Genomic DNA, 288,358 nt, shown 5'->3' with positions numbered 1-288,358 from the left:
TGGGAACATAACATATGATAAACTGCCATTCCCAATTAGTGAAGAAAATACAGATACTCTGTAAATGTTGGATACATGGCTAGCCATTAGAAAGAAATAATGCTGATTTTTAATTCCTCTTGAAACAAACACTAACTGCAAATGAATCAAAGATTTAAATATTTAAAATGGAATCTATAACAGTACTAGAATAAAACAATATATTTTAAAAATATTCTTAGTTGAGGAAGTCCTTTATAAGCAAAAAGTTTAAAATTTAGATGAAAAGATGCCAGGTATGAAGTAAAAAAGAGAAACAATATTCATCCATGTAATTGTAGATTGTGGTAGAGTACTTTTTTTACTGGTGTGTATTCACTGCATAAATGTAACACTTATTCTATGGTTAGTTGCTTCTAATTTTTGACTACTCTGAGTAAAGCTGTTATGATATTCTTTTATGTGTCTTTGGTGGACATGTGCGCTCATTTCCCTTGATAATCTGCCTAAGAGAGGAATTGCTGATAGGAAGTATGTTTGGCAGTACTTACTAAACAATATGGTTTTACCCGTTTACAGTCACTAACTATGAAAGAAAATTTCACTTGCTACAGAAATCCTTGTCAACATTTGGTATTGTCAAACTTTCTATTTTAGCCACTGATGGATGTATACTGATATATCCTTGCAGTTTAATGTGTATTTCTCAGATTACTAATGATGAGCACCTTTTATATAATTATTATAATTTCAATATATTCTTTTGTGAAGTGTCTCAAGTCTTTTGCCCATTTACTGTTTAGATTTTTTTCTCTTATTGATTCATAGAGTTTCTTTATACAATCTGAATATAATTCCTTTTTCAGTTGTATGTATTGTAAATATCTTCCAATCCATGACTTCCTTTTCATTCTGTTAACGATATCTTTTGATGAACAGAAAGTCTTAAATTTAACAAAGCCTCTTTCCATTTGCTATTGCTGTGTGAGTACCTACCATCAAAATTAGCAACTTAAAACATTGTATTATTTCCTCACAATTGTGAAATTGGGGAGGGTATGACAGTCCCTTGAAGTTGCATTTCTCACTTCGTAACCTGCTTCCGGTAACACAAAAGCAGCACAAATGCCTTGTCCTCCACATTCTTTTAGTTACAGTACATTACAGTCTACAAGTGTGCAAACACACCCGAAAAAAGTTTCTCCTAGTAGCATAGTTTGTATTAACAAAATGCTAGAAACGAATCAAATGCCAGTTAATATAGGGCTCATTAAATGTATCAAAATGCAATTGTCTAATGAAATACTGACTCTGCTGCAGCTAAGATAATGGAGTAGATCTAATTTGATGATGTAGAATGAGCCAAAATATATATTGGCTTATTTACTGAAAATTGAAAACTGCATGAGAGGGAACACTTATATGTGTGTGTGTGTGTGTGTGTGTGTGTGTGTGTGTGTGTGTGTGTCTAACATGATCTCATTTTTGTTAAAAAATATAAATGTATTTGGGCATATTCATAGGCAAATTATGGTAAGATACACAAAATAATACTAACAATGTTTGCATAGCAAAAAGAGCCTTGTGGAGTCTTCTCTAGAAAAGAATCTTTCCTTTTAACCCCTCTTTGTTTATCATATGCATATATTAATTTTCCATTAGAATGTTAATAAAAGTATGTAAATGTGCCATTTCAACATATCAACATTAGCAAGATAAATAGTGCTTAATGTGTGTGTATATGCACACACAAATTACATGCCTGTCATGAATATGTTGTCATTTGTTGTTTTTGATTTTAAAGTTTAAAGTACTACCTATATGTTTCTGAGTACACAAAAAAAGGAGAAAACTTGATGGTGATAATAAAAACAAGATGAGAAGCCCAGTAGAATTTCAGCCTAATCAGGAACACCCTCAGGCAAAAATGAATTCTCTGGGAGGATTTTTTTTAATGGTTTCAGAAACTTACACAGATATTTGAAAATAGTATATATAAAAACATCCACAGGAAGTTGCATAAATTTCATGATGCCACAGAATATGTGATGGAAGTGATAGGTGGCATCACTGTATCTCCTAAGACAGCATCTGTCAGGAGTGCAGTTTGCCTGTTCTTTTTTACTGTGGACATTTAACCTTGACTTTCATAGCCCTGATAGGAACCACCCAGTCTTGCATTCCATATGCCACATTGTGTCACCTGGGAATTAACGAAGATGTGAAAGGAATTTTTGAGACATTTATGATGTCTAGTTACTTATTATGTTAAAAAATCATTAAAATGCAGTATTTTGGGGGGTTCTGATGTCAACTACCAGTTTCCCTATTGGAATCTGGTATAAATATTGGCCAGTCTTAAGGATTTTCTGGTTGTCTTCCACCTTTCTATCCCTTGTATACAATTGTGTTTTCTAATTTATCATTTAACTCATCTTTACTAAAATGTCAGATTATTTCTTACTACAGAGTACACAGGAGAGCATTATGCTCCATCACAGAGACTTTAATTATTACCACACCCTTGATTTGAGTCAGTCTCAAATGTCAGCTCTGTAAATACTTTAAAACATTTGTTTTTCTCATTGTTTTTGAGAATTTTTGAATAAGTAGACATTAATATTGATGAGATCTGTGAGGGTCTAGTCCTACTTTAGTACTCTAAAAGATTTTTTTTAAGATGTTGGGGGTAGGAGTTTATTTATTTATTTTTGCTGTGTTGGGTCTTCGTTTCTGTGCGAGGGCTTTCTCTAGTTGCGGCAAGCGGGGACCACTCTTCATCGCGGTGCACAGGCCTCTCACTATTGCAGCTCTCTTGTTGCGGAGCACAGGCTCCAGACGCGCAGGCTCAGTAGTTGTGGCTCACGGGCCTAGTTGCTCCGCGGCATGTGGGATCCTCCCAGACCAGGGCTCGAACCCGTGTCCCCTGCATTAGCAGGCAGATTCTCAACCACTGCGCCACCAGGGAAGCCCCAAAAGATTTTTTGAAGTCATTTGAATATTTGGGCTGTGGGGCTGGGGAACAGGAGTGTGTTAATGAAAATTTTTTAAAATATAAGAAACCTACAATGTGACTTGGTATTCAGATAAAATCGTTGGAAATGCAGAGTTTTAATGCCCTAAGTTTAGCCTGGAGCAGAGCTTCTAAGCAAGTTAGGGAAAAAATGGTTTCTATGGACATGTGTCTGTAGGCAAAGTCTTTTGTTACAGCTGCTGTACCGGCAGCTGAGTCACCAATTAGGCTCTAGGAGCAATTTGCAAAGTACTAAGGTTTGACTACATACCCCTCTGTAACCTCTTTCTAGAGCTAGGTGGGAAAAATAAAGTTATAGCCTCTTGAGAAAGAAAAATGTTCACATTCTACAGCTTTCAACTTTAGAGACTCTGAGCCAGTACTTACGTGTTGCAGAAGTTTTGATTAGAAGAAAAAAAAAATCAATAATTTCTGATTCCTGTGATCCTGTTATTGCAATCACTTGCTTTATGATGAATAAAGCTATTATTGCTGCTGAGTGAACCAGAAAAATCTAGACTCAGAGCCAGACATAACTTATGACATAAAGTCAAATGTCAAAATGAATTTTCACTTTTTTATTGCTTCATGTATTTTATTTACTGTAGTAAACATATAGACTATGAAAAGATAAATGTCACATCTTCTCTTCCTAAAAGCAACACACTCTAGCCCCTTACCGTTGAAAAGAAGTTACTAGTTAAAATGGCAACATTGCTGCTTTAATTTAAACAAAGAAACAGGTTGTTTGGATGCTGCCTTTGTTATTTAGTGTGGACAACAACCTATTTTATGCTTCAGTTACTCTACATTGCAAATGTGGAAAATAATGGTATTAAGAACTGATGGAAATAATAAATTACAGATAAAATAATTATGATGTAATCTGCAAACACAAAGTACAAAGGCAAATGTGGTAACAGCAGCTTCATGAAATATGTAGAGGGTCATGAAGGCACTTATGGAATTAATTGCCTAGTTCTGAATTGAATAATTCTGTGTAAGCACATTACTCACACAGGTAAGACAGATGTTCCTCAAGGCGTCAGTGTAAATATTTAAATCACATACCCAATCCTTAGAATAAAGCAAGAGTAATAAGCAGTACAGAAATGTGTTTCACCCTCGGTTCCTAAGAATGCATGTCCTTTTAGCTTATTATTTATTTTAGGCAATTCATGTCATCAATGGGGGTAAAAGATTAAAAAAAAAAAGGAATAATTGAAGCCATTAATATAATACCCTGTTCTTACTTTCTATTAATATTTTTCTATATTTAATTCTTAATATTATCACACATGATTATTTTTGCTTCACTTATATTTATGTTAAAATGAAAGAATATCCAAGACTATACTCACTGTAAAAACAAAAGGAATTTACAAAATATCTTGAGGAAGAAAAAAAAAGAGCATTGATTACAAAAACCAATACCCAATGCAGCTTTATAAATCAAACAACAAACCTTTGAAAATCTCTGATTTTCTGAGTCTATAGATAAGTTAATATGAACATAGACAAGAAAGAATAAAAGAGAATAGCACAAAGAATAGGGAAATGTAAGAATTAGAAACTGAGCACTGAATGATCATAAAAGCTGAAATGGATTGAAAATTTTGTTAGTGCTATGCACCATTGCTTTGAATGCAAAATTTCTAAATCCCTGCGTCCCAGAAGTGTGGATTTCATTATGTAATTATGTAGCCAGGACAAACTATGTTCAGTAAAACTAAAAACCTGGCCTTCAGTTTATTCAGCCAATAGGAGTCAGCACCAGCATCTGAAGGCAAGTTGGCCTCAAGCACAGTGCATGCCTTGCTGCTGGGCTGTTCCTCAAGTTTAAGGAAGGCTCATGGGTTTATTAGAGAAGAAGAGATAAGTCTCCCAGACAGGAAGAACCTGATCTAGGAATCATTTGACAACAAAATTCTGATGAATTATATACCAGGATACTTAAAGTTTCAGATAAAGTTACTGAGTGGTTGCATTACTATTGGAAGAATTATGAAGAAGAGAAAGAAGGAAAGATGTAGCTTGTGTTTTCCAAGAGACAAAGAAATTAAATTCTGATAATTATTAGCAGATGTGATTATACAGGTCCTGGTTAAGTTTCTAGAATTAGGTACTTAAAATTTGTGTGCTTAGAAAATGAAACCATTAATCACTAGGAGTATTAATGGCTTCATTTAGTACATGCCATTATGACTAATCTAATTTTCTCTTTTTTTTCTTATGTGAAATTAGCAAGACATTTGTCAAGGTTTGTCATGTAACCTAGTGGATAGGAACAGAAATATGGGTGACACAGAAGTTTAGAGAGGCATTTTTTCATAACATTTTAGCCAATAATATGAATAAAGACATTGAATATATTTTGCAAAATTTGCAAATAACAGGGAATGGTCATTAGTGAAAGTAATTAAAATCTAAAGGAGGTGCAATGCAATAGAGCAATCTGCCTAGTAGAATGAACTTAAAAGTGGGTAAATAAAAATTCTTGCATTTGGTTCCAAAAAGGTTGGAAGAAAATAAAATTTGATTGGGAAACAGTACCTGGGAATTGAGAAGGCATGACATCTGAATGTTAGTTACTAAACTCAATATCAATCTCAATTAATACCCAATATATTGGTATAAAGCACCAACCTGTATAACTAATACAATGCTAGCCTAGTTGAATAGAATTGTAGTTGTGTTAGATTGCAAGATTCCAGAATATTGATTTGGGGTTCGAAATGACCAAAACTTTCCTCATTGCAGAGCTATCCAAAGATGAAAGAAATTTCCTCTGTAGGTCATGTATTCTCAACTATGGCAGTTATCAAAAGTGCACTGGTATATTCTCCTGGTATATTCTCTGGTGAGAATATATCCAAATAAACAATCCACATATAGTGGGAGATGGTATTGGATTGGCCAAAACATCTGTTTGGGTTTTTCTGTAACAGCTTACTGAAAAAAAACGAACAAACTTTTTGGCTAACCCTTTTTTTATGTGTGTGTATATATATGTGTGTATATATAAAGCTAAGCACTTTATTTTTCTATTTAAAGTGTATAATTCAGTGATTTTTGGTACAATCAAAATTGTACAGCAAAGTCTTTGCAACCGTCACCACAATCAATTTAGAACACTCTTATTACCTCCCCCCAAGCCTTGTATCTGTTAGCAGTCACTTCCCTCTTCCCCTTCATACACTCCCCGCCTCCTCAAGTCCTAGGCAACCACTAGTCTACTTTTTTTGTCTCTGTAGATCTGTCTGTTCTGAATATTGTGTATAAATGGAATCATATAATATGTGGTCTTTTATGGCTGGATTCTTTTACTTAATATGCATTTTCAAGGTTTATCCATGTTGTAGAATGTGTCAATACTTCATTTCGTTTTTAAAAATAATTTATTTATTTGGCTGCATTGGGTCTTCGTTGCTGCGTGCGGGATTTCCCTAGTTGTGGTGAGTGGGGGTTACTCCTTGTTGTGGAGCACAGGCTCTAGGCACGCGGGCTTCAGTAGTTGCGAGTCATGGGCTCAGTAGTAGTGGCTTGCAGGCTCTAGAGCACAGGCTCAGTAGTCCTGGCACACGGGCTTAGTTGCTCTGCAGCATGTGGGATCTTCCCAGACCAGGGCTCGAACCCGTGTCCCCTGCATTGGCAGGCGGATTCTAAACCACTGCACCACCAGGGAAGCCCCCATTTCCTTTTATTGCCTAATAATATTCTGTTAACCCACTCATCGGTTGATAGACATTTGGATTGTTTCCACTTTCTGGGAGTTCCACCATTGTTATGAATAATGCTGCTATGAACGTTTGTGTATGAGTTTTTGTGTGGACGTATGTTTTCAAATCTCCAAGTATATACCTAGAAGTGGAATTGCTGGGTCTTATTGTAATTCTATGTTTAACCTCTGCGAGGAACTGCCGAAGTGTTTTGCAAAGGAACGGCACCATTTTAAATTCCCACCAGCAGTATGTAAGGGTGCCAGTTTCTCCACATTGTCATCAACACTTGTTATTATATCTTTTTTATTATAGCCATCCTCACAGGTGTGATGTGGTATCTCATTGTGGTTTTGATTTGTATTTCCTTGATGGCTAATGTTAACCATCTTTTCATGTCCTTATTGGCCACTTGTATATCATTTTTGGGGAAGTGGCTACTCAGATCTTTGCTCATTTTTAATTGGATTGCTTGTCATTTTCTTGTGGAGTTGTAATTCTTTATATATTCTAGATGTTAACTCCTTATCATATAAATGATTTGCAGTTATTTTCTCCAGTTCTGTGGGGTATCTTTTCACTTTCTTGATGGTGATTTTTGCAACACAAAAGCTGTTAATTTTAATTAGATTTTTAAAATTAATTTTTATTGGAGTATAGTTGATTTACCATGTTGTGTTAGTTTCTGCTGTACAGCAAAGTGAATCAGTTACACAAATATATATATATATATATATATATATATATATATATCTCCACTCTTTTTTAGATTCTATTCCCATATAGGTCATTACAGAGTATTGAGAGTAGAGTTCCCTGTGCTATACAGTAGACTTTTTTTTTTTTTTTTTTTTTGCGGTACGCGGACCTCTCACTGTTGTGGCCTCTCCCATTGCGGAGCAACAGGTTCCAGACGCGCAGGCTCAGCGGCCATGGCCCACGGGCACAGCCGCTCCAAGGCACGCGGGATCCTCCCGGACCGGGGCACGAACCCGTGTCCCCTGCATCAGCAGGTGGACTCCCAACCACTGCGCCACCAGGGAAGCCCTACAGTAGATTCTTAGTTGTATATGTCAATCCCAATCTCCCAAGTTATCCCTCCCCCCACTTTTCCCTTTGGTAACCATAAGTTTGTTTTCTACATCTGTGACTCTATTTCTGTTCTGTAAATACATTCATTTGTACCATTTTTTTAGATTCCACGTATAAGCGATATCATATAATACATGTCTTTCTCTGTGTGACTTACTTCACTTAGTATGACAGTCTCTAGGTCCATCCATGTCGCTGCATATGGCATTATTTCATTCTTTTTTATGGCTGAATAATATTCCATTGTGTGTGTATGTATGAATACATATATATATATATATGCCACATCTTCTTTATCCATTCCTCTGTCAATGGACATTTCGGTTGCTCCCACATCCTTGCTATTGTAAATAGTGTTGCAATGAACATTAGGGTATGTGTATCTTTTTGAATTTTGGTTTTCTCCAGATATATGCCTAGGAGTGGGATTGCTGGATCATATGGTAGCTCTTTTAGTTTTTTAAGGAACCTCCATACTGTTCTCCATAGTGGCTGCACCAATTTACATTGCCACCAGTGGTGCAGGAGGGCTCCTTTTTCTTCACACCCTTTCCAGCATTTATTGTCTGTAGATTTTTTGATGATGGCCATTCTGAGTGGTGTGAGGTAATATCTCATTGTAGTTTTGATTTGCATTGCTCTAATAATTAGTGATGTTGAGCATCTTTTCATGTGCCTCTTGGCCATCTGTATGTCTTCTTTGGAGAAATGTCTATTTAGATCTTCTGCCCATTTTGTTGTTGTTGTTGTTGTTGTTGTTGTTGTTTTGTGGTACACGGGCCTCTCACTGCTGTGACCTCTCCTGCTGCAGAGCAACAGGCTCCAGACGCGCAGGCTCAGTGGCCATGACTCACGGACCTAGCCACTCCACAGCATGTGGGATCTTCCCGGACCAGGGCATGAACCCGTATCCCCTGCATTGGCAGGTGGACTCCCAACCACTGCGCCACCAGGGAAGCCCCTGCAGAAGCTTTTAAGTTTATTTAGGTTCCATTTGTTTGTTTTTGTTTTTATTTTCGTTACTCTAGGAGGTAGATCCAAAAAGATCTTATTATGACTTATGTTGGAGAGTGTTCTGCCTATTTTTTCCTCTAAGAGTTGTATAGTGTCCAGTCTTAATTTAGGTTTTTAGTCCATATTGATTTTATTTTTGTGTGTGGTGTTAGAAAATGTTCTAATTTGCTTACATGTAGCTGTCCAGTTTTCCCAGCACCACTTATTGAAGAGAGTGTCTTTCCTCCATTGTATATTTTTGCTTCCTTTGTGGTAGATTAGGTGACCATAGGAGCGTGGGTTTATCTCTAGACTTTCTATCCTGTTCCATTGATTTATCTTTCTGTTTTTGTGCCAGTACCATACTGTTTTGATGACTGTAGCTTTGTAGCATAGTCTGAAGTCAGGGAGCCTGATTCCTCCATCTCTGTTTTTCTTTCTCAAGATTGCTTTCACTATTCAGGGTCTCCTGTGTTTCCATACAAACTGTAAATTTTTTTTGTTCCAATTCTATGAAAAATACTCTTTGTAATTTGATAGGGATTGTGTTGAATCTGTAGATTACTTTGGGTAGTGTAGTCATTTTGACAATATTGATTCTTCCAATCCAAGAAACCAGTATATCTCTCCATCTGTTTGTGTTATCTTTGATTTTTTTCATCAGTATCTTATAGTTTTCTGAGTACAGTTCTTTTGCCTCCTTAGGCAGGTTTATTCCTAGGTATTTTATTCTTTATAATGCAGTGGTAAATGGGATTGTTTCCTTTATTTCTCTTTCTGATCTCTCGCTGTTAGTGTACAAGAATGTGAGAGATTTCTGTGCATTAATTTTGTATCCTGCAACTTTACCAAAGTCATTGATGATCTCTAGTAGTTTTCTGGTAGCATCTTTAGGATTTTCTATGTAAAGCATCATGTCATCTGCAAACAGTGACAGTTTTACTTCTTCTTTTCCAATTTGGATTCCTTTTATTTCTTTTTCTTCTCTCCTTGCCATGACTAGGACTTCCAAAACTATGTTGGATAAGTGGTGAGAGTGGACATCCTTGTCTTGTTCCTGATCTTAGAGAAAATGCTTTCAATTTTTCACCATTCAGACTGATGTTTGCTGTGGGTTTGTCATATATGGCCTTTATTATGTTGAGGTATGTTCCCTCTATGCCCGCTTCCTGAAGAGTTTCTTAAATCATAAATGGGTGTTGAATTTTGTCAAAAGGATTTTCTGCACTGATTGAGATGATCGTATGTTTTTTATTCCTCAGTTTGTTAATGTGGTGTATCATATTGATTGATTTACATATGTTGAAGAATCCTTGCATCCCTGGGTTAAATCCCACTTTATCATGGTGGATGATCCTTTTAATGTTCCGTTGGATTTGGTTTGATAGTATTTTGTTGAAGATTTTTGTGTCTTTCCTCATCAGTGATATTGGCCTGTAATTTTCTTTTCTTTTTTAAATATCTTTGTCTGGTTTTGGTATCAGGGTGATGTTGGCCTCATAGAATGAGCTTGGCAGTGTTCCTTCCTCTGCAAATTTTTGGAATATTTTCAGAAATATAGGTGTTAAGTCTTCTCTAAATGCTTGATAGAATTCACGTGTGAAGCCATCTCGTCCTGAACTTTTTTCGGTTGGGAGTTTTTAAATCACAGTTTCAATTTCAGTACTTGTGATTGGTCTGCTCATGTTTTGTATTTCTTCCTGGTTCAGTCTTTGAAGGTTGTACCTTTCTAAGAATTTGTACATTTCTTCTAGGTTGTGCATTTTACTGGTGTATAGTTGCTTGAAGTAGTCTCTTATGATCTATTTCTGCGGTGTCAGTTGTAATCTCTCCTTTTTCATCTCTAATTTTATTGATTTGAGTCCCTTCCTTTTTTCTTGATGAGTCTGGTTAAAGGTTTATCAATTTTATCTTCTCAAAGAACCAACTTTTAGTTTCATTGATCTTTGCTATTGTTTTCTTCATCTCTATTTCATTTATTTCTGCTCTGATCTTTATGATTTCTTTCCATCTACTAACTTTAGATTTTGTTTGTTCTTCTTTCTCTAGTTGCTTTAGGTGTAAAGTTAAGTTGTTTGAGATTTTTCTTGTTTCCTGACGTAAGATTGTATTGCTATAAACTTCCTTCTTAGTACTGCTTTTGCTGCATCTCATAGATTTTCGTTTTCATTTGTCTCTAGGTATTTTGGTTTCTTCTTTGATTTTTTTCAGTGATCCATTGGCTGTTTAGTAACATATTGTTTAGCCTCCACTTGTTTGTGTTTTTAACATTTCTTTCCTGTAATGAATTTCTAATCTCATAACTTTGTGGTCAGAAAAGATGCTTGATATGATTTCAGTTTTCTTAAATTTACTGAGGCTTGATTTGTGGCCCAATATGGGATCTATCCTGGAGAAAGTTCCATGTGCATTTGAGAAGAAAGTGTATTCTGTTGCTTTTGGATGGAATGTCCTATAGACATCAGTTAAGTCTTTCTGGCCTAATGTGTCATTTAAAGGCTTGTGTTCCCTTATAAATTTTCTGTCTGAATGATCTGTCTATTGGTGTAAGTGGGGGGCTAACATCCCCCACTATTATTGTGTTACTGTTTATTTCCTGCTTTATGGCTGTTAGCATTTGCCTTATCTATTGAGGTGGTCCTATGTTGGGTGCATATATAGTTACAATTGTTATATCATCTTCTTGGATTGATCCCTTGATCATTATGTAGTGTCCTTTCTTTTCTCTTGTAACAGTCTTTATTTTAAAGTCTATTTTGTCTGATATGAGTATTGCTACTCCAGCTTTCCTTGATTTCCATTTGCATGGAATATATTTTTCCATCTCCTCACTTTTGGTCACTATGTGTCCCTAGGTCTGAAGTGGGTCTCTTGTAGACAGTATATATACGGATCTTGTGTTCATATCCATTCAGCCAGTCTGTGTCTTTTGGTTGGAGCATTTAATCCATTTACACTTAAGGTAATTTTCAATATGTATGTTCCTACTGCCATTTTCTTAATTGTTTTGGGGGGTTTTTTGGTAGGTATTTTTTCTTCCCTTCCTCTTTTCTTCTCTTCTCTTGTGGTTTGATGACCATCTTTAGTGTTGTTTTGGGGTTGCTTTTTTTTTGTGTGTGTGTATCTATTGTAGTTTTTGCATTTGCTGTTCCCATGAGGTTTTGATATAGCAGTCTATGTATGTACACAGTTGTTTTAGGTTGCTGGTCTCTGTCCCACCTAGAGAAGTTCCATTAGCATTTGTTTTAAAGCTGGTTTGGTGGTGAATTTTCTTTGCATTAGCTTGTCTATAAAGCTTTTTATTTCTCCATCAAATGTGAATGAGAGCCTTGCTGGGAAGAGTATTCGTGGTTGTTGGTTTTCCCTTTCAGCACTTGAAGTATATCATGACTCTCCCTTCTGACCTGCAGAGTTTCTGCTGAAAAATCAGCTGATAACGTTTGGGGGTTCCCTTATATGTTAATTGTTGCTTTTCCCTTGTTGATTTTTAATATTTTTCTTTGTCTTTAATTTTTGTTAATTTGATTCATCTGTGTCTCGGTGTGATCCTCCTTGGATTCATCCTGTATGGGATTCTCTGCACTTCCTGGTCTTGAGTGAGTGTTTCCTTTCTCATGTTGGTGTAGTTTTTGGCTATAATATCTTCAAATATTTTCTCAGGCCCTTTCTCTTTCTCTTCTCCTTCTGTGACCCATATAATGTGAATGTTGTTGCATTTAATATTGTCGCAGAAATTTCTGAGACTGTCCTCCTTTCTTTTCATTCTTTTTTCTTTATTCTGTTCTGTGGCAGTGATTTCCACCACTCTGTCTTCCAGCTTACTTATTCCTTCTTCTGCCTCAGTTATTCTGCTATTGATTACTTCTAGTTTATTTCTATTTCGGTTATTGTATTGTTCATCTCTGTGTGTTTGTTTTTTAAATCTTCTAGCTCCTTGTTAAACATTCCTTGTATCTTCTTGATCGTGCCACCATTCTTTTTCTGAGATTTTGGATTATCTTTACTATAATCACTCTGAATGCTTTTTCAGGTAGATTGCCTGTTTCCTCTTCATTTAATTGTTCTTGTGGGTTTTTATCTTGTTCTTCATTTGCAACATATTGGGTTGGCCAAAAACTTCCTTCAGTTTTTAAGTAAAAATGAAAGACAGATTTTTCATTTTCACCAAGAACTTTATTGAACAATGTATTCACCCTTTTGTTCCACTACCTTCTGCCATTTTTCAGGCAACTTCATAATTCCATCTTCCCAAAACTTTTTATCTTTATGAACAAAGAACTGTTCCAGGTGCCTTTTACAGTCCTCCAGGGAATTGAAATTTTTTCCATTAAGAGAATTTTGTAAAGACTGAAATAATTGGAAATATGAAGCTGCAATGTCTGGTGAATACAGGCAGAGTAATCAGAACTTCCCAGCCAAGGTGTAACAGTTTTTGCCTGGCCATCAAAGAAACATGCAGTCTTGCATTATCCTGAAGGAAGATTATGAATGTTCTCTTGACTAATTCTGGACGCTTTTCATTGAGTGCCGCTTTCAATTGGTCTAATTGGGAGCAATACTTGTTGGAATTAATCGTTTGGTTTTCCAGAAGGAGCTCATAATAGAGGACTCCCTTCCAATCCCACCATACACAAAACATGACCTTCTTTGGATGAAGACAGGGGTTTGGTGTGATTGATGGTGGTTCATTTTACTTGCTCCATGATCTCTTCCATTCCACATTATCGTACAGTACCCACTTTTCATCGCCCATCACAATTTGTTTTAAAAACAGAAAGTTTTCATTATGTTTAAGTAGAGAATCACATGAAGAAATACCATCAAGAAGGGTTTTTTTGCTTAACTTATGTGGAACCCAAGCATCAAAATGATGAACATAACCAAGCTGGTGCAAATGATTTTCAGTGTTTGATTTAGATATTTTGAGTATGTCGGCTATCTCCTGTGTGGTATAACATTGATTGTTCTCAATTAATGTCTGGATTTGATCACTGTCAACTTCAACTGGTCTACCTGACCATAGAGCATCGTTCAGCAAGAAATCTCCAGCAGGAAACTTTGCAGACCACTTTTGACACGTTCAATCAGTCACAGCACCTTTTCCATACACTGCACAAATCTTTTCTTGTGTTTCATTTGGGTTTTTACCTTTCTTGAAATAATAAAGCATAATATGCCAAAAATGTTGATTTTTTTCCTTCCATCTTCAATATTAAAATGGCTACACAAAAATTCACCAATTTTGATAATGTTTTTGAAAATGTACAATGATATGACAGCTGTCACAATATAATCTAACAAAATTGTTTTGAATTAAGTTAAAGACAACTAAGCGCTACTAGAAACATCTGACAGGGAAAAAAAACGAACCTTTTGGCCAACCCAATATTTCTATGTTGTCTCATTTTGTCTGACTTTCTGTGTTTGTGGTCTCCTTTCTACAGGCTACAGGATTGTAGTTCCTCTTGCTTCTGGTGTCTGCCCCTTGGTGGGTGAGATTGTTCCAGAGGCTTGTTCAGGCTGCCTGTTTGGAGGGACTGGTGCCTGCCGTCTGGTGGGTGGAGCTGGGTCTTGTTGATCTGATGGCTTGGGCCATGTCAAGGGCTGTGTTTTGAGGTGGCTGTGAGCTCGTACGACTTTAGGCAGCCTTTCTTCTGATGGGTGGGGCTGTGTTCCTATCTTGGTGGTTGTTTGGCCTGAGGCCTTCCAGCACTGGAGTCTGCAGTTTTTTGGATGAAGCTGGGTCTTGGTGCTGAAATGTGGACCTCCGGGAGAGCTCACTCTGGTCAATATTCCCTGGGTCTTCAGCTGCCAGTGTCCTTGCCCTCACAGTGAGCTCTAGTTGACTTTCACCTTCCCAGGATGCACTCCAAGACTCCTAGGTAGGTGGAACCCAGGTTCCTATGGAGGTACTGCTTCATGCTGGGTCCCAGTGTACATGAGACCTTGTGTGTGCCCTCCAAGAGTGCAGTCTCTGTTCTCCCAACGCTGTGGATCTTCTGCATTCCATCCCTGCTGGCCTTCACGGCTAAATGCTCTGGAGGTTCTCCCACCAATGCCAGACCCTCAGAGGGTCTTCAAGGGCCATTTTATGTGGGAATGTCCTTGTGTAGCCTACGTGAGTTTAATATTTTTTGGTGCAAGGGTTGTTTTTAGTATACATGTCTGCTCTTTCCTTAGTGTATCGTGGCCTTTATCCTCTTTATAGGAGGTGTGATGACCAGAGCCTGCACTGGCTATTGAGCAGGGCCTCTCCTTTTCTCTGTGGTTGTTACTGCCCTGTCAGAGGTGGGGTATCCTCCCTAGTTGTTGGAGTGGAGGCCCCCAGATCTGTTTCTAGCTGTGTTTCTGATCTGCGGTGCAAGGTAGGTGGGATTGGAGCACTCCCACTGAGAGAGAAGACACTGAGTATTCCTCCTCTGTAGCCGTTCACCTGTGGGTGTGCTCTGTTATGTCACCTTTCACCCATTGTGTGCGCTCTCAGATTACATTGTTGTTGACACTGCTCTCGGGCCCACCTTAACTGTGGGTATGCTGGCAATTGGCCCTGGTGTCTCTCAGACATTATTTTCACGAGGGCACCAGCATAGATCCACTGAATTCAGGTCCCAGGAGTGCAATAATTATGGATCTGGACCTGCCGTTGACGCTATGGGGCAGCTCAGGCTCTGGCCTGGCCCAACCCCCATGTGTATGTGCCCATAAAGTCTACAGCTGCTAAAGTTAGACCAGTCTTGGCTGTGGGAGCACTTGTCCATTCAGATGTTCTGTATGCACTGAGTTTACAAAGCCGGTTGTGGGGGTGTCAGTGCATGGTCTGCACAGCTGCAAGGAGAGATTTCAGCTTTTCTTCCTTAGTTGCATGGCCCCTGGGGCTCAGTTGTGGTTTCAGCCCCACCACTGCGTGTGGGCCACCCACAGGTGTCTGTTCCCGAGGCTGTCCAGGATCACATGAGACCACCCTGGTGAGGAAGGGGTACAGAGGTGGCAGCGGCCTTGGCCGTGGGAGCCCCAGTGGGGATGGGGCATGCAAGGTAGCTGGCAGCCATGGGCATGAGAGAGGCAGCCCTGGTGGGGACACTTCCTAGTGCCCAGTTGCAGGCACGAGAGAGCTGGCCCCAGAAGGGGCCCTTCCTAGTGCCTGGGGAGGCAGGGGCCGGTGCATGGGGAGAGAAGCTGCAGTGGTGGCCCCACCCCTTGCATGACACTCAGCAACGGTGCTTCACTTCTGTGGTGGTCCGAGTTTCCTCCACAGGCATTCCCAGTAGCTGATTTCCTCACTCCAGTCCCCTCAGGCTGTCTCCTCACAGCCAACAGCAGTCCTCTCCCTTAGGTCTGCCCTCCAAACCCCACATTCCAGCACCCAGGATGAATACTACTTGTTGAGTTTTGTTTGAATTAATTGTACTGCTCTATTTTCTTTGAAATATTTAATGATTTAAATTTTCTACTTCTGTGAACCAGTGTTCTTGATGAGCCAAAAAAAGTGACAGTTTATCTTTTTTTATCAATTTATTTATTTTTGGCTGCATTGGGTCTTTGTTGCTGCATGCGGGCTTTCTCTAGTTATGGTGTGCAGCTTCTCATTGTAGTGGCTTCTCTTTTTGCGGATCATGGGTCTCTCTCTAGTTGTGGCATGTGGGTTTTCTCTCTCTAGGTTGTGGCACGCAGGCTCCAGGGCACGTGGGCTCTGTAGTTTGTGGCATGCAGGCACTCTAGTTGAGGCGCACAAGCTCAGTAGTTGTGGCGCAGGTTTAGTTGTGGGATCTTAGTTCCCTGACCCGGGATCGAACCCACATCCCCTGCATTGTAAGGTGGACTCTTTACCACTGGACCACCAGAGAAGTCCCTAATTATTTCTTTTTATTGGATGGAATAATTAAAATTTACTCTCTTACCAAGCTTGATGATTATAATACATCACTACACTGTGCTGATTTATTGGGTTGGCCAAAAAATTCATTTGGGTTTTTCTGTAAGATGCTATGGAAAAACTGAATGAACTCTTTGTCCAACCCAGTAGATCTCTAGGATTTATTTACTACTCATTGCAAGTTTGTACCTTTAAACAGTGTTTGTCCTATCCTTCCACTCCCACCCTCCTACCTCCTGGTAACCACTATTTTACTCTCTCTTTTTACAAGTTTTGCTGTTTTAGATTCCACGTATAAGTGATACCATACAGTATTTGTCTATCTCTGTCTGACTTATCTCACTTAGCATAGTGTCCTCAAGGTCCATCCATGTTGGTGCAAATGGCAGGATGTCCTTCTTTATCATGGCTCAATAATATTTCTCTGTGTGCCTGTGTGTGTGTATACATACCACGTCTTTTTTTATCCACTCATCCATTGATGGTCACTTAAGTTGTTTCCATATTTTGGCTAATTTGAATTATGCTGCAGTAAATGGGAGTGCATATATTCCATCTATATTCCATTTCCATTTCCTTTGCTGGACCATATGGTAAATCTATTTTTAATTTTTTGAGGACTATCCATATTGTTTTCTATAGTGGCTGTACCAGTTTACATTCCCACCAACAGTGTTCAAGTTTTCTCTTTTCTCCATGTCCTTGCAACACTTGTTATTTCTTGTCTTTTTGATGATAGCTATTCTAACAGTTGTGAGGTGGTATCTCAATGTGGCTTTGATTTGCATTTCCCTGATGATTAGTTCTGTTGAGCATCTTTTCATGTACCTCTTGACCATTTGGATATCTTCTTTGGAGAAATGTCTCTTTACTTTCTCTACTCATTTTTAAATTGGATTCTTTTATTTTTTGTCTGTTTGTTTTTAAGTTGTATGAGTTCTTGATATATTTTGGATGTTAACTCCTTATCCAATATATGGTTTGCAACTTTTTTTCCCATTCCATAGGTTACCTTTTCATTTTGTTGTTTCTTCTGCTGTGTAGAGCCTTTAAGTCGATGCAGTCCCTTTTGTTAATTTTTACTTTTTGTGTTTGTGCTTCTGGTGACATATACAAAAAGTCATTGATGAGAACAATGTTGAGTAATTCTTCTCTATGTTCTAGGAGTATTATGGCCTCAGGTCTTATGTTTAAGTCTTTGATGCACTTTGAGTTAATTTTTGTGAGTGATATAAGATAGGGATCAAATTTCATTGTTCTGCATGTATTTACCCAGTTTTCCCAGCACCATTTGTTGAAGAGACTGTCCTTTCACCATTGGATGTTCTTGACCCTCTTGTAAAATATTAATTTTTTGTGTATTTGGGGGTTTAATTGTTGCTTCTCTATTCATATTCCATTGGTTTATGTGTCAATTTTTATGCCAGTACCATACTGTTTTAATTACTATAGCTTTGTATTATTGTTTGAAATCAGGATGTATAATACCTTTGTCTTTATTCTTCTTGCTCAGAATTGTTTTGGCTATTTGGGGTCTTTTGTGGTTCCATACAAATTTTAGACTTTTTTAAAATTTCTGTGAAGAAGGCCATTGGAATTTTGGTAAAGATTGTGTGAATCTATAGAGGGCTTTGGGTAGCATGGACATTTTAATAATATGAATTCTTTCAATCCATGGACATGGGATGTCTTTTCATTTTTTTGTGTGTCATCTTTGATTTCTTTCAATAAAGTCTTGTGGTTTTCATTTTACAGATCTTTCACTTCCTTGGTTAAATTTATTCCTAGGTAATTTTATTGTAAATAGGATAGTTTCTTTAAATTTTTCAAAAGATTCATTATTAGTGTATAGAAATACAGTAATTTCTGTATGTTGATATTACATCCTCCAACTTTAATGAATTCACTGATCAATTCCAATAATTTTTTGGTTGTGTCTTTGGAATTTTTTATATACAAAATAATATTATCTGATAAAAATGTCAGTTTTACTTCTTCCTTTCCAATCTGGATGCATTTTATTTCTTTATCTTGCCTAATTGCTCTAGCTAGGACTTCCAGTACTATATTGAATAAGAGGCGTGAGAGTGTGCATTCTTGTTTTGTTCCTGATCTTAGAGGAAAAGCTTTCAGTATTTCTCCACTGAGGATGTGATCGGTGGGTTTGTTGTATATGACCTTTGTTATGTTTAGGTATGTTTCTTCTATACCTTATACGTTTTTCTGCACCTACTGAGGTGATCATGCAATTTTTATCTTTTATTCTATTAATGTAATGTATTATATGTATTGAATTGTGCATGTTGAAACATACTTGCATCCCAAGGATAAATCCCATTTGGTCATGATGTATAATACTTTTAATGTGTTCTTGAATTTAGTTTGCTAATATTTTGTTGAAAAATTCTACATCTATTTTTATCAGGGACATTGGTCTATAGTTTTTATTTCTATTGTTTGATTTTGGTAGTGTTCTTATCTTGTTTTGGTATGAGTAATGCTGAATTATAGAATGCGTTGGGAAATGTTCTCTTTTCTTCAATTTTTTGGAAGAGTTTGAGAAGCATTGGCATTAATTCTTCTTTAAATGTTTGATAGAATTCACCCGTGAAGTCATCTGGTCCTGGGGTTTTCTGTGTTGGCAGATTTTTGATTACTCATTTAACATCTTAGTACTTATTATTGGTCTGTTCAGATTTTCTATTTCTCCCTGATCTAGTCTTGGTGGGTTGTGTGCTTCTAGGAATAAATAACATTTTTCCCCTAGGTTATCTAATTTATTGGTATATAATTGTTAATAGTACAGGCATACCTCATTTTATTGCCCTTTGCTTTATTGCACTTTCCAGATATTACATTTTTTTTACAAATTGAATGTTTGTGGCAACCCTGAGTCAAGCAAGTTATGTCAGTGCCATTTTTTGCAACAGCATGTGCTCACTTCATGTTTCTTTGTCACATTTTGATAATTCTCACAATATTTCCAACTTTTAATTATTATTTTCTTTGTTATGGTGATCTGTAATCAGTGATCTTTTGATGTTACTATCTTAAAAAGATTAAGATTTATTACTAAAGTATTTTTTAGCAATAAAGTTTTTTAGCAATAAAGTATTTTTAATTAAGGTATATACATTTTTCAGACACAATGCTATTGCACATTTAATAAACTACAGTATAGTGTAAACATAACTTTTATATACACTGGAAAACCAAAAAAATTATGTGACTCACTTTATTGTAATAATTGCTTTATTGGAATGTTCTGAAACTGAAATATCTCTGAGGTATGCCTATAGTCCCTTATGTCCCTATGTATTTATGTAGTATCAGGTGTACTTTTCTCCTTAATTTCTATTTTTATTTATTTGAGCATTCTTTTTTTCTTGGTGAGTCTAGCTAAAGGTTTCTCAATTTTGTTTACCTTTTTGAAAAACAAGCTCTTTGTTTCATTGATCCTTTTTATTGTTTTTCTCATCTCTAGTTCATTTATTTCCATTCTGATCTTTATTATTTCCTTCCTTCTGCTAAATTTGGGCTTACATTTTTCCTCTTTTTTTTACTTCCTTGAGGTATAAAGTTAAGTTGTTTACTTGAGATCTTTCTTGTTTCTTGATGTTGGCATTTATTGCCATGAACTCCCCTCTTAGAACTGCTTTTGCAGCATCTCATAGGATTTGGTAAGTTGTGCTTCCATTCTTATTTGTTTCAAGAGATTTTTTTTAATTTCCATTTTTATTTTTTGTTTAACCATTGGTAGTTCAGAAATGTGTTGTTTAGTTTCCACGTGTTTATAGACTGTCCAGCTTTCATTTTGTTTTTGATTTTTTGTTTCATACCATTGTGGTCAGAAAAGATAGTTGGTATTATTTCAATCTTTTAAAATTTGCTAAGACTTGATCTGTTCCCTATCAGATGGTTAAGCCACTTGAGAATGTTCTATATATGTCTGCTAAGTCTCTTTGGTCTAAAGCATGGTTCAATTCCAATATTTCCTTTTTGATTTTCTTTCCAGGTGATCTATCCATTGCTGGCAGTGGGGTATTGAAATCTCCTACTATTACTGTATTGCTCTCTAATTCTTCCTTCAGATCTGTGAGTATTTGCTTAATACATTTAGGTGCTCCAATGTTGTGTGTGTATATGTTTATGATTGTTATAGCTTCTAGATGTATTGAATCCTTTATCATTATATAATGACCGCTGTCTTTAGTTACCATTTTTGGCTTCAAGTCTATTTTGTCTGACATAGGTATGGTTATAACCACTTTATTTTGGTTTCCACTTGCATGAAATACCTTCTTCTATCCTGTACTTTGAGCCTATATGTGTCTTTAGAGCTGAAATGTGTTTCTTCTAAGTAGCAGACATCTCTGTAACTAAGCTTTTATGACTTTTTTGCTTCTTACAACTCAACAGGCTGGCCATTAGAAACCTTTCTTTTGTATTCCAGAAGGTGGTGCTATACCTCAGTTTTGTACTTTCTCCCTTGCCTACTATCTGATCACCCTATGCGTCTACTCCAGTCCCTCTTAAGGATGCACTTGAGAGCTTGCAGAAGGAGCCGGCAACAGAGTGCAGTGGCGGGGAGATGTGGGTTTAACACTTGGTGATTTGGGGCTACCCAGAGGCTGGTAGGGAGATCCTTGAGTGCGATACTCCCAGAGGTTGGTGGGTAGACTTCCTGCTGAAGTCCTGAAGCAGACCGCAGGAAATATATTCCTTTAATGCCCTTCGATATTCTTATCGGCTTCCTTCTCTTTCTCCTCCTTCCCCCCAGTCATGGAATTTCCTCGGAAATCAAGAACTGCTGGAAACAAGCAGGTTTCTCCAGATGTAACCCACACACCTGGGGTGGCTGGGCAGTCACTCACAACTTTTGCTTCCCACCTCCTCTGCAGGAGGGGTCACCACTACAGCAGCCAAAAGTTTAGCCCCTTGCAGTGTTGCCCTGGTAGCAGGGTGGTGTGTTACTCCCTCTCCTCTGTGTCCAAACTGACCTCTCTCTTGATTCATTGGGGTGATAGAATCTCACCTCTGGCAGGCTATACTTTTATAAATTCTCTCTTGCCCATAGGTATCTGCCCAGTTTTATGCTCTCCAATTTTTTTTTTCCCTAATCAAGCCCAGTTTGGGGTGGGGGGTGGAGCAGGTTCACTGAATCCCTTGGATCCACAGCCCTTACAAAGTCCTTGTTTAGCTTTGGATGCTTTTGTGGGCTAGGAACCTCCTAGGTCCCTTGGTGTAAAATGCAGAGGCACTTTGGTTATGGATATCTAATTAGTTGTTTAAAAAAGGGAGAGCAAAGAAGAGAAATGACTTAGACCACCATGAAGCTGACATCATTCCTAATAAATCCTCCAATTTTATAATTCATGGTTTAGAAAAAAAGATCTCTGGTAGATGTCATCTTCTGGAGAAGTCAAGATCACATAGACAATGTACATTATCTTTTTTAGTAAATCTGTAAAATATGATTTTGACTTACTTAATTTATAATTAACAGATTTTTGAAATGAGATTTCTATACTTCATTTAATACAGTAAGAAAACTCTTGGTTCCTGTTTTATAAATGAGGGAAGTCAAAGAATATTATGAATCATAAATGAATGTCTACTGTATGTTGACAGATAGGGTATATTTATTGTCAGAAAGCTTTGGCAAGTGCTCAGAATTCTGAAAAAAAAAAAATTATACTCCTGACCTAAGGTAAGTAGGATGAGCAGTAAATAAGAAAATGTACAGTATATATGTGTTTATGGTAAACTCCCCTCTGTCATACACATACAATTAAAATTAAAAGTCACACCTTCTGGCCTATAAATTCCTGCTGAAAGCTAAGCTTATAATCTTATGGGGGTTCCCTTGTATATAACAAGTTGTTTTATCTCTTGCTGATTTTAAGATTCTCCCCTTAAATTTGACATTTTAATTATAATGTGTCTTGGTGTGGGTTTCTTTGGATTCATCCTTTTTGGAACTCTCTGTCCTTCCTGGATCTGAATGCCTATTTCCTTCTCCCTGTTAGGGAAGTTGTCAGCTGTTTTATCTTGAAATAAGTTTTCTGCTACTTTCGTTCTCTCTTTTCCTCTGGGACACCTGTAATGTGGATGTTAATCCATCTGATATTTTCATGTTATTTCCTTAATCTATCTGTGCTTTTGCAATTTTTTTTTTCTTTTCTTTTAGCTGCTCTGGGTGAGTTCCAATGCCCTGTCTTCAAGTTCATTGATCCTCACTTCTGCTTTGTCTGGTCTGCTATTGAACCCCTCTATTGTATTTTTCAGTTCATTAACTGTATTCTTTAGCTCTGTGACTTCTATTTGCTATTTTCTTATATTTTCTATCTCTTTGCTTAAGTTCTCATTGTGGTCATCTGTTCTTTTCCATAGGTAGTGAACATCTTGTTAACCATTACTTTGAACTTTTTATCGGGTAAATTACTTATCCCTGCTTCATTCATCCCGCCTCCCCCACACCTGGGTTTCATCTCTTTCTTTCTCTTGGGACACATTCCTCTGTTTCTTTGTTTCCTTTGAATCTCTATGTTGGTTTTTATGCATTAGATAAAACAGCTGCCTCTCCCAGTCTTGAAAGAGTGGCTTTGTGTAGGAGATGAATCTTATTGTTCTATCCTGCCCTTGCTCTTATTTTTCTCTCAGACTTGTGTGATTGCCAATGCAGTCTATTTTATTTTTAATGGCTCTCACTAGTTGTGGTTGTGCAAGACTTGTCATTGTCCCAGAGGGGAGGATCTCATTCAGCACCTAGCTGTTGCCTAGGCTGATAGGAAGCCCGGCAACAGCTATTAAGGTATGCAAATATATACAAACCTGAGGGGCAGCAAGTATAAGTATCACTACCAGAGTCATGCAACCAAGGGTGTTGCCTGGTTACCAGTGACAAAAGTTGGGCCTCCTTTCCAGGAGATACACATGAGTTGTAGCAAAGCAGAAGTAGAGTGCAAGGATGGCTTCCACTACTCTATGTTACCTGAAAGTAGCTCCAAAGACCTCTAGATGTGTGCCACACCTGAAGCCTGTGCCTCAGGCTGAAACTCCAGAACAAGCACAGAAAGACTTTGGGTGTGTAGAACTGTCTCTCTGATCGTTACAGTCCCATGGGACCCAGGAACACAGGCTCCCCTGGCCACCAGAGCCAGGTATTCATGTGGCATCGCTTGGGTGGCAGCCACAGAAACCAGGGCATCAGACACTGTACAAGTTCTCCTCTGGGAGGTACAGTTGCTCTGGAGCATGACAGAGAGTGCAAAGACAGTGCCCACTCTACAAGGTCCCTGGAAAGGACTGTATGAGCTCTTATCTGTATGTTCAACTAGAACATGTCCCTCAGGCTACAGCTGTGATGTTAAGCTAACAAAGACTGAACTCCTGGGTCCATTGCCTCTTGCTGTGCCCTGTGGGTAGTAGCCATTTTTTTAAAGTGTTTTAAGTTTTTACTTTATTACAGGCTTTTCTATTTTTAATCATTACATATGTTTTCAACATTTCATGTTTCTGCTCCATTGTATTCCATTATGATTCTCATCTGTCCACCATAACTTCAAGTCATGTCTAGTATTTTCTATTTTTAAAATTTTTTTATTTTATATTGCAGCAGAGTTGATTAGCAATGTTGTGTTAGTTTCAGGTGTACAGCACAGTGATTCACTTATACATGTATATATTGTTTTTCAAATTCTTTTCCCATTTAGGTTATTACAGAATATTGAGGAGAATTCCCTGTGCTATACAGTAGGTCCTTGTTGGTTATCTATTTTAAATATAGCAGTGTGTACATGTCAATTCCAAATTCCTAATCTATCCCTCCTTCTCACCCTTCCCCTGGTAACCCTACGTTCCTCTTCTAAGTCTGTGAGTCTGTTTCTGTTTTGTAAATAAGTTCATTAGTATCATTTTTAAAATTTTAATTTAATTTAATTTTTAAATTTTATCATGTGTAAGTCTGTCTGACTTACTTCACTTAGTATGATAGTCTCCAGGTCCATCCATGTTGCTGCAAATGATATTATTTCATTCTTTTTAATGGCTGAGTAGTATTCCATTGTATATATGTACCACATCGTTATCCATTCTTCTGTTGATGGACATTTAGGTTGCTTCCATGTCCCGGCTATTCTAAATAGTGCTGCAATGAACATTGGGATGCATGTATCCATTCAAACCATGATTTTCTCCGGATATATGCCCAGGAGTGGGGTTGCTGGATCATATGGTAGCTTTATCTTTAGCTTTTTAAGAAACATCCATATTGTTCTCCATAGTGGCTGTACCAATTTTCATTCCCACCAACAGTGTAAGAGGGTTCCCTTTTCTCCACACCCTCTCCAGCATTTATTATTTGTAGATTTTTTGATGATGAACATTCTGACTGTTGTGAGGTGATATCTCATTGTAGTTATGATTGCATTTCTCTAATAATTAGTGATGTTGAGCATCTTTTCATGTGCCTCTTGGCCATCTGTATGTCTTCTTTGGAGAAATGTCTATTTAGGTCTTCTGCCCATTTTTTGGTTGGGTTGTTTGTTTTTTTGATATTAACCCACATGAGCTGTTTATAAATTTTGGAGATTAATCCCTTGTAGGTTGCATTGTCTGCAAATATTTTCTCCCATTCTGTGGGTTGTGTTTTCATTTTGTCTATGGTTTCCTTTGCTTTTCAGAAGCTTTTGAGTTTAATTAGGTCCCATTTGTTTATTTTTGTTTTTATCTCCATTATCCTGGAAGATGGCTTGAAAAGATCTTGCGATTTATATCATGGAGTGTTCTCCTATGTTTTCCTCTAAGACTTTTATAGTAGCCAGTCTTAAATTTAGGTCTTTAATCCATTTTGCATTTATTTTTGTGTATGGCATTAGGAAGTATTCTAATTTCATTCTTTTACATGTAGCTTTCCAGTTTTCCCAGCGCCACTTATTGAAGAGGCTGTCTTTTCCCCACTGAATATCCTTGCCTCCTTTGTCATGGATTAGGTGACCATAGGTGCATGGGTTTATCTCTGGACTTTCTATCCTGTTCCATTGATCTATATTTCTGTTTTTGTGCCAGTACTATACTGTTTTGGTTACTGTGGCTTTGTAGTATAATCTGAAATGAGGGAGCCTGATTCCTCCAGCTCCACTTTTTTTTTTTCCTCAAGATTGCTTTGGTTATTTGGAGTCTTTTGTATCTCCATACAAATTTTAAGATTTTTTTGCTCTAGTTCTGTGAAAAATGCCATTGGTAATTTGATAGGGATTGCATTGAATCTGTAGGTTGCCTTGGGTAGTATAGTCACTTTGACAGTATTGATTCTTGCAATCCAAGTACATGGTATATCTTTTCATCTATTTGTATCATCTTTGATTTCTTTGATCAGCGCCTCATAGTTTTCAGAGTACAGGTCTTTTGTCTCCTTAGGTAGGTTTATTCCTAGGTATTTTATTCTTTTTAGTGCGATGGTAAATGGAATTCTTTCTTTCATCTCTCTTTCTGATCTTTTGCTGTTAGTGTATAGAAGTGCAACAGATTTCTGTGTATTAATTCTGTATCCTGCAACTTTACCAAATTCATTGATGAGCTCTAGTTGTTTTCTGGTAGCATCTTTAGGATTTTTCATGTGTAGTATCATGCCATCTACAAACAGTGACAGTTTTACTTCTTCTTTTCCAATTTGGATTTCTTTTATTTCTTTTTCTTCTCTGATTGTCATGGCTGGGACTTCCAAAACTATGTTGGATAAAAGAGGTGACAGTGGACATCCTTGTCTTGTTCCTGATCTTAGAGGAAATGCTTTCAGCTTTTCACTGTTGAGAATGATAACAGCTATAGGTTTGTCATATATGGCCTTTATTATGTTGAGGTAGGTTCCCTCTATGCCCACTTTCTGGAGAGTTTTTATCATAAATGGGTGTTGAATTTTGTCAAAAGCTCTTTCTGCATCTATTGAGATGATCATATGGTTTTTATTCTTCAGTTGTTGATGTGGTGTATCACACTGATTGATTTGCGGATATTGAAAATTCCTTGCATCCCTGGGATTAAATCCCACTTGATCATGGTGTATGATCCTTTTAATGTATTGTTGGATTTGGATTGCTAGTATTTTGTTGAGGATTTTTGCATCTTTGCTCATCAGTGATATTGGTCTGTAATTTTTTGTGTGTGTGTGGTGTTTTTGTCTAGTTTTGGTATCAGCGTGATGGTGGCCTCATAGAATGAGTTTGGGAGTTTTCCTTCCTCTGCAATTTTTTGGAAGAGTTTCAGAAGGATAGGTGTTAACTCTTCTCTAAGTGTTTGATAGAATTTGCTTGTGAATCCATTTGGTCCTGGGCTTTTGTTTTCTGGGATTTTTTTAATTCACAGTTTCAATTTCAGTACTTGTGATTGGTCTGTCCATATTTTTCTATTTCTTCCTGGTTCAGTCTCGGGAGATTGTTCCATTCTAAGAATTTGTCCATTTCTTCCAGGTTGTCCATTTTATTGGCATACAGTTGCTTGTAGTAGTCTCAAATGATCCTTTGTGTTTCTGTGGTGTCCATTGTAATTTCTCCTTTTTCATTTCTAATTTTATTGATTTGAGCCCTCTCCCTTTTTTTCTTGATGAGTGTGGCTAAAGGTTTATGAATTTTGTTTATCCTTTCAAAAAACACGCTTTTGGTTTCATTAATCTTTGCTATTATTTTCTTCATTTCTATTTCATTTATTTCTGCTCTGATCTTTTCAATTTCTTTCTTTCTGCTAACTTTGGGTTTTGTTTGTGCTTCTTTCTCTAGTTGTTTTAGGGGGTAGTAGCCATCTGAGATTTTTTTCTATTGGTTACAGCCCAGTGGGAACCAGAAACATAAGCCCCACTGGCCACCAGAGCCAGGTGATATACAGATGTCCTCTAGCCACAGGCAATAATCGGGGTGCCAGACAAAGGTATAACTTTTTTTTCCTGGATGATACCAGTGTGCTGGAGTGAGGCAGAGGCAGAGTGCAAAGATTGCGTCCACCAGCCTCCTTTCCCTGAGAGCACCACCATAGCGCTCTTAGTCGTGTGCCAAAGTAGAAGGCTGCCCCTCAGACCAAAGTCCCTGGGCAAGCAAATAGGCTTCTTTCACAGAAAGTTTGAGGGTATGTTTCTCTTCTGTCTGTGCAGGGCTCTGGGCTGGTCGTCTGCCAAGGACTGTCTCTCTGATTGTTCCAGTACCATGGGACCCAGGATCACGAGCTTCCCTGGCCTCCAGGGCCAGATATCGAAGCATATGCCCTTAGTGGCAGCCGTAAAAACTGGGGCACCTGATATAAAAACCAGAGAACCAGATGCATGTGAAAGCTCCCATCTGGGAGATACTTGTGCTATGGAGTGTGGCAGCGAGTGCGCCTGAACATGGTGCCCACAGGCTGAAGCAGGGCAGAGGGAGAGTGTGAAGGTTGTGTCTGCTCGGGGGGGAAAAAAAAGATGGAGGAAGGCAGAGGGAAAGCGTATAAATGGCACCCACTGGGGTGGGTGGTTAGGTGGTGCCCACTGGCTGGACTGAGACAGAGGGAGAGTGCAAAGACGGTACCTGCCAGCCATCAAGTACCCAGATGTGTCCTAAATTAGATTCCTGCTCCTCAAGCTGAAACTTTAGGGTTAGCAAATGAGCCTCTTCCACCTGAAGTCTGGGCATCTCCTGATCGACTGCCTCTGCATTGATCCCTGCGTTGGGTGAGTTCGTGCATGAGCCCCTTATTAACCATTTCTCACTTCACTGTGGTCTTGTTGCTCTCATGGATATGAGCCTCATTTGTTTCAAAGCTACATGTTCTGGAATCTCATCTCTTAGATGCAGGTCTTAAAAGATGGGCCACCCTAAAAGATGTAGTTCAAACCCTTTACTCCTCAGGGGAACCTGCAGGTTTTGAGTTCCCTCTTGATTGTGGGTCATAGCACTGGGGGTGGGATTCATGGTGAGATTGTGTTCCAGCCTCTCCTACCCACTTCAATGTGGGCTTTTTCTCATTTGCCTGATGTGTAGGAGTTGCTCAGCCAGTTTTTAAGATTTTTCAGAGGAAGTTCTTCCATGTATAGTCACAGATTTGGTGTGTCCAAGGCAGGAGGTGAGTTCAGAATTCTGCTATGTTGCCATCTTGAACCAGAACCCAGCACTTTGATTATTAAAATACAGACAGTTGGGCTTCCCTGGTGGCACAGTGGTGGAGAGTCCGCCTGCCGATGCAGGGGACACGGGTTCGTGCCCCGGTCTGGGAAGATCCCACATGCCGCGGAGCAGCTGGGCCCGTGAGCCATGGCCCCTGAGCCTGCGCGTCCGGAGCCTGTGCTCCGCAACGGTAGAGGCCACAACAGTGAGAGGCCTGCGTACCGCAAAAAATTTAAAAAAAAAAATACAGTTATCATGAATGGAGGGACTAGGAACAGAGATAGCTCCTAGTTGTCTGCACACCTAAGTTCTACATGCCATCCAAAAATAGCAGTAAAGTCATTGGAATCGCCACTTTTCATCATAAATTAAGGTATTCTTCATAATCATCTCTTGGTACACTAGGTCTAACCATACAAATATCTAGCCAACCAATTCTTATCTTCAATAAATTCTCCTTTCAAAACATCTCAAAAACCTAGTTAGACAGTCAGGTTCAATGCCCTTCCACAATACAAGTCATGGTATTATCCTTTAACGATTTAGCTTTTTTATTTAGGACATTTTTTTAAAGATCGAATGAGTATTTCAGTTACAGAAATATGTTCTGCTCTTCCAAAATAAAATTAATTTACATAATAGAAAACTCTCTTTCCATGGTTTGAAAATACTTTAAAAGTGAAGTTCTGTTAAATATATGGAGTTCCAAGGATACCTGGAACATTAAAATTTTGGGAAAAATAGGTTAATAAATTAAATTTTCCCTGTTTTTCTGGATAATATAAACATTTTATATAAATGTAAAAATGTCAGTTTTTAAAAAAAAATCCATGTTTGCAATTGGAACAGATAAATACTTGCATATTTCGACAAGGAACTGTCAACGTTAAGCCCTATTTATTGGTGGAATTTTATTAATTAACTTGCCTTATTTCAAAAATGAAAATTATCTTGCCTTTTACCTTATGGTTTTATTTGTTTTAATATTTAAATAAGCTAATTACAAAAATTTTATAACCTGTCTATGCCTGTTATCTTGAAATTTAATACTGCTGAGTAACAATTTAGTCAAATTAAAATCCTCCACATTCAGTATAAACTGAAGAAATATAACTGTGAAAAACCAGAGGCTCTGAATGTCTAAGCAAGAAATAATTATGTTGTATACAAAGAAAATACATAATATAATTAATTACTAACTTTATAAAAAATCTTTAAAAGTGAGAGAAACTTCTCCCTATGATAGAAAAAAAAATAGGAAAATGGGATAGTGAGACAGGAGTTGGAAGAGAGGGGCAGAAAGAAAAGAAGTGCAAAAACTGTAACTACTTCTAGATCTCCCTCGACCAAAGTTGATCTTACCTTCTGTTCTGGTAAAAATAGGTTCCTCATTTTAGAAAGTGGAATTTGAGAGCAAATAATCCATAAGGATCAACAGCATCCTCTTTCATAATCCCCAGAAATTAGGGGGAATAGGAATCTTCTATATATTTATGAAGATTTAGTTGTGAAGGCTTCAGGAAATGTTAAATATTAGGAAATATGAGTTATATATGTTGTATATGTTAAATATTAGGAATAAGAGTTATGAAAAGAAAAGTCATGGAAGGAATTTTGAAGTGTGGGACAGTAGAAAGGTGGGAAAATCTGGATAGGATGTCATGGTAGGGTTGTGGTCAATTAGAGAACAGTAAAGTGAAAGTTACTGAAGGTCTTGGAGACAAACAGACCTAGAATATATAAGTGAGAGTGAAATAACTCTCATAACTATTTTGTCTAGAGCCATCTACTTTGGCCACTGTGCCACTTTTGAAATATTATCATAGGTTTTCATTTCTATTTATAAATACCTAGATTTTAATTCTGAAATACTTCCAACATACAGCAAGCTATGCCACACCTTTCAGGGCCAACTAGATTACAAAGTTTACCAGAAGGGGAACTTCAGGCTGGTTCAAGGTTGTTGTTATTATCGAACTAGCAGAAGCCATGCAAAGGATTTATGAGGGAAGAATCAACATGACTGGAGGCAGGTGCCCAGTTTCTTCCTAGAGCCTCACAGAGGCGCGCACAAAGTTTGGTCAGGACTGCATATGTGGTGGGAAGAATCTGATAGACCTGAAGAGTGCAGAGTCAGGGGCTTGCTGTATTTTACTCCAATCCACTAATCTTACTTCATCAAAGTTCCTCACCATTCAACCACTATTTGTCATTCATAAATAAGTATAATCAATATAGACAAAGTGGACAGCCAGGTGCACTGGTCCAAATTCTACCCTCTGCAAAGATTTCTCTTCCCACGACCTTTAAAGAAGGTTTTAATGCTACAGACTTCCATTTTCGTTTGGTGATAGCGTATCACGTAGCGCCATCTAGAGGACAGGTACATTTTTTTATCCCTTAGTCAGCCAGTCACAGGAACTTTCCATGAGGCCATTGATAAGGGTTGAAAAAGACAAGGCAATAAAACAGGGATGAATACATGCACTGGGAGTGCAAGCTACCTGCTCATGCAACCTAGTCATGTTTTCAGGACCTTGTTCAGGACCTCCTCTTCTTCTGGGCATTGGGGACTCAGCAGTGACTCTGGAGTTTACCTTCTGTGAGATGCAGACTGAAAAAAAATTAAAAGGACATATTTTGTGTACAGTAGTGAGTGCTAAGGAGAAATTTGTTAAATAACTAAATAAAATTAAAGCAGGTAGAGGAAATGGTAAGTTGTTTAGGGTTGTAATTTCATATAGATGATGAGGGAAGGTGATAGTTGTATAAAGAGAATGAAAAAGGAGGTGTAGGAAAATGCTATGTGGACATCCCTGGGAAGAAGAATGTTCCAAGCAGAGAGAGAACCTGTGCAAATATGCTGAGGTAGGAGCATGCCTAGATTACTAGAGGAGGCCCGTGTGCCTGGAACACAGGAAAAAAGGAGAAGAGTGGAAAATTATGAGAACACTGCTGATGGCACATGATTATTTACCACCTTATACACTTTTATTTCTCTGGGTGAACTAGGAAGCCATTAGATAACTTTGAGCAAAGATGTGACATCATCTGACTTACATTGAAGTAGGATCATACAGGCTTCAGTATTCAGAATAGACTGAAAGGGATCAAGTTAGGAGACTATTGCAGTTATCCAGAAGAATGATAATGGTAGCTTGGACCAGAGTGGTTAATGGTGTAGGTGGGAAGCAGGGTTAGACCCTTAGGCCATCAGAATTTTTTGATGACTTAGATGTGATTTGTAAGAGAAAGAGAAGAAATATGGCTTAAAGAACTAGAAGGAACTAAGATGAGGAACACTTTTAGAGCCAGACTGGGGGGATGGGAAATCATATCAATTCTGAACATATTAATTTGGGGTATTACTAAGTCAGTTGTATATATGATATAGGTATACATAGAATAGAAACTGGGAATTAACAGCCTGGAGATGTTTAAAACTATGAGACTGTGTGAGATCATCTAGTGAGTGAGCAATCCAGGGAGGAAAAAGGTCTGCAGACTGAGCCCTGGGTGTTCCACTGTTGAGGTCAGAGACATGAGCAGGAACCAGTGTAAGTCACTGAGATGCAGTAGCCAGTGAAGAAGCCAGAAATCCAGGAGTGTGTACGTCTCACAAGAGTGTCAGGGAAGACTGAGTAGAGTCACAGGTTAGGTTTTTAAATTTCATTCTCCACATCTCCTAATCCCTTTCATATTACCCATCTAGTTATAACTCTATGCTGAATTCTAGATAATTTCCTCAGGGTCAGTAGAGCAGAGTGGTTGATAGCACAGGTCACAGAGCCAGTTTGCTTGTCACTAACAAATTCCATCCAGCAAGACTATACTAATGAACATACTTTATAATAATAAAATTAGTAACAAACGACAATAAAAAATCATAGTATAGCAATGACCTTTTTAGCATTTGTAGGCTTGGTAAGCACTCTATAGGCATTAGTTATTATGTAGCTTCCAGGTCACTAATTTCCTATTCACCTGTTTCTAATCAATTGTTTAACTTCATAAATGTTTAAATGATAATTTTTGAAACTTATATTTTGTTCTTTTCAAATACTCCTCTTATTTAAATTTGCTTTTTAGTTTTATAACTTCATTTTTACATATTTTTAAATCATTTGAAACATACATTTTCATAATGTCTACCAGTTTGCTTTATTACCTGAATTTCGGAGGTTCTATTCAGCTGGCTCGTCATGGCTGTGACTCTCTTGTATGGGATTGTTTTGTTTGAGTGTGTTATAACTTTGGACTGTGAGCTTGCCTTCTGGGCCTTATTTATGGGCATCCTGTAGGGGTCAAAGAGATTTTGCACTTGCTTTTCCCTAGTACCCCAAGCCCACCACTGTCTTCTGGGCCAACACTTATGTCATAGTGTAGGTTTCTTACCGTAGGGTTTCCAGAACCATTTAGTTAGTATATACCAGGGGTCCCCAGCCCCCTGGCCATGCACCGGTACCAGTCTGTGGCCTGTTAGGAACTGGGTTGCACGGCAGGAGGTGAGCGGCGGGCAAGCGCGCAAAGCTTCATCTGCCGCTCCCCATTGCTCGCATTACCACCTGACACTCCCCCTGCTCCCCCCCACCCACCGTCTGTGGAAAAATTATCTTCCAGGAAACCAGTCCCTGGTGCTAAAAAGGTTGGGGACCACTGCTATACACTGAACCAAAAGCCCAGTAGATAAAGGTCCATGGTTTTGCATCATTATTCAGGTATCTGCCTCATCATCTGCATGTGCAATTAGGCAAACTTTCTCTGCGTACCCTCTTCACATGAATGGAGGCTCTGAGGGTCTCAGCTTTACATGGGAGTCTAAGTACTACATCCCTGCTCAGGTTACAAAGAGCAATAACTAAGATCTCCCTGCAGCCCACTGCCAGCTCATTTTCTTATAATCCACGTTGAAGTTCTATTTTGTTTCTTTTGCTTGGGGATTTCCCTTTCTTCCCTGTGAGAATGCCTCTTAAATTTTATCCCACATTTGTAGCAGGGTTAGTTTTTGTCGGTCGGGGTCAGAGATTGAAGCCACGTTATCTATTTCACCATATTACCAAAGCCAGAATTCCTCTACCTAGGTTGTCGAGCCTGGGATTTTATGTTCGGATTATGTATGAAGATTGGTCAGAGCTATACTGAAGGCATACACAAAAACATGTTACTCAAATCTACATAGTTGGAAAGCAGCTTGTAGTTTGTATATACTTTCAGGTCAAGGTGAAAATCTCCACGAATGCCAAAGACACGAAGACATGATGGTATTATTATTTGACTATTGAATCCTTATTTTTCTACCCTCGTAAGCAGGCATTTCTTTACCCTTGCACATGGCTTTCCATTATGCCTATAGGACATAAGCTATATGAAACAAAAATGAATATATTCTCAGTAAAATAGCTAAATTAGTCCTGCTATTTTGTAAAGTGAAACTACCAGAAGCAGTTTTAGTTTCTATGTCATAATCCGGATTCTGTCCTGGTATTCTTATTTTAAAGTAGTTTGTGACATTATGCCTCTGCAAAAGTTACAGGTTTCACAAGTTACCCAGTTATAAAGATTAAGCTTCAAGGAAGAAGGAGCTGAGATAAATCCGACCAATTGAATGTTGCTTTATCAGTCATCTTTAGAATGCTATGTTCGCTTATATTGCATTTTCAATTCAAATATCAAAGATAATTTGGTACTGAAAAGCAGTTGTCTTTGACTTGGCATTAAGAAGATCCATGTAATTCACTATGATATTTGCCTGTTTAGGAAAGCAAAAATGTGCTAGCAGAACAACAACAAAAACTGTTACAGCCCTGTCGCTTTCGTTTTAACATGGTTAATGTTTAAGTGCAACAGAAACAGGAATCAGGGCAAGAACGTGATTTTGTTTGCAATAAATGGACTCTTTGTTTTTGAGCACCCATATTGCATTTGATAAGACAATATGTATTTAGTTCTACTGAGTAACTACAATTTCCAGTTTTATAAATGTGTTCATTGTAATTCAAATGATCAGGTAGGCAAATATATTTGAAAAACTAACATTGTGAAATATTGACATTTATTGATCATATAACCATGAGTTACAAAATTATTCCATAAATAAAGTGTGAAGGAACTTATTTAAAGATATGAATGTTGAAAATTTTACACAGCACCACCACATTACTTTGAGAAGGGAAATATAAAGAAATATAACCTGTGGCAATCCAAGGATACTTGAATCCTGTTTCTATTTATACGTACTAAATTTGATTTTTCAGCTCTAATTAGGAAAAATATTGTTTTCATGACTCACTTTTCTGCCAAATGTGTTATTACTTTAAGATTAGTCTAAACAGTCCTACATAATTCCCAAGTCATTTATACTTATTATTCTTGTGCTACTTACAATAGACCTATTAGTTCAGTGAATTTAACTGTCAGGATTGTTATTAGTCAATGCCTTACGTCAAGTGACTAGCCAAGTGGCAAACCAGGGATAGCTGGGAATTAGACGAACCTCGTTTCTAGGCTTCAGATCATCACCCCATGTCACATGGTTTTATAAAGGGAACTATAAAATAGTGTATATAACATCCTTTCATGTCATATGTTTTGCATGTATATATTTTTGTAGTACTTACTTTCAGTGTTTTGCCCAGTACTTTTATATGCATATTCATATTGTTCGATAAATCAGAGGAAACTCTGACTTAAAACGAATTTAAAAAATTAATGCTCAAAAATTGTTAAATAATACATTTTCAAGGACTAGGGCTTATGTGTATGTATGAGGTATCTATTTTATAATACATACAGATATTAACTATGTTCATTTTCCTGCTTATTTTTTGTCCTCACTATTCTATATAACGTACATTTCTTTTTGCTTAAAAAAACAAATTTAAAAATGAGATGGGAGCTGTATTTTATTAAATGCTGGGATTTCTTGGTAAGGAAATAATTGTTTGGATTTGCAGCTCAGTAGAACTTCTCTATTTATCCATTACTTTTTCAAACAGTTCTTTAAAGCTAAACAGGGTTTGTTTTTTCCTTCGCATTGCTTTTCAATATTGTCAGAAATGTTTCCATAATGAAGAGAAAATTACTTCAGTAAAAATTTCATCTTTATTACATCTCATGTACCGTTCAAGTTAATGAAAAACTATTTAACCGTTACTTCAGCTCAACAGTAATTCTGCTTTCCTCATTATTGCTGGTATATAACTGCATCATTGTAGCCAATATTTTTCGCTTCACAATGATGCATCTTGAAAAAAAATACAGTTTTCCTTTCAGAGAAGCTGTACCGTTGCTGCAATAAATTCCAACCCAAGAAAGCAGTCATTCACAGGCTTGGTATTTCATCCACGTTGTAAATGTCACATGCCGTAGCATCTGAGGTCAGGCATTCTGTGAACACTGAAATTATAGTTATATAACACTTCAACATACCAAACTCAACAAAATAAAGTAAGCCAGTCTTTTCTTATACAATAGAAAATTTGAATGAAGAATTGAACTTTAATTTTAATGACGAAAAATAGGAAAGACGGTTTCCGCCGTGCTATCTGTGAAGGCGACAGGTCTTCAGAAGTATGGGATGTATTTGTTGAATCTGACAGCGTTGGTTCGAGGCGTCTGGTTCCAGGCCAGAGATCCCTGTGTGACCTTTCAGGCCCGACTGTAGGCAATTACACAGGCTCTGCCTTACAGGTCTCATGGGGAAAGTTGCTCCCTCCTCACCAGACTTGGTCTGCATCCCGCATGTTAGAGTTGTCTGGAGGGAGTCAAGTTCAGGACTCGAGGTCCCACAGGCCAGCCATGCTCAGACACATACCTGCTTCCTAGCCTCCGTGCCCATTCAGAAGCCTCTTTACTGGGGCAACTGGCCGAGGCACTTTTCAGGTGTCTCTGCCAGGACCTTCTTAGTGGGGAACCTTGACTAAGACACTTTTATCCAGTGGCTCAGTACTTCTCCACTCTTAGCCCTTCCCTTCTCCCAAGGCCCTCAGTTCCATAAAGAGATAGGGGCTGTCTGTTTGGGGATCCTTGGCAGTTAGACGAAGCCTCCTGTCTGCACTGTGCGTCACTGAACCCTTGCCTTGCTGTTCTATGTGAGACATGGAACACTGGGGAACTGGCATCTACTTTTGTCTCTTGTTATGCTGTTACAGTGAGTCAATAGGCATGCTTGTTACCTCCGTTTTGACTCGGTATCCTAACTGACCACTTTGACATCTGAGAGCTCTACATGGCTGATAAGTCTTCTCTGTTCATTGGGTGGTTTTCCTTAAATTTCTTTTTATGAAACTAATGACCAACCAACACAGAGATTTTTATACACTGAATTTTCTAATGGAGAAAATGTCCTCTCCTAAGAATACAGATAAAACTACTGGCTATCTAGACTCATATTTATAGACAAAGCAAAGAAGAATGATATGTCAGTTAGTCTATTTGAATATAATAGCCTACAAAATGAACAGTCATGGAAACCATATTCATTGATATCTCATTGATGTGGCAGTATTTCCTGTGTTCAAAATTGTTGGGTTTTGGTTTCCATGACTGAATTTTAAAATATGTGGCTTTCTGTAATAACAATGTCATATTCACACCCTAACAATTAATATAAAGTAAATGTTGAATCTTTCCTCCTGACACTTTAGGCATCAAATCAATCTCTTGAGAAAGAAGTTGTTATTCAAGCTATACTAGTGAAGAGACCAATATTATGTGCGGGAAAACAAAGTTTCATTGTCTAACATATGTCTAATTAGGGAGTTGAGCACTTGAATCAAGCGAGGCATGGAAATGGATTATACAGCATTGACACGTGGAGCACATTATTTATCAGTCAGAGTAATAAATGCTGCTTTAAAGGCAAACTCACCGAAGCTTAGTTGAACTTTGAGCTGTTAATTTTTCTTCTTTTTTCATAATTCAAATGACAGAACATAACTTTACCATTCTAGCTTGTGTTAAGTTAAACAGTTGATTAGTTATCCCAGTGAAAAAACACATTGACCATAAAACTTGACTCTTACAAAGCTTTATTTTCAGAAACACACCATAGATATAGTTAAATTTAATCAAGAATCTGTGAAATGCTGATGAAATAAAGCACGTATTCAGACACTGCTAAATTCCATAGATGAGCTGAATTCGGAAGATAGCTTTGGTAGAAATGAAATGTTCTGTAAAACTAAAACAGCTGCTTTGTATAATGCATATGTCTAACGAATAATGGATTGCTGTATTCTTCTTCAAGTAATTTTTTCAAAAAAGGAAAAGTTTTAGCTTCTTTAGACTTTTACCATGTGCACGGCTGGGCTGAATATTTTAACACTACTTCTGACTTTTGAACAGATAGAATCTTACGCTACAATTACTTGATCGTAAGTATTATATATAAAATGTGCCTCTGTGATCGAGCACAAAATGCTCTGGGAGCAGAAACAAATGCTCTGCCATTTAGGAGATGTAAGTGGAATTTAATCTGACTTTAGCAGGACGTTAAGGACTCACACTCACAACAGAAGTAGTGGCATAAAGAAACTTTCGTAGTTTTAGACACAGCCATTACTATATATTATCCAACCTGTCCATTTTCTTAATCAGAATTTTAGCCTGGCAAACTAAAATAAATAGATAAATACAGACATTTGGAAAACTCAGATTCCTTCACTTATAATCTACATATCCATCAACTTAAGCTCTAGTTATCTTTTCATTTTCCCCTTTCCTTCTTTTCACATTTGTCTTTTCCTCAATTTCTTTCTTTCTAACTCAGACTAGTAACCTATTGTTGGGTTGTGTTTATATGTGACTTCACAAAAATAATCCTTCTGTAAATGCCTGTAGGGCTAGTTAAGGAGAAGTGTATTGCCTATAACTGTGTAACTATATTCTAGGAATATGTTTAAGTCTTGATAAAGCAGCTCAAAGTACAGTGTTTGTTTTGACATCTCAATTCCAGTAAACCATGTGAACCATTGAACTTATCTGTATCAAGGAATGCTAAATAGTACATAATTAAATGCTAATGCTCTGTATTTTGAATAGAGTCCATTGTTTATGAAGTGCTTTATAATATTGTGGTTCTTAAGAGTCTGATCAGTTTAAAATGATGTCCATCATCCCCATCCCTACCCTGCTACCTCTGGCAGGTGCCACGCAGGCTGGTGAAAGCCAACCTGCTCTGCTCTTTACTCTTTTTCCCACTCTACCTCCTTAAAGCAGGAGAGTCTGATGCCTGGACTGGCCCTACAATCTCTCTTCTCCTGCTACATTGGTAAAGTGAAATAGGAGGGACATGGGGCAGAAGTGGCAACTATCTCAATTCAACTGCCCATTGAAGGCAGCTTCTGTTCATTGCCACTGTCTTTAGCTACTGTCTGGGCATCGATGACCTCCATGTGACAAGTATAAAATGCTGGCTCTATCTTGGAGAGTTCCTGTTACGCTTTTGAAAGATCCTAAGGTAGTTCCTAGACATAGGAGTGCCACTCTTAAGGCAGTCATGGTAGTGCTTGACTGTGGTTGGACTAGTTCAGCTTCTTTGTAAAGACTTGTCTGGTCCCAAATTTTAAGGCTCATTTTAGAACTGAGGCACATAAGTTCTCTTTGTCCTCAGGAGACAGTGCCAATTGAGGAAACCCTGAAAATCCCACTAAATGTCTCATTTGACAACTATAGTTCTTCAAAAGCACTCTGACATGATGAAACCCACGGACTGCTGTGATTTTGTTGAGGATGTTACAAGATGTCTGTGTGGTGGTCAATACAGGGGCACAAGCACCACTGGGGAGCTTCAATGACCCAGTTAATTTTCAAGGAATGCTTTAAAGGAACTATAGAGGATTGAAAGGATTAATGAGTTAAAGAATTATATCACTTAACAAGTGTGTGGAGAGAAACCTAGAGTTAGGAAGCCAAAAAACTGACAGAGAGAGAACAATTAAAGTAACAGTGTTTCACTATAGACTTGCCACTTAGCTTCAGAATTGGTGTTTGGGGAACATAACAGTCTAGTTCAAAGTCAAGTGGTACGGAGTTCTCACTGAATTATAGTATAACTGAAGATGTAGCAATTTCTGAGATACTAGTAAATGTTCAAAGAGACTAAAATAGGCAGGAACTGATTTTGAGATAGATAGATTTTTTAATATACCTAGGGTAGGAAATAGAAGTTTAACTGTCATCATAATAGATCTTTTATCTTAGTGGAAGACCTTGTGGAGAAATAAATGAAATGTTTTAAGTTTTGATCAAATAAAGTATGCACATGATTTTAAAAAAATGGAACATACTTACTTGACATAAAAGCAACTGTCCCTTCTCTATTTTTTTCACATTCTGTCCTGTTCCTTGCAGGAAAAAAATACTTTGTATTCTCTTGGATCTTTCTTCTGAAACCTAATTTTATCTAAAGTGTATTCTCATATAGATATTTTAAAATCAATTTTAACCATTATCTATAGACTTTTTACTCTAAAAAAAAAAAAAAGAGAATATAGCTCAACTACAAATTTCCTTATCCTCCCTTCCCTTCTCCATTCTTCCTTTTTTAAAATTTGTTTATCTATGATAAATTTTTCCGCTGCAGTTACCATGAGCTTCTGATACAGCAGTCTACGTGTATACGTGATTGTTTTAAGTTGCTGATCGCTTAATTTCAAATGCATTTCAAATATCCTGCACTTGTACTCTCCTCCAGCCTTGATTACCGGTTTTGATATCACATTTGTGTGTGGATGATTTCCTACCTTTATTGTATGTTTGCCTTTACCAGTGAGTTTTCCCACTTTGTAATTTTCTTGTTTCTAGTTGTGGCCTTTTCTTTTCTGCCTAAAGAAGTTCCTTTAGCATTTTTTGGAATGCTGGTTTGGTGGCGCTGAATTCTTTTAGCTTTTGTCTGTCTGTAAAGCTTATGTTTTCTCCGTCAGATCTGAATGAGAGCCTTGCTGGGTAGAGTATTCTTGGTTGTAGGTTTTTCCCTTTTATCACTTTAAATATATAATGTGACTCCCTTCTGGCCTGTAGAGTTTCTGCTGAAAAATCAGCTGATAACTTCACGGGGATTCCCTTGTATGTTATTTGTTGCTTTTCCCTTGTTGCCTTTAATACTTTTCCTTTGTCTTTATTTTTTGTCAATTTGATTACTATGTCTCAGCGTCTTCCTCCTTTCGTTAATTCTGTTTGGGACTCTGCACTTCCTGGACTTGCGTGACTGTTTCCTTTCCCATTATAGAGAAGTTTTCAGCCATTATCGCTTAAAGTATTTTTTCACAGCCTTTCTCTCCCTCTTCTCTTCTGGAACCCCTATAATGCAAAGGTTGGTGCATTTGACGTTATCCCAGAGGTCTCTTAAACTGTCCTCATTTCTTTTCATTCTTTTTTCTTTATTCTGTTCTGTGGCAGTGATTTCAACACTCTGTCTTCCAGCTCCCTGATTCGTTCTCCTGCCTCATTTATTCTCCTGTTAGATTCCTTCTAGTGTGTTTTTCTCTTCAGTTACTGTATTCTTCAACTCTCTTTGGTTGTTCTCTATATATTCTACCTCTTTGCCAAGAACTTCTTGTAACTTCTCGATTTGTGCATCCATTCCTTTTCTTGCTTTTTTTAAACATCTTTATTGGAGTATAATTGCTTTACAATGGTGTGTTAGTTTCTGCTTTATAACAAAGTGAATCAGTTATACATATACATATGTTCCCATATCTCTTCCCTCTTGTGTCTCCCTCCCTCCCACCCTCCCTATCCCACCCCTCTAGGTGGTCACAAAGCACCGAGCTGATCTCCCTGGGCTACACGGCTGCTTCCCACAAGCTATCTATTTTACGTTTGGTAGTGTATATATGTCCATGCCACTCTCTCACTTTGTCACAACTTACCCTTCCCCCTCCCCATATCCTCAAGTCCATTCTCTAGTAGGTCTGTGTCTTTATTCCCGTCTTGCCCCTAGGTTCTTCATTACCTTTTTTTTTTTCTTTTCTTAGATTCCATATATATGCATTAGCATACAGTATTTATTTTTCTCTTTCTGACTTACTTCACTCTGTATGACAGACTCTAGGTCCATCCTCCTCACTACAAATAACTCAATTTCGTTTCTTTTTATGGCTGAGTAATATTCCATTGTATATATGTGCCACATCTTCTTTATCCATTCATCTGTCGATGGACACTTAGGTTGCTTCCATGTCCTGGCTATTGTAAATAGTGCTGCAATGAACATTTTGGTATATGGCTCTTTGAATTATGGTTTTCTCAGGGTATACGCCCAGTAATAGGATTACTGGGTCCTGTGGTAGTTCTATTTTTAGTTCTTTAAGGAACCTCCGTACTGTTCTCCATAGTGGCTGTATCAATTTACATTCCCACCAACAGTGCAAGAGTGTTCCCTTTTCTCCACACCCTCTCCAGCATTTATTGTTTGTAGATTTTTTGATGATGGCCATTCTGACTGGTGTGAGGTGATATCTCATTGTAGTTTTGATTTGCATTTCAAATCAAATGCATTTGCATTTTGATTAATGATGTTGAGCGTTCTTTCATGTGTTTGTTGGCAGTCTGTATATCTTCTTTAGAGAAATGTCTATTTAGGTCTTCTGCCCATTTTTGGATTGGGTTGTTTGTTTTTTTGATATTGAGCTGCATGAGCGCTTGTAAATTTTGGAGATTAATCCTTTGTCAGTTGCTTCATTTGCAAATATTTTCTCCCATTCTGAGGATTGTCTTTTGGACTTGTTTATGGTTTCCTTTGCTGTGCAAAAGCTTTTAAGTTTCATTAGGTCCCATTTGTATATTTTTGTTTTTATTTCCATTTCTCTAGGAGGTGGGTCAAAAAGGATCTTGCTGTGATTTGTGTCATAGAATGTTCTGCCTATGTTTTCCTCTAAGAGTTTTATAGTATCTGGCCTTATATTTAGGTCTTTAATCCATTCTGACTTTATTTTTGTGTATGGTGTTAGGGCGTGTTCTAATTTCATTCTTCTACATGTAGCTGTTCAGTTTGCCCAGCACCACTTATTGAAGAGGCGGTTTTTCTCCACTGTATATTTTTGCCTCCTTTATCAAAGATAATGTGGCCATATGTGTATGGGTTTATCACTGGGCTTTGTCTCCTGTACCATTGATCTATATTTCTGTTTTTCTGCCAGTACCATACTTCTTAATTACTGTAGCTTTGTAGTGTAGTCTGCAGTCAGGGAGCTTGATTCTTCGAGCTCCATTTTTCTTTCTCAAGATTGCTTTGGCTATTTGAGGTCTTTTGTGTTTCCATACAAAGTGTGAAATTTTTTGTTCTGTGAAAAATGCCATTGGTAGTTTGATAGGGATTGCATTGAATCTGTAGATTGCTTTGGGTAATATAGTCATTTTCACAATGTTGTTTTTTCCAATCCAAGAACATGGTATATCTATCTGTTTGTATCATCTTTAATTTCTCTTATCACTATCTTATAGTTTTCTGCATACAGGTCTTCTGTCTCCTAGGTAGGTTTATTCTAGGTATTTTATTCTTTATGTTGCGGTGGTAAATGGGAGTGTTTCCGTAATTTCTCTTTAAGATTTTTCATCATTAGTATATAGGAATGCAAGATATTTCTGTGCATTAATTTTGTATCCTGCTACTTTACCAAATTCATTGATTAGCTCGAGTACTTTTCTGGTAGCATCTTTAGGATTCTCTATATATAGTATCATGTTATATGCAAACAGTGACATTTTTACTTTTTCTTTTCCGATTCGGATTCCTTTTATTTCTTCTTCTTCGCTGATTGCTGTGGCTGAAACTTCCAAAACTATGTTGAATAACAGTGGTGAGAGTGGGCAATCCTGTCTTGTTCCTTATCTTACTGGAAATGTCTTCAGTTTTTCACCATTGAGAACGATGTTGGCTGTGGGTTTGTCATATATGGTCTTTATTATGGTGAGGAAAGTTCCCTCTGTGCCTACTTTCTGGAGGGTTTTTATCATAAATGGTGTTGAATTTTGTCAAAAGCTTTTTCTGCATCTATTGAGATGATCATATGGTTTTTCTCCTTCAGTTTGTTAATATGGTTTATCACACTGATTTATTTGCATATATTGAAGAATCCTTGCATTCCTGGAATAAACCCCACTTGATCATGGTGTATGATCCTATTAATGTGCTGTTGGATTCTGTTTGCTAGTATTTTGCTGAGCATATTTGCATCTATGTTCATCAGTGATATTGGCCTGTAGTTTTCTTTCTTTGTGACATCTTTGTCTGATTTTGGTATCAGGGTGATGGTGACCTCATAGAATGAGTTTTGGAGTGTTCCCCCCTCTGCTATATTTTGGAAGAGTTTGAGAAGGATAGGTGTAAGCTCTTCTCTGAATGTTTGATAGAATTTGCCTGTGAAGCCATCTGGTCCTGGGCTTTTGTTTGTTGGAATTTTTTTTTTTTTTTTTTTTTTTTTTTTTTGCAGTACGCGGGCCTCTCACTGTTGTGGCCTCTCCCATTACGGAGCACAGGCTCAGTGGCCATGGCTCACGGGCCCAGCCGCTCCACGGCATGTGGGATCTTCCCGGACCAGGGCATGAACCCATGTCCCCTGCATCGGCAGGCGGCCTCTCAACCACTGCGCCACCAGGGAAGCCCCTGTTGGAAGATTTTTAATCACAGTTTCAATTTCAGTGCTTCAGATTGATCTGTTCATATTTTCTATTTCTTCCTGGTTCAGTCTTGGAAGGTTGTGCTTTTATAAGAATTTGTCCATTTCTTCCAGGTCGTCCATTTTATTGGCATATAGTTGCTTGTAGTAATCTCTCATGATCCTTTGTATTTCTGTAGTGTCAGTTGGTACTTCTCCGTTTTCATTTCTAATTCTATTGATTTGGGTCTTCTCCCTTTTTTTCTTGATGAGTCTGGCTAATGGGTTATCAATTTTGTTTATCTTCACAAAGAACCAGCTTTTATTTTATTGATCTTTGCTATCATTTCCTTCATTTCTTTTTCATTTATTTCTGATCTGATCTTTATGATTTCTTTCCTTCTGCTAACTTTGGGGTTTTTTTGTTCTTCTTTCTCTAATTGCTTTAGGTGCAAGGTTAGATTATTTGAGATGTTTCCTGTTTCTTAAGGTAGGATTGTATTGCTATAAACTTCCCTCTTAGAACTGCTTTTGCTGCATCCCATAGGTTTTGGGTCTTCGTGTCTCCATTGTCATTTGTTTCTAGGTATTTTTTGATTTCTTCGATTTCTTCAGTAATCACTTGGTTATTACGTAGTGTATTGTTTAGCCTCCGTGTGTTTGTATTTTTTACAGATCTTTTCCTGTAATTGATATATAGTCTCATAGTGTTGTGGTTCGAAAAGATACTTGACATGATTTCAATTTTCTTAAATTTACCAAGGCTTGATTTGTGACCCAAGATATGATCTATCCTGGAGAATGTTCCATGAGCACTTGAGAAGAATGTGTATTTTGTTGTTTTTGGATGTAATGTCCTATAAATATTGAGTAAGTCAGTCTTGTTTAATGTATCATTTAAAGGTTGTGTTTCCTTATTTATTTTCATTTTGGATGATCTGTCCATTGGTGAAAGTGGGGTGTTAAAGTCCCCTACTATGATTGTGTCACTGTCAGTTTCCCCTTTTATGGCTGTTAGTATTTTCCTTATGTATTGAGGGGCTCCTATGTTGGGTGCATAAATATTTACAATTATTATATCTTCTTCTTGGATTGATCCCTTGATCATTATGTAGTGGCCTTTGTCTCTTGTAATAGTCTTTATTTTAAAGTCTATTTTGTCTGAGAATTGCTACTCCACCTTTCTTTTGATGTCCATTTGCATGGAATATCTTTCTCCATCCCCTCAGTTTCACTCTGTATGTGTCCCTAGGTCAAAAGTGGGTCTCTTGTAGACAGCATATATATGGGACTTGTTTTTGTATCCATTCAGGGAGTCTGTGTCTTTTGGTGGGAACGTTTAATCCACATATATCTAAGGTAATTATTGATATGTACGTTCCTATGAACATTTTCTTAATTGTTTTGGGTTTGTTATTGTAGGTCTTTTCCTTCTCCTGTGTTTCCTGCCTAGAGAAGTTCCTTTAGCATTTGTTGTAAAGCTGGTTTGGTGGTGAATTCTCTCAGCTTTTGCTTGTCTGTAAAGGTTTTAATTTCTCCATCAAATCTGAATGAGATCCTTGCTGGGTAATCTTGGTTGTAGGTTTTTCTCTTTCATCACTTTAAATATGTCCTGCCATTCCCTTCTGGCTTGCAGAGTTTCTGCTGAAAGATCAGCTGTTAACCTTATGGGGATTCCCTTGTGTGTTATTTGTTGTTTTTCCCTTGCTGCTTTTAATATGTTTTCTTTGTATTTAATTTTTGACAGTTTGATTAATATGTGTCTTGGCATGTTTCTCCTTGAATTTATCCTATATGGGACCCTCTGTGCTTCCTGCAGTTGATTAACTATTTCCTTTCCCATGTTAGGGAAGTTTCAACTATAATTTCTTCAAATATTTTCTCAGTCCCTTTTTTTTTCTCTTCTTCTTCTGGGACCCCTACAATTTGAATGTTGGTGTGTTTCATGTTGTTGCAGAGGTCTCTGAAACTGTCCTCAGTTCTTTTCATTCTTTTTTCTTTATTCTGCTCTGCAGTAGTTATTTCCACTATTTTATCTTCCAGGTCACTTATCTGTTCTTCTGCCTCAGTTATTCTGCTATTGATCCCTTCTAGAGAATTTTTAATTTCATTTATTGTGTTGTTCATCCTTGTTTGTTCTTTAGTTCTTCTAGGTCCTTGTTAAATGTTTCTTGTATTTTCTCTATTCTATTTCCAGATTTTGGATCATCTTTACTATCATTATTCTGAAGTCTTTTTCAGGTAGACTGCCTATTTCCTCTTCATTTATTAGGTTTGGTTGGTTTTTACCTTGCTACTTCATCTGCTGTGTGTTTTTCTGTCTTCTCATTTTGCTTAACTTACTGTGTTGGGGGGGGGGGTCTCCTTTTTGCAGGCTGCAGGTTCGTAGTTCCCATTGTTTTTGGTGTCTGTCCCTAGTGGCTAAGGTTGGTTCAGTGGGTTGTGTAGGCTTCCTGGTGGAGGGGACTGGTGCTTGTGTTGTGGTGGAAGAGGCTGGATTTTGTGTTTCTGGTTGGCAGGACGACGTCTGGTGGTGTGTTTTGGGGTGTCTGTGGCCTTATTATGATTTTAAGCAGCCTCTCTGCTAATGGATGGGGCTGTGTTCCTGTCTTGCTAGTTGTTTGGCATAGGGTGTCCAGCGCTGTAGCTTGCTGGTTATTGAGTGAAGCTGGGTCTTGGTGTTGAGATGGAGATCTCTGGGAGATTTTCGCTGTTTGATATTACATGGAGCTGGGAGGTCTCTTGTGGACCAGTGTCCTGAAGTTGGCTCTGCCACCTCAGAGGCACAGCACTGACTCCTGGCTGGAGCACCCAGAGCCTTTCATCCACACAGCTCAGAATAAAAGGGAGAAGAAATCGAAAGAAAGAAAGAAAAAGAAAGAAAGGGAAAGAAAGAAGATAAACTAAAGTTATTAACATAAAAAATAATTATTAAGAAAAAAATTTTTAAACAGCAAAAAAAGACGGATAGAACCCTAGGACAAATGGTAAAAGCAAAGCTATACAGATAAAATCACACACAGAAGCATAAACATACACACTCAGAAAAAGACAAAAAGGGGAGAAAATAATATATCTTTGTTCCCAAAGTCCACCTCCTCAATTTGGGATGATTCATTGTCTCTTCAGATATTCCACAGATGCAGGTACATCAATTTGATTATGGAGCTTTAATCCTGTGCTCCTGAGGCTTCTGGAAGAGATTTCCCTTGCTCTTCTTTGTTCGCACAGCTCTGGGTTTCAGCTTTCGATTTGGCCCCGCCTCTGCTTGTAGGTCACTGGAAGGTGTCTGGTCTTCACTCAGACAGGACGGGGTTAAAGGAGCAGCTGACTGGGGGCTCTGGCTCACTCAGGCCGGGGGAGAGGGAAGGGCACGGAGTGCGGGGCGAGCCTGCGGCGGCAGAGGCCAACATGACGTTGCACCAGCCTGAGGCGCGCCGTGCGTTCACCCGGGGAAGTTGTCCCTGGATCCCGGGACCCTGGCAGTGGCGGACTGCAAAGGCTCCCCGGAAGGGGGGTGTGGATAGTGACCTGTGCTCGCACACAGGCTTCTTGGTGGTGGCAGCAGCAGCCTTAGCGTCTCATGCCCGTCTCTGGGGACCGCGCTGTTAGCCGCGGCTCGCGCCCGTCTCTGGAGCTCCTTTAAGCAGCGTTCTTAATCCCCTCTCCTCACGCACCAGGAAACAAAGAGGGAAGAAAAAGTCTCTTGCCTCTTCAGCAGCTCCAGACTTTTCCCCGGATTCCCTCTCGGCTAGCCGTGGCGCACTAACCCCCTGCAGGCTATGTTCACGCAGCCAACCCCAGTCCTCTCCCTGCGCTCCGACCGAAGCCCGAGCCTCAGCTCCCAGCCCCGCCTGCCCCGGCGGGTGAGCAGACAAGCCTCTTGGGCTGGTGAGTGCTGGTCGGCACCGATCCTCTGTGCGGGAATCTCTCCACTTTGCCCTCCTCACCCCTGTTGCTGCGCTCTCCTCTGTGGCTCCGAAGCACCTGCCCTCCGCTACCCGCAGTCTCTGCCCGTGAAGGTGCTTCTAGTGTGTGGAAACTTTTCCTCCTTCACAGCTCCCTCCCACTGGTGCAGGTCCCGTCCCTATCCTTTTGTCTCTGTTTATTCTTTTTTCTTTTGCCCTACCCAGGTACGTGGGGGGTTTCTTGCCTTTTGGGAGGTCTGAGGTCTTCTGCCAGCGTTCAGTAGGTGTTCTGTAGGAGTTGTTCCACATGTAGGTGTATTTCTGATGTATCTTTGGGGAGGAAGGTGATCTCTGCGTCTTACTCTTTCGCCATCTTGAAGCTCTCCTGTGCATCCATTCTTTTCTCGAGTTCTTGGATCGTCTTTACCATCATTACTCAGAACCCTTCCTCGGGTAGACTGAGTATCTCCACTTCACTTAGCTGTTGTTCTTCTGGGGTTTTATCTTGTTCCTTCGTCTGGAACATACATATTCCTTTGCCATCTCATTTTGTTTAAATTTCTATTTGTATTTTTATGTATGTAGTAGCTTAGCTACATTTCTTGACCTTGGAGAAGCGGCCTTCTGTAGGGGATGTCCTGTGTGTCCCAGCAGTGCACCCCCCTCTTGTCACCCAAGGGCCAGGGATTGGCTGGTCCCAGGGTAGGTTCTGACCTGTGTTCGTTGACTCAGTTCTGCAGGCTGCAGGATTATAGTTTCCTTCCTTCTGGTGTCTGGTGGGTGAGGCTGGTTTAGAGGCTTGTGCAGGCTTCCTGGTGGGAAGGACTGGACCTGCTCACTGGTAGGTGGAGCTGGGTCTTGGCCCTCTGGTGGGCAGGGCCATGTCAAGGGTATGTCTAGAGGCAGCTCTGGGCTCAGGAAGTCTTTAGGTGGCCTGTTTGCTGATGGGTGGGGCTGTGTTCCCACCCTGTTGTTTGTTTGGCCTGAGGCATCCCAGCACTGGAACTTACAGGCTGTTGGGTGAGGCCAGGTCTCTGGGCCAAGGACCCAAGATATCTGCCTCCAGCCGGTGGTCATGTAGGTCCCTGCTATGTCTGCCACCAGTTTTTAAGTCCCCAGAGGGAGCCACGGCCACCCCCCGACCTCCCCAGGAGACGCTCCAAGACCAGCAGGTAGGTCTGGCCCAGGCTCCTATGTAGTCACTGCTTTTGCCCTGGGTCCCGGTGTGCACAAGACCTTGTGTGCACCCTCCTGGAATGGAGTCTCTGTTTGCGCCAGTCCTGTGGAGTTCCTGCAATCAAGCCCCACTGGCCTTCAAAGCCAGATGCTCTGGGGGCTCCTCCTACCCATGCCAGACCCCTAGGCTGAAGGGCCCAGTGTGGGGCTCAGAGCTCTCACTCCCGTGGGAGAACTTCTGTGATATAATTATTCTCCAGGGTGGGGGTCACCCAGCCGGGTGGTATGGGATTTAATTATATCATGAGTGTGCCCCTCCTACCACCTCCTGGTTTCTTCTTTATGTCTTTGGATGTAGGATATCTTTTTTTGGTAGATTCCAGACCTTTTTATCAATGGTTGCTCAGCAGTTAGTTGTGGTTTTGGTGTGCTCCTGAGAGGAGGTGAGCTCAGCGTCCTTTTACTCTGCCGTCTTGTCCTGAGTTCTCCATTCTTTCAATAGAGTTATGTCAGTATTTGTAATTCCACTCTTTAAAACCTTCAAGTAAATTTACTTGGTACCTATATGTAATGTACTTGCACATGTTTCTTATTCGATAAATTATGCAGAGTATCATGGAAGACACTGTTGGATGTCTAGATAGCAGCTATTTCCCCCTTTCCTGCTTGGTTTACAGGATAATATTTTCTACTGATCTCCCTTCTACCCTTGCATTCTGTTTAGGATTATCCCATGTAAGGATGCTGCTTAGAGCTATGGCTGACCTTATGGGGTAAACCACTAATGCACTAAGAATGGCCAACAAGAAAGGTAGACCCTGGTCCTTGATAACTTGAATGAGTCTCAAAAAAAAGCTCTGGGGATGCTTAATTCCAAACATTTTGTTAAAGAAAATAATAAATGACCGTATGGGTTATGTCAGGTTTATTTGACTAGTCTCTTACTTTCAGCTGAAAATACTCCTAATGCATGATCACTTGATGCACTCATTCTCTTCTACCCTCCTGTCTTCCACTTTCCAATTTTATTTATCTGCTCTTTTATTCTACCCTCTCAGAGTGGAATAACAAAGATATAAATATGAGAAATATTTGATTGAGAGGTGATTTCCATAAAGGTTAGAGAATATCCAAAATTAGCCAGAGATTTAACACATGTAAATTAAGAAAGAGAAAACCAATAGGAAATTAAGCCAGAGAAGAGATTAGGAGATAGTATAAGAAAAGCTAAATAAATACAGTACCCCATTTGGATCAACAGTAAAATAGCATTTATGTAGTCATTTAAAAAATAAGAATTCGTATGAATTCATTTAAAAATGTGAAAGGGAAGGGAAATAAGGATGAAAGCTAAGGAATTAGGACAATGCAGGAAAAAAGAAACAATGGAAGAGATTAAGGAGTCAGAAATAGACCCAATAGTGAATGAGGTTTTAATGTGTGATAGAGATGAGTTTCCAAATCTGTGGGGAAAAGTTAAATCATTTAGTAAATTTGCTGGGAAAATTGATTATTAATAGTTAAAAAAATCACAGTGGATTATTCAGTACACACATGCATGTATACAAATAATCACAGTAAAATTCAACCTAAATATTTAGAGCAAAGTATGAAAATTGTAGAAAATATAGGAGAAAATCTTTCTGAAGGTGGGGCAGAGAAGGACTCTATTGGCAAGAATCAAGATAGCATAAACCATTAAGGAAACATTTAATACATTTGACTACTTTATAATTAAAATTAAAATCTTCTGGACACCTGAATCAGCATAAACAATTTAAAAGCAAATCCATCCACAGGGAAAAGATATTTGTTACACATGTAAATAAGCATAGAAATACACAGAAAAGACTTGACAAATCAAATTAAAAACAACAGAGATAACTCTGCAAAATATCCAAAGAGGAAAAAACAAAACCAAAACAAAACAAAACATTTTAAATGTATTTGAGAAGAATGGCTAATCTTGCAGTAGTCAGAAAGAATACTTCTCCATTACTTTCTTTCCTTGAAGCACTGGACCTTTCCCCCATGTGCCCTGCCATCCTCTGTTATAGGCAAATCTCCAAAGTAAATTACTCCCCTGTGTTTTCATCCTCCCCTAGATTGGCTTCGCAGTAATTCTCCATCTGTTGGATTAAGCCCTCAGTCCTACCCATGTAACTGATCTCTTTTATTATACCATTAGGTTGCCTGGATTCACATAGCTCAGATTATGTCCGTCAGGTCTAATTCTGAGAGCTAGGTGCCTTTCTAGAATTGATTCCTTAGCCTCCAGTGAGCAAAATGTGTCCTGCTACCTGGTTCTTTTTCTCCCTACTCAAACAGCAACGTCTTTGAGAACTGCATCTTCAACCTCAACCGCCCAGGTGTATTCTTATCTGATTCATCGCTTTGGCATATCTTTAAGATTACTGGACACATTCTGCAAAACAGGAGCTCTTTAATGTGTTCACTTGTTGCTTTTTCTATATAGAGAAATACATCCTATAACATACACTTGTGTTTGCTGATATGGGACTACAAAATTCCACAATAAGACAGGTTTTATAATGTTTAAGAATATAATAATAATAAGTATGAGCTTTTGTTAACTTTGCTATGTAAAGACAGGGTTTTTTCCCAATAATAGCACCTTCCCTGTAACTCTCCCATTATTCTAACCGAGAAAATATAGAGGAAACATTAAGACCAAAAAAATAATTTAAATTTTTTTTCAAAAATTCTGTCTTCCCATTTAGAAGACATAATCATATGTGCCAAAAAATAGTTGTAAAATAGATATTGAGTCTCATTCTTAGGTAGCATAATGCCAATGACTATAAAACTGAGACAGACGGCTCTTCATTACTCTATGTAAAGACAGTCTCTTGGATATAAAGTCGACAGCAGATGCTTCAGGAGGTTTTGTTTGTTTTTTGCGGTATGCGGGTCTCTCACTGTTGTGGCCTCTCCCGTTGCGGAGCACAGGCTCCGGACGCGCAGGCTCAGCGGCCATGGCTCACGGGCCCAGCCACTCTGCGGCATGTGGGATCTTCCCGGACCGGGGCACGAACCCGTGTCCCCTGCGTCGGCAGGCGGACTCTCAACCACTGCGCCACCAGGGAAGCCCTTCAGGAGGTTTTTTTTATGAGACACAAAACAGGGGAGATGTTCATAAAAGGCTCATTATCTTATTAAAGGGCAGTTAAGCCATACCAAGCATTTATTAAATAAAATATCTTAGAGTTAATTATATATCTTGAAAAAAGTGAGTTTTTGAATGTTTTAAGTCACCTTCACATGGCTTACTTATTAGATTAAAACAGTCTATACACTTTTAAGGTTAAGTAAGAACAAAAACCCACACTGAATTTCATTTTGCATTCCTTGAGATTCTAATGATTAGTGTGCTCTGTTGTGATGCCAGTATGCTACAATATTTAAAGTTGTGCTCAACTTATACAAAGTTGTGCTCAAAAGGCTATATAAATTATGTGCAAATTATAGACAACACTGTCTAAAACTTAGTATTGCCCAAGCTTGTTAAATCTTGTAGCTAAAGTTGACTGCTGCGTGGATTTTTTGAGGCTTATGTCACATCTATTGGTCATTCATTTTTCCTATTCGAAAAGTGAGCCATTTAAGCACAAGCTACAAAACACCTATATTTCTGCCAACATACGGCAGGATAATTCCATGAAAGCCAGTGATAGCTAACATCTGGGCTAAACTCAACCACACTGCTTAACCTTCGGAGTAAGTTGAAAGGAAGAGGCCAGTTCCATTCCTGAATAATGGGCTGTAAATTAATCACACATTTACAAATCAGGCCAGTGGTAAAATTTTAGAGAATTTTACAAATTCTCTAAAAGAATCAGACATTATATGCAGTCTTTCCTGGCAAGTGTAAATGTATAGCGCATTTCTGCAATCCGCTGCAGACTGCAGTGTTGTACCTTTAAAGACTCTTTTTCACTGCACCTTTTTGTCAGAGAAAGTTAGTTTCCATTCTCCCTCTTGGTTTTGTTAGCATGTTCCATATTTTTTTAGGTGTTTAAAAACTTGTCCAGAATATCCCAATCTTCTAATAAACTATTCTTAAAACATGGGTTCTGACACCTGCGTCAACGAGAATCATCTCATAACTTATGTATCTTGAGTGATCGTTAGGGGCACCTTAAAATCTGGCAATGATTGATCCAACATTCATTATGAGTCAGCCGTCAACATACAGGTGTTGGTAAGGCTTAATTTGCTCAAGTTGTTTTTATATTTAAAGGGTCTTATTTTCCATTGCTCTGTAAATTCTCAATTATTCACGGGTACTTTTCACACTTGGACGTGCCATGCTTCCACATTACAGGGATAAAAGTCCAAGGGACATGAGCTTTTTTATACCCAATAAAATTTTTAACTTACTCAAAATCGGCCAGGCATAGAAAGCTCGTTAACAGATACTGGAAGGAAGGTGAGCTGAAGAAATGACTTTCAGAGAGAGAGAGAAAAAAAAAAGATAACTGCCACTACGCGTTTTCTAAAGATGATAGAAAATGGGGTTTAGATAGCTCTGATTTCTTCTAAAGTTTGGGAATTCAGCACTTTCAATGTAGCTAGGATTCAAATCAACACACAATATTGACAGGGCTAATATACACAATGTGTCAGGCCACAATTTTAAAGACTACTTTGATTCACCCTGAAAAACTGTGGAAGGAGCAACGTATAAAGCTTGACAGTGATCCCAGAACAGCTACAGTAGCTAAAAGCATTGCTGTCCCTACTTGGGAACACACCCTTAGCGCACTGTAAATGTAATAATAAGTTTCTAGTAATAAAAGCATGTAAACATACATAAAGAGCTGCTCTACAAATTATAGTAACCTCTTTTTTACCTGTACATGTCTGGTATTGTGAAATAATCCCTGCACTAAAAATAACGACCATTATCTTCTGAAATTGTTCCATTCCAGTGCTGAAGCTTATGGAGTTTATGAAACTTTTTCCTTCCTAGTTTATTAGGTGAGATAGACGCACCTGAAAATGTAAGATTGGTTACAAGAACAAAATTCATACACTAAATTGACAGCACCCTCAAGTATTTTAAGAAATTTGCGTTCTTGCGTAAAGTCTGATATTTGATTGAACAAAGTCTAAACGTAAGTAGAAGAACAGGCTATAAAAGAGTAATCTTCTAATTGGGACAACAAAAAGTATAAACCCAGGAAAATAATTCAGTGAGTGTGTAAGGCATGCGTGCTACGTGTCAGCCTTTGTATGCTATTGGTCTTTTAGTTTGTGTTAAGGAAAGTTTATGCTGTGTAATTTAAAGATTTATTGAAATCCAAGCCCATATATATTTAGTGGAATGGCTGCAGTACAATTTAAAGCACTTGAATCTCTGAATACTAGTGGAGCAATGCAGTGATCTAGTAAAGTAATATTCTAGCATTCCAAACGTCTAGTGGTACCTCTACGTGTATTTATATCTATTACTAATGATCTTGTGTATGTGTGATTTTTCTAGTACTCGAGAGCTGAGTTCTGTTGATGAAAAAAATTAATCAGTCGATCTAAGAAAGAAATAGAAAATTGTATTTGAGCCAAGTTGAGGATTATAACCTGGGAAGAGCCTCTCGGAAAGCTCTGAGAACTGTCCTGCTCCTGGGAGGTCAAAGCACAGTTATACAGGTTTTGGAGACAAAGGGCAGTACACTAAATGATGTAGATAGTTTGCACAATCCAGGTCTGCAAGTACGAAACGAATAGTGGGTTATGGGTCACCGTGGCCCCTTACAAAATTAAGAAGGAAGGTTAACTCCTAAGGTGCTAGGTGTTGGTGGTAGGAGAATGTTGTTCTTTATAGTTGAGCAAGTATTTCTGCTGATGGGGAGGTCCGCTCGATACATAATACAGATACCTAATGCACAGTAGAGGGGAGAGAGAAGGCCAAAGGGCAGAGAAAAATTTTTATGTTTAAATCTTCCTTGACTTGCCATAGAATACAAATTTTTATTTTATCTGTTCGAAATATAGGTCTGATTTACTATGTAACCTGGGTTAATTTCCTTATGCTTCCATTTCATCAGTAAAACAGATAATAATGGTACCACACTTCTATGATTGTTAGGCAAATAAATGAATACATGTCAAACCCTTTTGCTAGTTTTACACTCTCAAGAAATGTTGGTTGCTGTTTTTATTATTACTTTGTTGAAGCTTTTTGCCTATAATATCCCCTGACCATCTATGCTGAGGAATCTGGTAGAGCAGTGTGGCCGGATGAAATGAGGAGTCGTGATACTGGATCTCTGTTCTCTTAGGGATGTCAGAAAAAATGACTAAGGATTATTTTATTAGCAGAAGGTTTTGAAGATAGGGAGCTATCTTTAGTTATCTTTATGTCCCTAATACTTAGTGTGGTACTCGATAATTAATTTTTGTTTCCGCAGTGTCTGATAAATAACAAGCTGTGAGCATTTATATAATGGACAAAATAGTCTGGGTAGTGTATCAGGGAAGACTCATGGTATTAATCTCAGAAGCTCTGCGTCCAAGTCCAAGACAGGGTAATCCAAGAAGACAGCCAGATCCCACATAGAGAAAGTGAACAGCCAAGATGACCACAGTCACAGGCTCCTTGCCACAGCAGGCAGTAAGGATCTCTCTCTCGTATAAACTGTCCTTCCAGTCCTGTGATGCCAAACGGGCAAGATGTTGTAGACCTGGCAGCGACAGCACCTGGAATCCTGTCAATCTTGAAAGAGAATTGGCAGAAAACAGGATTTAGACAAGCAGGAAGACAGAGCAAAGGCCAAAATGTCACTCTGTGGAAGGGAGACCTATCCAAGCTACATTTCTCAGACCTGAAAAGAAAGAGGCGATACAGTTTTGTATTCCCCAAAGCGATTTCTGGCTAGAAGCGTCTTGTTTGGGGAGCGCTATCCTGTTGGGAGCGCTTGGCTTTACACCTTGTAGAGAGTAGGGCTGTTTTATGTGAATGCATTGGGTGGGCCAATTCTCTGGGAGAAGCAAACTGAATAATTACTGAGTATTTGATAAATCGCAGGCACTAACTTGAGAGATTTCTCATTGCATCATTTAATTCAATCATAATAATTCTGTGAGTTAATGTCCTTTAAAAAATTTTACTGATAGCATTATCGCTACTTAATTTAACGTTTAACAAATAAAGAAGCACAGATACATAATTTGCCAGACATCAAATTGTCACTGATAATGAAGACTGTCCATAAATATTTGGGGATGAATGAGCTGTAAAACTGATATTTTCTTCTTTCTTGTGGTTTACCTACAGAAAAAGCTGTTCTGAGTTAGTTCGATAAAGATTTTTTTGGTCTGATATGATTAAACTGAATTCAGTTTAGCACCTGTTTGATGTGTATTTCATGAAATTTTAGAAACTTTGAAGAACTTATTGGTGACATGCAGGACAAAGAAATGATTCTTTGGAAAGAAATCGATGATACACAAAAAGGGTTAGGATGTAAGGATGTACAATTAATAAAGTAAGTTGAAAAAGATTGAATAGAGGCATTGCACGAAGAAAGGTAAGTACAAATCAGAGTCTGTAAATGTCCATTTCACAGGTACCATTACAAATGAGGAACAAAGAATGTAGTTAGAGATTTCTTATTCTTTCAGAGTTACAGAACGATTTGTTTAAACAGCCACTAAACATAGTAAAAGATATTACTGGCTCTTACACAGCACAAATGAAAATTTGCATCTTCTATAACTCATTGAATATTGAGAAGGAGAAGGGGGAAAGGATCCTTTGAGAGAGAAAGAGAGAGATTCTCCCAAGACATTGTCATCTCTGTATCAATAAGCTTTAAACCATTGTCATCTCTGTATCAATAATCCCCAAATTTCTCCTAGATTTATTTTTATATTTATCCTCTCCCTCTCCCTCTCCCTCTCCCTCTCCCTCTCCCTCTCCCTCTCCCTCTCCCTCTCCCTCTCTCTCTCTCTCTCTATATATATATTTCTATATAAAGAAACAACACCTTTAAAATCATGGTTGCATCATTCCTGATTTGTATATGCTGAATTTATCTCTTGGATGAATATCTTTATCAAATAATTTTTATCAAGAAAGGTTTATACATGTCTATATTTGTTAAATGTATATACTTAGCAAATACTTTATATTCATGTTTTTAAAATTTTAATTATTTTTAATTGGGATATAATTGACATATAACAATATATTAGTTTCAGGTATACAACATAATGATTCAACATTTACATATATTGCAGAATGATCACCACAATAAGTCTAGTTAATATTCATCATGTTACAAAGTTACAAAGTTTTTCTTGTGATGAAAACTTTTAAGATTTACTCTTAGCAACTTTCAAATCTACAATACAGTATAACCGTAGTCACCATACTGTACATTACATCCCCATGGCTTATTTTATAACTGGAAGCTTTTGATCTTCATCCATTTCACCCATCACACACCCCACATCTAGCAATCACCAATCTGTTGTCTGTATCCATGAGCTTGGTTGGTTGTGTCTTCTGCGGGGTTTTCTTTAGATTCTGTATGTGAATGAGATCATGTGGTATCTGTCTTTCTCTGACTTATTTCACTTAGCATGAATGCCCTAGGATCCATCCATATTATTGCAAATGGCAATATTTTCTTTTTTTCAAGGCTGAATAATATTCCAGTGTGTGTGTGTTTATATCCCTATCTATCTATCTCTATATCTCTATATGCTTTCTTTATCCATTCATCCATCAATGGAAACTTGGGATGCTTCCCTATCTTGGCTATGGTAATTACACTTCAGTGAATTGGGCAGATATCTTTTTGATACTGTTTTGGTCTTCTTAGGACAAATACCCAGAAGTGAAATTGCTGAATTATACGGTAGTTCTATTTTTAATTTTTTGAGGAACGTCCATATTGTTTTCCATAGTGGCTGTACCAATTTACATTCCCGCCAACAGCGCACATTCCTTTTTCCTCACATCCTTGCCAACATTTGTTATGTCATATTTCATTGGTTATTTCATTTGTCTTTTCAATAATATCCATTCTAACTGATGTGAGGTGACATCTCACTGTGGTGTTGATTTTTATTTCCCTGATGATAAGTGATGTTGAGCATCTTTCCACGTACCTGTTGGCCATCTGTATGTCTTCTCTGGAAAAATGTCTGTTTAGGCCCTCTGCCTATTTTTTAATGGATTGCCTGTTTCTTTGTTATTGAGTTATAGATGCAAAAAATATGTAAAGAATTCAGATATCAGATACATCACTTGCAAATATTTTTTCTCATTCAGTAGGCTGTTTTTTTCATTGTGTTAATGGTTTCCTTTTCTGTGCAGAAGCATTTTAATTTGATGTAGTCCCACTTGTTTATTTTTGCTTTTGTTGCTTTTGGTGTCAAATTCAAAAAAATATCAAGACCAATGTAAAAAGCTTAGTGCCTATGTTTTCCTCTAGGAGTTTATGGTTTCAGGTCTTATGTTCAAGTCTTTCATCCATTTTGAGTTATTTGTTAATGGTATAAGATGGTGATCCAGGTTTCATTCTTTTGTATGTGACTGTCCAGTTTCCCCACAGTATTGAAGAGACTACCCTGTTCCCGTTGCAAATTCTTGGCACCTTGCAAGCGTAAGTCTCACTGGCAGCCAGAGCTAAGTAATTTAGAGGTGTTTCCTGCGTGCAGCCACAAAAGTTGAGGTGTCAGAAGAGTGTACGAGCTCCTTTCTGTGAGATACTGGTGAGCCATAGTGATTCAGCGAAAGAGAGCAAAGACAGCGCCCACTAGCTTTCGTCCCTGGATAGCACCTCAGTAGGCACCTAATTGTGTGCCAAAGGAGATGCCTGCCCTTCAGGCTTCCAGGACAAGTCAATCATAGTCCTCTTTCACAGAAAGACTTTGGATGTGTTTCAGTCTGCCGTCTGTACTGTGCCATGGAGGTGGCAGCCAGCCAAGAACTGTCTTTCCATTTGTACAGTGCCATGGGACTCAGGAATTCAAGCCCCACTGGCCACCACAGCCAGACGATCACAGGGCATCCCCTGGGCAGCAGCTACAAAGCTGGGGCACCAGACACGTGTACAGGTTCCCTTCTGGGAGATGTTGGCACTCTGGGGCATGGCAGAGGGACAGCACAAAGATATCGCCCATCCTCTGAGGCCTCTGGAGACGATTGAAGTCGGCCCTTACATATGTGTTGAAGTACAACCCTGCCTCTCAGACTGTACCTACGAATATTAGCTCCTAGGCGTCTTTCATAGAAAGACTGGGCATTTCTGTTTGCTGCCTCTTGCTGTGCCCTGGAGCTGGTAACCAGTTACGAATTCTTTCTCAGTTTCTTACAGGCCTGTGGGGTCTGAGAGCATAAGCCCCTCTGGCCACCAGAGCCCGGTGACATAGGGGTGTCCTTTGGGCAGCAGCCACAAACATCAGGGTACCAACAAGGGTTCAAGATCTCTCTGGAAGATAGCAGTGAGCTGGAGTGAGGCACAGGGAGAGTGTAAGGATGGTGCCTGTGAGAATTTATCCCCGGAGAGCATTTCAGTTGGCTCCTAATGTGTGTCAATCAGAGGCCTGCACCTCACATCAACGCTAGAAGCATATAACCTCTTTCACAGAAAGTCTGGGTGCTTTTCGGTTGGCTGCCTCGGCGCTGGGCTTTAGAGCAGGTGAGTCTGAGTGTGAGAGCCCTTTAGGAACCGTTGCTGCGTTCACTCTAACCCTCTGGTTCTCAGGGATGCAAGCCATGTTAGCTTTCAAAACTAGATGCTTTGGTGTCTTGTCTCTCAGGTGGAAGTCTTCAAAGTTGGGGTGCTCAGTGTGTAGTTCACACCTTCTGCTTCTCAGGCAGAAGGTGGGGTTTGGAGTCCCCTCCTGTGAGTCACCACTGTGGGGTGGTGGGGATTCTGCTGAGTTTGACTCAGCCTCTCCTACCCACTTTGATGAGTTTTCCTTCTCACTTACCTGCTACGCAGGAGCTGCTCAGCTAGGTTTTTTCTTCTTCCTCAGGGGATATTGCTCCATAGGTAGCATAGATTCAGTGTGTCTGTGGACGGAGGCGAGTTCAGGGTCTTCATACATCGTCATCTTGAACCAGAACTCCCACTCATATTTTAAGTGAATAAAAACACGAGTGTTACGAAATTTTCAGGAACACTCTCTATATAGCTCAACGGTTGGCTTACATCAAATTTACTGAGGAGAATCCTGGAGCCAGTTATTTTATGCTTCACCTTTACAAGTAATTTAATTTTTCTGTCTGAATACCATAGGTTTCTTTCTTGATCCTTCAAGTTCAATAATGTTATCAACATATGTATCAGTGTTCGTCATTTTAAATCAACTTTTCCTGGAACAAATTTTGCATTTTTGGTCTAGAGAGTCAATTCGTCTATTATTTCAGGAAATATCTTATTCCTTTTGATTTTTAAAATATTCTCTTCTTTTAGAAATCCACCCATTTGTTTACCTATGTTTTTCCATGTCTATCATCTCATTAAGCACAGTTATTAAAATGTTTTTAAGTAATTTGTTTTTCATAGTCACCTTGTGTTTGTCCTTGTTCCTATCTCTCTTTTCCGTAGTATTTATTCTGTTTCTTTCTGGTTCAAATGTAGTTTTCATTTCTGTAGTGGTTTTATTTTATTTCTCTGTTTTCTGTGTTTTGCTGATTCCTATTTGATCTGCTAGTATGTCTCCTCTCTTTGTTAATCACTACTGCAATCTCCTTTTTATATTAGAATTTTTCCTTTGGTTTATTTAAGGGTATGTAGATGTATTTGTGTGAAATGTTTTCTGTTACCTGGACAGAATTATTTTTTCTGAGGTGTGTTACACCTAACAATTCATCTGGACTTTCATTATCAATCACTCCTCCGTTTTCTACCGTATCTGTGCATGTGTTCTTCTTTGTCTCCACTTCATCTTTGAACGAGGTAATTCTCTACGGCACAGCTGTTTGTTCAGCAGTGGTTAAGGCAAGTAAATGGATGTTGATCTGTGATCACAACTTCAGGAAGAAAACGCTGACAATTCAGCTTTTGGCATTCCACCCTCAGGACAAGCAGTCACCCAGACAGAGGATGTTACTTCTCAGTGATGCTTGTAGTGCTTGGGTATTTTGTATGATGGTTCGTGTTGATTTCTGTTTAGTCCATTCCATCCCCTGCTGTAAGACTGGATGCTACTCATATATCACCAGGATGCTCTTCTTGGCTTAGAAACAGAGATGGTGCATCAATATCCTTCCTTCCTTTATCCATAATGTTCTACCAGGTTTCAGAAGAAATGTAGTATACACAGGCTACTGCTTTACCAACAGCTTTCTTTCTTCCTTTCTCATTTTGGCCACTGAATATATCTTTTCTGAATTTCACTTTATAAATTTAATCCAACTCACTTGGTTGTATATGTAAATCACAGTTTAATGACTATTTCCGTGAAGCCAGAAGTAAACTTCTTGCTCTGCATTGATTCTTTCACATAAAGCATCAATTACCTGACGACCATTGGGGAAAGGTCTGTGTCACTTTCACTGCAATGGATTGTTCACAGTACGTTTAAATGAAGTTGCAACTTACTTACGTGCCGTACTGCAAAATTATTAAAAGTGTTTGTTTGAAATAGAACTCCAAATTGTTTAAAGAAAAATTATTTCTGGATATACTAATAGCAATATTCACTCTTTTACTGAGTTACTATACGATTAAATGAACGAGCAACTATCTGCTATCGCATTAGTCTTCCATAAGAAAAGGAGAGCATGCTAAAATTAAAATATGCAACTTCTAAATGTCACTTGCCCAAACAATGTCAAATTTACTTTATTCCTTTCTCAAAGGTTTCCTTGTATCTTTTAAAGGCAAAAGGTACAAAAATGTTTCCTCAGTGTCTTATTTCCATGAGTCAGTGCTTAATTTTTCAGCTTTGCTGAAGTAGTGTTTTGCTTCCTTGGCATATCAGACCATTTTCTTTGATTTTTGCATCAGCACCACATCTGCCTTTCAACTGTAAACCCTCAGTAATAGATCTTTAAAATCTTATTGTGCTCTCATTCAGTATATCATGATACTAATTTTTTTCTTCCTATCTATCTTAAGAAATTTCTTACTGGCAATATAACTTTGAAATCATCCTTAATGTAACAGCATCTTACATGTTTTCCGTTGTTTCCTATTTTCATTCAGATGTACGATTTAAACTTTTGGAAATACACAAATGCTCTGATAGAAAAAATGAGCAGCTATTTGTATGTTAAGACTAACTGCTCTGTATCAAAAGTGGTTGGACAAAATAAGAATGTTGCTTTAACAAGTATTATAAGAAACTATACATATTAGAAACTGCTGAAGGTAAGGAGCAATGAGATAGAAATATTATTTGAAAATGATGCCTAAGCACTTAGAAAACACTCACTGTTTTCTGCAGTATAAACCTTGGTTCTCAGACCTACAAATAAAACAAATTACATACAGCCGTAGGTCACTGGTTATCTCTAGGAGGCTAAATCATTTGTAATATGTTAACGCTGCTGTCTTCAGCTGCCCCCAATCAAATTAGTTTCACATGAGCTCTTCTAGTTTAATTCTTCTAACATTTCTCTGCTTCATGGAAAATAGATGACTTCTCTGACTTGCTAGTTTGGGCATGCTTGTGCCACTTTCTTTGAGCTGCCAGCATGTTTCCAATGCTATCCTTCGCTTCTTGTTGCCATAAACTGTGCAGGGGAAGCTCTATAGAGGATGGTCTGCATCCTGACACCATTGCCTTAATTGGAAGGGTAAACCTGTGTAATTTTTCAAAATACAGTAATCCACTTGACCGCAGATATATGCCCCATTTTCCAACACTAACTTTATTTATTAATTTAAAAAAGTCATATTTGATCTCTCATCTGCCTCACTCTGTTGGTCTTATTTCCCAATTGATTAGAAATTGGATGATGAAATTAGTGCTATAAAACTCTAAAACCTATATATTAACCAAAATACTAATTAATTGTCTTACAGAGAGAAATAAAACAGGCAGGCAAAAGAGAATACTTGTTAGCTGGTATCATCTTCTTTTCCTATAAGAAAAATTATGTGGGAAATCATATGATTATTAGATGATCTTACGTTAAGTAAGTATACAATCAGGGTAAGGCTTACTGGGTAATCTGGATGGCTACCATCACCAACACACAAGTTTGATGCATGTATTCTCTTAAAAAGATATGCCTGTCAAGAGGTCTAGATGCTTAACTCTACTGGTCGTTATAGGTTCTTTACTAGAACTGCTGAAGATACTAAAATTTTCTTCTTTGCCACCCTTTTTCTAGCTTCTACGTAAATATTCAAATCATTCCCTTCAGGTAAAGGAATCTTCAGACAGGGTATAATATATTTGAACATGCTACAAAAGCGGACCTTCTATGAGAGTTATATCTTTTCAACTACATACTAGACAACATGAATAGGACCTTTAAATATTTTTAAAATTAATTTTTAGTGGAGAATAGTTGCTTTACAATGTTGTGTTAATCTGGGCTTATATATTTTTAAATCTCCTGTGGCAAAGATGGCTAGTTGTCTGCCAAAAATTTTTGCTCCCTAATCATTGTGTACAATTCCTACTGATAGCAACTGCCTGAGTAGACAATATTATTTTTTTTCCAATCTTCCTTAAACATCTTATGTCCATGTGACTGGGTTCTGACCAGTGGAACGTGGACCAAAGTTCTTATAGCAATTCTAGCCCTGGCCCATAAAAACCTCTTAATAGATCCTATAATCCTGATTTTTGCTCAGAATCAAGCCTTCCAAGGTGACATCTGGAGCTTCTGCTGAAGATGGTAGATCCCCCATCATTTGGGTTCCCAAATGAACATATAAAGAAATGCTTCTAAAGAGTGATATCACCAAGATTGTGACCTAGTCATTCCTGACTTTGCTCCCCAGCACAAGAAGAACAACTAACAACTATTCAGAGGCAAGACATGAATGAAAAAATCGTAGAACACGGGACTGAAGGAGGAAGCACCCCCTGCACCAGAGACCAAGACAGATGGCATCAGAAGGTAAGAAAAGTAGCCATATGCTGACCACGTTGCCCCTCCCTCAGGCCAGCATAGCATCCCACGGAATGGTTGTCCCTGAGCCTGTGGTTCCTCCAGAGGAGAAGGAGAACCCAGGGTAAACATCCATCTCCCCCAGCATTGTCGGTCACTTCTTGGGAGCCCCCATTCTGGTACTGCCCCATGGGGGAATGTGACAGACTTTACTGCTGGGAATCTAATTATGACAGAGAAGGAGGAAAGGGCTTCCAACAATCAACACTCAGATCTTGGCAGACCAAGTTCCTACCTGCAGTGCCCAAATAGTAATCCCGACTAGCAGCTTTGCTCATCTGCAGAGCCAAGATGGAGGTGCAGTCTGACCAGGGAACGTGGCAGGGTGCAGGGCAGCCTGATTCGGGTCCTCAGACCAGGAGCCTCTTAGCTCTGGAGCCTATTCGGCCCCTGCCCAGGCAGGTGAGCTAATTCACAGCCCCATCTATTGCTGAGTATAGCTCCCTGCGTCATCTGACTGGAGAGCCATGTAGCCCAATAATGCTCAACGGAAGAGTCCAGCAGGCAGAGTTCATTGTCCACAGAGCAAAGCTAGTGGCCCCACTTGGCCAGGGAACTTGGGGTGCAGGTCAACTTCAGTCAAGAGCAAAAAGAGCCTTACTGATTTGGATCCAGTTCTCCCACGCTGCCCTGGCAAGGAAACTAATTCATAGCCATGTTCATTGCTAAACCCAGCTTCAGGCCCTCCCAACCAGGTGATCTAACCAGAGCCCACCTAGCAGATCTGTTTAAAGTATAAGATGATGATCAGAGAGCACAGCCCCATCTGCAGAGCAAAATTGGTGGTTTCTCTGGCCAGGGAGTTCAGTGCATAGTTTTGCCTGATTTGGGTCCCCAAACAAGAAGCTGTGCAGGTCCTGGGGACAGTTCTGCTGCCCTGCCAGGGCAGGTGAGCTAATTCATAGCCCCCAGCTACTACTAAATAAATATAGAACCCAGTCCCAACGGGCAGGGAAGAAAGCCAGCAATCCTATCTAAATCTCCTCTGCTAGCAGATATCCCACTCTGACCTCAGAGCTCAGACAGTTGCCTCACCCAAAAATAGTCCCTGATATCAAGCCAAACCTGCCCAAGGCAATTACCTGTGGACACATCCAGAAACTCAAACTGAGCTGACTGGTTAAAAAAAAACCAAAACTGTCTCTGCCACAGTGAACCTGTAAAGTCTGGAAGAGGATAACACTTCCTTACTCAAATTCACAGATACCAGTGAAAGAAATCAAGGACCATAAAAAATGAGGTAAACGTGATACCACCAAAGGAAACTAATTAATAAGCTCCAATAACTGACCCTAAAGAAAGAGGTATATGAAGTGTCAGACAAATAAATAGTTCAGACTAATCCTCTTAAATTTTAGTGAAATACCAGAAAATCCAGACAACTAAATGAAATCAGGAAAACAATGCATGAACAAAATGAGAAGTTCAATGAAGAAAGAGAGACCATTGGGGGAAAAAAAACCCAGAAATCCCAGAGTTTAAAAATAAAATGACTGAAGAACTCAACAGAGAGCTTCAAGAGCAGACTCAATCATGCAGAAGAATCAGTGACCTAGAACACAGGATGTTTGAAATTACCCAGTAAGAGAAGCCAAAAGGAGAAAGTGAACAAAGCCTATGGAACTTATTGGACACAGCCAAAAGAAACAATATGGGAATTCCAGAAGGAAAACAGAAAGTGTATTTAAAGCAATAATGGCTGACAACTTCCCAAACCTGGGGAGAGAAATGGACATCCAGACACATGAGACTCCAAAGTTCCCAAACAGGGCTACACCTAGACACATTACAATTAAATTGTCAAAAGTCAAAAACAAAGAAAGAATTTTGAAAGCAGCAAAGGAAAAGAGACACTTAAATAAAAGGGAGCCTCCCTAAGACTTGGCAGATTTTTCAGCAGCAACTTTTCAGGCCAAGAGAAAAATGGAATACTATATTAAAATGTTGAAACAAAGAAGTCCCCACCAACCAAGAAATCTATATCTGGCAAAACCATCCTTCAAAAATTAAGAAGGGAGAAATACTTTCCCAAACAAACAAAAGCTGAGGGCATTCATTGCCACTAACTCTGACTTACAAGAAATGCTAAAGGGAGTTCTTTGAGTGGAAGTAAAAGTACCCTAATAGTGGGGGACTTTAACACTGCACTTACATCAATGGACAGATCATCCAGACAGAAAATCAATAAGGAAACACAGGCCTTAAATGACACACTAGACCAGATGGACTTAACTGATACTTATAGAACATTCCATCTGAAAGCAGCCAAATACACTTTCTTCTCAAATGCACATGGAACATTCTCCAGGATAGATCACATCTTGGGCCACAAATCAAGCCTCAGTAAATCTAAGAAAACTGAAATCATGTCAAGCATCTTTTCCGACCAAAATGCTCTGATATTAAAAATCAACTACAGTAAAAAACACAAACACATGGAGGCTAAACAATATGTTACTAAACAACCAATGGATCACTAAAGAAATCAAAGAGGAAATCAATCAAAAAATACTTCGAGACAGACGACAGTCCAAAACCTTTGGGATACAGCAAAAGCAGTTCTAAGAGGGAAGCTTATAACAATACAATCTTACTTCAGGAAACAAGAAAAATCTCAAACAACCTAACCTTACACCTAAAGCAACTAGAGAAGGAAGCACAAACAAAACCTAGTAGAAGGAAAGAAATCATAAAGATCAGAGCAGAAATAAATGAAAGAGACAAAGAAACAATAGCAAAGATCAATGAAACTAAAAGCTGGTTCTCTGAGAAGATAAACCTTAAGCCAGACTCAGCAAAAAAAAAAAAAAAAAAGGTCATCAGATAAATGGATAAAGAAGATGTGGCACATATATACAATGGAATATTACTCAGCCAAAAAAAGAAATGAAATTGAGCTATTTGTAATGAGGTGGATAGACCTAGAGTCTGTCATACAGAGTGAAGTAAGTCAGAAAGAGAAAGACAAATACCATATGCTAACACATATATATGGAATTTAAGAAAAAAAAATGTCATGAAGAACCTAGGGGTAAGACAGGAATAAAGACACAGACCTACTAGAGAATGGACTTGAGGATATGGGGAGGGGGAAGGGTAAGCTGGGACAAAGTAAGAGAGTGGCATGGACATATATACACTACCAAATGTAAGGTAGATAGCTAGTGGGAAGCAGCCGCATAGCACAGGGAGATCAGCTCGGTGCTTTGTGACCGCCTGGAGGGGTGGGATAGGGAGGGAGGGAGACGCAAGAGGGAAGAGATATGGGAACATATGTATATGTATAACTGATTCACTTTGTTATAAAGCAGAAACTAACACACCATTGTAAAGCAATTATACTCCAATAAAGATGTTAAAAAAAAAAGGAGAGGACTCAAATCAATAAAATTAGAAATGAAAAAGGAGAAATTTCAATGCACACTACAGAAATACAAAGAATCATAAGAGACTACTACAAAAAACTATATGCCAATAAAATGGACAACATAGAAGCAATGGACAAATTCTTAGAAAGGTACATCCTTCCAAAATGAACCAGGAAGAAACAGAAAATATGAACAGACCAATCGCAATTACTGAAATTGAAATTGAAACTGTGATTTTAAAAATCCCAACAAATGAAAGTCCAGGACCAGATGGCTTCACAGGAGAATTCTATCAAACATTTACAGAAGAGTTAACACCTATCCTTCTGAAACTCTTCCAAAACACTGCAGAAGAAGGAAAACTCCCAAGTCATTCTGTGAGGACACTATCACCCTGATACCAAACCCAGACAAAGATATCACAAAAAAAGAATTATAGGTCAATATCACTGATAAACATAGACATGAAAATCCTGAACAAAATACTAGCAAACTGAATCCAACAACACAGTAAAAGGATAATACATCATGATCAAGTGGGATTTTATCCCAGGGATGTAAGGATTCTTCAATATCTGCAAATCAATTAGTATGATACACCACATCAACAAATTGGAGAATAAAAACCGTATGATCATCTCAATAGATGCAGAAAAAGCTTTTGACAAAATTCAACACCAATTTACAATAAAAGCTCTCTAGAAAGTGGGCATAGACGGAACTTACCTCAACATACTAAAGGCCATCTATGACAAACCCACAGGTAACATCATTCTCAAGGGTGAAAAGCTGAAGGTGTTTCCTCTAAGATCAGGAAAAAGGCAAGGATGTCCACTGTCACCTCTTTTATCCAACACAGTTCTAGAAGTCCTAGTCATGGCAATCAGAGTAGAACAAGAAATAAAAGGAATGCAAATTGGAAAAGAAGTAAAACTGTCACTGTTTGCAGATGACATGATATAATACATAGAGAATACTAAAGATGCCACCAGAAAACAACTGTAGCTAATCAATGAATTCGGTAAAGTAACAGGATACAAAATTAATGCACAGAAATCTCATGGATTCCTATACACCAATGATGAAAAATCTGAAAGAGAAATTGAGGAAACACTCCCATTTACCACTGCAACAACAAAAAGAATAAAATACCTAGGATTAAACCTGCCTAAGGAGACAAAAGACCTGTATGCAGAAAACTATAAGACACTGATGAAAGAAATAAAAGGTGATACAATCAGATGCAGAGATATATGTTCTTGGATTGGAAGAATCAACATTGTGAAAAGGACTATACTATGCAAAGCAATCTACAGATTCAATGCAATCCCTATCAAAATACCAATGGCATTTTTCAAGAATTAGAACAAAAAATTGCACAACTTGCATGGAAACACAAAAGACTCTGAATAGCCAAAGAAATCCTGAGAAAGAAAAAAGGAGCTGGAGGAATCAGGCTCCCTGACTTCAGACTATACTACAAAGCTATAGTAATCAAGACAGTTTGGTACTGGCACAAAAACAGAAATACAGATCAATGGAACAGGATAGAAAGCACAGAGATAAACCCACACACCTATGGTCACCTTATCTTTGATAAAGGAGGCAAGAATATACAATGGAGAAAAGATAGCCTCTTCAATAAATGGTGCTGGGAAAACTGGACAGCTACATGTAAAAGAATGAAGTTAGAACACTCCCTAACACCATACACAAAAATAAACTCAAAATGGATTAAAGACTTAAATGTAAGACCAGACACTATCAAACTCTTAGAGGAAAACATAGAAAAAACACTCTTTGACATAAACCATAGAAAGATCTTTTGTGACCCACCTCCTAGAGAAATGGAAATAAAAACAAAAATAAACAAATGGGACCTAATGAAACTTCAAAGCTTTTTGCACAGATGAAAAGACAACCCTCAGAATGGTTGAAAATATTTGCTAATGAAGCAGCTGACAAAGGACTAATCACCAAAATATACAAGCAGCTCATGCAGCTCAATATCAAAAAAACAAACAACCCAATCCAAAAATGGGCAGAACACCTAAATAGACATTTCTCCAAAGAAGATACACAGATTGCCAACAAATACATGAAAGAAAGCCCAACATCAATAATCATTAGAGAAATGCTGATCAAAACTACAATGAGGTATCACCTCCCACCAGTCAGAATGGCCATCATCAAAAGGTCTACAAACAATAAATGCTGGAGAGGGTGTGGAGAAAAGGGAACCCTCTTGCACTGTTGGTGGAAATGTAAATTGATACAGCCACTGTGGAGAACAGTATGGAGGTTCCTCAAAAAACTAAAAATAGAACTACCATACGACCCAGCAATCCCACTACTGGGCATATACCCTGAGAAAACCATAATTCAAAAAGAGTCACGTACCACAATGTTCATTGCAGCTCTATTTACAAGAGCCAGGACATGGAAGCAACCTAAGTGTCCATCGACAGATGAATGGATAAAGAAGATGTGGCACATATATACAATGGAATATTACTCAGCCATAAAATGAAACGAAATTGAGTTATTTGTAGTGAGGTGGATGGACCCAGAGTCTGTCATACAGAGTGAAGTAAGTCAGAAAGAGAAAAACAAATACTATATGCTAATGCATATATATGGTATCTTAAAAAAAAATAATGGTTCTGAAGAACGTAGAAGGAGGACAGGAATAAAGATGCAGATGTACAGAATGGACTTGACATGGTGAGGGGAAAGGGTAAGCTGGGACGAAGTGAGAGAGTGGCATGGACATATACACACTACCAAACGTAAAACAGATAGCTAGTGGGAAGCAGCCTAGCACAGGGAGATCAGCTTAGTGCTCTGTGTCCACCTAGAGGGGAGGGATAGGGAGGGTGGGAGGGAGATGCAAGAGGGAGGAGATATGGAGATATATGTATATGTATAGCTGATTTGTTATACAGCAGAAACGAACACACCATTGTAAAGCAATTACACTCCAATACAGATGTTAAAAAAGAAAAACAAATTGAAGAATAAAAACCATAGGATCATCTCAAGAGATGCAGAAAAAGCTTTTGACAAAATTCAAAACCGATTTATAATAAAAGCTCTGTAGAAGGTGGGCATAGATGGAACTTACCTCAACATAATAAAGGCCATATATGACAAACCAACAGCTAACATCATTCTCAATGGTGAAAAGCTGAAGGTATCTCCTCTAAGATCAGGAACAAGGCAAGGATGTCCTCTGTCACCTTTCTTATCCAACATAGTTTTTTGGAAGTCCTAGACAGCAATCAGAGAAGAAAAAGAAATAAAATGTATCCAAATTGGAAAAGAAGAAGTAAAACTGTAACTGTTTGCAGGTGACATGATACTATACATAGAAAATCCTAGAGAGGCTACCAGAAAACTACTAAAGCTCATCAATGAATATGGTAAAGTTGCAGGATACAAAGTTAATGCACAGGAATCCCTTGCATTCCTATACACTAAAAAAGAAAGACCAGAAAGAGAAATTAAGGAAACAATCCCATTTACCATCGCATCAAAAAGAATAAAATACTTAGGAATAAACCTACCTAAGGAGACCAAAGAGCTATACACTGCAGACTATATAAGATGTTGATAAAAGAAATCAGGTATGACACAAACAGGTGGAAGGGTATACCATGTTCTTGGATTGCAAGAATCAATATTGTCAAAATGACTATACTACCAAAAGTAATCTACAGATTTAATACAATCCCTGTCAAATTACCAGTGGCATTTTTCACAGAACTAGAACAATTCTAAAATTATATGGAAACACAAAAGACCTTGAATAGCCAAGGAAATCCTGAGAAAGAAACACAGAACTGGAGACTCCCTGACTTCAGTCTATACTACAAAGCTACAGTAATCAAAACAGTATGGTACTGGCACAAAAACAGAAACATAGATCAATGGACCAGGATAGAAAGCACAGAAATAAATTCATGCACCTATGGTCAACTAATCTACAACAAAGGAAGCAAGAATATACAATGGAGAAAAGAAAGTCTCTTCAATAAGTGGTTCTGGGAAAACTGGACAGCTACATGTTAGAGAGTGTTCTAATTTCATTCTTTAACACTGTATGCAAAAAGGAACTCAAAATGGGTCAAAGACCTAAATGTAAGGTCAGTTGCTATAAAACTCTTAGAGGAAAACACAGGCAGAACACTCTTTGACACAAATCGCATTATGATATTTTTTGAACCACCTCTTAGAGTAATGAAAATAAAAATTAACAAATGGGACATAATTAAACTCAAAAGCTTCTGCACAGCAAAGAAAACCATAAACAAAATGAAAAAACAACCCAGAGAATGGGAGAAAATATGTGTAAACAAAGTGACCAACAAGGGATTAATCTCCAAAATATACAAACAGCTCATGCAGCTCTACGTCAGAACAAACAATCCTATCAAAATAGGCAGAAGATCTAAATAGAAAGAAGATCTAAATAGACATTTCTCCAAAGAAGCCATACAGATGGCCAAGAGGCACATGAAAAGATGCTCAACATCACTAATTATCAGAGGAATGCAAATCAAAACTACAATGAAATCTCACCTCACACCAGTCAGAATGGCCCTCGTTAAAAAAATAAACAATAAATGCTGGAGAGGGTGTGGAGAAAAGGGAACCCTCCTACACTGCTGGTGGCAATGTAAATCGGTACAGCCACTATGAAGAACAGTATGGAGGTTCCTTAAAAAACTAAAAATAGAACTACCATATGATCCAGCAATCCCACTCCTGAACATATATGTGGAGAAAACTTTAATTAGAAAACATACATGCACCTCAATGTTCACTGAAGCACTGTTTACAACAGCCAAGACATGGAAGCAACCTAAATGTCCATCGACAGTGGAGTGGATAAAGAAGATGTGGTACATATATACAATGGACTATTAGCCACGAAAAAGAACAAAATAATGCCATTTGCAATGGCATGGATGGACCTAGAGATTACCATACTAAGTGAAATAAGTCAGAGAAAGACAAATATCATTTGATATCACTTATACGTGGAATCTAAAAAAATGATACAAATGAACTTATTTACCAAAGAGAAAGAGACTCACAGACTTAGAAAACACACTTAAGGTTACCAAAGGGGAAAGGTTGGGGGGAGGGATAAATTAGGAGTTTGGGATTAACATATACACACTACTATATATAAAATAGATAACCGATAAGAACCTACTGTATAGCACAGGGAGCTCTACTCAATATTCTGTAATAACCTATATGGAAAAGAATCTGTAAAACAATGGGTATATATATATATATATATGTATATATATATATACACACATATATATGTATATATATACACATATATATATAAACTGAATCACTTTGCTGTACACCTGAAACTAACACAGTATTATAAATCAACTATAATACGATATAAAATAGAAATTAAAAGCACAACAACAAATAATAGAAGAAAATAATGTAAGTTTTTAGTCAAAATTAGATTCTGTAATATGGTAATGATGGTGCATAATTTAGTTACAAGTTGTTTAAAAGCTAAAAACAAACATGGTAGAAATAACCATAACTACAATAATCTGTTATTGGATACACAATATAAAAGTATGTAAAGTGTAACATCAATACCCTAAAATGTGAGGGGGAGGTGAATGTTTAGAAATGCTATCCATGTTAAATTGCTATTAGCTTAAAATAGCGTGTTAATATAAGCCTCATGGGAACCACAAAGAAAAAGCCTGTAGTAATTACATAAAACAGCACGATACATCAAAGCATACTGATGCCAAAAGACATCAAGACACAAGAAAAGAGACCGGGATAAGAAGCAAGGAGCAATGCATCTACAGAACAGCCAGAAAACAATGAACAAAATGGCAAAAGTAAGTCCTTACAAATGGATAACTACTGTAAATGTAAATGGATATAATTCTCCAATCAAAAGACACAGAATGGCTGAATGAATCAAAAAAGAAGATCCAACGATATGCTGCCTATAAGAGACTCACTTTAGCCTTAAAGACACACATAGAGTGAGAATGAAGTGATAGAGAGTGAAGGGCTGGAAAGCAGATGGTAACCATAATAAGGAAGGAAGAGCTACATACTTAGGTCAGACAAAAATATACTTTAAACTAAAAATAGTAAAAATAAACATAGAAGGTCTTTATAATGATAAAGGGGTTAATCCGTCAAGAAGACATAACAATTGTAAATATTTATGCACCCAACACTGGAGCACCTAAATATATAAAACAAAACTAACCAAGCTAACAGGAGAAATAAACAGTAATACAATTATAGTTGAGGACTTTAAATCCCACTCTCAACTATGGGTAGGTCATCCAGACAGAAAATCAATAAGGAAACAACAGATCTGAACAACACTACAGATCAAATGAACATGACAGACATATACGGAACACTATCTGACAGCAGCAGAAGACACGTTCTTCTCAAGTACACATGAAACATTTTCTAGGATAGATCACGTGTTAGTCCGTAAGTCTTAGCAAATTCAAGAAGATTGAAATCATACGAATATGTTCTCTGATCCTGTGGTATTAATAAAAATTAATAACGGGAGGAAGACTGGAAAACTCACGAATACATGGAAATTAAAGAACATTCTCCTGAAAAACCAATAGAACAAAAAAGAAATTACAGGGGAGGTAGAGCAAATTGAGCCCAACGTTAGCAGAAGTAAAGAAAGAATAAAGATTGGAGCAGAAATAAGTAAAACAGAACAGGAAAGCAATAGAGAAGATGAACAAAACTGGGCTTGGTTCTTTGAAAAGATTAGCAAGAAAAAAAGAGAGGACCCAAATCAACAAAATTACAACTGAAAAAAGAGACATTACAGGTGACATCACAGAAATACAAAGGATCATAAGAGCCTACTGTGAACAAATATATGCCAACAAACTGGAAAATCTAGAAGGTATGGAAAAATTCTTGAAACGTACAATATGCCAAAATTGAATCAGGAAGAAATAGAAAATCTGAAAAGACCAACTACTGGTAGAGAGATGGAATCAGTAATGAAAAATCTCCCAACAAAGAAAAACTCAGGACCAAGTGGCTTCACTGATATATTTTACCAAACATTTAAAGAATTAACATTAATCCTTCTCAAAATCTCCCACAAAATGCCAGAGGAAGGAACACTCTCATATTTATTTTTCAGAACCTGCATTACCCTGAGACCAAAGCTAGAAAGGGATACTACTAAAAACAAACAGACTGCAGGCCAATAACCCTGATGAATATAGATACAAAAATTCTCAATAAAAACTAACAAAATGAATTCAGCAGCACATTAAAAGCATCCTTCACCATGATCAGTGAGATTTAACCCTGGGATACAAGGATGGTTCAACATATACAAATCAGTATATGTGTTATATTGTATTAATGTAATGAAAAAAGTATCTCAATAAATGCAGAAAAAGCATTTGACAAAATTCATTACCTGTTCGTGATAAGAACACTTAACAAATTAGGTATAGAAATAAAGTGCCTCAACTTAATAAAGCCTGTATATAACAAGCCCGCAGCTTACATCTTACTCAATAATAAAAGTTGAAAAACTTTTCCTCTAAGATCAGGAAAGCACAAGAGTGCCCACTCTCACAACTCCTATTCATTATAGTACTGGAAGTTCTAGCTCGAGTAGCCAGGCAAGAACAATAAATAAAGCATCAGAACTGGAAAGGAAGAAATAAAATTGGCTACATTTGCAGCTGACATGATTTTATGTATAGAAAATCCTAAAGCCTCCACCAAACTGTTATGTCTAATTAATGAAGGCAGTAAAGTTCCAGGATACAAAATTAACAGACAAAAATTAATAGCGTTTCTCTCCACTAATAACAAATTATCTGAAAAAGAAACAAAGAAAATGATCCTATTAAGAATAGCATCAAAAATAATAAAACATTAGAAATAAGTTTAACCAAGGAGGAGAAAGATCTCTACATCAAAAACCACAAGGCACTGATAAAAGAAATCCAAAAAGACACAAATAAATGGGAAGGTATCCTGAGTTCATGAATGGGTAGAATTAATATTGTTAAAATATCCATACTACTACGAAGCAATCCCTACCAAAATTCCAAAGGCATTTTTTTTTTACCGAAATAGAAAAAACAATCCTAAAATTTATATAAAACAACAACAGACCACAAATAGCCAAAGAAATCCTGAGAAAGAAGAATAAAGTGGGAGGCATCATACGTCCTGATTTCCAGCTATATTATAAAGGTATAATAATCAAAGCATTATGACACTAGCACAAAAACAGACACATAGACCAATGGAACAGAGTTTAGAACCCAGAAATTAAACCATACATGTATGATCAACCAACATCTGACAAGGAAGCCAAGAAGATCCAATGGAGAAAAGACAGTCTCATCAATAAATGGTGCTAGAAAAACTGGATATTCACATGTAAGCTAGACCCCTTATTTTACATCACTCACAAAAATTACCTCAAGATGCATTAAAGATTAAAATATGAGGCCAAAACTATAGAACTCCTAGAAGAAAACAAATGGTCAGCTCTATTACACAGGTCTTGGCAGTGATATTTCGGATATGACACCTAAAGCACAAGTAACAAAATCAAAAATAGTAGGACCACATCAAACTAAAACCCTCTGCACAACAAAAGAAAGGATCAACAAAATGAAAAGAACTTATGGGATGGAAGGAAATATTTGCAAACCATATATCTGATAAGGGGTTAATATCCAAAATAAAGAACTTATACAACTCAATATCAAACCAACCAACCCACCAACCAAACCTGAACAATCTGATTAAAAAAATGGGTAAAGGACCTGAACAGACATTTTTCCAAAGAAGGTTTATGAAAGCCAACATATACATGAAAAGATGCTCAAAATCACTAATCTTAAGGGAAATACAAATCAAAACTACAGTAAGGTATTACCTCACCACCTCACCAATGTGGTCCTCAAAAAGAGACGAGATGATAAATGCTGGAGAGGATGTGGAGAAAAGGGACCCCTCATGCACTGGTGGTGGAAATGTAAATTGGTACAGACACTATGGAAAACAGTTTGGAGGTCCCTCAGAAAGTTAAAACTAGAACTTCCATAGGATCCAGCATTTCCACTTCTGGGAATATAGCCGAAGAAATTGAAAACACTATGTCATAGAGACGGCTGCACATCCATGTTCATAGAAGCACTATTTACAATAGCCAAGACATAAAAACAAAGTGTCCATAAGTGGATGACTGGATAAAGAAGTTGTGGTATAAATACATCAGTACAAAGAAGTATTATTCAGCCATTAAAAAAGAAGGAAATCCTGCCATTTGCAACAACATATATGGACCTTGAAGGCATTATGCTAAGTGAAGTCAGACAGAAAAAGACAGATACTGTAGGATCTCATGGAATCTCAAAGAACAAACCAAAACCTCATAAAGAGATCAGATTTGTGGTTACCAGACAAGGTGGGTGGGAAGATGGGGAATTGGATGAAGGGGGTCAAAGGGTACAAACTTCCAGTTATAAAATCAGTTAAGTACTAGGGATGTAATGTACAACATGATGACTCTAGTTCACACTGCTGTATGCTATAATTGAAAGCGAAGAGAGTAAATTCTAACAGCTCTATTCACAAGGGAAAAATATATTTTTACACATATATGTCATGATGGATGTTAACTAAACTTACTGTGGTAATAATTTCAAAACATATGTAAATCAAATCATTATTGCTGTACACCTTAAACTTATACAGTGCTATATGTCAATCATATCTCAATGAAAATGGAAAAAAACAAAAATAAATGAACATCAGCTTTCCTAAGGCCCACTGTAATCATGTACCATCTAATAAAATGCAAGGAAATCAAAAAATCACTTCTGGGCTTCCCTGGTGGCGCAGTGGTTGAGAGTCCGCCTGCCGATGCAGGGGACGCGGGTTCGTGCCCCGGTCCGGGAAGATCCCACATGCCGCGGAGTGGCTGGGCCCGTGAGCCGTGGCCGCTGGGCCTGTGCGTCCGGAGCCTGTGCTCCACAACGGGAGAGGCCACAACAGTGAGAGGCCCATGTACCACAAAAAAAAAGAAAAAAGAAATCACTTCTAAGGTATCCCTGGCAAAAATGTATCACCTGCATCTAATCATGAGCAAACTTTACACAAACACAAATAGAGGATATTCTACAAAATAATAGTCATGTAATCTTCAAAGATTCCCTGGCCACGAAGGTCAAGGACTGAGGAAAAATGTTCCAGATTAAAAAGGACTAAAGGGACCTGACAACTAAAGTAATGTATAATCCTGGACATTTATTGGGACAACAAAACTTGAATGGGTGTGGGGATTCGATGACAGTAACGTATATGAGTTAATTTCCTGATCTTTATATTGCATCATTATTACGTGGGAAAATGTCCTTGTTTGCAGAAAATGCACACCAAAACATTAATGCTATTCTTGGAACTGAACTGACCATTGTTTCGAAATAAAAAGAAACAGGAAAGCCATCTATCAGTCTTTTCCTCCACTCTTCCTCATATTAACTTCTGTAAGCCACTGAGATTTTAGGGTTGATTTGTTATAATAATAGTCAGGCTATCTTAACAAATTTGCCCCTTTGCTTTACCACTGACAGATTATTTATTAGTGTGGGACTTGCTGCACCTTAGCCATTATTGATCCCAGTCGAGACATGCCAATTGCTTCTAAATTCATCCTCATAATGTCTGTAACCTTACCTTCCAAGTTTCAGGTTTCTTGCTGTCACTAGTATATACTACAGAAAGGGTCAGTCAACCAGAGCCTGCAGGCCAAGTCAGCCAACTGTCTATTCTTGCATGACCCACAAGCAAAGGATGGCTTTATATCTTCAAATGCTTGGGGGAAAAAATCCAAAGAATAATAGTTTGTAACATGAAGATTACATAAAATTCAATATTCAATGCCCATAAATAACAGTTTTATTGGAACACAATCATGTCCATTCATTGACATATTTTTCTATAGCAGCTTTCATACTACAACAGCAGAGAAAATATTTACTTGCTTGACCTTTTACCAGAAAAAAAGAAAGAAAAAATGTGCTGAAGGCTGTACAACAAAAAACAAAAAAGTTTCCCAAACCAAGCTTTTATTATTAAGAGGCTAGATAGCTGCTAAGAGCAGAGGCTCTGAAGCCTGAGACCTGGCTCCTCCGTTTACCAACTCTGTAATCTTGGGAAATTGACATACTGTTTCTGAACAGCAATATTTGATTGGTAATAATAATGGGACATAATTCAGAGGGTTGTGAGAATTCCATGAGTTATTATAGGGCAGGTCCTTAGACCACTGCTTAACAATAAAATTAGCGTTTTTTCTTTTTCCTTTTTAATTTAAATTGTGTAGTATCATTAAACATACATGTTATTTTCAACACTGATCTCCAGAAAAACGAAAATAACTCTCAAAATTCAAAGATATTATATAACAACAATCTAGTAATGTAAATTAATTCATAACTTTGTTTATATTAAATCCTAATGAAAGATTAAGGGGCAGTGACAGAGATAGTCTTAATCCTGAAAATATTACTTAAGGGAAGGATAAGAAAAAAAATTTATGTGGTAGTTGAGAAATTAAAAATAACAGGAAGATAACAGAATTTCTTCCTAATACTATAGTGAAGGGGTTAAGTTTAGACACAATAAATGAGTCTATAGTCTGTGTATTCCTGAACCCTTTTGACTTAACCCTTAAAATCCACTTAACAAAAGTAATATATTTCAGATGCTGGAACATAGAGAAGAAATACGATACATTTTACATTTTTCCCTCCCGTATATATTAAGAATTTAATGCTTTTAATAACAGAAAACATTTTCTGTTTTATATAAAATTAGTTGAACACGAGGATTTTACCAACGCATGTAGTTAAGAGTCTCCTGGAACAGTATATAAAGTCTTTTCATATTTTTTCTCCAAGTTTTTATAAGATTTCTGCAGGCAAGTTAACAGTTTTGATAGTTAATAAAAAAGAGACTCAAAGAGCACCAACTTCTAGCCTTTCTAGGAAATTTAAGGTTAGATATGAATTTGGTTGAGTTGGCATAAATTTGCCCAAATTCATAAATATATTTGCATATTTATATTTTCCTTCTCGTTTTAGGTTCACTCTAAAGTTATGTTATACAGCAAAGGAAACCATAAGCAAGACGAAAAGACAACCCTCAGAATGGGAGAAAATATCTGCAAACAAAGCAACTGACAAAGGATTCATCTCCAAAATACACAAGCAGCTCATGCAGCTCAATATCAAAAAAACAAACAACCCAATCCAAAAATGGGCAGAAGACCTAAATAGACATTTCTCCAAAGAAGATATACAGATTGCCAACAAACACATGAAAGGATACTCAACATCACTGATCATTAGAGAAATGTAAATCAAAACTACAATGAGGTATCACCTCCCACCGGTCAGAATGGCCATCATCAAAAGGTCTACAAACAATAAATGCTGGAGAGGGTGTGGAGAAAAGGGAACCCTCTTGCACAGTTGGTGGGAATGTAAATTGATATAGCTACTATGGAGGTTCCTCAAAAAACTAAAAATAGACCTACGATACAACCCAGGAATCCCACTACTGGGCATAGACCCTGAGAAAACCATAATTCAAAAAGGGTCATGTACCACAATGTTCATTGCAGCAGTATTTACAATAGCCAGGACATGGAAGCAAGCTAACTGTCCATCGACAGATGAATGAATAAAGAAAATGTGGCACATATATACAGTGGGATATTACTCAGCCATAAAAAGAAACGAAATTGAGTTATTTGTAGTGAGGCGGGTGGACCTAGAGTCTGTCATACAGAGTGAAGTAAGTCAGAAAGAGAAAAACAAATAACATATGCTAACACATATATATGGAATCTAAAAAAAAAAAAAAAAAAAATGGTTCTGAAGAACCTAGGGACAGGACAGGAATAAAGACGCAGATGTAGAGAATGGACCTGAGGACACGGGGAGGGGGAAGGGTAAGCTGGGACGAAGTGAGAGTGTAGCATGGACATATATACACTACCAAATGTAAAACAGATAGCTAGTGGGAAGCAGCCGCATAGCACAGGGAGATCAGCTCGGTGCTTTGTGTCCACCTAGAGGGGTGGTATAGGGAGGGTGGGACAGAGACATAAGAGGGAGGGGATATGGGGATATATGTATACATAAAGCTGATTCACTTTGTGATACAGCAGAAACTAACACAACATTGTAAAGCAATTATACTCCAATGAAGATGTTAAAAAAATAAAGTTATGTGATAATATTCATAGAATTTTCTTTTTCACTTGCAACACTTAGCAATCTGAGATAAAGTGATAGTCATAAATTCCGTTTGTTTAATTTCTTAAGCCATATACATTTGTTGTGTTGTTATTACAGTAACTTTGAGAAGTCCATAGCTCCTTTCATGTGTAGTACTTAAATACTTTTACGAGGAAATATCTATCTTTATAACCTGACTAGCACATTTAAATAAAACTCATCTTAGTTTTATTTGTTCTTTTCTATTTCCACATCATCACACATCAAAGTATAAGGGCTGTAGTTTTATATGGGTAAGAAACTTCACACACACATACACAAAAATACTGTATGTTCCATTTATATGAAATTCAAAAACAAGCAAACCTAATCGGTAGTAACGAAAGTCAGAACGGTGGTTACCTCTGATGGTGAATGGGTGTAGGCGTGAGTGGGCGTAGGTATTGGCTGGAAAGAGACACAAGGGAACCTTCTGGAGAAATGAAATTTTCTCTATCTTTAATCTGGGTCTAATTACAGGTGTGCCTATATGTAAAAATGTATCAAGCTGTATACTTAGTCATTGTGTATTTTAATAAAATCACTATATTGTTTAAAAAGACAAAGTGAAAAAGGGTAGTATCTGTCTTCTCCTACAGTATTTAGAATTGTAGCTCATCAATAGAATTGCAAACAGTTGCGTACTAAGTGAATGAAAAGAGGCCAAGTCATGGAGTAAGATTCCACAGAGGGTGGGAAACTGGAAGTCACCCCAAGGGCCACTGATAAGTGGTGAGAACATTAGCGAAATACTCAGTCTAGCTTTCCATTGTTCTTTATCAACCCTCTGAAATCGCCACAGCTTTTTCTTACTCCTATTGCCATTCTAAAGATAAAAAACATTTGGGAAGGCAGGCAACAAACAGGAGCAGCTGTTACTATTGGCATAGAAGAAAGGAAGAGCCGCGCAGAACCGGCAGCACGTCGTAGAACGGCCATAAAACCAGGACAAAGCAGCAGCGCGCCCAAGGATGGCAGAGAACTGAATGCCAGCCAGGGCGACCAGCAACATTTCCACTTTCGAAAGCTACTAAGAAAACTTAAACACAAATAATGGTTCTTAGTCAAGTCACGGACACATAACCAATAACTCAAATGCCCTTTTCATAAAACCATGCCCAAGTTCTCGGTATCCCAAAGCAGTTAGATATTCTAACCCCAATATTTTTACTAACATCTTTTAGCTTACTAAAGTACTTAAGAGTTTGCTAAGTAAATCTGAGGTAAGATGAAATACTTTACTTGTCAACACATTTGCTGACTTCTTTGGATTTCTCAGCAACTCCAGGTAGCTTGGATAAGTAAGCGGTGGACTTTGCATTTACATGCCTGACAAGGATAGGAGTACACGAGACAAAACCCAACTTAAAAAAAATCAAACAAACATATAGCAGGAAAACTTTATCCGAAAGAAAGTCGGTGTTGACTAGACTTCAAATAAAAAGCAATATTAAAAGTAGAGTCATAGATTGATAATTGTTTTTCCAGTAAGAAAAATTAATTCTAAACACCTATGCATCAAATAATAAAGTTTTGTAAACACCAGCTGATAGAATTACGAAGAGAAGGTCTCAGATTCACCACACCAAGAGGATTTTAACACAGCTTTCTTGGATAGATCCATCTGCCCAAGCCAGAAAGTATATAGAAAAATTAAAGAACAAAATTAATAAGCTTAATACAATAGGCATATAAAGAGCATATTCCTTGAGAATTATTTTAAGCACAGATCAAGCATTTATGAAAATTCATATAAATTTCTACAAATTCAAAATAACTGTTATCATAAAACTCCATGCCCTAAATTAATTTAAAATAATTGAAAGAAAAGTAGAACTTCCCACCCAGCTAGAAATTTAAGAATGCAAATCTAAATAAATCCTCATTCTAAGATAAATCATGCTGAGAAGTAACAAATTTTAGATGTAAATCATAAAGAAATACTTATAGAATTCAGCTTACGAGATACATTGAGATAAAATAAACTTTAAGTCAAAAGCGTATTTTAAATGCTAATTTTAGAATAGAAATGTATAAAGGATTAAAATTAATAAGCTAATCCACTAATATAAGAAGAAAGAGAAAGATCAGAATACATCAGGAGAATATAACAAGGAATAATAAAAAAAGAAAAACAAAAATTCATGACATAGCAACCAAAAGTATAAAAGTCAAAAGAAGACACGTTTTTTTAAAGACTAATATTTAAAAACCTATGATGAGAGTGATAAAGAGAAATGTACTCTTATAAATTTGAAAGCTGTAAGAAATGAACAACTTCCTAGAAATATAAGCTGCCTCAAAACGGGCTGAAGAAAACACTGACAACTTGAATAGTACAATAAGCATTTAAGAATGAATCGATAACTAAGTATCTTTCTCTCACCAAAACCCATAGACCTAAGTGATATTACTTACCAGGATTACCAAATACTCAAAAGACACATAACTCCAACTCTATTATGACTCTTTCAGAGAATAGGAAAAAAAAAAGATACATCTTCTATATCTTCAACTCATTGTATAAATACAGCATAATCTTATCAACACCATGAAAGGACATACGAGAATGAAAGAACAGAGGTAAATTCCATTCATCAATACAGAAACAAAAATCCTGAGTAAATAATCAGGAAGGTGAATCTTCCAATATATAAAATCAATATACACCATAAGCAAGTTGGATTTATCTAGGGAATCCATGTTTGGTATAACGTTAGAAAGTGATTCGCTAATTAATGGATTGAGAAAATACAGTTGAATGTCGGAAAAACACTCGCAAAGAAGTAACACACAGAGAAGAGATTTACTTATCATAAGTACCACACCACAGAAATGAACCTAAAATGTTATGAATATAGAGACAGACAAATAAACTAATGCAATAGAACAGAGTATCCAGAAAAAAAGACCCACAAATATATGGAAACATGGTCAATGGTGTTTGAACAAGTAATTAGCCATGTTGAAAAATAAATTGGGGACTTGCCTGGTGGCGCAGTGGAAAAGAATCCGCCTGCCAATGCAGGGACATGGGTTTGAGCCCTGGTCCGGGAAGATCCCACATGCCCTGGAGCAACTGAGCCTGTGCACCACAACTACTGAGCTTGCACTCTAGAGCCCGCGAGCCACAACTACTGAGCCCACGTGCCACAACTACTGCAGCCTGTGTGCCTAGAGCCCATGCTCAGCAACAGGAGAAGCCACCGCAATGAGAAGCCCGTGCACCGCAACGAAGAGTAGCCCCCGCTCACTGCAACCAGAGAAAACCCGCGCACAGCAACGAAGACCCAATGCAGCCAAAAATAAATAAATTTTTTAAAAAAAGAAAAATAAACTGGATCCCCATTCATACCATACACAAAAATCAATTTCAGGTGGATTAAAATCAATGTAAAAATACAAAACCATAAAGCTACTAAAAGACAATAGAGTAGAAGGTGCATCTGATATTGGGGGCAGAGAAAATTTTAATAAAATAAATGTAAAAACCCATAAACAAAAAAAAATTTACAAGTTCCACTACATTAATTAGAACTTATGTTCATAAAGGACAAGGCAAACTTGGTGAAACATTTGCGTCACATAAAACTGAAAAGGACTGTTATGTAGAAAATAACGCTTTAAAACCTACAAATGAATACGAGACAGACAATCCCCCCCAGAAAAATGGGAAAAGATACTTCTTTTATAAAAAGAGAAAATAAGAAAAGACAAATGACGAATAAATATATTAAAGATGCATTACGAGCTCTCAAAGGAATTAAAAATTAAAATGATAGTGAGATCAGAGTTTATACTCACCAGCTAAGCAAGATTTCAAAATTTCACAAGGTGAAATAATGGCAAAGATGTAACTAGAACTGTTACATAATGCTAGGAAAAGGTAAATTGTGCAACTACTTGGAAGTCAATTTGGTGCTTTTCTCTTAAAGGTGAAGTTTAAAAATTTTTTATTTAGTTTTCTTTCAACAAACAGGCTTACACAGATGCAAAGACACTGAAACCAGACAGCTTCAGTTTGTATCACGGCCCTTTCACTAATTAGCTGTGTAACCTTGAGAACACCCACGACCTCTCTCTGCTTCAGTTTCTTTATGTGTAAACTAAGGACTTAGAACACTGTCTGTCATGCAGTAAACATTCAATAAATGTTAGCTGGGCTTGCATGGAGAAATAAAAATCATTTTAAAACAATATTAATCAAAGGATACACCCATTAGCTTTGAGAAAAATATTTGTTAGGCATGACCTTTAAATTTGTAATGAAAAATTATTTTTTAAACTACCCTGACAGGCAAATCTATCCGTGGCACAAAAAATTCTGATAAAACTAAACTTAGGAGCTGGGAACGTACAGTATTTAAATCCACTTATCACAAAGAAGTACAAGCAAGTTCTTAGAATTGAGGGGACTACAATCATTTACTGAGCAAATGCCATAAGCTCACCACCCCAAAAGATTTCCCAACCTGTGAGACTAAGAGGATAGTCTTCGCAGCAGAGCTTAATGAAGCCCTTCTGTTTGGTACGCTAACTCAAGCATATGACTACCTGCTAGGAAGCTGAGTCCCTGACAATCTCAGGCACATGCAGATGAATGTCCCCAGTGCGTTGCATCCTTAGCTATACATTAGAAAGACCTGGGAGTTTAAAAAAAAAAAAAAAAATTCTCATGCCCAGGCCATACCCACACCAGTTTAATCAAGTTCTTGGGATGGGACCCAGGAAGAAGTACACTTGAAAATCTTGGCAGGAGATTCCAAAATGCAGCCAAGATTGAGAACCACCCTGTTAGTACAAATCCCCGTCACTCTACCTTGAAAACCCAATCAGTGCCCCACGTGGGCATAATTTTACTTGACCCCCGATAAGCTAGCCAGTCTAGAATTGACGGTCTGAAGCTCTAAAGGTTCGTTGGTGGTTTTTTTTGTTATAGAGATTAAGGTAAAGCCTTTGAAAGCCAGAAAATGAACAAACCACTGTGGAACCTGTGGTTTCACCTGAGGTTAAAATCCTGTGTGGAGTCATACAACTGAGGACAGTATCAGTCAAAAAAGTATTATATCAGCGTGCATTGCCCTCACCTACCACAGAGACCTGAAGGATCACGTCATAGTCATGAAACTACCTACAATTCATCATGATGTCTGAAAAGCACTCTTCATTCAATCTCCATGAGAAGTGCACCAGACAGGCAGAGAAACAGTAGTAGGTTTACTCCATTCATAGAGGACACGGTCTACACAGACTCTCTGAAAAACAAAAACAGTTCACATAGAAGAGTATCTTAGTAATGCATTCTCTTGTCCTTACTGATGTGGTATTATTAGAAGGCAAGTTCCTAACTGCACCATACAATATCAACCAAAAGTCTGTGGGCACCAACTATAGATACCTACCTGCATTACTAGACTTCTGTATTTACACATAGGCGTATTTCTCTTTTTTAATTGGGGTATAGTTGTTTTACAACGTTGCGTTAGTTTCTGCTGGACAACAAAGTGAATCAGCTATATGTATACATATTTCCCCTCCCTCTTACACCTCCTTCCCACCACCCCCATCCCGCCCGTCTAGGTCACCAAGGAGCCCCAAGCTGAGCTCCCTGCACTATACAGGAAGTTCCCACTAGCTATCTGTTTTACGCATGGTAGTGTATATATATCGATCCCAATCTCCCAATTCATCCCCCCTCCCCTTCCCCCCTCCCCGTGTCCACATATTTCTTATACTTAAATTATAAGCTGCCTCATTTGCTTATTTTATAGCACTTTCAAAAAGGTTAAGCTGATACTTTTTTAGCATAGATATACACAGTTTTGGACATATTTTATTATTTAGTTCAGTTTTCTGAGACTATGGTTTTTCAAAACTCATTCTTTATACACATGCTTGAACCTAGCTCAGATAGTTCTGTTTACCATTCACTTTGAGGATTTTTCCCCCTGCTATGCTCTATGATTTAATTCTTGTCTTCATATCTCCAACATGTGAACAAGGAAGCAAACACTCTCAATTATTGTGATGCCTATGGTGAAAAATTCATCTTCATCTATTAGCAAGCCTAAACATCTAGTGATTTTGAATAGAATGATTAACAAGCATATTTCTCTTCTTGTAAGGAGGGAAAAAGTACAAGAATGATTAAACACACAGGTGAGAGCAGATCTTAACTATACTGGGAAAGAAAAAAAATATAAGAGATTGGGAAAGAAGAGTTATAAACGTACATAGGTTTCTAGAGATGTAATTGGTAGATGGAATTTCCCATTTACTAAAAGACACATGAATCCAACCAGTGTATAAACTCTCCTTACGTCATTGGCAGGAGAATTAAGCTATTTGAGTGAATTAAGGTAGAGCTGGGCCAGAAGACAAGGGTAGATTAGTTTTGATATTGGAGATAATGAACAGAATTGGTTTAAAACTGAACCAGCAAAACCCATAGCAAAAGGCATACATAAAACCAAGGAAACAACTAATGAGATGGTGTATAGATGCTGTCGATGCCCACGTAGGTCCCCTTTTCCAGGCTGATGTACCCATATCCTGCCGTGAATGTTGCTTACTCATGGCTCACAGCCGCCCCTTTCTCCAAAGAATTGACCTAGGTCTTGGAATGTTCATCAATCCTTCATCTCCCCTTCCCAGCGGTTCAGCTGATATGAGACAAAAAGGCTGCCCCTTATCCTCAACTACTCGCCTCACCAGCTTCAAAGCTGGATCAAGTCTATGGCATCATTCAGCTCCAGAGTCCCCTCTGGGGCCAGAATAAAGCTGGTCTCACATTCTCTACTTACATTTTTTCCCTTTCCTACTTCCCTTCGACTGAGAACTCTCCTAGTAAACCACTTGAGTAAGAATCCCCACCTCAGGCTCTTTGTCTGGGGACGCTAATCTAAACTCTCTTAAGTTCTGTAGTCTTAGCTTGCATGGAGTGAGGGAGGTGGCAGTTAAGAGGAAGCCATGGGGTTACTTTTTCTTAGATTTCTTTAATTAATTAAGTTTTTTGGCTGTGTTGGGTCTTCGTTGCTGTGCGCCAGGCTTTCTCTAGTTTCGACAAGCAGGGGCTACTCTTGCAGTGCGAGGGCTTCTCAATGCGGTGGCTTCTCTTGTTGCGGAGCACGGGCTCTAGAGCGCAGGCCTCAGTAGTTGTGGCTCGCAGGCTCTACAGCACAGGCTCAGTAGTTGTGGTGCACGGGCTTAGTTGCTCTGCGGCTTGTGGGATCTTCCCGGACCGGGGCTCGAACCCATGTCCCCCACCTGCATTGGCAGGTGGATTCTTAACTACTGCACCACCAGGGAAGCCTGCTCATGGGGTTTCTTGTGGCTGGGGATGAGGTATGCCAGGATCCATCCTCTTACTATACAAGAAAATGTAAACTACCTATTTCCACACTCAGTGTTTTTCTTACATCATAAGGCTACTGGCAGTGGGCCTGTCGTACTCTTCAAAGATCCTACCCTTGATTGTGAAAATGGGTGTCCAGCCCTTGTGGACAACCAACCTCTAGCTCCTGACTGGGCATGGGAGTGACAACTCTATAATGTGGCAGAAACATACTTGCCTTTTACGTTACATGACTCTCAGTTCATAAGGCTTTACATTTCAGCGACTTGCTTTGCTTTACCTCAGGGTCCTCAGTTATGAAGTAGTGATTATCTGGCCTGCCCTCACCAGACAGTTCCTCAAGACTTATTTGTCTACCTTTACTCTGCAGGACTCACTGACCAGGATGTGTTCTCAGGATTCCCCACCCCATGGGAGAGAACATAGCCAAAGGCCTACGTGGACTTGGTAAGTTCCACAGACTTCTATTAAAGAATCCAGAATGATAATGTTGGCAGATAATTAACTCTCTGTTCTATACCTTTTCAAAATCAGCTGTAAGGTTCAGGCCAAAAGAAGATCCTACATGAAACTGACAGCTAGGTATTGGGTTGCCAAATTTAGCTAATGAAAATCTAAAACACCCAGTTAAAATTGGAATTCAGATAAGCAATGACTAATTTTTTTTAATGTTAAGTGTGTTCAAATGTTACAGGAGACACATTAATACTAAAAAATTTTCACTGTTTGAAATCTGAAATTCAGATTTAACTAGGAGTCCTCTACTTTCTCTGATAATTCTACCCAGCGGTACACCTAGAAGGAGGTGGATTCTAACTAGGAGCTACTCTTCTACTGCAACCAATCTGCCACAGATCGATGGCAGACCATGGAGGATGCACCGGCCTCCCCGGGGAGGCCAGCTCAGCCTCCCAGGCCTCTGGATGTGTCCATGAGACTATCATACCTGAGACAACCCAGGCGTGGTCTCTTTGCTGTAGGCCACCAAGTCTTGAACGCTCCACGTGGCTAGAGGTGCAGGATGCAACACTTTTCCACTAAAATTTCTCTGTCATTCACAACACTCCGGAGAGTGACTCAGTCGTACTTCATCAGCCTCCCCCATCAGAGTCTTTCTCTAAATGCCTTCACAAAGAGCTCCCTGCTCAAGCTCAAGTGGGGATACAGTAACGGATGTGAGCAAAAGGGTGAGATCCATTATTTCGGATTTCCTGCTAATGTTGTCATTTTTCTCCACTTGCCCTCCATTGAAAGTGTGATGTCCTTCTTGCCTATCTTGTAGACTGTATCAAACAAATAACTGGCCGGATCACGAAGTCCAGTCTAAGTTCAGACACTGGTAAAAGTGATGACTGAGATTTGTTTGTATATGCTTTCATTTCACTACTGAAAAATAAGCACAAATACATACAAAAGTTCACAGATATCTGTGATTTGGGCTTCCGGTGCCTGACTCATTTGCTGCTAGGTGCACCCAACGTGTGGCAGTCTTAGCATCCCAGCAGCATGTGCAAGCTGACCTTCCACCACGCGCAGCCTGCTTTCCAAGTGAACACACTGCAGGTCACAAAACTTCACCAACCTGAAACTGACTCTGGCCTCCCCATGGGGATGGAGAACCACGAGAACACATCTCCAAGAGTGAGTTACAAGATGTGGAGCAAGATAGAGCCCCCATGTGCCCATTTTATGTGTGTGTGATGTATGATGAACTAAGAATGAATGGACGTAGAGAATTTGTAAAGAGTATCTTTATATCATTGTTTTAAATGACATACAACCAGTAGGAAAATAGGTAAATTGTAAAGACAGGCAATTCACAGAAAACAATACAAGATTGACTCAATGGCAATAGGAGTAAGCAAAAACTTAGGGATTGAAAAGTGAAATGCCTACACTTAGAAGCATTTTCATCCATTAGATTTTAAAAAATTGAAAAGACATATAATAACCAGAATTGACAATGATGAGGAAAAAGAGACACTCTCATACAGTACAGCTGAAGAAAGTGTAAAATGGTAATGCCTATTTAAACAGCATCTTTTTAAAAAATGTTAATATCCATCAATTTAGTGATTCCACTTTTGGTATATATCTTAGTGAAAACTTTTGCACACGTATAAAGAGGAATGAAAAGGAACAATACTGTATGAAATAACCAAAGGTTGTGAACAATCTAAATCATCATCTAGAAATATAATCAATATATCAACACTATAGAATACTAGGTGATTTTAAATTATATGTGCATACATATATTGATAAATTAAATTATCTAAAATATATTGTTAAATAAAAAGAGTAATTTTCAGAAAATAGGGACTTGATTCTATTTATGTAAAAGTAAGCAAAATCAAAATATACTTAGTAAGTAGAAAAAGATTCACATGGATAAAGACGAACTAATACTAATAATATTTGAAAAGAGAGTGCAATTAGGGGAGAGGAAAAGAAAGTTTTCACTCTTACTTTGTATGTCTGAAATTTTAAAATAATTGTGGATTTATTTATTGTATAATTATAAATGCACAAACACAGACATACATATATATGGTGGAATAAGAACGATCACAGATTTTTTTTAACATTCCTCCCTTTGACAGGTGGCAGCTGTGTACCTTCCCCTTGCTTCTGGGCTCAGTCTACTGAGCTGTCCTGAATAACAGAATACGGCAGCACTGTTGCTGAAACAGTTTCCAGGCCCAGGTCTTAACACACTGGCCACTTCCACTTCTGCTCTCTTGGAACACTCGCTCTCAGGTTGTTTCCTATGTGAAACTAGCCAACAGGCTGTGAGAAGCCTAAGTCATGGGGCGTCAACAGTCCCCAGCCAATAGTCAATATCTACTGCAGGCCATGTACATGAGCGATCTTGGATATTCAGTCTAGATGAGCCTGCAACATATGACTACAATAGCACTAAAGACTGCAAACAAGAATTGCCCAGCTGAGCCCAGTCAACGCACAGAATTATGAGAGATAATTATACACTACGTCCCCTACATATGAACAAGTTCTGTTCCGAGAGTGCATTCATAATACCAATTTGTTCGTAAGTCCAACAAAGTTAGCCTAGGTACCTAACTAACACAATTGGCTATAGAGTACTGTACTGTAATAGGTTTATAAATACTTTTCACACAAATAATACATAAAAAACAAACACAAAAAATAAAACATTTTTAATCTTACAGTACAGTACCTCGAAAAGTACAGTAATACCAGCTATATCACCACTGCTTTTACACCTGCTTCCAGACATCCTGGGCTTGAAATAAAGATACTGTACTATTGCACTCTACACAATACTGTACACTAAAGTACCCAAAAGCACAACCACTTGTAGAGGACGCATGCATGTGACAATGTATGCCAGACATGTGAACTAACTTACGTGATTGGACATGCCAACGCACATTTGTATCTTTGAAAGTTCGCAACTTGAAGGTTGCGTACGTAGGAGACTTACTGTAAATTGTTGTTTTAAGTCACTCAGCTTTGGGATGGTTTATTACATGGTAATAGATAACAAGAACAATATAAACAATATGCTTTAAAACACTCAGTAATATACATTTAGGACTTTAAATAATGAAGAAGAATATGAGATATCAAATCTATGTATCTGGGGAAAGTTAATAAACATAAGTCAAAGTAAAATTTTATCTTCGCCGCCTAGCACAATCTTTGAAATGTAGCAAATGTTTCATAAATACAGTAAAATACAGACAGGAGAGCTGTATAGTCAAGGAAAGGTTAAAAGAGAGGAGGGTATCTAACCTAGGTAAAAATGAAAAGTATGTTTTCTCTAGGATTCAACAACGTCCCTTCAGCAAGTCAGAAACTACATATTCTACTTTATTTCACATATGTTGTGTTGTAATCATCTATTTGTATATAGTTAACACTTCACCTAACAAAAGAAAGGAAGATATAAACAGTCATGTTTTGCCCCATGCCTTCGATTTGCCCAGAAAAGTTTATATGCATAGTTTTACATAAACATAAAAATGTTTCCAATAAAATTATGAAAATATTTTAATGAGTAAACCTCAAGGACTTTGCTTGAAGATGTGCATTTCAAGCACAATTCTTTTTTGTAGAAGACCATATAATAATTGTGACATTACAAAACGAAACAATATTATTGTCTTCTTCAAGCGGAGGGAAGGTTACCTCCTAAAGAGCTGAGGCTCACCAAAAGAGTTTTGAGTTCACCGTTCTGAGTATCATAATATTTTTATCCTGAGTAACTGCAAATGTGTAAATTGTATTTCCAGATTGTCATTGTTAAAAATAATCCATTTTGGGGGGACTTCCCTGGTGGTGCAGTGGTTAAGAATCCACCTGCCAGTTCAGGGGACATGGGTTCGATCCCTGGTCCAGGAAGATCCCACATGCCACGGAGCCACTAAGCCTGTGTACCACAGCTATGAGCTGTGCTCTAGAGCTTGCGAGCCACAACTACTGAGCCCGCGTGCCACAACTGCTGAAGCCTGCGCGCCTAGAGCCTGTGCTCCTCAACAAGAGAAGCCACCACAGTGAGAAGCCCACGCACCACAACAAAGAGTAGCCCCTGCTCGCCACAACTAGAGAAAGTCCACTCGCAGCAATGAAGACCCAGCGCAGCCAAAAATAAATAAATTTATTTTTTAAAAGGTAGAAATAAAAAAAAAAGAATCCATTGTTTGTTATTTTAAAGAATGTTGAAATTGGGAGGAGGATACTACAAGGTAATACTGAGGAAGATGCAGAGCTGCACATGAGGAGAGGCACGACCTCACAGTCACTGGAATGGCCTACAGTTTGGGGAATAAATCTTAGGGCCACAGATGAAACAATAAAAAGTGCATTTCATAATATCAGCACTAAGGCAAATTATCATCAGTCTACAAAAAGAATGTCACACATATTTGAAAGGAAACTGAGAAACTACTGCTACTAGATAATACACATAGGGCAGCTGCTCTCAGTGTAGCCCTCCTATCAAGAATAACCGCAGTCGTTGAATAAAATAAAAACAAAACAAAAGAGCAAACAAGCAATGACAGTCACAGACTTTTACGGCATTACAAAGCAATCAAGGCTTCAGAATTTGAGGGGCCACGATCTCAGAGAACAGGCAAAATCATCGAAGTGAACTGACGTTTTCTGTTCATTTTCCTTGAAGTATTTGTTTATTCTTAATCCACACGCATTAAGAGAAGAATCCAAAATTAAAGTGGCATCCAAGAAACTGAGTTAAGCAGAGCTTTCAGGAATTTCACAACACTGGGAAAGAACAGTTGGAATTTGGGCTATTAAAGCAGCCAGGGCTTTGGGGGCCGAGATCCTAGGAAAACAAGGAAATAATGGAGAAGAGAGAGAATATTCTCAGCTGCATTTTCATTTGAGATTTGTAGATGCTGATGAGAAGCTGAGATAAGCAAAATGGAGGCAAAGAGGCTAAAAATCTAGGCAGAGCTTCTAGCAACCTTATATTGCTAGGGAAACAAAAATGAAAGTTTGGGCTTCCAGAAGAAGACGCCCTGCTTTCAGTTGAGACCCAAGGAAAATTCTCACGCAATACTAGTGGGAATGTAAATTCTTCCAATGACCTTGCAGAACAAGAATGGGTATTTTTGTTTTGGTACAGGGAGATTCTGCTTTACAAAGTCACTCGGGGATCCAGGCTGCCAGTGGCCCTAACATCTGCAAAATGTGGCTTCCAGGAACTCCCTGGCCCAGGTCCAGTGGTTAGGACTCCGTGCTCCCACTGCAGGGGCCACGGGTTCAACCCCTGGTTTGGGGAACTAAGATCCCGCGTGCTGCTTGGCACGGTCAAAAAAATAAAATAAATTGCTTTAAAAAATAAATGTAGCTTCCAAGTGGAAATCACTTCTTACTCCACTGAAGATTGGGTAATAGAGATTATAGAGGGAAAACAGAAGGCTTGTATGGGCTAGACCTTATAAGTGGTCAATATCACTTTCAACCACATTCCATCGGCAGGAACTCAATTATATGGCCACCTTTCATTGCAAGGCGAATTTAGCTCTGAACCCTAGAGGCAGTTAAATTTATTTGATGAATAGCCAGCCAGTCTCTGCCATGGCCCATTTCTCATCATTTACACATATATAAAATAGCATTCCTTGAATAATGCTAGACATAAAAAATGACTAAGAGATATTTCACATCTTAATTTTATTTTACTGCATACAAGTAAAATTTCTCTGTGAACACCATTCTCTTAGAGTGCGTAGTTGCCGTATACTAAAAAAAAAAAAAGTCTAGGTTCAAAACGTTATCCTCAAGCTTTTTGCTGATTTAACAGGAAAATTTAATAGATACTCCTTCAGTTCTCACTTTATGAACACCGATGATAAATGTGTTACAAAAAGAAGGAAATTCTACAAGTTAGAAAACAAATGATATAAGTAGCTATTAAAGATTGTAAACTGCTGTGTAATGGAAGTCTTAAAACAGAAGTTCTCATGGCATTCTGGGCATTAACCCTTTTTAAAAGCTAAACAAATGCTTTGTGACTAATACCTAATTTGAATATGCCATGCTAAACAATCCTAAGCAATTGCTTTTGAGAGAAACTGTCATTTTCAGTCAATTTATTTTATTATGTTTTTGAAACTTACCCACTAGTGTTGAAGGATATACTTAACCCTGAGCATGCAGTCCTAATCATTGCGTCTTTCTCTAAGATTTTCTGGGGAAATTAGAACGTACTTTCTGCACAGATATTAACTTATCAAGCTTTATTTTAGCAATCAAGGAATTGCAAATAAGCACAAGGAGAGGTCACAATTAAGCAGAAAGTGTATTGATTCCTGTGTCCTCCATTTATCATGGAATTTACATTATAAATTTCATCACGGGTACATAGAAACCTTTTCTTTTGTAATTGTTCACCTTGTCTTTGGCCGGGCTTAAACAAGAATTGGGAATTATTCATCCATTTTATCAGTCCTTAATTCAATCTTAAACATTTTAAAATACCTTGCCCTCTAATTTATATAGTTTATTCAATTAATGTTGAGAGACCAGCCAAAGAAGGAGGTAAAGCTCTCAGCTAACACTTGTTAACTTGGCTAATGTCTGGTAAGCACTCTCTCCTTGTGCATTACATATATGGTATTTGTTTTGTGTCTCAAATTTCTCACACCTCCTAAGTAAGATGGGTATTATAAGGACTGACATTTAAGTGCTTTGTCCAGTGGGACTTAATTAGCACCTTTCCTTCTGACTGGACCTTGCCCTTCTAGTAATTAAATATTTGAAGTATCATCTCTGGGAATTGCTATCCCATTTTATAGAAATAGGCATTTTTAAAGAAAAGCAGAGGTGCCTTCAAAATGATGGAGATGTAAGACGTGGAGATCACCTTCCTCCCCACAAATACATCAAAACTACATCTACATTTGGAACAACTCCTACAGAACACCTACTGGACGCTGGCAGAAGACCTCAGACCTCCCAAAAGGCAAGAAACTCCCCACGTACCTGGGTAGGGCAAAAGAAAAAAGGAAAAGCAGAGACAAAAGAATAGGGACGGGACCTGTCCCTCTGGGAGGGGGCTGTGAAGGAGGAAAAGTTTCGACACACTAGGAAGGCCCTTCATGGGCAGAGACCGCGGGTGGTGGTGGGGGGGGGAAGCTTTGGAGCCACCGAGGAGAGCACAGCAACAGGGGTGCAGAGGGCAAAGCGGAGAGATTTCCGCACAGAGGATCGGTGCCCACCAGCACTCACCAGCCCGAGAGGCTTGTCTGCTCACCTGCCGGGGTGGGCGGGGCTGGGAGCTGAGGCTTGGGCTTCGGAGGTCAGATACCAGGGAGAGGACTGGGGTTGGCTGCGTGAACACAGCCTGAAGGGAGCTAGTGCGCCACAGCTGGCCGGGAGGGAGTCCAGGAAAAACTCTGGACCTGCCTAAGAGGCAAGAGACCATCGTGTCAGCCACTGTTTCAGCGTGTGCATGAGGAGAAGGGATTCAGAGCACTGCCTGAAGGAGCTCCGGAGACTGGCGTGAGCTGCAGCTGTCAGCACAGACCCCAGAGATGGGCATGAAACACTAAGGCTGCTGCTGCCGCCACCAAGAAGCCTGTGTGCGAGCACAGGTCACTCTCCACACCTCCCCTCCTGGGAGCCTGTGCAGCCCGCCACTGCCAGGGTCCCGTGATCCAGGGACAACTCCCCCGGGAGAACACATGGCACGCCTCAGGCTGGTGCAACGTCACACTGGCCTCTGCCACTGCAGGCTCACCCCACATTCCATACCCCTCCCTCCCCCCAGCCTGAGTGAGCCAGAGCTCCCTAATCAGTTGCTCCTGTAACCGCCTCCTGTCTGAGCGAAGAACAGATGCCCTCAGGCGACCTACACACAGAGGCGGGTCTAAATCCAAAGCTGAACCCCAGGAGCTGTGGGAACAGAGAAGAGAAAGGGAAATCTCTCCCAGCAGCCACAGGAGCAGCGGATTAAACCTCCACAGTCAACTTGATGTACCTGCATCTGTGGAATACATGAATAGACAACGAATCATCCCAAATTGAGGCGGTGGACTTTGGGAGCAACTGTAGACTTGGGGTTTGCTTTCTGCATCTAATTTGTTTCTGGTTTTATGTTTATCTTAGCTTAGTATCTAGAGCTTATCACTGGTAGATTTGTTTATTGATTTGGTTGCTCTCTTCCTTTTTTTAATTTTATGGATATATATATATTTTTTTCCTTTTTCTCTTTTAGTGAGTGTGTATGTGTATGCTTCTTTTTGTGATTTTGTCTGTATAGCACTGCTTTTGCCATTTGTGCTAGGGTTCTGACTGTCCGTTTTTTGTTTTTGTTTTTTAGTATACTTTTTAGTGTTTTTATCATTGGTTGATTTATTTTTTGCTTTGATTGCTCTCTTTATTTCTCTTTTTGTATTACTTTTTAATTTTTTTATTTTTAATAATTTTTTTCTATTTAATAAGCTTATTTATTTATTTATTTATTTATTTTACTTTCTTTCTTTTTCTCCATTTTCTTCTGAGCCGTGTGGCTGACAGGGTCTTGGTGCTCTGGCCGGGTGTCAGGCCAGAGCTTCTGAGGTGGGAGAGCCGAGTTCAGGACATTGGTTCACTAGAGACTGCCCGGCTCCACACAATATCAAACGGCGAAAGCTCTCCCAGAAATCTCCATCTCAATGCTAAGACCCAGCTCCACTCAATGACCAGCAAGCTGCAGTTCTGGACACCCTATGCCAAACAACTAGCAAGACAGGAACACAAACCCAACCATTAGCAGAGAGGCTGCCTAAAATCATAATAAGTTCACAGACACCCCAAAACACACCACCAGATGTGGACCTGCCCACCAGAAAGACAAGGTCCAGCCTCATCCACCAGAACACAGGCACCAGTCCCCTCCACCAGGAAGCCTACACAACCCACTGAACCAACCTTACCCACTGGGAGCAGACACCAAAAACAATGAGAACTACGAATCTGCAGCCTGTGAAAAGGAGATCCCAAACACAGAAAGTTAAGCAAAATGAGAAGACAGAGAAACACACAGCAGATGAAAAGCAAGGTAAAAACCCACCAGACCAAAACAAATGAAGAGGAAATAGGCAGTCTACCTGAAGAAGAATTCAGACTAATGATAGTAAAGATGATCCAAAATCTTGGAAATAGAATGGAGAAAATACAAGGAACATTTAATAAAGACCTAGAAGAAACAAAGAGCAAACAAACAATGAGGAACAACACAATAAATGGAATTAAACATTCTCTAGAAGGAATTAATAGCAGAACAACTGAGGCAGAAAAACAGATAAGTGACCTGGAAGATAAAATAGTGGAAATAACTACTGCAGAGCAGAATAAAGAAAAAAGAATGAAAAGAATTGAGGACAATCTCAGAGACCTCTAGAACAACATAAAAGACATGAACATTCGAATTATAGGGGTTCCAGAAGAAGAAGAGAAAAAAAATGGACTGAGAAAATATTTGACGAGATTATAGTTGAAAATTTCCCCAGTATGGGTAAGGAAATAGTCAAGCAAGTCCATGAAGCTCACAGAGTCCCTTACAGGATAAATCCAAGGAGAAACATGCCAAGAAACATATTAATCAAACTATCAAAAATTAAATACAAAGAAAAAATATTAAAAGCAGCAAGGGAAAAGCAACAATTAACATACAAAGGAATCCCCATAACGTTAACAGCTGATCTTTCAGCAGAAACTCTGCAAGCCAGAAGGGAGTGGCAGGACATATTTAAAGTAATGAAAGGGGAAAACCTATAACCAAGATTACTCTACCCAGCAAGGATCTCATTCAGATTTGACACAGAAATTAAAACCTTTTCAGTCAAGCAAAAGCTAAGAGAATTCAACCCCACCAAACCAGCTCTACAACAAATGCTAAAGGAACTTCTCTAGGCAAGAAATACAAGAGAAGGATAAGACTTACAATAACAAATCCAAAACAATTAAGAAAATGGTCATAAGAACATACATATTGATAACTACCTTAAATGTAAATGGATTAAATGCTCCAAACAAAAGACACAGACTCGCTGAATGGATACAAATCCAAGATCTGTACATATGCTATCTACAAGGGACCCACTTCAGACCTAGGGACACATACAGACTGAAAGTGAGGGGATGGAAAAAGATATTCCATGCAAATGGAAATCAAAAGAAAGCTGGAGAGGCAATTCTCATATCAGACAAAACAGACTTTAAAATAAAGACTATTATAAGAGACAAAGAAGGACACTACATAATGATCAAGGGATCAATCCAAGAAGAAGATAAAACAATTGTAAATACTTATGCACCCAACATAGGAGCACCTCAATACATAAGGCAAATGCTAACAGCCATAAAAGGGGAAATCGCCAGTAACACAATAATAGTGGGGGTCTATAACACCTCACTTTCACAAATGGACAGATCATCCAAAATGAAAATAAATAAGGAAACACAAGCTTTAAATGATACATTAAGCAAGATGGACTTAATTGATATTTATAAGACATTTCCTCCAAAAACTGTTGATTACACTTTCTTCTCAAGTGCTCATGGAACATTCTCCAGGATAGATCATATCATGGGCACAAATAAACCCTTGGTAAAGTTAAGAAAACTGAAGTCATATCAAGTATCTTTTCTAACCACGTTATGAAACTAGATATCAATTACAGGAAAAAATCTGTAAAAAATGCAAAAACATGGAGGCTAAACAAAAACTACTACTAATAAATAACCAAGAGGTGCTTCCCTGGTGGCGCAGTGGTTGAGAGTCCACTTGTCGATACGTAGGACATGGGTTCGTGCCCCAGTGCAGGAAGATCCCACATGCTGCAGAGCGGATGGGCCCTTGAGCCATGGCCGCTGAGCCTGCGCATCTGGAGCCTGTGCTCTGCAACGGGAGAGGCCACAACAGTGAGAGGCCCGCGTTCCACAAAAAATAAATAAATAACCAAGAGATCACTGAGGAAATCAAAGAAGAAATCAAAAAATACCTAGAAACAAATGACAATGAAAACACGATGACGCAAAACCTATGGGATGCAGCAAAAGGAGTTCTAAGATGGAAGTTTATAGAAATACAATCCTACCTCAAGAAACAAGAAACATCTCAAATAAACAACCGAACCCTACCTAAAGCAATTAGAGAAAGAAGAACAAAAAACCCCCAAAGTTAGGAGAAGGAAAGAATCATAAAGATCAGATCAGAAATAAATGAAAAAGAAATGAAGGAAACAATAGCAAAGATCAATAAAACTAAAAGCTGGTTCTTTGAGAAGATAAACAAAATCAATAAACCATTAGCCAGACTCATCAAGAAAAAAGGGAAGAAGACTCAAATCAACAGAATTAGAAATGAAAAAGGAGAAGTAACAAGTGACACTGCAGAAATACAAAGGATCATGAGAGATTACTACAAGCAACTATATGCCAATAAAATGGACAACCTGGAAGAAATGGACAAATTCATTGAAAAGCACAACCTCCCAAGACTGAACCAGGAAAAAATAGAAAATATAAACAGACCAATCACAGGCACTGAAATTGAGACTGTGATTAAAAATCTTCCAATAAACAAAAGCCCAGGACAAGATGGCTTCACAGGTGAATTCTATCAAACATTTAGAGAAGGGCTAACACCTATCCTTCTCCAACTCTTCCTAAATATAGCAGAGGAAAGGAACACTCCAAAAATCATTCTACGAGGTCAGCATCATCCTGATACCAAAACTAGACCAAGATGCCACACAAAAAAACCTACAGGCCAATATCACTGATGAACATAGATGCAAAAATCCTCAACAAAATACTAGCAAACAAAATCCAACAGCACATTAAAAGGATCATACACCATGACCAAGTGGGATTTAATCCCAGGGATGCAAGGATTCTTCAATATTCGCAAATCAATCAATGTGATAAACCATATAAACTAATTGAAGGAGGAAAACCATATGATCATCTCAATAGATGCCGAGAAAGCTTTCAACAAAATTCAACACCCATTTATGATAAAAACCCTCCAGAAAGTAGCCATAGAGGAACTTACCTCAACATAATAAAGGCCATATATGACAAACCCACAGCCAACACCATTCTCAATGGTGAAAAACTGAAACCATTTCCACTAAGATAAGGAACAAGACAGGGTTGCCCACTCTCACCACTATTATTCAACATAGTTTTGGAAGTTTCAGCCACAGCAATCAAGAAGAAAAAGAAATAAAAGGAATCCAAATCGGAAAAGAAGAAGTAAAACTGTCACTGTTTGCAGATGACATGATCCTATACATAGAGAATCCTAAAGATGCTACCAGAAAAGTACTCGAGCTAATCAATGAATTTGGTAAAGTAGCAGGATACAAAATTAATGCACAGAAATGTCTTGCATTCCCATATACTAATGATGAAAAATCTTAAAGAGAAATTACGGAAACACTCCCATTTACCACTGCAACAAAAAGAATAAAATACCTAGGAATAAACCTACCTAGGAGACAAAAGACCTGTATGCAGAAAACTATAAGACAGTGATGAAAGAAATTAAAGATGATATAAACAGATGGAGAGATATACCATGTTCTTGGATTGGAAGAATCAATGTTGTGAAAATGACTATATTACCCAAAGCAATCTACAGATTCAATGCAATCCCTATCAAACTACCAATGGCATTTTTCACAGAACAAAAAATTTCACAGTTTGTATGGAAACACAAAAGACCTCAAATAGCCAAAGCAATCTTGAGAAATAAACACGGAGCTCGAAGAATCAAGCTCCCTGACTGCAGACTACACTACAAAGCTACACTAATTAAGACAGTATGGTACTGGCAGAAAAACAGAAATATAGATCAATGGTACAGGAGAGAAAGCCCAGTGATAAACCCATACACATATGGCCACATTATCTTTGATAAAGGAGGCAAAAATATACAATGGAGAAAGACAGCCTCTTCAATAAGTGGTGCTGGGCAAACTGGACAGCTACATGTAGAAGAATGAAATTACAACACACCCTAACACCATACACAAAAATAAAGTCAAAATTGATTAAAGACCTAATGTAAGGCCAGACACTATAAAACTCTTAGAGGAAAACATAGGAAAAACACTCTTTGACATAAACCAGAGCAAGATCTTTTTTGACTCACCTCCTAAAGTAATGAAAATAAAAATAAACAAATGGGACTTAATTGAACTTAAAAGCTTTTGCACAGCAAAGGAAACCATAAACAAGATGACAAGACACCCCTCAGAATGGGAGAAAATATTTGCAAACAAAGCAACTGACAAAGGATTAATCTCCAATATATACAAGCAGCTCATGCAGCTCAATATCAAAAAAACAAACAACCCAATCCAAAAATGGGCAGAAGACCTAAATATACATTTCTCCAGAGAAGATATACAGATTGCCAACAAACACATGAAAGCATGCTCAACATCACTTATCGTTAGAGAAATGCAAATCAAAACTACAATGAGGTATCACCTCACACTGGTCAGAATGGCCATCATCAAAAAATCTACAAACAATAAATGCTGGAGAGGGTGTGGAGAAAAGGGAACACTCTTGCACTATTGGTGGGAATGTAAATTGATACAACCACTATGGAGAACAGTATGGAGGTTCCTTAAAGAACTAAAAATAGAACTACCATATGACCCAGCAATCCCACTACTGGGCATATATCCTGAGAAAACCATAATTCAAAAAGAGTCATGAACAACAATGTTCATTGCAGCAGTATTTACAGTAGCCAGGACATGGAAGCAACCTAGGTGTCCATCGACAAATGAATAGATAAAGAAGATTTGGCACAAATATACAATGGAATATTACTCAGCCATAAAAAGAAATGAAATTGAGTTATTTATAGTGAGGTGTATGGACCTAGAGACTGTCATACAGAGTGAAGGAAGTCAGAAAGAGAAAAACAAATACTGTATGCTAATACATATATATGGATTCTAAAAAAAAAAAATTGTTCTGAAGAACCTAGGGGCAGGACAGGAATAAAGATGCAGACATAGAGAATGGACTTGAGAACACGGGGAGGGGGAAGGGTAAGCTGGGATGAAGTGAGAGAGTGGCATGGACATATATACACTACCAAATGTAAAACAGATGGCTAGTGGGAAGCAGCCACATAGCACAGGGAAATCAGCTCGGTGCTTTGTGTCTACCTAGAGGGGTGGGATAGGGACGGTGGGAGGGAGACACAAGAGGGAGGAGATATGGTGATGTATGTATATGTATAGCTGATTCACTTTCTTATATAGCAGAAACTAACACACCATTGTAAAGCAATTATACTACAATAAAGATTGTTAAACATAAATAAATAAAATAAAAAGAAGAATAAAAGAAAAGCAGATTGTGGGACAACCACTGACAAATGTTGAGATGCATATATTGTAAAAGATAGAGAGACACAAATATATCAAAATCCAAGGCACAGAGTCTTTATAACATGTTTTATTGAATACCCTTGTAATATAACTTGCAATCTGTACTGATTCAAAGACTTATTGTTGTATGACACTTATTAAATCATAACTTTATAAAATTTGAGTAACGTAGGAGGGAACACTTCCACGCATTAAAATACATGTTTACTTATCAAAATGAGAGACCACACATTATCAGAGCCAGAGAGAACACAGTGTATCCACTGTTATAAAAATTGAGTGCAGTGTGTCTGATGTTGTATACGCTTTGACTCTTCCTTTACCATAAGCAGACTAGCACAACATAAACCTAAACCAAACAGTCAAGTAGTCCTGATAAGAGCAAGGTAATAGTTCTGACGTGGGGAAGCGTGTTTGTGTGTACTTGAGGACACAAAAACGTATCGGAGCATTAAGGTAGCAAGTGGGAGTTTCTTTTCCTCTTTTTGTACTTTCATTTTACTCACAGACATACACAGAAAAACATTTACATAATAATCTTTTTCTCTACCACAGAATAATTATGATATACCTTTAAATAAAGCAATCTTGTATGTTGCTTTGTTTCGTTATCCTTGGAATTTGAGTATTTATAATTATTACAAAAAATGTGGCAATCAACACAACTGATTCATATTTACAAAAATACATGGCATCTGGCTCTATATGGAGGGAATCTATACCCTAGTTCAATCTCAGTTCACAACATATCCATAAATCCCCAAGCTGCTAATCATGACAATATTAACAAAATAATCACATGCTTTATTTATTTATAAGTCTTGGCTTACTAGGCCCTTATTACATTGCCAGAGAAGAGGAATATTAAAATAAATGATATCTGTGTTTGGTACTGAAAATAAAGCAAAAAAGCCACAGTGTCAGTTATAATAGATTCCAGTCAAATGTCATTTTGTCACCTTAAACTGAAATGACTTTTTCAACAATTCTAGAATAATGTCAGCTAGCTATAATTGACTAAGTGGAATAATTAAAACCCCTACACATATAAAGTATTGTAAGAGAACACTTTATATTATATACGTATAGCAATATACTTAATATATTTTAGATTTCTCAGAATCACATATTAGGGATTTACACAGTGAGTCATAAATTTGTAATTCACTAAACTACATGCTTTATAAAAATCATCAATACATTATAATATGGTAGTGCTTTAGAAAAACATAATTTACTTCTTTTTTATCTTGTTTGTCAAGGTGAAATGTTTGGCTAAAGCAAAAAATAATTGTTTGCTGGAAGCAGATCCTTCACAGATTCTAAAAGGAATAGGTGAATGTTCAGGCTGGCCTCACCTCTGGGAGGCGCCATTCTCACTGGACAGCTGTGCAGTTTACAGCCACATGTGGTGCCTTTGGGTGGAATCATTTCCAGAATCCACTATTTAAGCAAATAATATGTCATCTCTAATTTCTAGCTTACTATACTTCCTTATCTTTTGCAAAAACCATTCATGGCATTTCAAACGGTTTTGCCCTCTCCCTTATCCACTGAGTGCTTGACTTTTTGTGAAGCCTCTTTTTCCTCAATTAGTCTTGCATTGGCTGCCTCTGCAGAGACCCCTTGGAGCCATTATTCCATTAGAGACGCTTCAAACCCCTATCCCTCCCGAGACTCGTGCCTTTGAATAGACCTAACACATCTAATTTGTGTATTTATCCAGCTGTTTAGACTTTGCTAATTCATACGTATGGTAGCAGTCAACATTTAACAGAAAGCGCATTTAGAATTGTGTTCAAAACAAAGGATGGCCTGAAAAAGGAGGTGCAAGTGGAATCTGCCATGAATTTACGGCGCCTCACAAATGACCCACCACAGAGTTACACTCGCATCAAGAATGACCATTTAATGCACCTTCGTATAATTCAAAGTCATTCACTCATTACTGCAACCAACCAAAGTCATCACAAGGATAGCATACTCCTTCTTCAGTACAAGGAAACTGTCACCTTTATTCAACAGGATTTCTGTCTTTGGATCTCAATGCTAAAACTTCTGCCTTGTCTTTATGCTATATAACATAAAACATTATCGATAATTCAAAATAGAGAAGATACCAACAATATCAAAAATATAACCAATTTTCTAATAATTTACTTTCCTATCTTTATAAAAATCATTTACAAAAATGTCATTGCAACATTTATAATTTCATAAATACCTTCTGCATTTAATTGACTAAAATTCCAGGTTTGGGGACGCTTTAAAACATTTCATCTCTGTAGTTCTCTAAAAGGAAATGGGTAACTTCTCTAAAAGTTTTCCCTATTGATACCTTCCATATAACTGATGCCTTCAAAATGTCCATTCCCAGCTTAAACTTTTCTCCTGGGTTTGCAAGCTCTATTACCTATCGGCACATCCATTTAGTTCTCGTTCTAAAATTGAGCTCATCACCCTCCCCCCAAACCTGCTCTACTGTCATGCTCCCTGTCTTAGTAAATAGCACTGCCATTTATCCCAGTTACTCAGGTTAGAAATCTAGGTGTTGGGACTTCCCTGGCGGTCCAGTGGTTAAGACTTCACCTTCCAATGCAGGGGGTATGGGTTCGATCCCTGGTCGGGGAGCTAATGTCCCACATGCCTCGCGGCCAGAAAACCAAAATATAAAACAGAAGCAATACTGTAACGAATTCAATAAAGACTTGAAAAAAATGGTCCACATCAAAAAAATCTTTGGGAAAAAAAAAGAAAAGAGAAAGGAATCTGGGTGTTAGCATGGGCATCGTCTTCTCTGTCATCTTTCACATCTACTCGGCCATAACCTAAAAATTCTACCTCCCACGTGTTTCCGACATCTGTCTACTTCTCTATCCCCCAGGTGAAAGCCTCCTAGTCTAACCACCAACTTCTCTTGCTTGGGCACTTGGAACAGCCCTAGAACTTATCTCTCTGTTCCATTACAATCTAGCCTCCACTCTGCAGGCCAGTCTTACTAAAACACAAAACTGACGATTCACTCCTCTGCTAAAAATCCCTTGATGATGTCCCGTTTCCATTAGGATAAGACCCACATTTCTTAAATTCCCTCCATGAATTCCCAACACAATTTCTACCCTCCAGTACTGGAATGCTCACCATCCCTTCACAGGTCGTGTATTAAGCAGCTTTCAGTTTCTCTAAAACGTTGTAATTTCTTATCATACATTTAGACTTTCTGCAGTATCTGCCTGCAATTCACCCCACAAGCTCTTGGATAACACGTGTCCATCACTCGCGTATCAGTTTAAACATTACGTAAGTCAGGAGACCTATGCTGACCTGTTAGATTGAATCATGTCCCTGACTGACTTCCCAAAGTCCTTGTATTTCCCCTATATCAACACTCTTTCCTACATCCTCTCTGGTCTCTCCTACTTATCTCTTGGGAGCTTTTAAATTCATGTAGGTGTGGCTCTATCTGCCTTGTTCATGCCAGTCTCTATCACACGTGTGATCTTAAAGCAGAAATTTCTCGCTTGAGATTCAGACCTTAGACATATTAGGAACTGAAATATTTTTTCAAAGCCAACTTAGATTTGGGGGAGGGGGGTATTCAGCAGCCTGGACCCTGAGCCAGACAGCTGGTTTAGAATTTAGATCTGCCCCTTACTAGCTGTGTGACCTTGGACAAGTTACTTAAACACCTCTGTGCCTCAGTTTGCTGGTCTGTAATATAATCATACTTACCTCATAGTTTTATTGTGAAGGTTAAATGATAAAATACTTATATAGTGCTTACAATAGTGCCTGGAACATTAAAAACCTACACTAAATATTATTATTCCTAATTTATTTTTTTGTGTGCCGTACGCGGGCCTCTCACTGTTGTGGCCTCTCCCATTGTGGAGCACAGGCTCCGGATGCGCAGGCTCAGCGGCCACAGCTCACGGGCCCAGCCGCTCCGCGGCATGTGGGATCTTCCCGGACCAGGGCAGGAACCCATGTTCCCTGCATCGGCAGGCGGACTCTCAACCACTGCGCCACCAGGGAAGCCCTATTCCTAATATTTTAAGCAGGAAAATGTAGAGTCAGATGGTGTTCAAAGTCTTGCTTTGATACACTATAACCTTGTCATCTTGGTCAACTGACTCAACTTTGCAAAGTGTCAGATTCCTCTTCTCCATAAAACAAGGGGGACAGGACGTGCATAGTAAAAACAAATCAACCAATGTTAATGCTAGGCTATATTAAACAGTTGAATTGGGAGAGAGAAAACTTCTTGCTTAGGTTGAAGTCTTGTTTGCTTAAAGCTGTAGCATTAGTAAATCTGACATGAACTTCAGTTAAAAATCTAACCTCAGTTAAAAACCTTTATCACTTACTGTAATTAAAAACAGATGAACCTACAATGCACATTAGGTACAAATGCCCAGGAGTACCAAGTTTAAGAAATTAAAATGAACAGTAACTTGAATGAAAAGTATCTTTCCTGTGAAGATCTATCTGGGGAAAAAAAATGCAATTTCTTTTTTTCTATGGAGGAAAGGTAAAAATATTTACTCTCTCGCTATTTTTAGATCGCCTCTCAGGAGAATTGGAGGTTATGGCTCTGGACGTGATTTTATAGATTCTTTCCTTATGTATGGTCTTTTAAACATAGATTATGTTATCTTAACTCTGTTAACTGAAAGATTACATTTGTAACTATTTCTACTATCTCTCCTTTGGTCGCGAAATTTTAACGTCACGTTTCTCTGGGTCCCTCATTCCATTGTGTAGCGTTTACCGTGACAGAGCTTCTCATCTAATACTCATTCCCTGGATATTTCATAATGCTGAACCAAATGAAGTTTTAACTCACACCAAATCATTATTATTAGCAATCTCATCATGCCATTATCTTTAAGTCATTTTCTTTTATTCCATGCTGAATGGAATCACTGCTCTAAGTGTGACATCCTAATATAAATGTATTAGCCAAACTGATCACTATGTATACAAACAGACAGTTGAGAAGCTAACTATATCAGCCATGCTGCTTTTGCACAGGGTTTTAAATATGCTACTGAATGATGCAAATGGAAGAAACAGATTCTAATACATCACACGTAGCCAAAATGTTCTAAGCTGGATCAGAGGCAAAGCACCACAAATCAAGCAGACCTTTCACTTACGAACAGGAACATAGCTTTTTCTTTCACAGTAGTTTCTCAAAGCAAAAATAATCCCTCTCCAGTGATTTACAATGGACAATTTTCTGTCTTTCTGGCTGTTTCACAACTTTTGAGCATCCTTGCTATTTTGGAGAATTTCCACTTTGCTGGTTTGAGCTCCTCCAAGGTAGAACCTACAAAACTAGATTCCCTCATCTTTGGTGCTCAGGCCCAACTAATGAGATCAGAGATCACGAATGCAAGACCTCACTTCAGAACTGAGCCACACGTAGAAGGAAAATGTGCACAGGATCCGTTTTGCTGCCAGGGTGGTAGCAGAGGCAGCTAGCTTTCTCAGTGGCGGTGCTTGCAAGATTGCATTCTGGCTCTGAAATCATTCCAGTCGGGGTGGCAGTAAATTGGAGTTTGGAAGGGGGTTGTGAGGCGTGGGAGTGGCAGTAGTTTACTCAGCAAGCCAGTTCTATGGCATCGTTTTGGGCAATGTTGCTGGAAGCTGAGTCTTGAGCCTGGTTTTTTAGTCACCTTAGCATTCTGTGAGTTACCCATTTAAAAAATAACAAAAAACACCTATTCTGCTTCATCAGTGAGAGTCAATTTCTGTTACTTTTAACAAGAATCTCTATGAATATCATAACATAGAGTTCTTTTAACAGCTCCAAACGGCTCAAGTCTAGCTGGAATTGCAGCCAGACTGAGAGAAGAAGAATGGTGCAATTAAAATTTTAAATTATCATTTTCTTTTTTTTTTGGTTATTTGAGGATTTTTATGTTTTTTTAATTTATTTTTTTAACATCTTTATTGTGGTATAATTGCTTTACAATGGTGTGTGAGTTTCTGCTTTATAACAAAGTGAATCAGTTATACATATACATATGTTCCCATATCTCTTCCCTCTTGCATCTTCCTCCCTCCCACCCTCCCTATCCCACCCCTCCAGGCGGTCACAAAGCACCGAGCTGATATCCCTGTGCTATGCGGCTGCTTCCCACTAGCTATGCTAATCGTTGCCCGGCACTATGTTAAAGCCTGTCACCCATCATCTCATTTAATCTTCACAATAGCTTAATGAGGACAATATTATCCCCATGATGCAAAGCAGAAACTGAGACAGAGATTAACTTGCCCAAGGTCTCAGGACTACTGATTATCAGAGCCCTGGGACACTGTAGATCTAGGTCACCAGCGTTCTTACTTATGGCCGCTCAAATTGTTTCATATTGCTGATAAGTTTAAAGTAATGAGGTAATGAATCTGTTCTCCATTTGCATCAGTTACTGCCATCCGTATGACTCTCTCTTCCAGCTGGCTAATAAATGTGGAAGTATTGGCTCATTCTCTGCCCTTTCTTGGCACTTTTCCCATGTTTATCTTCAGGTCTGAAGATATCTGCACTTTAACATATTTAATATCAACTTTCAACCTTGCCTGGATGAATAGGTTCATCTTCCCTTAGATGTCAACATAAAGTCAGAGTAATCCTGGGTCTTTTCTTGTCAGTTCCTAGGAGCACTTACAAAGTTTAAACATTTTTATCTGAGTCTGTTTTAGAAGGAATCAACCAACTAGAAACAGAAAACCTTCTCAAAATCCAAGTTGAAAAAGTACTGAAAAATTCTATGGAAATTGACAAGGCAGACCCCAAACTGGGGTATAATTAACACTAGTAACCATTTGTTATCCCTAGGAATATATAACTATAGAAGTAGCAGTCCTTCAATAGAGTTAAAAAAATAGATTTAAAAAATACCTATAACATTTTTAAAGTTAAATTATTTATAGAATATCAATAGTTCCGAAAAAATCTCTGCAAAAGAATCTAAACTATGTGTTTGTTTTTCGTACTCCCAAAAAGGTCCACGATATCTTTGCAAGGGATTACTTAAAGTCCAAATAAAACATTAAATAAACAAAAGGGAACATGTGTGTGGAAAATATTTGATTGAATAGACATATAACCTGTACCCACGTCTAAGGATTTCTCTTGCAAGTTGCTTAGCTGACCTCAATCCTTTACAGACAGAGTCCCATCATGATGTCATACAGAGCATTCTCCTGAATTATGTAAGTTGGCTGTCCAAGCAGAAGACTCTCATTTGGTGCTAAATCTCCCTGCTGGAGACTTCTCTTTCCAGTTTACCTTCCATCTCCCGTTGTGACCTCAGAACCTATCAATTTGCAGCTGTCCCATTTCATTGGCCACTTTTATTGTTTCTAAGTCTGAATTGATTTTGTTACTTTTTTAAAACTTTAAAAGAAATTTCTACATTGTATTGATATCTGTGTTTAGCACCTATCTGTTTAAATGCTGATGGCTCTAATTCCCCTTTTTCTGTCTGTGTATATTTTCATCAATTCCTGGGAAGAGGGAAGGTGGGGGTCTGCTCTTAGTATCAACTCTAAGCTCCAAAAGACTAGGGGCTTTTGTCATTTTTGTTCATCGCCTTATTCCCAGTGACTAGAAGATCACCTAGGACACTGATTATCCCTATGTAAACCGATTCTTCCTACTTAGCAAAGGGCAGTTAAGCTGTCACTTGCCTTCACAGATTCTGGAAACACATGAACTCGCATGAACTCTAATTTCCTAATTTGTAAAAAGACAACAAAAGTAATCCTGCTGTTTCGTATGATAGTTTGAAGGAGCAATCTCTAAATGTATATGTGATAATGCTTGGTAAACTATAAACGTTCTTATCACTAGTTCTTTATTCATGTAGCTCTTGGGTAAAATACTTTTCATTGGTTCTTATTTCTCCTGCCTTGGTGTATGAATTCACTTTGATTTCTTTCTGTCAACAGTTTTTCTTCTTATCTCACATAACTATAAGCTTTTTTTTGAAATGGTATTTGTGGAAATTAAAGTGGATAGATTTTTTTTAAAAGAACAAGGTTTTTATTTGCTAATAAAAATTTGTCCATCGGAACACCTACTTCTTAATAATCAAAACCCACTACTCTAGTCATTGCTGTACAAAGGACTGTCTTCAAGAACAGGCCCCTGAGGTTTTATATAGTATCGATCTCAGTTAATTCAAGCTTTGAATGTATGCAGTTTAGGAAAACTGTATTCAAATTTGAACTAAGTAATACTTTATTAATATGTAGGAAATGTATTTCCTTCTCATTCAATTTCTAATTAACTAGAACCTTTCATTTAAATAAAGATAAACCATGTTTGGTTCTTGGTACTTAAATCCCTGTAAAAATAATTCCTATACCAGCTTTTCAGACATACAAGTCTGTACCTGATATTATTCTTTTACTTAATTATGTCAAGAAAAGACAAGATTGTACCATTTATTCATTTTCACATTAATTTAATTTTAGTACTCAAAGATGATTCCTTTGTAGTACAAAAGGGAAAATTAGAACTAAATTGGAACCGTGCTCATCCTTTTCCATTTCCAAACTGAAAAACGTCCTTGAAATCATTTATGTTCTGAAAGAGCACCAATTTTTAATACCAGAAAAACTTCAGATAATAAGTTAAGTTAGGGGCTGTTTGAGCTAAATTTTGTCCTCCCTAAAATTCATACATTGAAGTCCTAACCCCCGTACTTCAGAACGCAACCATATTTGGAGAAAGGGCCTTTAAGGAACTCACAGATACAGAGAACAGACTTGTGGTTGCCAAGGGGGCAGGGGTGTAGGGCAGGGAAGGAATGGGAGTTTGGGATTAGTAGAGGCAAACCATTATATATAGGATGGATAAAACAACAAGGTCCTACTGTAGAGCACAGGGAACTATATTCAACATTCTGTGACAAACCATAATGGAAAAGAATATGAAAAAGAACATATATATATATATATATATATATATATATATATATATATATATGTAAAACTTAGTCACTTTGCTGTACAGAAGAAATTAACATGACATTGTAAATCAACTATACTTCAATAAAATTGTTTTAAGTAATTAAATTAAAAGGAAGTCATCATGGTGGGCCCTAATCCAATATGACCTGTGTCCTTATAAGTAGAGGAAACGTGGACACAAACACGTCCCATTCACAGAACAGGTGCAGCCCGGCCCCCAGCTGCTGTGAATATTAGCTGCTGACAGCTCACAGATCCCTCCTCCTATGGAGAACTGCCCATGGCCAAATGAGAGCCATCTTGCCCAGAAGGTTAAGCCTCCACGATGGAGACGGCAACCAGTAGCCAATAACTGACCTACGTGGGGTACCTCAAAGTGGGACCAACTCCATGGTGCCATTCACGCTCCAGATCCTCCATGGGACCAGTCTGAAGCTTGCCTCCAGCAGGAACCACACCAGTGGCCTTTTCTGTATCATATCTTGGTTTATCTCCATAACGCCTTTCCTGAGGACACTCACCATAATTCACTTGTACAGTAATTCAGGCTCTGCTCCTAGGAAAACTGAGCTCAGGCTGTTGGTACCAGAAGGAGTCAGAGGAAGCAAGCTAGTGATAGGAATCTCCAGTTGGATTACTCATCAATCAACTGGCAGTGGGAACCCATCACTAGCGGTAGGTAGAGATTTGAAAGTCTCTGGCATCCCGCCGCCCTGAGATTTGCCGGTGCCCCATTCACAATCTTTATTCCTTTGCACTGGGTGAATTGAAACAGCGTGTAACTGGAAGTAGACGTACTAGCTGGTGCAATGATATGGAGGAAATAGTAACTGTAAGTACTGTGGAGTTAGGTGGCTATGGCAAAGGGCTCTGTCATATTGGAAAGAGAAAATGAGAGACTCAGATTGGATAATGACTTCTCAAGCGAAGTATGAGTCCAGGAGCCTTCTTGGCAACACTTAAAACGCCAACAATTCAACTGTAGCTGAAGGGCAGTAGAGCTGAAGTTCAGGCCTAGGTAAGAGAGGCAGAAGTTTAAAGAAGGTTGCATTCTTGGCTTACCCAAGTGTTTCATAACAAAGTCACAGCCCTGCTAGGCAAGAAGTGGGAAGTCTGAGACTGGGGATGGACGTATCTGGGACAGTACTTGAACGCTCAGATTCCCCCGAACCCTGTGTGATAACGGCAGGAGCCCACATTCCTTCATTTGAAGATAGGGGCAACCCTTACTTAAAGACCGTGCAGAGTTCCTTAATCTGGCAGGTACTCCATAGATACCCCATAAGACAAGGCTTATTCTCCTTAGGATCTGCTCCCACCTCCATTCTCAGACCCCTGGATCCACAATTTGGGTCAAATTGCATCAAAATCTGATTGTCAGTGTTCTAGGCCCACTAAGAGAGGACAGAGATTATATATCGAAGGAGCTGCAGAGTCCTGCTAACGTGTACTAGCAGGAAATGTAGCTAGTAACATGTACTCCCAGAAAATGCCTGGGAGTTGAGGCTGCGGGATGAAGAGAGGTAGAATATTATACTAGATAGGGGAGAGTTTGTCAGTATAAGAGACACTCTCCCATGAAACAAGATTTAACATCCTTGAGGAGATGGGCCAAATACACTTCTGGGTATGGCTTCTAGAAACTTACAAAACGTAATGGCTCAAATTAAATAAGGTAAAGATGCCAGGCCTGCCAAGTCAGCCTATGGAGGAAGAGATAAAAAACTCAGAGCAGTGGGCGTCTAGAATGGTTCTACTACTTAACTATAAACAAAACGATAACCGACCGCACTTCTTGGAAGAACCTGGAACACACTCCTTATACCACGGCAGTAAGAAAAGCAGACTGCAAAGAGGCAGTAGCATCGTTGGGAAGCTCACCAATGGCTGCTCTCTGCAGGACGGCACTGAGGGTAAGAGATGCTGTTAAAGAACAAGGCTCCGAGTAGCAGTGAGATGTTAGCATCCCAAACAGCCATGGACATAATTATTGTAATAAGCAACAAGGTCAGAACACAATTAAAGATCCTTCGGCAGGGATCTACTGTCATGGAGAGTAGAACATAATTTTCCTAGGGGCATGTTAGATGGGCCGCCAACAAGGATATTTCTTAACATATACAATAAAAAGAAATCAAGTATAGATGAAAAGCCTGAGGTCAGCACTACACATGGAAAATCATAATCCTTCCCCCAGTTTCCAAACCTGAGCCAGTCCCCAAACTCAGAGCCCAGTAACTGAAGGAGTGACCAAGGGCCCATCAAGAAGCACTACAAAACACCGTGCCAATTACATACGGCGGTAATTTCCACAGTCCTTTTCCTCCAAGGGACCTATAGCCATGTACTTAGGTAACACACATTGAGAAGAGGAATGTTCGGATCTTTCCAGGAATATGGAATACAGTCTGATCTAACATTAGTATCTGGGAAGCCAAAGTGCCCTCCTGGCTCCGATGTTAAAGTGAGGGTATATGGAGTCAGGCAACAAGTGGGGTCCTGCCTTAGGCTTGGGTCCATCTCATCACAGGTCCACTGGATGTGCAGACCCAACCAGTAGTAATTTCCCAGGTTCTCAAATATCTGATTGAAATGGACAGACTTACAGTTGTAGAACCCCCTTAAGAGCTGTTATAGTTGGAGAGGCAAAGTGGAAATTCTGTGTATTCGTTTTCTACGCTACATTAAAAGAGATGATCCCAGAGACTTAAAAAACCACAAGTCTGTAAGTCAGAGATCCAGGTGGGATCAACTGGGTTCTTTGCTGAGAGTCTCACAAGGCTGAACTGTTCTCTTATCAGAAGGCTCTGGAGAAGTAGCCACTTTCATGTTCATTACAGTTTGGGGACGAATTCATTTTCCATCAGCTGTAGGACTGAGGGTCTAGTTTTCTAGGTTGTCATCAGCTCCCAGAGGCTGCCATCTTGTGCCCTTTGCCCCTTCTATCTCAGCAATGGAGAGCCTCCCTCAGGTTGAGTGATTCTTACAGGAATCTCTCTCACTTCTTTTGCCCCAAGTTGGCAAAAACACTCATTTTAAAGGGCTCAGTGACTTCATATAATCTCTTTGGCCACGTGACATAGCCCAATCATGGAAGTAAATGCCTGGGGCCAAAGATCTTGCAGGCTGTATCAGTTTCCTATTGCTGTGCCAACAAACACAAACTTAGTGGCCTGAGCAACACAAATTTATTATCTTATGGTTTCTGGAGGTCAACATCTCAAATGGGTCTCACTGGGCTTAAATCAAGGTGGTGGCGGGGCTGCATTAGTTCCGGAGGCTCTAAGGGAGAATCCGTTTTTATTGCCTTTTTTTTTTACCTTTTTGTTTTATATTGGAGCATAGTTGATTAACAATGTTATGATAGTTTCAGGTGTACAGCAAGTGCTTCGGTTATACATATACATGTATCTATTCTTTTTCAAATTATTTTCCCATTTAGGTTGTTACATTATATTGAGCACAGTTCCCTGTGCTATATTATAGGTCCTTGTTGTTTATTGCCTTTCTAGCTTCTAGAGACCATCCTAATTCCTTGGGTCACGGTCCCTTCAAAGCCAGCAATGTCAAACCCAGTCTTTCTTACCCTGCCATTTCTCTGGTTCCTTCTGCCACCCTCTTTCCCTTTTAAGAACTTTTGTGATTACACTGGACCCACCTGCATAATCCATTGTTAATCTCCCTATTTTAAGGTAAGTGTTAGCCATCTTAATTCCATCTGCAACATTAATTCCCCTTTGCCATGTAACCTAACAGATTCACAGGTTCTGGGGATTAGGACATTGACATTTTTAGGGGCCCATTATTCTGTCTACCATAGGGGCCATCTTAAAACTTTGTCTACCACCAGCCAAGACAATAAATAAACAATTGCAACTCGTGAGGAAGGGCAGAAATAACTGGCACCTCTAATGACATAGGGATGCAGGGGAAATGGTCCTCATCATATTCCTTTTTAAATCATCAGGTTGGCCCCTGGAAAAACTAGGTAATCTGTGGTGGATGAAAGTAGACTCCTGCAAACCTAACCAAGATTAATCCCAAGTGTCACTGCTGTTTCAGATATGATTTCACTAGAGCAGCTCCCGGTACAAGGCGTACAGTCATTGTATAAAATAAGGAAGGCAGCAGATGTCAGATGGCATCTGTCCCCAGTGCTTATGCAGTGGGCTCGTGGCCAAAGTAGCCATGTTACTGAGGCAGAGGCGCTGCACGAACTCTCAACAAGACCGATCGAGGCACTGCCAACGATGAATGCTCGACTATGCAACAACAGAGGCAAAAGAACCCTAATGGAGTACTGTCCCTTGAGGAGATTAGCCAGCTACTTGGTGCAAGTTGACAATATTCGACTCCTTCCACATTGGAAGTGACAACCTTTCATCCTGATGGAACTGACAAATACATTGGGTATGGGTTTATCTTTCCTGCTCACAAAACCTCAGGCATCATCACCATCAGAGGACTTGTGAAGAGTCTGGCTTATCAAAACATATAACATTGCCTCAGACCAAGGGACCCACTTTACAGCAAAGGAGGTGTGTCAATGGGCACATGACCATGCTACCCACTGTTTCTACCATCTACCACACTACCCAGAATCTGATGACTTGAGAGAGTATTAGTCTCTTGGAAGCACAGCTGAAGCCCTAAGTTAGAGAGGACACCTTGGAAGGATGGGACTTATCCTTCAGGATGAGGCATATACCCTAAACCAATAAGCATTATATGATTCTGCATTATCAATAGGTAAATGTCAGGAAAGAAAGGTCTGGGAAACAAGGGGTGGAAATAGTTGTGACGACCTCACAGTAACCAGCTTGGGGAATTTATGCCTTTTGACCCTGCAGCTTTAGGTTCTGACTTCCTGGAGGAACTAGGTCCCAGAAGAGGGATGTTTCTACCAGCGGACACAGTATGAGTCCCACTAAAGTCAAAGCAACAGCTGTGGCCTGGCCATTTCGAGTTCCTTGTGTCAGTGGATCTGTGGGCGCCAAAAGGAGTTGCCAAACTGGCAGGGCCAACTGACCCCGATCCTCATGGCGATGGAAGACTGCTGCCAAAAACTGGGGGCAGGAACAAATACGTTTGGTACTCAGATGGTCTACTGAAGCACGGTACTCCAATGTCCAGTCTGAATTGTAATGCACAAGTGTAGCAGCTAAGAGCCTCATAACCCCTGACCCATCAGAAGGTCACCCCACCAGGCAAGCCATCCGGATAAGCAGAAATGCTAGCCAAAGGAGTGAGGGAGTATAAAACCCTCCTCTCACATATGTTTCCTAGAAATTGTGAACAACCAGAAACCTAAATTAGCTGTGCTTGAATGTAGTGAACTAAATGTGAGAAGCAAGAGCACCTCAGTGGCGCAAGTTGTAAGCTATAATAGAGGCTCTGGGTACCCACCCAGATCACCTTTGCCAGACCAGTGAGTTCATCCAGCAACTAGCTGCTCTCTTCTTATTCTTAGAGTTTCTGAGAATTATACACATTTTAATTTTATATACATTAAGCATACGTATATAAATATATCTATATGACACTCTAATCATTTCACTGGATTTCTTAATTTATGGTATTTCAAGGATTTTTAAAATTTCTTAACTACAAAAAATTGAAGCTATGAGCATTCTTGTGCCTGAATATATGTATCTAGATTTGCCTCTTCCCAGGAGAGAAACTGCTAGGGAAAATTGTGTATGCATTTTAACCTAATTGCCAAAGTGTTTTGTTTTATTTTTTTAAAGTAGTTGAAGCAATTTAAAGTATTACAAGGGAAGTTAATGTGTTCACAATATTCTACATTTTTGTCAATATCAATATTTTAATATTTTAATGTTTCCTTATTTCTCGAGTGTGTGATGGTATCGTTGAGGTTTCATGTTGCAGTTATCTGGTTATTTATGAGGTAAAGCATTTTTTCATTTCTTTATCATAATTCAGGTTTCCTCTCTTGAGAAATGTCTGTATATATATTTGAGTATTCTTCTGTAGAACTGCCCTTTTCTCATTGATTTATAGGAAATCATTATAAATTCTCAATATTAGTATTTGTGAAAATTTTCTCCAGTCTGTAGGTTGTCTTTTCATCTTGTATTGTTATCTATTGATGTACACATTTTTTAAACTTTAGCTTAATTGAACTTATCAATCTCTTTTTAAAGTTCTCATTTTTAATGTTTTTAGAAAAATTTCCCCTACCCCCAACTCATGAAGGTATTTTCCTAAATGCCCTTCTAATGTTTATAATTCTTACTTTCAAATTTATGTCTTTAAATCTTTAGAAGGGGTTTTTGTTATAAGTTTATCAGTTGTCCTAGTACCATTTATCAAATTGTCCCCTCTTGCAGCCTCATCAGCAATGGCAGCCCTGTCATTTATTACCACTCTATAACTATGTGGGCCTATTTCTTGGTTTTCTTTTTCTCTCCCATGAGTCTCCTTCTATATCTTTAAGCCAACCACATTGTCCTAATTATTATCTCTTTACTTTCTCTTGATAGTTGGTAGGACAGGTCCACCAAATTATTCTGGCTATATTACACCTTGCCATCACACTTGAAAAACAGACTTAGTGAGTTCCATTAAAAATTCTGTTGGGTTTTCATTGACTATATAGAATAATTTAGTAAACTGACATCACTAAGATACTGATTATCTGATTCTTCCCGTACAATTAGATCTTTTAGTCCTTTTACATCTTGACATTATTTTTATAGTTTTTTCTGTACTTTCATGCTTTTTTCAATCTTTTATTTCTAAGTTGTCTAAAGTTGATGCTCTTTTAGTAGTATTTTTTTAAATGTATTTTTAAATGATTTTATTAACTTATTATTTAACATATAATTACATGGTTCAAAAGTCAAGTCTCTCGCTTACTTCTCTTCTCTAACACATTTTTCCCTCAACCGAAAGCATCTAATGTTATAAAATTTTAAATACACTTCTAAAACTTCTTTATACTTATATGTGAAAACATGTATATATATTTCCCTTTTTATCTAAATGAAGTATTTTATATACATGGAGGAGGACACAGAGAATATATGTAACTTATATGTATTTTTTAAAAGAATAATAAAATGAACTACTGTGCATAACCACCAGCTTTAGAAATGGCACACAAATAATCCCCTCAGATCCCTGCTCTCCTCCCCAGTCACATATTCCACATTATCTACTTTATGGCATTTGGGAGATCTGCTCTGTCAAAGCATCGCACATAAGAAAATACAAACATGGGCTTCCCTGGTGGCGCAGTGGTTGAGAGTTCGCCTGCCGATGCAGGGGATGTGGGTTCGTGCCCCAGTCTGGGAAGATCCCACATGCGGCTGGGCCCGTGAGCCATAGCCGCTGAGCCTGCACGTCCGGAGCCTGTGCTCCGCAACGGGAGAGGCCACCACAACAGTGAGAGGCCCGTGTACCACAAAAAAAAAAAAAAAAAAAGAAAATACAGTTGTTTTTTTTTTTGTCTCCAAGGCCCACAATAATATATTATGATTATTATTAATCGCTTTAGCTGAAAAGTTCATAGATTCTTTTTTCTACAACAGTGTATAGATTTTCTCCAGTAGGTTTACACGTCCTTCCTGTAATCCCGGAGTGTGTGTTTCAGCGCAGGCTCAGTTTTATGTTGGAGCGACTATGTGGGCATTATCCAGGAGGATGCTCAGGGACCCTGGGCAGAGCCGGCCAATGGCTGTGAATTGGCATGAATATAGTACTAACTCATCAGAGAAGTGCATGGAAGATTTCCCCATAAGGCCAGATCTTACTGCCTTTCCATGTCCCCAGCCAGTTCATTTGTTATCTTATTTTATTTATTTATGTGTTTATTGGTAGGTAGGTAGGTAGCAGACTTAATAACAAGGGAATTTACTTATGAGGCTTGTCTTGGGAAGCTGCAAGATGAATAGATCTTCACACCAGCCTGCCAAATCTTAAAATCTTTTTTTTTTGAATTTTTGAATTTTATTTATGTTTTTATAAAGCAGGTTCTTATGAGTCATCAATTTTACACACATCAGTGTCTACAGTCAATCCCAATCACCCAATTCATCACACCACCACCCACACCCCACCCCTGCATTTGTAATTTTAATTAGGCTAAATTCTTGGTATTTTATGGTGTGTCATTATAAAGAGTATTTGAGTGTGCTATTGTTTTCTCTTGCTTTGTAAATTGTTTTTCTTTCCAGGACTAATAGTCCTAATTCATTCTAATTGTTTGCTGAGTTTGTTGTTGCTTTTTCTAGGGGGACGATCAGGCAATCTATAAAGAAAGAGTAAGTTGTATCTCTTCTTTAATTCTTATGCCACACTTTTCCGTTTCTTCTGTAATTGGAGAGAATTTTCAATATTCTTTTAAATATTAAGGAAGATTGTGGGTAGCTTTGTCATGTTCCCTATCTTAAAGGGAATGAATGCAATATTTCATTAGGGCTTGGGCTCTAAAACCTTTTCAAATTAAGGAAGTTTTTTCCTTATCCTAATATGCTAAGTTTTATTTTCAACAAAAAATAAATGTTTAACTTTATCAAATGCTTTTCCTACATGGACTGAAGTAATTTATGATTTTTCTCAGTTAATATCTTAAATACATTAATCAATTTTAGGATAACAAAAAACATATTTCATGATAAAACCTACATTTCATAATCTATTCCGTTAAATTTATTATTAAATTCATTTAGCCAATCATTTACTTATTGGTTGTAATTTACTTTTTACTTATGAATTTTGCATGTATTTCCACTGACATAAAATAGAAAGTAGCTCTTTTCCACAAGTTTGCTAGAACTCCCATGTAAAACCTCCTCAGGCTGTAGCCTTTTGAGAAAGGAAAACTTCAGTGACCATTTCAGTTTCTTTCCTGCTTACTGTTCTGTTCAAATTCTCTTTTCTCATTCTCAGAGAGAAAAGTAATTTACCCAATTTTCTATTGCCAGGTACTGACAGGCACAAAATTTTAGCTCAGGTTTCATCGATTCCATTGCTTATGCTCTTAACCACTGTGATAACTATCATACAGACTTTTCTTCTTTAGAAAATATCCTCCCTAAAAAAAAAAAAAAAAAAAAAAATCCTCCCTAAATATGGAGCATGAAGGAGGTACTAAGTAGATAAACACAGTGAAAATCTTGTATACAGAAGATGACTCGTTAGCCTGAAATAGAGATTGAAGGCAGATGTAATGAAAGGAGAAAAATAAATCAGAAAGGTTATTACAACAACCCAGGCACAAGCTGAAGGGTACAGAATGAATTAGTGTTGATTGGAAACAAAAGAAAGAAGCCGGTAGATGGCCAAAACAAGAGAACAGGAAGTGAAATGTACGAATAAATAAATACCCCAAAAAATGTGAAGTGCAAATACCCAGTTTCTTTGGCAGAAAACAAAACACCTTAGGCCTTAAACGAAAAAGGCTGAAAGGAAGAACTGGTAGTGAATGAATTCAGTTCTGTATCTGGAATAGCCATTATTTTCCCTCCTTGAGTTTCCTCCCCTGTGGAGGGAGTGTCATTAGTTTAGCCTTCCTGGTCTCTCTACTCACGCACTCACTTCTCCCAAAGGATGGAGGAATGATTTAAAGAGGATCTTGGCAGAATATCCCTGCCCCTTCCTCTCTGTCTCCTTTGGGATAAGCTGTCTCTAGAGAGTGTTCTGCTCTGTCCCACCTCCAAGCCTCTAGTTCTAGAGGATTAAACTTGAAGCCCTCAGTGAGGGCCCTGACCCAGGCCAGAGCTGTCAGGGATGAGATGGCTACATCTGTCTGATTCTGGGTCTCAATATTAGGTTTAGGCATAAGCCACATTTCCAAAACAGCTTTACCATTAATAAAGCTTATATTTGGCTTCTCAACCTGCCTATTCTTTTGTCCTATTTGTCAATGAGTTCAGAACTCAGGAAAGGAAAGTGAGCGATATTCTTTGAATTCCTCAAGCACCAAACACGTATTAAGACTGATATGAGATAAAATACATTTTAGAAATTTAAAATAAACATTTGATTTGTTTGAAATGGAAGTAAGAATTTGTGAAACATTTCACATTGATGTGAAAGTTAAGGTTGTGGAAAAGAACTACGGAAACTGAGTTTGAAGATCTAGCTTTGAGAATTCCTTACATAAGAGGAAATAGAGTATATATTCCAGAATACAGGGAATTACTTGGAATGATAAGAGGTAAATCAGAAACCAAAGGAAAAGTAGCTTTTAAGAAGGAGATTCTCGACAATATCACATTCCCAGAGGGTTTGGTAAGAACAGGATGCAAATGATGTGCTTCAAAAGCAATATTTCTGTATGTGGTGGGAGGTGAGCACCATGGTGGTTGTGCTAGGATTTTGCAAGAGGAATGATTGAGCAGGCAGGGGGAGGGAGAGAGAGAGAGACATAGAAATTACGGGACTCTTGAGATAAGAAAGTGCCTAATGTTCCCTCATTTCCTGGGAACTTTTCAGTTGTAACATAGTCCCCAAATACACTTAACACAGACCCTTTTACGTAAAGTTACTTGCAACCTAAGAAGAATAAACAGTACACTGATGAAGGGCTTATGGCATGTGTATGTACACGTGTAATTGTTGGGGATGGATGAAGGAATTAAGTTTATCAGAAATGTGATTACAAAGTGGCTTCTGTGCTTGGCTGGGAACTTTTGATTTTCAGTTCTTGACTCCTTCAAGATAAAAACAAAACAAAAACACCAAACGATAAAACCAAAGCCTGCCATCTTTTATTCACTCTCTTCTTTCAGCTTTACTCTGCGTTTCCTGATTTACCATCGCAATTTCTTTTTAGTCTCCGTTTTTTTGCACTTTGCTGAACACTTAAATAGTATTTAAATCTAAACAAAAAAAGTCTTGCTAGGGTTTGAAAGAATGGGTTTGCTTTGCTTTCTACCTCTTAGTTTATCCTCATCTCAAAGTTCTAAGGTGTAATATATTAACTCTAATTTTAAAGAGAAGCATAAATCCAGTCTCAGTGGAGAAAAATCAGTTTGTATTTTCACCACTGCCTCTATTAAAGTTAGAAATTCCCAATATTATTACCCTATATTCAATTCTGTGAATATCGATCCTGAACAGATATATAAATGCACCAGCAATATCTTCAGATTTTTCCTCCAGTGAAATAGAGATGGGCTCCTCTAAATTTTCCACACCTTATTATGAATATTTAATGTATAAAAATCTAAGGATATGAATAAAGATGCAATAATAACTCATGGAGCCAGCAGCTTGACCATAATTGCTTCCCCAGACCCATCTTTAGGTTATATTTAGACTCTAGTTCTATAGTTCTACCATTGACTCTTTATTTTCCCAAATCTCTAGTCAACCAAAAGAGAAATATTTCCTGAATGTTTTTATTTAATCAGTGCATAAATTATATGTATCTCACCAGTTTACAGATTGATTTTCTTAGATCAAATTCAATCAGCTCTGGTCAGCAATGAAAGTGAGAAGGAAGGATCATTACATGGTATAAATTATTGCTCCTTTCACATGGCTGAATAGACAGGAGGGATGAAAAGCAAGCAGGAATTAGAAATAATACATCCGGTACCATGATCACCAATATTTTTTGGTATTACTCATATAGGTAATATCGTCCCATGTATAATTAAAAACGCCTGCCCTCTACTCACACAGACATTCAGACAATTTATGCTGTACTAACGATACATGGAACCATGGTATTTGCTGTTTTCAGTATCAAAATTCCAATCCTGATGTTAGTGCCATTCTGTGACCTTTGACTTCTGAGACGTTACTCACATATCCAATACAGAATGACTGGGGAAAGCAAACACATTCAATAATCATAATTCCTATTTAAATTTAAAAAACAAAGAAATTACTATGAATTTTCTTAGTGGGTGCTAGTCTCTGCAGCTAGTTAACAGGCCTTTCCCGTACTCACTTCTATGGTCTATGGCGTTGAGCCGGTACTTCCGACAAGACTTCAGGTCAGATATCTTTATTACAGATGAAGTCCATGTTGAAGGTGTCCTCTAAGGCTCAGTTAACCTTACAAATGGCAAGGTAATGAAACACTTTGGGAATCCTCTGCATTCTATGCTTAGTGTATTTGGCCTCCATTATGCAGTAGAAATACTATTTACTATTGACAATTAATCATTTATTCATTCAACAATGTAATATGTCTAACTTTATATAAAACAAACACAAAATGGTGTTCTCATATGTAATAAGGAGCCCAAATTTCCAAGGTTTTATTACAAATTTACTGCAATCATTATTATTTTCCCTGGTAGACACATCATTCCATTTGGTGGTGAACCTCCAGACCCACAGAAACCAGTACAGAGTTCAGGAAAAATCTGAGAGTTTGTTATATGTAATGTTTTAGTGAATTCTTAGCCCTTATTTCCTTAAGTATTACTTCCGCTCCAAATCTCTATCCTTCCCCTTACAGAAGCTGATTGTGTGTGTCATTCTGTCTTTTCTGAAATGTATTTTCTCTTCTGTATTTTTCAGACATGTATCCATCCATACTACATTTTGGCTATTTCCTTCTTATCTATTTCACTTTCACTTATTCTCTTTTCTGTGTCTACTCTGCTTAATTTTAGTTCTTGATTTTATCTCCCTCCCTCCCTCCCTATTTATTTATGATTTAGTTACTGTGTCTTTTAGTTGTAGAAGTCATATTTGGTTATTCTTGTAGCTTCTAGATCTCTACTGAAATTTTCCTAATTACTTAATTCTACACATTGAGAAAATAATAGCTTTTCAAAAATAAACAACTGGGACTTAATCAAGCTTATAAGCATTTGCACAGCAAAGGAAACCATAAACAAAACATAAAGACAACCTATGGACTGGGAGAATATATTTGCAAATTATGTGATCGATAAGGGCTTAACTTCCAAAACATACAAACAGCTCATACAATTCAATAACAAGCAAGCCAGTTGAAAAATGGGCAGGAGACCTAAATAGACATTTCTCCAAAGAAGATATACAAATGGCCAATAGGCACATGAAAAGATGTTCAACATAGTTAATTATTAGACAAATGCAAATCAAAACTACAATGATGTACCATCTCACATTGGTCAGAATGGCTCTCGTTAAAAAGTCTACAAAAAACAAATGTTGCAGAGGATGTAGAGAAAAGGAAGCCCTCCTACACTGTTGGTGGGAATGTAAATTGGTGCAGCCACTACTGAAAACAGTACAGAGTTTCCTCAAAAAACTAAAAATACAGTTGCGATATGATCCAGCAATCTTCCTCCTGGGCATATACCCAGACAAAACTATAATTTGAAAAGATACATACACCCCTATGTTCATAGCAGCACTATTTACAATAGCCAAGATGTGGAAACAACCTAAATATACATCGACAGATGAATGGATAAAGAAGAGGTGAGACACACACACACACACACACACACACACACACACACACACACAATGGAATATTACTCAGCCATTAGAAGAATGAAATAATGCCATTTGCAGCAACATGGATGGACCTAGAGATAATCTTACTAAGCACAGTATGTCAGAAAGAGAATGACAAATACCATATGATATCACTTATATGTAGAATCTAAAATATGACACAAATGAACGTATCTATGAAACAGAAACAGACTCACAGACCTAGAGAACAGACTTGTGGTTGCCAAGGGGGAGGGAGTGTAGGGGAGGGAAGTATTGGGAATTTGGGGTTAGCAGATGCAAACTATTATATATAGGATGCATAAACAACAAGGTCCTATTGTACAGGGAACTACATTCAATATCCTGTGATAAACCATAATGGAAAAGAATGTGAAAAAGAATATATATATGTATAACTAAGTCAGTTTACTGTACCGCAGAAATTAACACAACATTGTACATCAACTATACTTCAATAAATTTTTTTTTAAAAAAAGAATAGCTTTTGCTTGGGCAGCAAGTCTTACAGAGGAGGTCCCCACTGACAAACATTTACTTATTATTGTAAATATTGTAAAGATAATTATCTAAATTAGAGTCCCTGTAGGTTTGGTTCAATTTTCTTTTGTTTTTCTTGGTTTTTATTCTATGATCTCCTCATGTGCTTTGTTTAAAGTGTATGGAGGCTGTCCCCTGATTAGAGGTGCAATTTTCACTTCACAATGAAATTCTTTGGGACTTGTCCAGCATATGTGGGTGTGATTTAGAAAGGATGCCTTAGAGAGTCAGGATATTGGGTAAGACTCATGAAAGTCCTGGCTTCCTATCAGGTAAATGATCTTTGTCTACTAGGGCTTAGTCACAGATTCACACTTACCACAGAACAGTGGGCAGAGGGGAGGAGGTCTGTACTCCAAACCTGAAGTACAGGTGAAGATCAGTGCCAAAGACGTTGTGAAATTTTTGTGACCAAACACCAAAACTCTGTGATCACAAACACCAATAATTTTATGGATTTTGATGGAAATATGTGGTTCCAGAGAAGCCTTTGTTTTATTGCTCTCAAGATTGGTTCCAAAGTTTCTTATTGTAGGGCACTTGCTCAAATTTGTTTGGTGAGTTGGTAGAGAGGATTTAATAAAATGTCCAGGTCTGGACTGTACTGTTTCCAAAACGTAAAAGGCTAATCAAGGATCAGGCCTCTTTCTTTGCAGTTAGTGGCTATAGGCATAGAATTATTGTAATTACTGTTATTGTTATTATGATGATGATTATGAGGAGAAGGAGGAGGATGTGGAATGTCCCCTTGGGCTCTGAGGCAATCATTGGAATGCAGAACCTTAGATATTGACCCCATCCATGGCCCATATATTGTCAGCTGGCGTGGATGTCTTATAATGTAATGAAGGTATTTTTATCAGTATTTCTAAGACTATAACTATATCATCAGTATAATGGAATGTTTAAATTTCAACCAGCAGTATACAGTATCCTAGAGTTGGTCCAACTAGCTGACGACATAGTTTGGGATTTCAAGTAGCAAAAGTGTACGGAATGACTTTCCACATGAAGGCAAACTGACACGGACTGGATTTCTGGAAAAGTGTTTCAAAAAGAAAGGATTAGGTATGAACAGTGGGGTGCATGTATCTTTTCAAATTAGTATTTCTGTTTTTTCCAGATACATACCCAGGAATGGAATTACTGGAGCATACGGTTGAGGAACCTCCATACTGTTTTTCACAGTGGCTACACCAAGTTACATACACACCAACAGCATACAAGGGTTCCCTTTTCTCCACATCCTTGTCAACATGTGTTATTTGCAGACTTTCTGATGATAACCATTCTGACAGGTGTGAGGTTATATCTCACTGTGGTTTTAATTCTCATTTCTCTATAATTAGCTATGTTGAGCATCTTTTCATGTGCCTGTTAGCCATCTGTATGTTTTCTTTGGGGGAAAAATTGTTCATGTCTTCTGTCCATTTATTGATTGGGTTGTTTTTTCTGATACTGAGTTGTATGATCTGTTTATATATTTTGTATATTCACCCCTTGTTGGTCGTATCATTTGCAAATATTTTCTCCCATTCCATAGGCTGTTCCTTAGTTTTGTCGATGGTTTCCCTTGCTGTGTGAAAGCTTTTAAGTTTAATTTGGTCCCATTTATTTTTTGTTTTTATTTCTTTTGCCTTAGGAGACAGACCCAAAAATATATTGCTACAATTTATGTCCAAGAGTGTCCTTCCCATGTTCTCTTCTAGGAGTTTTATGGTTTCAGGCCTTACATTTAGATCTTTAATCCATTTTGAGTTTATTTTTGTATATGGTGTGAGGAAATGTTCTAATTTCATTGTTTACATGTACAGTTTTTCCAGCAGCACTTACTGAAGAGACTGTCTTTTCTCCACTGTATATTCTTGCCTCCTTTGTTGTAGATTAATTGACTGTAGGAGTGTGAGTTTATTTCTGGACTCTCTGTTCATTCCATTGATCTGTTCGTCTATTATTGTGCCAGTACCATGCTGTTTTTTTTGTTTTTTGTTTTTTGCGGTACGCGGGCCTCTCCCTGTTGTGGCCTCTCCCGTTGCGGAGCGCAGGCTCCGGACGCGCAGGCTCAGCGGCCATGGCTCACGGGCCCAGCCGCTCCGCGGCACGTGGGATCTTCCCAGACCGGGGCACGAACCCGTGTCCCCTGCATCGGCAGGCGGACTCTCAACCACTGCGCCATCAGGGAAGCCCCAATGCTGTTTTGATTACTATAGATTTGTAGTATAGTCTGAAGTCTGGGCCAGTGATACCTCCAGCCTTGTCCTTTTTTTTTTTTTCAAGATTGTTTTGGCAATTTGGGGTCTTTTGTGGTTACATATGAATTTTAGGAATCCAACAACAGGGCTGTAAATGCATTTATCTAATCAACAATAACACACATTCATACACCTAGATATCATTATCAGTTATATAAAGCTGACATAAAAAATAGCAAGCAAACCCCAAAACGAATGTTAGAATCACAGCCACCTTAGCTCTGGTATCCAGTAAGTTTAGGAATTTGTAGGGCTTCTTCTAGGGGGTTGAGATTGTGTGTACTACATCTTAGACTTGTTCTAGCTTATTTCTGTCAACATAATTCTCTGAAGCATGGAGCTTTGTTCAACGAATTGGTTTACGAGTCTTTGCTCAAAAAAAAAAAAAAAAAAGAGAGAGAGAGACAGAAGTAGTCCAGGGGTGTTTGTTTGTTTGCTTGTTTTGTTTTTTTTTCCATGAGCTGGTAAGATCCAGTTCAACTTAATCTATTTGTCCCTTGAATAGTATGAGAAAAGTCTGCAACAATAGCTAAGGTGACTCATCCTTATAATTGTGTCTTCTCCCAGTTTTCAGCCATAACACATTATTATTCATGCAAATTTCCCCCAGACTCTGCAAAATCTAGCCTCCTTTTCACCGGCTAACTGTAGTCCCAATTACCCATGATTTCCTTTGGGAACATACCTACTTCTCTTTAGAAACACCTGCTCGTTTGGGGCCTATAGTGGCCGAGTACCACCCCTTCCAGTCCTCGGATGTGATAACCGAACAGCTACCACAGGCTCCTGGGCTTCTGGATTCCATGGTTACCCTGCCCACTCCAAGGCATCTGAACACTGGGGCCACCCAGCTTGATCCCAGGCTATGAAATAACACAGTGGTCCCCTACCCGTGGCAGGAAACGTGTCTGTCTCAGCAATTCTGCCACTTTTTTATAGTCTCCCTACAGCCACTGTCACTAGGAAGGAATGTTTCTCATCTCCAAGATCAACCAGTTAAACACCACCACTTCCAAGAACACGCTGCACAGGGACAGAGTAATGTTTGTCCTTTCACTGCTGCCAACTCTTTTGCAAATGTTATACCCATCCAGCTAGTAGAAATATAAAAATAGGGTCTGTTAAGAAAAAATAATTAGTCAAATAGCAGAGCACACTCTAACCTCCAGGCTTTATTTTTTTCCAGAGAGATATACTTAGACCAGATGGAGTTAGACTGTCTGTAATATTGGCAAATATTCCAACAGAGAGGAACCTGATCTTTGAAATGCCCTACTATTTATAAAGATGAGGAACAGGGAACGTCTATGTGTCTATATAGCAATGGAAGCCTCCTGGTGGAGGAGTATTCTCAATAGCTTATCATTTCCTGTTCTTCTGTTGGGCCAACTCTGTTAACTTGCCAGAAATGGGAAGAAATGAGCCTCAGGACCATCCTTATTTGTTTTGTCTCCTAAAGGTATCTTGGTCAGAATTTTAAAATGCAATTATCTTAGTCTAAGTTTCAGCTAAGTTGCTGAGACCACTGAGACCACTTTCCAGAATAAGGTTTGAGACCAAGATGCAGGGCTTGCACAGAAGTTGCAAGAAAATCAGTCACGTATTCTTAGTTAACCACATGCTTCTAGTCTGAAAGTTGCTAGAAAGTTAGGTTGAAATTCAAAGAGGATTTATTTGAAAAGAGTTTCTCTATGAGTCTCACCATTCGATACCTCCTGAATTCAAGCCCAGTGAAAGGGCTTCAAAGCTATTCAGTAGAAAGCTCGGTCAACACCCCCAGTTATTTGTGAGATGATCAGCAAACTAGTGTCTGAGTCCTTGTTTAGAAATTTAAATAGACAGAGGGACCGGCTGAGGGTCTTTGTGAGAGCAGAACATGAGCCACAGTTTTAGGAAAATTTCATTCCCAGGATTAGCGAGGAGAGAGAATTAGTGTTTCCTTGTTCCAAATACGGGCCCTCATTAGATGAAAAAGTTGGTTTGGGAACATGTTGGATGCTTCAAGAGAGATACCCAGACAAAAGCAAAAAAAAAAAACCTAGCAAAAATAAGCTGAAGTTGATACTGGATGCATAGCCATTGAAGAACAAATAAGGAACCAGGGGAAACACTGATACATTTACTCTTTCAAGAAAACCATGGTTGACCAATTCACTGAAACTGGGGGATGGCCGATGGGAACATTTTCAAAAGAAAAATGAAAGCACCTGATGCGAGTCTACTAGGTTCAAAAAGGATAATGCCAGCATAGTGCCAGATAGCTACGACTATTCCTGTCCCTTTGCTTCCTTTCATTTTCAAGGATCAGAAGTCATGGCTAACTGAGTAGAGAGGTTGGAACTGACAAAGCAGAGTGAGAAGAGCCAGACCTTGCCAGGTCTGTCCCTTTACAGCTTGACTTAGCTCAAAAAGTGGAGACTCCAATGGAATTTGAATTTGTATCACTATTGCACTGGACCAGGCATATTAAGTTCCCAGTAGAATCTGTTTTCTGTGAGTCAGTGGTCAAAGAACTTTCTTATACTTAATATTCACAAGAAAAGACAAAGTACTCTTTTTATCTAGTTAGGGGAAGAACTGCAACTATGAAATCTAAAGTGGCAGTGGGAAAAAAAGATTCTTTATATTCACACTTCATGAGCTATGCTTTCTGAATTATTATATCTATCATATGTATTGATAACTATATTATATTTATATAATTATTATAGAAATAGTTTATATTATATTAAAATAATAAAACTTTTAAAAGGTAAGTTTTTAAAGGTCATTTAAAAATGACATCCTGTTTAGAGTTTAGTTACTGCTAATGTTAAAGTCAGCACTTTGACTAATATTTGCTCTGACACTTCGCAAAGCACGTGGCTTATTAACTCTTTGAATTCCTCTTGTGTGTGGAAACATTCACAGATCTCCCATCTAACATTTTGTTCTATGCTATTTTTCATCCTAGATTAGAAAAAAGAAATTTGAATCTCAAGAGTAAGACTGAATTTTTTTTTAATATTTACATTTCTAAAATAAATTGCTATGTAATGTAACTGCCAAGCTTTAAATCATCCATGTGAAACTGACTATATTCAGAAACATTCTAATGGAAAATATAGAGAAGGAAAGGGGAAAAAAGAAAAACTAATGAGCCATGATTTAGTAAGACATCTGTACTTTTTTTCTCTCTGTTTGGGCTTTTCCACTGTCAGTTTGATTCATGGGATGTCTTTAAATGTATCTCCTTTTGGATATCTTTTATCTGAACAAGTCCACTTCATGTTCTTGCCACCAACATTTCCAGTAGATTTCTTCTAACTTGTCAGAATGACAGATAAGTTTTCATAGTCAGCCTTATAGAGAGCTCATTATTTTTTCAAACCAGTGCAATTGCCCTGAAGGTCCCCAAAGCAAAGGGCCTTGGGGTGCCCTGTGAGTTCCAAACCCATGCTGAATAAAGGTGTCCATTTCTGGGCTTAAAATAAAGGTTTAAGTCACCAGTCAAGGTCAACTACTGATATTTTGTAAACATTTGTGAAAATCTCCTGAGTTAATGGGAAATAAATATTTTAAATATCTTAAATATATCAAACGGACTTTCAATTTTTAATGTAATCTATCTGTGATTTCTTTCATAGTATTTGGCTAATAATAGTAGAATAATAAATCATTGAAAATTTATTTAATTCAGTGTGAAAATTTTTTCCTGATTGAAAGTTTGAATAAAGTAGCATTTCTATAATATATAATATACAATTATAATAAAAAGCACCAATTTTAATTCCAGAAAATGTTTATAAAACACATACATTTTGATGTCATCTCCTTTTAAAAACACTCAACTAGACTGTAAAGTTTAAAAGTTTAACCATCTCCCCTAAAATTATTTTTTTGTCAAATATTTGTAAAAAAAAAATGCACGTGGGGGCTTCCCTGGTGGCGCAGTGGTTGAGAGTCCGCCTGCCGATGCAGGGGACACAGGTTCGTGCCCCAGTCCGGGAAGATCCCACATGCCATGGAGCGGCTGGGCCCGTGAGCCATGGCCGCTGAGCCTGTGCATCCAGAGCCTGTGCTCCGCAACGGGAGAGGCCACAACAGTGAGACGCCCGTGTACCGCAAAAAAAAAAAAAAAAAATGCATGTGGGTGTTTATGAAGAGTTCAGCCTGTCAGTAGGACAACCTAACAAAGAAAAATAATGTAAAATATCCATAAATCAGTTACATAATATTTTAAATAACCTCAGAAGTTAGTACTGAATACATGGAAGAGTTTAGGATTTCATCAGTTCTAAGGTTTTTAGACTCAGAGAAGACATTTACATCTTTAAGAGAAGACACAATACATAATCCCATCAAGTGAATAACTTGGGTGAGAGTTGCAAACTGAGGAGAAAGAACGAATCAGGTAATGTCAGTAGGTTAAGAGTTTTTAGCCCAGGATATTATAACTCTAAAAAGGAGCTCAATGCGATGGCTGGGGAGTTGAGAAGCATCACGCCTCAGGCTGAAATTTCTGGTGACACATGATTTATCTGGATGCCTTTGTGTCCTTTCTAGTGTGTATCCACCTTTTAACTCCGGGAAGAAAACCAACTACAGTCAAGTTTAAAATAAAACACCAGTATTTATAGTTTCATGTTAAGAAGGAAGCTGTTCCTTTTCAAAAAAAATATTTTATGTATTTGAATATATTTTAGATAGTTTGGCCTATTAGGGTGGTAAAGACGAATTTTCAAAAGAGTAAAACCCTGAATCTCATACAAATATAAAATGAACACAGGCAAAGATTGTATTTAACTTACTAATTCCTGAGGGCAAGATGTTAAAACTGGTTCAAGTAAGAATTCGACTTGCAGAGATTTATATTCTCTATCAGAATATAAAATTCATTTGTATTGTCATCTGCAGGAGTGATTTGTGTTTCTATGGTCAACAAATCTTGCATTGGTATCAGTTTCCACAATATAACTTCTTTCTCTACCAAGTTGTAGACCAATCAATCAAAATTGCACTCCCACTATGGAATCCTATAACGCCTAGAAAATTTAGTTGACATGGCTCAGAACTCCATACCCAGTAATTCCTCATGTCCTTTCCAAACATTTGACATTTTTCCTGACAAGTAGTAGAATTCTGTAACTTCAAGTTCCAATATGTAGTAAAGTAACTAATTTGAATTTGTGATTACAAATACAAAATATTTATATACAATTTTGAAACATTACAGAGATTTTATGCTTCATTCAAGTTTAATTTATTATAAGTATTACTTAAGTATGCAGAAAGGTATTTAAGCCCAGATATAAACCCACACACACCTATGGCCAATTAATCTATGACAAAGAAGGCAAGAATATACAGTGGAGAAAAGACAGTCTCTTCAATAAGTGGTTCTGGGAAAACTGGATAGCTACACATAAAAGAATGAAATCAGAATACTTCCTAACACCATGCACAAAAATAAACTCAAAATGGATTAAAGATCTAAATTGAAGACCGGACACTATAAAACTCCTAGAGGAAAGCAGAGGCAGGGCACTCTTTGACATAAATCACAGCATTGTCTTTTCGGATTTGTCTCCTAGAGTAATGGAAATAAGAACAAAAATAAACAAATGGGACCTAATTAAACCTAAAAGCTTTTGCACAGCAAAGGAAACCATAAACAAAACAAAAAGACAACCTACAGAATGAGAGAAAATATTTGCAAACAATGCAACCGACAAGAGATTAATCTCCCAAAAAACCCCTCATACAGCTCAATATCAAAACAAACAAACAACCCAGTCAAAAAATGGGCAGATCTAAATAAGACCCTTCTCCAAAGAAGACATACAGATGACCAAGAAGGACATGAAAAGATGCTCAATATCACCAATTATTAGAGAAATGCAAACCAAAACTACAATGAGGTATCACCTCACACCAATCACAAAGGCCATCATCAAAAAGTCTACAAATAATAAATTCTGGAGAGAGTGTGGAGAAAAAGGAATCCTCCTACACTGTTGGTGGGGATGTAAATTGGTATAGCCACTATGGAGAACAATATGGAGGTTCCTTAAAAAACTAAAAATAGAGCTATCATATGATCCAGCAATCCCACTGCTGGCCATATATCTGTAGAAAACCATAATTTCAAAAGATACATGCACCCCAATGTTCATAGCAGCACTATTTTCAATAGCCAGGACATGGAAGCAACCTAAATGTTCATCAATGGAAGAATGGATAAAGAAGATGTGGTATATGTATACAATGGACTATTACTCAGCCATAAAAAATAATCAAATAATGCCATTTGCAGCAACATGGATGGACCTAGAGATGATCAGGCAAAATGAAGTAAGCCAGACAGAGGAAGACAAATATATGATATCACTTACACGTGGAATCTAAAAAAATGATACAAATGCGCTTATTTACAAAACAGAAAGAGATTCACAGACACAGAAAACAAACTTATAAGAAAACAAACCTATGGTTACCAAAGGGGAAAGGGGGGTGGGAGGAGGGATAAATTAGGAGGTTGGAATTAACATATACACATTACTATTTATAAAATAGATAACTAATAAGAACCTACTATATAGCACAAGGAATTATACTCAGTATTTTGTAATAACCTATAAGGGAAAAGAATCTCAAAAGAAGTATACATTATATATATATATATATATATATATATATATACACACATATATATATATACACACACATATTAATACCTATATATTTATAAACGAATAGTAAACTTATAAATGCAACTTAAAGTATTTGAAAGTGTTTAAATCAAATTTTAAATGAGACCAGATATAATTCAATGTTCAAATGTAAATAATTACTAAAATCTGTGAGGTTTATAAAATATAATAATATTTCCTGCTGAACCCAAGATTATAAAAGAGAATTAGATTTTGAATTGTAGCTTTATTTATCTGTACATTAAATAAATAAATGATAAACCTAGAAGAGGTCTTTTCTGCATACAAATTCTACCCAAAATTTAATATATATGCAAAAATACCATATTATGCCTTGATTTCATTTTGCTATTACATTTTCTTCATGTGTATTAAATGTTATACATTGCAGAAGTCAAACATTAACATATGCCAATATTTCAACATCTCATAATAAATTATATTCCTCAAAATTAGAAGGAAAAATCTTTTCTCTGGTGGATTAAGTTTTCACGTTTGTCATATTTTTTTCTATACATTTCAAAAATAGTATAAACATTTTAAAATTCTTCCCACTAGACTTCTCTTAATCTCCTTCCTATCATTCTAAATTGCTTAATAAATGCACTACTAAAAACAAATACAGGACAAATATCTGGTTATATTCACCTCATAATTCATCAGAAACCTTTGCCTCAGTTTCTGAGCCAATGCAAGTTACCAATTCATGCTTTAGCCAGGTGCATTCAGTTTAAAGAGTTCAACAATAATTTATGTATTAATAGCTTTGAATTATGAGTTATGGGTATAATTGATCTTTTATCCCATTGTCTTGGCCCATTTAGGTATTTCTTCAGTATAATTTAATGCTAAAATCCATTAACAAATTCCAGTTATTTTGCGGATATCAACAAACCAATTCTAAAGTTTGTATGGAGAGGTAAAAGACCTAGAATGTTCAACACAATACCGAAGGAGAATATCAAAGTTGGAGGACTGACACTACCTGATGTCATGACTTATTATAAAGCTACAGTTAAATCATAGATCTAAGGAACAGAATAGAGAGCCCAGAAATTAATGTCCACAAATATAGTCAACTGCTCTGACAAAAGAGCAAAGGCAACACAATGGAGCAAAGATAATCTCTTCAACAAATGATGCTGTAACACAACTGGATATCCACATGCAAAAATATGACTCTAGACACAGATCTAACACCCTTCACAAAACTTAACTCAAAGCGGATCATAGACCTAAATTTAAAATGCAAACTTATAAAATGCCTAGAAGATAGCATAGGAGAAAACCTAGATGACCTTAGGCATGGCAATGGCTTTTTAGATACAGTACCAAGGGTACAATTCATGAAAGAAAAAGGTGATTATTTGGACTTCATTAGTATTACAAACTTCCGCTCTGTGAAAGACAACATCAGGAAATGAGAAGACAAGCCTCAGACTGGAAGAAAATCTTTGTAAAATACACATCTCATAAAGAACTGTTATCTGTAATATAAAAAGAACTCCTAAAATTCAATAATAAGAAAACAACCAACCCAAATAAAAAAGTGAGTCAAAGACCTAAACAGATACCTCGCCAGAAAAAATATACAGATGGCAAATAAGCATATGTCATCAGGGAAATGAAAACTAAAACAACAATGAGATACCACTACACACCTATCAGAATGGCCAAAATCTGGAACACTAGACAACATCAAATGCTGGTGAGCACATGGAGCTCTAGGAACTCTCAATTCATTAATTGTGGAAACGCAAAATAGTACAGCTACTTTGGAAGACAGTCTGGCAGTTTCTTACAAAATTAATCCTATTCTTATATGATCCAATAATCACACTCATTAGTATTTACCCAAAGAAGGTGAAAACTTATGATCCCCCCCAAAAACCTGTACATGGATGTTTACAGTAGCTTTATTCATAATTGGCAAAACTTGGAAGCAACCAAGATATCCTACAGTGAGTGAATGGATAAATAATCTATTGTATATTCAGACGATGGAACATTACTCAGTGCTAAAAAGAAGTGAGCTATCAAGCCATGAAACTTCCTTTATCGAGAGGAAACTTAAATGTATATCACTAAATGAAAGAAGTCAATCTGAAAAGGCTACATAATGCATGGTTCCAACTACCTGACATTTGGGAAAAAGCAAAACTATGGAGACAGTGGAAAGGTCAATGTTAGCCAGGGGTTGGGGGTAGGGGTAGGGATGAATAGGAAGATCACAGGGGTTTTTAGGATGGTGAAAATACTCTGCATGATATTTAATATGGATATATGTCATTATACATTTGTATGTACAACACCAAGAGTGAATCCTAATGTAAACTATGAACTTTGAGTGAAGATGTGTCAGTACAGGTTCGTCTATTATACCAAATGTACCACTCTGGTACCACTCTGGTGGTGGTTATTGATAACCGGGAGACTATGCGTGTGTCGGGGCAGGGCACATATAGGAAATCTCCGTACCTTCCTCTCTATTTTGCTATGAACCTAAAGCTGCTCTAAAAATTAAAACAAACAAACAAAAAATACTGACAGACCAATTCAAAGACTCATTTTTTGGTGTTAGGAAAAAGAGAATTATTCAGTAGTCATTGTTAAACTACATACAAAAAGAAATGAATGCATTTTTAAAGATATTTAGTCTGTTTCATAGTCAACTGAGAATCAATTACATGACTGAGTAGTTTCCTAAAACAAGTTTTATTGCCCTTATAATTCATTATATATTTGTTTAAGCTTTTTAACAGGAAAGTTAATTTCTGTCCAGGAAAAGATCATGAACGACATCAGGCAAAAATATTTTGTTCCAGGCAAGGTTTCTAATATCATCTTTTTTGGGGGTTTGAAAAGTCATGTCTTATTACATACGATGTAGATGTGTGGTACTTGAACTCAAGTCTCCAGAATATCTTAACTGTTCACTACAGCACATGAAATTCATAATAAAAATTATTTTGTAGGATCCTCTTTAGGGAGTATTATTACAAATCCTACAAAGGAAAATGATGAATATTTAATTTTTGAACAAAATCTGGCAAACTATGAAAAATAACAAAAAGAATATATGGTCCTATGGCCCACACCCACAGCCACTTGGGGAAGAAGAGATGGAGGCTCTCGGTGCCCATGGGGGCTGCTGGCTGCCCACCCCGATGCCATGTTCCCCCAGCCCTCATCCCACTCTACAGTAGTAGGACTTGATCTCTGGATAAGCGGCCGTGTGACTGAGAGGGTCTTGGTGCTCCAGCTGGGTGTCAGGCCAGTGCCTCTGAGGTGGGAGAGCCGAGTTGAGGACATGGCTCACCAGAGACATCTCGGCTCCACGTAATATCAAATGGCAAAAGCTCTCCCAGATATCTCCATCTCAATACTAAGACCTAGCTCCACTCAATGACCAGCAAGCTGCAGTTCTGGACACCCTACGCCAAACAACTAGCAAGACAGGAACACAACCCCACCCATTAGCGGAGAGGCTGCCTAAAATCATAATAAGGTCACAGACACCCCAAAACACACCACCGGATGCAGTCCTGCCCACCAGAAAGACAAGGTCCAGCCTCATCCACAAGAACAGAGGCACCAGTCCCCTCCACCAGGGAGCCAGGACAACCCACTGAACCAACCTTAGCCAATGGGGGCAGACACCAAAAACAACGGGAACTACGAACCTGCAGCCTGTGAAAAGGAGACCCCAAACACAGTAAGTTGAGCAAAATGAGAAGACAAAGAAATACACAGCAGATGAAGGAGCAAGGTAAAAACCCACGAGACCAAAGAAATGAAGAGGAAATAGGCAGTCTACCTGAAAAAGAATTCAGAGCAATGATAGTAAAATGATCCAAAACCTTGGAAACAGAATGGAAAAAATACAAGAAACGTTTAACAAGGACCTAGAAGAACTAAAGAACAAACGATGATGAACAACACAATAAATGAAATTAAAGATTCTCTAGAAGGAATGACTAGGAGACTAACTGTGGCAGAAGAACGGATAAGTGATCTGGAAGATAAAATAGTAGAAATAACTACTGCAGAGAAGAAAAAAGAATGAAAAGAATTGAGGAAAGGCTTAGAGACCTCTGGGACAACATTAAATGCACCAACATTCGAATTATAGGGGTTCCAGAAGAAGAAGAGAAAAGGAAAGGGACTGAGAAAGTATTTGAAGAGATTATAGTTGAAAACTTTCCTAATATGGGAAAGGAAATAGTCAAACAGGTCCAGGAAGTGCAGAGAGTCCCAAACACGATAAATCCAAAGAGAAACATGCCAAAACACATACTAATCAAACTACAAAAATTAAACACAAAGAAAAAATATTAAAAGCAGCAAGGGAAAAACAACAAATGGCATACAAGGGAATCCCGATAAGGTTAACAGCTGATCTTTCAGCAGAAACTCTACAAGTCAGAAGGGAGTGGCAGGACATATTTAAAGTGATGAAAGGGAAAAACCTACAACAAAGATTACTCTTCCCGGCAAGGATCTCATTCTGATTTGACAGAGAAATTAAAAACTTCACAGACAAGCAAAAGCTAAGAGAATTCAGCACCACCAAACCAGCTTTACAACAAATGCTAAAGGAACTTCTCTAGGCAGGAAACACAAGAGAGGGAAAAGACCTACAATACAAACCCAAAACAAGTAAGAAAATGGTAATAGGAACATACATACTGATAATTACCTTAAATGTAAATGGATTAAATGTTCCAACCAAAAGACATAGACTGGCTGAAAGAATACAAAGGCAAGACCTGTATATATACTGTCTACAAGAGACCTACTTAGACCTAGGGACATATACACACTGAAAGTGAGGGGATGGAAAAAGATATTCCATGCAAATGGAAATCAAACGAAAGCTGGAGGAGTAATTCTCATATCAGAAAAAAGAGACTTTAAAATAAAGACTATTACAAGTGAAAAAGAAGGACACTACATAATGATCAAGGGATCAATTCAAGAAGAAGATAAAACAATTGTAAATATTTATGCACCCAACATAGGAGCACCTCAATACATAAGGCAAATGCTAACAGCCATAAAAGGGGAAATCGACAGTAACACCATCATATTAGGGGATTTTAACACCCCATTTTGACCAATGGATGGATCATCCAAAATGAAAATAAATACAGAAACACAAGCTTTAAATGATACATTAAACAAGATGACTTAATTGATATTTACAGGACATGCCATCCAAAAACAACAGAATACACTTTCTTATCAAGTGCTCATGGAACATTCTCCAGAATAGATGATATCTTGGGTCACAAATGAAGCCTTGGTAAATATAAGAAAACTGACATGATATCAAGTATCTTTTCTGTCCACAACACTGAGACTAGATATCAATTACAGGAAAAAATCTGTAAAAAATACAAACACATGGAGGCTAAACAATACACTACATAATAACCAAGAAATCACTGAGGAAATCAAAGAGGAAATCAAAAAATACCTAGAAACAAATGACAATGAAAACACAACGACCCAAAACCTATGGGGTGCACTGACTTCAGACTACACTACAAAGCTACAGTAATCAAGACAGTACGGTACTGGCATAAAAACAGAAAGACAGATCAATGAAACAGGATAAAAAGCCCAGAGGTAAACCCACGCACATATGGTCACCTTATCTTTGATAAAGGAGGCAGGAATGTACAGTGGAGAAAGGACAGCCTCTTCAATAAGTGGTACTGGGAAAACTGGACAGCTACATGTAAAAGAATGAAACTAGCACACTCCCTAACACCATACACAAAAATAAAGTCAAAATGGATTAAAGACCGAAATGTAAGGCCAGAAACTATGAAACTCTTAGAGGAAAACATAGGCAGAACACTGTATGACGTAAATCGCAGCAAGATCCTTTCTGACCCACCTCCTAGAGAAATGGAAATAAAAACAAAAATAAACAAATGGGACCTAATGAAACTTCAAAGCTTTTGCACAGCAAAGGAAACCATAAACAGGACCAAAAGACAACCCTCAGAATGGGAGAAAATATTTGCAAATGAAGCAACTGACAAAGGTTAATCTCCAAAATTTATAAGCAGCTCATGCAGCTTAATAACAAAAAAACAAACAACCCAATCCAAAAATGGGCAGAACACCTAAATAGACATTTCTCCAAAGAAGATATACAGACTGCCAACAAACACATGAAAGAATGCTCAACATCACTAATCATTAGAGAAATGCAAATCAAAACTACAATGAGATATCATCTCACACCAGTCAGAATGGCCATCATCAAAAAATCTAGAAACAATAAATGCTGGAGAGGGTGTGGAGAAATGCGAACCCTCTTGCACTGTTGGTGGGAATGTATATTGCTACAGCCACTGTGGAGAACAGTATGCAGGTTCCTTTAAAAACTACAAATAGAACGACCATATGACCCAGCAATCCCAGTACTGGGCATATACCCTGAGAAAACCATAATTCAAAAAGAGTCATGTACCAAAATGTTCATTGCAGCTCTGTTTACAATAGCCCGGAGACGGAAACAACCTAAGTGCCCATCATCAGATGAATGGACAAAGAAGATGTGGCACATACATACAATGGAATATTACTCAGCCATAAAAAGAAACGAAATTGAGCTATTTGTAATGAGGTGGATAGACCTAGAGTCTGTCATACAGAGTGAAGGAAGTCAGAAAGAGAGAGACAGATACCATATGCTAACACATATATATGGAATTTAAGAAAAAAAAATGTCATGAAGAACCTAGGGGCAAGACAGGAATAAAGACACAGACCTACTAGAGAATGGACTTGAGGATATGGGGAGGGGGAAGGGTAAGGTGTGACAAAGCGAGAGAGAGGCATGGACATATATACACCACCAAATGTAAGGTAGATAGCTAGTGGGAAACAGCCGCATAGCACAGGGAGATCAGCTCGGTGCTTTGTGACTGCCTGGAGGGGTGGGATAGGGAGGGTGGGAGGGAGGGAGACGCAAGAGGGAAGAGATATGGGAACATATGTATATATATAACTGATTCATTTTGTTGTAAAGCAGAAACTAACACACCATTGTAAAGCAATTATACTCCAATAAAGATGTTAAAAAAAAAACAACCCATGGTATGCAGCAAAAGCAGTTCTAAGAGGGAGATTTATAGCAAGACAATCCTACCTCAAGAAACATGAAACATCTCAAATAAACAACATCTTACACCTAAAGCAATTAGAGAAAGAACAAAAAAAACCACATAGATAGCCGAAGGAAAAAAATCATAAAGATCAGATCAGAAATAAATGAAAAAGAAATGAAGGAAACGACACCAAAGATCAACAAAACTAAAAGCTGGTTCTTTGAGAAGATAAGGAAAATTGATAAACCATTAGCCAGACTCATCAAGAAAAAAAAGGGAGAAGACTCAAATCAAGAGAATTAGAAATGAAAAGAAGTCACAACTGACACTGCAGAAATACAGAGGATCATGAGAGGTTACTACAAGCAACTATATGCCAATAAAATGGACAACATGGAAGAAATGGACAAATTCTTAGAAAAGCACAACCTTCCAAGACTGAAGCAGGAAAAAATAGAAAATATAAACAGACCAATCACAAGCACTCAAATTGAGACTGTGATTAAAAATCTTCCAACAACAAAAACCCAGGGCCAGATGCTTCACAGGTGAATTCTATCAAACATTTAGAGAAGAGCTAACACCTATCCTTCTAAAACTCTTCCAAAATAGAGCAGAGGGAGGAACACTCCAAAACTCATTCTCTGAGGCCACCATCACCCTGATACCAAAACCAGACAAAGATGTCAGAAAGAAAGAAAACTACAGGCCAATATCACTGATGAACATACATGCAAAAATCTTCAACAAAATACTAGCAAACAGAATCCAACAGCACATTAAAAGGATCATGATCAAGTGGGGTTTATCCCAGGAATGCAAGGATTCTTCAATATATGCAAATCAATCAATGTGATAAACCATATTAACTAATTAAAGGAGAAAAACTATATGATCGTTTCAGTAGGTGCAGAAAAAGCTTTCAACAAAATTCAACACCCATTTATGATAAAAACCCTCCAGAAAGTAGGCATAGAGGGAACTTACCTCAACATAATAAAGGCCATATATGACAAACCCACAGCCAAAATTGTTCTCAATGGTGAAAAACTGAAAGCATTTCCACTAACATCAGGAACAAGACAAGGTTGCCCACTCTCACCACTATTATTCAACATAGTTTTGGAAGTTTTAGCCACAACATTCAGTCAGTGAAGGAAAAGAAATAAAAGGAATCCAAATTGGAAAAGAAGTAAAACTGTCACTGTTTGCAGATGACATGATTCTATACATAGAGAATCCTAAAGATGCTACCAGAAAACTACTAGAGCTAATCAACGAATTTGGTAAAGTAGCAGGATACAAAATTAATGCACAGAAATCCCTTGCATTCCTATACACTAATGATGAAAAATCTGAAAGAGAAACTAAGGAAACACTCCTATTTACCACTGCAACAAAAAGAATAAAATACCTAGGAAAACACCTGCCTAAGGATACAAAAGATGTATATGCAGAAAACTATAAGACACTGATGAAAGAAATTAAAGATGATACAAACAGGTGGAGAGATATACCATGTTCTTGGATTCGAAGAATCAACACTGTAAAAATGAGCATACTACCCAAAGCAATCTACAGATTAATGCAATCCCTATCAAACTACCAATGGCATTTTCCACAGAATTAGAACAAAAAATTTCACAATCTGCATGGAAACACAAAAGACCCCAAATAGCCAAATAAATCTTGAGAAAGCAAAATGGAGCTGGAGGAAACAGGGTCCCTGACTTCAGACTATACTACAAAGCTATAGTAATCAAGACAGTATGATACTGGCACAAAAACAGAAATACAGATCAATGAAACAGGATAGAAAGCCCAGAGATGAACCCACATACGTATGGTCACCTTATTTTTGATAAAGGAGGCAAGAATATACAATGGAGAAAAGACAGCCTCTTCAATAAGTGGTACTGGGAAAACTGGACAGCTACATGTAAAAGAATGAAACTAGAACACTCCCTAACACCATACACAAAAGTAAACTCAAAATGGATTAAAGATCTAAATGTAAGGCCACACAGTATAAAACTCTTAGAGGAAAACATAGGCAGAACACTCTGACATAAATCACAGCAAGATCCTTTCTGATCCACCTCCTTGAGAAATGGAAATAAAAACAAAAATAAACAAATGGGACCTAATGAAACTTCAAAGCTTTTTTGCACAGCAAAAAAAACCATAAACAAGACAAAAAGACAACCCTCAAAATGGGAGAAAATATTTGCAAATGAAGCAACTGACAAAGGATTAACCTCCAAAATTTACAAGCAGCTCATGCAGCTCAATATCAAAAAAACAAACAACCCAATCCAAAAATGGGCAGAAGACCTAAATAGACATTTCTCCAAAGAAGATATACAGATTGCCAACAAACACATGAAAGAATGCTCAACATCACTAATCATTAGAGAAATGCAAATCAAAACTACAGTGAGGTATCACCTCATACCAGTCAGAATGTCCACCATCAAAAAATCTACAAACACTAAATGCTGGAGAGGGTGTGGAGAAAAGGGAACCCTCTTGTACTGTTGGTGGGAATGTAAATTGATACAGCCACTGTGGAGCACAGTATGGAGGTTCCTTAAATAACTAAAAATAGAATTACCATATGACCCAGCAATCCCACTACTGGGCATATACCCTGAGAAAACCATAATTCAAAAAGAGTCATGTGCCACAATGTTCATTGCAGCTCTATTTACAATAGCCAGGAGACGGAAGCAACCTACGTGTCCATCAACAGTTGAATGGATAATGAAGATGTGGCACATATATATAATGGAATATTACTTAGACATAAAAAGAAAAGAAACTGAGTTATTTGTAGTGAGGTGGATGGACCTAGAGTCTGTCACACAGAGTGGAGTAAGTCAGAAAGAGAAAAACAAATACCGTATGCTAACACATATATATGAAATCTAGAAAAAAAACAAAAAGGTTCTGAAGAACCTAGGGGCAGGACAGGAGTAAACACGCAGATGTAGAGAATGGAGTTGAGGACCCAGGGAGGGGGAAGGGTAAGCTGGGACAATGTGAGAGAGTGGCATGATTATATATACTACCAAACGTAAAACAGATAGCTAGAGGGAAGCAGCCACATAGCACAGGGAGATCATCTCGGTGTTTTGTGACCACCTAGAGGGGTGGGATAGGGAGGGTGGGAGGGAGATGCAAGAAGGAGGAGATATGGGGATATATGTATATGTATAGCTGATTCACTTTGTTTTAAAGCAGAAACTAACACACCATTGTAAAGCAATTATACTCCAATAAAGGTGTTAAAAAAACAAGAATATATGAATATCTATCCCAATAGTTAAAACTAATTAAATATCAGTTGGACTGTTCATTTGAATATTTAAACTAATTGCTATTATGCATTTTTTGTGATCCTTCTAATACTAAAATATAAGTATGTGTGTGAGAAACATTATCCAGCAAGAAAAGGAGGCCCTTTAGTAGACATACAACAAATATGAGATGGCAGTCTCAGAATTTTAGGATACCTAGCTACTCTTTCCTATGAAAAAACAGATACTCCATTATTGATGGCATTTTCCATTATGATATCTCATTTGGATTTCACAGTGAAAGGGTCACTTTGATGAAATAATAAAGGAGAGAAAGAAAGCAGAATGGATTAAAATATTTATTTTTGTTTTAAAATTCAGCATGTTACTTCAGTAAAAATACACACAAAATTGAATGTGACTGTGGCTATGCAATGCGTTTCTCACCAGTACAAGAACAGGCATGACATGTTGAAATTTGTGTCTCTGTTGAATATTGTATTATTTTGAAAATTAGTAGACTAGATTACAAGGAAAAGGTATCCTACAGATAATATATTTGAAACAGAGGAATCTTTGTGTATTTTGCAAGATTTTTGGATAACAGTATTTATGTAGAATATTTTTAATATAGGACACACATATAGATTCACTGTATATGGCTCTTATTAAATATTTATTAATTCATTATAGTTTTAGCTCATATCCATTGAGCTCTCAAGCAGTGATTACTGCTGTCCCAAATATACTGAAGGGTAGCAAAGAAATTCAGTATAATTCATGATACACAGTGTAACAAATCAGAAGCCACTGTTGTATCAATTTGGAGGAATAATAAATCAATCATTAAGATGAAAAATAGTTAAGCGTAGTGACTATTCTGATCACAGATGCATACTTGTCACCATGTTTTGATAATCTTTAATAGCTAAATAACAATGCTTGTAATTTAAATATTAAAATTCAACCGTTTTATTAAATTGGTCAAAGTACAGAGATAGGACACAGTATGTTTATTAGTCTTAAGAACAAAAAAATCATCAGAACAATTTCTTTACCTCAACTCAAATAATAAACCTGATATTAAGAGATCTCCAAAATCTACTGTGGACAACATTATATTGTGGATATAAATAAAAATGGATAATTTTAACATTTCATTCCTAATCTACAGAAGGTGCTTAGGATGCCCCAAACGCATCAGACAATCTTGTGCAAAACAGAAGTAGGCACAGTTACAAAAAGTATCCCCTCCTCAAACGCGATGTAGACCAGGGTCAGGGCTTACATCTTGGCAAGCTGGACTAACGTTAATTTACCTCTTTTACAAATCCTTGAATTATTTCTTTCTGTGCAAAATCTATGCCAACTATTGTTGGATCACAGCACTAGCTTGTATGTAAGGTAAACTTATAATCCTGTCTTTCTCCCCTAAGAAATCATAAGCTCTCCAAAGTCAGGGACTACAAAGGGTAGAAACTAATTGTTAAATGTACTGTACCATTTTCTACTGAGCACCTTTTTTAAAACCTTAAAAATATAATTGCTTCTATTTGTAGCATTTCATAGCTCACTTAAGATTTTATATTCATTACTGTATATAATCCTTCAACAGGCCTATGTTATAGGAAAATTGGATGTGATTACATGCTCTTTAAAGGTTACACAGCTAGTAAGCACAAGAACCAGTACTATACCAAGAATTCTGAATCTCAGTCTACTGTACTTCCTTTGATAGCAATTTACCATGAAAGAGCTGCCACCATTAAAACAATGTGACATATTAAGGATATTATTCAATAGTGGTTTTGCATAGAGAACTTATTAAAAGTGAATTCAGAGGCAGCTCTACGTTTTAGAGACAAGGTCCTCCTAGATTCAGTCTTCATTTCCTCCTTCATAAAGAATCATAAAAACAGTTACAAAATATATCTACTGATGCTGATAAAAAGTAATTTACCTTCCAATTTTTAACGGAGAAATACTAATCTCTGGAGGGGTATATTCTTGAGGCAGCACTCATGGAGTTGCAGTTGCTTGAGGATTTCCCACAATTTAATGGGAAAAAAATGTTGGCCCAAGAACACAGCAGGTGAGTTCCCATTTATAACCCCGCATGAAGCCCACTCTGACCCCCAAAATGGAACAAAAGAATGTCCTTCTTTTCTCTGGGATGTAAGCCTTTCGAAGCCCAGGATTTCCTCCTAATTATCATTGTTTTCCTCTGACTAAGACACCGCCTAGCATGTGGAAGAGACTCATAAAATTTTGCTTAACTTCATTGAATTTTAAAGCACAAACATTTGCTTATTTTAGCCATTTTTAACCAAATTTTAATATTTAACTCTTATTCACTGACTAAACTGGGCTTAAGGGCATTTCCTTCTCATGCTTATCATTGTTTTTGAAATTGAGAATCACTGATAGAACAATTAACTAAATAACTAATAAATAAGAGGAGGAAAAATTCAAAACACCTCTTTATATAAAACACCTCTTTATATAAAAATGTGACAGTTTGAATCTCAATTTTCTGTTGTTTGTTCTCAACCTAGCTAAGTTTAAACTCTACTATTTTTTAACTCTACTATTTTTTAACCTTTGTAAACACTACCCAAAGTCACTGAAATATAGTTTTGATCTATCCATGGATGAGGAGTTCAAGAGTTGGTTGACTCGAAGTATTTCTTTTTTTTTTTTTTTTTTGCTGTATGCGGGCCTCTCACTGCTGTGGTCTCTCCCGTTGCAGAGCACAGGCTCCGGACGCGCAGGCTCAGCAGCCATGGCTCACGGGCCCAGCCGCTCCACGGCATGTGGGATCCTCCCGGACCGGGGCACGAACCCGTGTCCCCTGCATCGGCAGGCGGACTCTCAACCACTGCGCCACCAGGGAAGCCCCAAAGTATTTCTTAAGTACCTATACTGCTTCCTCTCACTGCCACCAAGCATGACAAGAACACTTGCAGCACCGGGGGATTCGTTCAATGAAAGAACATGACAGATTGGGTCCAACTGATTCAGTAAGAAAGTGTTCATATAAGAACCTGTGTGTCATTCACATACACGCTCATTTAAAAATCTACGTATGTTTGTTTTGTGAATATACATAAACCATAATCCGCACTCTTCATCACCAGGTTTTTTTTAACAAATTTGGAGATTGTATGTAAATTAACAAGACTAAAATATGTAAGAAAATTATAGTGAGAATCAAAAGATTCAAATTACTTTCATTCTGGAAAAATAGGCACTGCCTCTCCATAACGCCACTCATTCCTGAGCCATTGGCATTAACAGTCTTGCTTATAGGCCCTGGAATTCCCTCCCTTCTCATTCCTGCTGATTCAGATTCTGCTCATTCATCAAGTTCCAACATATGTATCTTCTATTCCATGGAATCTTTCATGAAAACTAGAGCCCACACTCATTCTTTATGTCACATACAGATATCATCATGACTAATGTTTAACTTTCTAAGTATTTGTATGCAGTTTAGTTTTTACCTTACATGTCAATTCCAGTTCTTGACTGCAAGCAACGGAACCAGCTCTAGATAACTTCAGCAGAAAAAGAATTTACAGAATCAATGAAGCCTGTAGAATTAGGCCTGGGATATAAGCAGGATCCAAGAATGTTTAGGAAACAGGAAATAGTCCAGGTTAGTTCCAGAAACCATTTGAATAAGGGGTTCTCTTTGTCTCTACTGATTTAGTACCTCAACCTCCATGCCAAAAAATAATTTAGTACCTCAACCTCCATGCTTAACTTCCCTATTTGCTTTAAATACTCAAGATTCAAAGTCTCAGCAAGTTATGTCTTCTCTTCCCAGCAATTGGCAGAAGGAATATCTAGCTTTCTCAGCTTCAATATGGTGGCAGTGGAGCCTTGACTCTTAGCAAAACTAACTCCGTGAGGGTTCCTCCTAAATGGAGAAAATGTTTAAATTTGAGTAAGTTAAAATGCTTAGAGATGTCTATCATATTTTAAAGTTTATAATATAACCTCACTGAAGTTATAGTTTCATTTGTATCTCATTTTTACATTCTTCACTCTGCTTAAAACAATGTTGGCTATATGGTATGCGTTGTAACATTTGGTAACAGACTAGTGAGTAGAGGTTAGCATAAGATAGTCTCTTTCAAAGCCAAAATTTCATGTTTCTAAAGCTTGATTCAGATAACAATTCTGATATTCCTAGGCCTTCCATAATCAGACAACTCGGCATATGCTACGGAATAGCTTTAATCACTGAATTCTAACAACAAACATTTGTAATGTATGCCTAATGCGTGCTTTAGAGAATCCTAAAGGAGTATATAACACAGTCCATGAACCAAAGACCCTCATAATCCTGATACAGAGATGCATTTTTTTCTCATGAGAAACAACTTGAAAAAAAGGCTAAGGCAGCAATAAGCAAGTGCATATGATCTATAGAGGCTCCTTGCATGGGCATTAAGAAAATACCAAGTAACCAAAAGATTAATGTGAACTGTGTTTACTTCAAGATCATGTGTATAAATTGATTTATACAGTCTGAACTCAAGGACGAATAACATTCTCAGGTAAAAATCTGATGAATAATAATATTGTGAAGCAGTTTGATTTATACAACACTAATAAAAGTCCCTGCACTGCACTGGTAAAATAGGTTTTACAATACCAATTGTCGGTGTTTCAATTGAACGTATTATATATATATATATTTTTTTTTTTTTAATTTTCAGGCAGTAGACCTGATTTCATTTCCTTGAAAAATTCAAGGAGTTTAGCATTTTGAAACTGACAGATTTAGTTCAATAACTCAGATGTCTGTGAACATTTCCTACTGAACAATTTTGCTTCATAACGCATGACTGTTGCATTCTTTCTGATAAACTTGTAAAGAGACAGAAAGAAAAAAATCATTGAATGAAAAATTTTTCTGTCTTTCTGTAATATCATTTTCAAAAAGAAAAAAAAACTTTGTTGAGATTCAAATAAAGATTTAAAGGTATTTTTATTATTTTTCCTAAAGTTTCTCTTAACATTATCATGTCAAGTTGGAGTCTTTTTGAGAAAGATGGTGTTTTGATGCTATAGTATTGAGCACAAAAGTAAGAACATTTTCCTCTTGTGGGGTCCCAAGAGGAAATAGATTGAATGCTCAAATTATGATTATTCCAGAAGGATTTAACAAAGAGTATTAATAAACAAGTATAAAGAAAGCATTAGAGAGAATGTCAGATCACAGGACTGCCCCTATGTCCCCAAGGCTAGGCCAGAAGATGCTATAGTTACAGGGAAGAGCTGCCTTGAGGGAAGCTGTAACCTTCTTTCAAAGGGTCTCCATACACCACCTGCCCTTCTTTCCAATCTGCTTCCTAGGCTCTCAACTTGCCAAATTCTGTTGGAAGCCAATGATGTTGTCCACCTAACTCAGCCTTCTGGGAGCACAGAACAAGGCAGAGAAGAGCGGAGAGCTGACATGGAGAGGTAAAGGGATTAATCTAGCATGTAGAATCTTGAATTAAGTTCCTAGATTTTTAGCCTGTTATCTGGTAAATACACATGATGCTAGGATTTTGCTAAACGAACAAACTACACTACAAAGACCCATGGCAACCCCTGATAGCAGATTTCCCTGAAGAGTAAGAAAACAGCAAATAAGATGAGTAGACATTGAGAGGTTAATAATGAATCAATGCATGACTTTTAATGCACCAATCAATTGCTTATTGTTTAACCAATGCATAAAAATAGTTTATTCACCTGCACATTTCTTAGGAGTTTGACAAAGTTTTAAAGAAATTTATTAAAAACCTCTTTCACAGGAAAAAAAATTAAAGGCAGGTAAATCTTGTTTCCTTATTCTAAATTACTAACAGTATATTCATTCATTTACTTATCACTCAAGGAACATTTAATATAAGTCTACTGTGTATTCAGTATTATGAGTCCTTGACCTTTGGGAGATCAGGGTAGTTATAGACTCTAATGGAAGGCAAACCTCTATGAACAAGTTAAATTCACTTAAAATACACTGATTTGATGAAACTTTCAAAGTGTAAGTTCTTTTAAATCATTTACCCTTCATAGGAAAATATGCCATTTCCCCTCTTTCTGTTCATTGTTGTAGTGATCTGTGCTGAAAAATCAGCATTTCAAGAATCAGCTATGTGTATGACTTTACTTTTTAAAAAATACACTGAATTATTCGGTCTGTGTAACATCAAAAGGTTGGAACATCCATCAAATTGCAAATTTCTTAAGGTCAGAAATTATGTTCTCTATTCCACTGGCAATTTTATGCTTCCTTATTCGGGGCTACAAACAGAGCCGTTACTGAGTTCAAATAGTGGCAGATCTCAAATTTAAGTTCAGTACTTAGTTTATCTCTGTGCTAGAGGGATTGAATTGAGTTATGCCTTATTTTTTCTGCACATATTAAAATATCAAGCACATCACTGCCAAATGTTTCATTATGGTTTTATCTACCCTCTTGAAATGGTATTCCATTTTTCCACCTTCTATAGTATTCTACTAGAGAATCACTGCTGTTAAATTAGCTGAGCTCACATTTTTACACATTTTAATGGCGAGACATATTCCCAATACAACAGCTTTAAAACAATATGGCTGGGCTTCCCTGGTGGCGCAGTGGTTGTGAGTCTGCCTGCCGATGCAGGGGACACGGGTTCGTGCCCCGGTCCGGGAAGATCCCACATGCCGCGGAGCGGCTGGGCCCGTGAGCCATGGCCGCTGAGCCTGTGCGTCCAGAGCCTGTGCTCCGCAGCGGGAGGGGCCGCAACGGTGAGAGGCCCACGTACCACCAAAAAAAAAAAAAAAAAAAATATGGCTACACTGTCTGCAGCCCTGAGAGTTTATATTCTACTGTATTTAGAACAGAGCTCAAACCAAATATTCTACTCTCACAACTGAGGTCTGAAAAGGAAGGCCGCAGTGAAATTCTGGGAATGTATCTGAAAACAAGTGAGGCAAACCAAGACCATAAGATTTCTCAGCTTAAATACTGTCTGGGTTATACCTCTTTCAGATTCCTGAAATATTTTTAATGACAGAAAATGTGAAACCTTAAAAACAAGACTCAAAGACACCTTATTACAACAATGTGGGAGAATATTTGTTATTTAAAAAAATAGCACTGGTCTTAGCAAATAATAGCTTCGCCCTGTTAATACACAGGTTTAATATTATGACACAGGCTCACAAGTTAGCAAGCTGCCTCTACCTTAGATCTAGAATTTGTACCAGTCAGAAAAAATGGGCAATTTATTAATCTTTTTTTTTTTTGAGGCAGAGAGTCCTCTTCCATCCACTTCTAGCTTTCTACATTAATTCTGAAACAGTCTTAAAATCAACAGACCTGGGACAAATCAGGTGAGAGTGGAGGGGTGGGGAATGGGGAGAAGAGGTGATGGGGAAGGGATGTGGCCAGTATTACACCACTTCTTGGGATAAATTATTCCAAAAAGTAAAGTGCAATATTTTCAAGAAACTATAACCCTAAGGATACTGAGTTTGGAAAATGGAAGGGTTTTTCATTTGTTTTTTTGTTTGTTTTAGTGTCTTTTTAGAGTAATAGGGGTAGGAAAAAATCACATTTCAAAAGAGAAGAATAATTGAGTGTTAGACTGGCAGCTGAACAAATCAACCTAAATTCCAGCTGTGGGGCTGGAGGGACCAGTAACCATTACCAAGGCAGCAGGGAGCCAAGGCAAGTTTATGCCAACCCTTTACCTCTGAAGGAAAACTGAGTCTTATGGGAGGTCATCTCACTTGAGAATGAGTAAAGCAAAAAGAAAGGAAGGAAAGGAAGGAGGGGGAGGGAGAGAGAGAGGGGGAGAGAAGGAAGGAAGGAGAGAGAATGAGTAAAGCAAAAAAAAGGAAGGAAGGGAAGGAGGGGGAGGGAGAGAGGGAAAGAAAGAAAGGAAGGAAGGAAGGAAGAAAGAAGTGAGGGAGGAAAGAGAGAGAAAGGAAGGAAGGAAGGAAGAAAGAAGTGAGGGAGGAAAGAGAGAGAAAGGAAGGAAGGAAGGAAAGGAGGGAGGGAAGGAAGGAAGGAAGGAACCCTTATGGTTGATGAACAATACAAAAACAGAAAGGGGCCATGAAATCATCCTGAAGATTTATGAAAAGTAAACACCGCTAAAAATATTCTATGGCTGTATCCAGAAAGAAATTCCAGGAAAGTATCTGCCACGCTAAAAACGAATGCAAAAAGATACAGCATGTATGAACTTAGAATGAAAATCCATGAGACAACATTAGGTTGAAATGAAGATAAAAGTTGATATGGAAGGAATTACAAAGAATCTAAAAACTGTAAGTTTCTGTGAACATTCTCCAAAGCAGAATTTCTAACAAGTCTATCCTGACTACACATGGCTTCATTAGCAGAGATGATACAAAGAATAGCCAGCCGGAGGAAGATCATCTTAAAAGCAATTTTCAACGTGTACAACGTATTTATACATATTGTGTTCATCTCAGATTATTTTCTTAGGAAACGTGCCCTTGTCACAAACGCCCCGAGTTTACCACTTTGCAATGCTCTCCGCACGTGTCAAATGAGGACTGCAGCGTTTACTGAGTGCAACGTTGAAGGAGTGAAACGCAGTGATGCAAAGGAAAGAGTAAATGGAGGAACAGAAGAAGTAAAAGCATACTTGTTACGTGACAGGGCGGGAATGGTTAGTTAAACATAAAAAAGGAAGTAGAGATGGCTCCCAGCTTTCACACTTAGCAGCAATGATTCTGATAGAACTCAGACAAAGGAATACAAGAAAGTTCCAGATGAAGTGATTAGCTATGTCTATAGATATGATAAGGACATTATAAAGATAAATCCACAAGAGAGATAATTCCAGATGAAACTAAGCTTTAAAGGGCCAAGGTGGGCTTCCCTGGTGGCGCAGTGGTTGAGAGTCCGCCTGCCGATGCAGGGAACACGGGTTCGTGCCCCGGTCCGGGAAGATCCCACATGCCGCGGAGCAGCTGGGCCCGTGAGCCATGGCTGCTAAGCCTGCGCGTCCGGAGCCTGTGCTCCGCAACGGGAGAGGCCGCAACAGTGAGGGAAAAAAAAAAAAAAAAGGGCCAAGGTACAAATTCCAGTGAAATATAAAACATGAATATGTGTAAAATTTTATTCAGAGGCTAGCTGATTTTCCTAATGCCACCTACATACTTGAAAAAAATCCCTGCCACGAAATGGAAGGATTAAAATACAAACAACAAAATGTTGCAGAATAGTGAGTTCCTCAGCACCAAAACGTTGCTCACTTGAATTCAGATCTGCTAGGCTGGTTGTGTGAAAAGAATCGATGACAAAGAGAGACATGCCACCGCAGAACTGATGGAGGCGACCATATTTAAAGATACGTCAGTGACTTACTGGGCCACGACCTGCAGCGATGCGCTGAGCTTTGGAAAACGCAGTAACTGCAGTTGAGAGAATCTGGAGTTGGGAGGCAATCAATCACAGAATTAATTCATTTTAGCAAAATCTTTGTGTTTTGCTAAGGAACAAAAAAAAAAAAAAAAAAAAAAAAGACATTATGCTCAAAAATAGGCCATGTAACTGAAAGCCCAAGCCTGTAATCACAGAAAATAATCTCTCTGCATAGCATTTTGCAAGTGACTCCAGGTTAATGATAGTCACAGTACCATTAGCCCATCTGCATGCATAAGCAGAAGTGTTCTCAGAATAAATTTAAACTATGAAAGACCTTAACTTCTTAGGTTAAACCCTTGAAGATAGTTTTCCATACTACTAACACCTGTGTCATTCTAAGAGGCAAATAAGGAACGTTTTGAATGTGAGGAACTCTAAGTTAAATAAATACAAGAGATAGGGATATAGTTTCTCCTGCTTCTGAGAAGATGTAAAATGAGGTGATTCTCCACGTGAAATGTAATCAGTAAGATTTTAAGCACTTTGGCATTCACATTTATAATGCTCACATTTCCTACCGTATATCCTGAATGATACTAAGCTACCGTACTCTCCTCAGTTAAAAAGTTTACTGCTGGGCTTCCGGTGGCGCAGTGGTTGAGAGTCCGCCTGCCGATGCAGGGGACACGGGTTCGTGCCCCGGTCCGGGAGGATCCCACATGCCGCGGAGCGGCTGGGCCCGTGAGCCACAACTACTGAGCCTGCGCGTCCGGAGCCTGTGCTCCGCAACGGGAGAGGCCGCAACGGTGAGAGGCCCGCGTACTGCAAAGTTTACTGCTGTGTATGCATGAGACGTTTCCAAAGCAAGTTAATATGACTCTTAAAAGCAAGCCAAGGATATTATTCTTTGGATACTGTGCATGTCATTTAAAATGCATTTTAAAATGTTTTTCTAGCTAGGTAGGAAGAAGAAAATTCAGAAATTATATATGGAGAATGGTTTATGGGTAGGTTTTATTGTTAACCTGTGTACAAATGAAACTACGGTGCTCCGAAGAAGCATGTACACAATACTTCCACAAACCATTCAGTGTGGCTTTAATAATTCAAAGACTGTGTAACTACAAAAATAAAACTATAAATGTATATTATGACTGCAATTTTTTTAAAAATCCGTGAAACTGGGAGCTTATACTCTGCCCAAGGATATCAGTAGAGTTTATTGTATATACAACCTATTTGTACATGACCAAAATTGAACTGGAAAGGGATTCTCTTTCCTGGACAATTTTTAAGCTGTGTCAATTCTGAGAATAAGAACAGCATATGAAAGGATCACATCTAACAGATGATGTCTGAATCACTTTTATTTCATACCAGCAGAAACTAATCAGAACATTGACACCGGTGAGACAGACTAAAATAAAAAGCAAAGGAAAGCTAAGTCAAGATATATCAAAACTGAAATTTTAGGGTAATATTTCTAGTCATTTCTGGACATGTTATTCAGTTTGTAAATGAAAGGAAGAGCTACCTGATGGGTGGGTGGTATCTGAAATAAACTTTTCTAATAAATCTTTCATTATAGTGAAAAGTATAGAAGTTAATTTTCCCTCAAGTTTTTCATCGAAGAAAGTTTAAAAATATGGTTTTTTTGGTTCTTTTTCAATTTTTTTAAATTTTTATTGTAGTATAGTATATGTTGTATTGGTTTCTGCTGTACAGCAAAGTGCATCAGTTATACATATACATAGATCCACTCTTTTTAAGATTCTTTTCCCATAGAGGTCATTACAGATTACTGAGTAGAGTTCCCTGAGCTATACAGTAGGTCCTTATTCGTTATCTATTTCATATATAGTAGTGTGTCTATGTCTATCCCAACCTCCCAATTTATCCCTCCCCACCCCTTCCCCTCCCCGGTAAGCACAAGTTTGTTTTTCACATCTGTGACTCTATTTGTAGGTATGTGTTTTTAAAATTTAATATTCCTGGTCCCCCCAAAATGCTTCATCTTGAGGAATGTAAGTGTGATCATTTAGTATGCCTTCTCTCTTGGGAGAAACCTAAAAGCACAACTGTTGGGCTGAGAAGGGATCTAAAAAAGAGTTCTGGTACACACACTTACACGCACATAATTTAAACCCATAAACCAGCTACATTCAGAAATTAAGAGCGTACACTTCAACAATCTGACTTTGTTGTGACTCCTAAAAAATGTCATCAGTGGCAGTAAATGTGGTTTGGAGTTTAAGTTCTGGGCAGGATTAACTTCGGTTGCTCCAGAAAATATAACCACAGGGAAATATTTATGAGTAGCTACTCAGATTAAGAAGATTGCACCAGGATGTGAATCAACTCAGTGTTTTCTATGCTGAGAAATTCTGATGAATGTCAGCTTAACTAGACAGTGCATTTCATAACAGAGCAAAAATGATGAATTATATAAGGTTAATGCACTAAATTAAAGAGTATGCTCTTTATTGTGTGATAATAGGGAAGCTGATCATAACTAAATGCTATCGCATGCTGATGTGTGGTTATTCAAGGAAAAAGGTTCTGTTGATAATGTCGGAATCATGGAACACACTTTTAGTGTGACTTAACATAGTTTTGGACAAATGGTTAAAGACGTAAATTTTTTTCACCACACTAGATTATTTGTCTGATATCTTAGGTGTTTTAAGACTTATCTTAATATATCTAAGCAAAGAATGAATGTGTCAGATATTTTTTAATGATAGGTAAGATGGAAAGACTAAAACAAAAGTTAGACATATGGACGAATAGACATTCCCCATAATTATCAGTGAAATAGATGAGGGACATTGAATAGATGATATTACAGCTTATGAAAGTTATCAAGAGCAACTTATAAATTAAAATAATTTTTCATCAGAAGAAGATCTAGACATATGAAATGAATAGACCCAAAGTCCATCTTATTCACTTAAAGGTAATTTAAATTTAAACACAGTTTTAAAGGCTAAACTGTTGAAAACTACTACAGATCAAGAATTTAAGATGAATTTTGTAAATAATCACTTGCCTCATTTTGGATAAAAAAATAATATCCTGAGATTGCTATGGAAAAATTAATAAACAGAAGCAACAGTTAAAATACAGTCAGAAGACCAGAAAGGGGTGCTCTCACACCCTATGACAGTAGCAGAGTCCAACAGGAAGAAGGAGTTTTCCTTCTTTCTTCTTCTTTTCTTTTCATGGGCAAGGATTCAGCCAATGAAAAGCCATAGACTCTTTGCTTACTATAGCCCTCCCACCTTCCTTTTCTCTTCTAAAAAAAGAGTTCTCTTTCCCTTGCCATGCAGGGACTTGCACACGGCTCGCCATGGTTGCAGCCTCTGAACTGCAATTCTTTGCTGATCCCAAATAAACCCATCTTTGCTGGAGGAATATCTGGCAGTCTGTTTGTTTTAGGTCAACAACTAAAATTGCTTTAAAAACTCTTCTTTCATTCCCATTGACATACTATTGTGAGATTGTTTTTTCTTCTGTGAGTGCTATTCAAACAACACATAGAAAGATTTTGGAATATATAAATCAACAAGTAAGAAGCAAACAAACACTTGGTCACAGGTAAACTTTACATAATCATATGCACAATGTTCCTTCAAAGTATTCATATAGACAATAAGGGAAATAGCTATTTTCTTTGTACATTTTGCTTAGTTATAATCTGGAACAACAGAAATAGAAGTGTAATAATAGTTCTCTAAGAATACTTCCAATTAAATAACTTCCAGGGCTAGGTCATAAAAGAAATGCAGCCTCCAGCCTACCAGTGGTGCTCTGAGCCACCATATAAGAAATGAAACTGCCCTAAGGCCGCCATTCTGTGAGCCACCATAAGGAGGCGCTATGCGTAGGCTCTCTAATTGACTGCTCTAGCTGAACTCCGGTCAACAGTGAGCATCAGCTGCCAGTCACCAGAGTGAGTCATGTTGGATGCCCACCTCAGTCAAGCCTGAAAATAACTACAGCCACAGCCTACAGCTGGACCCCTCCCAAATTCCCAGCTTACAACTGTGAACAACAGGGGGAAAAAAGGTTATTTTCACTCGCTGGTTTGTAAGTCACTAGTTTTGAAAGTAATTTGTTATGCAAGATTAGGAATTTAGTCCAGTAAATATAAAATGGTAATCAATTAGGTAAGAAAGTTAAATATAATAAAAAGCATGGAGAAGTCAATTATTTTTTACACGAGCAACAAAGAGTTTTATTACCAGGATCTGCAGTATGAATTTTATTCATTGCAATCCAAGAGCAAGGGGATTAGTTGCACTTTTATTGTAGAGTTCAGATTTCCATCTTCCAAATAAGGTTACAAATTCAAAAGAGGTTAAAACCAAAATAGAATGAGAATGAGTCTTAAAACTTACCCAGGGAACACTTTATACACTGAGTTGAAAAATTAAAATACAAAATTCAACCTGAGAAGCATGACTTTTAATTCTCTACTTGCCCTTGATTCATTCAGTACAGACAGAAATACACTCCTCTAAAATAGCCATATTAACATGCAGCTCAGGTAGAATTATCAAGTAATCAACCCCATGTCCTATATGTCCGTCCAGAATCTTGGGCCATAACCCAAATCTGTAAATGTATTTTGACACCAAGTCTAAGATCAAGAAACTTAAGCCAGTATGAGATCTTAATTCCAATCTCTTTATTTGTATTATAAATCAGTCTGTAATCCCTGGAAGGTACAGAAATAAATACAAAATAGGGAAGCAAATCAGTTCGATAGTATTAGTATTTTTGTATTAAGCTTTGCAATGTGTTTTCTAACCATGGTGATCATTCTGTTTTTCATTTAAATATTTGAAATGCTTAAAAGAATCTGATATAGTTGAAGACCTAGCATATTAGGCTTTGGATTTAATTTTAAATGTTTAGGTTTTCAAACCATGCTTGGACTGATAGATAATATGAATTTTTACATCTAAAAATTTAGGCATTAATTTGTGCGTTTCAGTGCATTGGTAGACTTATTTGATAGATTGGTAAATATGTCATTTTGATATTCAAAGCCCTGAGGGATTCAGATATATTAAATCTGTGACTACAGTTTGAAATGTATTTATAAATGTGATCAATTACATAAGTGATGTAATACATTAAAGAAGATTTTAATCTGTAAAAATAATTGAGTTAATTTAATGATGGTCAAAGAATGAATTTTTAATATTTTTACAAAAGCTATCAGATTTATAAATTAAAAGCAAAACTTATGTGTTACACTTAAATCAATAAAAGTAGTTATAAAAATCTGTATTTTAATAAGTAAATTATTAATTTAAACATGGGTAATGCAAATACAAAACTCCAATCAGACACTAATAACTGAAAACTCCAATCAGACACTAATAACTGAAAGGATTTCCATTGCTTTAGTATATATCAATAAAAAATACAAAATATCATTTTTATAAATAATTTGAAGCCAAATTATTACTTATGCTTTGATAATCTTATGAGACCTAGAACCTGGTTTATTGATGGAGGACTTTAATGAATGCACCCTATGTAAAGAAAGCAAAACCTTGAGACACAGGAAGTTCACTGGCCACTTAGTGAATACTTTAAATCTATATACCAGAGATCACTTACAACTAAACACTGGCATGAAAGTATTTTGGAACACGAAGGCTCTGTGTGCTTGGGCCACAAATCCACGTGAAGACTGACTTATAAGTTTTGCATGAAGTTATGTCATGGGAAATAATTTTCCTCCACTTGGGAAAGAAGCCAGTTTCCCTACTGCCTCTCTCTGTAGAGTGAGTCTCCTTGGAATTCATTCTTACCCCTTTGGCCCTTATTACATGCTCCCGAGCCAATATCCCATGTTTGGGTGGGGCTAGGTTTTGTCTCCTGCAACTGACACTGACTGCATGTAGCTATCAAAACAGAAGTGCAAGGTGACCAGAGACACTAGATTCTCTCATCTCACCTGCTCATTTCCCTAGATCCCTGCATTCCATTTACTTTTCATCTTAAAGGAGTTTCCTTACATTCATACAAGGTCTGAAATGCAATTAAAATAAATTTAAAAATACTGGTCTACCATATTCCAACTCCAAATTTATAATTCTACTAACCCAGGAATCGGAAGTAGTAATAGCAGTTGTTCAACCAACAAATATAAATGAAGTATATTTCCATAAATTGTACACAATTTTTTTGCATAATCATAAAGAATTGATGAATTTTTCCTAAGTTACTTTATTCTTTCTTCATCTCAGAGAATCTGACTCAGAAACATTATCAAGGTGAGAGCTTTCATAGGTCAAATAAGGAAAAAAAAAAGAAAAGAATTACCAATTTCAAAAATACATTTTTAAAAAATGTATTTATTTTTATTCATTTATTTTTGGCTGCATTGTGTCTTTGTTGCTGTGCGTGGGCTTTCTCTAGTTGCGGCAAGCGGAGGCTACTCTTCATTGCAGTGCGCAGGCTTCTCATTGCGGTGGCTTCTCTTGTTGCGGAGCACAGGCTTAGTTGCTCCGTGGCATGTGGGATCTGCCCGGACCAGGGCTCGAACCCGTGTCCCATGCATTGGTAGGCGGATTCTCAACCACTGCACCACCAGGGAAGTCCCCAAAAATACACTTTTGAATGTGTTTTTGAAATACATTCATAAGTATTACAATAGGCTTTAAGCATTTTTACAAATTTTACTAGAAAAAAGGAACATAAAGATCACTCTATTAGGTAAAACATTTTTTTCTAGTAAGTTACTAATGGGAACATAATGGTAGCTTATTTTTATTGATGATGCTTTTATGCATAGAAAACTATAACTCAATATCTATGTAGATACTCCTAGCAGAAGCAAGTTTACCTGAATTATTCAGCCCAAATGTATGCTTGTAAATCAACTGAGACTATCTCTAACTCAGGCAAAAATTTTACTCTTTTCTGAAATTATCAGAAATATATATTATATATTATAAATATATATTATATATTATATATATCAGCAATATATTAAAATGGAGAAACTTTAGCAGAAGTAGTAGTTGATATTTGTCCTCAAGTTTCTTGGCTATGAGACCTTGGCAAGTCATCCAAACTTTGGGGGATGCAGTCATCTCATTAAACATACTGGATTAATTTATTGCCACCCTGAGGCCAGGAAACAAGAGAGAGGCTTGATGGATATCTTTTAAAAATTTTAGGTCGATAGTCTGTCAGCGTGATTCATTATTTCTTCCTTCCCTCCCTTCCTCCCTCCCTCCCTCCCGTTTTTAACTGTCCCCCCAACCACTGGCCACACATCCCACCGTGGATCCTTCCAGCTGCACAGCGGTGTCTTAATCTTCTATCTTCTAAAACATATTTAGAATGTTTAGCATGTTCTATCTTCTAAAACATATTTTAGTCCAGGAAGGAATACATGTACACTTACAAACACTATTTCTGGAAGACAATGACTGAGCTAAAGTTCTACACAGAGATGAAGTTAAAGTTGATTTCAGTCACTTAAGATGATATCAGCAATCCTCTAATTAAAAAAACAATGAAAACCAGGGCTTCCCTGGTGGTGCAGTGGTTGAGAGTCCGCCTGCCGATGCAGGGGACATGGGTTCGTGCCCTGGTCCGGGAAGATCCCACATGCCGCAGAGCAGCAGGGTCCATGAGCCATGGCCACTGAGCTGGCGCGTCCGGAGCCTGTGCTCCACAACAGGAGAGGCCACAACAAGTGAGAGGTCCATGTACTGCAAAAAAACCAACCAAACAAAAAAAAAAAACCCAATGAAAACCAAAAGTTACTACAGGTGTCCAAAGGTCAAGGAGAATTATAGCCCAAAGTTCTTAGGACCTTCTTGGTCTCCAGAGTTTAAGAGTATATATTACAATCATTTTTTCTGCAAAGTGGAGTCATAATCTTAGACCTTTTACAGCTAGATTTTCCAAATGGAAAGCCCTGGTTATTATTAGCTGCTTGAGTACTTAAGTTTATATTTCATTGACTTTTCAATCCATTACACAGAGTAATTTTGCTTAACCAAAAAAATGATTTTTATAGTGTGTTCTTAAAAAATCCTAATTATAAAGAATATGCACTGACTGCTTATAGCCACAGGCCCAGCTCATGATTTATTTTACAAGTCTTTCCTCACGGTTCTTTGCTAAAGACATTCTTTGTGTTTTATTACACGTTTCTTCCATTGCATCATGCTCTCAGTGGGATGGTGTGCCTATATTTTATTTTACTCCTGCCATTAATTACCTGTAGGCCTGTATGATGTCTCCCTCAGACCCATTTATTATAATAGTGTCTGCCTATGTCCCTGCAGCTAGCAGCATTCCATTAGAAACACCATTTCACAGGGGCTTAAAATTCAGCTGTAAAATTGTGCTTTAGGCTGTACATGTTTACATGTTTAGAGTACATGATATGAGCTATGAAGTTCTTCATTTATAGCTCTAAAAAGACAAATTTGGGGAAAAAAAGCTGTTTCAAAACTGATGTGCACGTGGGTCTTAATTTTCATGATAAAAGGGTTTATTTTTCTAAAAACAATGTAGTTCTATAAAAATGTTTGCAGGTTTTGTTTTATTCTTTACAAAATGGAAACATATTTGTGTGTAGTTTACAGGAAACTGAATAAATCTAGGTGACGGTTATGCTTGCATATTTCTTTGTTTCCTCATTTTAATTCCACTAAAATATACATGACTGCTCATTTTTAAAAGATTTTTTATTTACTCACTGAACTCAGGAAATGTTCTAATGACAATATAATACTGATCTTTTAAAATGTTTCAAGAGTTTGCTATATAGTTGTTCATGAGACAGTATTCAAATATGAATGTTATTTGCCATAAGAAATACCTTGGAATTCAGAAATCATAAGTTTCTGAAAAATTATCACCCCAAGAGAAACTAAAATTACCCTTATCTTGGGTATGATAGTGGGATTGCCTGATAAAATACAGGACACCCAATTACATGTTAATTTCAAATTAAAAAAACATTTTTAGTATAAATATGTCCCAAATATTGCATGGAACATACTTACACTAAAAACAAATATCTGTTGACTATTTGAGATTCTAACTTAACAGGCTTTCTTGTATTTTCATTAGCAAAATTTGACAATCATAAATATTAGTGATTACTTTTCATATTCTTCTAACCTAAAACCAGAATTCAATGTTATAGGACATCTGAGGCATAAAAAAATGAGAAAATATATAGATGCAAAAATCCTCAACAAAATACTAGCAAACACATTACAAGGATCATACACCATGATCAAGTGGGATTTATCCCAGGGATACATGGATTCCTCAACATAGGCAAATCAAGCAATTTGATACACCATATTAACAAACTGAAGGAAAAAAACAATATGATCATCTCAGGAGATGCAGAAAAAGCTTTTGACAAAATTCAACACCCATTTATGATAAAAACTCTCCAGAAAGTGGGCAGAGAGGGAACCTACCTCAACATAATAAAGGCCATATACAACAAACCACAACAAACATCATTCTCAATGGCGAAAAACTGAAAGCATTTCCTCTAAGATCACGAACAAGACAAGGATGTCCACTCTCACCCCTATTATTCAACATAGTTTTGGAAGTCCTAGCCACGGCAATCAGAGAAGAAAAAGAAATAAAAGGAATCCAAACTAGAAAAGAAGAAGTAAAACTGTCACTGTTTGCAGATGACATGATACTATACATAGAGGATCCTAAAGATGCCACCAGAAGCCTATTAGAGCTAATCAATGAATCTGGGAAAGCTGGATACAAAATTAATGCACAGAAATCTCTTGTATTCTATACACTAACAACGAAAGAGCAGAATGAAAAATTAAGGAAACAATCCCATTCACCATTGCAACAAAAACAATAAAATACCTAGGAATAAACCTACCTAAGGAGGTAAAAGACCTGTACTCAGAAAACTATGAGACACTGATGAAAGAAATCAAAGATGACACAAACAGATGGAGAGATATACCATGTTCTTGGATTGGAAGAGTCAATATTGTGAAAATGACTATACTACCCAAAGTTATCTACAGATTCAGTGCAATCCCTATCAAATTACTGATGGTATTTTTTACAGAACTAGAACAAAAAATCTTAAAATTTGTATGGAGACACAAAAGACCCCGAAGAGCCAAAGTAATCTTGAGGGAAAAAAATGGAGCTGGAGGAATCAGACTCCTTGACTTCAGACTATACTACAAAGCTACAGTAATCAAGACAATATGGTACTGGCACAAAAACAGAAATATAGATCAATGGAACAGGATAGAAAGCCCAGAGATAAACCCATGCACCTATGGTCAACTAATCTATGACAAAAGAGGCAAGTATATACAGGGGAGAAAAGACAGTCTCTTCAATAAGTGGTGCTGGGAAAGCTGGACAGCTACATGTAAAAGAATGACATTAGAACACTCCCTAACACCATACACAAAAATAAACTCAAAATGGATTAAAGTTGTAAATGTAAGGCCAGACACTATAAAACTCTTAGAGAAAAACATAGGAAGAACACTCTTTGACATAAATACAGCAAGATCTTTTTTGATCCACCTCCTAGAGTAATGGAAATAAAAACAAAAATAAACAAATGGGACCTAATGAAACTTAAAAGCTTTTGCACAGCAAAGGAAACTACAAACAAAATGAAAAGACAACCCTCAGAATGGGAGAAAATATTTCCAAACTAATCAATAGACAAAGGATTAATCTCTAAAATGTATAAACAGGGCTTCCCTGGTGGCGCAGTGGTTGAGTCCGCCTGCCGATGCAGGGGACACGGGTTCATGCCCTGGTCCAGGAGGATTCCACATGCCACGGAGCGGCTGGGCCCGTGAGCCATGGCTGCTGGGCCTGCGCGTCCAGAGCCTGTGCTCCGTCCGCGGAGGGAGAGGCCACAGTGGTGAGGGGCCCGCATACCACAAAAATAAATAAATAAAATATATAAACTGCTCATGCAGCTCAATATTAAAAAACCAACCCAGTCAAAAAATGGGCAGAAGACCTAAATAGACATTTCTGCAAAGAAGACATAAAGGTGGCCAAGAGGCACATGAAAAGCTACTCAATATCTCTAATTATTAGAAAAATGCAAATCAAAACTACAATGAGATATCACCTCACACCAGTCAGAATGGGCATCATCAGAAAATCTACAAACAACAAATGCTGGAGAGGGTGTGGAGAAAAGGGAACCCTCTTGCACTGTTGGTGGGAATGTAAATTGATACAGCCACTATGGAGAACAGTATGGAGGTTCCTTAAAAAACTAAAAATACAATTACCATATGACCCAGCAATCCCACTACTGGGCATATACCCAGAGGAAACCATAATTCAAAAAGACACATGTACCCCAATGTTCACTGCAGCACTATTTACAATAGCCAGGTCATGGAAGCAACCTAAATGCCCATCAACAGACAAATGGATAAAGAAGATGTGGTACATATATACAATGGAAAATTACTCAGCCATAAAAAGGAATGAAATTGGGTCATTTGTAGAGATGTAGATGGACCTAGAGACTATCAAACAGAGTGAAGTAAGTCAGAAAGAGATAAACAAATGTCATATATTAACACATATATGTGGAATCTAGAAAAATGGTGCAGGTGAACCAGTTTGCAAGGCAGAAATAGAGACACAGATGTAAAGAACAAACGTATGAACACCAAAGGAAGCAGTAGGGGGGCCTGATAGTGGTGGGATGAACTGGGAGATTAGGATTGACATATATACACTAATATGTATAAAATGGATAACTAATAAGAACGTGCCATATAAAAAATAAATAAAATAAAAATTAAAAGATCAAACACACAGGAAGAAGATCTCTTAAAAGACACATGGAAGAAACAGTCACAGAAAAAAGAAAAAAAAAAAAGAATGGGAAAATACTCTTGGATTTTTTTCTAAACATTGCATAGGCTATAGAAACACTTTTCCAAAGAGTAAATTTATTGTTAGGAAATAATAGGTTGCTGTGGATAGAAGTCAAAGTGGGATTACATGACAAAGAAGAAGAAAAGAGAGATATGCTTAATGCAAAGAGAGTCCCTAAGGATGAAAACTGAGATTTGTTTTTTTTTTATGTCAATAAGTCCTTGACACAAAGACACTAGGGAAAAAAATACAGTGACAATAGCTAAGTAGACACTTCCAGATGTTCAATGCCCCTTGCGGACTCTTTCATAACTATGTGACTTACTTCTGAAGTACACAACTACTAAATACCTTTTAAGTACATCTATTTGATTTCATACTAAAATTAACTCAAAACAAAAGGCTGTGTTAAAAATAAATTTCAAAGTATTTGACCCATTCACACAACCAAAAATTGTCTTTAAGCAGCTGCAAGAGACTGGATGGAAACAAATGGAGCTAGTAGTTGGGGAATTGCTGGGAAATGAATAGGCAAAGAGTTTGGAGGAGCTGTGTTGCCATAGAAGTTCCTAAGGATGAAGAGAGTCCATCATAAAACAGTGTCTTCACTAAGCATTAATCAATCATATGCCTAATAAAAATATTCACGTAAAATCGGGCTTCCCTGGTGGCACAGTGGTTGAGAGTCTGCCTGCCGATGCAGGGGACACGGGTTCGTGGCCCGGTCCGGGAGGATCCCACATGCCACGGAGCAGCTGGGCCCGTGAGCCATGTCCACTGAGCCTGCGCGTCCGGAGGCTGTGCTCCGCAACGGGAGAGGCCACAACAGTGAGAGGCCCGTGTACCGCAAAAAAAAAAAAAAAATTCACGTAAAATATAACACAAGAATAAGATAAACAACTTATGAGAAAAAGACTCATTTTATAGCTAGTTACGAACCACAATTGCACAAAACATAAACGCTATCCTAAAACCTGTCAGAACATGGGTGAATCCATGAGAAGAGAGTTATACTGAATGTGAATTTATGTGGAAGGGCAAAAAGAAAATAGAATCTATGTATAAGAGAAGGATGAACATGAAACATTAAGTGAACATGAATGAGTGAGTCAGAGTAAGATACATATTATGCTTAAAGAACTTAATACATAGTTGGAGCTAGAAAACATGCCATAATTCAAAAGTATAGCTCACCATGTATTTTCTGTCACAAGATGTTTGGTTTGGTTGGTTTTCAACTTGCTTTTTTTGTTACAAATTTATGTATTTTATTTATCTTCTTTTGGCTGCTTTGGTTCTTTGTTGCTGTGCGTGGCTTTCTCTAGTTGCAGTGAGCGTGGGCTACACTTCGCTGTGGTGCGCGGGCTTCTCACTGTGGTGGCTTCTCTTGCTGCGGAGCATGGGCTCTAGGCTCATAGGCTTCAGTAGTTGTGGCACGCGGGCTCTAGAGCACAAGCTCAGTAGTTATGGTGCACGGGCTTAGTTGCTCCACAGCATGTGGGATCTTCCCAGACCAGGGCTCGAACCTGTGTCCCCTGCATTGGTGGTGGATTCTTAACCACTGTGCCACCAGGGAAGCCCTCCGGGAAATCATATTTTAATTATGCAAAGCAGCAGGAAAATATGATCCATAATCAGTAGAAGCTGATTTGAAGAGGATCTTGATATTCAAATTAGCAGACAATGATATTTAATAACCTATAAATATGTTTAAAATGTCCAGAAAAAGGTAGCTATAATCAGTTAAACAATGAAGAATTTCAGAAGAGTTACAGAAACCTTGTAATTAGACTCTGCAAAAGAACAGATCAGTGACCTGCAGACATGTTAACAGAAACTATCCAAACTTAAGCACATAAATAATAATAAAATATTATTTATTATAATAATACAATAAATAGGGACTTCCCTGATGGCGCAGTGGTTAAGAATCCACCTACCAATGCAGGGGATGCAGGTTCAAGCCCTGGTCTGGGAAGATCCCACATGCTGCAGAGCAACTAAGCCTGTGCACCACAACTACTGAGCCTGAGCTCTAGAGCCCACGAGCCATAACTACTGAGCCCATGTGCCACAACTACTGAAGCCCTTATGCCTAGAGCCTGTGCTCTGCAACAAGAGAAGCCACTGCAATGAAAAGCCCGTGCACCGCAATGAAAAGCAGCCCCCCCCGCCACAACTAGAGAAAAGCCCGCACACAGCAAGATCCAACGCAGCCAAAAAATAAATTAATTTTAGAAATAATAACACAATAAATATTATAATGATTGCACATAACAGTGATCCTTGAGACTGTAACATGTAGTCTAACATTCATGTGATTAGAATTCCAGAAACAATGGAGCAGAAGTACTTAATAATAAAAATGTCTGAATTTGATAGAAAACAACCACCTTCAGCTCCAAGAATCTCAGTAAACACCAAGAAGGATAAAAAGACAAATATACACCTAGACGTATCATAATCAAACTGCTGGAAACGAAAGATAAAAAGAAGATATTAAAAGAAGCCAAGGGCTTCCCTGGTGGCGCAGTGGTTGAGAGTCCGCCTGCCGATGCAGGGGACACGGGTTCGTGTCCCGGTGCGGGAGAATCCCACATGCCGCGGGGCGGCTAGGCCCATGAGCCACGGCCGCTGAGCCTGCATGTCCGGAGCCTGTGCTCCGCAGTGGGAGAGGCCACAGCAGTGAAAGGCCCGCATACCGCAAAAATAAATAAATAAATAAAAAATAATATAAAATAAAAGAAGCCAAAAAAAAAACTAATTACATATATAGGATTAACAATAAGAATGAAGGCTGTAGGGAGGGTGGGAGGGAGGGAGACGCAAGAGGGAAGAGATATGGGAACATATGTATATGTATAACTGATTCACTTTGTTATAAAGCAGAAACTAACACACCATTGTAAAGTAATTATACCCCAATAAAGATGTTAAAAAATAAATAAATTAAAAAAAAAAAAAAAGAATGAAGGCTGATTTCTCATCAGAAACAATGGACTCTGATCTTCTCTGCCTCTCTCTTCCACTGTTAAGAACACTTGGGATTTCATTGGACCCACCTGGATAATCTGAATAATCTCTCCATACGCTGATTAGCAATCTTAATTCATCCACAAACTTAATTATTTTTTCCTATGTCACTTAACATATTCATAGGTCACAGGGATCAGGACATTGTTATCTTCTAGGAGGGGCCGTTATTCTGCCTACCACAAAGGGCATCCCTTAACTTTCTGTGATGGTTCATTTCATGTGACAACCTGACTGGGCCACTAAGTGCCCAGACGTTATTGGTCAAACATTATTCTGGGTGTGCCTTTGAGGGTGTTTCTGGATTAGACTAATATCTGTATTGGTAGTCTGAGTAAAGCAAATTGTTCTCCCTAATCTAGGTGGGCCTCATCCAATCAATTGAAGACTTGAATAGAACAAAAAGGCTAAAAGGAACCTCCCCTTGCCTGACTGTTTGATACAGGACATTGTTTTTTTCTGGCTTTTGGACTTGGACTGTAACATTCACTCTTCTTGGGTCTTGAGCCTGTTGGCTTTTGGACTGGGCCCTACACCCCTGGCTCTCCTGGTTCTCAGACTGGAATTACACATCAGCTCACTTGGGCGCAGATCTTGGGACTTCTCAGGCTCCGTAACTGTATGAGCCAATTATTGTAATAAATACATGTGGACCCTTGAACAGTGAGGGGATAGGGGTACTGACCCTCTGTGCAGTCAAAAATCTGTGTATAACTTTACAGTCATCCCTCCCTGTCTGTCGTTCTTCATCTGTAGTTTCAACCAACTGCAGATCATGTAGTATTATAGTACATAGTTAGAGAAAAAAATTCACGTATCAGTGGAAGTGTGCAGTTCAAACCCATGTTTTTCAAGGGTCAACTGATACATATATTATTTTTCTATTGCTTCTGTTTCTCCAGATAAGCCTAATGTACCTCTCATGGAAATTATATTCATAGTTTACATGAAACTTTATGTAACAGAGGTACTGATGAATTTCTTTGGTAGTTTCATGTTTACTTTTTTTTTTGCTGCATATTGTGATTCTGTACAATAATATACACTTGGTGATTTATTTGCATTAAACTGGAATTATGGTTGTTTGGACTGAATGTTTGTGTACACGCAAAATTTATATGTTGAAATCCTACCTCCAGTGTGATGGTATTAGGAGGTGGGGCCTTTGGGGGGTAATTAGTTCATAAGGGTAGAGCCCGCATCAATGGGGTTTATGTCCTCTTAAGAAGAGACACCAGAGAGATAATCTTTCTCCCTGCCATGTGAGGACACCAGAAGAAGAACCCAACCATGATGACACTCTCAACTGGTTTTTTGAACTTCTGCCTCCAGAACTATGAGAAATAAATGTTTGGTGTTTAAGCCACCCAGTCTATCTTATTCTGTTATACCAGCCCCCAACTGACTAAGACATGTTGGAAAACTAAGTATTTATTCTATACTCTAGGAAGAATGGGTATTTATTGCTGTAATAATTAATTTTCTATTTTCCACATGACTCATTGACAATTTAAAAAATAGAGCCTCCAAAATTAAACAGAAATTAAATCTATAGGTAGATTCTTCAGTAGAAGAATCCTTTAGAGATACTTCTAAAAGATAAGGTATCAAATTTATTAGTCAGGGTAGGTTTGGTTAGGCTGAAACAACAAATATCCCCAAAATATTCCCAGTAGTTTAAACAGCAAAGTTAAGTGTTCTTTCAGACAATATGCTCACTATGATTTAGCTATGTATTTCTGAATCAGTAATCTACTTTCCATATATATTTGCCTACTCTTTTTTTTTTTTTTTTTTGCAGTACGCGGGCCTCTCGCTGCTGTGGTCTCTCCCATTCCGGAGCACAGGCTCCGGACATGCAGGCTCTAGACGCACAGGCTCACCAGCCATGTATTTGCCTATTCTTAATATTCTTAACATTTCATATAAATGGAATCATACACTACATTTTTTTGTGATTGGCTCTTTTCACTTAGCATGTTTTCAAGGTAAATCCATGTTGTAGCATGTTTTCAGTATTTCATTCCTTCTTATTGCCAAATTTCTAGTTTCTCCACATTCTCACCAACATTTACTGCCTTTTTTATTTCAGCCATCCAACTGTATGTGAAGCAATATCTCATTGTGTTTTTGACTTGCATTTCTTTTGTAACACTGGAGCATCTTTTGTTGAGAATCTTTTCGTGTACTTATTGACCATTTGTATATTATCTTTGAAGAAATATCTACTCAAATGTTTTGCTCATTTTAACTGGGTTATTTGACTTTTTATTACTGAATAGGAGAAGTTCTTTATATAATCTTTATATAATCACATATATGATTTGCGAATATTTTGTCCCATTCCATGGATTGTGTTTTTACTTTCTTGATAGTATCCTTTGAAGGACAAAAGTTTTTAATTTTGATGAGGTATGATTTATCCATTTTTTCTTCTGTTGCTTCTGCTTTTGGTTTCATATCAGACAGACCTCTCCTAATAGAGAGTCACAAATTTACTTCTATGCTCTCTTCTGAGCTTTAATTATTATATTTAGGTCTATGATCTCTTTTGAGTTAATTTTTGTATATGATAATGAAGCATGGGTCCAACCTCACTCTTTTGCATGTGACTATCCAGTTGTTCCAGCACCATGTGTTGAAAGACTACTCCTTCTGCCACTGAATTTTCATGGTATACTTTGAACTGACAGCAGCTATAAGAGTATTCTCAGCCTGTCCTGCCTAAACTATAGCTTCTGCCTACTTGTCAGGATTGGTGGAAGAAGGGTGCCCAAGCCTACTGACTTCATTCACCAAAATTTATTCTCTGCAACGTAGAGGTGAAAAAGAGAAGAGTTGTTGGTGGCCTTTCCCTCTTCAGAAGTACTGAAGTTCTTGACTTGGACTGGGCAGTAAGAGGTATCCTTATCTCTTTAGCTGTCCAACAGGCTAAGCTGGGGCAGTGGTGGAGAAAGAAACACTCACTATTCTTACAAGATTTAGTAGATTTTTAAAATAAACATACTGTATATTCATTTGCTGTATGCCCTTAGAACAACTTTCAGAGACCTTGAATTGTTGTTTTTAACTTAATTTTCTCCAATTACTGTTTTACTGGGGAGCAGTCCATAGAGCTCCTTATATGGCCATTCCACAAGTGGAATCTTCTCCCTGTGTGATGTATTTATTTTATGCGACTTTTTACTATTCTACCAAAATGTCTATAATATGCTTCAAAAAGCAGAACTTCTACTTGTCATACAGACAGACAGAAAGAAAGAAAGGAAGGAAGGAAGGAAGAAAGAGAGACCTAGAAATAAATTACAAAAAATAAACCCAAAGCCATTTTTAATTTTAATAAAATGAGATTTTTCTCAATAATAGCTGTGTAAATTATAGACTCACATAGAAATGAGATTTCGTGGAAAGTAATGAAAGTAACACTACATTAAACATATAGGATTTAATCAAACCAGTACTTAGGGATTGTTTCTATTAGGATTATTTTCATCTGTAAGTGACAGAACCTCTATAACAACAGTAGTTTTAAAAAGATGGAATTTTATCTCTTTCTCATTAAAGAAAAACTCCTGAAAATAAGAAGTCCAGAATTAGTATCTCAACTTGAGAGTAATCGGTATCCTTCCAGCTTGTTGCTCCAGTATTTGTTCTAGTATTAGTCATCATGTTTGCTTTGCAGAAGACGAATGAGTGAAAAAACAGGAAGAAAGACAACAGTTTCCTTTAGAGGCATGACCCAGAAACTGCACATGCTATTTCCACTTGAACAACAAGTCATAGGATAGCTGAAAATTTTTGTCTTTACCCTGAGCTATATATATTCAATATTCAAGGATCTATCACTGAGGAAGAAGAGAAAAACAGTTATTGGGGGAAAACTCATATACTCTCATGTGAATATAGCCATCTTGATTTAATCAGAAAAAGAAGAATTGAACTAATAATCAAAATAAATTAAAAACAAAAGGTAAGAATATATGAATAAAGATTAAAATTGAAATACATTAATAATTTATAAGAAAAAGTATATCCAAAAGAAACATTAAAACATTGAAATCCATTGGAAAAAGGCACAATCAGAAAATATAAAAATACAATGTTATATTGGATAAAATAACATTAAAAAAATAATTTTTGTTATATCCTATTTATATGGAAATTCTTAATGAATTACATGACTTATAGAAAAATACAAAATACCTAAATTCTTTAAAAAGAGAGGAAGCACTTTCAAAATCAACTTTTTTCTGAATTCTGGAAATTAACTTAAGGCTTGCAACAATCTGAGGAGATTTATTCAATAAAAAGGCGGGATCCCATATAAGAACAGAGAGCTTTGTAGCATATCAACTTGTCCTATTTCTAATCACCTCCCCCCAGCTCCGAGGTACCTTTGAAAATCAACAGCTTCATGAACAAAGTAGTGAAAACCAGGAGCCTACCAGCCATGAGGGGGAAAAAAAGGTTTAGATCTCTCCAGAAAGCCTTACCTCAGAGAATTCATTCTATCTGATCTGTGTGGCAGTTGCCTTGAAAAGTCTCATATACAGCTTGTCTTTATTTGAACTGACTCACAGCTCATGCAGGGAGAAAAACCCTATCCCCAGGGTGTTTGTCAAAAATAATCAACAGCAATTATTTAAAACTGCAGCTGCTTGAGGCAGTGAAACAAGGTTGAGCAAACAGGAAGAAAGAATGCATTAGGAAACTCCAGCTAATGAGCTGTCCATGGGGGCTTTGAAAACCTCCCAAATATTTCTGAGAATATAGATGGTCACTGGCATGTCCAGTGCTGTGCACAGGACCGTGAAAGATTTGAGAAGACCTTAATCTCTCACTCTTGCTGACCTTAAGGCCCTGTACAAGAAGGTAGACTAAGGCAGAATTGTAATCTGCCAGAGCAATGAAAGTATGTCCCATCATACGCACAGAACAAAGTTGAGGGGGGAAGACATAGTTCTTCAATGTATTTAAGGAAATTTCTATTCAGTTATTAGCTGACAACTAAGCTAACTAAGCAGAGAATTCAATGGTAGCATATGACAAAAAATGTAGTTTTTACAGAATTTTTCCTGTAAATCCACTAAAAACAAACAGCAAAAACACCACCACCGAAAAATAGTAACAAACAAACCCAAGGGGATGTGTGATTTCCTGCTTTGCCACTATTATTATATCTATAGTGCTGAGGTTTAGAAACTCTTGAGACAGTGTTTATATTTGCAGGGGAGGAATATAAACTGTATATGTATGTATGTATATGTATATGTGTATGTATATGTATATATATGATTGAGTTATTTATAGTCTATGCAGTTTTTGTATGCATGTTATACTTCATTTTAAAAAAGGAAAAAGGAAGGAAGGGAGGGAGGGAGGGATCTTGAACAGAAAATGACAGGAAATAAATACAAACATATATCATATAATTATCTCCAAATGTTTAAGGTATGAGTTCTTTCAGACTTTCAAAGAATGAATAATTGTCACCCTATGCCTAGCTTTCCAAAGTAAAAATGTATTAAGCTTGCCAATGTATTTTATTGAGCAAAATAATCCTTACAAGAAAATATCACTTCCAAATTCATCCTGTGAGGCCACCATCACCCTGATACCGAAACCAGATAAAGATATCACAAAGAAAGAAAATTACAGGCCAAATCACTGATGAACATAGATGCAAAAATTCTCAACAGAATACTATCAAACTGACTCCAACAATACATTAAAACGATCATACACCATAATCAAGTGGGATTATTCCAGGGATGCAAGGATTTTTCAGTATTCACAAATCAATCAGTATGATACACCACATTAACAAACTGAAGAATAAAAACCATATGATCATCTCAGTAGATGTAGAAAAAGCTTCTGATAAAATTCAACATCCACTGTGAGAAAAACTCTTCAGAAAGTGGGCAAAGAAGGAACATACCTCAACATAATAAATGCCATATATGAAAAACCCACACCTAACATCATACTCAATGGTGAAAAGCTGAAAGCATTTCCTGTAAGATCAGGAACAAGACAAGGATGCCCACTCTTGCCACTTTTATTCAACATAGTTTTGGAAGTCCTAGCCACAGCAATCAGAGAAGAAAAAGAAATAAAAGGAATCCAAATTGGAAAAGAAGTAAAACTGTCACTGTTTGCATATGACATGATGCTATACATAGAAAATCCTAAAGATACCACCAGAAAACTACTAGAAATCACCAATCAATGAAGTTGGTAAAGTTGCTGGATACAAAATTAATATACAGAAATCTGTTGTTATTCTATACACTAACAACAAAATATCAGAAAGAGAAATTAAGGAAACAATCCCATTTACCATCACATGAAAAAAAAAAAAATCTAGGAATAAACCTACCTAAGGAGGCAAAAGACCTGTACTCTGAAAACTATAAGGCTCTGATGAAAGAAACTGAAGATTACACAAACAGATGGAAAGAAAAACTGTGTACTTGGATTAGAAGAATCAATATTGTTAAAAATGACCACACTACCCAAGGCAACCTACAGATTCAATGCAAATCCTATCAAATTATCAATGGCAGTTTTCAAAGAACCAGAACAAAAAAATTTTTAATTTGTATGGAAACACAAAAGACCCCGAATAGGCAAAACAATCTTGAGAAGGAAGAACAGAGCAGGAGGAATCATGCTCCTTGACTTCAGACTATCCTACAAAGCTACAGGAATCCAAACAGTATGGTACTGGCACAAAAATAGACATATAGATCAATGGAACAGGATAGAAAGGCCAGAAATTAAACCCACGCACTTATGGTCAATTAATCTACAACAAAGGAGTCAAGAATACACAATGGAGAAAAGACAGTCTTTTCAATATGTAGTGCTGGGAAAACTGGACAGCTACATGTAAAAGAATGAAATTAGAACACTACCTAACACCATACACAAAAATAAACTCAAAATGGATTAAAGTCCTAAATGTAAGGCCAGACACTATAAAACTCTTAGAGGAAAACATAGGCAGAACACTCTTTGACATAAATTACAGCAAGATTTTTTTGTATCTGTCTCCTAGAGTAATGGAGATAAGGATAAAATAAACAAATAGGATCTAATTAAACTTCAAAGCTTTTGCACAGCAAAGGAAACCATAAATAAAACAAAAAGACAACCTACGGAGTGGGAGAAAATATTTGCAAACAATGCTACAGACAAGGAATTTGTTTGCAGAATATACAAACAGCTCATACAGCTTAATATCAAACAACCTCCCCCAAAGAGGCAGAAGACCTAAACAGGCATTTCTCCAAAGAAGACATACAGGTGACCAATAGGCACATGAAAGATGCTCATCATTGCTAATTATTAGAGAAATGCAAATCAAAACTACAAAGAGGTATCACCTCACACCAATCAGAATAGCCATCATTAAAAAGTCTACACATAATAAATGCTGGAGAGGATGTGGAGGAAAAAGAACCCTAGTACACTTCTGGTGGGAATGTAAATTGGTACAGCCACTATGGAGAGCACTATGGACGTTCCTTTAAAAACTAAAGTTACCATATGATCCTGCAGTCCCACTCCTGGGCATATATCCAGACAAAATTCCAATGCTAAAAGATACATGCAACCATATGTTCACAGCAGCACTATTTACAATAGCCAAGACATGGAAGCCACCTAAATGTCCATCCATAGATGAATGGATAAAGCAACTGTGGGGTACACACACACACACACACACACACACACACACACATTGGAATATTAATCAGCCATAAAATTTGTAAAATAATGCCACTTGCAGCAACATGGATGGGCCTAGAGATTATCATACTAAGTGAAGTAAGTTAGACAGAGAAAGACAAATATCATATGATATCACTTATATGTGGACTCTAAAAAAACGATATAAATGAACTTGTTTACAAAACAGAAGTAGACTCAAAGGCATAGAAAACAAACTTATGGTTACCAAAGGGGATGAGGGGGGAGAGATAAATTAGGAGTTTAGGATTACAGTATACACACTACTATATATAAAAGTATGTAAACAATAAGGACCTACTGTATAGCACAGAGAACTAGATTCAGTATAACCTATAATGGAAAAGAGTCTGAAAAAGAATCTGTGTGTGTGTGTGTATGTGTGTGTGTATCTGAATCACTTTGCTGTATACCTGAAACTAACACAACATTGTAAATTAACTGTACTTCAATTTAAAAAATGGTAAAAAAGAGAAAATATCACTGAAAAGATTGTATATTAATTTTATTTGTGACTATTAGTATAAAATTTTAATAAATTTGTAGAAAAGTAAATTTAGAGGTGGAAAGTCAAGCATAATTTAATATTAAAGTTATTACATATTATATCATATTAATAATTCAAATTATAATAATTTGAATTAATTATATATAATTATATATTATTTGAATTATTCAAATTAATTATATCATATTAATAATTCTCCTTATGTTGGGGAAAATATTCAATAAAATTTGTTAATTTTTAACTTAGTAAGAAGGCAATGTCTTAACATGATAAAAACTCTATCTCAAAGCAACTTCTACATTATAATTAATAACCTGTTTAAGATGCTGAACGTTTAAATCAGAAGGAACAAAAGTCGATTACTATCATTTAATTTGTACTTTTTTCTAGAAATTCAAATTAGTTCAATAAAACTTTAAAATAGAAATCGAACCTGTACACTTTGTATATCCTGCCCTAATTTATTCCACACTGTTTTCTGTAAGCTTCTAGTCTGTATCTTCACTTACCCTTTTGTAGATGAGAATCTCAAAATAATGAGAAGCTTCATAATTTAAGCCCTTATATATCATTTTTTATTACAAAGTAATATGTGTAAGAGACATAACCCATATTCAATCCTTAACTTTAACTCAGTCCTCATATTCATTGTTACTCTTACGAAATCTTTCTTAACTACATCCCTAACACTCCTAGGTAGGGAAGGGGTAATATCTGGGGTGGACTAAGAATATGGGTTTCACAGGTTACTTGGCAATTTTTAAGAGCTACAAGTTCAATAGTTAACTTTTCAAGCAAGTTAAAAATTTCCCCAACTCCAAACTGCTGTATCAGAAGGCCATATATCAGATTTCAAGCACGAGAATAGTACTGGTGAATAGTACTCCACCTATAAGGAGACTTTTTTTTTTTTTTAATAAGGAGACATTTACTAATCAGATCTTCCTTTTGATGCACATGGATACTGGCATCTTTCTCAGGGCAAGGTGCCCTGTGGAAGGACTCAGTGGAAATTGTTTCACTGTTAAAATTGATTGTTAAACAGCTGGCACGTGGCTGGCTTGGGACAGGTGAAAGGGCGACACAGAGCCATGATGTCCCTGGCAATGTTAAGACCAGCAGGAAGGTTTTACTGCTGACCACTGATCCCTCTCAAAACTGACTAATGGGTGTAATCATTTGTATGCAAATGACACTGACCTCTCTGTGTCTCATTATTCCTGGTAGTAGAAAGTGGAAAATATTATCTTTGTAACATATGAAATACCATATATCATATATACACCTCAATGTTTAGTCAAAAATAAGTCTCAAATGTTTGCTCTTTTTCCTCTTTTAAAATTCAGTACTAATCACTGATCTGGAATCACAATTTATTCTTAAAGTAGTATCTTGATTTTATTTCTTGGCATTCTCAAAAATATATCGTTTTCTTCAAAATATTTGATTTGCAGTACAGAAAGTTGGTTTAATTTTCATCTTAGACATCCAAGAAAAAATAAAGATGAAGGAAACTTCTAAGAAAGAATGGCACAGCAAGTCAAAATTATAATATTTTGTTCAACAGCTATTTTCCTTTCTGAGTCTTGCTTCAGAGGTCCAACAAAACATTGGGGTAAAAATAGACCAATGTGTGTGAAATTTTAATCTTATTGTCACAGAGGTTAGTAAAAAAAAAAAAAAATCACATGAAGTTTATTGATTTCTAGTTTTGAATCTTCTATCCAGTAGATATTGCCCTACTTTCAAATGAGTTCAAAAGAGAAACATCAAGGTAGAGAAACATCCATGGCAAAGAATTAAGTCTGTCCTAGTCAATTTGAGTCAATCATTGAGTAATTGATTAGAATAGTTCACAGTTAATTTTGTTCACTCCGCTATTAGGACAGCTGGAAAAGAAAATCAATTTCTTGATTTAAGTCTTTACCCTATCGAGACTACCGACACACAGGAAAAGGAAAAGTGGGCCAACTTCTCCATCAGGCCACATGATGGCCTTTTCCTTTCTCTCTCTGGAAAGTGCCCTGAGTTAAAATGAGTAAGCTACTTTTCTTATAGTTTGTAATATCTCCTGCTACACAAGTTATACTTATCCCTCTCTCTTTCAGAAAAATATGAACTCAGAGACAGCTTGTAGTTTGCCCTATGTACTTCTTTGAATAAATTCAGTAGTTTCCAAAAAATATTTTTGTTAGAAATTTTATCAGTATAAATCATTTTGGAAGAGAAAGCTCAACAGACATGGTGAATTAAATGAAGCAACTACACAGTGTACTGTAACTGAATGATAATTGCTGTTAGGGAAGAATCTTGTCCATTTTTCTCTCTCACATCTCCCAATGTTCTCAATAATAATATTCAGAATGAAATAACCAGTATTGCCTGGCTAGAGGAACCCTTGAGGAGCCTCTAGGTGTCCATAATTAGAAAACAGTTAGTATGAAGCATCCGTTTGTCCAAATGTACTTGACATGTATGGCTGGTTGGATAGAGTTTGACCTGATCCTGGGAGAACATTAACTTTCCCAGCCAGTTTTTCTGAAGAGAAGTGAGGAGTATGAAAAGTCGATGAAGATTTTAATTCACTGAGTTTCAGATATTTGCTTCCTGGAAAGAGACCTGTGTGTTTTGAAAAAAGCACTGGGGCTCAGGAACTCCCACAGGTCTTTTCTATTTGAGGATAGATGCTCAGATGGGACCATACAAGGATTAAACTGTACATCTCAGGGCAGTGACACAGGGACAGTATATTTATGCACTTAGACACATCAGAAGTCTAGAACTATGCTATCAACTTGGACCAAATGACACTTCTGATTCTGTGTGTCTTCGTCTCCTCTAATTTTAAAGTGAAGAGGAGAGAGGTGGTCATTGTGATGGAGTGGTAGTGGTGAGAAAAAGATGAGAAAATACTATTCAGCTTTGGGGAAATCTGTTTGTTTTGCTTTTAGAGAATTCTATTTTCCTATTTATTTCTACTACAAAAATTTTAACTCAATATCAATACTCACAATATTAACCAACTTTTGCTATACTAAAAATACATCACAAAGTAAAAATATTAAAGTTTAACATTGCAGTAGAATCTATAAGAGCAGATATTTGCTTCATTCTGCTTACATTATTTTCTACCAAAGTAAAAAAAAATAAAATTATACAGAGGAATGGAGAAAGAAGATATGGTACATATATACAATGGAATACTACCCAGCCATAAAAAAGAACAAAATAATGCCATTTGCAGCAACACGGATGGACCGAGAGATTGTCATACTGAGTGAAGTAAGTCAGACACAGACAAATATCATATGATATTGCTTATACAAGGAATCTAAAAAAATGGTACAAATGAACCTATTTACAAAACAGAAATAGAGTCACAGATATAGAAAACAAACTTATGGTTACCAAGGGGGAAGTGGGGGGGCGGGATAAATTGGGAGATTGGGATTGACATATACACACAACTATAAATAAAACAGATAACTAATAAGAACCTACTGTATAGCACAGGGAACTCTACTCAATACTCTGTAATGACCTATATGGGAACAGAATCTAAAAAAGAGTGGATATATATATATGTATAACTGATTCACTTTGCTGTACAGCAGAAATTAACACAACATTGTAAATCAACTATACTCCAATAAAAATTAATTTAAAAAACAAAAATAAAAACAAAATTATAGTTTTAATCCTTCCTCCTGTTTTCCATCCTACATATATTTATCACGTTGTCCCTTACGACCATAACAAATGGTTAAACATGTCATTTCTATGTTATACATATAAGAAACAATAGTAGGCAAAGAAAATTGTACTTCTCAGTAGGTTATGCTGTCCTTTCTGAGGACCCTCATGATAAATTTGTCTCCGATGACAGGAATTAAAAATCAGTGAATGTCAGAAGCCAGTCTACATAGTAAAACCTGCTAACATGCATGCCGGTCCACACCAATTCCTTCTCTCTCTGCACTCGTCCTTAAAATTACAGACATTACCACAAAGCTGCCAGTGGAACAGTCCATTACAAGTTTCTTTTCTTTTTATAATCCAAATTCATTGAGGATAGAAGCTTATTTTATATTTGTATCCTATTACCAAAACATGATACAGATAATCAATGTTTGTAAAAGCCCTTCAAATCAAAGCAAATTTGATAAAATGTGTATAAACATGAAAGCTCTTATAACGTCAGATTAGAGAGATAAGGGTTCACCCAAAATGTGGGAAAGTTATCGCTGAATATACAGAAATATTTGCCTGTAACAAGCTTGCTGTTGCACACAGAGCAGAAGTATTTTGCCTCCGTCTAATCACTAAATCATGAATATAACTGCATTTTGCCGGAACTCATAACGGCAAGGTCTGGGATTCCATCTATTCTGAATTTTTCAGTTCTTTGTCAAATATTAATTCTTTTCCCTGACACTGCAAGGGAGGAAGCTCTTTTTAAAAAACCATCCCGTCTATGTTCCAGGCACACTGGATTAAGTATTTGAACCTGATAACAATCACCTCGTTATTTTTATCTCTCCACTGGAATGTGAGCTGTGAGAGAGCAGAGACCTTTTCTATTTCATTCTCTACTGTATCCATGGGACCTGGAACAGAGTAAGAGCTTAATAAACACTTTTTCAAATAATGAATCAAAGTAGAAAGGCAAGTTATCCTGTGACTAAGGGTGTGGGCCCTGATGTCAGACATTCTGGAATGATCTGACCGCTGCAAACTTGGTCATGTTACTAGTTACCAATCTTGCTTTGCCCCACTCTCTTCATCAGTAAACTGTAGAGGACAATGGTACAGTCTTCATGGGGTTGTTATGAGGACTGAATAAGTGATTCCAAGTAAAGCGCTTAGAGGGTGCTTTCCACATACTAGGCACTCAATAAATGTCGGTGCTTATTATTTTTTTAGTATTATTATAAAAAATAATAATATTTTATTATTAATAAAATAATAAATTATATTTTAATATATTATTATAAAATATAATAATTTATATTTTATAAAATTTTATATTTTATAATATATTATTATAAAAATTATAATATTGTTATATTAAATATAAGGACTTTGAAATTCAGAGACTTTTTATAGCCAAAGTCACACATCTGATAAAAGAAGAAAATTCTAATCTGAGACCTGTGCTCCTTCTACTAAACTTTTCTGACCAACCAGTATATCATGATGATGTTTATGGACAATACAGTTTCTAGAAGTCAAGTAATACATTAGCACAAAGGGAAAAGCAATTGTTTTCTTAAGAAGAAGATTCACATTGCTAGTAATTTTGTACAACTCAGGCTTAAGACTCAACCTTGAGAGAATTTCAGGGAATGAGTGCTGCCTTACCAGCATGAATTAAGTAGCTGTGCCCGTTATTCTGTAAAGCATAAGGCAGTAACACATCACTTGAGGTAAGCAGCCTCGGTCTGCAGAGGAGGCCACCACTGAATTCAGGGATACGCATGCTGTTCCTGATGGCCTTGGTGACCGGTTTTTCCTCTGGACCCTCCATGGAAAATAATCCTCTGGTAAGTTTTCTGGCCTTGCCTCATACACACATTTCACCATTTACATCTAAACCTTTGTATTACTTCCTTCATCACCTGCCAGGTCCATGCAGGCATTTTCCCTTTGGTTCACTTGGGGTATCACTTTCTCTAGGCTTCCAAAAGCTACCCTAGCAGCAAGTTTGCCCCATGGCCACGGTCTTGATATAGTGTTAAATCCATGTCCCGAGAAAGTACCCAAGACAATAAATGTCTTTTTAAGTTAAAGATTTGATTAAACACTCTTGTTAATGCTTTCTTCAATTCTTAAGGTGCAGATTTCCACTGAGTCACCCAGGAGTGATGGGAGCAATGATCCTGTACACTACACTCTACCATCAGCTGGGGGAAGATAGCTAAATACCACTGCTCATTGATACTGAGGGGTGACTTTGACACTAATGTATCTTTAAGAACCTGTTTTGTATACAGTTATCGCACAATGAATGTATTTCCCAAACTCCAGCTAAGGTATTCACATCTCTATGTCCTTAGTTGTGAGAATAATGAAAGTCGATTTTCTTCGTCACCGAACGGATACGTGATGAAAACAGAGGTGATCAATTATGTTTTAGTTCCTATTCTCATTGCCCCCAACCCTAGTTGATTCTGCTTGAAGCTGAGCTCTTTGTTTTGATTTCACTTCCTTTTTAAATAATTTATTCTGGGTGAGACATCACCATAGCTATAACTTATTGTAATATTCCCCATTTCTTATATTATACCCCATTGGATAGAAATAGATCCATCTTGCACATGAAATGGGATAATCCAATGCCAGATCTGCTGCAGTATCCACCTCCCTACCGTCAGATTAATCTTCTAAATTGTTGTGTAAACTTGGTTTCTAGTTTTATATGTTTTATGGGCATATAGTGTGTGTACACTCACATATACATTTACATATATAAATAGATGATATCGTACATATCTGTATATATGTACAAAGGATGAACTGGATGAATTTCACTAACTTAATTATGGTTGTTGCGAAGGGTAAAGTTTGGAGTTTTTTTTTTAAATATAACTTTCAAAATTGCATATGTATTATTTCAATTAATAATTTCACCATATAACTTATCACCCAAACCGAGACTTTATTGAGAGTAAAAGAGAACACTATTGACAGATATGTCAAGGAAGCGGCATAAAGGCAGGCTGTCCTGGGCAAACAAAATGTATGTGTCTTCATCCTGTTTCATCCGCACATTTTATACCTAGAAGAAAACTGGCAAAGAAAGTTGACTTAGCCCCAGGATGCACTACTTATAATTAGCAAAGTTAGCTTTCAAATGCAGCTCTTGTGTTTTCAATTACTACTTCTTACACAACATCTCGGTTGCCTGTTCCCGTCCCTATGGCCAGATGTGCTCTTTGCACACTCTTTTTCCACAAGTTGGGGTAAGACTTCTATGAGCTTCTCTTGGGACACTTATCTTTCTGTTATGGATGTCTGTGTACCTCTCTTATCTCAATTTCTAAATTACGTGTAAGTCATTTATTTCAAATACAACATCGAACCTTTCATTGTGTCTTAGTTATCTATAACTGAGTAACAAATGACCCCGAAACTTAGAGAACTGAAGCAACAAATGTTTCTCAAAATGTTTCCTTTTTGAAGAAAGTTAGCACAAGTTTGCAGGTGTTCTCACTGAGGTTTATTTCATCAGTCAAAAGCCATACCCACAAATCCCTAAAGGGCATTAATGAGTTTTTATTTAATTTAGCAATTGTATGTCAATATTCTGTTTTTCCGTGATTAAAAAACCTACAGATAGAAGTAATAGTTTTATCAACCTATTGGTTACCCCATTGATGGGTTCAGTAAATCTCTGACTCGTGCCCACTCAACTTATATAAGAATCAAAGTTTAACTCTTGAAAATTATGCTTTCAGAATAGATGAGTTCTTAGAAAACATAAGGTTTCTGTTATCAATATAACTTTGCTGATGATGAGATGTCATGGTTTCCTTTTTCTTTTGAATTTATGTTTTAATAAAGTGTACAAATGATACACAGGAATGAATGGGGGTAGAACACAATACCCATCACCTCTGTGCTAAATAATCTAACTTAAACAGATAATTGGCTGGCTTAGCAGGTTTTCTCCTTCTCTTCACAAAATCTTGTGAAATTCCTCAGTTGAAAAGAATGAATAGATTGTGTTGTTAGAAGAATAGAACTGGCTTCTGCTGAAACCTTTAAATATTTAAATATTACACTTACTGGAGTATATAGTAGTGGATTCAGCTTTCTACGTGTGGCTTCAAAATAAATAAAAATCTTTCTTTCACTTTTAACAATTTAACGTTCATCTTAAGGAGGAACCTTGTCATCTTGTTTAATCAAAGAGGCCATCAACTGAGTAATAAGTAGATGAAATAGCTAACTTACTTATCTGGAGAGAGACCATCACAGAAACGAGAAATCAAATTTCTTCACTGTCAGACTGCCTGAAGCCCATCTCTTAGTTGAGGCAGGGAGAGCATAGATAATGATAATAAACTTTGATTTTGTACCTTTTAAAAATGATACCTGGGGGGAAAAAAACCACTACAGGCTCATTTTTACAGCATCTTCTGTGCATTGGAACAACTGGTGCAAAAATTCAGTCTGGCTCTCAACCTCAATGACAATGAATGATACTGAAAGAAGTCACATATTAGGGAATTCATTTTGACAAATGGTAATGAAACACACATCTCAAAGAAGAGCGCTTTCTGCAGGACCAGTTTCCTATCTTAATTCTAGAATATGGAGATAACTAGGTACCATCATCTATAGTTTATGTAACTCATGTCTGTTTTATCATCTGATTGTTTTCTTGGGAAAGCAGCCCCAAACGTTTATTTAAGGAATTCAGAAAAATTTAAACGTACCAACTGCTTTGACATCCTTTCTGCCGGACTGCCCTTTCGTCATGTTCTAGCTCCAGAATGTATACACTCTTTAATCCAGTGTAATAAATCCTGAAATGATTTTTCTCAGCAAGACAAAAGGGACATTACTTGAAATGCTGGCATGGCATTGGGATGGCAGGGGAGGATGATGCAATTATCTAGAAGGTCTGTTTATGCCTTCTCCATTCTCTCAACCTGAGGACAAAATTATTATTCAGCCCAGTCAGCTTAAGTGTTGCAACAAGAGCGAGATTAGAAAGCACTGATTTATAAGGAGAATTATAGCTGGAATAAGAAATTCAGATAAGCAAAATGACTTAAAGGCTTTATTTTATTTGCTCTGTTTTTTAAACTCTCCTCTGCCCCTTGCTCTCTATTTAAGTTGTATAATAATTAATATTAAGACTTTCACTGTTTGCGTCTATACTCTCACCCCAAATATATAACATCGTATTCGGTTGCTGTTTCATCTGTGAAACAAGGGAATTCTGTAGGCATATAAATCCTGCTGGTGCATGATGTATATACCATAGGACACTAGGTCCCACGTCCTGGGAGGGAAATGAATGGCCTTTGAAGGGTACAATGTTGGTAGCAAATGGCGAGAGGTGGAAATCCTTACCTAGTAGTTCATATCTTTCCAACGTAAGCAAAGTTTACTGGGCTTTCCCTGAGACACATAAATTCATATTTCTTGACTTCACTTATTTTTTTTAAATACACAGTCAAATAGAGAATACCACAGGGTGGAATCCAGACAGGCAGACTGACATGTAAATCTTGCTGTTGTGAGCGTGGGTCTCTTTCCCCTCATTGCTTCTGGAACACGGTTTGCGATTCAGAATAACTTATTAGTGAGCCATGCCATATTACCAATACGACTACTTTGGATTGAGAACAGAAGTATTTTGTGTTGTCCTGAATGCAATCTGTTGAAAGAGACAGCCGGGAGAGCGGGTGTAGGGGTACATCCCACTGACACGTGCAGACTTCCTTTGCATACTAATGACCACACAAAATGTCAGCAAACAAAAGGATGGATAGGCAAGGGTTTACGATACCTGCGCACTTCAGAAACTATAATACTTCATCCTGGGAAGCTGGAAGCTGGACTCAGTCTATTGTACTACATGTATGCAAAGTAATAACTATGTGAGCCATCTGATTCTCCAGTCAAATCATATTTCCTCTACACTACAGACTATCTTTTAATCCTTTTATAAGATTATCCCCAAATCATCTGCAGTTTATTCTTCTCCTACAAAGAGGATCTGGGTCAGAGACATAGAGCCCCAGCCTCAGGAAGGCCAGCTAGCCTCCCACAGAGGGAGCGGCAAACTTAAACCATTCTTGCTATGGTTAATCATAACTAACCTACTTAAATTATTCAGCAATATCCATAATTACAAACGGAATGGTGACACTATAATCAGAAATAGTATATGTTACAATTTAAAAATACATCTGTGAAATCTATACTTATAAAATATTTTCCATTGCATTTCAAACCTATCATACTTTCCTATCAAGAGTTATAGAAAAGCTCTTTTACATTCAAGCTCTCTTTAAATAATCATTGATAACCCAAGGTTTAAGAAAATGATTCACTTGCAATAAAAACACTGTAAGATGTCACTAAAAGTATCATAAATCGAACTCATATGTTCTTAATGACAGTTTAAGTTATATGCAAACAATAACCCCAGTGCCTATTTCTCAATCTAGCTGCGAAACAGCCAGCAGAGCGTCAAGGTTTCTCTCTAGCAACCATGAAGGATGAAATCTGAAAACCACTGAATTCAAGAGAAACGAACCTCAGAGATCACTGGGTCCAACCCCCTAACGTTGCACAGAAAGGTTAAAAACGCAAAGGCCTAGAGCATTTAAATATCCCTCACTTTCAGCCACGTCAGCATCAGAAACAAAGGCAAACTCAAAGTCCCTTACTTTCTTGCAACAATGAATACATATGTTGCAAGCCATTTTGATAGGATAGCAGGTGTGCCGCTCATATTTTGATCTGATAGCAGGTACGCTGATTCATATTCCCCACTGACTAACCCAGAACGACTACGTTACATACGAATCTAAATGACAGTCATCCTGAATCACCTTGTTGGCGTACAAACCTACACTTAAAAAGAGACTTGCAAGCATGAACTAGGGTTGACATTACTCAATCTAGAACAAGGAAGCTAGCAAGTAAGAGCAGCTGATCTTGTCTCTCTCTCGTCAACCCTGAAATATCAAGGCAAGTCATCAGGCATCTTATTCGAATCAAGGCTTGTAAGTCTTATGATAAGCATGGGGGTGGGGAAACTGAGGTGAATGAAGATTCTAGAATTGAGGATGGATTCAAATCATGAAGTTTAGGATTCTGTGACGAAAAGGGGATTAAAATGTCTTTAGTTCTCCAGAAAGATGCTCTAAGGCTACAGGAAAGAGGCACTAGAAAGATCTGGAACATTAAGTCCCCTACATACAGACGCGTTCCATTCGAAGAGCGTATTCATAAGTCCAATTTGTTCGTAAGTCCAACAAAGTTAGCCTAGGTACCCAACTAACACAATCGGCTGTATAGTACTGTCCTGTAATAGGTTTATAATACTTTTCACACAAATAATACATAAAAAACAAACACAAAAAATAAAGAAAACATTTTTAATCTTACAGTACAGTACCCTGAAAAGTACAGTAGTACAGTACAACAGCTGGCATCCAGGGGCTGGCATCGAGTGAACAGGCCAGGAGAGTTCCAGACTGGAGGAGGGAGAGGAGGTGGGAGATGGTAGAGCTGAATCAGGGTCGTCCGCAATAGGAGATGGACGGCGAGCTGCAATTCCACTCACGCCTGACGCTGATGGCCCAGGTTCTGGTTCCTTGCTAGACTAAATTCTATCGACCCTCTTGAAAAAACGATCCAGTGATGTCTGGGTAGCAGCTCTTTTATTCTCGTCACAGATAACATGGTGGCACTGGATTGCGTTCTGATTGGCTGCTGCAACTTTCATGTACCATTCTACGTTCAGGTCCCGTGCCTCAAAAACGAACAGTGCCTCCTCGAATAAAGAAAAATCCCCTTGCCATTTCCCGCGCCGTGAATCTCTTTGGTTCTTCAGTTGCTTCTTCTTCCTCTTGTCTCTCTTCGTCCTTTCTCTGGGCCCCCAATTCCTGGAGCTTCTTAGCACTACCAGCTACATCACCGTTGCTTTTACACTTGCTTCTGGACATCCTGGGCTTGCAATTAAGATACTGTATACAGTACTGTAACATACACAAAGGCACACCACTTGTAGACTGCGTACCACTTGTACACACGTGACAACGTACGCCAGACACGTGAACTAACTTACATGACTGGATGTGGGAACACATGTTCCCATCTTTGAAAGTTCACAACTTGAAGGTTCGTATATAGGGGACATACTGTAACATTAATTGAGGACCTACTACATGTCAGATATTACACTGGACTGTTTACATTAAAATATTTCCTTGACTTTTCACAACAATCCGAGGAGGTAGATTTTTTTTCTGACTATGTGAGTTTAAGTTCCTTTGGGAAGGTCCCACATGGAACAGAAGTTCAATACATATTCGTCAGCATGTAGGAAAGATTTATATGCAAAACCTAATGAGCTCAAAGCAGCTACTCCTGTAGAACAGTGATGAAATGCACGATTTCTAGAGCCAGACAACTTGGGTCTGATGCTGGCTCACCAGCTGTTTGATGGTGAAGTTACTCCCTCTAAGCGTTAGTTTCCTTGTCTGTAAGATGCGACTGATAGAGCTGGTGTGAAAGTTAAATGAAGTAATGGGTACAAATCTTGCACTGCGCCAGGCACACAGCAAGATCTCAGCCCTCAGCTATAGCTGGTATTATACACGTCACCAGCAGAGGGCGCAATATACCTATAAAAGCAGGGCTCTTAAAAGCATCACAAAGGGCAAAAAGAAACATTACATTGCAGGGAAAGACTTATTTCCTCTTGGCGAAAAATTCTGTGGCTCTGAGCAAAGAGTCTGAATGCTGGGCCAACGTAAGGAGAGCCCCCCAAAACCAGAACAAGATCTGGAAACTAGAGAATCCAAGAATGGAAACACCGGTGCTTGCGAAGGCCAGGGACCCCAACAGCAGAACCTAAACAGTCCCAGAGCAAGCCGGCTGGGAAGGACTGCCTGAGAATCTCCTCAGCTTATCCCAAACGTCCCACGTGGAGGGACACTGAAGGGCTGAGGGAGGTGGGCACATCATAATAATAGCTAGCATAAACTCTGCAATCCCTACAAAAATTTTATGGGTTACAAGGAAACTGAGACACAAGGGGTTAAGTAACTTTCTTAAGGTCTCCAACTGGCGAGGCCAAGATTCTTACCCATTGTGTGTTTCTGGAGAAAAGCCTCCAACGACCCAAGTGTGTCTGCAACAACAGGTGGGTTTGAGCTTTTTCTTTCTTTATGCATCCTTCATTTAGGCCACACGCACCATCTTAGGGCACAGATGCTCTGCTCAGCCCCAGGGGAAGAGCATCTTGGCCACCACAGGACTTGGTCATGTCTACGAGAAGGGGAGTGTTCCACAGAAGACAGATCAGGTTGTTACAATGTTCCGAGTCAAGTTTCTTCACGTTCCGAGAGATACAGGAGGTCATTCTCTATCCACACCACATGCTTTGTCCCTCTCAAAAACACTCAAGTGTTTCTGTTTACTGTTTTCTCATGGTTGTGCTTTGGAGTCATGTTGAGAAAGTTCTTCAATGTAAACAAGAGAAAGTTTTTCTGATGTTTATATCATTGAGGTTTCAAAGAAGCAGAAACACTATGAGATACATAAATAATTATTTTGTGTTCGAGCACCCTACTATTATTGTATTATTGTCAATTCCTCCCTTTACCTCTGTTAACTTTTGACTTATATATTTAAGTGCTCCCACATTAGGTGAATGTACGTTAAAAAATGTTATATCCTCTTCTTGTGTTGATCCCTTTATTATTATCTAAATAATGCTTTTTAAATAGGAATCTGACTTCACAGACTTGTGGGAGCTGGTTCACCAGTATCTGTGAAGTGCTACCCTCATCTCTGATGCTAGAATTAAGTCTGGAAGAAAGAGCAAGAATATACTGGAAGCACAAACACAAGCAAAGCCCACGACAATCAACAGAAATCTGTGACTTGTTGCCTTGGAACTTGGTAGAACTGCAGAAGGTGGGACATGTGAAATCTTCACCTCTGATCTAGAGAAACCGAATAAGCCTCCAGAGAAAGGTGGGACAGTTGCAGGCCTGGTGGTTGCCTCCCAGCAACAAAATGAGTCATCAAATAAGCAACAGTGTGTGTGGAACAGCTGTTGCTACATCTTGGCTTTCCAAATATCCCAGAAGACTCTCTCACGCGGCCCACCCTAACTAGTAAGTGTAGGAAAGAGAGCTCTGGGAAATGGTCCAACCCAGCCACACTGACACGATACAAAATGACCACAATCAACCCTTTTTCAACTTGGCATCCATGCACATCTTAGTAAATCATACTTAACCTCCAATAACCGTAGCAAAGCCACGCCTCCACCTAACAAGACACAGTAACATCCCAAGTACGGCCAAAAGCAAGCTAACGTGGAGATACAGGTCCAGGAAGGCAGCGTGAGGAGTCCTGTGGACTGGCTCTCTGGTCAATCAACTATGGTTGGTAAACATTACCAAAAACAAATGTTTAAGTCTCGGAAACTGTCCTAAGGACATATACCAAACAAAGAAAACTTTATTCAAGAAGGTCTATTACATCTTGGTAGGAACAGTAAGGATCTGGGGCACTTGAGCCATGACCTGCTCAACCCCAACCACAGCTCAGCGAATGGAAGAAGCATTTCAGGAGGGTGTGACCAACAAGAGGGACCTCCCCCAGCCCTCAGCTCAAGGGCTGCGTATCTCCCCAGGAGCCACTAGTATTTCGCATCACCCCACGGCCTGGGCCAGACAGACTAGATTCCAGAGCAGTGCAGACAAGGGCCGGGGGCTCTCCAAGCAGCCCCCACTGTTAGGCAGAGGCTCTAGGCCAGGTACAGCTGGCTGAGAATACTGGGGTCCGCATCATCGCACCCCAGCTCATTCGGTAGATAGAGGCTTCACGCCAGGAGAGGCAAGCCAGAAACACCAGAAGCTACCCATCCTGTTCAGTGCCCTGCCCCTAATGAAGGGGGTCACACCAAAAGAAGTGGGTCCCAGTCCCAGCTCTGGGATTGACAATGGCCCCGAGTTTTGTACAGAGAAGAGGCAGGACATACAAACAGAGTCCACCGAAGGTCCCTCCAAAGGAAATGACTTTATGACAAAGGATGGGATGGTTCAAGACGAAGGGGGCTTTGAAAACAATGGAAATTTAAGTGGTAAGCAATTAGTAGGAGGCTGATTGCTCCATTAGAGCCGGAAGCTAAGCCCCAGGACAGCTAGTTTACCGTTAAAAAGAACATGGAAAGTAGGAACAAGATGTTTTATAATTCCGCAAATGGTAGCTTTGGCAGAAACATCTAGGACATCTAAGACAAATCCGTATCTACAGGACAAGTGTCTGCTCAGTAAGAACAAAACACTGCCCTTCCGTCGTGGAAGCCGTCCTATGCAATCAACCTGCTACCATGTAGCCTGCTGACACCCCCAGGGAATGGTGACATGTCAGGGTTCGGTGTTGATGTCATTTGCTGACACAACGTAGCAGCAACTGTCATCAGACTGGCCTTGGTGAATGGAAACGTGTAATCTCACCCTGCCACAGTGGTCGCTTTGTCTGTGAGCCCATTAGACAATGGGGTAGGAGGCTGACTGAACCATTCCATCCTCTAGTTATTGAAACCCTTCTGTCTTGAGGTCACACTTGGTGAGCATTCTCACAGGACACAAATATCTCCATATTCTATGTCCCTCTGACCATCTGGCCAAAAACTCGGCCACAGTCTATGAATTGCTATAAACCCATACTTTCCGACCATCTCTTCTTTCAAACTAATTGAACCACTAGGCAAACGCCCTGGAGTTCCGTCCACTGGACAGAGTGGGGTGGTGGTGCTGCAGCCATCCATCTGTGGGTGGTTCCTACATTTTCCACCTTCAGGCAATGGACCATAGAGAACTCCCCAAGTGGCCTCAGGGACAGGTTGAGGAAGAGAAAACAACGTCGCGGAAGTAAGAGTCATCTGGTCAACCTTCTCATACAACTTCCCTGTGTCTTCAGGACCTGGTTCTACTTGGTGACACAGTGCTGGTGTGCGTGCCGGACTTCATGGCATAGTGAGTCAGAACACACCTAGCTCAGGAAGGATCGCTCAGGTCACATGGTAACACAGCATGCCATGGTCAAGGTTTCAGTTCCTCTAAGGTCCAGTAGCAAGTCAGAAACTGTTCCCAAAAGAAGGTGGTAGTCTTTTTGCAAAGAATGGCCGAGCTTTGCCTCAACATCCTAAGCGCTGTGTGTGGCACTTTTACGGGGCCTGCTGAAGCCTCCACGCAGCCTCCCTCTCTGTCCCTGGCACTTCGAGCATCATCAGATTTGCTGCGTCACGTGGTCCGCGTGGTAGAGCCGCTTGCACAGAGCCTGCTCTTGCCCTGAGCCTCACTCAAAGCTGGCCACTTACTGGGTCGCTCCATAAATGGGTCAGAGTAACATTCACAAATGCGTCCTGTGTTGTTCTCAGAATCCAAAAATGCCTACTTAGGTACTGCGCCTTTTCCTCGGCGGCTGGATGGGTCAGATGCAGTAACTTGCCCTTCACCTTGAAAGGGCTATCTCAGCGTCCCCCTGTACAACTGGATACCTAGAAACTTCTCCAAGCTAGAAGACCACTTAACTTTGGTGTGATTTACTTCTCACCATCATGCGTGTATCTTACCAATGTGTTTAGAGTAGTTGCTACTTACGGCACACCCAGGCCCAAGCAGAACTATGTAAACATAGTAATGGATGAGCGTAATGTCCTATGGAAGGAAACTGAAGGACATCCCTGTGGTACAGATTCCAACATAGGTCCTGAGAAGTTCGTATATCCCCAAAGTAGGGCAGTGAAAGTGTATTGTTGGCCCTGCCAGCGGAAAATATCCTATTTTTTTGTGCTCTTTGTGGAGGTGAGTAGCTACCTACCAGGTAAACCACAAACACTCCAACCTCTACGTTCTTGATGGTGACACTGATGCCTATTAATCCCTTCAGGAATACGGCATTTCTCTCGGTTCACAATTTTGGTAGATAGGGGCAATTCTAGTGAATTTCCTCACTTCACAGACCAGGGAACCAGTCTCTGAGTATGTCTACTCCAATTACACATTTCAGTACTGGATAAGTAACCACAGAATAGGTTTGGGGACCTATTGGATCCACTGATCACCTAACCTCCACAGGCTCCTACTCTGACCACTGAGCCACAGTGACATTTTAGATCTCCAGGAATTAATCTGATTTCAGAGCCGGTGTCCAGTAATCCATAAAACTACACAAAAAACCTGGTCAATGCCTATAGGTCCCATTGAGGAAGGCTGGGAGGGTGACTGACACTGTAAATTTGGGGCAATATAGCAAGGTCTTTCCCCAAGAGGACCCAACTTCCCCTTTATTCAAAGGGTTCAGGGTCTGTAGACCAGTTCAAGTATGGGAAATGGTTATGAGACCGTGACAATTCTCTTGAATCAAATTCTCTATCAATATAAGCAGAAAAATAATGTCTAAAGTAAAACTTCATTATTACCTATAGTTGCTTTTTGTTATGTTTAAAGTCACCACAAACACTGAATTAGCAAATACTAAACTACTGCTCCTAGGGAGAATACAGAGTTAGAGTCCTGTCAGCCTCTGGTTACGTTTTCATCAACCTCTCAACACAGAGCCTTGTTATATATGTGTTTCTGTTTAAAGACACCTTATTTATATATTTTATTCATTAAAATTGAACTCACGGCCAAGAGCATAACTCATACCAACAAAGAAGGCAGAGAGGGCTTCCCTGGTGGCGCAGTGGTTGGGAGTCCGCCTGCCGATGCAGGGGACACGGGTTTGTGCCCCGGTCCGGGAAGATCCCACATGCCGCGAGCGGCTGGGCCCGTGAGCCATGGCCGCTGAGCCTGCGTGTCTGGAGCCTGTGCTCCACAACGGGAGAGGCCATGGCAGTGGGAGGCCCGCGTACCGAAAAAAAAAAAAAAAAAAGAAGGCAGAGAGTTGCCTTGTTCGCTGCAGCTGTTGTGTGAGCGTCCTCTGTGTATGCATATGTCCGTGAGTGGCTGCAAAATGCTGCTAGTGTTGCTTCTGAGGTGACGAAAGTATTTTAGCAAGTAGGCAAATGTGCAAATGCAAAATCTGTAACTGACAAGGACTGACAACTTTAGTTCTAGGGAACGCCATGATCAATCTCTCAGCCAATGCCAACAAGCTCTGTGAGGCAGATCATTTTGATCGTGGCTTTGGCTCTGCTGCCGGTTATGATAAGCCCGTCTACTAGTCTTTGACAGTGAGGTGCCTCCACTTGTCCTCTGCCACCATGGAATCCTGCCATCCCCATTACGTTTCAAGATCCTGGTTTGATGGCAGCAGCTCCCACTGTAATTTCTGGCCTGCAGAAAAGAATCATCACAGAACTCTTGAAAAATATATCTATCAAAGCCATGTGGAAGGGAAGGTCCCCTGGACCCTCACAGAGTGGTGACCAGGTCTTACATGATAAATCCATTCTACCTTTCCCATTTTCCTAAGTCTTTGGATACCGTTCTCTGCAATGCACCAGGAGATTCTGGTGTTTCGATGTTATTTAGGGTAGGCTACCTTTGAGTCCATGTTTCGGTCAACCAACCAAGTGAAGAGAGCAATTCTTAGCCCCTCAAGCTAAAATATTGATTTGGGAATTTTCCTTACGAAGCTTATGTCTGGTACATTCTTCCTGTTCCAATTTTATACTCCTTCTACCTTGATCGTACACCCTGAAGTTCCTTTCCCTAACATGTTCCCTGGGTTCAGCACTATAAATTGGAAAAATCATGCGATTATTTTAGTGTGTATTATATCCCTCACAGGTCACACTTTTACCACACCCACCTGGGTCCTGCTGAGACTTGAGGCTGCTAATATAGATCTAGAAACCAGAAGAGTCTGTGGAATGATGTCCTGAACAGCAGTATCAGTGTCTTACAAGTCAACCAACTCAGACGAAGCTTTCATAGGTTCCTCAGACGTGGATGCTTCAACTTGCCACAAAAGTTTGACAAAATTTAGGGGCTCAAGATTCTGGCATCATTTAGTATCTACCCCTATGTCCCTACCCCAATTTTCACAATCCCATTCCTTCCCAACCAATGCCTTAACTTTAATAAAAGAGAGCCTATGAGTTTGGGAAATCATCTGCATTGCAATTCAGTCACCCTCAAGATCAGATCTGAGGTTTGATTTCCAGAAATCTCAGCGCTGTAACTATGGGACATAAGTATTTCTTTCAGGGAAGTCAAAGAAGCCTTCAGATCCTTTGTGCAGATTTTGATCTGGGAATTTAAACCCTTATGCGTGTCACACATTTTCCCCAAGTTCTCCAGCACAGTTATAAGCAACCAATGCCACTGTCCTCCTATTTTTAATGAAAGCTTCTATGATAGCAAATAATTGGTCACCTGGCGCCTTGCCTTCTACAGTTGCTTGATTACAAGTATCTAAAGCTGATAATTTATGTGACTGTTTTACTGTTGCATGGTACAGCCTACCGGTATCCTTTTAACCACTGGAAACAGCGTCATTAATACCTTTAGAACCTATCCGATCAAAGAACCAATTCCAGAAAACCCAGAACCGATTCATTCTTAAGATTCTGTCCTTCTAGAACCATTTATGGTACCAAATTAGTATCATTCAGGATTTTATTAGAGGCAAAACCACTAGGGCCAATACATAGGTAAGTTTATAAATATAATCATATGAAGCGATTTATTACAAAAATTTGGCCTTATGGAATTCTGGGAGCTGAGTAAGTACTTGTCTTTGCATCTGATTCTGGCGCTTGAAGCCCACAGGGCAAACAGTTGGGAAGGAAAGATAGACAAATGTGGTGGAGAGCAAAAGCAAGCTGAAACTCATGAACCGGAGCCCACAGGGACCATGGGAAACCCTTGTCAGTTCTTCATGCTTGTGTGACCTTGGTGATGAGGGCGTCCTACAGAGACTAGGGCCCTTCCTCGTGCAGCCAGGCACACACACTTGGCCCAGGAGTCAGAGACGCTGAAGTCGGATCTAGCAGAAGGTGGAACGCTGCCAGCCCACTACCACCAATGAGGTGACACGGCAGCTCAGTGGCACGTGGGAGATACAAAATGGCTGCCACTCACTTCCCGCCTCCAAATCTCCCACAAGAATCCCTCCTGATCGCATCCTAACCAGCTGGTTCCATTACGAAGGGAGTGGGAAGGATAAAACGGGCACTTCCAGAAGGGAGACGTGAAAAAGGAACAAGAAGGATGCAAAAGAAGATACTGGACCTCTAGCATTGATTCAAAGTAGTCTCTACACGGAGTAAATATGACCTGATGGGAACAGTAAAGAAATGTCTGCACTCTGCATACGTTCCAAATATATTTCTAACCGGCTAGAGTGAGACTGAGTTCTCTCAGGTGATGAGCTGGATCTATATGCCTTGGCCAGCCTTGAGAGTTTTTAATAGCAAATTTATAATTAGAGGACAAAATGCTCTTCTATAAAGTGCCCCTGCATGCATACCCTCCGAGGAATTTCTTCAGGCAGAGCACTAGCTTGGTGCAAAACCTTCAGCACTTCCAGACAATTTCATGCCTGTACTAGTAATCTTGCTAGGATTAGGATTCATGCAATAGTGAGGAAACCGAGTTAAAGAAATTGGTCTACAAAGTTGTTAACACTAGGCTAAAACTGCCCTGATCATTCTAGGACTTGGAACACAAAGAGAGTTGCTGACAGATAAAGGGACGTGGAGTTTCCAAAACAGCAGTTCCCAGCATAGTGCTTTGATCCATTTTCAGTATGTCCTAACCAATTCTGAAGAGAGAGTCTTAGGATCATAATGGTAAGGAAAGAGGTTAAGGAGCAAATTTTATTACCTGCAAAGTCACAGAAGCAAACGTAATTTAGGCATGTTACTTACAAAATGTAAAGTTCAGGGTCCAAAGATTTTATAACATAAGCCTGGCTCAAAGACTAGAAATACTGACGAAGGAGAGAGAAAACAGCAAATGAGAAAATACACAGTACATTTGTCAGCTCATTTCGATGAACCCTAAGATGTGACAATAGAAATGACATTTTCCATTCATGGGTAGTTAAGTTCCCTCATGTCTAGATGCAGAGAGAACAATGCCAATTTGATGGGATACCTTTAAAGCCACTTAAGGAATGAGGTGTGGGTCTCATTCATCTTTCATTCTGAGTTTAGCATGCAGATACAACACAGGTACTAGCACTTGTATAGCTAACCTTCCCAACTACTTAACACATCCACTTGGTCAATGGTTGCCCAACAGACTGTATGCGCATCAAAGTGATTTAAAAGAGTATTTAAGCCAAGTTGTCCTTCCCTCTCATCATCCTGGAGCACCTTGTTAAACATCGGGTAACAGCAAAAGAGCATTTAACAATCTGCTTCACACACACCTCTTTTCCAGCCAAACTGCACCTATAACGTTAAAACAGAACCTCTTTGGATTCTCAGCAAACACGAACTAAATATCTTATGATTGCCAAAATTGGCAATTTTTTCCTGAAATCTCTCACGACAGAGTAACAAATTGTTCCCTTAATCCACTCCACTGGATTTTTATTATTAAAAAAAATAAACAGTATTTTCCCTGTTTGGTCACTAACTAGACTTACACTCAGCCTCTTCAAAATGGCTTGTAAATAGCCAAAAGCACAAGTCTTCCATAAGGAAACTACATACATGCTGAAAGGAAAATCATTATAATTTCTTTAGAGTGTGCTCCTCCCCTAAACCATTTCCAACCTCAAGGATCAATGGAATTACGGTTCAGTGGAACAAAATGATTATGCAAAACACCTCTTTAGGGCTTCAAGTTGTTTCCCTTTGTACCATTATACATATTTGTGACAAAATAGAGCCATAGCAGTCTGCTTCTGAAAATTCAAGGCTCTGAGACTTCATTTGCAATAGCTCTGTTATGTCCATGTGTCAGCCTGAGCGTTTAACCTGCCCATGTCTCTACTCCGTCTCCTTTATATACAGAGAAGCAAGCAGCAATCTCAGAGGAATTTAAAAGATATCTTTTGACGTGAGAGTTGGACATCCAAAAAAACCGGAATACACATTCTTTTCAAGTGCACATGGAACATTCTCTAGGACTGACCACGTACCAGGGCACAAAACAAGCCTCAACAAATTTAAGTGTATAGAAATTATCTCAAGCATCTTTTCTGACCACAATGGCATGAAACTAGAAAATAACCACAGAAAAAGAAATGAGGAAAAAAAAGAAAACATTACATGGAGACTAAACAACATGCTACTAAAAAACCAATGGGTCAACAATGAAATCAAAGAGGAAATTTAAAAATACCTTGAGACAAATGACAATGAAAACACAACCATACAAAACCTTTGGGATGCAGCAAAAGCAGTTCTTAGAGGTAAGTTCATAGTGATACAGGCCTTCCTCAAAAAACAAGAAAAATCTCAAATAAACAAACTAGCCTGCCACTTGAAGTGATGGTTGGAGCTTACGGTAACAAAATTACAAATTTCAAGTAAGAGGTTTGGTCAGTTAAAACACTCTTTTTAAACCTTAAGATGTGGTCTGAGTGACCAGCAAACATACCTGAAGTGGAGGATAGTGGTTGAGGTCTGGCCTAGCCCACTGGCTGCGTGCTAGTGGAGTGAGTGGCATTTGTGAGTACAGCACTCTAAGAATCCACCTTTCTTGTTTTCCAACTCATTCCGAGGGAATCTTGCAGAGACATCTACAAGAGAAAGGGAAAGACAAATAAGTATTGTTTTAATATCAAGGTATTTTAAGAAACCGCAAACTCCAGGCCTACCTTGAGGCTAGTGGGGATAGGGACATCCTTCCCCTCAGGTAAAAATTTCATCAGGGAAAAACAACAGGGACCACACAAGGAAAGAGAGAGTGACATCAGAGCTGAGACACCCTGAGAGCAGCACGTGGTTCAGATCAGCACCCCCATCAGAGTCACATGGACAGCCGGTAAGAACACCAGTGATCAAGAATACAAATGTCCAGGCTTCCCTGGTGGCGCAGTGGTTGAGAGTCCGCCTGCCGATGCAGGGGACACGGGTTCGTGCCCCGGTCCGGGAAGATCCCACATGCCGCGGAGCAGCTGCGCCCATAAGCCATGGCTGCTGAGCCTGCACATCCAGAGCCTGTGCTCCGCAACGGGAGAGGCCACAACAGTGAGAGGCCCGCGTACTGCAAAAAAAAAAAGAATACAAATGTCCAATACCATTTTCAGACGGATAATTTTAAAGGCTACAAAGGAGAATAGATGGAACATTCAGGATTCCACAGATGAAGTGATGATGATGATGATGGTGATATTAATAATAATTACTGATACTTAGAAAATTCTTCAAATTTGTCAAGAACTACTCTAAATAGTTTACATAGGTCATCTTATTTAATACTCAAGCCATCCCTATGAGGTAGGGACGATTATTATCTTTTTTTTTTTAAGATGAGGAAACTGAGGGGTAGTAGGCTAAATTATTTACCAATGTTTCACAGCAAAAAAAAAAAAAAAATCACTGTGCTGAGCTTGAGCTTGGAAAAGACCTATCCTAGATGCAGTCTGTGCTCCAATCACTACAGAATCCCTGGCAGGGAAGAGGGGAGGCTTGGGTTTCTACTTCCAGGGCCTCCACTGTCAGTGTTCAAACACTCTTTTTGATATCATTGCGTATTGTTACTTAGCTAGATCTCCTTGACAGTATTTCCCCAGGCTTCTGTGAGACCTAAGATAACACAGGAGGGGTAACAGAAAATATAACTTAATCACGGTCGTCAACAATAGTATTGGCTATTCTTTCATTTTTTCATTCATTCATTCACAGGATACCCACCCTTTTTCCATTTTACCCTCGTTGTGCCCGGAATGCTAACTATATAATCCACAAGCACTTTCAGGCCCAAATGCCCATCTCCTTTTCCAGAAGAAGCCATGTTCTCATCAGCTCATCATAGTACATGCCTTTGATACATGCCTCTTAACTGCTAACTCAGTTCAAACAGGAAAAGCTCAGAGTGCCTCTGCTACTGCAATATAGCTTTAATTCTCCGTGCTCATAGTGAGAATATTTCAATACAAAAATAAAAGGCACAGTGTTACTGGAACGAATGTGTTGATAATTAGTATTTAAGAAAATGTTTTTTCCATAGCATCGCCGGAGGTCTGAGTCATGCAAACACACATCCTCAAGAAGGTTTTGAATTTTCTTCACATATTTCAAATAACATATGAATAAATATCAGGTTTAAAGAATAAAAAGTACAATACTCTAAGTGAACTGACAGTCCTGCAAATGTTAAATGACACTCAGACGTGTTTATACGTAAAATACATTCATAAAGAGCTAAGCTAAAGGTAACTGTTTACCTTTTTCATCAGTATACTCAGATTCCAGCACAGCTCCAGCCCCTAAAATTCACTGCTCAGTATTCAAAATGAGTATAGTTATAAACATGCTCATTTTTTATGCTGTTTTATCAGCGGGTAACTTGGTTGATCTGAAACGGAAAGAAATCTACAGTCTGCCTCATTTTTCTTCACGCCACCTAATTCTGAAGACGCAGAGTAAATTAAAGTAGTCACTCAGTGACGCATATCTAAAATCCTCAAGGTTCATCCTGGGCACCTACTTTCTGAGAGATTGACTGACTATCCTCTGGGCTCCACGATCATTAAAATGTACTGGAGCCTTGAATCCACTGAAGTGCTTTAAAATTCAGCGGGTATAACCCTTCCTGCAAGTGTTCCATTGCTTTTTCTCCAAAGCATAAACTCTCTGGGGACCTGACACAAAGTACCTGTTCCACACTTCAGAAAGGGAGTACCAGTTGCCAGACTTGAAATTGCTGCTGGGATTACAACAAACTCCCAAACCACCACACAGCAGAAACAAACAGCTAGTCTCAAATGTTCAAAGAGCGAGATGAGATCGAAGAGACTGAAACTTTTACGCTGCCGAAGGCTCTGCGGCAACTGTTGGGTAATGTTGAGACTCGAAATGAAGGGGTTTTAGCTCTAAGAATGAACTGGGGAGGAAGGTGAGCAAGTAGGACAAGGAAAATGAGATGGCTGATCATTTTAGAAAGTTTCGCTCACAGATTTAACCAATAATTCGTTCTTTATTATAGCATGTCTTACATATTGCCATGTGGTTTAGTTATGCCATACAGTTCTGTCATGTTTATATTCAAAATAGGCTGTAACGTGCATGGAGATGGCCACTCCCAACTATGTTTATTCATCTTTGTATACCTACAGGTCCCAAGGAGGCTATGCATTTGACACTTAAACTGAGAAAAACGTAAGTCATCATCCTAAACATAGCAAGGCTAGAATTGAGTAATGTGCCGTATCAGAAAACGGCCAGATGTCTATTTTTAAAATTGCAAACTCATATATTTCTGTCATTCTATAGGGACTAATCATTGGAGGTTATTACAGGGGAGGCCTTGAAAGGAATTTTTGCCCATCCTCTGCCCTTCAAGGAAGCATTCAGCACTACCCCAAACAAATGAGAATTTCTTCTCTGTCTGCAGAACTCCAGGGAAGTGTAAGGCACCGTCCTCTTCAGTAAATCATGCCACGGATCATATTACCCTGTATTAAATTTGCATGTATGAACTGATTGACTAACTGGCAATCTGGCAATGGGAGAATTTAATCTTAAATTTATTAAAAAGGCAGCAGACCGAAGTTACTACCGAAAGCTAAAAGTCTTCTGCGTATGTTTAAAAATTCAGTCAAAACTTTAAAAAGTTAATAGGAAAAGTCCGAGACTCCCTCTACGGATTGTTTGAGGGTTGTTATTACAACGCTTGAAAATCAGGTAGAGTGTAGAAAAATTAAAGCCTGGTTCGGGTCCATTAATTATAATGCAATGCCTCAGTCAACCAACAGGTTGGCCTTAAATCAATACTCAATTAAATACTTCCTGCAGTTCTAGCCATTAATTGCTCTGCAGCTTAGAAAATAACATTCTAACTGCTTGTAGAAAGGTAATCAGAATTGGTGTGTGAAACTTAAACTTGGTTCCTTTGTGATTATCTTTCCTCAAAAAGGAGATTTAATTTCTTCAGTGACTTATCGTCCATACCTTTCAAATCTACTCAGAACTACTGAAAACTGAATACAGTAACCAGCAATAGTTTTTGTTGTTGTGGAATAATACATTTATCTTACAAAGTGAACATAGCAAAATAGCATTCTCAATCTTCATAACGAAAAGTATCATTATTTCTACATTAGATCTTTACTTGGGGATGTACAGAACTCCTGCTGCCTATACACCATTGGATGGAAAATGTTTAAGGGGTACATCTAGTTGCTGCTGTCAAGGGAACATTTAATCTTTAAATAGGAAATGTTATCTTGCTTCTGCAATGAGGAATCACCTTTCAGCTCAACTGGAAGCACAAAGCAAGTCCTCCTGACTAAGGTGATTTACGATGACCCTCCCACTGATGTATCCTCCAGAAGGCTGATTGTATAGCAGGACAAATACAGAAACAGTGAAGGGAGAGGTGGGATTCAGGAGGTTCGCTTTAGACAGAGCTGCAGAACCTAGAAACACACAGAAATCATCACCATGGCCAACTAATGAGGACGAGACAACATAACTGAGAGAAACAACACAAATATAAACACCTGGCAGGCTGGGAATACCAAGTGTTTGCAAATGTGATGACTAAGAATTTAGGAAGTAAGGGTTGAAAATGAAGTCATATCTCAGCCCTACACAGGCTGGGGCAAGATATCCAGGGAGTGAGAAGAGCTGCAGAACGACGGCAATGCAGACAGAAAAGGAGAAGCCCCTGGAAGAGGAGCCCTTTGCCGTCCCTCACATATTCAAGATTTAGTGTAGATGGTTTACAAGTGTGTGGTATACAGTTTTGTTTTTTGGTTTTTATTTTTGCGGTACGCGGGCCTCTCACTGTTGCGGCCTCTCCCGTTGCGGAGCACAGGCTCCGGACGCGCAGGCTCAGCGGCCATGGCTCACGGGCCCAGCCCCTCCGCGGCATGTGGGATCTTCCCGGACCTGGGCATCGGCAGGCGGACCCTCAACCACTGCGCCACCAGGGAAGCCCCCAGTGCTTTTTTAATAGCAAGTTGGATACTTATGCATTATGATTCAGATGTGCAGAAGCACAACTCTCCGTATTTCTCCCCACTGCATTCAACTTGTTCTCGGAGCTTCCTTTAGAAACTGTAATATAGACTTCCAAGTTCCTGTTCGGCACATAAGAAGTTTGGAAGTCGCCACTCTGTCCTAACAAGAAGTGAAAAGCTGAACAGACTGAAAAATCAACAACTCTTTAGACCCCTAAGTGGGGTCACACGGACAAACTGCTGCTACCAAATTCACTGACAGGCGAATACAAAGAATCAGCACTTACCGGATCAGAAGCCCGGGGGCAGGAACCAAGCACGGGGGTATAAAAAGCCGAGCTGTAACTGATGAATTGCTGGTCAGCGTGGACAAGTCTGAGACAGGAAAAACTCCAGGGGCACCCAGTCACCGGGAGGACGCCACACTTTCGTGAGTCTTAACTTTGGGAGCGTTACCGGGTTCTGACAGTGAATATCTGAAAAAAATCCTCTCACGCTTTTCGTAGGGGATGGGAAAAGAAGCCATCTTGAAATGCACCAGAGCATTCTGGTTTTCGCAAGATCTGCCCTCGGGAGAAACTATTTAACCAGAGCCTAACCGGCTGGGGTTTATTAGTCTAAGTGCTCTGGGGGAAGGGAAATCCCCAATTCCAGCCCACTCTGGCCATCCTGTCCCACCTGAGGGGGGTGAGGGGGTGTAATTTGAGAAGCACCCATGAAGCTCTCCATCCAGGTGCAGAGGCTCATGAAAAGACCGAGACCGAATCAAAGGACCATAGAATGCTTCCCCTCCCCCTACACAACTCCCCCCCACGTTACTAATGGCCCATTTACAGTAGTTCCTTGTGCCCAGCATATCATATCTGGCTACCAAAAAAATTTGCAAGACATACTATGGGCAAAAACACGCTCTGAAGAGACTAAGCAAGCATTAGGAGACGACATGGCAGGGATGTTGGAATGATCAGACCAGAAAGTTAAAACAATTATCATTAAAATTTTAAGAGCTCTGAAGGATAAAGCAGACAGCATGCAAGACAGATGGGCAATATAAACAGAGATGGCAATCCTATGAAAGAGAGAGAAAGAAACACGCTAGAGATCAAAAACACTGTAACAGAGATGAATTCCCTTGTTGGGTTTAGCAGTAGATTGGACACAGGTGAGGAAAGAATGTCTGCACTTGAGCATATCGTTTTTTAAAAAATTTTTATTGGAGTATAGTTAATTGACAATGTTGTGTTCGTTTCAGGTATAGAGCATATCTTAATAGAAACTTCCAAAACTGAAAAGCAAATAGAAAAAAAACTGTAATACAGGAAAACAGAACATAATGTCCACAAACTATAGGACAACTACCAAAGTTCTAACATACACATAATGGGAATACAGGGAGGAGAAGAAAGAGAGAAATTAACAGGAGAAATATTGGAAACAATAGTGACTGAGAATTTCCCCCAAATTAATATCAGATACCAAATTACAGATCCAGAAAGGTCAGAGAATGCTAAGCAGGATAAATGCCCCCCAAATGTACATCTAGGCATATCATTTTCAAACTACAGAAAATCAAAGATAAAGAAAAAAAATCCTGCAAGACACCACAACGAATCAACACTGAGAGAGGAACAAAGGTGAGAATTACATCTGACTTCTCAGAAAGGAGCAAGCCAGAAGAGAGTGGAATGCAATATTTAAAGTGTTAAGAGAAGAAAAACCACCAACCCAGTCATCTGTACTTTGCAAAATAATCCTTCAAAAACGAAGGGCAAGTAAACCCTCTCGGAAAAACTCCAAGGTAATCTATGGACTCTCACTGGTAATAATGTGTCATTTTAGGTCTATCAATTGTGACAAATGTTCCACTGTGATGGCGGTTGTTGACCATGGTGGGGGCCATGCATGTGTAGGGATGGGGGTTATATAGGAAATATCTGTACCTTCCATTCAATTTTGCTGTGGACCCAAAACTGCTCTACAAATTAAAGTCTATTTTTTAAAGAAATATAATCTAGGCTTCTGCAGGTAATTCTGTCACATCTTGTCGAAACGTTCTTTTTGGTGTAAGTATTTAATTAACAGAGATGTTAAGGATATGCACTCCTCTTGGGCGCTTGCCTCTTGACCCGGTCCCCTGTGGGAGAGCTTCGGAAAGTAAGCAGCTGCTGACAGGTCATCACAACAGAGGGAGTGGGGGAGTGTATTTTTCAAGGGTACTCCTCCCTATATCACCCTCCATATTAACCTTTTATGACCACCTTTGTTCTCTCTGTATCCACAGCTGACGTATCCACAGAGCCTTGCTCATGACCAGAGCCCCTACCATGGTCTTGATGTGTACACACTCATTTTGCCCCTTATCTCAACCCCAGGCCTCCAGTGATCTACTAACCTTCTTTACAATCAGATGTTCTCTCTTCAGGCATGAAGCAATTTCGTGATTTTTCTCCATACCACCAGGTCTTTCAGAACTCCGCGATGCAACAAAAGATGCAAGCCAAGCCCTCTTTCTGCATGAATATGCAAAACCTTCACGTAAAATCCTCTGGTCATCCCATTTGGGGAGCGTTATAGAGCCCTGCCTCCCAAATGGGAACAGAGAACATGCTCTCTGTCCCTGAAATCACCTACGATATGGGAGTAGGCTTCCCTCTGAAGCCTCAACGCACTTTTCTCTCTCTTGCTTCAGTGCTTTCCCCTGGCCAAGGACTTTTATCTAATCACTGTTCAGCAGGAAATTGCCCCTAAATCATGCTTCCTATTCCATAGTTTGTAGTAAAAACTTCATGTTCAATCCTCCAAACTTCTGTTCCTGATGTGATGTTTAAAGAGAAGATTTGATAATTTAGAAAACTGTTTTCAAGTCTCCTTTGTGATTGAAAGCCTACTTTTAATCACCTGAAATGGACTTTACGAGCCTGTTTTAAAGTGCAAACAGCTGACCTCGACTGCGTTGTCCTCTGCATCCCAGCTATAACAACCTTAATGTGGCAACGTACTGAGACCGAGACCGTGGCAGATATCTTGCTAAGTACTTGCCTGTGTTATCCATTTTACACTCATAACATTTAATAAATGATGTTACTGAAGTACAGGAAGATTAAGAAACTTAACCAAGACTGCACAGTTGGTGATGAAACCAGGAATCGAAGCCAGGGAGCTTGCATCCTGAGTCCACACTCTGCCCTCTCTGTTATATCAATACTATGTAAAGGCAATCTATACGGACCCAGTAGGGGACCAGCTGCATACAAGGAAGTGAAAAAAAATAAAGCTTATATCAAAATACCATCTATAAATGTACAAACACATTGACTAGTGCCTAATTTAATGTGTAGTGAAATTTGTAGTTCTAATTCTGATTGAGGTTTCACTCATTCTCAATAAATCTTTTAGTCATCCTTAGAAAATCCTGGATTAAAGACCTTTCCTATGCATTGAGGACACGGGGTGGGGAGGGGGAAGCTGGGGTGAAGTGAGACTAGCAGCGACATATATACAGTACGAAATGTAAAATAGCTAGTGGGAAGCAGCTGCATAGCACAGGGAGATCAGCTTGGTGCTTTGCAACGACCTAGAGGGGTGGGATAGGGAGGGTGGGAGGGAGGCTCAAGAGGGAGGGGATATGGGGACATGTGTATGCATACGGCTGATTCACTCTGTTGTACAACAGAAACTAACACGGTATTGTAAAGCAATTATACTGCAATAAAGATCTATAAAAATATTAAAAAATCAATCAATCAATAAACAATAAAAGACCTTTCCTATACAATTATCTAGTATTCCTGGACGTTGAGAACTTTTCTAGATATAGGAATGCACCAGATTGCACAAAACAAGGTAAGCACATCCTCTTATAACATGGTGTCTTCATCTGGTGTATTTCTCTCTTGGTGTGTCACATGTTTCACTGATAATGTTCATAAAAGTGAACCTTTTTTCCTATGCCTAAAATTGTGTTTTCATTTCATATGTATTTTTGTCTCTGTTATATATGTATATTTTGTCTCTGTTATATATTTTTGTCTCTGTTATTATATGAGCAACTCATAAATACACACAATGAATCACATCACGATCCTTGAAACCCAATGGAGAAATACCCTATCATAGTTCAAACACAATCAGGAAATACAATACTTGTTAATAGATTCACTGTGACAAGTCATAAAAAAATCAAAATCTGAAACTTGGATTCTAGTGAACAATATTAGAAGGGATTTCTAGTCTAGAAGTATAATCGTATTTTCTACTCAATATGTGCCAAATAAAGGACTTGGGGCGGGGGGGTCGTGGTGGTGGCGGGATGAATTGGGAGATTGGGATTGACATATATATGCTTATACACTAATATGTGTAAAATAGATAACTAATAAGAACCTGCTGTACAAAAATAAATTCAATTAAATTTAAAAAAAAAGAACTAGGAGAACGGAAGATGTATTTACTTACCATATGATGCCTATCTTGATTTAAGTCATTATTATTTATACTCCACATAGTGAATTCCAGGAGGACTTAGTATATTTTAGTAATTTTTTTGTATTAAAATACAAACACTAGAATTTAATATTTTTCCTTGACTTAATATTCTTATTTCTATTTGTATGTATTTTATCATGCAATCTTCATTTATTTACATACTACATATTAAATCAATGAGAAGATTTATTCTACACATGTAAATTTTAAAATACCTAATGGTAAATTAAACTGTAAGAGTGGAAGAAAAGACAAAGGAAAAACTGGCTTGATTTCTGCAGTACTGTAGTGTCATCGTGTATTCAGTATCACTGTCCAGTCAGGAAAATAGAAACTTCGACTGGTATTTCAACTGGAGGAAATTTAATACAGGGAATAAGTGACAAAAGGTTTAAAAGGGAAACGAAAAGGTTCCCAAGTGATTAGTATCTGCAGTAAGCCAGTGCCATCTTAGGCTACCCAAGCAGAAGGGAAAGGGTGTCCTCAGTAAGACAGTCACTGCCCTGTGGAGCTGCTGGGCCCCACTGTGGCCTCTACTATCTGGAAGCAGTGAGGAAGCTGCCTCGCGGAAACCATGGCCCATTCTCCTGTTGCTAGGGTGGGAATCCTGGGGCCCAGAGTTCCTTGCATCTGTCACCGAAACAGACGGAGTCAGGGCACGTTAGCCAGGGCCGCTAAAGCCCCTGCAGCTAGTGCTGCTTTGCGATGCCCCCGGAAACCTGTACAAGCTGCTGGAAGCAGGCTGCCTGAGGAAGAGCCCAGGGGCTCACTGTCACCCTCTGCAACGGCAGCTGAAGCCTATGCTAAACGCTCTGCCCTCCCCACCTAAAAAAGGTGTGAGTTTTTGCCTAGTTTCCTTCCTCCCAACTTCTACTCACCTGCCACGGTGTCGGAGTCTAACAGAAACCAGCAGGCAAGGAAGTCTCAGGAAGGTACCTTTCGGGCATCCAGCCCTCTGTGATACAGAGCGGAGCACGGAAGATGAGAAGTGGAGCTGAGAGCAGAGGTACAAACAACCCTGTCCCACCTCCTAAGTTACCGAACCCTTTTCTTGACATCAGTCTTTGGTAGTCTCCAAAGATTCCTTAGATTGTTTTCTTTCTCTTCTGCTCATTTTGAAAGTGGAAAATATATCTTCATTCTTTTAGTAATTTCTGTAAAATTTAAAATTCTTTGTTGTTACATAAAATACAATTTAAAAATGTAAAGTTCTATCCATCAGTTGTGCTACATTCGTTTACTTGTTCTAATAATTTATTTGTAGACTCTTTTGGATGTCTATATATAATAAAATTACCCATGAGTAAATGGCAACTTGTTTTCCATTTTTCAATATTAAACAGTTCACGTATGTATGTGTTTGTATACTTTTGCTTTAGAGTGCTGGCCAGTACCTCAAGCACAATAATGAATAAACGTAATAGAGGGCGTTCTTGTTTTCCGTTCCTTATATGAGAGAAAAAGATTTCAATATTTCACCATTAATATGAAGCATGCCATAAGATTTTCATTTTTAGAAATGTAATATCAGAATAAGGAAATTTATTCTATTTTTAGTTTCCCAATTCTTTTTATCATAAATAATTGTTTGATTTGCCAAATTTTTTTTTCAGGACCTGTTATGAAGATTATATGATCTTTTTTTTTAAATTCTGTGAATGTGTGACTTAATTGATTTTCAAATACTAAATCTCAAATGAACCTACCCTGGTCATGGTGTAGTATACATTTTATATAGTTGTAGATTCTGTTAGATTTTGTTTAGAAGTTTTTTTCATAGTTGTTTATTTACGATTTTTCTTTCACAAATTTTTATTGTTAGTTTTGGTATCAAGGTTATACTGACTCCATAATTCCTGTTGAGAACTGTTTAATAATTTTTTTCTGTTCTCTGAAAGAATGTGTATAATATTAATGTTATATTTTTCTTAAATATTTAGGAGAATTCACCAGTTAAGGCACTCGGGCTGTGTCTTGCAACAAGTATGAACTATGAAGAAATGAAGGCAAAAGAAAATAACTAAGCAGGGGTAAATACCAAAGCAGAAGTAGTACCATCATGAACACTCTTTACAAATTTCTTCTTCCAATCAACTGTTAATAAAAGATCCATTCGATTTTTTTTTTTTCTCTTTCATCTCTTACTAGAAGGAAGTAGAAGTGACAGTGGGGGACAGACTAGGAGGTAAACAAGTTTACTTGTCTGATGGAAATGTAAGCTCCATCATTCCATAATGAATATAAGAAAGAGGATATTCCCGCAAATAAATGAAAGTTACTAATTCAGTCTATTTACTTACTGTGAGGTTGCAGAATGTTGGTGGTTTGTGTCTTTCTAGAAATTTGTCCATTTCTTCTAAAGTATGTTCTGTTTATTTTTCTTCATCCTTTTTCCTCTCTTTCCTTTGGAATGCGTAATCCCTATCTATCTGTAATGATGTTAAGGTGCTTTCTTTGGCTGGCTTAAGTCTACTGCTAAGCTTTTCTACTGAATTTCTCATTTTATGTATATGTTTTTCAACTCCAGAATTTCTGTTTGGTTCTCTTTTTAGAATTCCTATCATTTTAATAATATTGTCTATTTGATGAGACACTGTCTTCAAACCTTCCTTTACTTCTTCAAGCATAATTTCCTTTATTTTTATGACATATTTATCATGGCTATTTTGAAGCCTTTGTGAAATCTGACATCAATTCCTCTCACAGGCAGTTCCTGTTTCCTGATTTTCTTTCTTATTTTCTTATATGTGGGTCACACTTTCCTGTTTCATTGCTGGTCTCATAATTTTTTTTTTTTTTTTTTTTTGTGGTACGCAGGCCTCTCACTGCTGTGGCCTCTCCCGTTGCAGAGCACAGTCTCCGGACGCGCAGGCTCAGCGGCCATGGCTCACGGGCGCAGCCGCTCCGCGGCATGTGGGATCTTCCCGGACCGGGGCACGAACCCGTGTCCCCTGCATCGGCAGGCAGACTCTCAACCACTGCCCCACCAGGGAAGCCCTGGTCTCATTATTTTTTATTAAAAACTGGACATTTTAGGTAATATATTGTAGCCACTCTGGATCCCCCAAAGATCTGTTTTTGTTGTTTGCTTGTTTGTATTTTGGTGACTTGGTCTAGCTCTTTCAATGAAATCTATTTCTACCTTCTTTATACCTCCTTGGGTGCAGCCTCGGATAGGGCCTAGTCACCCTGAGATAACAGCAGTTTTAACAGGGCTCTCTTTTGTCTCTTTCCATGATCTCTCTGGTAAACGGTCGGCTTCATTTGGCGTTAGCCCCTACCCATTGGGCTTTTCTAATTACCAGTTGACTACTCTATTTTTGTTGACAATGTCCTCAAGACAGAACATATTGCTCAGAAGTCTAATCCAATGAAATCTGGGCTCCTTTGCAGATATATTTTTGAGGCAAGTCTTTAAGTTTTTTTCTGATCCTACAAGGGTTCTTAGGTATCTCTTTTCCTAATTCTCTGTTGAACTAGCTCACCTGTGGTTTTGAGCGTTGTTCTTAATTAACACATTTTTGACCAGAGATGTATTAGGGCCACAGGTGTTAGTTTCTGCAAAAATCCTCCAGTCAACAATGTGTAAGAGGGACTATTGTTTGCAAGGACCCCCTTAGCCCTGAATTTCTCCACACACTGTTCCAGACGAAATCAGTTCCTTTGGGAGGAGCTGCAGAACTTTCTTCTCCTATAGACTGCCTCTCCCCCTGGACAAACTCTCTGCAACACTGTTCTGGGCACTGGGCATGGCAGCAGCCTCTTCTCAACTTGCCTCTCTCCCGTCATGGGACCTCTGTCCTAAAGTGAGCTGGAGTGAGGGCAATCTTGGTGCAAGTAGTCTCAACCTGCCCTGCATGGAGTCTTCATCCTGTGGACAGAAGCAGGTTGCAGGAAGGTAGCCCTTAACCTCTCACCCATACTCACCAGCAATATAGCCTCTTCGACTTGAAGTTGGAGGAAATGAGCAATGCTGGTAACTTTCTGTCTCAATGGGATAAAGTAAGCTTTGACTGGAAACCGAGAAGACAGGAAGCCACATCTTCTTGGCCACGCCTACCTAGGGTGAAGCTTCTGTGGATCTAAGCCAGAAAGGGGGTGGGGGGGAGAAAGAGGAAGTGGATTGAGGCTCGTTATCTTACTGCATTTTAGTAGATTTTATTGACTAAATGTCTCTTTCTCCACTGCTTTGCTGTGTGTCCTTAGGACTATTTCCAGAAACTTTAAATGGTTGGATTATTTTTTATAGTCTGCACTAGCTTTGCTTGTTTCTCTAGGTATTCACCTATGGAACTCTTCATGCTGGTGTCGTGAAAGTGGAGCTCTCCTGGGATTCAGTCTTGAAGGTAAGATAATGTAATGATGATCCCCAAATATTTAAAGTCTTTATATCCGTGGCTTTTATTTTTGGTATCCCACTAATTTATTGTCATATCCCCGGTATTGAAGATATTGTGACTAAAGGTATTGGTGTTTCTCTGCTACCTATTTGATTTAAGAAAAAAGATTTTTCCATGTTTTGCATCAGGACCAACTGTATAACTTTATGCCCATTTAATCCTCTACCATTATTGTTTCCAACATACTGATAGAATAGATTGGTATGAGAAATGAAAGAAAAACTTCAGATTGCCAGAAGGGGCCAACTAAAAGGAACATTTGTGCTAATAATGTTCCTTGGGTTTGTGATGGGGATTGCATGATTTTAAGTAGCATCAACCAGTTATCTAAGCCCAGGTAATTATTTCTATTAATTGAAAGATTCCAGAAGGATCTTTGGACTCATGGAATTCTAGAGTTAGAAGTGCTCTTACTGGGCATTTGGCCTAACCATTTCATTTACAGCCACAAATGTGAGAGGTCACTTGTCAGAGATGAGATCAAAGTCAGACCTCTTGATTGACAATCACTATAATTTCTTCTGCCATGCTACTTCTTCTAACTATCTGTTGTTCTCAATTTAATGACTGATCTAAAATACAATGGATAAGGAGTTCATTTTTATCTAGTTATGAATGAGGATATATCTGGGCAACTCCCTGCTCATATGGTTTACTTTTAACATATAATCTGAAAAATCCATTTAATATATGTAATTTCTGAATTGTTACATCTTCTATTTCCTCATTAGTATTTTCTAAATCTCTATAATTTTGATTCTATATGTTATGTGTCTTTTTCAAGTAGAATTTCATTTTGTAGTTCTACCCTTTTCAGTTCATTGTTATTAGTGGTTTCTCACAACTGGCATTTGCAGTAACTATTAAACTCCTCAAAATTTGTTGGCGTGATTTTTCTATCCTTTTCCAACTCAAGATTATTGAGTAAGGTGTATAATATTTTCCTTTACTATACTCTTCCCAGGTGGTTGCAAAGCCCTCTATCATTACCTCTCAGTTTATAGCAGTTCAGTCACATCCAAGTTAAAGGACTGCCAAGTAATATTATACAAATAAAATTTCAGGTTAAAGTAAACTCAGATGAATTTCACACATGTAAATAATGTTACTGTTTCTCTTTTAAAAATCATACTATATTGTATGAGATCAAAGCACAGTGGTCTGCATTAAAATGTTTGAATTTATTGCCTACTTAAAATTACAACCCATCTCTTCCCCTCTCTTGATTCTCTTTCCTACTCTACCAGTTATTTCTATCACATTGATCATCTTCTACTGAATATATATTTTTTCATTGACTGTGACTGAGGCTTATTATTTTTCTTCCCTCCCATCCTTCTACCTACATGTGAACTCCATAAGGGCTTTAGTTTGCTGACTGAGGTACTCTATGTGACTTGGATGATGCCTCGCTCTGCTGACTGATCCGGCGATAGATGTCTATTGGTAGCCTACTACGTTTAAGGCTCTTGGCTAAGCTGGTAGAGGAAAAAGGTGGTTACAGCTCTCAAGATATATACATTTAAAATATATGTGATAAGCTTAACCTTTTTAATAGCACTATACCAAGACAGGAGCAATACTAGCAGACCTGGACCCTTTATTTTCAAATTAATTAGAGGATTTGTAATACAGCCTCCATCAGGAAAAGAGTCAATATCTCTTGATAATGAGATCAAAATGATGTTAACAGAGGGAACAGGATTATTTCACTGAGAACACTCATCTCCACAGTGCGGGATATTACTTTTTAAAAAATGTGCCTGGTAAGGGGAGGGGTCTCCCCATGTGGGATTAGCTGGCTGTCCCTCCTCATTCACCCAGGAGACCACTTTACTCCCCAAACAGGTGCAGAAATCTGGCATAGCTGGAAACATTTTCAATTCATGGCTTATCCTGGAGCGTGAATTCATTCATTTATCTATGCATTCACTTGACCAATTTTTCTTAATTCCTGCCTACGTATTCATAACTGTTTTAGGCTTGGGGGATTTAGCAGTGAACAGACCGACTAAATTACTCTTCCATAATTTACATGACACAAAAGTGGACTCGGGACTCAATGGTTTCTAAAAATGGGGTAAATTATTTTGGAAAGAGAAGTCCACAGGACCATAGGAGATTTAAAGATTATTTTTAAAAAAGAGAGAGATACTGAGGAAAGAGAGAAGAGGTAGAGTTATGGAAGAGGGTTTGTTCACGTGGCAAACACATGGAAGCTTCTGTGTCATTCACATGGCCAGCACTGTGCACGACAGCGGCTACGAGCCACAGGTGGCCTCTGAGCGCTAGAACTGTGGCTAATATGCCTTAGGACCAGGCAGTGAGGGCCAGAAATACTAATGTATGAGTCATCAGATCAATAACTCATCCCTATTCTGCAAAATTCAGATGTATCCCTGAAGTCAGAACAGCTTCCAGGGATTGCAAAAGCCAATGATTTTTGGAGAGGATGAAATACAACAGGGTCTGGAAAACCTGTGGCAAACTTCATTTTGTCCACCACTGATGACCCCTTCAAAAGCATTAAAATTCAAAAAAGTCCAAAACTGTACAAGCCAAATTAAACATATGCAATAATCATGCAGGTAAATAGACTGTGACCTGTGATTCAATGATTCCCAGAATATGAACATGCTTGTGTTGGTGTATAAGTAGCTGGCAACACAGTACCTGAAATAGGCAAGTACCACAGAGCCTCCCTCATCCAACACCAACAGACAGCATCAGATACACTTTCGTCCTGAGATAAGTGAGGGGCAGCATAGGGAACCCTCTTATTATAAAAACCAAGTTGAACACAGAGTGTGGTTAGCAAGTCCTCACCCCATAACTACCACCAACTTGTCACTTTATTTCAGAAGCTACCCCAAAATACCATGCTGTGCAACAAATGAAAAGAATCTGTCAACTTGCTTTAACCTATAAATGAAAACCTCTTGGGCTTCCCTGGTGGCACAGTGATTAAGAATCCGCCTGCCAATGCAGGGGACATGGGTTCGAGCCCTGGTCTGGGAAGATCCCACATGCCGCAGAGCAACTAAGCCCGCGAGCCACAACTCCTGAAGCCCGGGCACCTAGAGCCCATGCTCCACAACAAGAGAAGCCACCGCAATGAGAAGCCCACGCACCGCAACGAAGAGTAGCCCCCGCTCGCCACAACTAGAGGAAACCCATGCACAGCAACGAAGACCCAACACAGCCAAAAATAATTAAAAAAAAAAAAAAATGAAAGCCTCTTAACAGGCAAATTAATCAAGTTCCTAACCAAAGAAGGAAACTTTGTCATTCTCCTTAACAGACAGTTACATGACAACTCATTGCCAGTCAGCACAGCTCTGGGCCTCACAAGTCAGGAAAATCCACTTGGGGAAATTTTGTATTGCTAACATCTTCCTCACCTTGAGCTCCAATTTCTCAACCTGAAGCTTCTACACTTGGTTGCAAATTTTTCTCTTAGTACCTTAAAAGTATATCAAACAAATCAAACTTATCTCCTCCAAGAAAGTGCTTCAAATATGTCACATGTTATAAACACTCTTTCTCCCTACCCTTTCCTCATCTTCCCCAAGTTAAATATTCTTCATTCTGTCAACGCTTTTTCATCTGATGTTAACTTAGAAGCGTCTAGTGTTCTGCAAACAGGTTTGGGTTTGTTAGGTTTTGCTTCTGATCTACTCTGAATTCAAAATTGTACTTTTTTTTTTTTGCTAAGTGCTAACTTCATTTATTCCTATTGATTTTACCACATCTAGCATAAGAGACTCTTCCCAATTTTTTTACTATGTCATTCTGAATCCTGCTTTTATCATCCAATCGTTTATCTACAGCTGCAGTTTTACACCCCTATAGATTTTATTCATCTGCCTTTCCTGTATTTCTAAGCTACTGATAACATGCTAAATAAAATCAATCAATAACTAAAAACCTAGATAAATCAAGCCACTAGCAACTTTTCATGCTGATTATTAAGAATACATTATTCTCTCCACATAAGCTATTCAAATTTGGAAGATAAAACATTTAACCAATATTTGCTGAATGTTTACTATGTGCTAGGTACTCTTCTAAGAATACGGATGCTAATATGAATAAGACAGAAAAAAACAAGACAAACTTTACAATATGAAGGAGTTCGTTCATGGTGCCACATAAGTAACTGCCTGTTCTAAATCAGTGCTATCATCTAGAAATTAAACAATTAAAGGTTAGTTTTTATTTTGTTTTGCTTGACATATAAGAAGTAAAGTGGGAGCTGGTCGCTAGGCTGATTCATCCGCTTAAGAATATCAGATCTTTCTGAGTCGCATGCCCTTTTCACAGCGGTCATAAGACAGCTATATAGCTCCAGCCATCAAGCCTGTGTTTTCTAATCGAGGAGAATAGGGTGAGAAAAGGTAGGACTCCTGTGTCAAGAAAACAAAAGCTTTTCCCACATCAAGACTTCATTTATGTCTCATTGGCAAGAACCATGTCCAGCGGCCACGATTGGCTCGAGGTACGAAGGAAAAAGGGGTCGGGAATGGGGAATTGGCTGAGTTTAGTAAAAGTATCTCCCAAATTATGGGCACACGGGGTGTGGCACCCAAATCTACCCAAATGACAAGCAGGGGTGAGAGAAGACCTCTTAGAGCTACTGAGCTGAATCATGGAAACGTGATTGTTTTTCAGGTGCGTAGTAGACAAGGATGAGAGGAACAAAGGTTATCGTAGGAGAAAAAGTAATGATATTTACAAATGCAGAAAGGTGTGAGAGACAACATTGTGTGGCACAGTAGAGTATGACAGGTGGCAGGACGTCAGCCTGTGTTTTCTTCCCTCCTCATTTTACGCACAGCGCGGGCTTTTCGGATTTAATCTCGGTCACAGGGAACACAAGTGGAGCGCCCTTGATCCCAACTCCAGCATGTCCTGTGTCATGGCTGATTCCTCCGGCAGAGCTCTCCCTGAGTGCTGTTCAAGGTTCATAACTTCCCGTTTCTGATATGCTCTTTTATTTACTGTATCAAGGCTTTACTGAAGCTGAGTCCTTCTCAGTCCTAACTGCGCTGTTGCCCCATCTGCCTAAAGCTCAAATTTTCTGTTCTATGAGCAAACATCATCACTTTTTTGTTTATTTTCTTCAGACGGTTTGAATCAGTCTCCTGTCACTTGCATTCTGTTACTTGAAAAAGATTCTTGAGGAATACACACTTACAACCTCTGGAAGTAACCTTCAATGAAATGCGCTTTGGGAAACATGGGTTACAGTAGGCAGAATTCTGAGATGACCCCCGTAATCTCCACCTCTTCATGTTTCACTCTGCATAATCCCCTCCTTTTGAGTGTGGATAGAACCGGTGACTCTCTTCTAGACCACTGAACATGGCAAGGTTAATAGGATATGCAGCCCTTGTCTGGGTTTCATTACATAGCAAAAGTAATGAGATGTCACTGCTGTGATTACATTCTTATATAAGATTCCTTCTTAGCAGGCTGGTATGAGAGACTGCCTTGCTGCCCTCAGAAAGGCAAATGGCCATAGTTTGAACTACCTATGGAGAAGGCCACGTGGCAGAGAACTGCCGGTAACCTCTAGGTGCTAAGGACAGCCTCTGGCTGGCAGTCAGCAAAACGCCCGGGCCCCAGTCATACAGCTACATGGAAATGAATTGTGCCACCTGGGTGAGCACAGAAGTGGACTCCCTCCACTCAAGCTTCCAGATGAGAATGCAGCCCACCGACACCTGTGTGCAGTCTTACGAACACAGATTAACAAAACCCAAGGGTTCCTCACATACACAAAAGTTAAGACACACGTTTGGCTTTGAACTTCCTGACAGATAATCTAAAAAGAAAATACATTTATTTACCTCGTTTTTATCGTATAAATATACCGTTTCTTGTTCGCATAAACAGCAATAGTAGAATGTGAATCAAAGTACCTCTGTAGGCAATGTTGTGCAAACTTCTGACTCTTAATTTCAGAACTCTGGTGAAGTCCGAGCTGGAGTATGTGATCTAAGTGCTCCAAGGAGAGGCACCTCGTCCATAAAGCTAGAGTCTTAAGAACAGTCTATCCACGCAAGACCGAGAAGGAAAAGAGGGAGAACCACAGCAGAAGAAGGTGTCATGTCCCAGGAAGAGCCTTCACACAAACAGACGCACCAGCTGCACGGATCCAGGAATGGAAGAGAGATAAGGAGCCGCCCCTGGACATGCACAGCGTCTCACCGCGCAGTCACTCCATCCACACATCGGCGTGGCCCAGCTGCCGGCTCTGTAGGCTGACCAATCAAACTAGTGTCTCTTCCTCCCTTGGAGGCTCTGAAAATGGTACTGGCAGAGGTAACCGTGGCCTGAGAAGAGCCCACCTCTCTCTCACACCCTCTCATTTTTCTTCTGTTTTAATCTATATCCAACAATGAAGTCAAGTTTCAACCATGAAAATGGCATCTCTTTTAGGAGAAGAGCTCTTTTTGTAGTCTCCAAGGCCTAGTGGAGTGGGAGACTAAGATTTTGCCCACGGAGTCTCCAAAGTAGGTCAGAACGGCCACCAAACGTTAACTCCAAAACACACTTACTACTAGATGAAATTCTCTCGCAATTCTTCTAATCTCAAATTGTGCCCAGCTACCCGGCCCACCAGAGTTCACAAGAAAGAGTTAGACAGTGAACACCATGCGTTAGTCAGAATTCTTTCTATTCCAGGGAACGGAACACCATCCCAAACGAAGCTGAAGAAAGGAACGTATTGTTTCACGTAACTGAAAAAGCCAGATGGGGCACAACTTCAGACACGTGCTGTGTAACATCAGGACTTGGCTGACCTTCATCTTTCAGTCCTTCTACCTTTGAATGGGCTTAATTCCCAGGCAGACTCCTTCTACATCATGGAAAAGAGAATCAATAGCATCTCAGTGTGTACATCCTTCCACCTACTCATCCTGAAAGACAGATGAGCTGAAGGCTTATGTCACATGCCTGTCCCTGAAACAAGAATCCTGTGACTGTGATTGGCCAGGACTTAGGACGGCCCCAGCCCCACAGTCAGAGAGAAGATCAACCATTCCCAACCACGCGGCCTGAGAACTGGAGAAGGCTGGCTCAGTAAAGCAGAACAGGAGTGTTCTATTAGTGAAGGAGTGGGACGGATACCCAACAGGCCAAACTAACGTGTCTCAGGCACACGACTGGCCATCACATTCCAAATATAAGAATGGAACATTCTCCTAAATGTGAACATAATGAACACTATTCCATGATTATCTTACCACACAGAAATGAAAATGCCAAATAAAAGCCCTGTCTCCTTATAAATTAAAGGAGTAAAATATTAAAGTCCAATATTCTTTCTTTCACAATTTTCCTTTGCGGCTTAGTTCAGCTCCACAGATTCAGAAGTCAGGGCAAATTGAGGCCTTTTACCAGGCACTGTGAGGCTTGAAAAATATTTCATCCACTGAAATGAGTGTGACTCTTTAAATATTTCCAAAGGTTAACTAAACCATGCAAGTCGTCTGTACGTCAAGAGACAAGCTAGTACACGAGAGTCCCTACTCCTTAATGATATTTAGAAAACACAAATGATTCCTAACTAGCTAGGCTCATTGCTGCATTGAATAAACTTGGAATTTTGTTACTAAGGAAAGAAAGAGGAGTGGATATTGTGGGAGAGTAGCAACCTCTGCTATAGGCCATTATATTTACTTTCCTACATGATCAGAAGGAGAAAAGAGAAACAGACCCAAGGTCCAAGGTATCCTCTGACTAATAAGAAATTTTACACAGTTTTTATATTGGTAGATTAAGTAAAGGCAAGACCATGAGGTCATAGCCCATGGGTTCCTTATCACAAGGTTAGTGAGAAAATTCAATCACCAATGGCAAATACAGTCTATAAATGTAAGCAAACAAATACAATTTCCTGACATACGTGTTTTATAAGCCTTCGTTGCCGTCACAGCTTGCGGTTCAAAAGGTTACATTTTAAAGGAAAGCAATGGAACCTTTGTAGCTAATTGCTGAACATGAAAGAAGACTTTCTGCTCTTCCTGGTAAAAGATATAGAAAGGCAAATCCATAGTGATAAACGGAATCTACAAGGATTCAATCTGGATAAAACCTTTGTGCTTCCTGGCGATTCTTTAACAAATCTGGGGTCACCGGAGATTACTTACTAGCCCACTTTTAGTCCCTCTAAGACTTTTTCATCAACCATTATAACATATATTTTAATTTTAACCAGTCGGGAATGAAAGTTTCTTTAAAGTTATGATCTTTATTCCCATTAGAGGTTAGTGGTGCTGCTATTTGCTCTTCTATAAATAAACCTTGAGGAACTCCCAGAGTGTCTTTATATCTCTCTGCTGTTCCCCTTGACTCTTCCCAAACCTGAGCTATTGGAGGCCCAGAGAGAAGCAACTGTCTTGGCCAGATGGCTCTGCCCTGATCTGGCCTTTCTTCAGCATTTAATTTCCCAGATATTGGATAACCTTCACCACCCTGGTGTCAGCATCAAACTTCCTTCCCACCTTTGATAGCATTGCTCCTGCGGGACCTGACTTTACCATTCCCGCGGCCAAGGCTAAGAAACAGGATAAAATGTAAAAGGTTAACAAGATTCTCAAGAAGATAAACACAAGTGAAATCACTGGCAATTAATCTGATGCCGCCTACCAAGGTTCAGGACTCATCATCCAAAACCCAACGTCTCCCCGCAAAAGAAAGCTGTCAGCATTTATCCGGACCCCCTTGTGGTTGGCAGTGACAGTTGAAGACAAGCTTATTTTGTGATGCCGTCTTCCTGACTCTAGCTAGAGCTTTTCCATGTCCATATGGACCTCTAGGCTCTAGGAGATGGCCCTGCAGTCATGGTCTATAGAAGTGCTGGCCTTGACCCCTAAGGCGGGACTCTCCAAGCTTGGTCCCATCATTCTGTTTGAAGTTACCACCTAGGCTCTCCACCACCAGCCTCCAGATTACTCTCCACAGCGACACCACAGCCATGTTGGGTGAAAACCACCCACATTAGCCAAGTCTGCTTAATCCACCAGTGTACCAACCGTCTCCCTGCAGAAACATTGTGTAAAATGACTGTCTCTCTTCATAGACCCTCAGGACACCACATGGGGTGCTAATATCATAGAGATGATTTGCATGCCTATGTATTAAATCAAACTGTAATCATTACCTAGTAGCAAAGAACAAGGGAACGGAGGAGAGGAACATGTTTGCATCCCTTTTGGCCGAATAAATCCAACAATTAAGTACATGTCTATATCAATGTACCTTCATTTTAGAGTACTTATCGTAGTCATATGTTTCCATGTATTTGTTTTCTTATTTGGCTATATGCCTGTCTCCCCCACTCACTCTTTACTCTTTGAGAAAAAAAAAAGAAAGCCTGATTACTCATCATTGAATTAGCAGAACTTAATGCCATGCACTTCATACTTACTTGCTCCAGTAACATCTGAGCCCGGACCAGATCAACCATTCATTCTTGTTCATAGGTGAGGTTCACTGCGTTCAAAAAAATAACTTGCAAAGAGGGACTTCTCTATAAAAATGAAATAAACTTGATTATTCACATGAATTTTCAAATATGAAGTACTAAATGGAAAATGTCCCCCAAAATACCTGTGGAGAATGGAATATTTGAGTTTGGTATTTTTTTAGGTCATCTCTAAATAAAAGCCAAGGGCATGATTTATAATTACCTCAGTTAAATGATTCTACCAGAAGTCAAGGCGCCGTGATTCACAAACTCAGATGGTCACTGCTTCGACTCAATCCAAGTTAAAACCAAATACGCAAATAAAACTTAAACCACAGCCTAGAATATCGAAAAGAGATCTAGAGGATATAATCCTTTCTTCCATATAAACTTTTAAGAGGAGTTGGATTCCAAGGTTATATTCTCTGGCAAGGCACTGGATTATAAGCCCAGTATTCTGTTGTATATCAAACGGCAGCCTAATTAGTAAATGGCAGTGTTGACAATTTTTTACAAATCCGTAATTCCATCCTCGATAGATGAATATCCTACTTCTAGAAAGCAGCGCTAAAAGTTTTCCTTTAGGGAAAAATGAGCCTTTCCTGAATACATATTACAATTTTGCTATAATACAAGAACAACCTATTGATCAAACCCCAAAGTTCTGCACCACAGACAATAGCCTCTATCAGTGCCATTCAAATTGCCCCGTGGATGCATGGCCGTCTGCTATTGCTCTCAGTCCACAGTGATATAAGTCCAGAAACTGGTAATAAACACTAAGAGACTTATATCACAATCTGATATTGTCATGCCATCCAAGCACACGGTCAGTGCATTCTACAAAAGTACGGGAATGTGACTGCATGAAAATTAAACAAATAAACAATAAGAACAACAACAAAACAGTTCTTTATCACAGATGGTTTAAGAAGCGTTGGCTGAAATGGTTTCACTCGGAACGTTTTCAAAAGGTTTAACAGTTGCTTAAAATGACCATAGAAAATTCTCATGAATGAAATTACATAAAACACTGTTTGAACAAGCATATTGGAGCAGCTGCTAGGATTAATCATTTGCACAACGTGTCCACAAGTAACCAAATGAAATGACTTATTTTACGGAACGTTATCAAATACAATGATGTTAATTCCAGATTGATTCATCCATGGTAAGGCACTCCTCCTGACAGTAGCTGGAGAACAGGAGGAATTGTCCATTCAAGCCAAATAAAACAATAAATGAGCATAATATGATCAATAACATTTATTTTCACTTGGAAAAATAAAGTTTATTATTTTTACTACGACAGCTCCTCTCACACACAAATTGGCTTCGGTGAGGAACGTTTTGAGAGATAGAGGAGAGTATTTGAGAAGAGATGTCTAAGCACGATTTTTTGGAATGAAATTTGAAAGCTGTATGATGTCTCTCTATTTTGATAAAATCTGCACCTTCCAATGACTTATAGAGTGAGAGGGAAAAGAAGGACAGTAGTTGGAATGTAAGGTCGTACTGAACTTGCTTCAAGGTTGACAGAGGCCAAGACAATCAACAGAAATAAGACATTCTGAAAGTGGAGCCAGTTACACCAAATTTACATAGAGGAGGACGTTTGTCAGCGTCTTCTCAAACACATGTGGAAAGTGAGCTCAGAAGTTCAACAAGCCTTAAAATATAATTTAACATGAAATGAAGTCAGGCAACTCAGAAACGTGATGTAATTTGTTCTGAAAGCATCTATGCCAACCTCACTCTCCCCGTGGTTCTGGCCGATGGCTGGGAGAAGCAGCGCTGAGCAGGAGTTCATGCCGAGTTCTTAAGAGATCACCCACCAAAAGTTCCCTTCCACAGACTCCAACTCTGAACTAAAGAGAGTCATACTACGCTTTTGTCATCAATTCTCCAGAGAGTGACTGAACGAGGGTCAAAATTCCTTTTCATGCAACGGCAGGATTAAAGATCCTCATACTTGTCATGGGTCAGAGGAAACCCACGAAGTTTAGACGCAGTGCTTGAAATTTTTAACAGAGGTAAGAGACAGAGGAGTTTGTATGAACATGGGATCAACCATACCGTTTCTCAGGAGCGAAAGGGACTTATAAGGGGTTTAAATCATACTGTTCTCGGGATTATATTTTTTTTAATCTCCAGTAAACAGACAACTGAAGATCCAAGTCCTTGAGTTACTTAATTAATCACAATTTTTGGTCCATTGCACTATTCGGAGCAGTCAAAGCGTTCCAACCAGAGATGCATACAAGACATACAAAATGTTGACAATTTGCCTGTCATCATCGAGACGGCAAATTAACTCTCAAGTTAAACGTAGCTCAGGGCTGGTTTGCAAGGACAAACCCAGTAGCTATAACTGAGCTTACTGTATTGGAAGTATTTGGAAGCTATCTGCAAAAGGGTTAAATAGGCTAAGATTTTGAGTAGCCCCTTTCATGATTCTGTCTCACTGTCTTACTGATTTCCCATTTTGCTTCTTTTTTTTTCTCCCATAGCCCTTGTCAAACCAGGAACTTTAAGTCCAAGACCTACATTTTTCCAAACATGAAATAGACCAGACTGTATTAATTATCTGTTGATAAGAGAAGAGGAGTCTTTACTTTGCCAACAGTGACAGCAGTTTGAAATATTCTAAAAAAAAAAAAAAAAGAATATAAGAGAATAAAAGCTTTCTTTACTTTCTCAATCTTTTCAGAATTGTCATCTCACCAGTCTCCATAAGGATATAGGTAGACACAAGAACACCTACAACCACGTCAGATAAACCAAGATACTTCGTCTAAGTCCGAAAGAAAGCAATGAGTCCATGATAATATAACCAGTGACATGTGAATTTCTCCTAAATATAACTGCCTTGCTTTCCAAATTTGTCCCATAGGCTGCCATTTAACGATACAAAGGCTTTACGCATAAAACGATGAGAAGTAAATTTTCCATTAAATTGACACAGCTCTTTTGTCAAGAAATATACTGTCTTAAAAGTTTTCCCTAGAGCAGCTTTTCTCTTCTACAGGCAACTACAAAAGTCTTCACAGATCATCATCTCTGGTATATACCAAAATATAATATAATATAATATAGTCAAGTTAAAGGGTAATTACAATTTAATTAAAAATCTGAACAGGCATATTCTGCTCTGGTGGGAGTGACATGCACAAGATATCAATAAATCATAGAGAAGGTCAAATCTGTGGGGCTGGGAAGGAAAAGTCTTAGTTCAAAGAGTTTAACAGCCTTATCTTTGCCGCCCCCCCATTACCAATTCCCCCCTTTACAGTGGGCGAGTATGAGGGCTTCAAACGTGGCACTTGAAGAAAGCTATTTTATAAAATTCCAGGTTGCCTCTAGACCTATAGTGTAATATTAATATCCAACAAAAAACCTACCCATAAAGACTGCACATTCGTTTTCTTGCCAAGCCACAATTCTGGAAACGGAATTTGGAAGGCAATCTTCATAGGATCTGCCAAACATGAAAAACCCCAGTCATTATTCTCACGAAGCTGAAGGTTAAATCTGTTGGTGCCAGTGGAACGAAGTAGCTCACTCAAACCAGGGACTTCAGGAATCTAGCCAGGTTTCTGAGGAAAGGGAGACAGAACTGTCTTTCTGGAATGGGTCACGAGCCCACTAGCTGGAAAGGAAGCCACACAAGCACTATTTCAAACTATTTCTGAAAAGAATGGGACAGGATGTTGACAGGGGACAGTCTGAGGGTTCGATTACCTACCATTTCGTATCATTCTACTTAATTGGCGGTGATCGGTTTGGTTTCCAAAAGAGAAAAAGGGTCAACTTCTAAGAGAGTTTTAATTTATGCTCTTTTTATTTTTCTAAACGTAATACTCTGCTTAGCATGGTGTTGTTTATAGAGCAGGCCCTGCTGAACTGTGGTTAAACTGAATTGAACACACGCTAATCTCTGAGAAAAAGATGAGGGTTTTGTCATGATAAACAACCACCGTGCGAAAGACTATTACATCTAGTAGATCCCTTTACATAATAGGAGTTTTCAATCAAACTTCTATTTTGGGAACTGTCATTAATGTTTTTCTACAGTGTCACTTCCACAAAGACATTCTTTAGTTTATACTGGAGCCCAGTCAGTGTATGAAGCTTATGTTGGAGCCTAATCAAATTCTCCCACACTCTTCCTGCATTTCTTTGTATAATGACCCCCATTCCCCGAACTCAATCTCTGTTGTTAATTTCCTGAGGATTGTATAGAATGCTGCTTAAATGAGAAGCATCAGTTTTAAGGATGTAGGCAATGCCTTAATTGATCAGATAAACATGGTCCATTTAGTTCTGCTTTAACTCAAGACTTCAAAGTACCAAGCTGTATGTTTGCTCCGTTTTGGCAGAAGCAAAAAGCCTGAAACTCTTCAGGAGGTAAGGAAGCAGTGGAAATTAGGCATCTGCCCAAAATCTAGGATGAAGAATAAACACTTACAACCCATCTTAATTTCTACTTTGAACTGAAAAGAAAAGGACTCATGAGAACATTTGAAGACAGGAAAAGTACAGTTTTCAAGACCATGAACTTGAACCCATGTGACAGCAGAGGATGTGGTCTCAGGGCCACGGACTATTGGCCTTTCTTCATTAAAGTCCCATCAGCCCAATCAAGATAAAAAACAGGTTCTATACTCTCGTGCGCTCTTCCACCTGCCCTCTGTTAGCCCTAGGTACGGACTTGCCTAGGAAGGATTTCTACATGCCCTTTTTTTTTAAACGGTACGCGGGCCTCTCACTGTTGTGGCCTCTCCCGTTGCGGAGCACAAGCTCCGGACGCGCAGGCTCAGCAGCCATGGCTCACGGGCCCAGCCGCTCCGCGGCATGTGGGTTCTTCCCGGATCGGGGCACGAACCCGTGTCCCCTGCGTCGGCAGGTGGACTCTCAACCACTGCACCACCAGGGAAGCCCTCTATGTGCGCTTTAGAACTTCTAATAGAGTTTCTCTTTTGAGTAACCATGTAAAAGAAGATTAAAGTTAATGAGACTGTATCTTTTTCCTGTGACATGCTGCCTTCAAAGCCCACTTTATTACATTCTTCTACCCCAGCAGTGTACGAATGGTGGCTGGCACGGGGCACCTTGAAGATGCAGGGGGCAGGGAAGGAGATATTCATCCCTTCCTCCTGCACTTTATCCCCTGGGAGTATTTTGGAAATGGCTGACATCGACATCTATGCCAGTCCAGCAACACACCTGAGTAATTACTGCTCAGGGATCAACTGGGACATGTGACAAGTTGGAAGCACCTGAGCAGCGCCCCCATCCTGCCCTAGCTAGGAGCTCAGAGTCATCTTGGGTTCTTTCCTCTACTTACACCCTATTTATTTTTTTGATGTTCTCTCATTCTCTGAATTTATTAATAATAACTACACCGCAATAGTAGTTGCTAAGAACCCACTTACGGAGAAGGTTTGCTTTACCCTGAAACCTAGGTGTGATGTAATCAATGAACATTTCAGTCTAATTTGCTCTTAAAACTATGTTTACACATTTACCGTAAATACTAGTTATTCAAACAAAATCAGTGTCAATGGTTTGAAAGGGATTCATGGGAAGCAAGTAACTCAACTGCTGTCCAACAGTTATGAGATCACGTAGGAAATCATTCCATGTAAGATTCAGTAACTATCATTTGTAATTGGTAGACCTTTGAGAAAAGAGAAAAAAATATGACAAAGAGAAGTAGGCATTAAAAAAAGATAAAAGTCAGCATTTTCAATCTGGTACTAAGGACTTATTCCTTTTTTTTTAAAATAAATTTACTTATTTTATTTATTTTTGGCTGCGTTGGGTCTTCGTTGCTGCGCGCGGGTTTTCTCTAGTTGCGGCGAGCAGGGGCTACTCTTCATTGCGGTGCGCGGGCTTCTCACTGCAGTGGCTTCTCTTGTTGCAGAGCACGGGCTCTAGGAGCACGGGCTTCAGCAGTTGTGGCACACGGGCTCAGTAGTTGTGGCTCGTGGGCTCCAGAGCACAGGCTCAGTAGTTGTGGCACATGGGCCTCGTTGCTCTGCGGCACGTGGGATCTTCCCGGAACAGGGCTCCAACCTGTGTCCCCTGCACTGGCAGGCAGATTCTTAACCACTGCGCCACCAGGGAAGCCCCCAGGACTTATTCCTCTTACAGGGGAAAAGAAATGCAGCTGATTGTTGGGAAGCGCAGATAAAGGGCATGTTCTCGCTTCATAATCGTGCTGTTGCTTTAGTCAGGATGTTACGGCATTTTACCAACCTTTCCCGACCCAGTCACATCTTTTACAAAGATGAAGAAGAAAGAAAACCAACAATTTTTAAAGCAATTCCTTCTTCATTCTGCTGTGTTTTTCAGCAATGCTGGAGCATCTCCGTGGCCCTGGCTGCAGGCTGGCCGCTCACTTCTCTGACCTTTAAGTCTCCCACACTGCTTGGACACGGGGAGGCAGAAGGGTTGTTGGTGATTTTTCAGTTTTTGCTTTTTCACTGGCGTGACCTTGCACAGCAGTCTAGTCTATTCCTGCATTTTTCACTGGTGCAGAGGTGCGCAGTCGCTTAGCAAAAGAAACCACCGGCGGCTAAAGGCAGCAAACGGGATGCAAAGGGGCAGGCCACTCTGGCCTCTCTTTGGGGCCTGAAACTGTGTAAAGTTGATTGCTCGCATAAGAAGAACAACTGGTGGTGCTATAATTGAATTTGTACGGAAATAGACAGGTGGCAGATTTGCTATAGCTGTGGGGATAGTAGGGGGTGAAATGCTGTAACCACGTTAGCCTGTTTAATTTAACAGCTTCAGTACTCGTAGCAAAAAAAAGGCAGTGTTGCCCCTGGAACCAGCTGGATGCCAAATGCAAAGAATTCCAGTTACCCTAGCATGCCCATGTCGTTGAGCCAAAAAAGGGCACCGTGCCAGCTTCCACTTGTTTTTTCATGTTTATTAATTAAGCTCCTGGCAGTTCCAAAATAAACGTTTCAACTCACCAAGAACCCTGAAGAAGGAGAACAGGAAAAAATCTGACAAAGAAATAACAGACCGACGGACAGGCAGACAGACAGACAGACAAAAGCTCTGCTTACGTAAAAGGCACAGCACGTCTTTGAGCGGGAGGTTTATACCTAGTCTCCCCGGGGTACAGGAAGGATGAACTAAATGCTAGCTTTGCACTCTGCTTCCCCCCAGTGGTCACGTTTGGGAAATGCACCTTTATAGCAAGGGAAGAAAAATTCGGGACCATCTGGGTGAAAATATGCAAAGAACCCCATTAGCTTATTAATGTACCTGACATTTACTTTTAAGCCAAACAATAAAAAGGAGAGTTTGTGTTTAAATTGTTGCCGATTTGCAAATATAATATATATATATATTTTTTTTATGTCAGGGATTGAAACACATTTCAAAGAAAAAAATATTAAGGGTTATAAGAGAGCATTTACTTTACTATCAGGGAGGCACGCCAACAGCATTGTGAACACAAAGGTGAATGAAACAAGGGCTTTGTCCTGCCAAATTTCCCGGGTTTGGAGGGTGGACAGATTCCCAGATCCGCAATGTAAATGTCAAGCAGAGATTTCTAAGTACTGAATGTCACACGAAAGAAATGGGGACGGGAGTAAAATAGAGAGCATCAGAAAGTCACTGGCTAAATGAGAAATGTTTTATACTGTATTTGAATCACCAGATCAAATACTTAGTAGCCAACATTATTAGAACCAGAGGATTTGAGTGAAACATTACAATCCAAGTTGGAATGCTTGTGTTTATTTTTACTGTTTTAGAGTCAGCTAGTAGACAGTGAGAGGGCCTCCTTTTCGATCAGTTTTAGATTTTAAGCCCATAAACCGTTAGTGAATTCTTGCCCGGTACGTTTCACTGCACTGACTGCATCCCAGGGGGACCACCGCCTTATCTGCTGGGGTCTTTCAGGGCACATCCTCGGGCTTTTCTCTTATTACTCTGCATTTCTCCACATCTCTGGCCTCACTTCCCATCTATGGACCAGTGCCCACGATATGTACGATTTCTTTCATCACCAAACTGGTTCCCATCCTCATCGTTGTGTCTAAGTTTTCATTCAACATCTTCACATGTGTCACACCCCTCCATCTCTACAGGTCCAAGAAGGGACATATCATCATTGCCCCAATTTTATTCTCATTCAGCGATAGATAGATAGATAGACAGACATTTTCTAGTGAATCCAAATTATAGTGAAGCAAATGAGCCCAAAATCAGAGCCACTCCAGCCAGTTCACATTATATATAAGATAGATAGATAGATAGAGATATAGAAATATCTTCTGCTATACCAGCTAGAAGTATGAGGGTATTGCTTTACGTTTTCTCCTGCTGCACACCCAATATTCAATCCACATCATGGTCCGTCACCAATCCTATTAACAGCACCTCCTAGATATGTCATCAATCTACCTCCTGGTTTCTAGGTCCCTACCAAAAACTCTCACTTGAGAGAGCTCCATAATGTATCTTGCCACTCTCTGTTCAGATCCCTATGGCAGTCAGTGAAGTCTTTTAAATATCTGATCATGCCGTCTTACCCACTTAAAACCATGCACTTGACTTCACGGATAGTCATACAGGAGCAAATCCAGCAAGGTTAGCCCCCGTGGCTACTACTTCAACTTCCTCTCTCCCTATTTTGCACTTCACACTCATCCCTCGAGGTACACTGTTCTTCTTTCAGTTTCTGCTCTCTGTGGTGTTTTGGTTCCTGCTCCCATGCCCCCCCACCCCCGCCCGCCACAAGTTCTGCCTAGCTAACACCTTCCTCTGCCTCTGAGGTTATCTGAGTGTCACTTGCTAAAGGAGGACTTTCCTCACCCTCCCTGCTCCCTCCTCCAAACCCCCTCTGAACACACATACACACAAACACCAGGACAACACAGGGCTCCCCTGTAAAACAAGCTCGTAGAGTTAGCTTGAGCAATGCCAGTCTCTCCCACCAAAATATCTGTGCCACAAAAGCAAAGACACGTCAGGATTTGCTCATCATGGTACCCTTGACATCTAGCACAGAGCATGAATCTTGGTTGGTACCGAATAAATATGTGTTAAATGGACAACTGGGTATAATTTATAATCATTCAATGTATCTCTGTCTTCCAAGCCTGTACATCTTCTAGACAGGCCTAAAGAGAGACATGAAAAGAGGCATCAACCCTGTATCTTTCATGCGTTTGATGTCTTTCATCGTCATGCTTCACCTCTGGATGCAATACCACTTTGGATTTCAGTACTTTGGTAGGTAGGGGCAGCACCTGAAGCTTGGCATTTCCAATCATAATAGCCCTAGTCATGGTACAGGGACCCAGGGAGGGTTCCTGCCAATTGCTTAAGAGCCCTATTCCAGTCACGTATTCAGAAAAATAACCACAAGACTAGACCACCTAGAGACAGACTCAGATCAAAACTCAATTCATAACCTGAAATACAATTTGCTGTTCTGATCCGTAGATCACAGTGGAGTTCTCAGTCTCCTGGAATTAGGTAGCTCAGCATCAGTGTTTAACAATACCCCAGAGCTCCACTGTTTTTCCCTTTCCCAGGGCATGTTCGGTGTATACATTTTTACTACATGGAATTTTACAGCTCCTTTGTATTCTGTTCACATGTAGGTAATACCTAGCACGACATGTCTCTGTAGCCGGATTCTAGGATGTGTTTGTATCAGCATGATTTGAAATGCAAGCAGTCCATTTTTGTCACAAAGTGGAAACAATAACATTTGGTACCTGAAAATGTTTATGTGAACGTGAACCCCTAAAAGTACATTACCCTTAGAATGTAATATCAACATTCTTAACTCTTCCTGGATCATTGTTATAAGAGCAAGGGTTCTTTGTAATGCTTTCTCCAAAAAGACAGCATTTCCCAGCCATTCTGAATAAACCCAGAACAAAGAACAGGCTAACCAGATGAAGGGCTCTTTATCTGCAAGACATAGTAAATGGCCACAGATCCTTTGGTGAAGTCTAGGAAGATTTATTGCACGTACAAGTGATATTATTGCAGAGTCCATTATCAAGCAATTCTTGATTATGGAGATAAATCTGAGAATTGGGTGAAAACCGGAAATGCCTGGTAATGGTAGCCCCCATCAGGCCTATACTTCCCAGTTGTGGAGTGTTTTCCATAAGGCAAAGCAAGAAGGACGAATGTACTATCACCTGTTTCCATCAAGGGACCCGATGATCCGCCAACCACTGCCAAAGAGTCCTGTAATTCACCGCATTCTGACTGATGAGTTCGTCCTGCTGCCTATCATGGCGACCAAAATGATCCTGTCTTTGAATGCCGCCCCACAGCCTTGGCTGCCCCACGATAGTTTCCTCTCCTTTCAATCAGGGAAACCATTTCAACAGAAGCGTCTGCCACCATCCTAGAAAGAACCGTGGCACAAACTCCTTTGAAAACTGCTGTCACTCTCCTCACCAACACATTTCTTAAGACCTTTTTAATGATCTAGAACCTCTTGGGGGACAAATTAGGGTGAAGGTCATTTGTAGACGGTAATTTTACCCTCGAGTTCCTTGCTACCCTTCTCTGTGTTATTTAAGGGATTTCTAGAATCTCAGCTTCATTATCCTAAGCCTCCACTGAGTCCAGATTGTAGTCAAGGAAATGAGCTGAGGATCAGAAACATCCCTGCCAGCTCAGACCGATACAATCACTTCTTTGAAAAACTGTTGTCTACCTGTTCAAGGTCAATCACTCTTATTACTGTTCTCATTAGTGTTCTTACAGAGAGTCCCAAGTTTTGCCAAAAAATAAAAGGAAAAAACTTCTCCACCCAGGTTTTACACAATGCAACTGACTCCCCTGGGACATGTCGGGTCAAAGTCTGGGAATAAGAAGAGATCTGTGGGTTCCAAATGGGGCACTGGCTCTCCCTTGCAAAGTTAGCCTCGGAGCAAAAGACATCCAGTCTCCAAGCAAGAAGAGACGGCCCCACCAAACAAGGAAAAAGTACTTCTGAAATCCCAAGAACAGTGACATGCTGGTACCTGTTTAACAACTCACTCTCCAGCGAGAGGGGGAGAGGGAAACCTGATGTGTAGCATTTAAAATTCTTCCAACCATAGTGGATCTCAGCTTGCGCACATGCCGTCCGTGCACACAGAGCTGGGGAGCGATAAATGCAATTGGCTCTCCTAAGCCATAAAGAGCTGACTCCAACACAGCACTGCAGAGGTGGGAGAGGCTACAAGGTCAGGGTATTGCGAGCCTTTAGAATCAGTTCACATGGTCCAATTGCAATCAGTGCATTCACTTTCACATAAAAAGACCAGCAGGACTGTAAAGTTAATTGGTAGTATGATTCAGCAACCGGAGCAAACCACGGGTTTCATTTTCAAGTACATGCAAGTAGAAGGAAGCTGAGAGACTGGAGAGGCTCTTTTGGCATCGTTAGAGCTCCTCAGATTCAGCCTTTGCCATCATCAAGAATTTAAGGGGAGAAACTTATTTACCTTTTCCAGCTAGTCAACGGTCTCAAGACATTCCCAGTATCCCTATAATCTTTGATTTTAGCTATTTAATGACAGTGGCAACTTGGTTCTCCCAAAACCTCACCTTGAATAGACATTTCATTCCAAGGGAGTCTTTCATTCCAGAGACCAGAGGCTGTGTTTAATTAGCTCTTCACCACCGCATGCGATGGGCTGCCAGAGTCCTGTCCCTGAAGACGAATAGGATTCATTGTTTTCAGCCCCTTCCTGCTAATAAGTCTTCACCCCACTTTTCCTAAGACTCCAACGTTAAACCCATTCCCAAGTACCATTTCCTGTGTCAGTGAGGTCTTTAACTCAAAGGAACATAAACCAAATATGTTTCAATGAAGGGATGAAAGACATTTATAGAAAAGATATTAGTTAGCTCACAGAATTATGTGAAACTTAGAAAACCAGGCTCAGAAAGTAGGGAGGACCCCAAAGGAATGAGTCAACAGAAAACACTGCAGAGAAAAAGTCTAGTTTGGGACACCATGGACTCGATAGCCAGCGCCATCACCTCTGTTCCAGGCTCTGTTGCTGCCGCTGTCTCTGTTAATAATTTCCCCTCTATCCCCTGCCAAGCCAAGACTGCATGCCTCTACCTGCATTTCTTCAACCTCGTACATGAACCCTGCCTTCTGCCAAGATGTGGAAATTCAAAAATACACCCCTGAGAGGAGGAGTGCTCAGATGCTAAATGGTCTAAAACTATGACAACTATACTCAGTACATAGAATAGTTTCAAAAATTGGGATTACAATACAGAGCCAAGTAAATGAAGAGGAAAGATAACAGAAGCTGAGGCTAATCTTTCAAGAACTGTTGTAGGAATAGAAGTGACAGTAGCTCGAAAGGCAATGTAGTTGTGGAAGTAATGTTCTGTTTCTTTTCCTTTATAAGGAGTAAATGCAAGTCAATCAGAGGATGCATTTAAGAGAAAAGGGCTGAATATTTTAGTAGTTAAGGGAATAATTGCAGAATGAGTGGAACTGGGTAAAATTAATAACGCACGTGTGGATTAACATTCTAAAGGGGGAGCGTAACTTTCTCCCTGAAACTGGGGGAAATGAAAGAATTAATGAAGTCAGGGATACTTTGAGTTGGAGGGACAGGTTGCAGCTGCTTATTAAGTGAGTTCTCTCCGAGAGCCTTGATCTGTTTACTTAAACAGGAGATCAGAGCAGCTCAATGCTGAAGGAACCAGGCAGAGTGAGGAATGGGGGGTGACTGGAAACCATTTAGAAAAGCTACTACGAAAAGCAATAATGAACTAGGCTTGAATAAATGATCTACTAGTGGAATTGAGGACCACTTCCTATCTGACTGCCTAAAAAACTGTTTCAGAATAGTCCCTGAAGTTGGGCTGATAGATTTTTCCATTAGGAAAACCAAGTGTATACTAAATCCAGCCTCCCCAGCCACGGTAACAGCCTTCAACGTGATTATACAAACAACAGGCGCGGGAGATGTTAGCCATGCGCCCACACACATAAAAGGCACAAACACCTTCTTGTAGTTACGGTAAGTAGAATAAAATACTGCAGGAGGATGAAATGGTCCTGACAGATGGTAAATAAGTACCAAATTTCAGTGTCCGGGGCGGCTCTGTCTTTGGTCTCTGGTGCCTTTGATGGTTACTTAAAGGAACTAGAATTTAACCACCCACGGAGAGCACAGATCAGAACTTAGATTCACCTTGGTCTTCTGAGGTTTGCCCCTTTCCCACAGAATCTTCCAGATGCGTTCTGTAATGACACTCTATCAAGCCACTGAGATCAACTGCCAAAGCCCGATCTGCTCCAGGAATCTTCCCAGAGGAAAAGGATGTTTTATCAGAGGCAGTCATCCATCCCAGCCCTCACCTCATCTGCTTCTACTGTTCAAAACATAACACACTGGAGGAAGATTGTGCTATACTTCATGAGTGTTCTGTGCCGCTACCAAGGGACAGTTCCATCTGTTATTTGCTCTCAGCTTTGCTTTACTGATAAAACAGGAAGGACAGCTTGCTGACGGGCCCTTTGAAGCAAATGGCCCCTCTCCTTCCTGCAATTAATGTTTATAAATTATTTCTACAGTAGACAGTAGGTATGGTATCATGATTTCAAAATTAGTTTCAATCAATTAAGGGCCTGCATTGATTACAAGAGGAGCTCAATTACAATGCACTGCATGGAGTTCGGCATTGCACGCTACGTTTGGTGAAAATCGCTGCAAGAAATCAGTCATTAATTCTGTTGATTATCATCCCCTCCTAAGATCTTAAGATCGCCTATGTTCAGTTGTTGAAATTTCATTTTATGCATAGTATATCAGAGAGTTTTAGTTGTTCACAGAAAATAGGATTCCAGCGCACCTCAAAATTTCAGAGACTAGGTTAATAACCCTTTGGCCGCAGCAAAGGGAAATGGTTCATGAGAAGAAAGCACAAATATATCTAAAGTGATTTATTCTTCCCCCAAATTACTCTGCTGTTCCAATCATATACCATTCTTGGGGCAGAGAAATAACTGTATATTTTCTGGCCTCCGCACCATTTTAAAAGAGATTTCCACAGATCTAGAATATGAGTCACTTTTTCTAAACTGGAAACCATTCTTGTACCACAACTTGTCATGTTTCCTTCATTTCTTTGGCTTAATATCTATGACCAAATGTGTCTATATTTTCTTTCTAAACTAAATATTTTCCCGTGTTCTATAATGATCCATCTTCTAAGAAACAGTGACTCTAAAACTGATATGAGGCGTGTCACTGTTAAAGTTTTAGACTAGGAATTTTAACTTTCCAAGCAACGCCTATCAGTTCAAAGTCCGAATAAGAAAAAACTGAAATCAGGATTTCTAAAGACTCCAGGTTGGAAAGAGAAGCCTTTGAGCAACGTGAGAGTCATTAAAAGACTCTGAAAAGCCCGGGGAGGCAATCACCTCTTCAGCCTCGTGTGAGATCAGATGAGAAACAGAACTCCTGCAAGGAGGGAGGATCAAGGGGGACAGGAACACCAAGACTGCTGGTTAAATAGAGTAACACAGTACACCGCCTGAAAGCACTACTCCTTGGTGCATGTTAGTAATAGAAAAATGGAAGAAAGAAGTACTGGAACATTAAGAAAAAAATAGGTCTGAAGCACTCCCTACCATGAACAGAATGTACTTAGGAGAAGCAATGTTATAAAAACGCAGGCCAGTGGTATTGCACATTCTGTGACCGTTTCACTTTAGTTCGTGCTAAGTCACAGAAGATGTGGTCTGTGTTACGTGTGCTCATGGAACCATGAGTGTAAATGAGAAAGCATGGTACAGATCTGAAGCCTAAAACCAAATGCAAAAGATACAACTGATAACATCTTTAAGATTAACTTTAGTGGAATTTGAACTACAGCATTCTTTGTCAACTCCATCATTCAAGGAGAAATGAGATAAAGCCCCTTTGAGATGGGACCACAAACATTAACAAAGATTAGAAAGAATAAAATGTTCACTTTTTTTTTAAATCGTTAAATCTGTTTCCTTCATTTTTTTTCTAACCTTCCAAGTACCCAGCCATTCTCATGAGATTGCAGTGGTATTCAAAGCAGCACTGATAGCAGATACAAACTACTGTGTATAAAATATATAAACAAGGTCCTACTGTACAGCACAGGGAACTATATTCAATATTCTGTAATAAACCATAATGGAAAAGAATATATACATATATATAACTGAATCACCTTGCCACACAACAGAAAGTGACGCAAATTGTAAATCAATTATACTTCAATTAAACAACAAAAAAAAGCGGACTTCGCTGGTGGTGCAGTGGTTAAGAATCTGCCTGCCAACGCAGGGGACAAGGGTTCGAGCCCTGGTCCGGGAAGATCCCGCATGCCGCAGAGCAACTACTGAGCTTGCACTCTAGAGCCCGTGAGCCACAACTGAAGCCCACGCACCTAGAGCCTGTGCTCCACAACAAGAGAAGCCAACGCAATGAGAAGCCTGCACACCGCAACAAAGAGCAGCCCCTGCTCGCCGCAACTAGAGAAAGCCTGCACACAGCAATGAAGACCCAATGCAGCTGAAAATAAATAAATTTATTAAAACAAAACAAAAAACAGCACTGATGAAATGGAGAAGTGATCAGAAACTAAGAGAACACTTATGAAAAGGCCAGGTAGAACAATTAGGGTTTTTTTAATTTTTGAATTTTATTTATTTTTTTATACAGCAGGTCCTTATTAGTCATCCATTTTATACACATCAGTGTATACATGTCAATCCCAATCACCCAATCCATCACACCACCCCCACAACTTCCCCGCCTTGGTGTCCATACGTTTGTTCTCTACATCTCTGTCTCTATTTCTGCCCTGCAAACCGGTTCATTTGTACCATTTTTCTAGGTTCCACATATATACGTTAATATATGATATTTCTTTTTCTCTTTCTGACTTACTTCACTGTTTAACAGTCTCTAGATCCATCCTCGTCTCTACAAATGACCCAATTTCATTCCATTTTATGGCTGAATAATATTCCATCGTATATATGTGCCACATCTTCTTTATCCATTCATCTGTCGATGAGCATTTAGGTTGCTTCCATGACCTGGCTATTGTAAATAGTGCTGCAATGAACATTGGGGTGCTTGTGTCTTTTTGAATGATGGTTTTCTCTGGGTATATGCCCAGTAGTGGGATTGCTGGATCATATGGTAATTCTATTTTTAGTTTTTTAAGGAACCTCCATACTGTTCTCCATAGTGGCTGTATCAATTTACATTCCCACCAACAGTGCGAGAGGGTTCTCTTTTCTCCACACCCTCTCCAGCATTTGCTGTTTGTAGATTTTCTGATGATGCCCATTCTAACCAGTGTGAGGTGATACCTCAATGTAGTTTTGATTTGCATTTCTCTAATAATTAGTGATGTTGAGCAGCTTTTCATGTGCCTCTTGGCCATCTGTATGTCTTCTTTGGAGAAATGTCTATTTAGGTCTTCTGCCCATTTTTGGATTGGGTTTTTTTTTTTTTAATATTGAGATGCATGAGCTGTTTATATATTTTGGAGATTAATCCTTCGTCCACTGATTCGTTTGCAAATATTTTCTCCCATTCTGAGGGCTGTCTTTTCATCTTGTTTATGGTTTCCTTTGCTGTGCAAAACCTTTGAAGTTTCATTAGGTCCCATTTGTTTATTTTTGTTTTTATTTCCATTACTCTAGGAGGTGGATCAAAAAAGATCTTGCTGTGATTTATGTCAAAGAGTGTTCCTCCTATGTTTTCCTCTAAGAGTTTTATAGTGTCTGGTCTTACATTTAGGTCTCCAATCCATTTTGAGTTTATTTTTGTGTATGGTGTTAGGGAGTGTTCTAATTCCATTCTTTTACATGTAGCTGTCCAGTTTTCCCAGCACCACTTATTGAAGAGACTGTCTTTTCTCCATTGTATACCCTTGCCTCCTTTGTCATAGATTAGTTGACCACAGGTGAGTGGGTTTATCTCTGGGCTTTCTATCTTGTTCCATTGACCTATCTTTCTGTTTTTGTGCCAGTACCATATTGTCTTGATTACCGTAGCTTTGTAGTATAGTCTGAAGTCAGGGAGTCTGATTCCTCCAGCTCTGTATTTTTCCCTCAAGACTGCTTTGGCTATTCGGGGTCTTTTGTGTCTCCATACAAATTTTAAGATTTTTTTGTTCTAGTTCCATAAAAATCACCATCGGTAATTTGATAGGGATTGCATTGAATCTGTAGATTGCTTTGGGTGGCATAGTCATTTTCACAATACTGATTCTTCCAATCCAAGAACATGGTATATCTCTCCATCTGTTGGTATCATCTTTAATTTCCTTCATCAGTGTCTTACAGTTTTCTGCATACAGGTCTTTTGTCTCCCTAGGTAGGTTTATTCCTAGGTATTTTATTCTTCTTGTTGCAATGGTAAATGGGAGTGTTTCCTTAATTTCTCTTTCTGATTTTTCATCATTAATGTATAGGAATGCAAGAGATTTCTGTGCATTAATTTTGTATCCTGCAACTTTACCAAATTCATTGATTAGCTCTAGTAGTTTTCTGGTGGCATCTTTAGGATTCTCTATGTATAGTATCATGTCATCTGCGAACAGTGACAGTTTTACTTCTTCTTTTCCAATTTGTATTCCTTTTATTTCTTTTTCTTCTCTGATTGTGTGGCTAGGACTTCCAAAACTATGTTGAATAATAGTGGCAAGAATGGACATCCTTGTCTTGTTCCTGATCTTAAGAGGAAATGCTTTCAGTTTTTCACCATTGAGAATGATGTTTACTGTGGGTTTGTTGTATATGGCCTTTATTATGTTGAGGCAGGTTCCCTCTTTGCTCACTTTCTGGAGAGTTTTTATCATAAACGGGTGTTGAATTTTGTCAAAAGCTTTTTCTGCATCTATTGAGATGATCATATGGTTTTTCTTCTCCAATTTGTTCATATGGTGCACCACATGGATTGATTTGCGTATATTGAAGAATCCTTGCATTCCTGGGATAAGCCCCACTTGCTCATGGTGTATGATCCTTTTACTGTGTTGTTGGATTCTGTTTGCTAGTATTTTGTTGAGGATTTTTGCATCTATATTCATCAGTGATATTGGTCTGTAATTTTCTTTTTTTGTAGTATCTTTGTCTGGTTTTGGTACCAGGGTGATGGTGGTCTCATAGAATGAATTTGGGAGTGTCCCTTCCTTTGCAATTTTTTGTAAGAGTTTGAGAAGGATGGGTGTTAGCTCTTCTCTAAATGTTTGATAGAATTCACCTGTGAAGCCAGCTGGTCCTGGACTTTTGTTTGTTGGAAAATTTTTCATCACAGTTTCATTACTTGTGCTTGGTCTGTTCATATTTTCTATTTCTTCCTGGTTCCGTCTTGGAAGGTTATACCTTTCTAAGAATTTGTCCATTTCTTCCAGGTTGTCCATTTTATTGGCATTAAGTTGCTTGTAGTAGTCTCTTAGGATGCTTTGTATTTCTGCCATGTCTGTTGTAACTTCTCCTTTTTCACTTCTAATTTTATTAATTTGAGTCATCTTCCTCTTTTTCTTGATGAGTCTGGCTAATGGTTTATCAATTTTGTTTATCTTCTCAAAGAACCAGCTTTTAGTTTTATTGATCTTTGCTATCGTTTTCTTTGTTTCAATTTCATTTATTTCTGCTCTGATCTTTACGATTTCTTTCCTTTTGCTAACTTTGGGTTTTGTTTGTTCTTCTTTCTCTAGTTCCGTTATGTTGGTTTATTTGAGATTTTTCTTGTTTCTTGAGGTAGGCTTGTATAGCTATAAACTTCCCTCTTAGAACTGCTTTTGCTGCATCCCATAGGTTTGGGATTGTCGTGTTTTCATTGTCATTTGTCTCTAGGTATTTTTTGATTTCCTCTTTGATTTCTTCAGTGATCTCTTGGTTATTTAGTAACGTATTGTTTAGCCTCCGTGTGTTTGTGTTTTTTACGTTTTTTTCCCTGTAATTCATTTCTAATCTCATAACATTGTGGTCAGAAAAGATGCTTGATATGATTTCAATTTTTCTTAAATTTACTGTGGCTTGATTTGTGACCCAAGATGTGATCTATCCTGGAGAATGTTCCGTGTGCACTTGAGAATAAAGTGTAATCTGCTGGCTTTGGATGGAATGTCCTATAAATCTCAATTAAATCTGGTCTATTGTGTCATTCAAAGCTTCTGTTTCCTTATTTATTTTCATTTTGGATGATCTGTCCACTGGTGTACGTGAGGTGTTAAAGTCCCCCACTATTATTGTGTTACTGTTGATTTCCTCTTTTATAGCTGTTAGCAGTTGCCTTATGTATTGAGGTGCTCCTATGTTGGGTGCACATATATTTATAATTGTTATATTTTCTTCTTGGATTGATCCCTTGATCATTATATAGTGCCCTTCCTTGTCTCTTTTAACATTCTTTATTTTAAAGTCTATTTTATCTGATATGAGTATTGCTACTCCAGCTTCCTTTTGATTTCCATTTGCATGGAATATCTTTTTCCATCCCCTCACTTTCAGTCTGTATGTGTCCCTAGGTCTGAAGTGGGTCTCTTGTAGACAGCATATAGATAGGTCTTGTTTTTGTATCCATTCAGCCAGTCTGTGTCTTTTGGTTGGAGCATTTAATTCATTCACGTTTAAGGTAATTATCGATATGTATGTTTTTATGACCATTTTCTTAATTGTTTTGGGTTTGTTTTTGTAGATCCTTTTCTTCTCCTGTGTTTCCCATTTAGAGAAGTTCCTTTAGCATTTGCTGTAGAGCTGGTTTGGTGGTGCTGAATTCTCTTAGCTTTTGCTCATCTGTAAAGCTTTTGATTTCTCCATTGAATGTGAATGAGATTCTTGCCGGGTAGAGTAATCTTGGTTGTAGTTTCTTCCCTTTCATCACTTTAAGTATATCATGCCACTCCCTTCTGGCTTGTACACTTTCTGATGAGAAATCAGCTGTTAACCTTATGGGAGTTCCCTTGTATGTTATTTGTCATGTTTCCCTTGCTGCTTTCAATAATTTTTCTTTGTATTTAATTTTTGCCAGTTTGATTACTATGTGTCTCAGCATGTTTCTCCTTGGGTTTATCCTGTATGGGACTCGTTGCACTTCCTGGACTTGGGTGGCTATTTCCTTTCCCATATTAGGGAAGTTTTCGACTATAATCTCTTCAAATATTTTCTCGGGTCCTTTCTCTCTCTCTTCTCCTTCTGGGACCCCTATAATGTGAATGTTGTTGCATTTAATGTTTTCCCAGAGGTCTCTTAGGCTGTCTTCATTTCTTTTCATTCCTTTTTCTTTATTCTGTTCCTCAGCAGTGAATTCCACCATTGTGTGTTCCGGGTCACTTCTCCGTTCTTCTGCCTCAGTTATTCTGCTATTGATTCCTTCTAGTGTAGTTTTCATTTCAGTTATTGTATTGTTCATCTCTGTTTGTTTGTTCTTTAATTCTTCTAGGTCTTTGTTAAACATTTCTTGCATCTTCTCAATCTTTGTCTCCGTTCTTTTCCCAAGGTCCTGGATCATCTTCACTATCATTATTCTGAATTCTTTTTCTGCAAGGTTTCCTATCTCCACTTCATTTAGTTGTTTTCCTCGGGTTTTATCTTGTTCCTTCATCTGGTACATAGCCCTCTGCCTTTTCATCTTGTCTATCTTTCTGTGAATGTGGTTTTTGTTCCACAGGCTGCAGGATTGCAGTTCTTCTTGCTTCTGCTGTCTGCCCTCTGGTGGATGAGGCTATCGAAGAGGCTTGTGCAAGTTTCCTGATGGGAGGGACTGGTGGTGGGTAGAGCTGACTGTTGCTCTGGTGAGCAGAGCTCAGTAAAACTTTAATCTGCTTGTCTGCTGATGGGTGGGGCTGCGTTCCCTGTTGGTTGTTTGGCCTGGGGCAACCCAACACTGGAGCCTACCTGGGCTCTTTGGTGGGGCTAATGGCGGACTCTGGGAGGGCTCACGCCAAGGAATACTTTCCAAAACTTCTGCTGCCAGTGTCCTTTTCCCCATGGTGAGCCACAGCTGCCCCCTGCCTCTGCAGGAGACCCTCTAACACTAGCAAGTAGGTCTGGTTCAGTCTCCTATGGGGTCACTGCTCCTTCCCCTGGGTCTCGATGCGCACACTACTTTGTGTGTGCCCTCCGAGAGTGGAGTCTCTGTTTCCCCCAGTCCTGTTGAAGTCCTCCAATCAAATCCCACTAGCCTTCAAAGTCTGATTCTCTAGGAATTCCTCCTCCCGTTGCCGGACCCCCAGGTTTGGAAGCCTGATGTGGGGCTCAGAACCTTCACTCCAGTGGGTGGACTTCTGTGGTATAAGTGTTCCCCAGTCTGTGAGTCACCCACCCAGCAGTTATGTGATTTGATTTTATTGTGATTGTGCCCCTCCTGCCGTCTCACTGCAGCTTCTCCTTTGTCTTTGGTTGTGGGATATCTTTTTTGGCGAGTTCCAGTGTCTTCCTGTCGATGACTGTCCAGCAGCTAGCTGTGATTCTGGTGTTCTCGCAAGAGGGAGTGAGAGCACATCCTTCTACTCCACCATCTTGGTTCCTAACCGAACAACTAGTTTTTTTTAAAATGCCTTTTGGTGGGATTAAAAGAAATTGTTATCCACAAGGCAATGCTATTGTTAAAGAGCACATCACTGGCCTTGGTGTGATGAATAAGAGCAATGAAATAATTTTCCTACTGAACATAGTTATGTCTTTGGGGGGAAACTTAGATAATCCAGGATCCCTGGAATGATTAGACATTTGACAAAACACTCTGGTCAGTGTATTCTCCCCAAGTCATCAGGGAGATAGAAACATTCGCAGAGGTTAGAGGAGAGAATAGATTCAAGTATATTTTCGTTAAAAGAAATAGCAGGCATTGAACCCAGAGAGTAGCCTACCACGTAACAGATTTCAACAAGACATGGTAACTCTGTGTTTTTGATAATTAAAAAGAACATACAAGAAAAAAAATTGATAATGTAATATGAGAGACTGAAGTTAAATCTGGGGCAACATACATAGAACCTGAAAGATACGAGCCTTTGTTCTGAGTTTATAGACACATGCATTGTCACGTGTGAAATATTTTAATGCCATCCTTCTTACAGGCCTACTCATGACGATCAGCCCTATTATTATTCCCTCGGATACAGTTTAGAAAATAAGTTTGTGCACTTAGTAAATGGACTGAATCGTAAGCAACTGTCTTTTGCTCCTGAATTGGCTGCTTTGCTTATGCGTACACTTCACTAGTCAATCTTAGGGGGAAAAATGTTCGTTTTCTTTTGAAAGAATTTAAGTGCCTGGTTTTAGAGAACTAGAAAGAACAATGGCAACCATTGTGTTATTTTCCTATGAAAGTTGACGGATGTTTAAGGTGACTATGACAACAAAATCACTGGCTACTAGTAACAGGTGCTTTTCTTTTGATATGGAACCTAAAAGAGTTTTTAATTATTATTTGAGAATTTCCAGTTGTCTGTTGAAGCGACATAGGGAAAATGGGCAGTGCAGGGCCGGTACTCAGGAAAAAGACAGGAAGCTGGTAAACAGAACAGCATGATATGCGACTATAAAGAGACTTATTTAAGTGTTAAAACTACCTATCATTCAAACGGGTATTTTTCTTCAAAGTAATCTCCATAAGGAAGCTATTATTGCAACGATAACTTTGTTCTAATTATTCTGAAAACATCACTTTGGGAATTGATTTTGTACACAACACCAGCTATGCAAGCGGTCAGGCACTACAGCTTTGCCACATCCTACGTAACAGCTCAAGTTCTGTAGCTTCCCCCCAAATAGCAAAATAAATATCCTTTCCTCAGAAGATTTGCTGCCTCCTCGTCTTACTGACAGCGCCCTACAATTAAACTGAAGCATTTTTAAACATTTTAAACTTGTAGTGAGAGCTATTACCTTCAACACAGATTCATGGCCCTTAAAGTTTTCTATGACCATGTGCTAAATAGACGACGTGAACGGTCATGAACGAACGCACCAACCCACTCCTGGTTTACTATCGGTTTGGTTACACGAGGCTACTCTGCATCAGCACATAAACATTTAGGAAGAAAAATTACCTACACAGCGCAGGTGAAATGTCACAGGCTAGTTAATACATTTTGGTCCTCGACTGCCACTTTAAACTAGCTCGATATTCGTGCAAATTCTGCAGCCAGCTTGAGACCATTACTCACTCCTGACATAGTCGCTTACAATCCAAAGAATGGTCACGTCCCTCCACTTAGGAAGGCAAGAGTCTTAGGACCCAAACTCCATAAATTATCACCTCCAGTCTAAACAAAGCCTCTTGTGTCTCATCATTCTGAACAGAGTTACTGTTCCTTAAAAATTGTTAAAATATTGGCTGAGGGCTTCCCTGGTGGCGCAGTGGTTGAGAATCTGCCTGCTAATGCAAGGGACACGGGTTTGAGCCCTGGTCTGGGAAGATCCCACATGCCGCGGAGCAAATAAGCCCGTGCGCCACAACTACTGAGCCTGCGCGTCTGGAGCCTGTGCTCCGCAACAAGAGATGCCGCGACAGAGAGAGGACCGCGCACCGCGATGAAGAGTGGCCCCCGCTCGCCACAACTAGAGAAAGCCCTCGCACGGAAACGAAGACGCAACACAGCCAAAAATAAATATTAAAATAAATAAATAAAAGATTACTATTTAAAAATATATATATATTGGCTGATAGAGTATGGTGGCATGGCAGCTTTTTTAAAGGAAAAAACTGGCAAATACCAACAATATATAATGAAATGTAAGGACACAATTCCTGTCTTACAAGCATTTATCATGTTTGTATAATGTATAATGGCAGTATATAGTATAACAGTCCCTCCAAAGCCATCACTGCATTACTGTCATTATTGTTTTCAATAAAACCTCTTGCTTTGAAAGGGATGGTGGGAAATGTGACTAAAGATGTTTGTAGGTTAACAGCGTAGATTATGTGTCTACTGTGTGCTCTGTTACTATAAAAATAGTTAACACGTCTAGAGAACTTACTGTGATCCACACACTATGTTTAACCTGTACAGGAGGCATGGCCAACCCTATTTTAAAGATAAATAAGTAGAAGCTCAGTGAGGTTAATAATTTGCTCTTGGTTTCATCCCTAAGAAGTGGTAAGACCAAAATTTCAACCGAGGTCTAACCTCAGTTTGCATTCGTATGGACTGTTTCTGCGAGTTTTGACTAATCCTAGTTGTTGACGTTTTAGTAGGAAAAATCTCAGTCTCTAGGGGCTGAACTATCAATATATAAACTGTCGTAAATGACAGTATCTGTCAGCTAAAGAAACACAATTTAAAACAATGTTTAAACCCGAGACTAAACTCCGTGTCCTATTTATTGTTTCAAAAATGATTAAATAAATTTCTTTCCCTGACGGACTCACATCAGAATGGCATATGATATATTTGGAATCTACGGTCCAGCCTCAAGTGGCCAGAAAACAAAAGCTGCTTTCAAATCATTTCTAAGCAAAAAGCCGAAAGGCCAAAAATCACTGGAGAAATTCACTCTGGTGAGATTTTCAGTTCTATTTTATTCTCCCTTGCGGTTCCAACAAATATCAGATAATTATCTTGAACTTGGTGATGAACCAAACTCAGATTCAGACAATGGCTTCTCAGAGGGTCAGCCCTTCCATTTAGACTAAGGCAGAGCTTTACAGTGATGAGTCAAATGGGGTCAGACGCTCCACACTTGGCAAAAGCCTCAGCTGTCATATTGAAACAATGTTGACAGGACGGCGGGCTTTAAATAAATCCCCGGTGGAGGCTACTGATATCATTGTTGCTTTCCCTTCTGTCTTATTCGGCCTTGCTGCTTTCTGGAGCACATGCCAATCACGCCCAGCACTTACTAAGAACTACCGAGACTGTGCGACAGTATTTCAGCAACAGGAGTCAGTCCTGGGCACACACACAAGGGCGCTTCCTTGACGCCCCAGCCCAAGATAAAACACACCGCTGACACCCATCTGCCTCAACGATCAGAAAGCAACCAAAGCCACCACAGCCTCACCCACCAGCAGTTAACCCTTTTCAGTCAATTTGACCAAATAAAGTGGGCACTGAACACCAAGAGTTCTTCTCCTCAACAATCCATTTTGGCAAAAGTTCTGAGAATGTTGATTGATTTCAGTTTGGCAACATCAATCCGTGTTTCTGGTGAACGAGAAGCTGGCTTACCGACTCTGAGTTAAACACCATGTCAGGATTAGAAATACAGATCAATTAACTCTTTGGGTGGTACCATTTCTCTACAATAAATTAACTTGGACTGCTTCAAGTATAGCCTAAAAATGTAGCCCAAATTATGACAAGGCTAAAGCTTTGGATTTCATGACCTTTCACTGTGCCGTAATCAACTGTATCAATAGATACAGAGCTAGCCACACTGTGAGGAAAGTTAACTTTTTGACACATTACTCCTCTGTTCCAGAGTAACTGATCGTCCCATAGAGGTAAGAGAATAATAGGAGAATACTGTAATTAAAAGAAATATAATTGGATATTAAGGTGATATTGTTTTAAATGGCTCAAATTATCTTTGCCTTTGGAATCTATGTAATACATTAATTTCAGCCCATGTACCTTTTGGTAATAAAATTCTGAAGTTGGTAAACAGATATCTCGGTAAGCACACTGGGGTGTCCTAAACCACCAGAACGCTCAGGTAAATGGGCTTTACTACAATGAAAAGTTGCAAAACTACTAAAATGAAGGGCAACGTTGAGAAAAGAATGTTCTTCTAATGGGGGGTCTTAGACTTACCCCATTCTTAGGCTATTCATCATTTTAGTGCTCTCAGAATTTTACAGTCATGGATAATTAAAAAGCTAGAATTTGAAGGGGTCAGAAGATGGCTTGATTTGGTCCTTTACAAATGGGCTACAACGCGTCATTCCGAAGCTACCCAAAGGCGAGAGCCGCGGGCTGCCCACGCCTGCCTCCTTCCGGGCAGGTCCTCCACCCTTCAGCTACTGGTCTTGTAAGCAGAGTTTCTTTGGGGAAAATAAAGTGCACTGTTAAGGGAAGCATTAAAACTCATGGCTCTTGTCCATACTCATTTAACAAATGCATAAATTACACACTAAATAAAAACAGGTAACCCACAAGGACCTACTGTATAGCACAGGGATAGCACAAAATACTCAGTATTTTGGAATAACCCATAAGGGAAAAGAATCTAGGGAAAAAAATAGATATATACGTGTGAATAACTGAATCCTTTCACTGGACACCAGAAACTCACGTAACATTGTAAATCAACTATACTTCAATTAAAAACAAAGTGAAGTTGAGCAAGGTGATCAGGCTCCCGTCACCTACCTGGCTGATGACCAGGTCAGAAGTGCAACAACTGTTCCCACTGCTGACGCGTTGCTGTTTCTTCTGTCCGCAGTACCCAATCCCCTCTTTTATCCTTTTATGTCCTCCTCATTTTCCCAGGATAAATCCAGGAAGCCCTTTTGGGATCCCAGGCAAGTACATCCCTGTCACCACACAGCTGAGCACTTACCCAAAGCCTGAAGGAAAGCACAGGGAGAAACTGGCATCAGAGAGAAAAGCCAAAGCTGGGGTGACACCTTCACTTCATTTCAGGATTACGTCATCATCATCATGATCATGATTACGTCATCATCATCTCCTTCATCATCCTTTATATTCACACTGCACTCTATAATAGTTTACTAACATGCACGTCACTTCATTTGATGACCCGTCAACAAGTACTAGGAAAGCATCTTAAGAAACTGAGTGCTGGGGAAATCGAGAATTCGGACGACTCTGTCCTTTTAGACAGACTGCTTTGTAACTGTCCACAAGTTGCCTAACGTGTGAAATTTCTCTCACAAAATAGATTTTCAAACTTTTGAGGTTGTCTGTTATGCCTCCTGTCCCTTTTTTATTACACAGACGTCTAACACAGAGACACGTGTATAGAAAACAATCTGCAGATGACTGGTTAATGGAACTAGAAATAAAGCCAACACCCTTCACCACAGAGTCCAATGACGAAAAGTTGGGTTGAAAGTGGAATCAACTACAGAGGAACTGCAGGGGTGCTGCAGCCCTGATGACCTCCCTGCCGCTGCTGATGCTAATGACCATGCCCTCCTTCCTGAACCTTCCACGCCCTTTGCTTCATATATCACTGCTCTCTTCTTGGCCCTTTGAAGCTTCCTTCTCAGTGCCATTTTATGGCTTTGCTGACCCTCCACGGATGTCCATGCTTCTGAGTATTTGCTTATGACATTCTTTTCTGGCTTCATCTCTGCTTGAACTTCTCACCTTCCCAGATTCACCTCAATACTGCTTCCCTTCGAAATTCTTTCCTGACCATCCAGGCTGGAATGATTTGCTCTTGCCTCTTTTCTTTTTAAAAAATACTTTTAGTTTTTCAAACAAGAAATGCATTCACAGGGTTCAGAAACCAAGAACATACATAGGCATGCAGTGAAGTCTCCTTTACATCATTGTTTTCTGTCACCCAATTTTTCTTCCCATTGATTGATTGGTTGATTTTTGTGTTTCCACAGATACCTAAATAAGGAAACACGAGCATAATTTTCCTCTGGTTTTACACAAGTGGTGACGTACTACACAGTATGTTTTGCACATTGCTTTTTTTTTTTTCCACTTAATGTTGTGTTTTGGTGAGAGGTGCTTTCCTATTAATACACAGAGTATGGTATCATTCTCTTATATTCTCTTATGCTTAACATTTTATGGCAGGGTTAGAAATAGTATATTTTAATCAGTATCTTATTGATGGAAATTTAAGTTGTTTCTAACTTGTACCATTTTGAGCAATGATACAGTTAACAGTCTAATAATACGTTTTTGCACATACGTACTATTATACCTACAGAGTAAATTGGAATTGTTCTATGAGAGACTATGAGATTCTGATAAACATTTTCAATAGTCCTGCATGTCTGTGTTGTAGAAATTTATATTTTCTCAAGCAATATGTGAAGTGCTTATTTGTCTCCCATTCTTGATAACACAGGATTATCAAATTTTCCTATCTCTGTCAATCTTAATAGGTAAGAGATGCTATTTCAGTGTAATATTAATTTTCATTTCCTTTATTATGATTAAGGTCGAGTACCATTTCTTAGTTTTAAAGGTCACGTATATTACCTTTTTAATGAATTATTTGTTTATATCATTTCCACATTTTTCTACCAGATAATCTCATTTATTTATAGATGCTCTTTACATATTAGGGAAATTAGATCTTTTTTTCGGTTAAATGAGCTGCGATTTTTTTTCCAGTTGTGCTGTTTGCTTTTGATTCTGTTCACAGCAACCTACCTCATTTTCTAGCTGCTCATTAACTATTCATTGAACTTATTATGTCATAAATGTTTCTATATTTGCTATTACAAACAAATATTGTTGCTGTTCGACTTTGAGAATCTCAAGAGCACATACCATTTCTTATTCAATTTTCCATGACTTTTCTACATGAGCACAATGCCAGGCACCTAAAGGTGAGCAATCAATCTTCTGTGAATGAACTGGTGTTTGCTCTATTTTTTTCTTTTGAGCTTAAATGAAGGCTACACTGGAAAGGTTAAATTGGTGTTAACTACATGTATTACATAAACAGCATTTACAGCACTGCTTTGTTGTGGCTCTCTGTTTCCTTTTCCCACTCTATTGATGCTTAACTGAACAATAACAAGCAGAAATTATTCAGCAGATTGGTTTTAACTTGGGGTCCAATTCAAAGCATGTCATGAGAGTGTGTCTGTGTGTGTGAGAGTGTGCGCACATGTGTGTGGGAGACGGAAGTGGAGGAGGCATGTTCACGGAAACATTTAAGGGCCTGAGCTTTTTTTTTTTTAATCTATAAAAGAAATAAGCGCCAGAATACAGCCTCCTGGAACACACTGAAGATTTTGTGCCAAGATTCCTAGTCCCAGAAATCTATTTAGAAATTATAGCTTTGAAGTCAATCAACAGAAAATCCAAGGAAGAGACTTGCCCTTCAGTGAATCCAACATCAATCGGGACTACCTCTGTTTGTTCTTTATTTTCCTCCTTGCATATCCTAGATACACATTTTAAGATATCTCTTTTAGAAAAAAAAATGACAATTTAATTTTCTAGGATCAGCCACTTATTCTCATACTACTGCCTCTCAAGTGTTTCTGTGGTTGAATGAAAATACAAGGACGGGGCTGGAAGGAAGGTGTGGAATTCCACACACACGTTCACCCATAACTTTCTCTTGGGTTCAGACCTTAATGAGAAGCCAAGGTGATCCCTCGCTTCGAGGTCTCTGTGCTAGCGTGCGCTGGCTCGAGAGCAGTTCACCCAGACTCACCTTCCCTTTTCGTTTGTTTGTATCTTTTTTTTTTTTTTTCTCTTTCTGCCACCGATAATTGCAGAAAGAAAAAGAAACAGTTTTCCTATGGTGCAGTGAATAGCAGTGAAATATGCCAGGGCAAGGACCCCTTTTCTAGAAAATGAAATACAACATATGGAAGGAAACTAAGAACTCTTGTCAAAATTATTCCACTGTGAAACTAGTTACATTCCACAAGAAAATATAATCATGCCAAGGGTTTCTTTCTTCAGTGACTCTCACATAAACTGCAGTAGGAGAAAAAAATCGAATCTTCAGCTTCATAAGCTGTCAGTGCCATTGGCTACCTAAACCCATTCATATTCGATTATTTTCAGTCCACTGCAATTTCTATACAGCCCTGGTTGATATTTCTTTGGTTCACTGAATAAAACATTCACATCAGCCTATGAGTGTGCTGTCGCTGTCTCTGCTATAATTAACACAGCAACAGATTAAAAAATACTACTTAAAATAACTGGTGCACAGTTCACTTCCAAACAGAATACACATAAAAAAGATTATCCCACAGAGAGCTGCCAAACGTACTGTAAACTGGAAGGATTTCAATATCCCTTAAACACTCGGCTAGAAGCTAACTGAACCACGTCTCTGCTGTCAGCAGAGCATGAAACCCTGAGATCTGTTTCAGTTCCCATCCAGTCTCTGCCAGTTAAAACTAAAGACTTCCACAGGGTAAAGGCATATTTCCATTTTTACTGGCATTGTCTACTTACTCTTTTCCAAGCAATATATTTCCTTCTCAAGGATGCTTGAGTCTTTTATGAGATGACATTCTGAAAAGCACTATGGTGTAACAAACTTTCCCAACTCTGATCACTTTCCCTCGTCTCTACGAAGGCTTTCTTGGGTGCACACGGTTGTGAATGGCACCGTAAAGGAAATCTAATAGACCCTATCCTTTTTCCAATGAGAATGCATCACAGAAAAACACACACACACTCTCTAGAGAAAAAGAGGGAGAAACGAATGCAGACGGTAAATCTGCTCCACTGAATTCCCATCTCTTATCAAATCAAATTCAATTTTCTCAGCATGTCATTCAGAGACTTCCACAGTGTGAGCCTAGATTATCTTTCCAGCCTATGTTCTAGCAATCTCCTGGCTGTATCTCCCACTCCTAGTAAACCAGATTACTCGTAGCTCCTGTGACATTGGCGCTTTCCCATTATTTGATCCTACATCCTATTTAAGCAGAGAATCAGGGCCGGTGGAGTCAACTCGTCTAGGGTATGGGGTGTTAGATGCCTGCTTCAAAGGGAGGGAGGCAGGGGCCTAGGAAGGAAAAGGTGTTCCTTGTAATCTTATCAACAGGCAGCTGGTGTGCAGCTAAGAAAGGGATCTGAGCCCGACCATTTCTCAGAGTCGCTGAGGAGGAAAGTCATGCAGACCGTCCAAATAAGTTGTCAGTTGAAATGAGTGCTGCAGAAACAAGGTTTCTGTGATGAAACCAGGAAGACAGAGATAGGGCAGGAGGCGTTTTAAAGCGGAGGCACTGAGATGCAATCGAAAGCTGAAGGAATGAGAGGAGAAATGAAATGACTTCCTAATAGTGACTGCTCCTCTGGGCGGCTGGGGACAGAGTTAAGGATGTGAATGGAAACAAGTGCCCCCTCAGGGCTCCTATTCATGGCATTCTTTCTGCAAAGAACATCTTCCTCCACTGGTTCCAATCATATCCAGCCTTCACAACCCATCTCAAAGAGCATCTTTTCCATGAAACCTGTTCCTATCCCTTCAGAAGAGGCCACCCCCTCCCTCTTTTTCACTTCATCAGACATGGCTGGTACTTCTTTACGGCCTTCGGTAGATTGTATATTACAGTCTTCCAGTTTACTTGTCTCATACCTTTATTGTATTATATACATTGTGAACTATGCGTTTATTCTTAATATCAACTGTAGCAACTACAAACCCTGATGCTTAGTTGTTGCTCAATAAATATTGTTAATATTATTTTACTAACATCTGGGTAGGGAACAAAGATTTGCCTGATCTCTGGAAAAACGAAAAGGGTATCATGGTCCGAACATATCTCTGGGTGTCCTCCCAGCTGTCCAGTATCACTGGCATTCCCACAATATGTTTTAGAGAGATAACTAGTTACGTTCCCCTTATATTGAATATTTATCTACAGTTCCTTATGGGCCTAGCCAATCAATTTGCTAATTTGTCAGAATAAGATTATTCACTATATTCTCAAGGTACCTGGAGGGTGCTCAATAAATATCACTGCAGAAATATAGAGATGTCCGTTTTAATATTCTCTCTTAGCACAGCCAGGAAGCCATTTCATCCCACCTACAAGTCTGATACCAAGACTAATTTAGGTTATGTTATGATTAAAATTTAGTTTGCTATTTTATTTTAGTCAACAATTATTTCTCACTATATTATCTGTTTGTTGAATTCATCATTTTGAAAATATACGCTTGAAACACATATTTCACAGAAACCAGTGGTAGGAGCCACAGGAAAGAATCTTACACTGCTATCAGGAATAAAACACTTGAATGTTGTCTGTATTAGTTGCTAGGAAGATTGAGGTCAAATTTTCAGCCAAGCTATAGCAGAGCCTATTGGACATTAGGAAATATATTTTATGGTTAAAAATTATCCCCAGATTTATTTTACTTTTCCTACTTATTTCTCTATTTTCCAATTTTATTACTTAAAAAATTGGTATTTTACAAGTCCCTTTAAATATTTTTTATTTTAACAATGAGGGGCATAAATAATAAACACATAAAATTAATCTACTCTTATGGACACTTCGATATCCTAAAGTCAAATATATTACACAGAAGTATAATACTATTAAATAAAAAAGAAATTGCCACTTAGGTATATTTTCTTAAAAGTAGAATGATTTCAAAACTAGCTGGAGGGTTCTGGAAAAATTTATTGATCTAATTGGCTCCAAATATTGAGGGAAGCCATTTATTCATTTTTCTCTCCTTTTTTTCTCTAAAGGGTAAGGTAAATGAAACTCTTACAATTCACTTTTACAATTCTATCATAAAGTAGAAAGGTGACAAATATTGGCTTTCAAAATTCCTTGCAATACTCACAGAGCTGGAAGACGATAAGAAGTGCGGAGTGGTCCTGTTCATTAAGGACCTTGTTTTCCAAGGCTATAGGCATGAATCAAGAAAGTAAACTATAAATATGATACATTGTTGGCCATTCAGCATTTGAAAGACCGACACCTTTAAAATATGTAGTTCTCTCACTAAAATAAGATGAAAACTTAGAAACTGAAGCTGATGAACAGCAAAATCATTGCAAGTGTGATGAAATTTTGTCATAACTTCTTTTTATTTCCAAAACTTCCCTATCCTTAGTAATGCTATGTTTTGCTTTTATTTGTATACGTTCATTTCCAGTTAAAATGTTTCAGAACTTAATGTTTTGACTAAAAACAGTCATCGAAAGGCCAGTCCAAAACATGAAGTTTCACAAAAAACAAAGTCTTTTCCTTAAAAAACTAAAAATAGAATTACCATATGACCCAGCAAGCCCACTACTGAACATATACCCTGAGAAAACCGTAATTCAAAAAGACACATGCACCCCAATGTTCACTGCAGCACTATTTACAATAGCCAGGACATGGAAGCAACTTAAATGTCCATCGACAGATGAATAAATAAAGAAGATGTGGTGCATATATACAATGGAATATCACTCAGCCATAAAAAGAAATGAACTTGGGTCACTTGTAGAGACGGGGATGGACCTAGAGTCTGTCATACAGAGTGAAGTAAGTCAGAAAAAAAATAACAAATATCATATATTAACACATACATGTGGAATCTAGAAAAATGGTACAGATGAGCCTTCTTGCAAGGCAGAAATAGAGACCCAGATGTAGAGAACAAACATATGGACACCAAGGGGGGAAAGGGGAGGGTGGGATGAATTGGGAGATTGGGATTGACATATATACACTATTGATACCATGTATAAAATAGATAACTAATGAGAACCTGCTGTAGAGCACAAGGAACTCTACTCAATGCTCTGTGGTGACCTAAATGGGAAGGAAATCCAAAAAAGAGGGGAGGTATGTATACATATAGCTGATTCACTTCACTGTACAGCAGAAACTAATACAACATTGTAAAGCAACTATACCCCCATTAAAAAAAAACTAAAATTAAAAATGTGTTTAAACAAACTATGAGGCTTTTTATGAACCAGTTATTTAAATGTGTGGAAGTGAGCAAATGTTATCTTACTGTTGACTCAGAAGAAGACGCTGTGTGGGCAGAGAACGCGGAAGCTGTTTGTGAGGGAAGAGTTTGTCATCTAAATTAATGTGGTAGACTTGCGTCATAAGCTATCTCCACCGCCCTGCTTTATGACTCTGCTGGGAAGAGTCAAGGTCAATATTCCACTCATTTAGAACACACAGAACCTATTTATTTACTAAGGGACTCACATCCCTTCAGGTTGTCAGGATACAATAAGACTCAGGTTAAAAGCTTCTTTAAGAAATCAATTATTCAGGGAAATGAATCAACTACTAAACTTGAACAAATATGTCAAAATCCTGCTTGCTCTCCTCTGCTACTGAATGCCACGACTAGCCTACCCAAACAGAGGAGATGGTCACCTACCAACTCAGATTTCAGTGCGGTTAAAGAGGCTCCTCCCCCCGATGCAATATGTTTCCCTCTTTATGTGTTCGTTGAAGGCTTGATTTCTATTATTTTTCCCCCAAATCCTTTAACAAGGAACAAGGCATTTCTTTGCTCAATTAGACTTAAGAATTAAACTCCTTTATGCAGAAGGAGTGCTGTACTCAATACGGCGACCATGTTCTCAAAAAGCAGAAAGTGAAAGCAGTACCTGGAGACTAACAGAGAACAGGAGACACTGAAAGTGTCAGAAATCAACTTTAGGGGGTCAACGTTTTGCTCCTGGTTTTTGCTGAAGGTAATAACATACTACATGTACCTAGGATAAGGACTGGAGAATTCGTTCTGAATATTTAGACCGATGATTTCTATTTATAGGAAATAATCATGGCTGGTCATAAAATTAACTGAATACTGAACAAATGGACTCTTCATGGCCCTGTGGGCCAGTTTCCAACAGTGAACATAATCTTCCTACCATTTTGTTCCCATAGATGCACAAAGAGCTGCTACTTCGGTTTTCTTGCCCAGAGGATTAGTCCATTCAGTTCATCCATATGGTGCCCTAGATTCTACTGAACAGTCAATGAATTATGTGGGTGAATGGCAGTGCACCACTTCTACATCCTCATTTTCTTTTCCATTATTTGGGGTTTTAAAACTTTAGTTTGAGTTCATTTTGATTGCTAATTATTAAGTCTCTATAGCTGGTTAGAATTGCTGAGAAGGAGCTGAGAAGATGGTGGAAAAAGGCAAGAAGCTGGGAAAAGACTCAAGGTTGGTATGGGCAAGTGACCAGCTGGGTTGCCCATTTCCTAGTGCTCCAGAGAGATCTCTATATTAAACCTTTTCTGCTAAAGTCTTTGCTTCAAAACCAGACTAATTCTCTAACAACTTCTTTCAGATGATTTTTTAAAAATACTCGTTCTGCACCCATTATACAGGAAGCACTGTGACAGACTTTCAATTACAAAAATATTTTTAAAAAAATAATTCCTGTTTTCACGGAGCTCAGGGTCCTTGTGAAGGTCAGCATGAAAGCAATACAGCTGAATAAAAACTATTATAAGAACTGGCGGCAGATTATGAAGAGATGCAACTGTCTCAGAGAGAAGAGATGGAAGGGTTACTTAGCAGGAAAAACAAAGATCGTGAAAAAGGTAGCATTGGAAGGAAGTCTTAAAAAATTGTGATTGAGAAATATAATGTGACTTCAACATTATGAGAACCAGGGAATCACTTCCAATTCCTCACCACCTGAGGGTGCGTAATACAATTGGGGGTCTGTGTTTCCATCCTATGCACTTTTAGCTACTTCCCGTTTCTATTTATGCACCGTTAGCTGGTTGGCTGGAAACTATGCTACCACGTGTTCATTCTTACTCGTCTTTCATTCTTTATAAAAAATGACTCAACTTCTATAAGATTCTATGAGATTTTCTCATAGGTCTCTATTTCCCTATAATTTTATCATCTTTAGGCCCTTCCTTGACCATCTGTAGGCCCTATCAATTCAGCTGTAATGGGGCTCTCCAAAGGGCAGAAGTACCAGACCTGGGGCAAATCAAAATTGGTTTTCCTTCTCCCCTATGAAGTACGGTTAAAAAAACATCAATGAAATCTATGAAGGAACTAAACAGAGAGGAGATCTCCCCAAACCAACTGACATGAAGCAGAGTAAGGCCTGCTTCTTCCTCTTGTTGAGGGAACACTGTCATAGAGGAAAGAGGAGGGACTCGGCCACTGGGAGCCTCTCCCACCTTTTCTCCCTGTGCTTTCCATGTGATACAAGGCAGCTAAACCCTTGGTACCCACTTCAGGCCTGGATTCAGGTTGCATCTGTGTGCTTGTAAGAGCCCTCCATTCGGCTGGAACAGAGGAGACTAACTTAGTTGTCACAGCAGATAAGAAAGCACACGCAGTAGCAGTGGAGTTGGCAGAAGAGACAAGAACACACGGGTGTTGTGGAGGGCTTTCAGCCGCCTGAAGCAGAAGAAATCAGGCCGAGCTCACACAACACAACCCGGAGCAGAAATGCTGTGTGTGTTCAGCACACATTCATCACCCTTCCCTCTCCACTCATTCATTCTTTAATAACTGTATCCTAGAAATCGATGCTCTATCTCTTCCATCAGTTATATTTTCATTTGCCCAGATGTACTTTTGCTCTCAGCCTCTTGGCGTAAGAAACAGGAGGATAGAATGGCCACTATTCTCCTGAAAAGCAGATTCCATCTTCAGTAGCTTATTGAAAGGCTGACAATAATTCATTCCTACCAACCACTTCCAGAAAGTCAGAGAAGGAACAGCCTAGCGCCCTGAAGGAGAAAGTTAATTTCTCTGGGATTTTTAAATGTACAAAAAGAAAAATCTCTCCTGCAGCATTGGCTATAAACTGCACAAACAATAAATTGTTTTGAAGATTAAGCTCGCAAGAGTTGCTATGACCATTAATTAATGGCATCAGCAAATTGTACATGACATAAACAGAGCATTTGTGAAAAATCAACACGTACAAATTTGGTTGTAATCTGTTCAAGCCATCTTAGAAATCTCACAAAAATGGAAAACAAAACAAGTATTAAATGGTACAGACGTCTAAGTATTCTGATTTTCATTACTACTGCACCAGCAGAGCTGGATCTTACATTGTAAAATTTTAGGGTAAATTTTGGTTTAGAATGTGTTCCCATTTTCAAGGATGTAGTTTTCTTAGGCCAAAAACATAGTCTGCAATAACTGTAAGGTTTTTTCCCCCTATATTTTTGTATCTTGGACAATAATACTTTATTTAACCCCTTTCCTCACCCTGTATATCTTCTACCTACCAGAACAAATTTGAGGTGAATGAATAAGCTATCCAATTTAGCAAGCATTTTCTTTTATTTTTTAAGATTTATTATTTACTTATTTTTATTTTTTTTTTTGGCTGTGTCGGGTCTTAGTTGCGGCACGCAGGCTGTTCGTTGTGGCGTGCAGGCTTCCCTCTAGCGGGCCTCTCTCTAGTTGTGGCGTGCGGGTTTTCTCTTCCCTAGTTGTGGCGTGCAGGCTCCAGGGCACGTGGGCTCTGCAGTTTGCAGCACAAGGGCTCTCTAGTGGAGGCGCAAAAGCTCAGTAATTGCGGCACGTGGGCTTAGTTGCCCTGTAGCATGTGGGATCTTAGTTCCCTGACCAGGCATCAAACCCGCATCCCCTGCATTGGAAGGTGGATTCTTTACCACTGGACCACCAGGGAAGTCTCTGGCAAACATTTTCTTTTTTAAGTTTATTTATTTATTTTTGGCTGCACTGGGGCTTCGCTGCTGCATGCAGGCTTTCTCTCGTTGCGGCAAGCAAGGGCTACTCTTCGTTGCAGTGCACGGGCCTCTCATTGTGGTGGCTTCTCTCGTTGTGAAGCACGGGCTCTAGGCACACGGGCTTCAGTAGTTGTAGCATGCAGGCTCTAGAGTGCAGCCTCAGTAGCTGTGGCGCATGGGCTTAGCTGCTCTGCAGCGTGTGGGATCTTCCCAGACCAGGGCTCAAACCTGCATCCCCTGCATTGGCAGGTGGATTCTTAACCACCGCGCCACCAGGGAAGCCCCATGAGCAAGCATTTTCAATCGTTAAAAAGCTGATGTAAAGGTAGCTGAATATAACCCAAGAAAATAGAACGGATCAGTGTAGGATTACCTGAACCGTACATCATCCTAAAGCAGAGGGGTCATCTCTAATCGTTCTTGCACCTCTTCTTATTGCCTAATACAGGACATGGCATAGAATAGGTTCTCAGAATCGCTGGGTGAAAATGGTTAGAGATGAATATTCTTATCTTGTAAGAATACAGTAAATTTTGTTACCCACCTCTTTCAAATGGCCTCTATGGAAGCAGGAGACCATCCTGCCTCTTGGCACTAAGCTTGAAAAGTGGATTTGCCAAGGTCAATGTCAATAAGGCCAGTTACAGGATCATCCTTAGTAATCAGATCTGTGCTGAAAATTTAGTTCTATATGTGTGAATTAGAAGTGATCTTATTAGAGTTTTATTTATTTATTTATTATTGTTTTATTTATTTATTTATTTTTGGCTGCATTGGGTCTTACTGCTGCGAGCAGGCTTTCTCTAGTTGCGGTGCACGGGCTTCTCATTGCGGTGGCTTCTCTTGTTGCAGAGCATGGGCTCTAGGCGTGCAGGTTTCAGTAGTTGTGGCACGGGGGGTCAGTAGTTGTGGCTCACGGGCTCTAGAGTGCCGGCTCAGTAGTTGTGGCGCACGGGCTTAGCTGCTCCGCGGCATGTGGGATCTTCCCGGACCAGGGCTTGAACACGTGTCCCCTGCCTTGGCAGGTGGATTCTTAACCACTGCGCCACCAGGGAAGTCCCAGAAGTGATCTTATTAGGCTTTTAAAGTGTGAGACCTGACCGCAGTTTAAATCAAAATATCTCTTCAAGGAGGAGTCATGTATACAGGAAGAGCGCTGAGGTAGGAGTTGGCTGACAGAACTCTACCTTGACTGGGTCACTCTGAATGAATCTCTTTTAACTTCCTAGGTCTCAGCATGCTCACCTATAAAATGAAACAAGTTGAACCCCCAAATCTTCTATGTGTGTCAGGGTAAAACTTTTTAAGTAGCCTGTTGCCTTTCACCTAGTAAACCAACAATTGTGAGAAATGACCAGAACGGAGGTCTTTAAAATTTACCTTTAATAATTATTTAATAATAACAACAACTGAAATAAAAATGTGATGAAAGGGCGCCTCTTACTTGATTCCTTGCCCACGGCCTTGGCTTTCCTCATTATTTTTTCCTCCTCTGTCTGATGCTGTTAGAACCTGTGCGAGAGTGTGTGAGTGTACTTCTGGTCCCACTTGCACTACCGCGAGGGCTTAGTTTCTTGGATTTCCCCACAAGATTCTATTTGTCTGCCTGTGGTAGCACTTCTGTGATTTTTTAGTAACTGCTTCTCTAATCCTCCAACATCACCCTTCCAGAGCATCACTTCCTCAGCAAGCTCCCACATTCGTCTATAGTCTAATTTCTTCCACAAAACCTAATACATCTTTTATTCCCATGGAACTTAGAGTGGCTCTGTTCTCCTAACTGAAAGCTGATGGGTACAGTGGCATGACATACCATGGGGACCACCAATTATAGTCTCTGACTTGTTGGCATATGTTCAGTCTCTACCTTCAAATCTCTTTGTCCTCAAGAAGGTACCCCCAAGAGAAAAGGACAGTGAACTTCCCTGACAACGTGATACATGCAGAATCACTGCATACCTATGTACCTATTCTTTACCAGGTGGAACACAAGGTCTTAAAGATGCTTCCTGCTAAAAGGAGATCCTCGCCTATTCTGCGAGTATGAGAAGAGAAATCGTATGAAAGAGAAGTGCTTCCGGGCAGTTCTCTGTTTCAGCACCACTCCTAAAACCGTTCCCGAAGGGAAGAAGGTGTCAGGAAAATGGTTATCACGTGAAACTCTTGTCCGTGTCCCCAAGATCTTCACACATTTTAAAATCCATTCATTCTCTCCTCAGAAAACTTAGGGTAAAATGCAGAAAATAATGAGAAACTGAAAAATAGATATGAAGGAAGCATTGAGTTAATGAAAGTCAGTATCAATAGACGTAAAACATACTAAAGAATAAAAGTAAAATCCTATTTTATTGACAAATAGATTTCACATTGTTCAGTGACGCAGAAACCTAATCACTAGTGGAAGTGAGGGAAGGTAAGACCTTCATTACTTTGAAAGGCACTCCGTCTTCTTTGTCCTATTGGTTTTCTAGTCCATTTCTAAGTGCCAATGCCCTATCAGATGCTCAAATGCGAAAACTTGAGTTCAGGTAATTGGCAACACTCAGCTGGACTGTTTTTCATTCCATCTTACATTTCTAAATCATGTTTATTTCATAACTTTAAACTCAAGCCAGATGAAATCCCTTGACAAAAGAACTGAACAAGTCCAGATTGATCTCTTAACTGGATCAATAGAAACTTAACTGAAATGGATTGGGGATTTTATCAAACTTGATATAGTAGAACACTAATGAGATCACTTGCAACTCACACATACAGAACTAAATTTTCAGCACAAATTGATCTGATTATTAAGGATGAATGGTCACCTTTAATAATGGATTAAGGTGGTAAAGAATTATCTTCTTATACAAAAATCCTTTTTTTTCTTTTAAACTACTGGAGATTGCTTTAACTTTTCTTCTTATATTGAACTTTACTTGCTTCTTACACGGTCAGGTTTGAGTTTGGGATTGTTTTAATTTTCAGAATTTGACCTGAAGTTTTCAATTCAGAAATATCTTCTGAGGTATTCTCAAAAGGGAATTTTGTAACAGCCAGAAAAGTCACGGTGATACAAATGTACTGCTCCAGTAAACCACAACATCCCTAAAAGCTGTTTGTAAAATAATGCAAATAGTAGTTAATAAAGCCGTGAGTATGACAGAGGATTGTACATTTGAAGTGTTAGCTTTGTCCATTTTGTGACTATTAATATGATAATCCGGATATACATTTCTTAGAAGATCTGTTACACATTAGAATTTTTAAATATTATTCATAAAACAAATGCATGAAAATTTGATGATCAATCTTCCAGTTGGTTGGGGTAAAGACTTAATATAGTGATGAATAAAGGCCAAAAATTGTCTCTCTCTCCAATCCATTTGAAACATTAGAAGATTCATCCATCCAACATCCATCTCTTCATTTCTACATTCAGTGACTAGCTCCTGCAATGGTGTCAAGTGTTGGCTCAGAACGCTCCCAGCAAGCTTCACTTTTCTTCACCAAAGACAAAGAGTGGTACTATGAAATGGTCAGATCCTAGGAGACTCTGTTGGACACTTTGTTAGTGAATGCATGTGAATGTACCTTTTCCAGATCTTTTCTTCCTGGGATCATAGAATAATGTTCCATGACCTAAACCCCTTGAGAAAATCAGTCAGTCAATCTCTGCCTCTCTCTGTCTGTCTCTCTACTTTTCCTCTATCCTTCCCTTTCTCTTTGGTCTCTCTTCAGGTCTTTAACTCTACTGACTCAAAACCTCCCCATCTAACATTAGGTAAATAGATCCAAAAGCAGAGAGCTTCTCTATACCTAAGAAAATGTTCAAACACTCAACCAAGGCTTTGTATCTTGTTCCTGCATTCTCCTTTGCTTACTGGTGGGTGTGCTCTAAATTAGAAATTCTTAAACATACTTGTGCTTCAGCAAGGAAAGAACAAGATAGAACATGTGGTCTACTTTTTGCTTCTAGGTTCTTAGAACATAGATGGTTTAGATGGAGAAAATCCATCTAAAACGTTCTCTGTCTTTCTGGTTCAGGGTAACTCACAAGAGTTTTATATTGGAGTAGGGGTCTAAAGCCCTCGAACTTCTGCAGTATCTTTGTCCCTCGGGATGCCTTCTCTGTTCATCTTTGTGCCCAGAAGCGCACACACACACAAAGGTTGATTTGTCTAGTGTAGATCTGGATATAAATCTGTTCCTAAAACTAATACCACCATAAGGGTCACACACATCTTTCAACACTGGGAACTATAAGAAATATAAAAATGAACAAGATATTACAAATGTTCTCAAGTGACATGGAATTATCCCTGATTTCCTTGAAGTCACTCTCCTCATGCAGGACTCTTAATTTTTATGTTGTTTTTGAAAATAAGTTTATTGTATTTTTTTCTAAATGTAAAAGTAATGATGTGCTTATTGTAAAGTAAATATTTGGAAAATATAGAAAACAAAAAACTAAAAGAAATAGAAACTCATATATAGTCCCACAACCCAGAGAAAATCATTAGGCTTTAGAGAGGAACTACTCTGCGTTTAAGTTGAAAAGTTCTGGAGCTGAAGCGCTAAATTGAAAATTTCTTTCTGTTTCTAGACCAAAGCCCAAATAATGGCCACATATCTTGGATATTCAATGCAAGTAAAGGTCACCATTTCAGAAAGAAGAGTGGTCAAGATATCTAAGAGACATAGAATAGTTACCTCAATTTTTATTGAGTTATTAACTGATCCCATCCCCATTCCACTCACCCATCCTACCTGATTATGTTGGAAGGAATTCAAAAGAGAGAGATGGCAAATATAAATGGTCTAAATGAGAAAGAGGATGCTCCCAGCTACCGACAGTACCAGACCACTCCGGCCCTGCACAGAGAAAGCCCCTACCCATTTTCAAGTGGATGATAAGGCCTCTTTGGCTTTGAGCAACACATCTCCTAAAAGCACATTAAGTGGACTATTCCTACCTCTTCTGCAATAAGGAGTCAAGAGGTTCTGTGGGGAGATAGGGTTTGAGCTCCTTTGAGAGACCAAAACCATAGTCTAGGATGTGACATGAGTATGGGTAAGTAAAGTGGAGTAGTGGCAAAAGTGAATTAATGTGAGATAGTGGACAAAATGAGAGCTGAGGGTCATTGCTTGCTGTTAGATCAAATGGTACTACTTCCCTTCTTTGAGTGACCCTCTTGGAGGGATGCTTCGACATCCCCACTCTGCTGAACCTAGACTTGCTTTGGCCAGATAAATGTGTGTGAAGTGGTGTGAGTTAAAGAGATGTAGAGGTTTTAAGAGCCTATTTGTGGTTTGCCATGCCTCTTTTCTCCTTCCAGCTAGAGATGGTTCCATTACCCTAAGTTCTAAAGGAAATACAAGGAACAGAGTCAACGTGAACCGGTGAAGGATATTAACATGAGAAAAATAAACATTTATGGTTATAAGTTAATAGGACTTGTGTGTCGTTGATTACTGTAGTGCACAATAGCCTACTCTGATGAATACATGCCACGCGCCAAAGATTTCACAAACTGATGAGAGATAGATAATAACAGATGCTACCAACAAGAAGGGGTAGAACAAACACAACTGTAAGAACTGAGCTGCAAAAGAGATTTGTTTTTTTACGTAAGAGTGAAAGGTGAACTCTGGCCGCTGCATAGGCTCAATTTTTTCACTGTGTATTTGAGTCATAGATTAATGTTACTCAACGTAATACTGTGAGCGTTTCTCCTGTTTTAAACATTTTTGGAAAGCAACATTTTTAATGCTTATGTTCTATCCCATTTATTTACTTATTGTGCCGTTGCCAGTTGTCTCCTATTATATACCATTTCAATGATACTCTAAAAAATATCATCATCTTGATACTCAAGTTTTGAATATGTAATTTTATAACCTCAGTTGACTATGAATTTTACTTATTTAAAATCTCTTTTTGTACTGTCCCTTGCATTAGACTGTAGCTCCTCATATGCACATATTACGTTTATTATTTTCTCTTAATTTCCCTTGACATTTATTTCTGTAAATGACACAGAGCTAATACATATAGTAATTATAACTGGCCAACGAACCCAATAGTGCTACGAACATACTTTTCTCTGACTCTTATAGAGATAACTGACAAGATGGTGGAGTGTTTTCTTAACAATAGCTGCTGTATGGGTGATGTAACTGCATAAACATTTATATTTACTTATAGGAAGGCTAACTCTGAGTTTTATTCTACGTTTGATACAGATAGCCAGGCTCTCATCAAAGTTCTTTAGAAGACAAATTAAGAAAACTGGCAGAAGCCAGTATTTTAATACATCCAAATCCCTATTTCCCTTCTTATTCAATAACTAAAGGCTATTAAACACAGTAAGATTTTACAAAGTCAAGATCATGACTGATTCAAGTGTGGAATAGAAAAGTCTGTGACTGAAAGAAAAACTAAAGTCTATACAATTAATCATCCGTCGATGACACGTATTCACGCAGAAAATCTAGATAATTCCAGCAGGGAGTGAAGGGAAAGAACGAAGCTTCACCCCAATTATCATGTATGCTATACAATTAGATTCTAAATGCACCAAATGTGATGTGTGTAGATAAGATAGAGTGGGGTGATAGTTGAGAATAATAGCCAAATTTCTGACTTGAGCAATGAGGTAGATGGTGACACCATTCTCTAAGAGAGGGAAATCCAGGTTGAGGGGCTGGGTTGAAGGGGAAATGTCTCACATCGTCATGAACATGTGGAAAAAATGTGAGGCCAGGGTGTCTGACGTGTCTATGTGCATTTAACCATTTGTCAGTTTCGTGGTAATTTCTCATGTGTATCAACCTGGTTGGCGCAGGTTGATAAGTATCTACCTGGTATCTAATCCTATTCATTAGCTAGTTACATACTGTTATTTAAACTTACAAGAGAATAGAAAAGCAGTGGAGTAACAGGAAAATGTTTTACCAAGGCAGAAAAGTCGGGAAGATAAATGCTTACACAATAATATGCTTTAACTCATTTGGAGTAAGTGCTGGCCATTAAATACAGTCAAAACAGTTACCATGCTGAGAATTACAGGGTCTTAAACATGCCTTTAACTGACACTTGACATGTTAGAGTGTAATGGTGGGTGGAGAGAGGAGTATCACAATAAATAATTGAAGATAAATTCTAGGCCTCTCAGCAATGATTTCTTTTGTGTTATTTTCACTTCAACACTGAAGGAAATGACAAAGGCATAAATAGAATGAAAGCCGACTTAATGAAGTCTTTTTTTATACAGTTCAGTAATACTGAATCTAAACCAGTTTCCAGACAAGGCAATTTTGGCACCAGAGCCACATCTCAGGACTGGTTTGCTGGGATCGAAACCGAGCTGCACTTCTAGAATTGTCTTTATTAGAATGCGTCAAAAAGGTTAATATCTTCGTATCATCTACTTTTTGTGTTTTTTTCAACTTGATGGTGTCTGAAAAACCCTTTTCAATTTACAAGATTTATTCTCTAGGTAGAAATGTGCTGCAGATCGGTGTCTACTTAGTTACATCGGAATTTTGAGTAGCAATAAATCTAAATAAACACTATAGCCTTTCAAAAGTGAAGGGGCCTCCAGTCCAACCTAGTCTACTTTTAGCTTCTAAGAGTATACTTCGATCTGAGCTGCCAGTGATCCAAATTCACATCGTCATTGCAAAATCAAAGCAAGTCAAAGATTATGCTGTATCGACCTTCCATACCCCAAGAGTTGTCTCCGAACAAAAGTTGCTTCAAGAAAGGCAGTTGGCCCTGGATATTCATTCTTGCATTCAACCATTTTATTGAGGATCTATTTATTGTCAGACATCACGTTGTACCGATATAATCAAAATACTAAGAGCATCTTCCCTATCTCTCTCTGGGACCTAGATATATGGCTTGAATTGCAAATTTTAAAATACTGGGAAAGTCAAAGCCTTTCTCACAATTGATATGATTCCAGAGCCCTACTTTATCTTGAAGTCATCTTTTCCCATACCCATTCATATCTGAAACTTAGCTCCTTTAACAGAAGATATACACACACACACACACATCTGCCTATTCTCAAGTTTAGTAATGCTATTAAAAATACTGTATACTCCCAAGTATAGAATTATATGGCAGAATGTACAGCCTTCTCCCGTCTCTCTAGCTCCCTGTCTCTCCCCATTAAAACTCTCTCCTCTTCTCCACTCTCCTTCACCTCTCAAGACCTAAGTGGCAGTGCACTCGATGGTCCTACAGCTCTGTCTCTTGCTTCAACAGTGTTTAGATGCACCAGACCCAGGGACGCCCCTTGCTTCAGTCTCTGCCCACCCTCCAACCTTTTTTCCAGTCTCAACCTTTCGAATCAGCCACTCATCTACCCTCGGCCACCAGGACCTGCCAACACCATTTTTCGATCTTAACTCCTGATTACCGATCAACCACGAGCTCCCAGATTCATCAGAATTATTTCACTGAGGTGGAGGCTGTCGTCCACCACCTGGTCAACAGGCATCTGCGGGCCCCCTACACCTACCTCTCTCTGGGCTTCTATTTCGACCACGACCATGTGGCTCTTGCCGGCGTGGACCACTTTTTTTTTCCGCGAAATGGCCGAGGAGAAGCAAGAGGGCGTCCAGCGTCTCCCAGCGCGGCGGCTGCGCCCTCTTCCAGGATGTGCAGAAGCAGTCCCAAGATGAGTGGGGCGAAACACAGGGTGCTGTGGAAGTCACCATGCTCACAGCAAAGAACCCGAGCTTGGCCCTTTTGGAGCTGCACGCTGTGGGTTCCGCCTGCAGACCCCGCCTGTGACTTCCGGGAGAGCCGCTTCCCGGAGGAGCAGGTGAAACTTATCAAGAAGATGGCAACCACCTGACCGACCTCCGCAGGCCGCCTGGTCCCCAGGCTGGGCTGGGCGAGCATCACTTGGAAAGACAGCCTCAAGGACAGCTAGGAGCCTCCAAAGCCCAACAGCCTTTGAGGAGCCCCTCTGGCGTCAGGGTTTCTGCCCGAAGCCCCTCTCTGCAGCCACTAGGCAGCTTTCTAACTACCCTGGAGCCCTCTCCCAAGCCTTGGACCAAATGGAAACAATAAAGCTTTTAACAGAAAAAAAAAAAAAAAGACCTAAGCAAATTCTTTTCCTAGTTGCATGCCTGACATGTGTGTCTTATTTTATTGAAATGTTCTGACTCAAACCCAAGTCTCTCTCTAGTCTGCGACGTTCTATTTCCCAATAAAATCTCTAATGTATAGAGCAAGGTTGTTCAGTAGAACTTTCTGCCGTGAAGGAAATGTTCAATATTCATCTGGTCCATAGAATAGCTACTAGCCATATGTGACTACTGAACATTTTAAGTGTAGCTAATCCAAGTAAGGATCTGAACTTTTATTTAATTTTAATTAATTAAAGTGTAAATAGTCACATATGGCTGGGGGCTACCATCTAGAACCACTCTAGATCAAGTAATCTTTGCTAAGCATTGGAGTACCTGCTCAATTATCAGGGCTATATTGGCAACCAGATCGTTAAGTGTATCTTTACAGACCTCATTTTCTTCACGTTAAATATTCCAATCTCTTAATGAAAAAATGCCAAGGACTGAATTATCAAACCAGACTCACTTGAACCAGAGTTTCAAACTTTAGTAATGATTTTGAGTTTAAAATTAATCCATGGAACAGGCAAAGAGAAATCTAGAATCCCTAGGGCAGGTCCCCTGATGCTTTCTTATCACATCAATACCTTCCAGCCCTGATGAATGTATGAGATCACTAATAATGTATGTGACTACAGTACCTACACAGAGGGGATCTATTTTAATCCTGAAATTCCTTCACTTTATACCAAATAGCTTTCATGACATTTCCTAGAAGGCCATGGCCACACATCCATAGATTTCATTCCCCGCCCCCCCCCCGCCCCCCGCAATCCACAGACCATCATAAGCGATCATGGACAGACCAGGTGCATCAGCTCAAAGTATTCCATAGATAAAAGACTCTCCCACTACTGAATGCATCAGTGCTTTCCCCAGGAGTTCTGTAATTAGAATGTCTATATGAAGATTGACTGGGTCACCTTCGTTCTTTCTTGGAGGCATTTTCCAGGTAAAGGAAGAGAATGCATTGAAGACCTGACGCTTAACCATTTTCTTCCTACTCAAGAAACTGTGTTCACTGATACTCTGTTGAGTCCTAACTTATACGCATCCAACAGTTAGGCGGCTATGGGGAGAATGTATTACTGGTAAGCATTATCCAAGATTTAGTTCCATATTTGGTCCAAGTTCTACAATCCCAGGGGAGCACTGAAAAATGAAATCTTACTATCAGCTGCAGGTTACCTGGACTATGGAAATCTACAGTTCTGATGTCCGGTATAGAAGCCACTAGCCACATATGGAGTCCTTGAACGTGTCTAGTTCAAATTCAAATGTAAATACAAAATGTGCACCAATTTTTGAAGACTTAGTATTAAAAAAGGAATGTGACACAGTACATTAATAATTTTTATGTTAATTACATGCTTATATGAAAATATGTTGGATATATTTTGTCAAATAAAACATATTATTAAAATTAAGTCTACTACTTATTTTTACTTTTTTAATGTGACTACAAGAACATTGAAAATTACCTGTGTGGCTTGTCTTCTGTGATTCACATGATGTTTCTATTGGGCAGCACTGTTCTAAAATATTCTATTTCAAAAACCCTTTGCTGGGCTTCCCTGGTGGCGCAGTGGTTGAGAGTCCGCCTGCCGATGCAGGGGACACGGGTTCGTGCCCCGGTCCGGGAAGATCCCACATGCCGCGGAGCAGCTGGGCCCGTGAGCCATGGCCGCTGGGCCTGTGCGTCCGGAGCCTGTGCTCCGCAACGGGAGAGGCCACAACAGTGAGAGGCCCGCGTACTGCAAAAAAAAAAAATCGCTTTGCTAGTTAAAGCTCAAAATCTCTTTGTGATCTCTTCAAACTCCCAGATATTACATTTCCATGGCACTTTTGCCAAATATCTCCTCTATCCACACTGTCTCTGTTTTGCTCTATGTTAGCTCAGCCCCAAATTCATAACCTTTATCAGTTATTAATTTAAAGGATAGGATTTATAAGCGTAGAAACATGATTGACAATTTATGGACTGGAGTTGCATCTTAAGATCTCCTGCCTTCTCTTTGCTGCCTTTCTTTTTATTCTTCATTCATTCTTCCTTTTCCTCTCCTTTCTTCTCAGGAACAAAACAATCTCTCTCTCTTCCTCCCACAAAGCATCATATTTTATTTAAGCATGGTTTTGAGGTCTCTCTCTTTACCTAAATCCAGGCAAAATTTCTCCTTATGATGAAGCCTAGGGAATACATTTTTCTGCATTTTTTTACACTTGCAATACAAAGATGAAAGCCACTGGGGAGATCCTTAGTGTAGTCATAATCTAGAGGGGGATACAGAGAAGTTAAAACAAAAATGAAAATGGAATATGGAAAGAGCCATGATCAAGCTATGTACAAGATGCTGTGAGAACATAGGGAACCGACAACACGAGTTGTTAGTTACACAGATGGATAAACGCAATCACAGCTGTATGGTTTTGGCCACATTCACCCTATGCTCTACCAAGCGACCATGTGACGTCCATCATTCACTCTACCCCAACTTCTCTACTCTAGAGATTTTCATATTTTAAGTACAATTTTATTAAAAAGCCCCTTATTTAAATAAAACCCTATGGAAAAATGTGAACCTATGACTCAAATAAAAGCACAGTCACTCTGATTTTGGTGAGCAGTGCGGAGTCCTATTCATTCACTCCTCTCTGCTACAGTGAAATGCAGTAATCCCTAGCGGGACTTTGAGGGGCACAGTCTGCTCTGTTGCCTTGGTTCTTGAAATATTCCCTTTACCAATTTTCTGACAAATCCTCCTTGGTCAACGTTGAGGGCTGCTCTTCCAAACACCCCTAATGGCGGCTCCCTGTGGTTCTCCCCACTCTCAATTTCTCCCCGTGTGTTTTCGTCCAACACGGCTTCAACTCTGCTCCCTAAAGGCTGGAAACATCCAAATCTAAACTTCCAACACGGTTTTCATCCATGCTTCAGGTTCACATAGCAACATACCTGCTGGATAGCTAGACGTCTCCTGTTGGCTTGAAGTTCCACAGGCACCCCCATCTCTACGTGCCCCTCACCTCACACCTGAATGATACCCCTCACACCTGAACGGTTTCTCCTCCAGCATACTTCATCACAGTTGATGACACCTCTTTTCTTAAAGTCAGCCTGGTAAACAGCGGGCATGTTTTACTTTCTCTTTCACTCATCCCACAGCATCTTCGTAAACTACCGAGTCCTCCTAAATATTTTTTCAACATGTCCTGTGTGGTAGACAGAATAACGACCCGTCAAAGATGCTTCCATCCTTATCCCTCAAACCGGTGGATATGTCACCTTACGTGGCAAAAGGGACTTTGTAGATGTGATTCAGTTAAGGGTTTGGGGATGAGGCTAATGACACAGGATGGTATTATCTCGGTGAGCCAACCCCAACGTGATCACAGTCATTATAAGAGGGAGACGGGAGAGTCACAGTCAGAGATGTGACGACAAAAACCAGGAAACCAATACATCCCTTATCTCAGTCTCTATGTCCATAGCCCTGGTGTGGTTCTTGTCACGTCTTGTCTAGAACACTGTCACCACCTTTTTATTATGACCCTTCTTACACACTGGTCCTCTAGAATCCAGTCTCTACGCACTATAGGGTTTTGTGAAGGCTGCCCCTTGCTTACCCCCCAAGGAATCATATAAAGATTGCTCACCAAGGCCTATGTGATCCCAAATGACCTGGCCTTTGCCTCCTTCTCTGGCTTTATGCCTTTATACCTGCCACGAACAGCACCTGAGGTCCTGTCACAGAGAAGAACAAACCTGACTCCATATTGGACCTGTTCCTTTAGCCCCATCCCTTACACGTGTGCTCTGCTGCCTGTGCTTAGTCACGCTGGCTCTGCACGTTTTGTAAAACAATGTTGCCTAAAGCCTGAAATATACAGGATAGCCCATTCTCAAGGCTCTGATCTTTAAAGGAATAACGCTTTTCCATTCATATAGAGATACAAAGTTGCAGAACAGAGAACAACATTTGTCTTGCTAGAGCTTTATAGAAAGCTTGTGACAGGCCCCACATGGATGGCTGCAAGAACAAAGGATTCCTGCAGCAAGAGGTGTGTCACAACCTGCAACACTCCCTCCCCTTTTACTACAAAAGAAGCCTGCCTGCTAACTCGGGTAAGATGATTCTTTGGGACATTAGTCCACCACCTTCTCGGTCTGCTGGCTTTCCAAATAAAAAGATGGAAAATCCATCTAAGATAGCAAATATTGTATAGAACAGACCAGGGTTGCCATGGTGTATTTCCAGTTTAAAAGTATAAATTACCTTTGCATTGTATGTTGCGGATAAGACTCATACTTGGTCAATGAAGGAAAAAGAGTTTATAGGATAAGCAGTAATTTAAAATCCATATTCATATTGGAACACAAATGGAAGTCTCTGGAATGATCTCCCATTGCCATATTTATCTTATATAGCTGAAAGGTTAATAAGCCCATCTCAAGGCTTCTTTTCATGTTTCATGTACTATAGAGTTAAATGTAAATTGTGGAGACTATCTCATGATTCATGTGATATTGGTATTTGAAAATTATACTACCTGGAAACTTCCGATTATTAGGTCAAAAGTTCTGCCAGGCAAGGTGAGAAGTGAGAAAGTTTGTTCTCTGAAATCTAGAAAACAGGACTGAACTCCCTGGAATGAAGCAGGGGATTGCTGTAATCCATGGGTGAGAGGGACTTCTCTTGCTAACATGGTAAGCTAACCATCCTTATTCTTCTTTACTTTTTACTCTCTCTTTTACGGATCTCAGATGCATAAATAACTAAGAAATCTGTGGTAACTTACAGCACGCACTGACAATTATTTCATTGGTACATGCATTTCTATCACAGCTCCTCAATATCAATTATTTCCTGTAAAATAACCCCCCTTCCATTCTAAAAACCGATTTGAATGGAACACATTCTTATTGCATGATGGCAGTTAATTTATTCAAAACTATTGTCGTTTAAAAATACTAGTAAGCGGTTTCTCAGTTCATGATCCTTCATCTTGATCAACCTGGGCAGTCTCTGTCCTGGTTTTGGTGCTGTTGTGCTGTTATTATTGTTATTATTTTCCCCCTACATCTGCATCTCCATGCTTCTTGCCTTCCAAATTTCCCTCTTAGAATGCTTTACCTTCACCTAAAACTCCTGGCTTGTTTTTGCTCTTCATTACCATGTAGTTCAAAGTATTCTGTAAAATATTTTTACTTAAGAGTTTCTTACAGTCTCTTTTTAATATTACAGATATACAGACTTTTTAAAGCTATCTTTTTATTATTAGATAATAAAAAAATTATTAGATTTATTAAAATAAATCTAATAATAAAATAATAATAAAATAAAAATTATTAGATTTATTAAAATTTTCTAATTTTATTACATTATTATCATAATCTCCAAGATATTGATTCCTTGAGATTTGGTGGGTTTTCACTGAGTCCCAGTAGAAACTCAGTTTTGGTGGATGGTCCGTGGATGCGCAAAAATAATATTTGCTTATTGGATATTAAATATATACATATGTAATTTTATATATAAACACAATTTGTATATAATTAAATATAATTATGATTTTCAAACATTCTAAACTTCATGTCTTGTGTCTGTTAAAATTTTCAATTAAAATTCGTAATCCATCCAAATTTCCCTGTCATTCTGTCCACTGCTCACCCCTTCACCCCTACTAAAAACAAGTCCTGAAAGCAAGAAACCAAAAGGAATGTAGAATTGTCAATTAGAAGTAAAATCGTTTTTTACTAGCTACGGCCTTAGGGCAGGACTGTGGAAGTGAGGTCTGTAATTTGAGGTGAATTGCCTTACTATTGGCAGGATGTTCCAGTGGTGAGAGAGAACCTGGCGAATTACACTTCCATTCTTAACATCTCCCCACAGCTGGATAAGCCATCATCAAAGTGAACATCATTATCCCACGGGTATCCCAAAGAACCAGTAATACCCATCATCAGTCCTCCTACCAGTGGAGGTTTCTTCTGCTTTTGCCCAGTAAGCAAAGAAAATTCAATACTTAGGAACAAACTGAAAAGAAAACATTTAGTGGTTGAAAAATAGGAATAATATTTAAATGCTTTTATGCAAAGATATCTGAAATGTTCCAGGCACTTACCATGTGACTTTTGAACTTTTGATGCTTTGGACTTAATTCCAACTTGCCTCTGTTTCTTCCTAATTGTGAGAACCTCCTAAAGTCGCCATGAGGATTAAATGAGATAGTATATAGTTAGTGCTTAGAACAGTGCTAAAGGCCCATAATATGTATTTGTGAAACATTAGTTATTTTTATCTTATTCCCGCCTACATTTCACTCTTTCTATTCTTTCCAACTTCTTGAATGATTCATGCTTTATAGAATGTGTGTGTGTGTGTGTGCGCACGCGCGCGTGTGTCTAGAAGCCTTTTATCGTTACTAAAATCTCCAGGAATTCTGCTTCCTCAAAACCATTCACCCATTCCGTTACGCAGGAACCTGAAAGCCATGACTGGATTCTGCTTGGGGTTAAAATTTGTTACCTGGAATTGTGACTAAAAGATTTGATTCTTCGTCTGAGTTTTTCTCTTGATTGGAAGAGATGTATAAACTCAGGCATTGTGTAACGAAGGCCAGTACAGGGAAGAATAGAAGTATAATAGAGTCACACAGAGACAGAGATAAGAAATGGAGAGAATGTGGCCTAGCTTCCTGTAGCTTTCCAGTTCCAGACATGTGTTGCTTTCTAAGGCCAGATTGCATTCCTGACAAATGGTTCTTCAAGACATGGCTACATCCATATCCCATTCCCTCTTGTGCTTCGATTACTTGAACTGGTTTCTGTTACTTGCATCTAAAAGAGTCCTAAATAATATAATACAACACATCACAACCACCTTGTTAAGGCTGAAAATTGTCTTTGATGGCTTCTGGGATCAGAAGGTAAAACAGTAATCATTGTTCAACATCTTTTCATTTACCACATACCTGAAACCACAAATCCCAGAATGGCTGTCAGCCTGACCAAAATATGAGAAATAGAGAATGACATCATTGGAAGTGTTCTGAAACTACAATACATCATGCCGTCGTCCAAAACAGACATCCCCCTAGATCCAGAGTCTTAGTAGGTTTTCCTGTTTAGTTCCCCTGCCTTTTTCCATTTCCTACCTAGCTCATGCAAGCTTACTCCATGGGGTTACACGCTTCTCCTCTTACACTCTCTCCAGTGGAAATCCATCAAGTTACATCATCTTCAACTGCCAACTTTATGTTTACCCATTTAATGAAAAACTATTTGTTGGGTAATAGACATTTTCCAAGTTCCATGCTTGAGTCAGATTGTGGATAAAAAATAGAAAAGACATGTTTTCTGAACCCATGAAGGTGCGTTTCTATGCAGAGTACTCTTTTTTTTTCCTTAATAAATTTGTTTATTTATTTATTTATCTATTTATTTATTTATTTTTGGGTCTTCGTTGCTGTGTGCAGGCTCTCTCTAGTTGCGGTGAGCAGGGGCTACTCTTTGTTGTGGTGTGCAGGCTTCTCATCGCTTCTTTTGTTGCAGAGCACAGGCTCTAGGCACACGGGCTTCAGTAGTTGTGGCACGCTGGCTCGGTAGTTGTGGCTCGCAGGCTCTAGAGCGCAGGCTCAGTAGTTGTGACGCACGGGCTTAGTTGCTCCGCGGCATGTGGGGTCTTCCCGGACCAGGGCTCGAACCCGTGTCCCCTGCATTGGCAGGTGGATTCTTAACCCCTGTGCCACAAGGGAAGCCCCAGAGTTCTCTTAAATGTGATGGGCTGGGCAGAAGGAGCGATGGTTCTTTCCCATAGCTGATATTTACTTCCATGTGGAAGGCACCATGTTAGGGAAACACTCTTAGCCTCATTCTAGAAGGGTAGTGTCTTAATCTTATTGGTGAGTTTGGAAAGAAAAAAACCCAACTGTATGTCTTTTCTCTCTTGGGAGACATCCTGACCTCAGAGGACATTAATTCTGCTGTGCTGCTCCACGTCTTAAGTTTTACAGGGGCAGAGACCCATGCGAAGAGGCCTGAAATGGTACAAGACTGCCTGCGGTGGGGTGAGTACATCTCTCTAACCCCAGAGTTCAATGTTAGAACGCCTACTTGCCCATAGCCATGAATCACATTCTTCCATATGAGCTGTACCAGAAATAAAGGCGATATTTTGTTCTCCTATCTGCCTTCCAGTTTCGACTTCTATCTTAATTGATTCATAACTCAAGCAGGGAAGAGAGGTGCTATGTATAAGCCGCCACAAGAACATTAACGATGTGTATCTAAATTCTCTCCTCTCACCTCAGCTCTTGACCTATAATCTGATGATCAGGGGATGTGTACAGATGGCATTTTCACGGCCTCAACTTTAGCACTTCGCAAATGAAAACGTGCTGTAATCTCTAATCACCTCATAAAAGGAAATCAGATGTTTACCACCAAAAACCTCTGGTCGGTCACATGCCCCTTTATTTATCAGCTCACTCAGGCCTGACACCACAGAGTCACCTATGACTTCTCTTCCTCTTAATCCTCCAGAGTGAGTCAGGCACGACGTCCTGCTGCTTTTTTTCTCCAGAATTTCTCATTCATCTGCCCTTTTATTTCCCGTCCCAATCTAGACTTCTTCACACCTGTTTACTGCACAAGCTTGCCAGCTAGATTTTGCTGAACCCAGATCTTTCCTCATCAACTCTAGCAGGGTTGACAATCTTGCTCAGTTGCCACTTTGACCATATGATTCCCTTCAGAAATGTGTTCAGTGGCTTCTATCTTCAGGTCAAACTCATTTTCCTGATATAAAGGTACTGGCATAAGTGGACATGATACAATCAATTTCTCTGTATCTACTCTCCTCAACTCCACTCAGAATTAGCTCTGTTATGAACCAAAAGCATAGTATACTTTTAATACGTACCTTCCACCAAATTGCAAAACACACACACATCATCCAAAATCAACATCTACCGACCCGACCCCCTCCTCCAAATATTTAAGAACTAATGCGAAGCCCAACACACACTGTCACGGTTAATCACACACTGTATTCAATGATGTGTTCCTGCGGTTTATTATTAGACTATAGATTCTTCTTTATCCAAGCTGAATTACTGTGAGTTCCTTGCGCTGAAGAATCGGGGTACATTTCCCATACCATAAAGTTCACTGTTAATCATATAGCAGATACGAAATAAATATTTAATGACTGATGGATGTATAAATATAACAAAGTAATTGTCTTTACCTGAGAGATGGTTTGATCCAAGAGTCAGGAATTTAAGAGTGATCTGATAATCAGAATTTCTACTCTGACCTTTTTGACTTTCTCTGTTGCTTGAGGCAAGGCATGTTAGCTATCTTGAACTCATTTTCTTTATCCAAAAATGGAAGTAAGGCTTGTCACCTCTCTTATTCATAGAGAGCGGTGACGAGTATCCCAGGCAATGCAAAGCACGTGGCTGATACAAGGTTTAATAAAAATGATAAATAACATCTATTACAAAATTGAACCGTTGTTCAATTTCTTCTGCCCTTTCAGTCCTTTGATTCAATATTCTCTCACTGAAATCTGAGCGCTTTAATTTGAGAAAGCGTTTTACTAAGAATCATAGACTTTCTACATTAACCTTTTGTTATCATTAGGCACGCCTGGATGGTATCAAATTATTCTCTTAAGGAAATCAATATGTCACTATAAGTGCATAGAGAAACACCTGGTAATGGAACTTCAGATTAGGGAGACCTGGGTATGAAAATCTGCTTCAGAGCAAAATGGCAAAATGATTTCATTCCCCCTCACAGAAAGAGCAAACAGCACTGCCCATAGACAAGACGCCCTTGTGAAGATCCCAGGACGTAGGGGTGAGTTTGAAGCACCCTCCTGGACCGCAGAAACCAAGAAAAGACGCATTAGAAGGGTGACCGAGTCTCCCCTCCCTCAGGTCAGTATGCCATCACACCTAGCAGTTCTCCCCTGGCCTACAGTTTCTCCAGGGGGAAAAGGAGAGCCCAGGGCAGACACCCAGCTTCCCCAGCATCCAGGAAGCTTCCCAGGAAACCCACTTAGGTATCTCCTCATGGGAATAACTGGGGGAACAGCTAGAGCTGGAGGAGAGAAGCAGGCTCACAGAAACGAGCGTCTAGATCTCGGCAGACAAATTTCTGCTGGCAGTGATTTTAGCCTGATCTTAGATCTCAGCCAGCAGCTCTGCCCATCTGCAGACCCAAGCCGGTGGCCTGTCTAGCCAGAGAGCTTAGTAGAAGTTCTGCTCAGTTTGGGTGCACAGCCGGCGGGCTGTCCCAGTGGCGGAGCCCCTCCTCTAAACCCACCAAGAGAGTGAAAGTTTGTGAGCAGCTCCGTTCAACTGCTAGACATAGCCTCCAGCCCTGCCTGACCCGCAAGCCCAGCCAGAGACCTTGGGCAGCTGTGACGCTCATCCTGGAGCCCAGCTGAGGCAGAGAACCAGGCTGGCAGCCCCAGCTGCAGAGCATAGCTTCCAGCCCCGTCTGCAAGGGAGCCCAAACCAAGACCCCAGGCAGCCTCCAGCCGAGCCCGCAGTACTTGGGGCTGAGCACGGCAAGCTTCCTCCTGCAGGCAGGGGGCCCAGCCCGCAACCCTGCCCAGTCACGGAACACAGTCTGTGGCCTCACCTGGACTGCAGCCCCACCCACCGCCAGGTAAAGCTGGAGACCCTGCTCCACCAGGGATCCCAGACAGAGACGTCGCCTAAGAGTGGAGCTCAACCAGTGGACCGCCCGATCCCAGGCGGCAGCCCAGCCTCAGCGGAGTCCAGCCAGTGGCACCATCCGGCTGGGGAGCACAGCCTGATGAACACAGATTCGAGAATTCTCCACAAAATCCTAGCAAACCAAATTCAACGTTTAAAGGATTTACACAATGACCAAGTGGGATTTCTTTTGGAGATGTAAAGATGGCACGGTATCTGCGAATCAGTAAGTGCGATTCATCACATGAATAGAATCAAAGATTAAGATCCTACGATCTTCTCAATAGACGCAGCAAAAGCATCTGACAAAACAGAATATCCTTTCATGATAAAAACTCTCAGCAGATTGGGTATAGAAGGAATATACCTCAGCCTAATAAAGGTCATACACAGCAAACCCACAGCTGACATCATACGGTGAAAGGCTGGACGCTCTTCCTTCAAGACGAGGAAAAAGACAAGGATGCCCACTCTTACCACTCCTATTCAACATAACACTGGAAGTCGTAGCCAGAGCAGTTAGGCAAGAAAGAGAAATAAGAGGAGTCCACATCAGAAAGGAAGAAGCAAAATTGTCTTCGTTTACTGATGACATGATCACATATTTAGCAAACTCTAAATTTGCCACCAAAAAACTATTAGACAAATACTCTTTGATCTCACATACGTAGTATCTAAAAAGTTGAACTCATAGGAAGGAGATTGGTGGCTACCAGGGGCTAAAGGGTGGGGGTACTGGGGAGATGGTCAAAGGGTACACATTTTCTGTTAGAAAATGAATACATAAGGCACATGTAACGTACAACACGGTGACTGTAGTTAACAACACTGTCCTGTATACTTGAAATTTGCTAAGAGAATAGATCCTAATGTTGTCACTACAGAAAAAAGTAGTCACTGTGCGAGGTGATGGATGCGTTAACTAACCTTAATGTGGTAATCATTTCACAATACGTACATGTATCAAATCATCCCATTGTACTAAACTTAAACAATATTACTTGTCAGTTACATCTTAAGAAAGCTGGGGGGAAAACTGTATCAAAGAATTCCCCGTTTTCCATGGAAGTGTTCTTTAAATAATCTCAAATAATTTTTCTTACTTTATTTCCTTATTTCCTTAAATGAAATTCTTGTTCTCTTGCTAGAAAAGTCACTTTTCATCCATCGTGAATTATGAAGAGTGGGAAAAAAAAAACACTAAAAGTTCTTCTCTGTGTTTCTACAGAACCAGAAAAAATTTCAAATATCTATAGTATTGACATTTTTCACATTGACCCACTAGAGTCAGATGAATGATACCTTTATTCATAAGACAATAACTCTGTTAACAATAGGTCATGCAAGGCAGATTTTTGTTTAATGTTTTCATTTGGGCAAAAAATAAATTTAGAAGTTAAGAATAGATTTAAAAATTATAGCACCAGAGGAATCTCTCTCAAAAAAAAAAAAAATTACAAACCACCCTAGAGATAGTTGATGAATGTTCAACACTGTAGATCAGATGTTAATCTAACTTGGAAGAGAGAGGGGAAAACATGCTAAGGAGAGACAACAATAAAATTCCCAGAAAAAAGATTTCCCTCGTACGTTGATTACATATTCCTGTAATTACTTCCTCTTTCAATATTAGACACTGAGCCTATTGCAGTTTACAGATACCTTTGGCAGTGTGAACTAATTAGATAAAATATAGGAAAAATACGAAAGTGGTAAAACAAATTATCTTTTACGACTGAAAAATTCTATTTCGAATTTTAGGAGAGGGTAAGATTTGAAATTTTGATAAAGTTCAATGTTCATGTTGTGTGTGAATTTCTTTTTGTCTGTGACATCTCCATTATACTGGGTAAAGACCAAAACTTTGAACATTGCCTAATAAGTCCTCTACAATTGCTCCTCTTTTAAAGCGCATTATAGACTTTGTCCTGTGCTCTAGTTGCACCGGTCTTGCATTTATTTCCTTTAACAAACCTTGCTTTCTGTGGTTCAGGGTCTTTATCACACAGTCTGCTTTGCCTGTAACACTCCTCATCCCACCTTCCCTTTACCTGGTTAATGAGCACCCATCCTTCAATATCAGTTCATATCACATCCTCAGGAAAGCCTTCCCCAACCTCCCAGACCAGATCACATTGGGGTATACTGCCTTCTAGCCCTTGAGATCTACCCTAATTCTTAACAATACAATTGAGCGATCAAGAAAAAGTATCTCTGTCTTCAACTTCGTGAAGCACAGGAAATACCAACTGTTCAGTATTGTATTTCTAGCACCCATCTCTTTGCTTGGCATGGGGAGGTTCTTGTGGAATTTTTCTTGAATCAATAAACAAATAAACTTTGACTTTAATGCCTTGAGTAACAAATTCTTAAAGGAACATGGCAGTGTGGGAGTGAGAAGTAAACCTAAGTTTAAGGTGGAATTCAGAACATGAGAAAAATTTTATGGCATATTTAGATTTTAGGAAATGGAATACATAAAAATAATGACATATTGTTATATAATTACAATGTTAATTACTATGACAAAAGTAAGATTAGTTTCTCTTATTTTTAAGAGAAGTTAGAATAAGAGGAAAATAACTGGTTTGCTCATACCTTTCTTAGGGTTATACTCATTTATACTTATTAATTTAGTTTATTACAGCTAGAGGGGATTTCAATTTTTATAGTAATTTAACCTGAATTAACACCTTTGAAAGCCTGTTTCATATCGCTTTTCAGAGATTAATAAATCTTCAAAGCTAAAAACTTAAAGGGTATGGAATCCTAATTCTATTTTTATTTCTAAATTCTTTCAAACATCAAACATTTTAAGATCAGAGTTTTTAGTCAACGTCTGCTGGTGACCAGGTGTTCTTAGGCTTAATACTATAAAAACAATAAAATCGCTATGAAGACCTGACCTTCTAAGCCAGATTCCTAGAAAGTCTGCACATATAATTTTTAGGGCATGTGGAAGCAAAAGCAACAGTACAGTTATCCATGACCTGCCCACCCATCCCAGGATACATCATCATCTCAAATTTTTATAAATTAGACACAGCCTAAAAATTACAGTAGAAAATTATTAGATGTAGTTCAGCTGCAAAAGTCATTGTGAAGCTAAACCAGCATGTTTAAGAGCCTAATGAAAGTTTTAAAAAATTATTAGCCATTACGTATTATCTACTTTTTCCTATACATTTTCGTTACACTTCCAGTCATATTCATTAATTTTAAAATAAGTATATCTACATATCACATGGTTTGTATTTCTTTTCAAAAGTGTTTAAATTTAACAGGTGCAAAAGTTACGTTTCCTTTTTTATTGTTCTCCCGAAGTATGTCATCAGGAAAAAGTGCTACTTAATCTCCTGTGTCTACTTCAAAGAGAAGTTTGGTCATCAGAAATATAGATTTTCTTCTGCTCTCCATTTCAGACCATTATTTGTTTTCAAGTTAGTATTATGAAAAAAGATACCTTATCAATAACATAGGAGCCCAAATGCATTTTCATGGGAAGAGATCATAGTAGGTCATTTGCTCATTTCCTCTATTCAAGACCCACCTACCAACATGAACTGGGGATGCAGGGGTGGGGAGAAAGAGACAACGAACAGGAGAGGAGAGAGTCTGAAACTCTCCAGTTTCCTTATATTCTGAAGGTAAGACATTTCACAGAATTTCACAGAAGCTAACAGATTGCTTACATTTAAAGGTACTGTAAACTACTTCGGAAAAAAGTTTATCATGAAACCTAATGAATAAAAGTCATTTGTTCATTTCTTGAATGTATGAATCTAAAGCACTGAGCACCTACTATACTTTAGTCAGTAAAAGACAACTAAAAATTGGCAAATCCAGGCAGAGAAAGGAATCGAGCATATCGATCACAATGGTGTACAGCAAGTTCTACAAAAGAAGCGCACCCCAGAAGATGGAGATGGTCAGGGCTCAGGTCCTGAACCAGCTTGGGGAAAGTTTTTGGAAGAAGTGACTTTTGAATCTCAAACTTGAATGTTGGGTAGAAGTACGCTACGCTGGGTATAGGAGATAGGAATGGTAGAAGAAAATATAATTCCTGTAGGAATCTGCACTATGTCAAATGAAATGATGGCATATTTTCCTTGTCAGACTACTAGAAAGACATTTAATATTGTGGCAGAGAATACGGAAGTGGTCACTTGTACCTGGAGAAAGAAACGTGGCAGATTACGGAAAGCCCAGTGTGCTGTACAGAAGTATTGATATTACCCACCCAGAAAAAAATATTAATAATTACTAGATGTGAAATCATAGAGGGTTTTTTTAAACATGTACAAATCTCTTTTCTTAAAATAAATTTATTTCACTTACTTATTTTTGGCTGCGTTGGGTCTTCGTTGCTGCGCACGCTTTCTCTAGTTGCGGCGAGCAGGGGCTGCTCTTCATTGCAGTGCAGGGGCTTCTCATTGCGGTGGCTTCTCTTGTTGTGGAGCACGGGCTCTAGGGTGCGCGGGCTCAGTAGTTGTGGTGCACGGGCTTAGTTGCTCCACGGCATGTGGGATCTTCCCGGATCAGGGCTCGAACCCATGTCCCCTGCATTGGCAGGCGGATTCTTAACCACTGCGCCACCAGGGAAGTCCCCATAGAGGGTTTTTACTATATTTGTGTTTCAGAAAGAACATTCTGGGGAAACATGTGAAGGCTGAATTATAGAGAGACAAGAAACGAGACTTTTGTTAAGAGGTGGGAAATAAGAAGACTGAATTAGGACAGGTGAAAAAAGAAAAGAGAAGTTGCTAGATATTTCAGAGCAGAGGACAGATGGATGTAGGCCATGAGGAAGAAGAATGTCTAGAGTGTTTGCTAAATCCGCCACCACTTTCAGTTTTTCGTACAGGAAATCGTTGTGAAGTGGGATACTTCAACAAATTCACATAATGAGTGACAGATAAATCCAATCATTAAAACCAAAGCCTTCAATTTAATGGAATGGACACTGCTAAAAAAAAGAACACCAAACAAACAAAAAACAACCAAAAACACAACGTGGTTTTTATTAGGTAAACTATCAAATGTTTATTTAACTTCCATGTCAAATGTTTTCTACTAAAAATATGTACAAAAATATATATACAAAGGGTGAAGCAACTAGAAGCATGACAGGTATACGTATACATAAATACAACTGAAATTAAATTCAATGCAACATTGAGTGACGTCATATTGCACCAAAATCTATTCCATACAAAAACACAAGAGTTTCCATCAGATGAAATCACACTTATTTCATAGCATCTTACCACTCACACAAATAGCCCGTAAACACCATCTGGCAGTGTGATGGCTGTACCAGAACCCTCCCTGGAGGGAAATCATTAAGCTGTAGAAAAACCCATTTTATGTCACATATCACATGCTGGTATAGGCATCAGTGCCACAGAACCCTAAGAAACAGCACAGTCCACAGATGAAACTCCCTTGGCACCATTTATATTTTCATAGTTAATTATCTTAGTACTTCTAAGATGGTTGGAATGTAGATACAGAAAAGAAATGTTGCTCTTTAAGAATTTAGCAATAGAAGATATTGTGCAAAATTTGTATAAAATAGCACAATCCCATTTACTGAGTTGCATTATCACGATGCTAAGATGAAGAGACCCCACCACAGATGAGGACCATGTAGGATGTCAGGCCTCCCTCTCCCTCAGCTGAACTTCTTGTTCCTGTATTTTAGAGCAGCCCCGCAAGCGCACCCGCCCCTACTCACAATGAATGGTCCAAGGTCATGATGAACCCATTCCAGATCCAAGTTAATGGATATAGCTGGTCTATAAATGACAATCTAAGCACAGATCAGAGACAGCTGCCAGAACAGCCCTTCAGGATAACCGGACTGCTTTCCCACTGGGTAAATTGATTGCATTGGCACGTATTACTGAAGCTTACCATAGACTGTGAAAAGCACTGAAATACATTCATGTATAGTACCTAGTAATATGTTAATGAACATTACAATACATACGGGTTTTTCTGCCCCTTGATAGTTGAAAAAGAAATTATTGCTACCAGGTCAAATTTTAGCACAGAGCTCGCTAAACCCATGTTAATAAAGTCAATACAGATATACAGACAATAAAACAACGTCAAAGATTCATCCTGAGATGAATTCTGAGTCAATAACTGAAAACCGTGTCTATCAGTACATCACTACCACCTAATCTGCTCTCTGATAAGTAAAAACCAAGCTCTCTGAAACCCAGAGTCAAATCTTTGTCAGAAAATTAGGACAAATTAAGTTCTCGAAGCATTCAGTACAAGAAGCCATTTGTCTTGCCTCTCTGTGACTTGCACTTATTATAAAACTGCAGGTAGTCAACATTTAGCATCAGTGAAACAATTCTATCAATACACGTTTGTTCACCAGTTTGGCGTCAAGAGAAGACACTGCATTACATGGTAATAAGCAATTTTTGTTTGTTTTTTTTTTTAAAACACATCTGATGCTTATGTTCGCAAAGTTCCCCAAATGCTGAAAGGTACCCCTGAAAATTCATTACTATTGTGCTGCAATCCATCTACAAAAAGACAGAAATTTGGGGCAAATGTCTGTGTCCACAGTAAGCAAGAGTAAGGTGATATGCCACTCTCTGAACACAGATGGATACTGTCAAAAGATGAACCCTGTTTTCAAGATACTAAGTATCAACAGTTAAGTTCTAGATTTAAAGCAGTAGTAACAACATTCACAAGGAAAAACCAAAAGGAAAAAATTTCTCCAAAAAGAGGATCAAAATAATCCCAGACTTAAAAAAAAGAAAAAAAAAAAAAAAAAAGAATCCCAGACTACTTAAAATCTTTGCAGGGGGCTTGTGTGCTAACCATAGTTATATGTACTGTTTTTGCTTCCAGAGCAATTTAAAAGTGCCCCGTGGTAATGTCTGAAGTAATTAGCATACACAGTAGTTTAACGTAGATCATTTCTATTCTGTTATAAGCGTACGCTCATTTGAAATAATCTGTGTTTTACTTCTCCAAAGTATTTTTACTTTATATTCCATTAGTCAGTAAGTGGAAATTTGGAATGAAGGAGAAATGCTAGGGAAAAAAAGAATTCAGACATGCTTTAAAATAAGACAGCTCAAACCTCAAACCAGGGAACCACATTGCATCGCCTCCTGGTGCGCTCTGAATGTGCTTCAGAGCGTGCGCAGAAGAATATTAATCAGTAGGAATAAGTGGGCTCTAACTTCACAATCCTCAGTTCAGTCAGGCCAATCACAACCCAACCGGTTATACAGCTGTAACAACCAAAGGCCTAATCTGTCTTCCCACAAGACGCTGTACAAAATACCCTGGTGCACAAAGGACTCAAAATACAGTCACTGCTGCAAAAGAGATAACTGTGCATGTCTTTTTTTTTTTTTTTTTTTCCTCTCCAGTTTTCAACATGGCCTTTAGAGGC

The 288,358-nt window shown here is 38.8% G+C and overlaps 2 long non-coding RNA genes across 2 annotated transcripts; both read right to left on the bottom strand.

Moving 5' to 3' along the window:
* Positions 1-85,125: 85,125 nt before the first annotated feature.
* Positions 85,126-206,003, bottom strand: LOC307185711. The gene is made up of 3 exons (XR_013828155.1): positions 205,651-206,003; positions 200,833-200,974; positions 85,126-86,594 (listed from the first exon to the last, which is right to left on the bottom strand). It is a non-coding gene; the product is annotated as an uncharacterized lncRNA (long non-coding RNA).
* Positions 206,004-210,481: 4,478 nt separating this feature from the next.
* LOC307185710 lies at positions 210,482-223,824 on the bottom strand. Its single transcript, XR_013828154.1, has 3 exons — positions 223,688-223,824; positions 213,776-213,930; positions 210,482-211,002 (listed from the first exon to the last, which is right to left on the bottom strand). It is a non-coding gene; the product is annotated as an uncharacterized lncRNA (long non-coding RNA).
* Positions 223,825-288,358: the final 64,534 nt, after the last annotated feature.

Source organism: Stenella coeruleoalba (genome assembly GCF_951394435.1).
Source record: "Stenella coeruleoalba genome assembly, chromosome: 4".
NCBI classification, from domain to species: Eukaryota; Metazoa; Chordata; class Mammalia; order Artiodactyla; family Delphinidae; genus Stenella; species Stenella coeruleoalba.
Note: the sequence above shows the minus strand (reverse complement) of the source record. Positions and strands in the feature narration are given on the sequence as shown.